The following is a 288,358-nucleotide window of genomic DNA, read 5'->3' as shown; positions in this document are numbered from 1 at the left end:
TTCCAAAAAGAGGGAACGATATTGCAGGTAAAAGGGTCAGGAGTGAGGGTGACTTCTGACTTCTCCCCACAACTCTGGAAGCTGGAAAACAATGGAGCAAGGTCTTCAAAATCCCTAGGAACAATATCTCCAACCTAGAAATGTCTGTTATTAAAGGCACCTCCTGTGTCACCTCCACATACCTGGATGTGACACTTCACCTGAACAGTTTGTCTAACACTTCAATATTCCATACTACCATAAGGATTTTTCCAAATGCATGGAACACTTGTTCTAATTTTTATAATTTTTTTCCTAAAACTATGTCACCTTTTTTTCACTTAAATTACCAATAGAATTCAGTATGAAAAAATCAGCTATCACTTATGATAACTAGAAAGTAACTGTGACAGTAAAATAAAAAATGAAGCCAAGTTGACATCAAGTTCTTGTTGGCTCCTGTTGGCTTCCAAAATCTCAGAGCCCAGAGCCCACTTTCTCTGTATAATAAAGGAAAATGAACATGATTTAAAAAGGTGTTAAAGACCAACACTGCCTGATATGCTTTTTGATGTGATCAAGAAGATTGAAGAAATTTGAAAGGACTAATTGTGTGACTCAACGTTATGTAATGTCTCCTCGGCGCACCACCTCCACCTCCACGCCCCCACCATTCCACCAGCTCTTAGTCTTGGCAGCACTGTACTGAAAGGACACACTGAGGCCATGTCCCACATGCTGGCAAGTCTTAGGAATGACGAGGTGGCCCATGTCTATGTATAGAAAAGCACTGGAGCCCATAGACCTCACCCGACTCAACAAGTAACATCAGAGAGGACACTAAACCCTGCATTGGTTTATAAAACCCCTCTCTCTGCTTTTCAAAGCCCTTGAACTTCCCTGCAGAAGGGCAGGTTTCTTCTTGTGGATCAAACCCAGGGCTTGCTTCATCCAAGCCTCCACCTGCATCTCTGAGTTTCTTCAAGTCATCTCAGTAGGACACCTCAGAGAGTGAGGCCCTCTCCAGGCAGGGTTGGGAAACAGGTAATGGCAGCTTCGTGACACTTCTCTAGGCTTCTAGAAACATTTGTGGTTTTCCTTTGTTTTAACACAGCCACTGGAGCTGGTATCCAGACTAAAGTCTTGCAGGTCCCCGGCTGAGATGCACAATTTCATAACTGTTAACTTTGTGCTCAGCATACTCTCTGGACAGGCTAAGCCAAGTCTTGACAGAGTCCAAGACTATGTCACCTGTCCTCTGTACCCTCCATGACCCATTCAAGCCATAAGATCAGTGTGAGCAAGGTCTGGTGGCCAGGAGACCAAAGAGAGAAGCTAAGAGAGAGGGTTAGGTTAAGTCAACGAGGCACCAATCACGCCTGGCCTGGCCGACAATGAACAGCTGGTGCTTATAAACTGAAACCCCAAAGGAGGGTCACCCCTCGAGCCCTCCATAACCTGGTTTTTTCTATAAATGTTGGAGAACTATGAACCTTGTCCTTGGACAATCTCTCTCATCTGTTCTATTTACTCACTCTCCTTTGCCACCTCATTGAGTATGTTGATGGCTCCCAAACTTCCATCTCCACCCCCAAACTTCCCACTCAAAATCCAGACTTTGATACGCACCTGCATACTCAATCCCAACAGCTGGAGTTCTAACCGGCACCGCAAACTTGACATGCCCCAAACTGAACTCCTGATCATGCCCCATAAATCTTTCTCCTTCAGTCTTCCCATCTCGATAAATGCTCATTCCTTAGTTCCATTTGCTCAGACCAAAAGCCTCACAGTCATCACTGAGAGTTTTTTTGTTGTTGTTTTTGTTTTCACTTCACCCTCATCTGGTTCTGCAAATCCTATCAGTTTTACCTCCAAAACATATCCAGAGTCTGATCATTGGCAATATCTGGCTAAACCCAAAAGTGTCATGGTGAGAGGTGACAGTTAGCAAAACACAGACAGCTTTTGGGAGCTAGTGAGGCCTGTTGTTCGACAGTCCTCTGTGTGTGGATCAATAGTGAGAATGATTCATGGCTGGGAGCAGGAAGCAACCCAAAGCATCCAATGAGTCTCTTCTCTGATGTCTCTTAAAGCTTAGCTGGGAACTAAGGTTCAATGGGGCTGACATACTTCAGCAGCTTTCCAGCACACATGATCTTCCTAACCCAGGGAGGGAGCCACTGATGGTTTCACTGTGCAAATGAGAAAATCGAGGCTCAGAGAACTGGCAAGTGGTGAGACCCGGATCAACCTGAGTCTATTTCCTAAGCACAGACGTGAACTTCCCACTATAAAAATAAGCTTTATGGGGAGAGAAGACCCCCTTTAGCTTTAGGAGAAACTCTCTTCTCAGGGAAGTCAAATGTTTCAAAGTAGATGTGTCCATAATGTGATCCACATACCAAAACAACTCTCCTACCTGGAGAAGAGGAGTGAATGGTGTAGAGCACCACACTTGGAGTAGAATGGCCAGGTGGGGTGTGCACAGGTTGTTCTCTCACCCTGTGGTGTCAGCAAAACCCCTTCCCACTCTCCAAAGACGCTCCTAATGTCTTCCCTGCACCTCAGGGGTGCTCTTTAGAATGTGTGAGATTTTGATGACTGAAAGTCTCTACAAAATTTTCATGTTAGACTGACCCTGTGTCCAACAGGGATTGAGGCATCTGGTGCCTCACAGCTGTAGCTGCTGGCCAAACACAAATCAGCTTCAGGAATGGAGGAACATGAGCTGAGATCTAAAGCAATCGCCAAGGCTGGACCTTCCCTCCTACGTGGATATGCCTGCTACGCCTCTGCCATCCATCCATGAGTCACATTTGCTTCTCTGTTAATGCTATCAACAAAGACTCCATCTGTGAAATGGGGATAGCATACGAATCCCCAGATGGAAGAAGCCTCCAGCAGCCATGTGGCTTGTCCCCTGCTCCAGGCCTGCCACCACCGCTCTCCATAAGTGCTCCATAAGATCTTCTTGAAAGTGGTTTCTCCATTCTTCCATAAGTGCTTTCAGGAATCTAATCATCACACCAAGAAACTCTTCCTTCCTTACATCTGATTTCAATTCCTCCAGGGAAATTCCAGCTCATTTTGTTCTGCAAGAAGATCTTTTCACGGAAGGATTTAAAAAAATTCAAAGCACACTACAAAATTGAGAAAGGAAAGAGTCACTCATAATCCCATTAGCCAACCTTAATTTGCATTTCCCCACTTTCCCTTTCAAATTTTAACCATGTGTATCCATATTTACAATAGTTATAATCCTAACAGAGGCACCATTTAGTGGTATCCCTTCTCATTTTCACACACAAGTTCATTTTCATTGCCACCTTTCAGGCTAATCCTCATTAACACACTCTCTTTCCTGGGCAGATTATTCCTGGAGTCCTCGCCTTGCTTCAGAGGAGAAACCATGAGTACTGGTGTTTAGGGTTGCGGGTGATGGTTGAGTTCATGGGTCAACTAGACTGGATCTTGCAGTGCCTAAATTAGACATTGTTTCTGAGCATGTTTATGAGCTTAAATCCATGGACTAAATAAGGCAGATAGATCTCCCCAAGGTGCGTGGGCCTCATTCCGCCCATTCCGTGAATAAAACACGGCAAAGGAAGGAGGAATTCACCACCACCGCCTCCTCACCCGCTGACTCACGGCTTGAGCTGGGACTTCTCGTCCTCTTCATAATAAATCAATCTCTCTCTCTCTCTCTCTCTCTCTCTCTCTCTCTCTCTCTCTCTCTGTGTGTGTGTGTGTGCGTGTGTGTGTTGTGTCTGTGTACATGCAAAGACACTTGAATGGATGGATAGATACACACATCATACTGATGCTTTATCTCTGGAGAATGCTGAGTAATACAGAGAGTTGCCTAAATTGTTTTGGGGGCATTTGAAGGTTGATTTTTTCCCTATTTCAAACCAGGTGAAACCACTAACCCTTCACTTGGGCACACACAAGAGAGAAGGGCCCAAGTGACTAGAGGGTCCTTATATCCATGCTTGAATTAAACAAAGGGCAAAGGGAGGAGCATGTGTGCCTATCCACCAAGATGAGGAATACACTCAGCCAGCTCCCCGGGTCTTGAGCCCAACAACACTTAGGTATAAGGTGGATGCTTGCGACGATGACGTTTTCCTTACCCTTGGGCCTTGTGTTACTGGACAAGGCCCATTTTCCCCAATGCCAATCATTAAAGTGATTAGTTTTGCAATAAAGAAAGAATTTATTCACCAGACAGCCAAACATGAGGAGATGGGAGCTCCAAGTCTCAAATTTGCCTCCTCAAGAATAGAGTTTAGGGAGTACTTATGGGACAAAGCAGCAGGGTGGTCTGGGGCATAGGAAAAGGTGATTGGAGGCAGGAGAAGGTGGAGTCACCAATGGTCTGAACATGTGTCATCAAGCTTCCACGATTCTGCACATAAAGAGTGTTCAGAAAATGGCAGCATTAAGTGATCTGAGGGTGGGAGTTTGGGGCCCTCTGGTGACAAAGGGTCATCTATTGGACATTTGTGCATACCCAAGTGAAGAGCCAGTGGTTTCAGCAGGTTTGAGATAGACAATTTCCGAATGACTGAAAAACGACTCAGGGCACTGTTAGCACCGTGACCATGTGTCAGAGGTGTCATCTATAGCAAAGCTCGTGGAAATGCTTGGCTTAGTGGGTGACTCCAGGATTGGTGATAAAAGCAAGTAACTAAAAGCAAAGTGAAGCTAAAGCTTTATTCAGGCTTTCCCTCAACTTCTCTTGGTCCCTGCCTCTTGCCTCCTTTTCAACCTAGATGTGGACCCCAAATTCACCTGCTTAGTTTCCTGTACGCCCTGGTTATGAAACTTAATGCTTATTCGTGTTGTTCTGGAACTGCAGGGCTACGCATGACCCCAGACTTCCTGCCCATTCTTCACCAAACGTTCATGTCAGCACCTGCACACCAAGCTCTATGTTGACATTACAGGTCTGCTAAGCTCCCAGACTACTGATGTTCAGCTTCACTGAGACCCAAGTCCCGCTGACACTGCTGTCCCCCTTAGGAGACAGAATATGTTCACAACACACTTTCTACTTGAAGTTTTAACAACAGTCAACTTCAAGCACACAGCCCACAGTCCACAGCTGGGAGATGAGTTTGTTCTCAGTAGAACTTACTTGCTGCTGCAGAGTTAGTTGAACCTGTGACCTTCCACTATGCTTTCAATTATGGCTAAATAAGAATGAAATATGAGTCCCACTCTGAATCTATCCTGGGAACTAAAGAATTTTTTTATGAAGCCAAGAAAATGAGAGGACTAGTTCCTGGAAATACCAACAAGCAATGAGTTTACAACTGTAGAAAAGAGATGCCAGCCCCAAATCAAAAGTTGATTTAAGTTAATGAGCCCAAAACTACATGGAACATAATGTCAAGCGCCCTCCCACTCCCAGAGTTTCTTATATCTGGCACATGGGAAAAGACTCTCTCTACTTGCAACAATTCTTATTGGCAATCGGATTTCCGAGTGTCATTGTTTGCCCTTCTACAAACATAAAGGATGATGACTTTCTGGCAGAAGGCCCAGGGAGAGTTGTCAGACGTCCTGATAAATGGGAATCATCCCTGTTCTCAGTGTTTGAACGTCTCAATGCCAACCTTCTACAATTTTCTGATGACCATACTGACTTTCCTCCCAACAGCCAGGCATAGAGCCAAGATAATAAAGGAGCATCTCCGTCCCTTGCTGTATAGGTTCTGCTGCTCTCAGAAGAACATACAAGGAGGCTGTTGACAATGGTGTGTGGGAGCCAGTTCAGTCCAGCTTGCAAGAGCTGCCTTTAAATTTTTGGAATTTTGAGAGCTGATTGACATCACCTCGAGAGCTTGACATGAGCCATGTTGGGATTATTTACACCACAGAGATTGGCAGAATCTACAAATCAGCATTAGCTGTTAAACACTTACCAGTCTAGCACTGTTGGTTACTAAATCCCTGGGATGTTATAGACACTCAGAGAGGGTCAAATCTTGAGCCAATTCATTTTTAATCCCCCGCCCCAGAAAATAATAGGAAAGACAGAAACAGAAACAGCAAAGTCCTAACATGTTCGGATTAGAAGGGATGCTCAGGGTCACCTACAAGTGAAATACTGTGTCCAAGAGAGGTTACAAGAATGTCACACTGCCAGGTATTGACAAAGAGGAAGAGGTCCAGGTCTTGTCTCCTGGCCACCAGTCTGCCACAAACAGATGACAAAAAAAAAAAAAAAAAAAAAAAACAGGCGGAGTAACTGCTTTCACTCCATTGTTCCCATCTTAAAAGCAAAACGTTTTGTTCACCATGGCTTTCCTCAACCTGAGAAGCAAGTGCCCAATTGTCTTATGAAAGAGTCACTTCCTGTTTCCCTCAAGATTTATGAAAGAGTCACTTCCTGTTTCCCTCAAGATTTCCAGGGAGCCAGTCTGGTGTGGTGGTACACACCTGTCATCCCATCAACTTGGGAGGCTGAGGCAAATTCAGAGCCAGCCTCAGAAACTTAGTGAGGCCCTAAGCAACTTTGCAAGACCCTGCCCCAAAATAAAACAAAATGGGCTGCGGGTGTGACCCAGTGTTTAAGCACCCTTGGGTTCAATCCCTGTTGCTAAAGAAAAAAGTTTTCCAGGGAACTTGTTCTGAGCAGGAAGTCCACCCACACACAAAGTGGAGTGTGTGCCTCCAGGTGACAGGCCGGTGTAGGTTTCTGGAGTCTCAAAGGGTTAATAGCAAAGAGCACAGAAATTCCTGCAGGTGCTGAGGAGATAAGGTCTCTGCCACTCTTCTGCTATCAGATGACCCATGCAGCTGGCCTGGGCTCTCACCTGGATCACCCATAGCTGAGGGACACTCTTCAACCAGAGACTGGAAAGCACATCAGAGTTCCTGCACCTGAGATCCCTACACTCCAGCACCCCTGAAGGCTCTCAGGAGCTGGGTAGAGAAGGGACTGCTAGCCTTGTTTTGTAGTCTGTGGTAGACAAGGTATAGCAGCTTGTCCACCTTTATGAAAAAGATAAGGCAAAACTGAGAACTTGGGGGCTTACAGATTTATTTATGTGGAAAAATAATTGAGAGCCTCTCAAAGAGTATCAGAGAAGTGCTAATGAGCTAATTAGCACCAGTGCATTGTATGCTAATAGTTCACATGTGAACAGAGTACCTGCCTTTGGTACTTAGAAGTTTGTTCTTAACACTTAATTAAAGAATATTAACTTTCAAAGGGAAAAAAAGTTAGGTGTTAGATTATACAGTTGACTCTACGAAAAATTACAGAGTTCTTCAAGAAAAGTACATTTGAGTTAATCCAGTCTGAAATCTCTGAGGTTCTTAGTTCCAGTATTTGAAGTAAATGTAACAACTGATCCTATATTACTCTAAGCAAGTACCCAAAGCCAAGCAGTGGCAGACACTTGTGATGTGCCCAGATTTAATTCACTTCCGTGGAGTTGATTTTGTGACTTGGATTTATTTTGGCAAAAAGGAAAGCATCATTGAGCTTTAAGGAACATAGATTGGTTTTCTGGTTCTATTCAATTCAGCACTCAATGTATGCTTACTGTATGCAGCCAGTGTTTATTTTAAGGTCCACAGGAGTCAGTTGGGGCTTTTGATGCTAAGATGTAGATTCTGGGCCACTGATCTGGTGCAGGGCCTGAGATTCTGCATTTCCAACAGGCTCCCAGGTGAGGCTATGCAGCTGGTGTAGGGACTGAACTTTAGGCATCGAGGTGCTAAGAGATGGAAATGAAACAATGAACAGGACAAAGTCTTCACATCTTTAAAGTCTGCAGACTCATATACGGGCAATTTCAGAATAATGGTATCTATGACAGAGGTACCAAATGCACAGGATGCTGGGGCGCAAGAAAGGAGATTGCTAACAGCTGGGGAAAGGATGCCAAGGAAATCTTCTGGAGAGAGAAGGAGACTTTTCAGGAAGGTCTTTCCTCTGTGGCTCCAAAGTTCAGAATCTTTTTGTTAAGCAGGAAGGAACCACTGAGGGTTGTTATTGAACCCTGGAAGCAAAATGACTTGAGCTGGTTCAGAAAATCACTCCATAACCACTGATGGGGTTGGGGGGACATCCTGGATTCTTTCCTTTGCAGGATCTATTGATTCTGTACCCAGGTTATATTCCAGTCCTATCCACTTCTTTCTAATTCTCCTGCCACTCGCTTATGTCCAGCTGCCATCATTTATAATTTGGACCTAATGCAAAATCACCTCCAGACTCATTCTCCAACTTCTCATCTTGCCCCTGTGTGGATATTTCCATGCAGCAGCTGGAGTCATCTGTTTTGAAGGTACATCAGATCATGCCACTCTCCTGATGAGCCCTCCAATGGCTCCGCATGACACTCGAGTTCTAATTCATTCCATGGCCTGCAGAGCCCCACGTGATCCCACTTCATCACAGACTACTCTTCCCTTCACCTGAAATCCTCCAGCCACACCAGCCTGTCACCTCTTCTTCCAACACACTGAATGTGACCTGCGTCAGAGCTATGTGCTGTTCTCCCTGCCCACGTGCCCTTCCCTCAGACCTCCAGAGCCTGGCTCTTTTTTTCTTATCACTCAGGTCTCTGCCCAGATGTTGCCTGCTCAGACAGCCCTACTCTGAATTTCCAAATTTAATTCCTCCTTCAGTCACCTTCTAGCCCACTAGCTTGTCTTTAGAGCACTCATTGGTATCTTGTTCAATGTACTGTTTAGTCACTGACACGGTACACGCACACCCCACAGAAATACACGTTCACACGTTACCGTGGATATGCCCAGTGACAGCAGATACTGCATCTCTTGTGAACCACTAGATCCCTAGCCCCTAGAACAGTACCTGTGACAGATGCTCCATAAATATTTGTTGAATAAATGGGATCGTTGGAGGTAAGATGGGTGCCAAGGAGATTGGTCTATTAGAAAGCTTGTGCAGTCATCAAAGCAAGAAGAGAGGAAGCCTAAATTAGGGTGCTGGTAACAGAAATGGTGAGATGATTGGTTGAGAAATACTTAGGAAGTAGAATCAAAGTGGTTGGTGATTGAAGAGAGATGGTGTATGTGGATGGAAGAAGAAATAAAAATGACTCAAAGACTTCTATCTTCTACATCATTGGATGGTGATGACACTGAGATGGGGAATCCTGAGTGGAAGATGATAAATTCCGTTATGGACGTGATAAATTTGAGGTTCCTCTGGAACATCCAGATGAAGGATGAATATACGAATCTGGAGTTTGGGGGAAAAATACAAATTGGGAAGATACAAATTGGGAAGCTATCAGCACCCAGGTAGGAGTTCGATTGTTGAGAGAGAATATATTTAGGAAGAAGAAAAATATGCAACAGACAAAATTTTGAGGTATGGCTACAATAAGATGATGGGCAAGGAAAGCAGAGCCCACAAAAGAATAGTCAACAAGAAACGAGGAAAGCCAGGACATGTTTCTACGTGGCAGGGAAGCCAAAGGAACCTAAGAGTTGCAAGGAAGCAGGAGTGATTAATGGTGTTCAATTTAGCAGAGAGGTCAAGGGAGATAATGAATGGAACGTGCCCCTGGATTTGGCAATTAGGTGCTCTTGGGCTCCGTACATTCAGTAGAACTGTGTAGGTGGAAGTCAAATTGCAGCATAATGAAGATTGAATCAGAGGTGAGGAGATGATTAAAAAATAATTCTTTCAAGAAGTTTGAATGAGACGGCAAGGAGAAAGATCATCAGCTGAAGAGGTCACTGGAACATTTTGTTTGAGCATGTCTTTAATGATGGAAGAGACTTAAACATGATAGGTTTGTGAGCTAAGGATAAAAAGCTAGTAAAGACAGGAAGGTTAAATATAGGAGAGGATAGAAAAGTGATGGAGCTAAAGTCAAGGGAGATGGGAGGCCAGGGATCGAGGATGGGCCTAGGACACAGGCGGGGGCTCAGCCTTCAGCAGTGAGAGCATGCTATATTCGGAGTAAAAGGTGGAGTGAGACAGGTAAATGAGATAGGTTAAATATAATGATTTTTAAGTTCATCAGTAAAACGAGCAGTAACTAAGCAGTTTAGAGTTTTTAATGTAAGAAGCAACATGTTTTTTTTTTTTTAAATGGGAGCCAAGAAGTCACACCCTGGAAGCCTATTCATAATGTGCGAGTAGACTGGGATCAGAGAGACCATGGGAGGCTGCTCCAGACTGGAATGCACAGCAGTGAATAAGAACCAAGTCTCTTAATGCTGTGTGGGAAGCAAATCGCAGCACTGCATCGGCCCCTGCGGGACATATGTCCTGACACATCATGAAGACCTGAAACACACTCAAGGCCTTTATGTCCTGCCCTATCATCCCTCTTCCCTTACCTATCTAAATGTCTTGTGGAAGTGATGTGTGTGGAAACGAGTCAACACATCAGAACCAAGACTACTACCCTCAAAAGACCGGCTTGCAAGGTTGGCATCTGGGAACTCAGTGCCCCAACAGTTCCCTAAGCAGCACTGTTGGTTCACAGTGCCTGGGCTTTTTGTGCAAACATTGTGGTTTACGCCAAGCACATGCTTCCTTCTGGTGGCCTGGAATTTTGTCATGAACCACTTAATGGATATCTATTTGACCGGCACCCGACAAACTTCTTGGCCATAGAGTCTTTGACGGGATTCCCTGAACAGAAACACCATAAACCTTTGCTACATTTTTATTGATGGAAGAAGAGGGAGCTGTGAGCTCCCTCTTAGTTGTCCTGCATGTGGATAACTCCAGATCCGCCTGCCTTTTTCCCTTTACGACTGGCTATACACATCACATTACTGCAACTAATCTTGGCCATGAGTCCAATTACATGCTATGTCCCATCAGTGCTTTTGGCACAGCTTTGAACATGGAAGAACCCCAACACATGGTCTGCACATGTTTGTGAGCTAAGGATAAGGGAACCCCAACACATGGTCTGCACATGCCTCCCATTTTTCTGTCCCCTCCCATTTACACTGCCACCAAATGCAATCCAGCTCCCATTCATACCACTCCACTGAAGTGGTGCTTACCAGGGACATCTTTGCCAAACAACATCACATGAATTCTAAGAGTCAAATGTCACAGCCATATCATATATATTGGAATGCCTTTCCAACTGTCTGGCTAATGTGCTTTCATGGGTAATTCAAAATATGTCTGCCAAGGTCTCAATGTCCCCTCCCAAACTCATTATTTTCCAAATGCATATGTTGATGGTATTCGGAAGTGGAGCTTTGGGTGAAGGGGCTGCCATGCTCTTGGATTTCCCACCCTTCAGAACCATGTGCTAACCAAATCTTTATCATTCATAAATTACTTGGTTTTAGGTATTTTGTTATAGCAACAGAAAATGGACTAAGATGTGTCTCAAGAAGTTTCTTCAGGAAACCCAATGTCCTTAATTAAATATCAGGCCCATTAGCTGATTGCCTTCAGTGAATGCTGAAATGAATCCATGAACAGGAGTCAGCAAGCTAAGGGCAAATTCAGCTCAATGCCTATTCATGTAAATAAATTTTTTTTGGAACACAATCATGCCCATTTATTTACATAATGTCTGTCTGCCATCATTTGAATATGGCCTGAGTTTGTTCTGTATTAGAAGTTTGGTCTCCATGTGCTGATGTAAAAGTTGACAGAACCTTTAAGAGGTCAACCCACAGGAACGTCCTTCGGACACCGGGCCCTACCCTCGGAAGGGGTTAACATAGCTCTCATGAGACCCTTGATTAGTTCTCAAGAGAGTGACTTGTTAGTGTCTGCTCCCTGAATCACTCTCTGGCTCCCGTCTAGTGATGTGATCTCTTTCCCCCTCATGGGAGAAGAAGGAGAAGGAAATCGTGTGCTCTCACTATGGTGCCAGCAGCCATTCAATCCTCACCAGAGACCAAATCAATAGGGTTTCCCAGTCTTTGACTTTCAGCTTTCAAAATTATGAGCTACAGCCTCCATTTTTTATAAAGTTGCCTTCCTCAAGCATTTCATTGTAATAACAAAAAACAAATTGCTACAGTGTTCATGGTTACTTTGTCTCTACAATAGTAGGATTGAGTGGTTTAAAAAAAGAAGAGAGCCAATGGCTCAGGGAGCCCAAAATATTTACTAACTGGCCCTTTACAGAAAATGCTGGCTTACCTTGCCTTGGTGGATAAGGTTTCACAGAACAGGACAGAATAAAGGAGGATGGAAGTTAAGAAACAAACTCTTCCCATTTTGCATGTTTGCTTCAGGCTTTATGACATGTTGCCCATAAAACTACATGGTATTTTTTTTCTTTTTTATGGTATTTATTTTTTGAGCTGTGAGTCAAAAGTGCATATCAAGTACTACTTTCTCCCATCTCTTGCTAATTTATAGACAATTCAATTCTTAAAGCTCTATTATAACTTAAAACTTATTTGGGTACGGTTGAGTAGACTCGAAAGAGATCTAAACACCCTTGAAAACCTTCTATAAATCTTTCAGGTTGGTTTCCTTTGAAAGAGACAGACTGTATGGGGTCAACAGTAAAATTAACTTGATCCTCCAAAAATTTAAATGTATTCCATCACCTAAACAGCAAATCCAGGTTTGGCAAAATGCCTCCTTATTTTGCTGGGAATTCAGTCCACAGAGATAAAATCAAAATTATTTATAACCCATAAGGATTCAAGAGCCTGCAGAGAGTTACCACCACAGTAAATAAATTATATGTCCATTTCCCAGAGTTGGGTTGTTATGTGAACATAAGAAATAAATCCTTGTTCCATGGAAGTTACTTCTTTCCTCTCATTTGGATAATACCCACCCTGTGGAAGGCTCAACCTTGAACTTGCCTGGGGAATATGATACAAGTCTTGAGAAGAACCCCCCCCCCCACACACACACACACACATAATCACCCTTGACCATAGGCTGATCTGAATTTCACTCCTAGACAATGTTGACGATTTGGGCTGGAAAACCCAGAAAAGACAATGGGTCAGGTCACTTGTCTGGACTGGAATTCCCTTGAGAATTCCCTCGGACATCTCACTGTATTGGGTAATTCTTATTTTTTTTTTTTTTTTTTTTTTTTTTTTTTTTTAGAGAGAGTGAGAGAGGAGAGAGAGGAGAGAGAGAGAGAGAGAGAGAGAGAGAGAGAGAGAGAGAGAGAGAGAATTTTTAATATTTATTTTTTAGTTCTCGGCCGACACAACATCTTTGTTTGTATGTGGTGCTGAGGATCGAACCCGGGCCGCACGCATGCCAGGCGAGCGCGCTACCACTTGAGCCACATCCCCAGCCCTAATTCTTATTCTTCATACTGGGAAAGAAAGCCTCCCTGTACTTCTCACCATTGGTCCCAGTTCCACCTCCGGGTGCCATGATGTCACACAGGTCTTCGTCAACTCTCTGGGCCTCCCTGTATCTTCAATTCCCTCTTCACTGATCCCAATGCATTCCATCATGTCTAGGTGCCTCATAAAACAAGGAGTCCAGACCCATAGGTAAAAATTCCAGGGGAAGTCTGATCCCCATGAATTTGAATTGGGATTTCCACCTCCTTTAGGCTTGATATTGTGTTCATACTCCTGAGGCCCTGAATCACACTGTTCTTATGGCAGTCGCAGTATTTCACTAATTCTTTTTAGCTTACACATCCCAATTAAGTGTATTGTTATTTAAGAAGGAATTCTTTTAAAATGCAAATGTTTCTGGAAAGGCTCACATATAACACCAGAGAGACAAAACTTTATTGTGAATTGGTTTCTCCAGTCTGATTCCTTGGAGTGAGACAATTGGGCACCAAAATGATACTGAACTTGAAGAAAGAAGAAGTACAATGAGAAGTCAGGTCCACGGGGCTCCACATGGTGCTGCCTGAAGGGGAGGGGAGGAAGGACACAAAGAGAGGAGGTGGGGTGGTGCTAAGGTCAGAGTTCAAATTTTCTGCAGTTTTTCAAGAATTTAGAATTGCCTGAACCAGCACAGCTGCTCTTTTCTCTTTTCCTTCCAGTGAAGACCAGAGACCAGCCATCAGTCAGCCCTCTCAGGTGGACTGTTCCCAATTTCAAGTTCTATGACCTCTTCTGTCAGGTTCTAGCCCATACCATTTTCCCTGTAAGCCTTCTTTTAAAATGATCTTTATTTTTCCTCTAATCAATGTCGTCATAAACAGCTGTGTGACTTGAGCCAAGAAATTAATCATGGCAGGGGTGAAAGTGGGTTCACAAGCCAGACAAACCACCTGAATAACAGGTGTTGCACTGTAGATCCACAACAGTATGACTCTAGAAAGGCATCAGCAAAACTGATTTCATGTGACTTACACCGGAGCCTCAGAAGATGGGGTGCAATGAGGGAAGGTGATTTTGCTAAAGTCTGGTCCACTGAACAATCAGAGGAGAGAGAGAAAAATAATACAGTTGAGTACCCTAATCTAAATGAAATGTTTGTGATCAGAAGAGTTTCATGTCTCAGAGTTTTCCAGGTTTGGAAATATTTGCATAGACTTCACCTGGTTGAGCATCCCTACTAATCTGAAAATCCATAATCCATAATGCTCTGAAGTAGAAACATTCTGAATGCTAAAATGATATTCAAAAAGTAAAGATTTTGGAGCTTAAAATTTCAGATTTTGAGATTAAGCATGCTCAATTGGTTCATTCTGAGCTCTCCAGGAGCAGGCTGCATGCTTTCCTTATGTTTAACACTCACATTAGCCTTGCAGAATATGTGCTGTAAATTCACAGAGGGTAAGTTCACAGACCTTGCCCAAGATCATACAGTTAACAGAAGAATAGGATGTGACAAATCCAAAACCCATCCGTGTGTGCCTACTACACAACCCCCAAAAGCCAGAAGAATTGCATCTGCAGGTATTTATTCCATTTGATTCTTGATTTGTCAGTCCTCAATATCACATGCTGAAAAACATGGACACAACCATATAACACTGTAGCAGTGAGAAATAAATAATCAGGTGAATGTTAGGAAAAGTTTCCTCTTCTGCTTTCAGTTTATGAGACAGAATCACATACAGCTACAGAACCTGCAATTAACAGTGTGCATCCCCAAGCTAAGGAGTCACCATTGGAGAGCAGCAGGGGGTGCCAATAGTTACACACCACGTTCAGGAGCCTCTTTATTCTATGGGCACAATCAGTCCATTATCTAACGCTCAAAAGCATAGACATGAAGTATACACATGCACACACACACACACAACTACACACAAACAAATACATCACTGTGGCCTCATTTCCCAGTGTACACCTCATTTAAGCACACTGAGAAGTTACTTTGCCATGTATGCTTGGGAAGTGAAGCTGGAGATGCTGGTAATGTGAGTAGAGAAACACAAAGAGCTACAGAGCTCTCTATTTGGAGAGATGCAGGGATGCGTCCACTGGGAAGCGTTTCCATCCCCCATGAAAACAAGGCTGACAGCCTCTCCTCAGGGCACCTGGAAAACACTGGTTCATGGTGAAGCCTCTGACTAATCAGCAACCATGAGATAGAACCTGTTAATTCCAAACACTCATACCCACAAGAACCAAAAAAAAAAAAAAAGAAAAAGAAAGAAAAGAATTTTAGTAAGGACCTTGACACCTCATAATTTCTAAGACAAAATTATGATTCTTTTTGTACTGAAAATTACTAATGCTCACATTTTGATATTCTACCTAACTCACCCAACAATACATAAAATACACAAAAAGGGAAAAACTAAAATTCACAGTTGGACTCAAAAGAAAAGCTGTCACGGAGCAAAATGATCAAGGCTGATCCTGCAGGAGCAGCAAGTGGCTCAGTCACTCTAAAGGTAACTAAGGAAGTTCAGGCTGTCATAACAAATACCACAAAGTGAGTAGGTTAAACAACGGACGTTTGTGTTCTCACATTTGTGGAAGCTGGAAATTCCAGCTGAAGGTCCAACAGGATTGTGTCTCAGGAGGGCTCATTTCCTGGCTTCGAGACAGCTGCCTTCCTCCTAGGTCACCACATGGCCTTTCCTCTGCAGTCATACCAGGATGTAAACAAAGAGCCCAAATGTGGTCCCCTAGGGCCTCCTCCAATCCCACCAACTTCCTTAGAGGCCCCATCTCTTAACAGAGCCACACTGGGCATCAACATATGAATTTTGGGCAGACACAGCATTTAGTCTATAACAGAAGGAAATGACCTCAAATTCACTGTTAGAACCAGGTGGGAGGAGGGGGCTTGGATATGGGGAAGATGAGTATCTCCAATCTTACAAAAAGAGGCGGCACAAAGCTATGGACCTGCTGTGTGAGCCTTGTAATCAGAAGTTCATTCACCTTTCTGTATCATCTCCAATATTTCCATGGAGCAGGAACTCTAGAATACTAGACTCAATTCTTCCTATACACCTCGGAGATCAGAATCAGGCATCAGCAAAAATCACAAAACTCTAGTTATAAATTAGAAAAAGAACAAGACAACCTCTTTTAAAATTAGAAGTAAACAAATGTAAGAACAGAAAATATTTAAATAGGAAACAGACAATAGAAAAGACAAACAATCCAAGAACCATTGTGGCTCAGTAGAAGAGCAACATGTGAGGCACTGGGTTTGATCCTCAGCACCACATAAAAATAAATAAAGAAAATAAAAATATATATTTAAAAAAGTGATTAAGAGGGGCTAGGTTTGTGGCTCAGCGGTAGAGCACTCGCCTAGCACGTTCGAGGCCCTGAGATCGATCCTCAGCACCACACAAAAATAAATAAGTAAAATAAAGGTATTGTGTCCAACTACAACTGAAAAATAAATATTTTTTAAAAAGTGATTAAGAGCCAGAAGTAGTGCATGTCTGTAATCTCAGCAGCTTGGGTGGCTAAGGCAAGAAGATTTCAAGTTCAAAACCAGCCTCAGAAACTTTGCGAGGCCTTAAGCAACTTAGTGAGACGCTGTCTCTAAATACAAAAAAGCTGGGGATGTGGCTCAGTGGTTAAGCACCCCTGGGTTCAATCCCTAGTACCCAAAAAAAATTATAAAGAAAAAAATAAAAATGACACAAATAACAATATTAGGAGAAAGAAGACACATCAATAAGGCTGCAAGGGTTTTTTAAAGTCTTAAGAAGATACTGTGGATATGTTTGACATAAATATCTTTCAAAGTTAGCATAAGATGGGTAATTTTTTAAACAAAAGAATGACAAAACTGACTCATGAGTAGAAAGAAAGCCTGACAAAGGCAGTAATTATTAAATAAATTGAATTCATAATTGTAAGACTACCCATATTCCTCAACTTAGAAAAAGAAAAGGAAAAAGAGGGCACCAGACCCGTGTGATTTTATAGGTAAGTTTGCCCACCTTGAAGAAACAAATAATGTCAATATTCTAAAACGATATCAGGGGGCTGGGTTGTGGCTCAGTGGTAGAGCACTTGCCTAGCATATGTGAGGCACTGAGTTTAATCCTCAGCACTGCATAAAAATAAACACATAAAATAAAGGTTAATTCTTTAAAAATAAAAAAAACTATATCAGAGAACAGAAAAAGAAAAAAATGTATATCTCTATTATTTTGGTCCAGAATCTTTTTATAAATTAGAATTAAATACAATTCTTAGTTATGAGCAGCTCATAAAACTCTTGAGTAAAACACAAGGAAAATGAATTCAACAAAAAGATCTTCATTGAATTTGATTTAACAGTTTGTCCTAATAATGCAAGAATAGTTTAATATCAGAAAGCAAGTTAATATAATAAAATGTGCTTAACCCTGGAAGGTAAAAAAAAATGATCAGAAAGCATATCACTTAATACTCATTCATGAAAAAATAAAGCCCTTCACTAATTAGTAATGGAAGAAATTATCCTTAATCTAATATCAAATACATAGCAAAAGTGTAATAATCCTCCAGGGCTCCTGCAACAAATTACCATGAATGACAGAAAGTCATTCTCAGTCATTCTCATATTTCTGAACTAAGGTGCTAGCAGGATCAGCTTGCTCTGAAGGCTCAAAAAGAATCTTTTCTTGCTTCTTCCAAGCAATTCTTGGCATTCCTTGGTTTGTAGGTTCATCAATTCAACCTCTGCTGGCATAGGCACATGGCATACTCCCCATCTGTGTGTGTGTGGATGTGGGTGTGTGGGGGCACACACACACACACACACACACACACACAAATTTCCCTCTTTTAAGGACAACAGTCATTGGATTAGGATTGGCTCTAATATAATCTGGTCTTAATGTGATTACATCTGCAAAGACCTTAATTCCATATAAGGTCAGGTCACAGGTACTAGGAGTTAGGATTTCCACATATCTTTTGGGGAGACACATGAAACCCATAAACATAGCAAGCATACTTATTGGTTAAATGTAAACCTTCCCTTTAAAGTCAGGAATAGCACAAAAATCCCATTAATATTTCTGTTGTTCAATGTCTGTAGGTTCCAGCTAATATAATAAGACATCCTTAAAAGGCATTCCTTAGAGAAACTAGAGGAAGAATAAGAGCTGCCCAAGTGCCGTAGTCTGGCTGGGCACAAAATCACGAGCCACTCACAGCCTTGTAGATTCAAACAGCAACTCTTTATTCTCGAACTGTCACCGGCACTCTACACACACGTTCTGGGGAAATCCACACTCTCCACCAGGCTCTGAATCCCAAATACTCTCTGAATCCCGCGAGAACTAAACGGGAACTCAAGGGCCTGAGGCAGCAGGATATGCCCTATTCCCAGCAGGGTCCACCTTAAACCTGGGACCGCCCTAAACCCAAGGAGCGCCCTAAATCCTGATCCGCCCTAAGCCTTGAGCAAGGTCACCTTTCATGCAATGTCACTGCAAATGACCTGGGTCATGCCATGCGTCATTCCTACTTGGCAATGGCTCTCAGCACCCAAGAAGAGAAGCTAACCTTGTTTGCAGAAGTTAAGATTATCCAAACAGAAAATAAAAGAGTCTATGTGTATTTTATGCTACATAATAAGAATTAAACAAGAAGTTGGTTAAAAATCAACATAAAAAATCAATAGCCTTGGCCAATAGATACACAAATAATGAACAGAAAAATACTCAGAAAAGAAGGATCCCATACAAAATACCATGAAAATGATTATATTCTTGTAAGGGTTAGCAAAGGCCTCTAACAATACATGTATAAACAAACTAGAAGGAAAATAATGGAGCATTGTTAGCCAAAACAGCATTTTTAATTAATAGAGGGATAAATATTTATTGATGAGAAGACTTGCTTTAAGATGGTAATTCTACCCAATACAATTCAATCAAAAATCACAGTAGACTTTTCCACAGAGTTTGACAAGTTGATCTAAAATTCATAGGAAAATTCAAAGGTCCAGGATAGTTAACATTACTTGAAGAAAATACTTGGAAAGATTTGTTACAGACATCAAATGTAACAAATTAAGAGCAATTAAACAATATGATATTAGCACAGAGAAAACTAGATTGACAGAATAAAATGGATCAAGTGCAGTAACAGATTTTGATAAATGATATGCATGATTTTACCAATCAATAGAGACATGATCACCTAAACAATAGAAGTTAGAACAATTAGTTGTCCAAATGTTACATTATACCATTCCCAAAAATCAATTTCAGATGCATTGAAGACCTACATGTTAAACAAAGTTTTAAAATTTTCAGAGTAAAAGATAACGTAGCTTTAGGACTTAGTAGTAAATAAGACACTAAAGAAAATGTTAATATATTTACCTTAAAATAAGAAAAAAATCAACTAATGACAAAATACAATGATAGATAAACTGTGCACTGAAAGAAGATACAATACAAATAAAATAAGTGCTTGGTATACAGAATATACAAAGATTTACTGAATATCAATAAGTAATTAGGATCCATTTTTGTAATGCAGTAAATTAAGCAGCAGAATAGAGCCCCATCTATCAACATGAATAAATCTCAAAAATATAATTTTGGATAAAAAATAGCAAAGTCATATGATATAGCATATAACTTTAAAATAAGCAAAATAACTATGATTTATGGATAAACATCTATAATTATCATATAGAATCATGAATTAAAATTATTTTTTTATTGATTATTTAAAACATTACATAGCTCATGATATATCATCTTTCAGACATTTGACTCAAATTGGGTTTTGAACTCCCATTTTCACCCCAAATACAGATTGCAGAATCACATCTGTTACATATTCACATTTTTACATAATGCCATATTAGTGACTGTTGTATTCTGCTACCTTTCCTATCCCCTACTATCCCCCCTCCACTCCCCTCCCCTCCCATCTTCCCTCTCTACCTCCTCTGCTGTTCTTCAATTCTCTCCCTTTTTTTCCCTCCCCCTTGCCCCTCATAACCTCTTATAATTTTATGTATCATTGAAGGTCTCCTACCATTTCCATATGCTTTCCCTTCTCTCTCCGTTTCTCTCCCCCCATTCGTCTTTGTTTACTGTAGTCTTTTCCTCATGCTCTTCCTTCCTGTTCTGTTCTTAGTTGCTCTCTTTATATCAAAGCAGACATTTGGAATTTGTTTTTTAGGGCTTGGCTAGCTTCGCTTAGCATAATCTGCTCTAATGCCATCCATTTCCCTGCAAATTCTATGATTTTGTCATTTCTTAGTGCTGCATAATACTCCATTGTGTATAGATACCACATTTTTTTTATCCATTCATCTATTGAGGGGCATCTAGGTTGGTTCCACAGTCTAGCTATTGTGAATTGTGCCGCTATAATCATTGATGCAGCCGTATCCCTATAGTGCGCTCTTTTAAGGTCCTCAGGGAATAGTCCGAGAAGGGCGATAGCTGGGTCAAATGGTGGATCCATTCCCAGCTTTCCCAGGAATCTCCATACTGCTTTCCAAATTGGCCTCACCATTTTGCAGCCCCACCAGCAGTGTACAAGTGTACCCTTTTCCCCACATCCCTGCCAACACTTATTGTTGTTTGACTTCATAATGGCTGCCAATCTTACTGGAGTGAGATGGTATCTTAGGGTGGTTTTGATTTGCATTTCTCTGATTGCTAGAGATGGTGAGCATTTTTTCATGTACTTGTTGATTGATTGTATGTCCTCCTCTGAGAAGTGTCTGTTCAGGTCCTTGGCCCATTTGTTGATTGGGTTATTTGTTATCTTATTGTTTAATTTTTTGAGTTCTTTGTACATTCTGGAAATTAGGGCTATATCTGAGGTGTGGGGGGTAAAAATTTGTTCCCAGGATGTAGGCTCTCTATTTACCTCTTTTATTGATTCTCTTGCTGAGAAAAAACTTTTTAGTTTAAGTAAGTCCCATTTGTTTATTCTTGTTATTAACTCTTGGGCTATGGGTGTCCTATTAAGGAATTTGGAGCCCGACCCCACAATATGTAGATCGTAGCCAACTTTTTCTTCTACCAGACGCAGTGTCTCTGATTTGATATCTAGCTCCCTGATCCATTTTGAGTTAATTTTTGTGGATGGCGAGAGAAAGGGATTCAATTTCATTTTGTTGCATATGGATTTCCAATTTTCCCAGCACCATTTGTTGAAGATGCTATCCTTCCTCCATTGCATGCTTTTAGCCCCTTTATCAAATATAAGATAGTTGTAACTTTGTGGATTAGTCTCTGTGTCCTCTATTCTGTACCATTGGTCCACCTGCCTGTTTTGGTACCAGTACCATGCTGTTTTTGTTACTATTGCTTTGTAGTACAGTTTGACCTCTGGTATTGCTATATCTCCAGATTCACACTTCCTGCTTAGAATTGCTTTTGCTATTCTGGGTCTTTTGTTTTTCCATATGAATTTCATGATTGCTTTGTCTATTTCTACAAGAAATGCCGTTGGGATTTTGATTGGCATCGCATTAAACCTGTAGAGAACTTTGGGTAATATCGCCATTTTGATGATGTTAGTTCTGCCTATCCATGAACAGGGTACATTTTTCCATCTTCTGAGATCTTCTTCTCTCTCTCTCTTTAGGGTTCTGTAGTTTTCATTGTATAAATCTTTCACCTCTTTTGTTAGGTTGATTCCCAAGTATTTTATTTTCTTTGAGGATATTGTGAATGGAGTGGTTTTCCTTATTTCCATTTCAGAGGTTTTGTTGCTGATATACAGGAATGCCTTTGATTTATGCGTGTTGATTTTATAACCTGCCACTTTGCTGAATTCATTTATTAACTCTAGCAGCTTCTTTGTAGACCCTTTTGGGTCTGTTAAGTATATTATCATGTCATCCGCAAATAGCAATAATTTAATTTCTTCTTTTCCTATTTTTATGCCTTTAATTTCTTTTGTCTGTCTAATTGCTCTGGCTAGTACTTTGAGAACTAAATTGAATAGAAGTGGTGATAGAGGGCATCCCTGTCTTGTTCCAGATTTTAGAGGGAATGCCTTCAGTTTTTCTCCATTTAGGATGATGCTAGCCTGAGGTTTAGCATATATAGCTTTTACAATGTTGAGGTAAGTTCCTGTTATCCCTAGTTTTTCTCGTGTTTTGAACATAAAGGGATGCTGTACTTTGTCAAATGCTTTTTCTGCATCCATCGAGATGATCATATGGTTCATGTCTTTAAGTCTATTGATGTGGTGAATAGCATTTATTGATTTCCATATATTGAACCAGCCTTGCATCCCAGGAATGAATCCTACTTGATCATGGTGCACAAGTTTTCTGATATGTTTTTGTATTCGATTCACCAGAATTTTATTGAGAATTTTTGCATCCAAGTTCATTAGAGATATTGGTCTGTAGTTTTCTTTCTTTGAAGTATCTTTGTCTAGTTTTGGGATCAAAGTGATGTTGGCCTCATAGAGTGAATTTGGAAGAGCTCCTTCTTTTTCTATTTCTTGAAATAGCTTGAAAAGTATTGGTATTAATTCTTCTTTGAAGGTTTTGTAGAACTCCGCTGTATACCCATCCGGTCCAGGGCTTTTCTTGGTTGGTAGTCTTTTGATGGCTTCTTCTATTTCTTCCTTTGTTATTGGTCTGTTTAAATTGTGTGTGTCTTCCTGTCTCAATCTGGGCAAATCATATGCCTTAAGAAATTTATCGATATCTTCACTATCTTCTATTTTATTGGAAAATAGGGTTTCAAAATACTTTCTAATTATCTTCTGTATTTCTGTAGTGTCTGTTGTGATATTGCCTTTTTCATCCCGTTTGTAATTTGAGTTCTCTCTCTTCTTCTTTTCATTAGCTAGGCTAAGGGCTTGTCTATCTTATTTATTTTTTCAAAGAACCAACTTTTAGTTTTATCAATTTTTTCAATGGTTTCTTTTGTTTCAATTTCGTTGATTTCTGCTCTGATTTTAATTATTTCTTGTCTTCTACTACATTTGCTGTTGTTTTGCTCTTCCTTTTCTAGGTTTTTGAGGTGTTGTGTGAGTTCATTTATTTGTTGGTTTTTTTCTTTTTTTGAGGTAAGAACTCCAAGAAATGAATTTCCCTCTTAAAACTGCTTTCATTGTGTCCCATAGATTCCGGTATGTTGTGTCTGTATTATCATTTGACTCTAAGAATTTTTTCATCTCCTCCTTTATGTCTTCTATAACCCATTGATCATTCAATAACATATTGTTCATTTTCCATGTGATGTAGGATTTTTCCTTCCTTCTTTTATCATTGATTTCCAATTTCATTCCATTATGATCAGATATGGTGCATGGTATTATCTCCACGCCTTTATATTTACTAAGAGTTGCCTTATGGCATAATATATGGTCTATCTATCTTTGAGTAGGATCCATGTGCTGCTGAGAAGAACGTGTATCCACTTGATGATGGTTGATATATTCTATATATGTCGGTTAAGTCTAGGTTATTGATTGTGCTGTTGAGTTCTATAGTTTCTTTATTCAGTTTTGTCTAGAGGATCTGTCTAATGGTGAGAGCGGTGTGTTGAAGTCACCCATAATTATTGTGTTGTGGTCTATTTGACTCTTGAACTTGAGGAGAGTTTGTTTTATGAACGTTGCAGCTCCATTGTTTGGTGCATACAAATTGAAGATTGTTATGTCTTGTTGGTGGATGGTTCCTTTTAACAGTATATAGTGTCCTTCTTTATCCTTCTTGATTAACTTAGGTTTGAAGTTGATTTTATTCGATATGAGTATGGCCACTCCTGCTTGCTTCCGAGGGCCATGTGAGTGGTATGATTTTTCCTAACCTTTTAGCTTCAGCCTGTGTATGTCTTTTCCTATCATATGAGTCTCCTGAAGGCAGCATATTGTTGGATTTGGGTTTTTTTTGATCCAGGTTACTAGCCTATGTCTCTTGATTGGTGAGTTTAGGCCATTAACATTTAAGGTTACATTTGAAATATGATTTGTACTTCCAGTCATGCTTCTTTATTTATTTATTTTAGTTTGGCTAGTTTTACTTTTTGGTTATTTTCCTCTCCCTTTACTGAGATACCTCCTGCTGTTAGTTTTGGGCACTATTTTTCAATCCCTCTTCTTGTAGTGTTTTGCTCAAAATGCTTTGCAGAGCTGGTTTTCTTGCTGTGAATTCTTTTAGCTTTTGTTTATCGTGAAAGATTTTAATTTCATTGTCAAATTTGAAGCTCAATTTTGCTGGATACAGTATTCTTGGTTGGAATCCATTATTTTTCAGCATTTGAAATACATTGTTCCAGGATCTTCTCGCTTTCAAAGTCTGTAATGAGAAATCGGTCGTTAACCTAATTGGTTTACCCCTGAATGTAATCTGCCTCTTTTCTCTTGTAGCTTTTAATATTCTCTCCTTGTTCTGTACATTGGCTATCTTCATAATTATATGTCTTGGAGTTGGTCTATTATGGTTTTGAATGTTTGGGGTCCTGTAGGCTTCCAGGATTTGGCAATCCATTCCATCTTTCATCTCTGGGAAGTTTTCTAGAATTATTTCATTTAATATGCTGTCCATTCCTTTGGTTTGAATCTCTGTGCCTTCTTCTATCCCTATGACTCTCAAATTTGGTTTTTTTATGACATCCCATATCTCTTGAATAGATTGCTCGTGGGATTTAAGCATCTTTTCTGTGTTGACTATATTCTTTTCAAGTTGATAAACCTTGTCTTCATTATCTGATGTTCTGACTTCTACTTGATCAAGTCTATTTGTAATATTCTCGTTTGAGTTTTTAATTTGGTTTATAGTTTCCTGCATTTCTTGGATTACTGTTTGATTTTTTTTAAGATCTCTATCTCCTGGTAGAGCTCGTTCTTTGCCATTTGAATTTGTTTGTTTAATTCATTTTCAAAATATACTTTTATTTCTTGGACTTGCTGTCTCATGTCTTCTCTAATATTCCTTTCCATTCGAGTTAGGTATGCCTTGAGTTCATTCCCTATCCCTGCTTCTGATGTTTCTATGTCCTTCTGTAGAATTGAGTTGTCTTGCATTGTTTGTAATCCTTTTTTCCCTTGTTTTCTCATGTTGTCCACGTTACTTTCCAGCTCTATTTGATTGTCGTGTTTCTGCTCTCTTCTATAGATTTGTTTTGTTTCTGTATTACTCTGATGTCTCTCCTTTGTGTCGTTAAACTATGCCTGCTAACGTGGATTCCGCTGGGAAGGAATTCCGACGTCCAAGCTCCAGTGACGACACTACTCTGCTATGACGGGCCCCAGTCTCCTTGCCGGGGTGTCCTAATGGGGGGGTGTGACTGGACTGTCTCTGTTTGGTTTCAGCTCCCGGTCACAGCAGGCGGGCGGTCTCTAGCCGCCCAGTATCACAGGCCGGGGGCAGGTGATCAGTCGCCAGCGGGCGGGCGTTCTCCTACCGCCCAGTTATGCGGGCAGTGGGTGAACTGTCACCGGCGGGCCTGCAGTTTCCAGCCGCCCAGTCACGAGGGCCTTGCCTCTAGTCCCCTGGTTTCTCCTGCTAGTCTTGGTTTCTCCTGCTAGACCAGATTTCCCCTGAGTGATGGTTCTCAGCAGTTCAAAATGTACTCTGGGCCTGCCGTTTATTGGGTGTGGAGGGTGGCTATTGGGAACCCCGGCACTCTATTGTTTTGTTTCCCTTGTGGGGGATAGAACTGTACCACTTCCTTCCCCGTCTGAAATCCCGTACTCAGCCCGGGGGTCAGTGCGGGCTTGGCTGGCGGGATTCCACCGTGTTGCAGCCACTTATCTCCCTGCTTGCTAGCTAATCCCTTCTCTGCAGCACCACGCCTTCTGTAGCCGCGGGGCAGGCCGCTCGAATCAGACAGCCTGGATCTCCGGGGTCACACAGTTGGCTTTTGGGATCCCAAGCACTCTATGGTTTTGATTTTTTCTGCCCCTCCCCCAGCGCTGGCTAGACAGGTTTTGTTTTGGCTGCTGATGAGAGGGGGGGTTGAAGGTCAGGTGCCTCTAGTTTTCCCTTAGTCTTTATGCAGGCTCACTCTGATACTCCCTCCCCCGGAAAACCTAGGAGAGATTTTATGCGAAATCCCCCGATGTATGGGGGCTGAGCTGAGTGACACACACCTGTTTTGTTGTTGTAATCTGTCGGAGAGTGGCGGTGGATACTTCAGCTCTCCAAGATGGTGGCCGCTGATTGTCTTAGTGGAGTGTCCCTTGTGGGGGATGGGACTGTACCGCTTCCTTCCCTGTCTGAAATCCCGAACTCAGCCCAGGGGTCAGTGCGGGCTTGGCTGGCGGGATTCCACCGTGTCGCAGCCACTTATCTCCCTGCTTGCTAGTTAATCCCTTCTCTACGGCGCCACGCCTTCTGTAGCCGCGGGGCAGGCCACACGAATCAGACAGCCTGGATCTCCGGGGTCACACAGTTGGCTTTTTCATGAATTAAAATTATAAACACCACACTGAAGCTTAGCAATCACCTCTAATGGGTGGGAGGGGCTGGGAACCGTTATCTACAATGACAGATTCTGATATATCCACTATTTTTTCTTTAACACATTCTATCTATCTAAAATTATGTGTACATATATATTATATTTATAAATATCAAATCATATAGATAATGGATTTGGAGTGTATTTGGCCTTCTTTTTAGCTGAATGTCCTTGAAATCTCTTTAGGAGTATATCATTCACAAAGTAGAATATATATTGCCATTTTTGTGTGTTATCAGATTGGCAATAAATTGGAAAATTTGTAATATCTATGTTGGGTGCTCATATTCTATTGTTGGTAGTAAAAACTGGTGCAAATTTTCTTAAAAGAAATCATTTATATTCATGAAATTTTAAATTTCAAAAACCCTTTAATAATTTTATCTCTAGAAATCCGTCTTAAGTACCAATACAAAGAAATGCACACATAGCAATGTTTGCTATGGGATGTCTATAAAAGACCAAAAAGGAACTTTTAATTACTAAACAGTGGTTCCAGAATTGAGAGTCAAAAGCTGTTTCCTTCCAGTTATATGAATATGATACACCCACAAGGTGGCATACTACACACCCACTACACATGCACCCATGGACACCGGAAAATGTTCATCATAACATATCATTAGTTGGGAAAAGTTTATGAAGCAGTAAATGTAACCTTGTGTTCACTAAGTTTCTTCAGGTTGTAAGCAGAAACTGATTCTGATTGGCATAAGCAGAAAGATAGAAGAAAGAGGCAAGGGAGATCTCGAAAGACACTGTATCATTTCATGGAACTGAAGAAACAATAAAACTAAGAATGAAAAAGAAAAGAGAACTTCAGGAATCTGAGCTGAAAACAATTTCCAATTTGGGGGTCAGGGGTATAGTCTAGATTTATCTAGACTGGGTCAGATTTCTACACCACAACCCAGTAGCTTTAGCTCATCAAATACATAAAGGAGGAGGAGAGAGAGTGATGACCAATTGTCAGCAGGCTCAGGCACTGTACTAAGCAAATGCTTTCATCAAATCCTTTGACTTGTCTGTGTTCCCACTGGTGCCCAGTGTTTTCAAAATTCTCCTACCCTTTCTGCCTAGAAGAGTGCATGGCACATAATGGGAATCCCATATGGGAAGACCCTACTCTGATTACCGGGATGTTCCAAAGTTATACCCAGGAAGTATGACCCCATTTTTGAAATACGGTGGGTTTAAGTGTGGATATAGCACACGGGGATGGAGTAGTGAATGAGGATCACTTTCTTTTTATGGTTTTTCTGGTTGCTTCCCCCCACCCCCATCGCAATGGACATACATTATTTTCATTCTTTTTTCAAAGCAATTTTCTTTTTGGGGAAAAAAAAACCTGTCACTTTAGAATTTGCTAAAGTATTTTATGAGGCCTTGGATGAAACTGACAGAGGATACAAAGCTTTCATCTAATCCTCTTAAGAAAGGGAGGCCAGCCCACCGCTCCTCCTAGATGTCTTCCGCTTTCCCTTCCCTGTCACTCACCCAAATTTGTTCCCAAAGAAAAGGTGATTATCCTTCAGGGTATACCATAAAAATAAGGACAACAAACTCAAAGCCTCCCCAAAGACAGAACCTTTTCAGCTGTCAACTCCGAGATTATCATCTGGTGATTTAATGCTTTGCACAATTAAGGACATTTGAATCTTTCTCTGCTCAACTGATTCATAGAGGACAGATTTTGTTGCTGTTTCCCTCTCCCTCCCCATTCCCGCTGCTTCTCCCTTACCCCCCCCCCTTTCTTTATAGGCATAGATGATTACAGGCGAAAGAAATGCAGATCTTTTAAAATCACTATGGTACCTCCCTCCCTTTCCCTCTGCCTTCTACAAGAATATTCTTCCCACAAACATTAAAATCTCCATGAGACCGAACCACTGAGGCTCTGCCATCAGAATGCCCTGAGTTTGGATCTTGGCTTCGCTTCTACTACCTGCGAGAGTAACTGAGGCAGAAGGGTATGAAAGCTTTTATCTCACACACAAAAATTGTAATTAATATGTCTATTTTGCCTTTAAACTATTAATAAATAAAGAGAATTCACTCCCCTTTGTATCCCCAAGGCTAGCACAGAGCCTGGTGATGGTGATTATGAGGAAGAGGAAGAGAGAGAGTGATGACCAATTGTCAGCAGCTAAGCAAATACTTTCATCAAATCCTTTGACTTGTCTATGTCCCCAATGGTGCCCAGTGTTTTCAAAACCCTCCCACCCTTTCTGCCTAGAAGAGTGCCTGGCACATAATGGGAATCCCATAATTATTTGTAGAGTGAATGTCTACAACCAACCAGCTGTACATCCTTATGTTTCACCAACATCTCCTCTCAGGCCAAAGCGCTCTTGCCAACAGAAACAAAGGCAGGGAGAAGTCAAACATCAACAGTGAGCCACTAAAGAAACAGCCTTAAAGCTCTTCAGTCGCTCCCCCCATTCAGCTCAATGGTACAATGTCACTCTGTGTTCCATATTTAGTCCCTACTCGGTTTCCAACCAAATGAGAAGAAAATAGAAAGTCTGTGGGCGTAAGAGGAACAGTAACCAGAAAGATCCAATGAACTAAGGCGAGCTACGCAACCAGTCTATTCACCACCATGGAGCACAGTCTTGCCAAGGATGAGACACCATTACAGCTTGCATCTGGAATGTCCCCAAAGGCTCATGCCTTCAAAGGCTAGGTTTCCAATGCAGCAGTGTTCAGAGTTGGGGCCTTGGGAGGTGACTGAGTCATTGGGGCTCTGGCCTCATGATTGCATTAGTCCACTATGGATTCAGAGCTTCGTGGACAGTGGGTGGTAGTGGAAACTTGAGGAGGCAGGGCCTAGAGGGAAGAAGTAGGTCACCAGGGGCATGCCCTTGAAGGGTATATTTTGTGCTTGGTCCCCTCTTTCTGCTTCCCGGCTACCAGGAGACAAGCAGCCTTGCTCCACCTCTGCTCTCCACCATGATGTTCTACCTCATCTCAGGCCCAAAGTGATGGGGTCAAACAACCATGGACGGAGACCTCTGAAACCATGAACCAAAATAAAACTCCCCTCCTTTAAGTTGATTCACCTCAGATATTTTGTCACAGTGATAGAAAGCTCCCTAACACCGACACCTTTCAAATGGAGATGGAAACTTACAATCTGGGGATCTCATGTGTGATCTCAAAAGCCAGTGAAGGGAAGAACTCCCAAGAGTCAGCAGTGAGCACCTGTTCAGAGCCTCCCAGATGTGTGAGTCCTCAAAGGCACCTTTGTCACACAGAGGGTGTTAGTAGCCACCATGGGCATCAGTGACACCTCTACTTGTCTCTCAGGAACAACGAATAGAAAGGAACAGCTTGGCGTCCCCAGTGAGGCAATTCTGTCATTCCAGAATGTGCGCAGACTGCTCAAGGTTGTTTTATTTCAGAACCACTTTTCCTTTTACTGATGATGAAAACAAAACAAAAATAAAGATCAGAGAAAGTGATCAAAATCTTGCTGGTTTGCTTTACAGAAAAGAAACAAAATCAAGGGAGCTGCGTAGAATTAAATGCTGCTAATGAAATTTAGGATCAAGAGTAACAGCAGACGCAAGTCCTGCATCCCATTCATCAGGACAGTGTCTCTTTATCAAGAGCAGATCCCAACCCTGGCACTTCCTTCCCAGGTCTGTGCCAGTGTCACCTGGACTCCCAACTCAAAGCATCATCTTCTAAAATAAGGATTGTTTTAGCCACAAAAGACAGCTTTTTCACCACTGTGACCAGAAGACCTGACAAGAACAATTTTGGAAGAGGAGTACTCTGATGCTCATGGTTCCCTTCCATAGCACTAGGCCTGAGGTGAGGCAGAACATCATGGCGGAAGAGTGGGGTGGAAGAAAGCAGCGCAGAACGAGGTAATCAGGAAACAGAGAGAGCTCTGAACACCAGGGACAAAATACATGCTCCAAAGGCATGCCCTCTGTGACCTACCTCCTGCAGTCATACCCTACCTGCCTACAGTCACCACCCAGTTAATCAATTCAAGTGAATTAGTGCCCTGATTAAGTCAAGGCTCACATAACCCAATAATTTCATCTCTAAACTTTCTTATATTGCCTTACACATGAGCTTTGGGGGAACAGCTCATATCTAAACCATAACAAGAATAAAATGCAATAAAATGCTTAATCAAAGATGGCCCAAGGGGTCCCTGGTGGTTCTGAAAAGGAGTTCCACAGCTCTATTCTGCAGCATGGTGGAATAAACCACAGGGCACCAAGAATTGTGTGCAGGGGCTGGAACTTACCTTAGACACAAAATTTAAGGAGACTCCAAAATACTCGGCTATCAAGATAAATTCATTAATATCTGATGCAATATTCTTAAAAATCAAAATGAATTACAAAAAAAGAAAAAGTCCATGAGGAGGGGTCAGAAATGTAGCCCAGTGGTAGAGTGCTCATCAGATCCCCAGAACTACAAAAATAAATGAATAGATAAAATAAATCCAGGGAAGCAAAACACCAACATTTTAAATTAAGACAGGATCAACAGCATTGATTTTCCTTTCACCTCAGGTGCCAATAAAGCTCAATACACTGCTGTCACTGATCCTGTCTTCCTCTAAAACTCAGGTATTCTGTTCACCATAAATTATTTGTGCATTTCAGTTTTGTTACTCTTGCCTTAAAATACAATTTATCTTGGTTTCTGAGATTTGGGGTACCCCATAAAGTTTGGGGCCCAAGGCTCTCCTCCGTCCTCTTCACCAGTCCTCCTCTCCATGGTCCCTCCTCTCTCAGTGGCTTTTCCTTTGACACCCCTAACTTATTTACTTTCTCCCTAGACTCGTCTGTCCTTCTTTGAGTCTGTGCCGAGAGAAGGCACCAGAAGCTGGCCTCTCCGGATGGTCCAAGCCACGCTTCCATTTGCAATCCTTCCTGGGCTCATTGCTTACGATTTTGGGTGTAATTTTATCTGCCAATTACCTGTTGCCCTAATACCATCTTCATCTGGACCCCTCACTGTACTTATAGCAGGAGGACCCGAGCACACCTATGCCAATGGTATTCTTCCTTTTCTGGAGGAATCAACTCCTAGCTGTAATCTCATCAGGCTGGAATAACTTGACACCTCCATTGTCTGAAACAGAGGCCATTTGTCTTCCAAACCTCAGGGTTGGGGTTGTCACAGACTCCATCCTCTGGTCTCCTCTTAAAGGACTGTGACCACCTGTAACTGAGACAGACACCCACTCGATAAACAGCAGGGAAGGAGGGAAACCCAGAGGTCGGAGTGGGTGAGCTCCACAGGCCAGGCACTCTGAGCTGACCAAATCTCTCTTCCACCTGCAGGAGCCCCTGGAGGCAGGACAGAACTCTGGACAAGAGGCTGATGAACACTGAAAACTCCTGTGCCTCCTGTACAACTGTCAAGCAGAACATTGGCTCTTGAGTGACAGTCCCTGGGATTGTCATGGGAAGCCTCAGAACACTGTGGTACACTACAGGGAGCATCAAGTGATGTGTATGGAAACCTGGGGCCAAATACAACCCTGTCCCTTAGCAGCTATGTGACCTCAGCCTTTTAGGTGGCTTAATCCCATGGTTAATAACTATTCTATTTCAGAGGGCAGCTAAGACAAAATGAGTTATCATTGTGGAAATGTTTGAAAACTCGACAGCACCAAATGTATACATAAAATTTTTATACTTATCTAATCAAAAGTGATTAATAGACATTTTTCAATATGAAATACTAAGGCAAGAGATCTGCCTTCTAAATATTCAAGGCAGTAGAGGCCACAGTCTTGAGAGGACTCATGCTGTGACAGCAGACAGGGGTACAAGGGCTCAGCTCCTTGTTGCTTACACACTTGTGTTTGGTAGGGCCACATTCCTACTCCAGCCTGAGTAGGCAGAGATCTGAGCAAAGTGGCACATGAAGCGTTAAGATCCAGACACCACAGAGGAGCCCTGGGGTGCGGTCTTCAGGGTAGCCAAGAAGGCAAGAAACAGGATCAGCGTGGAACCAACATCACTCCAGATTCCATCCCTGAAGAAAGAAGGGGTCTAAGCATACTCTGCATAGAGAACAGGAGGTACAGTGAGGAGTAGTTCAGTGAGGAATGTATGACCAGAAAGTCCCCATGGCAGGGAAGGGTGACACCGAGGAGCATACAAACCTGCAGAGCACATGGCCAAGTAGCATGGATACTTGGATTTTCTTTTGGGGCTTCCCAGCCATTAAATTCCATTCCTATATTTGTAGCACACCCCCTGTGCATCTAAGTAGAAAGTCGAGGCTTCCTCCTAATAGAGGAAGAATACTTGGGGGTGGGGAGCCAAATACTCACTCCCCCAGCCTCCCACACAGCTAGACTCAGGCAAGGAGCAGAGACCCATGTGTCCTGGGCTCTGAATCAGACCTTAGGACACACACAAAGAAGCAGCCTCTGGTAGCATGACAGCAGCCTTGAATTTCAGGGGCAGGGATGTCCAGTGCCCTGGGCTGGCAGCAGAAGTGGTACCAACAAAGGTGCCCAGTGTCCAGGGACAGAAAAAGCAGTTGCTGTGGCCTCACCAGGCTGTTCTTGGTATGTTTTTTGGGTTGGGGTCCAGTTGATGTTTGGTCTCCTATTCAAGCCTAATTTCTAAACTTGACCTTATGGCCTTCTGTTATGGGCTGAATATGTGTATACCCCCAAAATATGTGTATACCCCCCAAAATCCACATGTTGATGCCTAATCCCCAATGTGATGGAATTTGAAGGTAGGGCCTCTGGGAGCAAATTTGGTTTAGGGTAGGAGGATATGAAGGAGTCCTAAAGGCTGACTGTGGTTTGTCCTTTCCATTATAAGGTATTAAGAGAGTAAAAACTTAACCCAACTATTGTGCTTAGAGACAAGACCTTTGGGAAGTAATTATGATCAGAGAATGTTCTAGTTAGGTTTTTCATCACTGTAGCCAAACTAGCCAACAAGAATAACTTAGAGGAGGAAAAGTTTGTTTGGGTTTGTGGTTTTAGAGGTCTCTGGAACGAGATTTTTAGCTTCTACTGCTTTAGTGCAGCAGCATAGCCCAGTCACCTGTCAGTGGTTCATTTCCAGGTTCTTGTCTCATGAATTTGAAGAATGAAATTCAGACAAGGAAGAGTGAGCATAAAAGAGTAAGGTTTATTCAAGTGAGAAGAAAAAAGCCAGAACTCCCACAGGGTGAAAGGGGACCTCCTAGGGGTTGCCACTTAAGTGTCCTAGTCTAGGGATTTATATAGCTACTAGGTAGGGGCATTGATCAATATCTATGCTAGTCAGGTCTTAGAAGAATACCAAGGCTATTGGTCAAAATTTATGTTAAACAGGTATTGGGAAATTATCAAGGCTATTGGTCTGGCTCACGACCTTCTAATTGACTGTGTCCTTGTAGCTCTTGAAATTGAACTTTCCTGTTGTAACCTCTGTTTAGGTCTGCCCCCAGTTCCATTTTCCCACTCAGAGACAAATTATTTCCAAGGAGTGAGCTTTATATTTGAAAAGAGCCTTATTGGGGCCCATTACCCTGACTGCCTGACCATCCTATTCTATCTTATTCACCAGTCCATAGATGGCCAACTCCATTTGCCAACTCCATTGCCCTGGGCCTGAGGTGAGGCCAGAAGGAGAAAGCTGCTCAGCTCATGGCGGGATCAGAAAGCAGAGTTGGGGGGAAGGACCACGGGGAAGATTCACCTTCCAGAGCACAACTCCAGTGACCCACTTCCTCCAGCCATGCCCCGCCTTCCTATAGTTACCACCCAGTCAGTCCATTCAGACTAGGATGGGCTGATTAGATCACAACTCACATCACTGAATCATTTCATCTCTGAATATTCCTGCATTAACAGGGGCTTTGGAGGGATATCTCATATCCAAACCATAACAGAGAAGGTCATCATGGTGGAACCCCCATTATTGAATCCTGGGGGCTTTTGTGAGAAGAGGAAAAGAGGTTGAAACATATTTGCCTACACTTTCTCTCACCAAGTGATGCCCTGAACTGCCTTGGGACTCTGCCAGCAAGAGGTCCTCATCAGATGCAGCCCCTAAATCTTGGATTAAAACTACCAAATAATCCTTCTTTCTTTAAAATCTACCCAGTCTGCAGTAATATATTATTAGCAATAGAAAGCATTAAGCAGACTAAGATACAGGGTGGGACCTACACGTTGAAAATAGCACTTTACAGAAAGAAGAAAATCAAGATTCATTCTCTCTCTCTCTCCCTCCCCTCCTGCCCCACAACATGCACACTGCAAGACCATGTGAGTACACAGTGAGAAGGCAGCTGCCTCCAAGACAAGAAACCCCTCATCAGAAATCAGATCAAGAAATAAGTGTCTGTTATTTAAACACATAGTTTATGATGTTTTATTAAGGCAGTCCAAACTGACAAAGACAACTTCCTGGGGTTTCCTTGCCCTATTTAATCTCCATCGAATAAATCTCCTTACTCAATCTTCTCACTCTTTCCATAAGCAGAGGTTAGATCTGTGGTTTACCTTGAAGAAGTTTGCATGATATATCAAGTCAAAGAAGTACCCCATACCCACACCCCTGACCCCTGACCCATGGCTCTGGGACAGACCTAGGCCTTGGTTCTCAGCACAGCTCCTTGGCTGAGGTATGGAACTGAAACACAGATGCAAGGAACGTGCCCAACTGCTCCAGTCACATGGTCAAGATGGAAATCTCCCTACAGTAGGTATTTGTTTCACATCCGAAGTTTAAAGAAATTAAGTGTTTTTGGATTTGTGTCTTGATAGCCTTGATCTCAGGAAAATGATTCTCTTGCATGGTGAATTTGGCCATGAACTGAATAATTTTTAAAACTTAAAATGTGTTTCTGGCACATGCTAACTTGAGGTAAACCAATGAGGACCTGCCTTGCTAATTCAGAAGTGTCACAATTTTGAATTAAGCAAATACAGAAAACTTCTGGCCATGGAACAGAAAGAAGGTTCAACACAAAGTGTCTGACCACAAGCCAGCCAGCTCCTCAGTGTTCAGCCTACTCCCTGTCCTAGTACTGGGTGACACACTGTGGTTCAGGTGAGCACTACTCTCCATCCTCAGCTTAGAAAGGAGGCAGGTGGCATCTATACCACCTCAACCCCAACACACAGTGTAGACTGATGGAACAGCAGGATTTTTTATGAGATAACATTCAAAATCAATTAACAGTCCCAGAAGTCTGAACCTGGAGACAATAGTGTGTCAGTAAATACTCAACAATCAGCTATCAAAGGAAAAAAAAATGCATGTACAATTGAGCTTCCCCAACCTGAAAGCCAAAATCCAAAATGTCCCAGAACCTAAAATTTTGTGAGCACTATCAGGATGCCGCAAGTGGAACTTGTGCCACAAGTGGTACTTCTTTGACTTGGTATATCTTATGTGATGGGCCACAGTCAAAAGGCACTAAAAATATTGAACACAATTATCTTCAGCCTGTGTGCATAAAGTGAATATGAAGCATAAATGAATTTTATGCTCACACTTGAGTTCCATTCCCCAAGATATTTCATCACATATATGCATGTATTCCAAAATCTAAAGAATCTAAAATCTGAAACACTTCTGCTCCCAAGCATTTCAAAAAGGGATGCTCAAGCTGGGTATGCATATGTGAGGATGTTTTAAATTTACCAACATAAAGATATGTGACACAATTTGCAGATAATAAACTACTCAGTGGTCCTTCGTGAAGATCCATACTGTTCACTGATTCTCTCAGGGAGGCTTTTGTTGATTTTTGTTAAACAACGGTTGCAATTTAATGATGATTTGACAAAGTTGTATCTCAATCTCTTTTCCCAGTATATTTATTGTCACTACCTATGAGATCTACTTATAAACTCACTCTTATTAGGCGACGTTGGTTGGACTGATTCCTCTGTCTGCTGAGTGGACACAACAGACTTCTAAGTTTAAACTGCCCTATACATTAGTCCCTTCATTTTCTTAAGCCTAGACAATCAGCAAAATGATGAATCAAGTACTTCTTTGTAGTATTTGCCAACTCTGTGGTGTAAATGCTCTTACCATGGCCAAGTTCAAGCTAAACACAAGAGATTACCAACCACAGAGTTGAGAAAGATGTGCAGGAGAACATCATCACATCCTATTTTCACAAAACTGACGTTAAAAAGCTTCAAAATTGTACGTAAAATAAACTAGCAAAGTAATGAGGCAGATATGTTTTGAGTATTCATTATCTTTACTTTTAGTAAATATATTTAATTGTAAATTTATATATATATTTTTAATGGCTGCATTTACCAACCAGCTCACAAAATTCCTAAAAGCTTAACAACGCTCACATGTTGGCGTGAGTTGACCTCAGCACACCAGTAGCAGGAGGAGACCTGGAGAGTCACATACATCTACTTCTCCACGTATACAAAACATCTGGAGGTGGGAGGTAGGAGGGTGAACACGTGGTTCAGGCAATCAATCCAACTGCTCCACTGAGATGTCCCCAGCATTCACAAGTAGCTGCAGGTCTGACAGTGAAGTCTGAGCTCTGTTGTGGTCCCGGTGTGACGCTCTCCAACTCCTCCCTGTCTTTATGGATTTGACCTATTTTCAGACCAAAAGAATGCTGATTGATTCTCCAGTTGCCAACTTTGGCCTCGGGTTGCAGGGACCTCACTCCATCCCCACAGTCAGACACATCCCTGGCTGTGACAGCATTTCCCAGAACTCTGCAGGTCTGGAAAGAATGACACAGCTGGGGATCATTTAGAAGACAATTAAGGCTAATGAGCTGACTCAGCAAAAGCAGCAGCAAAGGCAGGAAATGGCTCTGGCTGGAGGATAGCTTTCCCGCGGTAGCTGGTAGAGACCCGTTGGAAAGTAAAATGGGAGATCCAATTTAGTAGCAAAAATTAGGATTTGCTTAACCAGGCCTTGATCTTGGCTGAATTACAGGGTGTGTGTCCAGTGAGGCTGTGGGAACCATGAATGTCTGTGGATAGCAATTTGACATGACATCTCGAAGATTTAAATGCACATTGTCTGTGACCGGACCCTCAAGGATATTCCCTGCAGCATTGTTTGTATGAGTGACCCTGAATTAGAAGCAAACTCAAAGTCTATTAATAGGTGGCTTGCTAAACTTTTAAATAACAATACTATAAATACCGACAATAAAACCACTAAAGAGAATGTGGCAGCTCTTTGTACTGCTGTTGAACAATCCCAAAGGTACACTATTATGTGAAAAAAGCAAGGCAAAGAACACTGTGTTGTAGGCTCCCATCTGTGTACTTTAAATCATATATTTTGTAGTTAAATGTGCATGAAATGTCTTTGGAAGGAGACACCAAGAAACTGGTTAGAGTTTGCCTCTAAAGAAGAGAACTGACAGAGGACAAGAGTGGAGAAGGACTCACTTATCAGTCTGTCTCTTCAAAACTTCTTTAGTTGGGGGTCAGGCACAGCCTGGTGGTTCAGGCCTGTAATCCCAGCGGCTCAGGAGGCTGAGGCAGGAGCATGGCAAGCTCAAAGCCAACCTCAACAATTTACTAAGCCCCTAAGCAACATAGTAAGATCCTGTCTCAAAATTTAAAAAAAATAAACAAATATAAAGGGCTAGGAGTGTGGCTCAGTGGTAAAGTGCCCTTGGATGGTTCAATCACTGGTACCAAAGGGGGGAAAAAACTGCTTAATTTTGAATATGTTATCGCCTTTTATTAATAAAATTAAAAAGTGTGTGTACTTTTAAAAAAGACAATAGTTGATATACTTCTAAGGTTACTATCCAAAGGGTTGAGCTTTCTCTAGTTTTTCTATAATCAGATTTTAAATAAGCTCCCCTACTCCAGTTTGCCTGGAACTGATTGATATTAGCACTGAAACTTCAGTGTCCTGGGAAGCCCTCTAGTCTTGGCAAACTGGGATGGCTGGTGAACATTAAATAATGACTCTGCTTTAAAGGAAATAAGAAAATAATTTATTCTAAACCAAATATGAGTGACCACGGCCCCAGAACACAGATTTAAGTTACCCTGAATGAGTGCGGAAGAGGTTATGTGAACTTTTATAGACCCAGAAAAAGGAAAGTCATAAATCAACGTATTTACCAATGACGTTGGTGGCAGCAATCAGGCAGGTGGGGAATGTGGGGGAAATCTCCTCTGCACGTTGCAGATGTTATCTTCTAGCATTCTTAGCTTTAGGGTTGGTGGAGGCTAGAAATCTGCTCAGCTTTGTAATGCATTCTGAGAAGTGTGTTACAAGGACGTTAGGTCGGATACAAAAGTTAAGGTACTTGGCTATTAAAGGACCTAAAATAGCCCAAGATAATTTTCTTCTTTGCTACAACATTCCATCTCTCCACTATCACAATGTTCTGGTCAGCCAAGGTCAAGTCTGCAGGGTCTTTAATACATAAGTGGTTTCTTCAGAGAACTTGGGTTCACAGCATCATCACATAGCCAGGTATGAAGTAATAAGAAACACATATTGGTCTCTGCCCCCAGTTTCTAACACAGACCTCCTAAAACTCTTGGAATTTCCTGAGTGACAGTGTCATCAGATGAGTTTCTAGAGAGGGGGTCCTCAACTCAGGACAAGGGGAATCCTTGGCATATGTAATGGAAAACAATTTCAACCATGCCAGTCAGAGACACAGACAGGCTTTTGTTGTTGTTTTGTTTTGTTTTGTTTTGTTTAGAAAAGCAGAGGCACATTCAAGGGAGAATCACAGATCAAGAGAGAGAGAGAGATCTTTTGGAGTAAAGCAAAGAGCGCACCTTCAAGGGAGAATTCCGTGTTAACCTGTGTATAAGACAGTGCCTAGGGGCTGGGCTAGAGGCGAAGTCAGGACGGAGTTCTGTGATTTTGCACCAGCTTATAGCACTTGTGCATTGTCTCTGCGTCGTGTTGCATTTTGCAGGCAAAATCCAATGATGAGTAGGCATCATCCAATCCAAGGCCTGGGCTGGGTTGCCCATGAGTTGCTCATTTTGCATTTCAAAGGTTCGTGTGCACTTCTGTTTGGAGACTCATTCTTTTTCTCTTTTTCTGTATCCCCAAATTCCTATCTCAACAGGAGCATCTTTTGTTCTAATGAGAAGGCTCCTGGTGAGTCTTAGATGGTCAGTGCTCACAAGGAAGACCAAGTCATGATTAGAAGCTTAGAACTTTCAACCTGATCCCTTATTCTGCACAGAGGGGAGAAGGGCTGAAAATGGTCCTAATAGTTGGCTTAGTCAGCTTTCTGTTACTGTTACAAAGTTTCTGAGAGAATCAATTTAAAAGGATTTCAGAAGTTTCAGTTCAGGGTCACTTAGCCCTGTTCCTTTGGGCCTGTGGTGGCACAGTACATTGTGGCGACTGCACATGGTAGAGGAAGACTTGTATGCCTAATGGCACCAGGAAGCAAAAAGAGGAAGGAGCCAGGGTCTCAATATCACCTTCAAGGGCCTGTCCCCAGTGACCTAACTTCTTCCCACTGGGCCCAACTCTGAAAGGTTCTGTGACCTCTGGGTAGCTGTATGGGCAGCCACTAAGCCCTTAGCTTGTGGGCCTTTGGGGGACATCTAAGCCCCGAACCACAGCAATAATCAGTCATGCCCAGGTGATGAAGCCTTCATAAAAATCCCTGAATGACCCAAGCATGGTGGCACGTGCCTGTAATCCTAGCAACTTGGGAAGCTGAGGCAGGGGATCACAAGTTCTAGTCCAACCTCACAGCAAGACCATGTCTCAAAACTTAAAAAGAAAAAAAAAATGTTAAGGGCTGGGGTTGAACCTAACTGGTAGAGTACCCCTTGGATAAATCCCCAGTACCACAAAAAAAAATCAAAATTAAAAATCCCTGAAAAATTAGGTTCTGAGATTTTGCAGGTTGTTAAGCTCCTAACTCAGGACCTTTCCAGACTTGACCCTATGCATCTCTTTATCTGGATGTTACCTGAATTCAGTATTGCCATGAGTGTTTCTTCCTTATTTTGCTGCAAACATGTACATGTACACATGCAGCTATGTATTTTTTTCTTCCCTCTCTTAGTCCCTTATCATGTAACATAAGATAGATTAACTTTATATCATGGTATTTACATATTGGTAATTTTATATCATAGTATTTAAGTTCCAAGGCATCAAAGAAAAACACCTCTCAAGGACTTTACCTCCTCTTCTGGGGAAGGGGTTAGTACACAGGAGAGTTCTATCATGGTAAGTGAAATGGTGACCTTGATACTGTATTTGGGGATTAAGTATGGTTTAAGGAGCTGTGTATGGATGCCAAGTTCACAAAGGATGGCTGTGAGGGGTCATTTCGTATACCAACGTGGGTGGGCCAGGAGGTGCCCAGATGAAAACACTGTTCCTGGGTGTGTCTATATGGTGCTTCTGGAGGAGATTATCATTTGAACATGTGGACTGAATAAAGCAGAGGGCTCTCCCCAGGATGAGTAGGCATCATCCAATCCACCAGGACTGAACAGAATATAAGGTAGAAGAAGGAGTTTGCCGCTGTTCCTTCTTTCTGCCTGCCTGAGCTGGGACACGCAGCTTCTCCTGCCCTTGGACTGCAGTTTACACCATCAGCTCTCCTGGTTTTCAGGCCTTCCAACTTGGACTTAATTCTACCACTGGTTCTCCTGGGCCTCCAGCTTACGAACAGCAGATATGAGACTTTGGGGCCTCCATATTCAAACAAGCCAATTATTCATAATAAATTCTCTCTGTATATTTTCTTTTCTTTTGGTTCTGTTTCTCGGAAGAACCCCAATACAGTTGGTACACTGTTTTCTTCCCCCAAGCCCATGTGGTGCCCTCAGGTGAGCTCACCATGGTCTTCCCCCGATGGGCTCCTTCTCCTGGTCTTCCACTATGGATTCCCACTAGCTAAACTCACTCAGAAGTCAAAGGGTAGAGAGCTCTTAGCTGTCATCCAAACAGGTCAGAAAGAAAAACTACAGTGGTGGGAGGAGGGTGGCAATGGAAGATGTCCTGAGGTCTCCCAATCTAAAGAATTCTCTGAGGACTTGGGATCAATATCAGTGAGCAGTGACTGAGACCCAGGTTCTAGTCCAACTCTTCTACAATGTGTTTCTTCAGTCTACCCTTTCACTTCTCTGGGCCTCAGTCTTCTCATTTGTAAATGAAGGGGGTGTCCTGGATTATCCATCACTGTCTTTGGGAAATTTCTACCCAAGATGCTACCTGTTCTATTTCAGGGTCCATTTGAAGTTTTTTCTTAAACCAGCATTTCTCAACATAGGGAATCAATTCTCCATGTTAATGAGGTTCTGATTCAGGACACCTAGGGCAGGAATTCTTAAACCAGACTTTGAAGCCCCTGTCTTAAAGGACAAAGCTGCATCATAGTATAAGAATCTTCAAGTTCATTTTCTCTTTAATGAAAACAAGCTGTTATTCTGTAATGGTTCTTTTTAAAACAACAATAAGAGTTTTGAGGCACCCAATTCATTTAATGCCTTGCAGCATGGAACTACTTGCTAAGTAGTAAAATTGCATTTCAAAACATGATCAAACATCAACCTAATCAGCCAGGTGTTAGGCTCTCAATCATAAGCCTCAAAACACATAATCAAGTATCAGTAAGCAGGTGTTTTAAGTGAATATTGAGATAAACAGATGCCTTTGTGGTTATTTAGGAGGTTTTGCAACATTAAAATGGAGTACCTCACTCAAGCAAGCCGACTTCAGAAGCTCCTCTGCTGAATAAAGCCAAGCAATAATTAGCCCAGGAGATTTTAACTGGATTACAGTTTAAAGCCTTTGGTCCTAGGAAATAGTGTTTCATTTCCTTTGCTCCCGCCATCTTTAAGGTCTTTGAAAAAAAAGAAAAAAATCACTGGAACACATTTCACTCTTTCAGACTGAGGACTTTGATTCCATTAGAGAAAATATCCACAGTGCCAGACGCCCATCCCACCTGTCTCTCCAATGTGACAAAATACGACCTGGAAATTCTGAAGAAAAATTAAAGTTCCACTCTAGAAGTTACTTTGTGTTTTACCACACTTCATAATGGCTTCTCAGCAGCCCCATAACTAGTCCCATTAAAATCACTGAAAGATGGGGCAGGGGGAACAATTAAGGCAACTATTCTCAATAGAAAGGGCTCTTTTTAAGAGCCAATGTTACTTAGGTTTATTAGAGTTTACCCTTGTGATTTATTTTAGCAAATGCTGAGAAAGCATCCCTGCTTCACATCACAGTTAATTAATTCCTACTAATTCCCCTTGATTGTGATGAGCAGGTTAGCTCTGAGAGGATTTCTTACACTGCACTTTCTGTTTCTCTGCCCCTTCCCTTGGCTTTGTATTACCACCGCCATAGTAGTTTCAGTTCTTATAATTTTATCTCCCACAGTTAAAGGAGCTATTATAGCATTTAGTCACACATGATACCGACCAAACAGAATCTCAATGCCTTTGCCATCCTGTAGATTCAGAGTTATGGTGGTGATATCAAAAAGTTTCAATCCTGGCTATCAGTGCACTCCTCTGAAACAAAATCAAGAAACTCTAACCAGGCCTGGACAAATCAGGAGTTCTGAGGCTATGGGTTCTACGGCTGAATAAGCCTAAATGAATTCATCTTTCCCTCCCACCAATCCCTGAAACCTGTTGGCAATTGCAGAACCACATTAGAAACTTCTCTTTTATATCATCTTCCTCTTGTCACTCATGGGATTCAGCTGGGAGCTAGTTAGTGTGTAATTGGGGCTTTTGTGTTTCAGGGCCTGTAGTTTGAGTCTACTTTCAAAGAAAAAAGTTTCCTCTCTAAACCAGCAAGACTAGCCACTTGGGGGCTATTCTGACAAGGAAGAAGAGCATCATGGCAGAAGGGCCCAGCAGAGGAAGGTCATTCACCTTACGGCAGCCAGATGAAGATACACGCAGAGAATACACACATATAAACATCTGAGCTACTTCAGGTTTGTCAATGTTTCTGTCAGCATCCTCACTGCTGTGACCAAAGACCTGGCAAGAACAATTTTAGAGGAGGGAAAATTTATTTGGGGGGGTGCATATTTTTGGAAGTCTCAGTCCATAGATGGCAAGCTCCATTCATCAGGGCTCAAAGTGAGGCGGAACATCATGGCGGAAGAGTGTAGTAGAGGAAGGTGGCTCAGGCCATGCAATCAGGAAGGAGAGAGAGAGAGAGAGACTCCACTTGCCAATACAAAGTATAAACCCCAAAACTACACCCCCAGGGACCCACCTCCTCCAGCCACACTGTACCCACCTTCAGTAAGTCAGGGGGTTGGTTCATTGATTGGGTTAAGGCTCTCATAAACCAATCATTTCTCCTCTAAAGTTGGCATCGATTGTCTCACACATGAGCTTCTGGGGGATTCCTCACATACAAACTATAACATCATTATTAGAAAAACAGAAATTTGAATGAATCTGAATTCATACTGTTAGAAGAAAAATCGAGAACAGTTAAACTTATCAAAGTTTACTTGAGGGGGAAAAAAAAAGAATTCTAGATCAGGGCAGTATTCCAGACCAAAGATGGTTCAGAACTCCAGTCCACCACAGGTGTAGGTTATATTTATAGCTGAAGAAAAGGAGTGACATACAGATAGAATCTGATGGGCATCAATTGGCATTTACCTCACATGGTCATATTTTTGACAATTTTCAGCCTCTGATTGGCTGGAAGTTCAACTGCTCCAATTAGTTGAGACTCAGTTGCTTGGTTACAGGAGTATACTCGGGTTAAAATTTGTTTACCCATCAAGCTAGGTTACAATTCACAGTGTGTGGAGGCTACATTAGACCCAACTTTATCACTCAAGAATAGACTGTTTTAGGCCACACTTAACTTCCATTTTACAATATGTAAACATATACACCATTTAGAATACATGCATACAAAAAGTCTATATATGAAAATATCTGTACATATTTTACAAGTGTTTAGTAAGTTTAAATAGATGTCTCACTTTTTCAAAAAAGCAGGATTATAAGGAGATGCAAATTATTTGTTTATATAGATAAATTCCTTATCCGATACTACTTTTTACCATTTTTAAAAAATTTTGCCTAGTGAGCTATAGAATAGTCCACAGTTGCTTCCTTTCTCAGTTTGCTGATTTTTAAGTATTTTTAAATTTTTTACGTTGTTGATAGATCTTTATTTATTTATATGCTGTGCCAACATAAAACCCAGTGCCTCACATATGCCAGGAAGTGTGCTACCTCTGAGCCCCAGCCCCAGCCCCTGATTTTTAAGTATTTTTTAGTGTTTAATCAATACATAGTAGTTGTGCCTGTCTAGGGGTTATAGTGTGACATTTCAATACTTGGATGCAATGTGTAATGATCAGATCAGGGTATCTGAACATCTATTAACTCAGACATTTTTCATTTCTTTGTGCTGGGAATGTTCAACATCCTCTCTACTAGCTATCTGGAAACATTCCATTTATTGTTGTCAACCATCATTATCCCCCTGTGCTGTAAACGTTAGAAGTTATTCCTCCTCTCCAACGGCACCCCTGTTCTCATTAAGCATCCTCTCTCCATCCTTCCCTCCCCCAGCTATTTTGGTTTATCTTGCATATCTTACATAAATCAAGACTGTTTTGTGTCTTCTGCTGCTTCTGTGTTATCCAAAGATTTATAAAAGTGTTGGCTTCTACTAAAGAAGTGGCTCTGTGACACACGTATTTGTGCATCGGGAAATGGTGGGAGCTGAGGAAATGTTATTTACTTAACATTGTCAAATACTAAGATATTTCATTTTCCTTCTAATTGCATATATTGTGATGACAAGACATGAAGAGTCAGGGATGGGAGTGTAGCTCAGTGGTAGAGCACTTGCCTAGCACATGCAAGGTCCTAGGTTTGAGGACCAGGAATGAAAAAAACCTAAAGATATGAAGAGACAATGAGAGAAATTCTAAACCGATGATTTTGACATAGGAAATATATTTCATTCATAATTTTGTTAATTCCACCTTTTCCAAATGCCAATATGTAATTTATTTTACCATATATATTTATAAATATGAGACTATGTCAAAAAATAGTCAATAAATAAAGGTGAAAAAATACCAACTAAAAATCCCCATTATCCTACCCACTGGAGCTGATAACATTGAAGAATTTTGTGTAAGCTTTGGGAACTTTTTCTAAACTCTTATAACCGTATGCTAACATACTATTTTATTTATTTTATTTTTTAAAAATAAGATCATGGGGCTGGGGATGTGGCTCAAGCGGTAGCGCGCTCGCCTGGCATGCGTGCGGCCTGGGTTCGATCCTCAGCACCACATACCAACAAAGATGTTGTGTCCGCCGAGAACTAAAAAATAAATATTAAAAATTCTCTCTCTCTCTCTCTCTCTCTCTCTCTCTCTCTCTCTCTCTCTCTCTCTCTCTCCTCTCTCACTCTCTCTTTAAAAAAAAAAAATAAGATCATATTATATGGACCATTCTGCAACATAGTCATATTGTTTTGTTACTTGTTATGGCCCTCAGTTCATTTAAGCATCTTAAGTGAAATGTTTTAATATGTTGAGTTTCATCTGCTTATTCCTTTTTTTTTTTAAGAGAGAGTGAGAGAGAGAGAGAGAATTTTTAATATTTATTTTTTAGTTCTCGGCGGACACACCATCTTTGTTTGTATGTGGTGCTGAGGATCGAACCCGGGCCGCACGCATGCCAGGCGAGCGCGCTACCGCTTGAGCCACATCCCCAGCCCTCATTTAAGCATCTTATGGAGAAACATTTGAGTTATTTTCAAGTTTCTATTGTTACTAACAACAGTTGCTTTGCACATTTTGTACCTGATCTTTGAACAGTTGCCTCATTATTTATGTAGATAAAATAGTTAACAGTAGTCTTCCTTGATCAAGGAAAAGCATGTTTAAATTTTGATGGTTTCAAATGATACTCCAAGAAGATTGTGCCCGTTTACCCTCCCCCACCCTCTCCAGCAATGGACGTCACTGATCTTTCATGTTTTGTTTTGTTTGCTGAAGATCAAACCCAGAGTCTTACTGGTGCTGGGAACTGAGTTACACCACCAGTCCTTTATATTTTAATCTCTGCCACTCTGATAACTCAAAAAAATGGACTCATCTCAATGAGCATTTCTTTATAATCAAGAAGACAGAACTTCCCGTCTGCTGACTGTCCATTTTAACTTCTAGCACACACTTATTCCTGTCTCATTCATTTTTCTGGGGGACTGATTGTGTCATCTACCAATTTATAAACTTTCTTTAGACAGAAGCAATATTAATTTTGTGATCAAGATGAACTTTTCCCAGCTTTGTTCTTTTTTATTTATTTTTATTTTATTTTACCTACAAGAGGCTTAGCTTTTCAATTAGTCAAGTATATCCATCTTTTTTCCTCATGATTTCTGCTTTTCAGATGATGCTATACAAGACTCTCACCACCCTATGATTATAAAAAGAGTCATCCATATTTTCTTCTAGCACTTCTATAATTTCACTTCTATACTTGTTACTTCATGGGGTATATATTTTGGCAAAAAAAAAAAGTGAAATAAAAATCCACTAGAATCATACTCTACATACTATTTCACAATCATTTTTTCATGTAACACATTGTGACCATATTTCCATGTTAACAGATATTTTTCTATAATATTACTTTGTACTGGATCCATAATTTATTTAATAATCCCCTATTATCGGATAATTGGATTGTTTGCAACTATTTCAAACAGCACTGTGGTAAACATAACAGCAGCTGAACTCTCATCTATTACTTTAGCAATTCAAACGCTTGATCTTCTTCAAAACCCAGACCTTGATCAATCTTCTCATCACAGTGAACCATCCCTCATCCTCTTGCTCAAACCAAATCTAAGATATAGTCTTTGATTTCTCTACTTATTGCAGTCTTACATCCATTCTCCTGCTGTCCCACACCAAGGCACTGCCTTTCTGGCCGGGACAACTGCAGTAGCCTCCCTGTTCCTACTCCAGCCCACTAATCCAGTCTCCAGACAGCACAGAGCACCACTGTAGGATGGAGATCAGATCAACTCCCTTCCCTGCTTAGAACTGGCAAGTGGCTTCCACTGCACTCAGGAAGTAAAGCACAAGAGCCCTCATCAAGTCCTCCAAGGCCTGGGCACCTAGCCCCTGCCAACCTCTCCGACTCCTGTTCACCATTCATTCCCTCTCACACCAGTTGCCAGCCTATGACCTCCTTTCTGTTCCTTAAATGGACCTCTGCCCAACAGGCGCTAGTAGCACCTCCCCTATGTGACAACCAAAAATGTCTTAAGACATGGCCAAATGTCCCCTGCGGGGCAAGATCACCCCAGACTGAGAATGTTGAGGCCTTGGCACAAGATCTGCCCTGTACTGGAATGTTCTACCTGCTGAGTTTTTACACAAATGTTCTCTTCTTATATTCAAGACTCAGATCAAATATCCCCCCACCCCACCCCCACCAAGACCTTTCCTGTCCGTCCAAACTAAATAAGCTCCACGCCCATCACCAGTGACCCTCTGTCACATCACTCTGCTCTGTTTTCCCAACTGCTCTTGTCCCTGTTTGGAGTAACCTTGTCCAGTTATTGGTTTACTTGCTGTTTATCCCCCTTCCTAGCATGTCAGCTTCTGGCCAAAAGCAGCACCTGGCATGAATAAACAGATGTTTAGGAAATATTTGTTGGCTGAAGAAAATGCATTTGCAAAAATGGAGACCAAAGATCTCTTTGTTGTTGAATCTAATGGATATATAAAAGTTCCTTTGTCAAACCTCTCCAACATTTGGCATCCTTTCTGTGCAGTGCTGGGGGTGAATGCTAGGCAAGGGCTTTGCCACGGAGCTACATCCCTAGCCCAGCCTGCTCTTTCTCTGAGTCATCACTTGCCTTGCTTCTGTGAGCCTGGATTATCCTGGCTGACCCCCACACCTTAGGCCCTCCTTTCCAGCTCCTCTCCAGAGCTCTGCTTCCTTGGCCTGTCCCCAGTGCACTGCCCTTCAGGAAGTCCCATCCTAGTCCCTCTTCTAACCCCTCATCATCCAGCATGGTGACTTTGGCAACGCTTCTTCATCTACCATCTATTTTCTCGTGACTCCCAAATCTGTATCTTTACTCAGATGCTAGTGGCCCCTGGGTTGTCCATGGGCTCCTCCAGTTCAACATCTCCAGTCCAAACTCATCACTTCTACCAACCGGGAGCCACATCCTCAGCAACCTCTCTGTGAATAGCTAATCTTATGTGCCAACTTGACTGTGGCACATTTGTCCAGTACTTTGTTTTTCAAAGGGTCATCCTTATACCATCAGCATCAGTACCTCCTGGAAGTTGCTGGAAATCAAGAGCCTCGGGCTCCTGCCAAGCCCTGTTGACATGGGTGCATGTCAGCATTTGAGAAACACTAGGGAGATCCAGAAGACTAAGTCACTGACTGTGAAGCTTGGCTGTCTGTTGAATCTGCAGGAGCTTAAAAACACACTGATGTATGGATACGAGGGTGGAGATGCTGATGTCCCTATGCCTTTGGGATTTTCAAAAGCTCCCGGCAATGTCTGTGAACCCCTGCACTGAGTGGTATGGGGTGGCAGTGTTCCTGCAGAATCAGGGAGGAGAGCATGGCAGTCAAGGAGCTCTGCATGAGGCAGACATGAGCATGTATGGTCATGAGACAGCGGGAAGACCTCTCTGAAGGAGACCAGAGGCCTGGAAAGGTCAGATTATGATCATGGGCTTCAAGATTTAATGTAGTAAGAATCAGGATACTGGAAGAGATAGCCGTGCTTATTCAGATGAAGGTTTGCTGGAGAGGATGGAGCATAGGGGGCTAGATTCAGGGAAGCCAGTCATTCTCAGGAGTCCAGGGAATGGCAGAGGGGCTTAGAGAAGCATGATTTCTACACAGAAAGAAGTGAGTCGTGACAGATGTGTCGTGTTAGTGTGCTAGGGCTGCTGTAACCAAGTCCCACAGACTGTGTAACTAAGCAAAGGAGATGTGTCATCCCACAGCTCTGGGAGCTAGAAGTCCAAGACCAAGGTGCAGTTAATTGGTGGGGTTGGTTCCTTCAGAGAGCTGTAGAGAGGATCTGCACTGTGGCTTGGTTTTAATGACTGCTGGCAGCTTTGGGGTTCCTCTGGCTAATAGAAGCATCACCCTGTCTCTGCCTACCTCCTCACATTGTGTCCTTCCTGTGTGACTGTGTCCAAGAAAGCCACCCTAAAGACCTCTTCTTAACTTGATTACTTCTGTAAAGATCCTAATTCCCCACAATGGCACATCTGAGGAATTGGATTTGAAGACTCAACATGGGAATTGAGGGAAGGAAGCAAATTCAATCCATAACACACACCTAAGGAGAAATCCTATGAAAGATCCAGTCTTCTCCTTCACACCAGAGATAACCAAAGTGGGCTGCATGGGGCCCACTCATGTCCTCTGAGGTTGATGATGGTCTTACCACACTGAAGACCGGAGCAATAAATGTGAACCGGAAGGGTTTTTCCATGACCGGGAAAACCAGCAAAAGAACTGTTTATAAATTCAATTTTTACTCCATCACAGCAATAGCAGATGGTTTAAACATGTCAGTTGGGATTTATTTTGAGGTTTCAGAGGTTCTTCACACTCTCTGTCAGAGAATAATGGCTGTTCTCTGACCCAGAAGGGCGGGCAGTCTGGCTTGCCTTGGCTAAGTGCGCTGGGTGCAGTAAGAGGACAGCCCGTTACTTGTGGGGAGGTGCCTATGAGCCATTCAAAAGGGAGAATGGAGTCTTTCTTGGAGACTATTGATTTTGTCCCAGAAAATCACCATTTTTTTATTATTTATTTTACTTTTTACTTAGGAATTGTTTGAAGAGAGAACAAGGCTGTGGCTAACAGAGACCTGGCTTTTAATGTGAGAGAAGTTTGGTCTTTTTTATATAAGAATCCTGAGAGTCAAATACCCTCTAATTAGACTTGCTGTAGGAACTGCATTAGGGGGTTAGTCAAAAGAGAAAGTTTAACCAAAAAAAGTTTAAATTAGAAAAAACTGGTGGTGGTTTGTTTAAGTCTTTGTTTTTGATGTACAGCTGGGGTCCAGATGAACTGCTCTGAAACGGAGCCTCTTAAAGCCAGGCCTGATTTCAAATTAAGATTGGAGTAAGGGGCTGAGAATGTTCCCCTCCTCCAGGATCAGAAAAAAGCTTTCTTTCTGTAACATGTTTGAGTCTTCTTGCTTTTCCTGTGTGTTCTTTCAGGAGCTTGGAAAGTGCTCCCCCAGAAAGCTGTTCCATTAAGTCTCTACTATCTTCCATCCAAGGATCCCCTCTGTCCTGACGAATTCTGGCTCCCCAGCACCCCCATCATTTCTTCCCACTGGCACCCCCTCTAGGGTTTGGACTTGGTTTCAGCCAGTCCAAGAGCCAAGCACTGGACAAGGTGGAACAGAGTCAGAGCCTCAGAGTGTCAGTGTTGCTATCCCTGACACTCTGAGCCACAGTGAAGCCTGGCTATCCCCAGGCCCCTCTGGGTCACGACCTGTCAACCCCTGCCAGGTTTCCCCATTATGCCCTGAAGGAATGAAGCTACTGGGCCCCCAGTCAGGAGCTGGGGTCTTGCTATTTAATTGAGCGAATCATCTAGGCCCCCAAATCATGCCCATCCTCCACACAGGCCCTGTAGATGGCCGTCCCTGCAGCACCACACCTGAGCACTCGATGGCTCAGAGGTTCTCAATACAGTGTGCACAGCAACGCCAGGGAGCTCGTCAGAAATGAGGAGTCCTGTCTCTACCACCGCAGGTTCCAACTCAAGTGCCTGCCCCACGCACTCATCCCTATTACTGGGTGATCCTAATGAAAGAGTTCTGGGAACCCATCTTCTATAATGCTGCACGGTGAACAAAGCCCTGAGGCCAAGTCCCATACAGCCCTGCTGCCTTTCCCTGCTCCTCCCACTGACCTCACCTCTTCGTATCCCTGCTTTGCAGCCACATCCAAAAAGCCGTGGCACCATTGATAGCCTTTTCACATTCATCGTATTGCATTTAAAGCATCTGTTAGTTGCAGGCTGTATGTTCTCTCTCAAACTAACCACTGTAAATTACACCATGATTTCCGGTCCTAAAGTACATATAGGCTCCTGCATATATCTGGCAGTTGTTTAATTTTGCATCTGAGGGAACATCATAGAGCTTTTAAAAAGAGATGCTCCCAAGTGCTACAATGAGGACATTAAAATACTGTATGATCTCACTTATATGCAGAACCTTTTAAAAAAAATTGAAACAGAATAGAACAGTGGTTACCAGGGGAAGGGAGGAGGAGGAAGTGGGGAGATATAGGTCAAAAAGTGTTAAATTGCATTCATTCTACAAAAGAATAAGTCTAGAAATATCATGTATGGTAAGAGGACTACAATAAATAGTTACTATGTAGTTAGTAATATTGTATAGCTAAAAGTAGTTAAGAGCATAGATATTAGGTACTCTTACTACTCATATGCAAAAAGGTACCTATGGAAGGTGGTGGATTTGTTCAACGGTAATAATCATTTCACTGTTATATTTCATTGGTTGAGTCTCTGTAACCTGAGCCTCCATCAATGGCAGATGAAAATACTGGGGAAAAAATTCCAGAAAGTTCCCAAAAGAATTTCCCACACAAGCCCTATACTGACTCCACAAACCAAATGAGGGGTGGACGTAGCCTGCTGTAGCCCCCTTGTGCTTCACAGACCCCAGGCCTTGCTGCCTTGCTCGTTGTTTGAACGTTGCCTGGTCTCTTGTTCGTGTTCTGGGCAGTGTGGCCCATACTGGCTGTATCTGTCCTGAACATGGGCAATTTACTTCTTGTTATTATTTCTTAAACAATACAGTACAGCAACTATCTGTATACCATGTATATTGTATTAGGTATTATACCAAGCGATCTAGAGATGACTTTAAGTACACAGGAGGATTGCGTAGGTTTGCAAATTATACATCATTTTATATAAGGGACTTGAGCTTCCGTGGATTTTGGTATCCTCAGGGGTCCCGGAAACAACCTCTGCAGATATCGAGAGACAGCTGGACACGTATAATCAAAACATCATGTTGTAACCTTAAGTATATACAATAAAAAATGAATTAAACAAATTCTCTATCTGGCAGTGAGAAGAGGCTAATTTAAGGGGAATGCATTATTAAAGAGAACTATGTGTTGATACTTTGAGCCTGATGAATACTTAATGAACTATGGTCACAAAGAAATAAAATGGACAAACGGTTTAACCTAAAAAGGTAAAAGAAAATAAAATAATAAAAATCATTCCGTTTGTTCCATTTGGTCTATCTTCATTCTTTTCATGTTGTGAGGGAGGAAAAAAAAAAAAAAGTTCGGGCGGAAACTTCCACTCCTGGCTTTATATGGAAAGCTGCCTGCAGGACCGGAACCCCATCTTGTGGGCAGACAGCTATTTGCACTTCACAACCTCCACACACTGTACCCGCCTGACAGCCAGCACTGGACTGTCCAATTCCCTTTCCTCCTCTCTGGGATTGGGGTCCAGGCTGTTCCTTAGGCTGGCCTCTCCCTGTCCTCGTCCCCCATTGTGCTCCTTTCTGGCTTCACAAGACGTAACACTGGGGCCTTATTAGCATAGAGAACGACAGCAAGAAATACAGTCTGTGGGAAAAGCCTTCCGCTTTCTCCTTTCTCTGCAATTATCACTCAACTGCTTCAGTAAACAACAAAATTGTTCCCCACACACATCATTACCGTTTGCAGGATTAAAATAGTCTCGAGGTCGGGAAGGCAAACACAGGTTGGTTTGAGCTTTTGAGATGAATTGCTCGCCCTGGCTACGCTGGGAGAAATTGAGGATAAAGAGCCAGGCAGATGTCAAGCCAGCATCTCCCCACCCAGATGGAAAGATTGTGGAGAGAGACAAAATGAGGGAAGGACAGTGCTCAGTGAGGCCTCAGTCTGGGTGGGGCAGGCTGTGCAGCTGGGCTGACAACTGAAGGTCTCCACCAACCTGACAACATCTTCTTGGGCCTCCGCCATTGTGGTGCATTCTCCTCAGGCATGGGGCTCCTGGATTCTGCCCCAATCCAGGTCAAGTCCCAAGCAGGTCATCCTGTCTGAACAGCTTCATGTTCATCTCTTCAGATTATGGTCTTGACTTTGGTCACCTACTCTCGCTAAGTGGGTATGAGGTGTTAGCATAACCAGGGCAGAAGAGGAACATTCAGAACAATCCAAAGTCCCAGAGCTTAAGAACTCTTTTAAACCACAGGTCCCCCTTGCCTGACTCCAGGGACCCATGAACAGTCTATTCTTTGCCCTGAGGTGGTCACACCATGGAAGCCCTCAGTCAGGGGACATTGCTTTCTGGCCTCGTCAGCTGATGTTTTCTGATAACAGGCAGCCTTTCCAGATGAAAAGACATTTTCCATGATCTTCAAATGTGTCCTAAAAGAGGTCATGAGCTTTACTCATGAACAAATAGATTTGATTGACCAGACATTTCCTAACACCAACTTTACAGGGCCGACAAACTCAAATGACCCCAGGGGCCAAGAAGGTAGCACATATGTGAATTGAGACCTAGCTAGATACACACACCAGACTTTAAATTCAAGTTCAAGTTCAAAAACTATGCTGGCCAAACTACAGCTTAAAACTGCATTCAACTTCCTGGCATCCGGTTTGCATTTTCTAGACCAAAAAAGGACCAGTAAAAGTGACAGAAGGGAAGACAAGGGTGAAGGGTTTTGTTCTCCTACTCTGGGGAGCACACACTTTCTCTACTATGAAGGGCCATCACACACACACACACAAAAATGATCTCCATCAAAGGGACACGTTTTCAGAATGTTTCTCCAGGAATCAGGATAGACTCTACAAGCCAGACCCCTCTGTCTTCAAATCCCCTGAAAGACCAGGAAACCCTTGTTAAATGTCTGGCCAACACTGGGAATGGATCTGCGGCCACAGACCAGAGGGTTTTCTTGTATTGAAACTAATTAGCATGGTCCAATTTAAAAACCCATGAGCTTGGTGTTATTAGCATAAGGTTGAAACAGCAAGGACCAGCCCAGTCCTTGGGTATTTTGACCTGATGCCCAGAGAAGATGGGAAATAGAAATACACAGTGATGGTATCCCAACTAGTCTCCTGTATCTGTGCCACACAAAAGAAGGCAGCCCATCACCTCAAACCACCATCACTGTTCCTCTCTAAGATGTGGGGCACAGCATGGGCAGATGATGAACTAGGGGTCAACCATGTCAAACTAGATTGGAAATAGCCAGAGCTCTAAGCAATGATGATTTCTGCAGCTGCTCCCAGCAAAGATGCTGCTGGTCTGTAGAGATTGGCTTCCTGGGGCAGTGGGAGGGCAAAGTGGGAGAAGGGGCTCCAGTGATCTGGGGTTGAAGGCCAAGGAAGGAAGGGAAGGAACTGTCAGTCTTCAGGGACTTGTATCACATATGCGTTCCCTATGGCCTGGTCCAGTAAAGATCAATACGAAGGATGGTTTTGAGAATTTAGAAGCCTAATTAAACAATGGATTATATTTAATTGGTTTAATAACATTTTCTTCCCCTAATATGATGCCAATCGAAGGTAAACTGTTCAGTTTCTTTCCTTATAATTTCCCAAAGTAGAAAAACTCCAAGGACATGGGAAGAGGAAGGAGGATCACTCCCTTGTGTGTGTTTTGAAGTTTGGTTTGCAAACTTGTTAGTAAATGGTGGGAAATTAAAAGCAACAATGAAGGAAGGAAAAGGGAGAGGAAGCCAGGTGGTAAAGAACTGCTGCTGTGAGCCCCTGAGTCTCCCATACCTCCACCCCAGCCACCCGCTCCTGCCAACCCGGAGGGCACCATGGGAAACCACCCTGGCACGTGCCATCACACCAGCCCACCAGACCCCCCACCATCCCACCATGGCTCCTGTTCCCTTCCCCACCCCTCAAGGTTCCCCTGACCACCACAGGCCCAGACCCTGCAGACACTCAGTGGCCACCAGATCCCCAAGGTGGTGGCTTCCTGGCTCCGAGCCTGCACTTCCCTCAAGAGTACCCTTGCACGGCCACCCATGGGAGCTACACCTTAAGTCTATAGAATACTATTTTCAGGGAAAGGGTAAAAACAGAGATGGGTTGGCCTAAAGACTTGATCATGGAAAGATAAGGCCATGTTTCATTAGTATATATTGAGATTATTTGGGGAAAGGTAAGAATCAATACAAAACTGATATGATTAGAAAGGCATCAGATAAATAACAACTTGATCAGATCAAGGGGGAGCCTGGTAAGACAGAGTTTGGACAATATGAGCTCCTCTCTCCTGGCAGACCCACCCAGCAAACCCTGAGGCAGCTGCCCAGTATTTTCCTAGCTTGAAAACAGAAAAGATGGATCATTTCATTTCATTTCATTCAGCACCCCAGAGAACTCTCTGGTGACATGGTTTATATGAAACTCACTAATCAAACGCCTCAGGGTAAGTCAGCCTTCCCCCCTTTACTGACCCAGTTCTGTCATCTCCAAGAGAAAGAAGCATTCCTGACCCAAGACTTAGCCAACTTAAAATCAGTGATCAATGGTCACTCTTGGTGGTTGAGGATGGCACGTATTTTTTGGCAGTATAGAGCAACAAGAAATAGGTTCCAAAGGATAAAAGGTCACTCTCCTATACCCTAGGACTGATTCCAGAAGGACTGATCAAGTAGAGAGGTGAAGTTTCCCGAGAGAGAGAATGACTCCCACACCTCTAAGGCTGGACTCAAGGTATAAACAGAGATAAAGCAAGAGCATGCCATCAGAAATGGAGGTGGCAGTCCCCATCCAAGATGTGTTCAGAGTGATGTTCTGGCCCATGTCAGCTTCATGAGCTTGTGGGCCATGCGTCCCTTTACTGGACCATGACTCACCAACTTAAGGCCCTTCAGCCATCTAACTAGCGCTCTTTGTTCTGATTCGAAGCTCACCAAGCAATCTACTGCTGAGGACGGGCTTGACGATGGTTCTACAGAGAGAGACGGGTGTGAGCCACTGCAACAGATTTTATCTGCAGTTGTGTTTTCAAAATAAATCAAGAAGCTGCCTTCTGATTTGATCCACAGGCCTGTACCTTTGGTGAGGGAAAAGCTTTCTCCTGCACTGGATCTGCTTTCATGGCAATGGCTGAAGAAGACTTTGACCCCATAAGGCTAGGGGCAGCCCCTAAACCCAGAGGAGGTCACCAATACCAGGGTCACTAGAGTCAGGCAGCTTCCCTGAACTCACCTCACTCTAGACCTTCCATTCACATCTGTAACTGCTACCTGAGTTGTATTGCCAGGATGCCTGTGTGGTGGGCTACTCTGAGCCTTGCATCCCAGAACCAAGGACACCTGCCTGTGGAAGGTTCTCCCTCTCCGACCTGATCTCTGGGGCTTAAACCCACAACATAGGTTTCCGTACACCCAGCTCTGGTCATCCACATGGGAAAACTCTTATGGAAACATTCCCAACTCCTGAACCCCTTGTATGGGTTGGGGTCTCCAGAGAGACTGTGATGGCATCCCAAGTTAAAAGAGGCACCTCAGCCTCTTTTTCTCTCCTACTGGGTTCCTACAGGCTGACCTTGATAGCAAGCCCTGCAGAGATGCCAACAGTCTGCCCTCCATTCTTGTCAATATCCCCAAGGCCTAAGAGAGTGCTTGATAACACCCAGCAGAGGCTGTTCTGGAGGGAATGAGAGACTAAATGCAGTGTTTCTCTACCTTGCCTCTGTCCCCACATCATTCACAAGCACAGCATGTCTCTATGGGTAACATCGCTCATTGCACAAAATGATTCTCAGTAGTTTGGGAGGGTAAGAGGGGATCAGTTGTCTGTCAAAAATCTCTGAGTCGGGCTGGGGATGTGGCTCAAGCGGTAGCGCGCTCGCCTGGCATGCGTGCGGCCCGGGTTCGATCCTCAGCACCACATACCAACAAAGATGTTGTATCCACCGAGAACTAAAAAATAAATATTAAAAATTCTCTCTCTCTCTCTCTCTCTCCTCTCTCACTCTCTCTTTAAAAAAAAAAAAAATCTCTGAGTCCTTAGATTAAATCATGTCCCTGGATGTACATACATCCCAGGAGATTCTAAAATGTCCATGCTGACCCTTTAGAAAGTAAATAACTTAACAGCATTTGCTGACCATGGAGGCATCTGGCCAATCTTGGACAAAGCTCAGCAGAGCCCAGAGGATGGCTGGGGAAGGAACAGGCAGATATCCAAGCCTGCAGGGTCTGTTGCTCCTAGACATCCACCCACACAAAGGGAACCTCATTGCTAGCACCGGGGTTTGCCATGTTCTGCATGGAAAATGGTTAAGGTAATTGTTTTCAGAATCTCCCACTTAAAGGTTCAATGCAAAAAGAGAAGCTGGGGAGCACAGGAGCTCACAGTGCACCATGACTTCAGACTAAGTCTTGGGTGGGGTCTTTGTAGCCCTTGGGGCTGCTCAGGATCCAGTTAATATGCAAAAAGCTACCACTGTCATGTCCTGTTCAGAGATGACGATAGGAAGACCCTGTTCTCCAGGCACATCAACGCCACCTGATGCACCACCAACAAAAGCCAACTGGTTGTAAATCACCAGAACCCCATGAATCACAGAGTGCTTGCCACAGGCCAGGCCCAGGACTGAACATCCAAAGGCCTCTCTCTTCCAAATAAAGACTCTCATTATGCCTTTTCTTAATAAATGAGATTCAGAAGGGTTGAGTTTGTGCCCTCAACAAAGAGCTTCACCCTTCTGTCCAGCAGGGTCAATTTATGAAACTAGGGCTTTGAAATGTTAGTTGCTACGGAAGAGTTTCCCCCCAAGTATGGAAATAAAACCACACACTCTCTCCTATGTATCCCTCACTTCCTCCAACTATTAAACACTTGCCAAGAGCCTTCCTGTGCTTGGCACTGACCTTCATTAGCATCTCCCCAGGTACTGATGTTCAGTGTTTGCCATCAGAGTAGTGGTGGTCAGAGGGCTCAGTGCTGCTGGACGCCCAGATCATGGTCTGGTCTTTGAAGATAGCAGTGACTGTTTGCTTGCCAGCTCCCCTGCTAGGACACATAAGAGGCAGGGATCCCTAGGACACTTGCCTCAAGGACAACAGAAAGCCCCTCCAAAGTAAAACTAAAAAGAGGTCTGTCTTCAAAGATATGTGCCCCACCTTTGTTTTTTAGTAGAAAGAAAGACAATTGCCTTGCTAAATACTGAGAAGACTAAACTCTAAGACATCAGAAGGAGATTATCTGCTCACTTGGCAGCCTGGTCCGTAAGGAGGCCTGGTGAAGTGGGTTAGGGGATCCCGAAGGAGTCCATATGACCCCCCCCTCCAAATTCTGGCCCTTTGCAAATATTGAGCAGGGCCTCCTTCTTGAGCAGAAGTCTGCAGAGTCAGACCCCACACCAGCCCTGCTGAATCTAAAGGCCTTGATGAACATCGGTGGCTCTGATGCCACTCTGTTAAGAACTGCTGTCCTGGGAAGAGGAGCTCCTGGGTGTCTGTACTGGCTTGTTGAATGGCTGGGTGCAACACAGGTGCAAAATCATGCCCACAAGCCAGGGAGAGCCCGAGCCACGGATGCAGACCATGACTGAGGCTGCACGCTGAATTCCTCCTTCCAAAGTCACCTCAGAGGGCAGCATGTCGTTTCCTCAGTCACAGATGCACCACACGTGTTGAGACTCACTTGTCCAGTCAGACGCTGCCTCTCACTCCCCTGCCAGGCAATTGGGCCATGGGGCGACTCCAGAGGATCAGGAACAATCGCAGGACAAAATTAAGACAATCTTCACAAAGTGCTTTAAACCATGTCTGGCTCTTTCAGGTTTCAACCGACTTCTGTTCCTTCCAGTTTCTTCCCAACACAATTCTTGTGATACATATAGGAATTGCAGACCCTCTGTAAGTACCTGATCCATCCTTGAGAGGCACACAATCTCCTCCTGTGAAAGAAGGTCCCAAATCATCACTTTGTCTAATCATCCATCCCCATGCCTGGCTCAGAAACCACATCAGTGCCTCGTTATGGAAATGTACCGTTTGACCCTGTTTCAGCACAAAGACAAAGCCACACTGTAAAAGCACCTATTTGGTGGATCATTTGTCAGCACAGACATCAATATCCCCTGGATACCCTGCCACACAGCAGGACACAGTCACTCTCCACCAGTGATTTACCTATTTTCTCTTTAAAAGGGATAGGGAGAACTTTGTGGCTTACGGGCTCCAGATTTAAATATATGCCTTTGATATTTGACTCTAAGATTGGCCTTCATGGACCACCACCCTCAGACTGCACGGGAACACATTTCTTGACACTCCTTAAGTACAAGAGGGCATAGACCTGCCAGCGACCAAGCTCTATTTGTGGCTGGGATTCCAGGGGGTCAGTGAGATGGGTTCTGTTTCTTGTGAGCTCTCTGTCCAGCGGAGGAAGGTTTAATTGGCAAGAGAACCAGGAGGAGGGGTGCAGATGTAACCTCTGCCACCTGCCCTTCCTCTGGGAAGTGGGGGCTGCTCGTTCTCCTCTGCAAGGAAGGCACACGGACAGGCTGCTCATTTGCCTAACTTGGAGTCCTCTGAATTCTCCTGGTGCCAGTCAGTCAGCCACTCGCCCCCCTTCTGAGGGGCTGCTGCAAGGGCTGGAAGCAAATTATCTTTAATGAGCCTGGAAGGATCCCGTCTGGGACCAAGCTGCTCCCTGCCACGTAGAGCTCCCTTTCTTCTCTGTCCCCAGAAGCATCTCCTTTCGTGCCTCATTTGAAAGGCCTAAAAGGCAAGCGAGCTTCCAGACTTCTTCCTCCTCACACTCTAAGCTCATTAATGGAGACGGAGAGGGACAGGGAAAATAAAACTGTAAATGCAAAACATATTTTCAAAAAAATATTTGAAAAGGTTTCCTTTTTGTCTTCTGTTTTCATATTCACTCACAGTTGGGCAGGAACATTGAGCAATGGCCTCTGTTTGAAAAGAACATTGTGCTGTCCTCTGTATGAAAAGACAATAGAATCCTGTTGGAAAGACCATTTATTTATTCAACAAATATTTATAAAACACATTCCTTAAGCCAGGCATTCTGCTAGACCCCAGAGTTACAATGTGTCTCCGTTTTCTGTTATTATGACAAAATACCTGAGCCTGGATAATTTATAAAGAAGGAAAATTTATTTCTTACCCTTGTGGGGGCTAGGAAGTCTATAGTGAAAGAGCTGTATCTGGTGGACCCTCTGCAAATAACAAAACCCAAGGATGCTTAAGTACCTTATAAAAAGTAGGATAGTATTTGCATATAGCTTGCACAGTTTAAATCTTCTCCAGATTACTTGTAATAACTAATACAATGTAAATGCTATGCAGATTGCTGTAATATAGCATTGTGGAGGGAATAATAAAAAGAAAAAAGCTTTGTAAAGAAGATGCATGTTCTAGGGCTGGGACCGTGGCTCAGTGGTCGTGCACTTGCCTGACATGTGTGAGGCACTGGGTTCGATTCTCAGCACCCCATATAAATACATAAATAAATAAAGGTCTATCAATAACTTAAAAAAATATTTTAAAAAAAGAAGAAGATGCATGTTCTTTGCCAAATATTTGTTATTGGTTGAATCCAAGGAGACCCAATTGTTTATATGGAATAAAAATGCACGCCACACTTAGCACCGCCAAAAAAATAAATAAATAAAATGCATGCTACATGCTGGGGAGAAAGAAGTGCAATAACTGAGTGGAGAGGGGGAGATAGCGCAGGTGAGGCCCTGCCAAGGAAACAACACCTAAAGCAAGACCTGAAGTATAAAACAGGCCAACCACACAAACAGTCAGGAGGAAAGGTAACCCTGGCCAAGGGAACGAAGTGCCAGAAGACCAGATATGGCAAGTGCTGAAAGGATCTAAGGAATACAAAGGAGCCAGAGTGACACCGGTGAGAAGGGGAGGAGCGGGGGACAAAGATGAAGCTGGAAGGCGGGGCAGGAGCCTGATCAGGCAGGGCCTCGCTGCCATCCTGCTAGGTGTGGACTTATCCCAACAGCAGTGGAAGGCCTCTGAGAGGTCTTAAGAAGGTACACACAAATGGTACAATTTAATCTGAGAAATTACTTAGGCCACTGTGCATGGAGAAGAAACCGGAAGGAAAAAAGAGGAAGCAGGTGACAAGAAAGGAGGCTCTGCAGGAGTCCAGGATGGGGGGTGCTGCTGGACTCAGAGCAGCAGCAGAGAGAGGAAGGAGCAAACGTAGGTGAGGCATCTGGGTGACGTGCAAGAGCATGGGGTGGAGATAATGCAGGATTTCTTATCGGAACAATTAGGTGAGTGATGGTTCCAGTAGAGATGGGGCTGAGCCCTCTGGTGACAAAGGCCACACCTGTTGGGAACAGAGGCAGGAGTGAGAAACACAGAGGGCTGCCCTGAGCCTGCCAGTGTGGAGTGCGTCAGGGCGCTAATGCCCCACACAGCGCTCCAAGGGTTCCTTCCTCTGTGGTGGATGTTGGGCAGAACTCACCAGGGAACCTGCTGCAACCCAGGGCTCCTGGTTTCATAAGCTCCATAGAAATAAAACTTACTTTCTCTTTCAACCTTTGGAGTTAAATATGACCAGGAATATCTCAAAGAACACAGTCCAATGAGATTTCCCACTTTTCCCACAGATGTAGGTGCCTTCTTGCCTGTGATGCCCAAGGATTGGTCTCTACACAGAGCTGGTTTTTAACTAAGGAACTGAGCAGATTTGGAGACTTTGAGACCCATAAATTTCAGAGGCACCCACATCTGCTGTCCCTGGTCCCACTCTCTGAGCTAACCCTCACCCCCCTCCCTGAGTTCTACAAGAACTTAACTTGGACATAATCTTGAATATCTTAGTGCCTAACAAGAAATTCAGAGCAAATTTCATGAGGTATAAGTAATAACTCCAAGAGTCCAACCAAGCCTCAACGTTCTTCCCTAGCAGGTATCATTTTTCACCTGTTTATTGAACTTGTCTACATGCTATCTCTTCCACTTGATGCTTCAAAGGCAGGATCTTCAGCCTGGTTCTTGGACAGAGGGGCTTAATAGACAGTTCACATGATGACAATGATGTCACCAATCCCCAAAGCCATTGGCCAGTGGGACCTACCCTAGAAGTGTGTTTTAATGGACAAAAAGTAGGTTCCCCATGCCAAAAAAGCATTTCCTTTTTATAACTACCTAACAAATGTACCAGACATAAAATCCTTAAGCCAAAGAGAGACAGGAGGGCACAGCAGAGCACAGTGTTGCACTGAGCAGGTTCAAGTCCCAGCACCATCCCTCACTAGCTTTGTGAACTTGGGCAAGTTACTTGAGCTCTTTGGACCTAATTTCCTCACCTCTAAAATGGAGATAGTGAGCCTGCCCACACTCTCCACTCCCACTTCCTTCCCCAACCCTGAGGCTGTGTTTCTTTCTCTCTCCTCCCCACACATTCTATTGCTGGCTGGTTGAATTGGCCAATTTTCAGTGTCCATTACCTACACTGTGCATTGCCCAATGTAAACTGGGTGTGTCTATGACGGTGTTTCCAGGTAAGATCAGTATTTGAATCTGTAGACTTGGTACTAGATCACCTTCCCTAAGGTAGGAGGACATCATCCAATCTATCAAGAAGCTAACAAAAAACCATAAGGTGGGGACCAGGCATGGTGGCACAGCTACTCAGAAGTCTGAGGTGGAGGATCACATGAATCTGTGAGTTCAAGACCAGCCCCTGCAACTTAGTGAGATCCCCCCACCCCGCAATCTCAAAAAGAAAACAAAAAAGATGAAGAAAGGAGGAATTTGTCCCCTTTGCTTTCTGCCTGCCTCCTTGAGCTGGGACATTGGCCTTCTCCATTAAGCTCCTCAGAGCTCCTCTTCCCATATCTACAACCTGGTCCTGTTTCTCTGGAGGACCTTGTCTAACACACTGGTCCCCATACAGACTCCATTTCAATGACAAAAAGCTATTAAGGGTACAAAACCAGCAAAAGGATTCAGATCAGGACATGGTGTTTTGTGCCCTTGGTCAATTTCAATGGTAACAGTTTCTCTGGGTCTTGTTTTAACTAGAACAGGAGCACTGCAGGTCGGAGGGGGAAGCCCTTCCAGGGTGGGATGCTCTGTCCTCCAGTGTCCTCAGAGAGCCCTTAGAACCCTGGTGTGAGATCACTTAGCCGTCATTTCCAGTGGCAAAGGTGGTGCTAATTATACAAGTCCAACAGCCTTTCCTGTGAATTCCCTCACCTTGGGGAAAAGCAGAAGCCAGAGGTGAAAAGAAATACAGCCCAAAGCACAGGGGCCTGCGAAACCCAACGGAACAGGTGGGTGGTTCTGTGGGAAGACTCCCCACTCTGCTCCATCCCAGAGATGATATCATCTTATAGCGCACTGAGTGCCTCTCTCATGAGACCAGATGCTGTGACCCGTCCAGGAGCCTGAGGTGCTCAGCCTCTCTGCCAGGAGCTTGCTGCTTGAGTTCTGGCTGTCACACCATCTCTCTGGAATTCAATATCTTCATCTGTAAACAGACGGGTTCAGATCAGGAAAGGTTCCTTCCAACTCAATGCATTTCTGAGCCTGGCATGCTGTCCCTTCTCCAATCTTCAACATGATTGACCCAGGAAAGCCTGAGGAAAATCAGTGAACTTTACATCTAAACTCACATTCACTATGGAGTGCTTAACTTTTTTTCCAATATAGGCTTTGTAATCATCATTAATATGATGAAACATAACAGCACAGAGTGTCTGATAGTCTCATCCCCAAATAGATGGAAGGCTCCTCAAAGAAATAGGACTGTCATAACTCTTTCATATCCTCATAGCAACTCCCAGAGTGAAGGGTTGGGATTCCCTTCCCAGAATCTCAAGGAGTAGAAACCTGGATTTTTCAAAGCTCTCCCATGATTCTAATGAGAAACCAGCTCTAGAAACCACTAGTTGAGCAATGCATGCAGTAGGTACTCCATTTGTGGAGTGCACATTGACAAGTAGACACTTGGTAGATCCCTCCAAAACAATGATACAAAAGACATGAAAAATGGAAACTCTGTGTGTGAGAAGTAAGAAACTATGCAACTGTCCGGCCTATGGGAGCAGATCCTCACCTGTCTGCCTTCCTGTGTTCTTTGCTATCACGTCAGTTTTTCTGGAATGTTTGAGCTTGCCCTGGAGGATAACAATTATTATTTATAGGGTGACATGCACACTAAATTAAGAAGACAATAGCACCAAATCCCTCCATCAGCTTTTAGGTGCAGAGAAGGAGTTCATCTATTAAGTGTGCTAAATCAGCCCAAGGATAGGAAGTTTGCCGCAATCTGTGTCCTTGGTCAGTCAAATCTTTTTGTCGTTTATGTTCCTTAATTCTAGAACACAGTGAGGCAACTGGGGAGTGGGAGGCAGAGGGGGAAGAAGAGGAAAGAATATAGAGAATTCTTTTGTATCTTTTTCTGATCTTGGGCTTTTCCTGAGCTCACACTAGGGGAGGGAATCATTCTGGCACTTTGCCCTTGGCCTGCTAATACTGATAATAGTTCCCTTGATCTGGACGAGGCTCGCAGCTCATAATACAGGCAAGAGATATGATATCGCAGCCACCAGCCACTTTAGCTCTTTTCTCTCTCTATGTCAGGCATGTGATTGCCGTACAAAGAAAAGGGAAAGGCAGCCACCAGCTGCAGAGGCCGGAAGGAGGCTGGGAGGAGAGGGGATGTCTTTGTCGTGATAAAGACATTTTACACCAGGAGAGTGAGATATGACCATGACCATCAGAGCAGCTCGCCTCTGCATGGCCCGAACCTGCAACAGATCAGGAGCTGTTGGGGCTACAGGGAGGCTGGTGGCCACAGTTCAATTCCCAGGCCTGTCTGCATGGCCCCAGGCCCTGAAAACATCTTTTAGTGATTTCTAAAGCTGGCTGCTCATTAGAATCATGGGGGAGCTTTGAAAAATCCATCTCCCTTCACCAAGGGAAGGGAGAAATGCTGAACCTAGGGGGCAGGGGAAGGACTGACGGCATTGATCACCTTCTTAGAGTCAGTAGTTTTCCAGTGTTCACATGCATCGAGATCATGGTAAAAATCCAGATTTCAGGGTCTCAGCCACAGAGGGTCTTGTCCTAACACCAGGTCTTGACCCAAAGCCCTGAAGGTCTGGGGGGTTAGAGAAAAGCTGGACTTTCTCTTCTGTTCCATTAACGCATCATTAGAAAACAGCACAAAGTCCGCTGCATGGTCCCCTCGCAGGCTTGTTGGTTACATCCATGGCTTGCTTGGCTGTACTAATGACCACAACGGTTAGTGGATCTCCAGCAGGTCAACGAGCCCTAGAAACCTAGGCTGGCTGTAGGAAGCGAACGCACACAGGAGCTATGTTCTTGTTCTGAAATGGCTGGCAGGCCTGGGCCAGGCAATGGAGAAATTCGGCCCTGGGTGTGTATCAGGAAGGCTGCCGACACTTGAGAACTCACTGAAAATGTGACCAGGATTAGATTTCCCCCTTTGAGCCTGTGCGATCAGATTTCCAGATGCAGGGGAGGACATGTGGGGACAAGGCTTCAAATGGCCTACCCTGTCATCGGTAGTGTTCTACTTTGAACCATCACACTCCCCTGAAAAGAAAGAGTGTTTGTCTCTGTGTGTGTCCACACTGTGTGTGCGATGCGGGCTCAGGTACGTGCACCCAAGGCGTGTACCAGGCTATGCAGGAACAGTGGCTCTCAGTGGCTGCACATGCATAGGACCCTTCAGGGTTGTTTACTGCAGTCTTCCTTTTGTTGAAGATAAGGTCCCTGTGCTTTGTAAGTGTTGACTGAGTGCCTTCTCTGTGTTACACACCAGGGGAGACACAAGGTCCTTATACTATCAGAACTTGCAGACTCCAAGAGAATTTTGCAGAGGGGGCTGCCTCTCACTCTCTTTCTGATCCATTCCCAATCCATTCCCAATCCATCTCACCCCATTCTCATGGAGCTCAGACTACTCCCCTTCCACCAGTGTTTGCTGGTACCCTATTATATCTCAGGTGTAAGGCCAAGTATTGCAGTATACCAAAGATGTATAGTGAACAGTCAGGGAGCACAGAACCAATAGAAGAAGATTATGAGATACATTTCTGATGCTGATAATGTGTATGTAACCCAAGGATCTTCCCAACCATGCATTTTCTCAAATTAGGATAACAAATAGTCCCTCCAAAGGAAATAAATTTCAGAAAACTTCCAGTGTGTCTTACAATTTTTTATCATGCTACTTAAATAGGTATGAGCATAAAGCTTGGTATAATGTTTTAAACTTACAAATAAAGACCAAAGCAAAATTGTAAGGGCTTTATTAAAAAAAAATTCAGGAAAAAAAGTCATATTCAAGCTAACAATACCAATTTAATGATAATGTTTTGCTAAAACCAAATTAGTGGTGTTGAGTTTAATAACAGAAAGAGCCTCAGGTCTGATTCTTTCTTTAATCAGCTTTGTGGTTTGGCTTTTCTAAAACTAATGCAGGGAGGGCCTATTTCCCTAAGAGTGCTATTCAAAATGACATGAATGGTTTCAGGCTTTGTCTGATAGTTCAGCATATTCAGACCTTATATTTAACCAAAACTCACCAACATGCAATTCTCAAAAGCCTACTTCAGTGCATCTTCTGATAACACTGTAAAGCTAATTCAGTTGAAGATAAGATTAACATTGTGACACTCTTGAGTCTGTTTCAAACTTAATCTTGTTATTGCCTGTATTACAAGAAGAAAATTTCCAAAAAAAAAAAAGAAGAAAATTTCCATATTGTAAATTTCCTCCTATACTTATTTTTAATGAACTTCAAGTTATAAGATAACAGTTGAGCACACAGAAGATCTGCTTATATGTGAAACTGTGGTGGCACAGGTTCTTTGGTGGTCAGCAGGCCCGTACCATTTTAAGCCACACATGGACAAAGTTCTCCCACCCTATCTCATTATTTCTAGCTAAAAAGCTTTATTCATAACAGCCACTGTGATTTCACTGGGCTTTCACTTGATGAAATGGGGTTGGGTACAGAAGTGTAAATGTAAGCACGAAAATATTATGACAAGGTTTAAAGAACGACCATTCAAAAGATCTTAGGTTAACATTTTTAGATTCTCATGAAGTAAAATCATAAAGTTTAAAAAAATTGCAAAAACATGCTAGGCCACTGAGATAGATAGGCTTGTAACCCTCCATTTGGCCCTTCCATCTCCCCTGTTCCTCCACGCCAGGCCATCCAGGGGTACACTCACAAGAATTAGATCAAATAAAAGAACAAACTCCATGTCAGAGGGAAAGGGATAAAACTGAGTACTAAATAAATAAGACTCTCCCAGACTTCAAAGGAAGAGCATCTGAAACATGAACACCTCCACACAAGTGGCCGTGACCTGGACTTCCCATATCTCTCCTCTTACTATCTCCTTCATCAAACCTCCCAACCCGTAATCTCACCTTCTGGGAAAACCAAAGCCCTGTACACTGAAAGTGACCTCATGCCCATCATCTCCCTTCTCCCCAGTGGTTATTTCCCAGCTCCAGATCTCTTACAATGGCAGAGGGTCCTGAATATCTCTTAGGTAATCACCAATGGCCACTGTCTTGGTTTGAAAGTGTTTGTCACCTCTGAAATTCCTGTTGACTCTGTATAATATTCAACCCAATGATATTAAGATGTACAGCCTCTAGGAAGTGAATAGACAGGGAGAATTCTGCCTTCATAAATGGATTCGTGCCCTGAAAAAGGATCACAGGGAACAAGTTAATCCCTTCCACCCTTCCATCATGTGAGGACACAATGTTCAGCACCCCCAGGGGATGCAGCAACAAGACAGGCACCATCTTGGAAGCAGAGACCAGGCCCTCACCAGACAACAAAACTTGGAAGCACCTTGACCTTGACCTTCCCAGCCTCTAGAACTCTGAGAAACAAATTTCTGTTCTTTGTAAATTATCAATCTGTGGTGTTTTGTTTTAGCAGCACGAACCAACTAAGATAGCCTTTAACATACCACAGAGAAATCCAGTGAGAATAGCTTTGAAATTCCTGCTTCCCAGTTGGTCTAGGATTTCTTAGATCAGATTGCCTCTGTGATGGTTATTCCTTACCTGTTGGATCTGTTGGCACAGGACCATTCACACACATGCAGGCACACATGCACATTGACACACATTAATTCTCAAGAACAATAGCTGCTCCCCATAAGAAACTATTTCCTAACTTTCATAATTTCCAAGGTGCCAGCTGTAATCCATAATGTTAGGAAATCATATTATACAGAATGGTGTTTATTTCTTTTTCTAATTCCCCTTTGGGTTTACAGACCAAGCAAAAGGCCCAAGTTCCTTAATAATAGCTTCCCTAGGTACATGAGCAGCTTTGAAATGACCATTCTATTTAGAGTTTTCTAAATTCCCCACCCATGACTTTTACCAGTGGAGACTGATCCTTGAGGAATAAGGAGTCTGTGAGACTCACTCCAAGTGACAACTACTGTGGGTTCTAAACCAGGCAAATGTCAGCATATTGTAGAACTACCAAGGAGGCTTCACAGACAAGGTGAGGGCTTAGTCAAAGCTTGAAAGCTGATTAGGCTGTGCACAGTCATGCAGATGATGTGGGCTGGGGCAGGTAGGAAGAGACACAATGGTCTGCATAAGATGGAGCCAAAGTGTGAGGACCCTGAACCTGGAGCTCAGAGTGGGAGATGGACTCTATGACTGATGGGATCCATTAGAGGGCCACTAAAATATCAGACTGAGTTTAGACTTAGCCCAAAAGGCCATTTACAGCCACTGTGCATTCTTGAGCAGAGAAAGTTTGGGGATGAATTGGTACTTGGGGTAGAAGAATCTGGCCATAGTGGGCAAGATCCATTGGGCTGGAAATGAATTAAGAAGTTTTTGTTTGTTTGTTTTTGGTTCTGAGGATTGAACTCAGGGGCACTTTACCTCTGAGCCACATCTCCAGCCCCCTTTTTTTTTTTTTGTATTTTAGTTAGAGACAGGGTCTCACTGAGTTGCTTAGGGACTCACCAAGTTGCTGAGGCTGACTTTGAACTCATGATCCTCCTGCCTCTGCCTTCCAAGCTGCTGGGATTACAGGTGTGCACCACCATGCCCAGCTAGGAGTTCAGTAAGTTCAATCTTATTGCAGTAATGCAGGGCACAAAGCCCTGACTGTTAGACTTTAGCTCCTTACGGACAGGTGTTGTGTCACAGGTGATAAACCCAAAGTCTACAAGTGTGCCTCGAGAAGAGGGGGAGCCTGCCTTCCCAGAAAATTTCCACCCAGTCCCAAAAGACTTGAATATCTTTCTCCTTTAACAACAGCCTGTGCCTTCTCCTCATTCTTTTACCCTGTAACTGTAACCCACTGACCTCCAGTGCAAGGAGAAGCTGATCTGTGAGCCTTTCCTCCTGCTTCTCCTACTCTTGACCAAGAATAAACTTTCCTTCGCTGCTTCGTCAGTGCTCATTGGTTCCCCGTTTCCAATGAGGTAGAAGAGTGGTAACAGTAGCGGGGTTATTTCACAAAACCCCCAAGAGCCCACTTCCCCAGGACAGTGCCTATGGAAAGGGGTGTCGAGGCTGAGCTGTGAAGCTTAGGAGGGGCTCCTTGTTTCTTAGTGAGGCAGAAGAACAACAGAGGCCACTTGATTTGGAGCATCAGGGATGAAACGAGAAATGCCCAGGAGCTGGGGCAATTGGCATGTGAAGATGACAATGGCCTCCAGGGAGACCTGACTGAGGGGGCAGCAGCAACAGAAATCTCCGCGAATTGTACTGGAGGCCACGGCTGGAGGAACCACGAGCCACACCAGCAGGGGAAGGGGCCTGCAGGAGAGCTGGTCCAGCCTGGGTCAGAGGGGACAGCTGCTTCTGTGGCCAAAATGGGCCAAAGGAAAAGGCTCATCTGTGGGCTGGGGCATTCCAGCACGCTGTATTGCCAAAGAGAACAAGAATTCCAAGGCCTGCACATTAGCCAGGGTCCCAAAATGACAGAGAGACCTTAAGTGGATTGGTCCGTGTCTAAATCTGTCCCAAGTTGTAAGAACGGTAAGAGCTCACATCTGAAACTTACTTCATCCAAGCGCCATTTGTTCCCTATAATCCCCAGAATTTGCAGTAGATTTATCTGTGGATGTGAGTGGGTGGTATGTGGAATGACCAAGAGGGACAAGGGGAAGGGGGGTGGAGTACGAGTTAGGGTCTAAGAGGGATGTTGGATGCCCTCTGTCCTCCATTTGGAGACTGAGGAGCTCTTTGACCACTTGTTGGCACTGGGGGATCAATTCTAATTTCCTCTCCTTCTACACAGGAGGCTCACCAGCAACAGGGCTTGCAGAGGAACTTGTTTTTTTTCCAACTTCCCTTCCCCTCCCCAGAAGTGGAAATAATTGATGCTGACACAGATGATCACAGAGACATATTTATAAGGCAACAGGCCAGTAATTTTGACCTTCAGATTGCTTAGCTCAAACCAATTGCACTAATGCAATGGATTACAGCTTGTAAACAGGAGTCGAACCCTCTGGCTGCTGGTTCAGCTGATAGCATTATTTCCAACTGTCCTCTTCTCCTAAGAAGACAGCGCCACCTTGTGTACAAACAGCAAAGTTCGGAATAGGCCAACCCATTTTTTCCTTCTAGTTTAGATTCCTATAGTTTGGCCTGGGTCTTCTTATTTAATTTTTCAGAGTATTCTGAGATATTGCATTACAAGAAACATAATATGTCCTCAAGCAGGTTAAGATGTTTCCAAGTGCAGAACATTATTCTAAAGATGTATCTGGCCCCCAGAGGATGCCCTTCGGCGTGGTTCTTGAATACCTATTACCTTTCTTCCTCTAATTTGGGTTTAATAGAAGTGAAATCTGTCTGCCTGAAATCCTTGTGTAAAGCACATCTACAAAATAAAAGCCTTCTAAAGCTTTTCCATCCAAGTCTGAAATAGGCTGTTGAGTTTTTCTCCATAATGTATGGGCCAGCTATAAGATTGCTCCTGATATCTACCACTTGCTGACTTCCCTGATGCAAATACTCTCACCATGGCTGATTTCAAGGACCATTATGACATTGCTGCTGCCGAGCTCAGAAGAGATCCACCATCTGCTCTCAGCAGCAGCAGGTGCAAGCTGGCTCCAAGACACCACCGGAGACCCACACAGTGCTCATCCTACAGTGTCTCCCAGTCTTGCTCAGAGATAAGTCAGAAGGGGAGGAAGGACTGATGGAACCAACCATTGCAAGAACCCAGTGATCTACAAAAGTATCAAACAATGCCAGGAAGAGGAAGCAAAAAAATAACATTTATCTCTGCACCCTTTTACAAAGACACCCAATTCCAGCCTTAGATGCCCGTTATCAGAAAAGCTGGTTTTCAGGACAGTGGAAACACATGGAAAGTGCAGAACACAGACTGGGCTCCTTATGTCTTTGTGGTTCTTGTTAAAATTCACCAGCCCTCTGTGGCCCAATAGGCCACATACCTTGATAAATCCATGATTTCCTCCAGTGAGGCTCCAAGAAGAAAAACTGCATCTTCTTTAACCTCCAGCTGATACTCCCTCAGCACTTACTGCAAAGCTCTGAGTATTTTCCCTTGAAAAGGACCCAAAATGAGACAGGCACACATTCTTTCAACCAGGACAGCCCTCCTGGGGACATGGCATTTATTGAGCACTAAGAACATGGTAGGAAATTAACACAGGTCTCATTTCATCCTTGAAGTGACTGTGTAAAGGAGGTGCTATCATTGTCCTTTTCAATGAGGAAATTGGGGTTCTGAGCTGGTAAGGTAGTTGTCAGGGGCCATTAGGTAGGGTGATAACCAACTGAGGTAATTACAAGTGGGACCTTTTGGGCTCAAAGCAAGTCACTTCTTTCCACACTGCCCTTGGCCGAGAAGAGGCAGAAGTCAGAGGAGTCACTTCCATCACCCTGTGAACTCCACTTACACGTCATATTTCTGAGTGAGCAGGACCTCTGGATTTATGCAGCGTGGGCCTGTGCACCCTTACAGGCTCGTGGGTGTATTTCTGTCCTCTCTTCTCTGTTACCTGTACCTCAGGGCCATTTGCTCTTCTGTGCCCTAACCAAAGCAAAAACAAAACACTCTCTTCCACTTGAATAAAAGACAAAGATTCTTCTCCGAGGAGGCCTAGGGCAGGGGAAGAAAAGTTGGTGACCACTAAAAACAGGAAATGTAGGATGGTCTGGACTCCAGAAGGATGAGGAGCATTCTAAGTTGAAGAGACCCTCCTGCCAGAGAAGTCCAGTGATGAAGGATGCCCTCCAAGTAGAAGCCCCTGCCAGCTTCTCCCATGGATGAAGTCCTAGACGTGTCCCCAGACAAGTCCTTGGATCCACAGGTCAGTCCCTGACCGAGGGGAAACTGAGCAGAAAACTGTAGAGGCATTTTTCTGTGAGTAGGGGCGGCAGAAAACCCTCCCTGTAAACCACCTCACAGTATCGGCAGACCCCAGCCTCCGAGTAGGCTCCCTGCAGTCGGCAGTACCAGCTGGACTGTGGGTAGAATGCATCATCAGAAATAGCCACCGCCAAAACTTGTCTTCAAAAGGAAACTCCCTGTTTGGAAGGGTCACTTGGTGAGCACCATGATGAGATGGACAGTGTTAAGGAACAGGATGTGGAGCACCAGGGACCCTGTGCACAGGGAAGCTGCATGGAGGGAGGGAAAGAGGAGGCCTCCAAAGAAACACTGGAGGCAGGAGGAGGAAGCCCACTGTGTGGAGGGGTGGACGGTCCCTCTCTGCAGGCACCCACTCTAAGAAGCACATGCGACCCTTGGAGTGATGGGCACAAAGGGGACTTTCAGGCAACTGAAGAAGCAGCTGTGGTCACATCCAGGCAGCTCCAAGCACAAACGGGGACCTGGGGCTGCAGTGACCCTGTCTACACCCACCGCCAAAGGTGAAGAAACTGCAGATGAAGACAAGTTTAGCTGCTGAGTGTGACCTTGGGAAGCTCCTGCTGATGCCTGGCTTGAATGAGACAACATTAATGCCAGAAGAGGAGGGTTCAGAAGAAACTTCATAGAGCCAGTCACATTGACAGCATTGACATATAGCCAGGAAGGCGGGATTGTGCATGCTTAGAACCAACCCCACCCTCTTTGCACCATCTAGACACATTACCACTGCTGGTGGCAGATGGCAGAGAAGGGCACTTCCCCCCGACTTTCTTCAATGAGGGGAACAGTTCAGGGAGAAAATATAAAGTGGAGGAAAAAAGGGGGGGTTTTCCTGTCCTAGGGGAGGAAAGAGACTGGCTGGGTACGTAGAGTCAAATAACTTAGACATATGACAGATAATTGCTTGCAGATAATTGGAAAATCCCTGATTGAAAATCTGAAGGCTCTGGGACCCAGGATTTACTCTTATGCTATTAGAATAATTTGATGGTTTGGGTAATTTCTGAATGTAAGTACTTTAAGACACTTTTCTGCCTAAGGCTAACAAATAATTGTGGTATAACTAAGCACTGGATGCATTAGCCCAGAAATGCAACTCCAAACAGTTGCCTGACTGCAAGAGCAGCTCATGGTTGGCACACACTGGATGTTTGTGGAGGAAGGGAGTCCCCAACAGCTGCGACAGACAGCTATCATGAACTTGGAACTGTGAGAGAAAAGTAAAGGGTTTGGAAGACAGGGGGCACTGTCCCATAGGAGACTGCAGAGGGAGCTGGCCCACAGAGCTCCAGCCAACTGAAACTGGAACAGAGGCTGGGCTCCAAGTTACTCCCAGCCTGCACAAGGGCTTCTCTAGTTTGCTTGTTTGCTTTCCTTTGATTTCTGCTGTTCAAAGGCAATAGGGTGTGTTGATGTTTGGAGTGAAGAATGTGCTTTCTGAGTGAGTTGTTCCTCTAACAGTAGAACAGAGAGGGAAAGAACAGGTGAAGGAAGCAAAAGTCCCAGAAAACCTCTACAGAAAGAAACCATGTGAGCTTCTCATATAAGGTCACATGAATACGGGTGTGCCCTACTGTTGGGCTAGGTCCTCCATCTTACCTTCCAGACTGTGGACAACACAAATACCAGTGGTATAAAAAATGAATGGTACCCAGGGAAAAGGGGAGGGAGCTGGGAGAACTAACTGGAAGAGAACTGAGAGAAAAGAACTGACTGGACACCTTATTTCCTTTAATCCTCACACCCACCCAAAGGATAGTAGTGTAAAAGCAAAAACAAAACAAAAACGGGCCCAAAGAGAAAAGCCACACAGCTGGGGGAAGCCGAGTCCTTTCCCTTACGACTGCCCCAAAGGTGATGAAGACCGAAAACTACAGAACAGGATTTCCTCGTGAGTCCAAAAGTGCTTACTCCTGGAAGTAATCAGCTTCTTAGAAGTGTCATTTTTTTTAAGAGTAGATCCATATGGATGAAATATTTTTAGCTCGCCTTCTTATTACAGTCTATTAGTTTCTTTCCAATAGAGTAATGGACAAGGTGAATAATGGGATTTACATCTTAAGAAGTTTAAATTTCCACATCTAAGTAGCTGTGGTATGTTGGGATAAAGGAGTTGTTTTGCCGCCCTGCAAGTTAACACACGCCCCTGGGCAGAGAGGTGAGCCGGAAAGGTGGGTATTAGACTCTTCCTCCTGCCGCTTTCACATTGTTTGACGTGAATCCATCTTTAATCGGAGTCTGTGTTGATATGAGGAATGCTGTATCTGTCTACACCATCCCAAATAGCTTGTAGGCTAGTCAGCCGTTCCACTCTTCTCTCCACAAATGCCAATTTTTCCTCTATTTACTGAGTTTTTCATTCTTCATCCAAACGCTTGGGTGTCTGTGTATGTCATGCACACAGATGCTGAAGTTCTCTCAAAGCCAAATATTTGGATTGTGAAACATTGAGAATATCCACATAATTGATTTTTCCTTCAGATATTTGGCATTGTGTCGGTCACACTCTCCTCTATTTAATTAAGTTTTAATAATCAAGTCTAAGAATGGATAGGGCTGGCTAGCGGTAGAAAAGAATGGTGCTACATCTAAATAGTGCCCACTTCTTAAGCAGGTGAACATTTTCAATGGGCTGAAGTTCTTCTTGGTCTGAGGTTCCTCATAAGTAGGCTGAGCCACACGGTCAGGATGAGGTCTCAGCTTCCAGGCTGAGCTGAACTCAAATAATACCAGATACCACTGAGAACAGGAAAACCAAAGGGCAGAGTTTTTCAGACCAGGCTAGAGAAGCCAATTCTACTGTCAGAAACAAAAGCAAAGGGACAAGGAATTGAGTAAAAATCATTCAAGATCAAAGGAATGAGGAAAGAGGTCGCAGATCATGTCTGTGAATGGACTACAGATGAGCCTTGATTTGATCAAGCTCAGCTTCCTGCTGGCCTGAGGTTCAGCTTTGGAGAGGACCATTTTGCAAGGCATGGATCTTCTGGATCTGTACAGGGCTTGTTTGGTCACAGCACTACAGCCAGCAAGACCACTTGAGGCCAGTTTCACCTAACAGACAAATTATTTTCTTTGGTGTCATGCAGGCCAATGCACCAGGCCCCTGCCCTAGTAGATGAAGAGTGTATGAAAAAACAAATTGATGCCCAGAACCAAACCTCCATGAAGTTGCAGCTTTTGGAGGAGGTAAGGAAGGAAATTTAGTCTTGTCTAGGAATAGCAGAGTTAATAGTTGAAATCATGGACCTCAGATTCAGACCAGGATTCAGATCCCAGCTCTGCAATTTAATTGATGTTTGGATTCAGGAAACTAACCTCTCTGAATCCTCAGCCACTACATTAGTATAACAAGCATAAGAATGGCACCTACTTCAGGGGGATGTCACTGTGCTTTAAAGACACAGTAACACCTCCTGTTTAGTCCTTGCACAGTGTTGTGCTCTTACATGTACTATCCCATGCTTTGCAAATGGTAAAAACTCAATGACAGGTATGATACCCATCTACATTCCAAAACATTCATAAAGGAAATGTACTAGTGCCAAGTTCAAACCAAGCAATACAAAAATATCATTCTTAAACTCAAGTCTACTCATGAATATTAAAACATTTATACAAAGGTCACATTTAAGGAATAGTGGTGTATGCTACAGGGGATGTAGAGATAAACTAGAGATGGTCTCTGTCCTTGAGGAATTTCTAGTCTAGGAAGGAAGACAAGATAAACTTAGAAACAGCTGGGAACTATCGTATGCAAGAGTGTATCAGCGCTGAAACTGAGATGCCAAGAGTACATTAGGAGCAAGAGGGGGAGGAAGTCCTTGCATCTGAATGAGAGAACAGAGCGTCATGGAGGAGGAAGGGGAGGAGGGGAGAGTGTGAAGGACATAGATGTTGGCTGCCTTCCTTCTTGTTCACTTCCTAACTGAATACCCACTTCCCAGCCTCCCTTGCAAAGGGGTGTGACCTTGTGCTATAACATAGTCCACGACACCAAAAAGGAAGAGTATCGGAGCCTCTGAAGATGGCTTATTGTTTGACAAAAGGGAAATTCATCAGTGGTGATACCCTTGCCCTTCCTCCTACCTTGAACATGACACTTTGGAACCATATTGCCATGAGTCAGAGAAGAAGGATCAACAGGGCTTGCCCAGGAATTGGCCCAACCACTCAAGGCCCCCATGAAACTGAAAGGACTTAGCTCAGCCAACTTTGAGGGAAATTACACAGATGTTGGGTCACTGAAAATTTGTTGCTATTAAGTTTCTAAATATATACTAAGCCCTCAGTATCACCAGGTTCTAAATCTATGGATTCAACCTATCATGGATCAAAAATATTTGGGAAGAGCTGGGAGCACAAGTCTGTAATCCCAGTGGCTTGAGAGGCTGAGGCAGGAGGACTGCAAGTTCAAAGCCAATCTCAGTTACTTAGCAAGACCTGTCTCAAAACCAAAAGGGCTGGGGATGTGGCTCAGTGCTTAAACGCCCCTGGGTTCAATTCCCGGTACCAAAAATAAGAAGAAAGAAAAGAAAGAGGGCTGGGGATGTGGCTCAAGCGGTAGCGCGCTCGCCTGGCATGCGTGCGGCCCGGGTTCGATCCTCAGCACCACATACAAAGATGTTGTGTCCGCCGAAAACTAAAAAATAAATATTAAAAAAAAAAGAAAAGAAAGAAATAAAATTGCATCTCTACTGAATATAGACAGACATTTTATTCCCTAAACAGTACAATATAATAACTGCTAGATAGCCTACATTGCATTAGGTGTTATGAGTAATACAGAGATGTTTTAAAGTATGCAGGAGGATGTCCATAGGTTATGTGCAAATACTACACCATGTTATAAAAGGGCCTTGAGCCTCTTCAGATCTGGTGTCTGCAGGGGGCCTGGAACCAGTTCCCCTCAGATAATGAAGGTGACTGTGTATGTCCTTCTCTAAGGACCTCCTCCTAGCCGCCTCTTGGTTTTAAATCAGTTCACTGGTTCACTCATTGCCAGCTTACAGACAAAACTCAATGTCAGAGAGAGCAGAAGAGCCTGCTGTTCTCATAAATATTCTTTGCTGGATGTAGAAGGTGAAAGGTAGAGCAGAGAGCCAGCAATCAGGGAATCGTGGGAGTGGATGACATCTGTGCTTCTGGTCAATGCTGTTGAAGAAAGATGGTTTTCTATTTCCCCACCCTGCCACACTAATAAATAACCACAGCAAATCATTCAGTATGACAACCTATATAAATATGCACTGTCAACCCTAAGGGTGTCCATTCCAAGGAAGAAGGTTCTGTCCCTACAGGGAACATCTGAGGCAAGGGTGGTGACTGGGAGGAGGTCAATGACTGCTTTCTCCCTGACTGTCATCCAGACCAGAAGGATACAGCCCCAGCCACAGCCACAAGGCTGTGATCTCCAGGACATCATGAGCTGTGGTGTGATACTCTGCTCCACCTTCCAGAGAACAAAGCACAAGGCCCCTCCTGTTTCTCTGGCCATGCTGCAGGAAAGTGCTCCAGCTTTCTGAGGTCAGTGGCCAGCAGGGCTTGCACAAGCTACCCCTCAGGGCAGGACTGGTTGGAACTTGCCATGGCAACAGGGATTCTGCTCCATGGTGCCACCCTCTCTTGCCTGCCAGCAGCTGGCTGGCCCTAGAACTCTTGCGCCCAAAGAAGAGAAATGCACAGATTTGTGCAGACCCCATGCATTCTGATGCTACCTACACAGACTTTGCCCCACCCACAGACACTCATACTATCACCTGGAGTCCACTCTGCCTGCTCAGCCTGCCACCTTCTAGACTGGCAAAAATGGTGCACACGTGAGTATTTCACAAACACTTACTAGTATCTACTGTGTCACCAGCACTTCTTGGCACAGAGAGAGATCAATATTAAACAGAAGGCCTGTCTTCTACCCCTAAAGACTTCATTTGTCCACGCATTCATTCATTACATTTTCAAGCCACTTAATACGCACCAGGCACTGATGCTAGGCAGCCTGAAGTCAACAGGGGAAGAAAAAGGGCTCCCCCCAGAACAGCTAGAGAATAACCCCAGACAGACACAGCACGTTGGCAAATCATGACCACTGCTGGTACCTGATGCAAGTCTAGCCACTGAGCCTACTGTTTTACATGTGTTTGGGCACATTAGAGCCAAAGAAAGCCCAAGTTACCATGCAGACCAGTGTGTCCCTACCAGCTGACGGACTGCATCACAATCTCCTGGAGAGCTTCCTGAAAATACAGGTTCCTGGGTCCTGGGCCCTGAGATTCCAATTCAGTAGTCTGGATTGAGATTCAAGAATCTGCATTTCTGAAACTCCCTGGGAGTTGCCGATGTACAACCAGGTCTAGATCTCTCCAGTCCAACTTCTAAATTGAGAGACAAGGAAACTGCAGTCCAGGGAAGTAACAGTGATTTGCCAAAGGTCCTTCGGCTCCCTAATGACTGCATTGGAACCTGCCTAAATCAGTGGTTTCTGGCTGGACATCTGAATCACCCCCTGGGACCCCTCCCAGGCCTACTCAATCAGGACTTCTAGGGGAAGAGGCCTGACCAACTAGGATTTGTAAATATTCCAGGAGCTCTTAAAATTCTGACATGAGGCCAGAACTGCAGATTTCTGACTAAGTCTTCTGGTTCTTTTCATTCTCACATGCTGGACACCACATTTGGCTAGGAATCAGGGATCGTGCGTCCACTGCTTAAGACGGCTGCTACCAGTAGAGTTTCCAGCCAACTCTGGCGGTTTAGTATCTGTGCTTCTTTGCCCCTTGAGAAACTGAGATTTTGAAAACTTAGACCTCACCACTGCATATTTCAGGGTCTAGCATGTTGCCTCTGTTTCCCAACACAATTGAGAACACAGCATGTGGAAAGATAAACACTGGAAAGGGGCCGGAAGAGACCATTACATTGCAAAAAAAAGTCACATTTCTCACGTTTCTCTAAGTCCCCAGCTGCCCAAGTTAGTGCAAAGACAAGACCCACTTCCAGAACTTCCTTCCAAAACAACACTCCCAAACCTCCCAGAGTTCCTTATGCAGACCTGAAGGGAGTCCTACCTACCCACTGGGCAGCCAGGTACACAAGCTATCCTGCTTAAAAGCAGATCAAATTCCAAAGGGCCAAACGTCTAAAGCTAACCAGCTCCCTGGGAAGGATCTAATGTCATCAAGGATTGTGATTCAACTGTGTGAAGCCTTAAGAAAACTTGGGGATGATATGTGTTCTGTGAGACTGTCTTCTTGAGACAAAGCCATTGTCACCCCCATCCTGAAGAAAAGCAGAGCTTTTAACAGAGCTGTGATCTCCCTTTCAAATTAACTCTTTGATGCTGACAGATTTTAACAGGCCTTGAAGCTGTGAGCCACGTATGGCTTGTGACCATTCTGCAGCAGCAGGTTACCACATGTAGGCTTAAAGGTCCTGAGCAACTCCTTGCTATCATCTGACCCAACATTAAGCCAAAACTCTTGACAATAAGCTTCTTCCTGTAAATTGAGTTGGCTTCAACCACCACTTTTCCTCATCTTCTCATGGCTTGACAGGCATCTCCTATGTCACTTGACCTGCTTTTTGTCCTTCTAATCATACTGCCTACATAATTCACTACATATCTGGAAACACACAGTGGACTGAGAGACTGCATGGCTGCTGTGAACGGACTTGCATGGTGTCCACCAACACCACCTTCTGAATGTACAGTGTTGGTGCGCTTTGGCTCTGAAGCTGGGCTTGGCAGTGGGAAGCTTGCAGGTGGAGAAGCCTCTGTGCACTGTTCTGTCTTCCCCTGTTCTCCAGGGTTGATGGCTCTGCTCCTTAATGATGTGACCTTGAATACCAGAACAGATCCCTTTACCCTGGGAGTCACCAGGGCAGAGTAGTGGGTACTGCATCCTGTAGAAATACGGAGCCCGGAGTACAGTGTAGCTGTGGGCCCTGCAAGCGCTCCTGTCCTCCAGCACTGTTCCCAGCCATGGCACAAACCTTGAAGGCAGGTTGGGAACTTCCTTGAGCTCCAAATGTCAAGGTCTTCGTACCACTTGTTCCTAGCATACTGATGGGAAGACAGCTCTCACACAGAGCCATTTATTTCCCCAAAGGCACACCCACAACTCCAAGATCATTGGATCAAGCGTGGTTGCTGATTCAGCCAAATCCTGTGGCCTCTCTGAGCCCTGTGAAGAGCTTTCCTCCGAGCCTTCTGTTACTCTTTCCTGCCATCTGGCCTCTTTTGAGCATACCATATAGATGGTAACAACAGTGGATTTTATAGAGAAGATTTTAGGGTCTCAGTCCAGTCCCCTGGGGATGCCCTGTGCTTCTTATACAAATGTGCCCAAACTCATCATTACCATGAACTTGCTTGGCACGTATACCACTAAAAAGCCATTCTGTGAACTTTCCTAGAACAAGACAAGGGAACAAAGAGATATGAAAATTGGAAGGGAAGAAGCAGAACATACTATTTACAGGTTCTGTGATGATATGCCAGAAAACAGACAGAAAAATTACCTCAACAGTAAGAACACTGAGTAAGGTAGCAGGCAACAGCACTAATGAGCAAACAGTAACTGTTTGGAAGAGGTAACAAAGGAAAAATCCATTTGTCATAGAAACCAGAGATAAAAATGGTAAATTTTAAAAGCTCAAAGCCTATAGGAAGAAAATTTGAAAACAGCTCTGAAGGAAACAAAAGAGGAATGGGATATGTCAACACTCTTTAAATGAATTCATATATTTAATATTGTATCCATATAAATACAAAGAAATCTTTTTTTTTCCTTCAGCTAGACAAGATGATTCCAAAGACCTCCAAGAAACATGAAGTAGAAAAATTCTGAGAAGCAAGAGTAGTATTAACATATTGGCATATGTGGTATATACAAAATTAATGTATGTTGATATGTGGTATTGACATATATTAATAAGCCTCCAAATTTTAAATTGCATTGGACTAGTACAGAAATAATCAGGCTAATGTCACAAAATAAAAAGTCTAGTACTATTCTAAATACATAAAGGAATTTGCTGTATGATGGAATTTGGGGACTTAGTGGGGAAAACATGGACTTTTCAATAACTGATGTTATTTCAATTGAGGAGGCATCACAAAAACTTGTGTAAGTCATACCTTATGCCATATGCCAGGATAACTTTCAAATGAAACAAAAATTTAAAAATAAAGACAAAAAACTATCATAAAACATATGAGAATCCTTTTATAAGCTCAGAGTGGGTAAGACTCTTTTTAAAATGATTCAAAGTCCAGATGTCATGAAAGAAAAAACTGAAGAGTTTTACTCCATAAATACTAAAACCCCTGCATGGATAAAAACAAACAAGTGAAATACCGTAAGCAAAGAGAAATGAAAAATAGAAAAATATTTGCAATTCACATCCCTTAAATACAAAAATCTGTTACAAATTGACAAGAAATAGATTGATAGTCCAAATAAAAATAAGCCTACTAAAAGGAAATACCACTGCTCTATCTCTCTCATAAAATAAAAGATACAAATTAAAACTGATCGGATACCATTTTCCCACGTCCCATTTTGGCAAGAATCCAAGAATTTAATAATTTGGAAGCCTGTAGAGGAAACAGGTCCTCTCACTTGTGGCTGGTGGGAGTGTAAATTGATGCAATCTGTCTGGAGCAATTTGGCAATATCTAGCAAGTTATAAAGGCATATTGCCTTTGGTTCAACAATTCCACTTCCAGGAATTTATCCTACAAGGGCAAAATGGCCTGTGTACAAAGTTATTTACTGGAGTGTTGAATACAATAGCAAAAGACTGGAACCAGCTTGGGAGTATAATCAATAAGACCATTTAAATAAATTACAGAAAGTACACAATGAGTAAATGCAAAGACAGAAGGTAGAGTAGGGACGGTGAGAGACCCCCAAGGAGAAGCAAGTAGAGGTTGCAATAGTGAGCTATGGTGCATTCCTGCGTAAGGATGTGACCAGAGCAGTGCTTTGATAAAGTCAGTTTGAACAAAGACACATAAGTGGTTAGAGCAGGACCTCATGCAAGGCTGCCAGACCTGGGCAGGGGTCTCCAGGAAGAACTGTCAGAATAGTGGGAGTTGAAATAGAATTAAAGAAAAAAAAGAATTAATTTTTTTTTCATTTCTAAGGCAGAAAAAGATTACTCTTGAGGACAGGTTGGCTCTAAGGTGTGAAGTGTTGGGAAGAACTTTCATAGAAGACTCCAAGGTTCTCATAACCTTGCCAGAAGGTCTGGGCATTCCCCTGGGAAGAATCAGGTAATTGGGAAAGGGATCTGGGATTCAAGATGGAAAGATGATTAACAAGATTAATTAATAACATTAATGAGATTGTGGGGAGAAGTACTCTGCGGCAATGGCAGAATCTCCCCTACTAAACTCCCTCATGTGGTTTTTTTCATATGTAGAAAAGAACCTAAAGTCACTGTCTTTATGGTCCGCCATGCTGGACTACCCCACAGTGTGTGTTTTTCATATTTTAACCCAATGACTTTTATGTGTGTGATTTTGAAGTTCATTGACTACAAACTCAGAAAAGGTTAAAAGATTTACTTTTAGCTTCATGCTCACTCGTTTTGAACTCGTTAGAGCCGTTCAGCCTCATTAGCTTCCCTGATTTACAATCTTGGAGGAGTCCTCTCTGGAAGCCCCTGCTCTCCACACTGCGGATAGACCCACTTTATGCTTTCCCGTCATTCTGTGTGCATTCATTTGTACATCTCCCTTCACGCCACTGGCATTCGGTTGAATTCAGTTTTGAATCAGGTGTTCAAATATTGTAGAAATCACATCTGAGTGAACGTTTGATTGAAATCCAGTGTTTTCACATTGCTTGACTTGGAAGGAAAAGGCAGCTCAGCCTAGAAATGTTCTCCCAGAGATACTCCCTGTCTCAAACCAAGTCAACATGGAGAGGGAGTTCCCTGGAAAGCTGGGGTGCAGGAGTGGTGGGGGGAATGGTGGACGCTATTTTGAGGCTGTGATGTGGTCTCCTGACGGCCTTTGGCATCAGTGGGTGAAGGAGGGCCGGCCCCCCGGACTGAGTCTCCCAGCCCACATTCCAGGAGCTGCTGCTGATGAATGGTTCTTTTCTGCAAAGAAAAAGGTGCTACCCATGTGAATGGTGGGTCTGTCTCGGCTGGCTGGAAAAGGTCTTGGCGTGTTTCTAACAAACTCCTGGCTCAGGGACTTATGAGCTTCATTGGCAGGCTGCCTCATCCTCCTCCATCCCTCACTTGCCTCCTTGCCTGTCCTCTTTGCCTTCCCTTGTCACCTTCCTTCCTACCCTCCAGCATCCCGCTGGAACCACTACCTTGGAAAGGAAGGAAGGGGCAGATGCATGAGCTCCATGAGGCTCCCCTTAACGCTCCGCAGGAGCAGCTGCAGCCCACAGGACCCAAGATCCCTGCCCAGACATGACACTGCTAGAAACTGGCTTCTTCAGTGGGTACGGAGCAGGAGGGGCCAGATTCACTGACATCTACTCCAGCTGTACCCAAATGTTCCCTGCTACACCTCAGACTGTGTCCTAGTATTTGTAATAAAAAAATGGTATCATGTCAGCATGATGTAGGTGTAAAACCCAAAAACCCTCAAGCTAGGGGGATCCATTTGAACAAGTCAAGTCAAGTCACCAAATTTGAGGTCTACAGGTCTATATGTTTCCCTGCTTAAAATATGCTCAATCTCAGAGCCCAGCATGGACTGAGAATGAAGACAGAGATTATTAACTGGATCTATCTGGTCAGATGGGAAACTTCATACAACCAGGCTGTGGGGTTATTTTTTTCTAACTACCCTGATATAGCAAGGAATAAGGGGAGGCCTGAGGATGTCTGACGTCCTCACTCAGGAACCTTTCTTCCCTCAAAGAAGCAGGTGATGGTTCTCTTGCCCAAATCGGTAGGCAAGTAACTTCGCCTATAGAATTTATCCATAACCTGGCTTGCCTCAAAAACTGTCTCAGCATTTATATGTATCTCTGAATGAAACCTTATTTGGTTCCGCATGTTTGCAAACATCACGGAGTATATGATGGTTTGAGAATTGCTTGTTTTACTCAACATTGTTTTTGAGATTGGTTTTTTCCAGGTATAAGCCTCATTTACTTCTCACTGCTCACAGCACAGTTCTGTGTCATTTTCTCTTCTATGGATATTTGTGGTGTCTCCAGTTTTCTCATCATTAACAGCAATTCTACTGTGAAAATCCTCTGCTCATTTGGGAATGTTTCTCTGGGGTGCAAGAGTGGAATTTCTGGGCCATGTGGTGTTTTGCAACTTTAGCTTTTCTAATAGTGCCAATTTTTTTCCCAAAGTAATGGTGCTAATTTACACTCCCACTACTAGTGTTTTGCTCCACGTCCTTGGTATTGTCTGAATTATTAATTTTTGCCAGTTTAATGGTTTAAAATAGTATCTCCTCCTTATTTTAATTCACATTCCCTGATCAATAATGAAGTTGAGCACTTTTCCCTATGTTCTTATCCATTTTCATTTCCTCTTCTGCAATGTGTCTGTTCTCATCTGTCTTCTCTATTTGTATACTATGCACTTTATCTTTCTCTTAGTGATTTTTAGAAGTTATTTATATATCTGGTTAATAAATTTTTTTGTTTGTTTATATGGGTTACAGATATCTTCCCCGGGTTTGGAGCACTTAGTTTCACTCTTTTTAAAGGGGTATGGTAGTTCTGTATTAAGGTAGCAGAATTTATTAGTCTTTTCCTTAGTGACTTGCACTTTGGGGACATGTTTAAGAAATCCTTCCTTACCCCGAGGTCATAAAGATGTTTTATGTATTTTTTCCAAAAGGCTTAAGTTCGTGCCTTTCATCTGTCAGTCCTTAATCAGTCTAGAATTGATTTTCGTACACCATGTGACACAGGACTCCAATTTCATTTGTTTTCCATTATGAGTGATTATTAAATAGTCTGCCACTTCCCCGTTTTTTCTATTGCGCCAATTTTTTTTTCTTTTCAAGTTTCCCAATGTGCTTAGATCCGTGTCTGGGATCTCTGTTGTCTTCCAGTGGTCTTTTTGCCATTTTTGCATGAATACTCCACTGTCTCAATTACTGTTGCTTTAGAATGAGGCTTAATGGATAGTTGGGGAGATCATTCCACTGTCCTTTTTCCTTCTACACTGTGTTGGCTATTCTTGGACTTTTGCCTTTCCAAATAAATATTAGAATCAGCTTGCCAGCTTCCATGAAAAACCATGTTGGTATTTTTATTGGGAATGCTTTAAATATAGAGCTCAAATTTGGAAAAATGTACATCACTTCCAAGACTATAGAATTCTCCACGTTTTTCTTTAGGGCCTTTCAATATAAGTGGGCAACTTTATCTATATAGATTTTACCTATTTGTTATTAGATTTATATAAGTGTTTTAAATTTATAAATTTCCTTCCAAATACCACGTGAGCTGCAACTTGTACATTTAGATATGTAGTACTGTCATCATTTTGCAAATAAACACATTTTATTTTTCATGGAACAATATATGGTCTATGATCTACTGTAAAGTGAACCACCAACTAGGTCAAGAAACAGAATAATGTCTGTACCCCAGAAAACCCGAGTGTCCCTTCCCAGTCACCACATATTCTCACTCAAAATAGTCAGCCTTTCATGTTTGTTTGTTTGTTTCTTTGTTCGTAAGTTTCAACTTCAAAGCGTTTAGCCCTAAACACAATAGCTTTGCATTTTTGGTTGGCTTTTTGTTTATTTCTATAAATAGGTTCATAAAGAACACATTCCTTTGGTCCTCATTGTTGTCATTCAATATTATGCTTGTGAATTAGAGAAATGCAAATTAAAACTACACCGAGATTTCACCTCGCTCCAGTCAGAATGGCAATTATCAAGAATACAAGCAACAACAAATGTTGGCGAGGATGTAGGGAAAAGGATACGCTCATACATTGCTGGTGGGACTGCAAATTGGTGCAACCATTAAGGAAAGCAGTATGGAGATTCCTCAGAAAACTTGGAATGGAACCACCATTTGATCCAGTTATCCCACCCCTCGGTGTATACCCAAAGGACTTAAAATCAGCAAACTACAGTGATGCGGCAACATCAAGAAGGAATTAGTAAACTAGAAATAAAATTGGAGAAAATACTCTGAATACAGCCCTGGAGGTAGGTTGTAAGGAGATGATGATTAAACTTTAAGTTAAATAACATGAAAGATTGAATACAAAGATTTAACGTACAATTATTTGAAATTGGAAATAAGATCATAGAAATAATGGGAACAAGTAATATCTGAGCAGATACTAATTTGACTTTTTCCCAGAATTAATGAAAACACAAATTCTCAAAATAAAGAAGCCCCATGAATTCCAAGCAGTGTAATAAGAATTAATCTACATTAAGACTATTAAAAGTACCAGAATACCAAAGAGAAAGAGATCTTAAAAGTAATCAGAGAGAGCCAGGTGTGGTGGTCCACGCCTGTAATCCCATTTACTTGAAAGGCTGACACAGGAGGATCACAAGTTCAAAGCCAGTCTCAGAAACTTAGTGAGGCTCTAAGGAACTTAGTGAGACCCAGTCTCAAAATAAAATATAAAAAGGCCTGGGGTATGGCTCAGTGGTAAAGTGCCCCAGGGGGTTCCATCCCTGATACCAAAAAGAAAAAAGTAACCATAGAGAAAAGAGAAATTGACTTCTCAAATGCAATAAATGAAGTCAAAATACAGTTGATATTAATATTTTATATAGATAGACAGATATAGATTGTAGTTGTAGGTGGACAGAATGCCTTTGATTGTTATTTTTATGTGGTACTAAAGATGGAACCCAGTGCCTCACCTAGTTCTCAGTGGTAGAGTATTAAGCTTCAGCCCCAGCCCCTAGAACAATATTCTTTTTTTTTTAATATTCCTTTAGTTGTAGATGGATACTATAACTTTATGTATTTATTTATATGCGGTGCTGAGGATGGAACCCAGCGCCTCACGCCTGCCAGGCAAGTGCTCTGCCACTGAGCCCCAGCCCCACCCAGCACATTGAACCATATTCTTAAAGGCCTAAGAGGGAGTCAACTTGGAGCATCAATCTAGTATATTCTTTCAGGAACAAAGATGACGTAAATATATTTCAGACCAACAAAAACAGAAATTTGACTAAGAGCAGGCCTTCACTAAAGCAGAAGTAAAGCCATCCCCCCCTCAAAAAAAAAAAAACAGGAAATTAACAGGAAAGAAAATGAAAATAAAGAAGGTAACTTTGAGGTGTCACCTCAATCTTTCGCTCGTTTTGAGAACAAACAAAATACAATTTGGTCAACTCACTCATGATGTGGTAGGAGCCCTCTTCAAACAAAGACAAGACAGAGGGCGCAGCGCTGCTGGCACGTGCATGGCGCTCGCAGGTCAGTGGCCCGGCCAGTATCTGTGCACGCATGTGCAACTCCGCCAGACAAACGTGGTGCCTTCAGAAACCAAGTACACATTTCCCAGACCTAAGAAAGGCGACGTGGCACACTCATTGTGCATGCACCACTCCTCTAACACTCAGGACGCATGCACAACCCTGAGGAAGCCACACACACACACACACACACAGTGAGCTTGCACAGCTCTGTCATGACTTCCTTATGGTATTATAGCATAGAATACCCACGCAAAAATGTATTTTTCCATATAGGGGAGACTAAAGGGCTAATATGTATGGGGGAGTCGGCTAGCAGGGGCTATATAAGGAGAAGTCCTGCTGCCTTGGGGCCTGGCCATTGGATGATAATCTGCCAAGTCTGGGCTGGCACAAAATAAACACTGCTTCCTGTTGAATCCCCCAATGCCCTGTCCCTTTGCACAGATCCTGCAAGAATGAGGCTCTCAGAAGCATAGTGGGACTGGTTCAAAGGAGAAGTATAGGCCGAGAGGTTGTATAGTCATTAAAGAAAGAAAATGTTGAAATGAGATTGCTAGGTTAATGTACTCTTGGGAAACAAAGCCATAGCCTTTGGTGATCTTTCCCACAGAGAAATCATTTGCATCTCTACTGTAAAACTCTGCAAGTTAACATCAAACTTCAGTCTGGATCTTTAATCAGTAGAAAGCAAGTCGCTAGAGGTACATCTCCCTTAACAAAGAACCCGTAACGGTAAAACAATGCTTCACCAAGAGATTGAAAGGACATGGAAGCCTCCTTTCGCCTTATTTCCAAATTTGGGATAGTTTTTCTTAACAGAATAAATCTCTGTCTACTGAAATAAACCATTGACAGCAATGACCCTATCCTTGACCGCAGCCTAGGTCACAACTGCCCAGTCCTTGACTGCTCAGCCTCCCCATCAGCTGTTGAGTCTGGGGATATCCTCAGGGCTTCCCCCTTGAACGAGGGAGCAGAGTTTGCCATTTTGTGGCAGCCATGTTTGTTCATGCTCACACCAAATAAGTAAAAGCTGGTCTACAGAGAAAAAGGAGCATTCAGCAAGCACAATGAAAGAAGCCAAGGATCATAGTGTCTCTCCAGGTGAGGCAGAGAGTGGGAGAGAAAGAAGTGAAGTGAAATAACCAAGTAGATTCTCAATGGTTTTCCACTGCTTCCTGATCCGGGTCTTTGCAGAGCCCAGGTTGTGTAGTTCTTGGCCTTGGGTTTGCGAGATACTCCAGTGGTTTTCCAGTAAATTCCCCTTTGTGCTTAAAGAGAGTTAAGTGAGGGGTGGGGGGTGGTAGCCAATGGTTTGAAAGCCCAGATAATCAAGACAGAACAATGGGACCCTATCCAATCAACACAGCTCCGCAGCTCCTGGTGTAAGACCCCTTTGAAGTGTCAGAAAACATCAGAATGTACGAGTTTCCTATTAACCCAGGGTAAGGCTACTCTGCTAAGCAGGAAAGTGCCCGACATTAGACAGTGCAGACTTGCCATGAGACAGAAACGTCATTGGGCTAAGCTCATGCACTCGGTTACAATAGATGTGCAGATCCAGGAGCAAGTCCTCCTCTCTCCTTTTCCCTGCTTCTTATTCTTCATCCGGATGGGCTGACATCCAACAGCCTGCCGTCAGTCACCTGTACTGGAATAAAGCAAGACACAAGAAATTCCGCCACAGTTCTTTAGTACAATTATGAAATTGATTTACATACCCACATCTCAAGTGGGTATTTTCACTTTTATACTGATTTTTTTTTTAATGATCAAGCTTCCAAGCCAATATTAAATACTAGAAATCTCTACAAAACCCCAAGGAAAGGGGAAAGAGACCAGGAAGGAAGAGCAGTTCTGAAAAAATAAGGAGGCATCTGGCTAGGGGTGGACCCCTTGTCAGAGATCCAAAGTGGGGCTGAGAGGACATAAATTGGAACTGGAAAATCTATGACAAATCAGGAAAAGCCAGATATTACCCATCACTCACCCTGTCTCACTCCTTTCTTAAATTATCCTGGTGACTGTGATAGCAAATAAGAAATTGGAAAGGGACTTTTCTGAAAAAGCTTTCAGAATATGTGAAATAACAAAAGGTCTAGTTTTCCATCTCAGCTGTTTTGTGCAATCACATCAAATAGAAGCTCAGCAGGCCTGAGGGCCACTGCTGCTTCTAATTAAGGCCCCAAGGTAAGGCCACCCATCAGGGGGCTTCAGACCAGCAAAACACAAATTCCACCTCTGTCTCTAGCAGCAGAAGGCTGATTTGGGGCTCAGTATGCCATGTTTGTTCTCAGCTTGCATTAAAGGGGCAGGCTGCACCTGCCTCCCAACATCCTACAAACCAGTTTATCCCGATACTGATTCTCTTGTTCAAACAACCCAAAGCGTGGGGAACAGATGTTAAATACAGGAGGAATGAGGAGCAAGTCATTCTCTGACCTGTACCCATTCTTCTGCATGTGTGCATGCGGACAAGGGGTGATGTACATAAAAACAGTTATTATTTCTTTCCTTTTCAAAAGTGACGCCCATTCATCACGCAGGTGTCAACTCTGACATTCTGAATGCTGGTGGAGGGCCTTATTTCTGCCACATATCTCAAGGAGAATGATTCTCAAGCCTCTGAGATCATTAGGGGCACCTGGAGGGCTTCTTAAGCTGCAGATTACTAGTCTTAGCCCCAGAGTTTAGATTCTGTAGGGTTGGAGTGGAGTCTAAGAATTAGCATATCTGACAACCTACCAGGTAATGCTGACTCTGTGGTTATGGGGACCATGGTTGAAGAATCACAGTTCTAAGATAATACAGAAATAGAAAAAAAGGCAAAGAAACATGAGCGAGGGCTTGAACCCAGCCTTGTTGATGTTTTCTGAGGCCCTGCTGGTAGACACGGGAGAGACAGCTGTGTTTGGATGGGAGAAGGTATGTGAAAGGGTGAATGCATAGCAGGTGGAGTTTTTAAAATGATTACCAACTCCAAACAGTGTCTGCAGAGTAGGATTCACTTTTGCTGCCTAATAAGGTGTGAGCCTCCAGCACCTCTACTCCATCCCCAAACCTCTTGCAAGGCCCTTGTTCTCTGGGCTTCCCTAGCTCAGAATGGCCTGACACCCATGCTCCCCGCTGCCCCATGTCTCCCCTTGTGGAAAGACTCAGCTTGGTTCCTAGTAAAGGGCCAAGAGTCAGCACATTCTGGGTTTTGTTGTCTTAGGGCCGGAGCTACAGGGTGCCGTCTGCCTCCAACCCTGTTCCCAGGCAAGCATCCCTCAAGCCCAGTTAATCCTGCCAGAGATGGGCCATTTTGTTAATGATGGCAGATGGGAGGATCTGCTCTGGAGGTCTTAGAAGGGGTCTGTCAATCAAAGGGAAGAGAAGCACCACGTTGCCATGTGGTTTGTCCTTCCTCCCTGACCCCTCCTCTCCATCTGATTCTCTGTGAGGTAGTAACAAGCTGTGCCAACTCACCTAGTGTGAGCCATGGTAAGGAATAGCTACATAATTTTCGGGATCCAATGCAAAATGAAGTGCAGGGCCCCTAGTTCCAAAAGTATTCACAGTTTCAGGATGGCAACAGTGGACCCTTAAATGGAGCACTTTTCTGGGAATGGAGGTCCCAGAGTCATGGGATCATCTGTAGGAGCCTTCAGGTTTGGCTGGGAAACTCTGAACTCTTCCTAAGCCAGGCAGCTGCCCCCACTGGAATGGAAGAGACCTCTCCCTTGTAGGCCCTCTAGAAGGAATGGAAAAAGTGAAGTCAAACAAACAGAAAACACAGTCCTGGCCTCCGAGAACTGTGGGGAAGCAGACAGATACTGAAAAGCAGATTCTTGCAAACTTCTCACGGCTGAGAAGACATATCTGGACGTCTAACTCTGCATACAAGCACTTTTCCAGCGAGGTTACCCAGAAAAGGGTGGGGAATGGAGAGCTGAAGTAAGGAAGATCAAGTACCTTCTGTGAAATAGCACATTTTGTGGTCACCTGCTAGAAGCCTCTGACTCATTTTTCCCCCAGTGCTGGGGATGGAACCCAGGGCCTCACGCAGGCTGGGCAAGCACTCTACCACTAAGCTACATTCCCAGCCCCTTTATTCAGAATTCTCATGGGCAAACCAAGGAACTGAACTACCCGGCCTCTAGGTCTCTCCCAGCTCTGTGAACATGCGCCTGGCCTTCTTCCCATTAAAGCTCTTGGTGCCTATTATACAACAAACCAACTAAACCTTGGCTTAAGATGACCATCACTTTTATTACACCTCACAGGTTCATGTGTGAGGAATTCAGACAGGACTCAGCTGTTCGATTTTTCTGCTCCACGTGGTATGAACAGGCTTTGTTCCTATGTCTTGCACCATGATGAGGATGGCTAGGGGCTAAGTTCTACTAGGACCCTCTTCTGTCGGCCTCCAGATAGCCTTTTAGACCTAGGGACTTGAGGGAGTGAACTCACATGGAAGCTCAGGGGTCTCCAGGAACTCAGCAAAGAGTTGCAAACCCAGCCATGGAACTCCCACAACATCACTTCCTCTGCATTCTATTTGCCAAGGGAAAAGCCAGCCCAGCTTCAAATAGAGAAAAACCATCTCCACCTCCCAATGGGAGAAGTAGAAAATAATTTGTAGACATTACTGACTCATCATGAATTAGTTCATTCAAAGAAAAACCAGTCTAAATAGTATATCCATAACTAAAGCACAAGTCTTGACTTGTCATTATAATATTAGAGAATAAAGGTACAATTTATATTTCAAAGCAAAATGAAATATTTAAGATATTTAAGCCTTATATTTATACTGATTCTTCAACATGTTTTCCCTTTGCTTTGACCTATTATTTACTCAATTGTATGGAATCAGAATCTATTGCAAGTTGTTTTTTTTTTTTTTTTTTAATTCAAGAACTTAGATCCATGACAAGTCCCTATTTATCCTTAGGATTCAAAGCCCAGAATTGTTTGCTATCCCAGGGTGTAATAATAATAATAATAATAATAATAGTAATAATAATAGAGCATCCTGTGACAGTCCCTGCAGCTGGCATTGAGAAGCTCCCATGCCTAGGGCCAACTTGTCTGGGCCACTTTCACCTCTTCCCTCCCCTGTCACCCTAGTTCCACCATTTTCCACGGCACACCTCAACCCCATTCTTCCCTACATGAGGCTCTCTTTCTCTGCCTGTTTCTAACTTGAGCTGGGCCATGCTCCTCACTCCACAATTTCAAAGGATACCACAGTTTTCCTTGTTCAGATTCTGAAATGGCCACCAGCTACTAACCCCTCTCCTGAAGCCATTTGTGTTCCTGTTCCTGACGCTTTCCCTAATGATTCAATCCTAGGTGCCATCACACCCTCATCTTCCACAGACCCTATAGTGGCCCATCAGACCCTGTACCTTGGCAGTTTTAGCATCCTTTGTTGCCATGGTAACCATCTCAAAGTTTCCCCTTCATGTACAGAATGCCTAATCCAATAGTCTCTAGCAAACCAGAGATCACATTTTTCAACTCTTCTTCCCCATTAAGCCTTTTCCAATTAACCTCACCCCTGGGTGTCCTGTTCTTACTTTTAATTTCAACACTTCTGCCTGTGCTTCATGCCATCTCTCTCCCTGGGTGCACATTAGGACTGCTTCTAACTTGCTACACATATGTGTCCCCTATTCATGAAAATGCAAACCCTTAGACAATAGAGACCATGGTTTATGTATGTTGGGTTTTTTTCTACCAGTGTAGATTACAGAACTGGGCTTATGATATATGCTGTGAAGATGGTCACCTAAATTAGATGTCTAAAAAATGCACATAAATTATGCCAGGCACTAGACTAGGCACTTTATGTTAACTCATTTCCTTCTCGCCCTGTACCACTTATGATTATCTCCTCTAAGTTCCAATTTTAACAAAATTCCTCCAAAGGGAAAGAATTTGGATACTGCACATAATTCATTATAATGGGATTTGGCATCTTGTACAAGCACAGCTGAGAATGCCAAATAAAGTCATAAACATCATCAGGTAGGGTCAGTGGTGACCGTTTCCTGGAAGGTGAACTTGACTTCACATAGTTCAGACTCCAGACAAAGAATGGAAGAGACAAGCCTTAGCAGGGAACCATCCACTTCTGCAGGAGGGACAAGAAGCAAGTTCCCTGCTCTGGAGGAGAGGAAACCTGTAGGAGTTGTGAGGAATGAGGTGGAAGAAGTGATGGGTGAATCCAAAATCCCACACCCTCAAAAACGTCAGACTTTAATTGTTTTATATATTTTATAAAAGTTAGAACCAAGAACAAGCCACAGAAATTCATTCTTGGCTCCTGCCAGACAATCAAGCCCCAAACCACGATCTTAAAATCTGTTTGCTATTGAGCAGACGATTTGAAGACCAGAGGCACTGACACGTCTGGGGGGCTCCCTGGCTCAGGAGCCAAGCTGGAGGGTTAGGAACATTTGCCAGCACCCTGCTCTGGTACACTCTGTCCCTGCCTAAGTCTACCGCCATAATTAGCTTTGCTCATTAGTTTCAAGTAAATAATCTCCTTGTCACAGCTGGGATCCTTTATCAGAACAGTGGACTTTAGAGTTCGCAGAAGAAAAATGATTTTTCTTCCCCCCAGAATTCCCTGGAACACTCAGTCATGACCCAGAGATCTGAATGAGGCAAGGAAACTTCCAAAGACATTGAAAAGTCCCAAGGAACAGCTCTGCCTCCAAGGTGAAGGAGTTGGGAAGTTAAAAACAAATGAACAAAAACAACAGCAAGAAATCCTTCGGAACGGATGGGATTTTTTCAGCTCAGTTTAATGGTTCAGGCCATCAGAATGCATGAAGAATTTGTTAAGTGCAGACACGGAAGTCATCCCTGCCCTTGAGGAGCTGCTAGTCCAGGGCGAGACTGAGCAGTGAGCTGGTAATAAGTGTCACATTCATCCACCTACAACGCTCAGAGGGAGGAACCTTACCTCTGCCTGGGCCTCCACGGAAGACTTCCTGGACTGGGCATTGAGAGAGACGAAGAGCCGCAACTGTGGGAGGGCCTCTGCAAGAAGGCTGGCCTCTGCAAGAAGGGAGGCATGGGGTGGATTCTGAGGCCACTAAATCAACTGGCAAAATACATTCCCTCCCCATTTGTCCCTTGGTCTCACATCATTATTCCCATTTCAAAGGAAGAGAAAGTGAGAAGGCTTCGAACTCTAGCCTGGGATGGCCTCTGGGTTGGCACTAACAACAGTGCTGGGGACCCCTGCCAGCTTCAGTGAGTGTCCTGTGATGACAGGGCATCCTGTCCCAGGCCCCATATGTTTCCCATCCCTATTTGCTCCCTAAGAACCGCCAGGGGCATCCTTAGCACCCTCAGTCATTGCCAAAGAAGGTGCCCAGACTGCTGATAGCTTCCAAGCCTGCCTGGGCCACAGCTCAACCCTAAATGCCACTCCCCACTCAGCGTGGCAGAGCCTAGCTGTAGAGTTAAACCCAGGACCACCCAACAGAAGAAAGGCAAAAGGTTATGCTGTCTGAGAAATTACAAGATGGGAAGAAAGTCAAGTCAAGAAGAAATAATTGCATGATGGTTAAGAACATGAGCTTTGGAATCAAACAGTTCTGAAGGTAGGTTGTACCCTGCTGCTTCCTAACAGCATGAGAAGACCTTCCTGAACCTCAGTTTCCTCGTCTTTAAAATGGGTGTAATTATAGTTTTCTCCCCAGTGGGGCATTATAAGAGTTAAATGCAATACTATGTGCAAACACTTCATGCCCACGATAATAGTTATTCAGTAAATGAAAGCCATCATTGTGTGTCCTTTTGCATACCTATATGAATGTATAGGGTACCCAGATTTACCAAGGGTATATCTAAGTCATCTGGATAACTGTCTCTATTCGACCATTTTGGAAACAGCTAATGATTTTTTATATTAGTAAGGTTTTTTTTTTAAATCAGAAAATAAAAAGGAACTCCAAGTAACAAAGAAAAATTTCTGGGGTAGATCAGAACTAGAGGCAAACAGCAGCTCTCACATCCTTCTAGGAAGAAGGAGCTTGTATAATAGGACTTGGTGTTATTGGTCCCCAGCCCATGCTATGGACACAGTTAGAGATTGTGTGATGTCCGAGATGGGTAATTCTTTTGAACAGTCCAGCTGGACCACAGACTTCCCAGTCCTGGCATGAGTTGGACTAGAGATGAGAAGGCCTTCTCCACTGATTCACATGGACCAATTCACATCAGTTGTGGCTTTGACTAGCAACTCCACATTTAAGGCTCTGCTTTAGAAACCACTATCCTAGCCAAGGACAAGAGAGGCAGAGTCCCCCATGGGTTGCCCTTTGATTATGAAATTGACACTCTCCATCCGTAGTTGTGATCACAATCAGCAAAGTAGACTTGTTTGCAACCTACAAGGTGCATTCTGAGAAATCCCCTCCCAACAAGAGGGGCAGCTTAGGTTTTCATCCCTGTTTTACAACAGAGGACATAATCGTGCTTGTTCCACACCATCCAACTGGACAAGGGAAGAAACTAGGGCTGGGTCTCCTGACTCCAAAGTTCTCATTGTCATTAAATCCGGCTCTTTGGTCACATGGAGGAAAAAGCTGAATTCTTTTGCCCTTTGAAACCTGGAGGACATATTTCTAGGACAGACTGCTGGAGTTGGAGTACAGGTTGTAGCCCCTGAACCCCTACACCTATTATTGCCAGGATCTATCATCCATCCAGGAAGAGAATTCTGCAGCTAGTTTTGTCACATTCCAAATTCTGCTGTTATCTGAATTAGAAACATTCCGTCAGCTGGCCAAGACTGAGCCGAGGGAAAGCTCTGGAACTTACAGGATTTCTGGGAGGAGGGAGACAGCACTATGGGTTCATTCTCAATGGAAAATTGCGTGGACTGCTCCCAGACCATTTTATGTCTGGGCTTCAGGTCCTCTCTCTAGGTGACCCACCTCTCTGTACCTATAATAAGTATACATGTCCTAGATTCCAATAATCTCCAGACCCTGCTCTCAGCCAAAAATTGGGTGAGAATCACCCTAAAGAGCAATCTCATTTTAAAGAGTTGCTAACTTATTATGTTAATATGTAACATATTACATAATATTCTCAGGATTGTTTGCCATTTCTTTAAGGAGAAAGTTGTTAACTTTCATGGCAAAATCTTGGGCATTATGACAAGTGACTGGGGACGTACTTTGCTGCAAGAGGTCCTATCACCACACAGGGGAGTCCGTGGTGGTAAATTTCCCTTCTCCTCTGTCCCATATGGTCAGGCCGAGGTCACTCATTTTCCTCTGAAATCAAAATCTCCTCCTCCAGCTGCTGGAAAGAGAGAACAAAGCTGCCAACTGATTATTATTCAAGAACAAAGCAGACCATTTATTTTAGCAGGTTCAGAGCCATTATCTCCCCAGGACACACGCTACAGTATGTGCTGGCTTTATCAACCCCAATTTCCTTCTGTCCTCAATCCTTAAAGAGTGTGTTGTTCCTTTCTCTCTGGAGCAAAACAAAAGAGGACTGGAGTGAGGAATGTGTTGCAGTAATGATGAAGGCTTCTCTTTCCTTCCTTTGCTGCCCGGACTTCTCAAAGGCATCAGGATTTCTTGTTTCTTGCAGAAACCCCAGGTGGAAGTGGGAAGATTTAGATAACCATCTTCCATTTGGACAGGGCCAGGACCCACGCCCACAAGTTCACTGCCATTGAGCTTGTAGGCTTCTTTCCTGCTAAGGATCTCAAGGAGGAACTGACAGATATACACAAGACACCTGTTAAATTTGAATTTTAGATGAACACTGGATGAGTTTTTTAGTACATCTTAAATAACGCATGGGATTTGCTTAGATACTAAAAAAAAAAAAAAATTGTTCATTGTTCATCTGAAATTTAAATTTAACCAGCTGTCCTATATTTTTATGGGCTGAATCTGACAAGCCTAGCACACTGTCCCCGACTCCTGCCATCTCCATCCCTGCTGGCCACCACAGAGTCCGTACTGTTCACCTGAAGCACAGCATAATTCCACTGTTGAGGATAAGGATTTGGGGGGCACAACCAGAAACACACAAGGATGGTGTGGATCTAAGTTCAGCATTGATCAGTGTCAGAGATAAACCTCATTCAGAGTCACCTTTGTCTGGCTGCTTCAGATCTACTGGTTTAAGGTCACACTGAACACCTGAAAAACCAATATCTGTGTTCCATGCTCTCAGAGTAAACAGAAAACTATTTTCCCATAGAAGATGAAGGGGTGCCTCCCCCTCGCATCTAGGGAAGTTTGTTGAAAACGTCAATCTCTCTGGGCCTCATCTGAAAACAGTGATGTCCAGACTGGTCCTAAAGCCTCTTCTCTAACCTTGTGCCCAGACTGTCCCAAGAGACTCCCTAGCGCCTCCTCCTGGTGGTGTTGCCTGCTCAGCCCTAGGACACCCAGAGGACACGCTCCTGCCCAGCTCCTCTCACTGGGGTCACCGTAACAAATTACTTCCCAGCAATTCCCGAAATGCCCGGCACATCTCGGGCCTCTAACCTCACCCTCCCATCCAGAGCACCTCACTGAGTAGACCCCCCCAAGCCCATGGCTTTCCCACTTACCCTGGTTCATCTGCAGCTTCCCCAAGAATAGCCAGTCAGCAGTAAGCAAGAGTCCTTACCCCTGATAAGTAGTCACTTTGCCAAATTTAGGCTGAAAAAGCAATCATCTCAATTCTGACCATAATACAAAGTCTTCATGCAAGAGTCCTTGATGTGCTTTGGCAGTTTAGTAAAATTCATTTTTTTTAAAAGTAGCATTAACCCAATACCACCCAGGGTTCATTCTTCTAATATAATCATTCTTCCCTCTCACTGCAAGTCTTTATTTCCTTCTTGAACTTATTGCTGTTTTAAATATGTTCTCTTTCACCCTTTATGTTCAATTTGTCCCTTTGAACTAATTGACCAGTAAAGGCCATGAAAAGTCAGTCTATCTTTTTATCTTTTAATTAATTCCCCTGTAAGAGCTAGAAATAGCTTGTATTTTTTCTCTCTCACATGTTTATTCTTCCCAAGGTATATCCACTCTCTGAAAATTCACAGGGACTTATATTTTGTAATCTAACTCAGAAGGTCCTCTGAAAGCATCCAGCACTTTTTTTTAAATTATTATTTACTGAAAGTGGACTCTACTCTCAAACATTTAATCATTTAGAAAACAGAAACAGAATTGTCTAGTCATTTCCCCAAGTCAACACTGGTTTAAAAAAAAAATCTGGGATTAAGAAAACCAATACCATCAGATTTTGTGGTAGAGATGTTTCCTTTTCTATTTTGCTTGTGACTTTTTCCAATGCCAAAATTTCATAACTCGGTGACAAATATTCTCCCATGACTCTCGTGGCTGCTAATGGCTGCATTTGAGAACTATTTCTTCTAACTGTGAGAATCTCAAGGTTTAACATCCCAGAATGCTGGCTCTATTGGCAGAGAGAAAAAAGGTCTTCCATGTACTATCTATTTCTATTGTTTCATAAGAATGAAAAGAAGACACGTAATTAAGCCTGCAGCGTGAAGAAAGACATGCCTTCCGTTGGGCTGTGATAGTGGATGACAAGGTGGATGAATGGGAGCCCGAACAGTCCTTGGGCAGAAGGTCAGGCAAGTCATTCTCCTTGATCTCCTGCCAGGCTATCCCAGGCTGATGTTTGGTATAACACAGATAACCAGCAGAGGAAACTTTATCTTCCAGAGTCACCCGATTAATTTTTTCATTCATTCATTCAAAACCATTCAGTGGATCTCTCACGGGCCAGGTAACAATAGGTCAATAAGATCCTTTCTGTCCCCTCAAAGAATTAGATTGATCTGCAAATAATAAGTGCATTGCAAGGTGTCATGATGTGTGGGACTAAAGAACTGGCTTCCTATCATTGCGGGTCTCATCCAGGCTCATTTTGTCCCTCAGGGAACATTTGTAAATGTCTGGTGACATTTTTGGTTGTCACAACTTGGGTGGGGGCTGTTACTAGCATCTGGTGGGTAGAGGCCAGGGATGCTGGTAAACATCCTCTGTTTCACAGGACAGCCCCCTATAACAGGGAATTATCCAGCCCCCAGAGTTAGCATTGCCAAGGTCGAGAAACCTGGGTCTCATGGACACACTGTGACGTGGTCAGTTCTTTCTAGTTGGCTCAGGACTTTGGACCACTCAGTCCCTCTGTCATTGGTTTGTGTCCCTATGCTAGTTACTTCCACAAAATAGAGCTGGAACCTCTGATCTCTAAATCCCCTCTGGCCTGACAATCTATGGTTTTATTGGGCCAGTGTTTGTGCTTCCACTGAACTCTGCCCCCGACAGAGTGTAGTGGCCAAAAACTGTTTACCCTGCCTCAGGTCCAGGAGATAAACAAATGACCTCTGTTGATGTGGCATGTAAATCAGGGAGGACAAGTGTAACCTCTGCCAGAGGACCCTGAGTTACTCTTCTATCTTCAGAACCTAAGTTTTCCCATCAGCAAACAAGACCATTTAACGGGTCTGCCTCCTGGGGTCAGGAGGAAAGTTTTGAGTACATGAAGCAAGATGGAAAATTACCTGGATGCAGCTCCTATGGCTCAGGCCAACCACAGATACCATGTCCCCGCCTTTAGGAGACCTGTGGGAATGGTGGGTAGGAGGGACCCTGCTCAGGACCAGCCCTGTGGTGCAGGGCATGGCTGGGCCAGGGAGGGATAGTACCTCTTCCTGTGTCCTTGGCAGCATCTCAAGGTGGACCTTTGTCCTCCGTCCACCTGAGGAGTTAGACTTGGCCTCTTGGCCACACACATTAGGGGGATTCACTCTCGCTCCCTCTCTCTCCTGTGGCTCTAAACTCATTCACCAAACAGAAAGTGCCTGACGGCTCCTGCAGGCTGGGAGCCCAGGGCCGTGGTGGAGCCCAGGGAAGCTGGGCCCAGGGAAGGAGAAGCTCCTGCCTGGCCTGAGCTCAGGGCCTCCTCATGCTCAGGCGGAGCAAGCTGTCACCAGACAGACAGAGAAGGAGCCAGGGTGGGGCTGGCTTTGGCAGCAACCCTGACTTTAGTGTCTCTGGACTCACTGTCCCAGCAGAACAGCAGCCGGGTCTGCCACTGGAGCACCTTTGTGTCCTTTCTGCCCAGTGCCATCTGAGGTTGCAGAGGCTGCAAGCGACGAACAAGTAAACCCTCTTTTTCCCTTCCTAATAGAGGAAAAACGAAAATCCAGACGCGTGAAGGAGCACACCCAAGTTACTTAACCCATTTTGTCCCAGGGTCCCAGATGTGGAACACCTGTGAAAACCTAAATATAGTAAATGATAGAGTATATAATTATGTAAATTATATTATATAATTTAGCACATTATAAATTATATTAATGTAACCATTATATTAATTATATAGTTAACATGATCATATCCTAATGTAGAATTATATAACAAGTTTAATGTTAATTAATATAATAATATGTATAAGCTCTGGATTACGATTTCCAACCCATTTTAACATACCTGTGTCAATTTTGGTAAAATATTCACAGAAGTGAAAACTTGAGACTTAACGGGTTAAACTACTGGACAAGCGGGGGGGGGACTGCTACCAATGCCACTTCCTGTCAACTTTGCTGCACTGAACTTATCAACAATAAATGTTCCCAAGTCAGTTAGCCACATGTTTCCCATCCATTTTTTTGGGATTTTGTGTTCTGTTTGTTTGGGAAGAGGGTTGGTATCATTTATAATCAGTAAAATGTGCAAATCTTAAGCAGACAGCTCAATGATACTTCTATGTGTGTACACCCATGCAGCATTGCATCCTGATCAAGATGTAAAGCCTTGTACCATTCTAGAGCATTCCCTCCAACCTGCTTCAGTCAACAGCCAACCTGTCTTCAAGAAATACCTGTTCTTTCTTGGTCTGCTATAGGTTCATTTTGCCTATACTCTAACTTCACATACTAACCTCATACTCCAACCTCATACTCTTTTGTTCATTTTCAGGTATTCTGGGTTCATACCTGTGCAGCAATGTGCTCTTTTATTGCAGAATAGTATTCTATTGCATGAACATAGCATATTTTATTTACTATCCTCTATTGATGGATATTTGGGGTGATTTCAGGTTTGGGGTTATTATGTGTATTTATTCTAAAGACATTAATTGGGCAGGGATGACTTTTGTTATTGTTAATTTGTCGCAAAGCATGTGCCTGTTTTAATTCCCCACTAAAGAAATAAATGAAGGTCATCCTCCAAAGGTCTCAGAAAATGAGATAGAAAGCCCTGGGGGGAGGCTTCAGCCTCGAGGTCCTGCAACTCAATCTCCTCTGCCTGAGAGTGGCTGCTCCTCACCTCCCGGGCACAGTATGGCAGGGGTTTTTTCTGAACTGCACTACAAAGAATGGCCGCCTCAACACAGAGAAAGAACCCTCATCAACAGAGCCTAGAGCTTTCATTCACGCACAAGAAACACTCCCAGTTCCCCACCATTTGATGTCTTCTCCTAACAACGGATACTTTCCCATTCTACCCACCAGAAGGAGCTTCCCCTAGTCCCTCTGCTGTGGTTTAAACAGATCTTTCAATGAAACTCTAGCTGAGGTTGGTCTCCAAACCCCAGTGTTGAGAGGTGCTGGAAGCTTCAACAGGTATAGGTCATCAAAAGGGATTAATGCCTTTCTCCTGGGAGTGGTGCTCCATCTTGTCAGACTGAATGGTTGACCATGAGAGTGGACTGTTATAAAGTAAGCTTGGCACCTCTTCTAGCTCTTCCCCTCGCCTCCCCTCCCTCCTCCTCTCCTCTCCTTCTTTCCATGTCTTTCCTTATGCTTCCACTTTCCACCATAAGGACCTCACCAAAAGCCAAGCAGATGCCAGCACCATGCTTTTGGATTTTCAGAACTATGAGCCAAAATAAACCTCTTTTCTTTATAAATTTCCCAGTCTCTGGTACTCTGTTATAGTGGAAGAAAATGGGCTAGGATACTTTCTGGCCTTCATGGAAAACAATAGTTGTTTCTCCTTGAAATATGTGGGAAAGAACAGGCCCACCGTGGAACTATCACCCAGGCCTCCCTCCAAAGCAGTTTTATCAAGAGGTTTTCAGGTCCTTCAGTGGATTTCTACCACACACTCTTACTCTGATCTGTATTTTGTCTAATTCTAACTATAAAGAGTCCACACTGTACCTGGCTGTGTTAGTCAGGTTTACATCATTGTGACCAAATAATACCTGACAAGAACAACTTAGAGGAGGAAGAGTTTATTTTGGCTCACACTTTCAGAGGTTCCATCCATGCTCAGCTGACTCCATCACTCTGGGCCCAATGTGAGGCAGAGCGTCATGGCTGAAGGGCACCATGGGTGAAAGCTGCTCACCTTATGATGACCAGGAAGCAGGGGGCTGGGGGTAGAAGGGGCTATAGGGGAAATGGACCCTTCCAGGACACACCCCCAGTGACCTACTGCCTGCAGTCACACCCCATCCGCCTCGAGTTACCACCCATTCAAACTAGGATGGACTGGTCAGGTTGCAGCTCTCATGACCTAATCACTCGACCTCTGAATATTCCTGCATCAACACAGGAATTTTGGGGGACACCTCATATTCAAACCATAACACTGGGAGTCTAAGTGCTGGATGCAACCTCACCCCATCACAAAAGCAAGCATCTATTTAACCAGAGGAAGAGTCTTTATTACTCTACCTGGGCGTGCAAAGAAGAAAGGGAGCAATCATTTGAATGATACATGCATTCACTAGACAAAAAAAAAAAAACACTTTGCTTTAAGATTTGTCCCATAAATACTCATTGAGCCATAAGGACGAAAGTCCCAAAGGCCAGAATCAATACAATTGTGGTTCATGACATTCGGCACAGACACCAACCAAATACCTACTGAGGTCGTCCCTCCTCACACCTCAGGCTTCAACCAAAATACCACGGCAGGGCCATGGGGCACACCAAGGCCACCCACCCCTCCTGGTTTGCCCTTGATCTCTTCTCTTTCATGCCCCTCCTGACCTCTCCCTTTTCCTAGTGGGTCTGGATTGTCTACTGATCTCTGCTCTTTATGGGCTCACAAAACAGGGAAGAGGACAACCAGACGTGGATGTTGCTACTAAAGAGCCTCTGCCCAAGCTGTTCAGATCCCTGTGTCCCCATTTAGACACTCTGGGCCCCTGAAGCCCAGCCCGGCCCTCACATGTCCCCTGGAAGACCTTCCTGCACCGCAGCCAGCTCAATGCTCCACTGTTTCCCCAGCTCCTTCTAATCAAGGTCCACACCTCCCGTGTCTCACCCACTTGCTGTAGCAAGGTGTGGAGGGAAACTGTTCTCTGGGGTCCTAACGAGCAGGGGGGGGTCCCTGACTCAGGGCTCTCTGGGCCTCACAACAGGCAGGGCTGATGCCTACCGGATGCTGGACTCGGGTTCTTTCCCAGGCTGGCCTCACCCTTCTCTCAAAGTGACAACACTGCATAATCAGCTCCTGAGCCCTTGTCCCACCTCAGCAGGCCCCATCTCTATCAGGGCTCTGAAGACGCCATCCAAAACCCAGGGTATTTTTCTAACCTCTCCCTGCTCTCCACCCACCTCTTCTTCTTTCAAGAACAAATTCTTCCTCAGCATTACTAAATTCAGAGAAAGAAAAAGAAAAACAATATTTTCCCTTCCATTTTGATTGAGGATGACAATAAACTAGTTATCATTTATTCACCCCCAAGTCAGATTCAGTAATGAACTAGTCCTGGACTGGATTTGAATTTTAAGGACAAAACTAAAAGAGCTCCTGAGGTATTTTTTGAAAATTCACCAGAAGTGGCCAGGAGGTGAATTAGCTAAGCTGTGGTTGTTGGCATTGTGTCGCAGAGCCAGGAAATTCTCTGCATAACTAGTCTGTTGTCCAAGCCTGCTGGGATCCCAGACTCCAGCTCCTCCCTGATGATTTCTCCTGGGTCCCCAGTCCTACCACCCACTGGCTCTAACCACCAAGGCCGCCCAGCTTACTGTACGTTACAGCAAATGTTCTCATCCATTCCTCAAATCCCTTCTAGGCTCAAGATCAGGGGAGAAGAGTGAATTTAACTTGCAGAGACTTTAATCACTTCCTCCATAAAGGATCTTCTTCTTCTATGGAATCAAGCCAAAGAGCAGCCAAGATATCAACACCAGGGAACTTTCCATTCTGGAAAATTCCCTCTGGAATCACCCCTCTCTTCCATCTCTCTCATCCCTAATTCCAATGCACATATACACACAATGTATTAGGGTAGGTTAGCAGCTGTAACAAGCACCCCCAACATCTCAGTGAATCAATGCTATGAAGATTTACTTGTCTCTCACATTTAATGTGACTATTTTTTTAAATTATATTTCTTCCCTTCTAGGTCATAATTCTTTGGGGAACTGGGACTTCACATTTTTGTAGAACTGTGATATCCATCTTTAGAATTTGTAGTGTAAATAGCATACCCTCAAGCAGGTCCCAGAGTGCAATTTGACCCCCCAGAAGTTGGCAGGAGCTAGAAATCCAGTCTATACTTTCCAAGGTCCTTTGCCTTAATGTATTCAAGGATAACTGAGTTGTTACTATTACGTAGTAAGGATGGGAGAAGAAAACACAGAGCCAGTGAGAATCAAGGAGTCTAATCTTCTTTAATTTGGCCTGGGTTATACCAGCTGCAGGCTGGTAGCTAGAGAAGAGTTCTGTGTCCCTGGGATAGGCAAAGTTCTCCCTGGAGGCCCCAGCAGTGACCCTGCTGGCTATGCCTAGTCAAGAAAACTGTGCCAAAGATCTGAGTCCCTTGCCTCAAGGACCCCTTCAGCTACTTCTCAGGAGCCCTGGACCAGATGGGCTTCAGCAAGTACCTCAGAGACCCCAAACCATAATTCCTTTATCTCCTTCCTCAGTCGGGTGGATACATCAAATGTCTCTATCTATCCGTCCATCCATCTATCCCTCTCAAACTTCCTAGTTTGAGGATCCAACTACCTACCTCTACAAAGGGACATGGAGTTGGTCCAATGCCCCTGCCCAAGAGATCTCCCCAGTTCTGACCCCCAGGAGGAGGGTGTGAAATCATGTGGTAGATTGTATTAATGTTTATCAGCTTTTCCACGCTATGGGAGGATTATACATCCCTGGCCTGCTGAACTCAAGTATTGCCCTGTGACCTGTCTTAGCTCTTTAAACATGGAGCATGTCACTTTAGAGCAGAAATTTCAAGAGCCAGCATGGTTGCAGGACTCTTTTCCCCCTCTTCCAAGATGACCAAGCAGTATTTCATATAAAAGGTGCTCCATTCTCCCAGGGCAACAGAGAGGAAAAGCCATGGCAAACTCATGATGAATGAGAAATCGACTTTTACTTATTGTTGTTGATGTATGCCCTTGAAATTTTGGGGTTGTTAATGCGGCACAACTTGATAGATCCTGACTAACAAAGAGGAAAACCAGCCCTTTGTTCTCAGGGGACCCTGACACTCCTTGTGTGAAATAGACCAGGATTTTTCATACCCAGAGAGTCTTGTGTAAGAAATCCTTTCACATCTTTTCTCCAGGTCTCCTACCCTTGGTAAACGAGTGTGTCTCAACATCTGCCCTTTTAACTCAGTCTCTACAAAAATTGATTGACAGTTCTTGTTGCTAAAGATGAAAACAATAGTAATCTCTCAGAGGACCCTGCCACCACTTACCTACCTTTGCCCCACAGCAATCTGTGCCTGGTGGACACAGGATGATATTTTCTGTCTAAAGAGAACAGAGATAATTCTAAAGGAAGGTTTAGCATCATTAGTAAAATCAGAAAGCCTAAGGGGTGAATGAAACCATCGATAATTCGTTTCTATCCATGCTATGTCCCTGTTTTAATAAACGTCTCATTAAAAACAAGAGGAGGGGCTGGGGTTGTGGCTCAGTGGTAGAGCGCTTGCCTGGCATGTGTGAGGCGCTGGGTTCGATCCTTAGCACCACATAAAAATAAATAAATAAATAAATAAATAAATAAATAAAGATATTGTGTCCAACTACAACTAAAAGATAAATATTTAAATTTAAAAAAAAGAAAAAAAAACTAGAAGCTAACGGTATAACTGGTTATTACAATGATCTCTTGCTGGATAAGTCAAACAAAAATGCATTTCCCCCTCTTTGGCCTCCCTAAACAAGGCACCTGTACTTGGAAGGACATTTCACAGTCACTGGTCTGCACAAAGCCAAGCCGCTTTGTGATTACATTCCAGATGCTTCAGTGACATATAGCCAGCTCCAAGGGCTCCACCAATGCAGTCAGACTGTGACAACATTTCCACCAGAGGAAAGCTCTGGACTTCTCTGTTCAGCTGGCCTATCCCTGGGTGGACCTAAGCCTTACTGCCCTCAATTCCGGCTCTGGATGGCAGAGCTGGCAGCAACAGCCGGGGGTTCAGGCCTCACGTAGACTCAGGAGCTGAATTGCCCCAAATTTCTTCCACCTGGCAGGGAACCCTGTGTGCGCACAGACCCCAACGCAGCAGGAGGATGTTCTGACCTGGACGGCACTAGTGTGCACGTACTACCCAGTCATTTATGTTGGCAACCCTCGAGGGCCAGATGACTTTTACGCTTGGGAGGCTGGCACTTCATAATTACAGCTGTGTTTGTGTTGTCATACCAAATCGCCTCACTTCCAGCCTTAAAATAGATTCCAGCCTAAAGGTGCTGGCTGTGCAGACAAAGAAGGAGCCATCTGAAGACTCGGAACCCGGGTTCTGAGCCAGAGGCAAGGACTTGAAGCTGGACGCACAAGTCCCAAGTGTTCAAAACCTGTGACTCCTCTCCTCTCTCCTCCCAACAGAAATAGAAATGCCATAAACATGTCTGTTTCCAAACTGGAACAGGGTTAACGAGGAGTTCTGTCTGCGTTGCTCTCCCATTCATGCCTTCATTCATTCACTATTTTTCCTACTTCTGCGTGGGATCTGCTCTCCTTGCCCTTCAGATCACTCTCCCCCTAGGCCACTCTGTGCCTGGAGGTGGACTTCCATGGACCCCTCTACCAAGCAAGCTCTTTGCCTTCTGGCAACAAAATGGGCCAGGCTGCTGGGAGGCAGGAAACAGAAATCAGGAAGTGAGAAAGAAGAAAGTCCCAGGGTTTATTCCTCTGCTCCCCTGCTGCTAGACTGGGCAGAAGTGGGGCGCTCCTAGTAGGTGGCCCCTCTGTTACAATTTGCTGTACATAGGCTCACCTACCCCCCCACCCCCTCGCTCCTCAGGGCTAAGTGCAGTGTATTAGTTTCCCAGAGCTGCTATGACAAAATGCTACAACCTGAATGACTGAGAACAATGGGAAAGTATGGGCTCACAGTTCTGGAAGCTAGACAACCAAAATCAAGGTGTCAGCCGGGCCATGCTCCCTCTGAAACTTGTAGGTCAGAATCCTTCCTTGCCTCTTCAAACTTCTGGTGATGGCCAGCAGTCCCTGGCATTCCTTAACTCCTAGATGCATCGCCCCAATCCCAGCCTCCACGGTCACGTGACTGTCCTCTTCCTGTATGTCTCGGTGTCTCCTATTCCCTTCTTATAAGGACACCAGTCTTGTTGGATTAGGGCCCACCCTAAAGAGCTCATCTGAACTTGATTACATCCACAAAGACCCTGTTTCCAAATGAGGTCACATGTTCAGATACTGAGGGTCAGGACTTCAGTGTGCTTTGGGGGTCACTGGAAACTGCAATCCAATATAATGCTATCCGCCCCTCCTGTGACCAGTCCCTACACTGGTTCCCTAATCCTTTCACTCCTCTATAAATTGTCCCTACATGGCACTCATTGATTCCTTCCCAGAAGGTCGTCTCTTTCCTACAAGGACTTTGAAGCCCGACAGCCTGACTAGCTCACTGCAGAACGCTGCCAAGCGCCAGAAGGTGCTGGGACACAATAGTGAGTGACAAGGGACACACTCTCCACTGTCTTCATGGTGCTTGATGGCTAGAGCCAAAATATCACAAAGTAAAAGTGCAACTGGGATAAAATCTACAAAGGCGAACTCCACAGGGCCATGAACAGGTGTCAGTGTGGAAACCACCCTCATCAGGGAGGCTAGGAGGAGCTTCCCTGGGAGACGGGAGCCTGAGCCAAAGTGGGAAGGGTGAGGGCGTCCACCAGGCCGAGGGGGGTGTTAAGGCTCCCTCTTGATTAAGAGCCAAGGGTTGTGTTGCCGTGTTCATATTCCTCATTCGTATTCCAATCCACGGGTAGCTCTTCTCTTCAAAAGGATTGACGCTCTTTCCCACCCTCACAACTACAGAACACAGCAGAGACCCCAACACAGACGGGATCAGTGGAGGTGGACAGAAGCCATTTCCCAGGTTAGGAGGAACAGCAGCAGGTCAGAGGATGGACTCTAGGGAAACCAAGTCCCAGCAATGCCCGCGCCCCTGGGCCTGGACATTGCAACACAGAAATCCTCCTCCTCCGCTCAGTCTCTGTTGGAGACCCCAAAACTTCCCGTCTGCCCCTCCCACATTCATCTCCTGCTCCAGGTCACCTCTGTGTTTCTAGCTCTACCTCCTCCATCTTTCTCAAACCACACCCTTCTCTTCTTACCACCGGCTCCTGCCCTGGCTCGGGTCCCTCTCATCTTTCCCTGGAACTCTGATTCCTCTCGACTGGTCTCAGCCCTGTCAAATCCACCCTCAGCAGCACGACCAACCACAGAGATGACCACCTTGCCACCCACCGCCCTTGGGGAACACACCAGGGCTCCCTTTTATCAGTAGGGTACAGCCCACAGTTGGTACACGGGCTCTGACCAGCCACTGCCTTCCCACCACCGACACACCTTTGGCTGCTCTTGGGCTGACATTTCATCTTCCAACAAGGCCGAGCCACTTATAGCTTCTCAGTTGATCAAGTGGTTTCTCCCTCTGTGATATATATCAAGTGAGCCACTTCCTTCCTCACAATCCAGGTCAATTCAACTCACTTCCAAAAGCTTAGTTCAGACATCAACTCCTCCAAGAGCCTCCCCTGGGGTCTCTCCCCTTCACATTTTCTACCAGGGAATTCCCCCATCATCACGTGTTCTAAATATCCACGGAGGCACTGATTGCCCTCTTTAGTTACAATCAATGTTGTCAAAATAGCCATACAACCAAAAATGCTCTACAGATTCAATTCAATTCCCATCAAAATTCCAATGACTTTCTTCATAAAAATAGAAAAGGCTGTCATGAAATTCATCTGGGAAAGGAAGAGGCCCAGAATAGCTAAAGCAATCCTTAGTGAGAAAAGTGAAGCAGGAGGCATCACAAAACCAGACCTTAGACTGTAGTACAGAGCTACAGTAACAAAAACAGAATGGTATTGGCACCAACATAGGCAAGAAAACCAATGGAACAGAAGAGAAGGCACAGAGATAAACCCACATAAATACAGTGACCTCACACTAGAAAAAGGTGCCAAAAATACTAACTGGAATGAAGAGAGCCTCTTCAACAAATGGGGCTAGAAAAACTGGAAATCCATTCGTAATAGAAAGAAAGTTAACCTCAACTCTTAAGTGAATCAAAGTCCTACACATTAGATCAGAAACTCTGCGTCCACTAGAGGAAAAGGTAGGCCCAAGGCTTCAACTTATGGGCACAGGAAGTGACTTCCTGGCAGGACTCCTAAAGCATAAGAAACAAAATCAAATGGGATGGCATCAAACTGAAAAGCTTCTTCCCAGCAAAAGAAACAATCAAGAGCACGAAGAGAGAACCTACAGAATGGGAGAAAATCTTGGCCACCTGCGTCTCAGATAGATGTTCATTTCCAGTATATGCACAGAATGAGGATTCTCGACAGCAGAGACTGTCTTATTTGGCATGTGACTGACACAGAGGAGAGGTTTAAAAACTAGATGAACAAATGAGCAAATGACAAAAAAAGGGGGGTGCTGATTGTGCCACTTCTGTGCTGGGCCTGCCGAGTGGACAGGATCTCCCCCATACCTACCGCCATCAGATGGGACCCGCTACTGCTCTGTGCTCAGGGGGTAGATGCTCTTTACTGGTCTTTCCTTTTTTGCTTCAGCCCCGGGTAGTCAGTACGTGACTTACCCTCTGGGGGCTGTGGGAACCCGGTTATTTATCCTTTCCAATCTTCAAGTTCCCATGTGCCAAATGATCTCCCCTTCGGATGGTACTGAACAGAACTGCTGTGGAACTGGAGGAGGTAAAGCCAGGTGTGTGGTCAGGACTGTGCAACTGGTTGATGTAACTGAACTGGGAAATGGATAAAGAAATGCAGGCAGGCGCAGAGGCTGTCAGAGGGAAAAGCGCCTTACGTAGGACACCCCGACGTATTCTCTCCCTAATCCACAGCTCTGGTCTCTGGAGAAACTAGAGACATGCGTCTCCTGTGCTGGGTTGGAGTGGGAAAGAAGCCTGGTTTATCATCACGTGAAATGAAATGAGTTACAAGCTCATTCCTCCCCTCCCAAATCCAAAAGCTAATCCCCAGTTTGGTAATCAGTAGGTGACGGTTTGAGGATCTGAGGCTGCCGATGACCAAGTCCAGGACTGGAGGCCAGGAGTGTGCTTTCTGCTCAGCCCCATGCTGGGTCCTCTGGGCCTCGCTTGCAGATTGACAGAGTACAGAGAGAAAACACTGCACCTGCAGCGGGAAGTAGCAGAGCCAGCAGAACCAACCCCCAAGAAGGAATGGTGAGCTGGAACTAGCTCATCCTGGCTTCCCAGGAGCAGACTGTTGGTATCTCAGAAATTTTATCAACATGTTAAACTGTCAGTCACTTGAAATTGGCATGGTGAGAGCATTTTCTCTGGCAAAGTTGGCATGCACCGCAAATCAGGGCTTCTCCCTACCCCTCCAGAATCTGTTCACCTTCACTGAGAGGATCCCAAAATGTAAGCCTTTGAGGCAGGCTAAGGGAGTGGTTTTGCATGCAGTCTGTGGAATCACATAGAGCCAGGCTGAAATCCCAGCTCCACTAGCTAGCTGTGTGATCTTGGGCAGATTATTTAACCCCTCTGAGCCTGTTTCCTCATTGTATAATGGCACCAATGCATTGACTGTATGTGTATGTGCCAGGTATTGTCCCCAGCATTTATACATATTAACTCATTAATTCCTCACAACAACCTTGAAGAAGGAACTATTATTATTCCCAAGCTATAAAAGAGGAAAAGCAAGGCAAAGAGAGATTAGGAACTCTTCCAAGATCCCACAGCTTGTAAAAGGCGGAGCCGACAGAGGATACAAAGACAGGCAGCTGGCGCAGACTCTGCCCTCTTCTGATGCTGTCCAATGTGGTCCCAAGTCTGGCTACTTGTGGCTGTGGAGGACTTGAAATGTGGCTGGTTGGAACTGAGATGCACTATAAGCATGAAAACTTTGTGCAGAAGAGGAATTCGAGACACCTTACACGTAGAAATTATATAACCTAGAGCCAGGTGCGGTGGTGCACACCTGTAATCCCAGCACTCAGGAGGCTGAGGCAGGAGGATCGCTGGTTCAAACCCAACCTCAGCAAAATCGAGGCCCTAAGCAACTCAGTGAGACCCCGTCTCTCAATAAAATACAAAATAGGGATGGGGATGGGGCTCACTGGCTGAGTGTCCCTGAGTTCAATCCCCAGTACCCCCCCAAAAAAATTATATAATTTAGGATTTTTGAGTTAAATAAAAAGTATTATTACAGTTCATTGCACCTGATTCTTCTTACTTTTTTTTTTGTTTGTTTGTTTGTTTTTGAGGGAAGAAGTATCAAAGATTCAACCCTGGGGTGCTTAATCCCTGAGCCACATCTCCAGCTCTTTATTTCTATTTTGAGACAGGGTCTCGCTAAGTTGCTAAGGGCCTCCAACTTGTGATCCTCCTGCCTCAGCCTGCTGAAATGACAGAGGTGTACCACCCCGCCCAGCTTCTTCTTACTTTTAAAACATAGCTACTGGAAAATTTTAAATCACACTTGGGACTTGCATTCTAAGTCTTCGGGTAAGTGCTTTTGTACCCTGACCTCACAGTTGGTTGTAGGCATTAAACCAGTGACTGCAAGGTGAGACCCTTGTCAGTGAGATCAGCGGTTTTCAAATGTCAGAGCAAGAGCTGGGATTGCAGAAGAGGAGACCTCAAGGTGTTCTCTCAGGTGGCCCCTTCCCCCTGATCACCATCTCCATGGATTTGGAACTCACCAGGGTGGGGATCTTTGGATGCTCTTGAGCTCTAGCATTCCCCCTCTGTGATTTCAGAAGTGAGGAAGACTAAATGTCCATAGCAGTGCTCTTTAAATGATCCTGGGAAAATACTGCCATTTTGCTTGGAGACTCCCAAGGGGCTGGTCACAGATCTGAGCAAAGTACAGAAAGGGAGGTTTGCGTGAGGTTTGTCTCCCACAGGCCCGTGAGTTGGAAGCTTGGTCCCTGGTGTGGTGGTGTTAAGAGGTGATGGGATCTTTCAGAGCTGGGTCTTCCTGCAAGATAATTGGGGGGGGGGGGGGTGAGTAACTGCCCTCAGAAGGGATTAATGCAGTTCTCATGGGAGCAAGTTGATATTTTTAAACAGTGAGTCTGACCACCCTCTCCAAGCTTTCTAGGCTTCCTGTCTCAGCTCTGATCCCTTTCACATGCATTCCTACTATTGTGATGCCAATTGACATGAGGTCCTCACCAGAGCGGAGAAGCTGGCACCACAACCTTGGACCTCCAGAACCATGAGCTAAATAAACCTCTTTTATTTACAAAGTATCCAGCCTCTGGTACTTTGTTATAACAACAGAAAAGAGCCTAATACAAACATCATGACCTGTGTGGGAGGGTCCACTCTGGGCTTCTGGATTTTGAAGTACACAGGATCACACATGTAGCACTTTTGTATGTCACCTCTCCACTTCTGCTCCCTCACAATCTGCCAACTCCTCACCCACTCAGAACCTGGGAAGGCCCTAGGCCCCCAGGTCCGGGGATGACAGATGGTGACATCGGACCAGGTACTACAATGATTTTGCTGTCCTGAAGGCAATTCCGGGCTCCACCAGGCCCAGTGTCTGCCAGGCAGCCGCCCAACTCTTCCTCCAGCCCGCGCCCCTGGCTCTGATGTAGTATGTGTGGACGGACAGGGAGGGCAGCCAAGTCTTCGCCGGGCTCTCTAACAAGTTCCGCGGGTCTGTTTGTTAAAGAAAAATTCCAGTGGGCGCATCCAACACATGGAACTCAAGTACAGAAATCATATTTATCCACCCCACTGCCAAGGAGATCACATGCCCCGTGAGTCACTCCAGATGTGCTCAAAAACAGAGACTCTGTGTGGAAGCCCAGTCCCCAATCCCAGGGAGAGTTGGATTAAGAGAGGTGCCGACTCCGTCCCACCCAGGAGGCAGTGGCTGGCCTCCACCCTGCGGAGGCGCGCAGAGGGCATTTCTTCCCTCCTGGAAAGGGAAGGGAGGTAAGAATTCTCCCTACGTCTCCCTGGGAGGAACTCCAGGTCCACCTGTAGCCACTGGGATCCCACCTGGGCTGAGGGTCCATTCTTCACCTTTTGAGAGGAAAAGATGGATTGGAAGACGTTGGTGCTCCTGCTGCTCTATTCCCACGCTCAGGCTACGGTGTCCCACAGGTGGAGCAGGGGTGAGTTGCTTTTGATTCATTGGTTGGTTGGACGCTCATTCTTCTTTCTTAAAAATGATTAGGGGCTGGGGCTGGGGCTCAGGGGTAGAGCGCTCGCCTCGCAGGTGTGAGGCCCTGGGTTCGATCCTCAGCACCACAGACAAATAAAGATATTGTGTCCACCTACAACTAAAAAATAAATATTTCTTTAAAAAGGCAGTGAGCGGAGGGAGAGGAATTAGAAGCCCCTGCCCTCTTTTTGCCTCCTCTCTGCCAGTGCACTTTGATGGGGCCCCCGTGTCAGGACATGATGGGAAATGACACCGGGAATCATGGGAGCTGCTGATTTGGGAACTTGGTCAAGGTAGAGAACGTAGAGGGCATCCCTCTGTGGGGCCAAGAGACAGCTGGGCTCTGCATCCTAGCGTGCAACAGACTCCCTCTATTTCCCACTCAGCTGTGCGGCTGTGGCAGAGCCTCTGGAGAGCAGGTAGCAAGGTCTTCTGCCTACATAATGGAGTCACGGGCGCTGGGGTGCAGGAGGCCTGCTCCCTGGGTGGCCTGGACAGGGGACTCTCAGCCTGGGTGGCCAGGAGGGAGGTCTCCATGCTGCCCCCGACCAGAAGTGGATGCATCTTTGCGGCCGGGTCAAGCTGGCCAGTGGCAGTGAGGAAAGACCCCCTTGGGCACCCAGAGCACTGAGCCACTCCCACTGGAGTGGCAGGGCCACCAGGGAAAGGAGAGACCCCTGCAAAGGCTTTTGTCTCGTGGCTGAATTCCTCTCCCTCAGGATGTCACTCCCCAGAGCTGGGATGGCCTCTCGTCTCTGTGTCCTGGGACTGGCTCCGGCTCACAGTGCTGATGTACTCAGGGGTCACCAGTCAGGCGAGGAGGGACCGAGAGTGCCACCCACCCTGCGCCAATAGAACTGAAATCTTTCCACTGCCTGAAGTCAACTGAGTTCATGTTCCCAGAAAGAACTGGAAGAAGAACGGGGTGTCCTGAGGTCAGATGGTACCGGCTTCTAGAGACCCCAGTCGGAGGAAGGCTGGGGTGGTGACCTGGGATGCAGAACTGCTTCCCAAGGACAGGACCAGGGAAGGAAGGAGGGTGGGGATAGCATCCTGGAGGGGAAGGAAGACTGTGAAACGGAGGGGTGGGGGCAGCAGAGCCAGGCCCTTAACGCTGGATTTTATTTCTTCCTGTGGAAGCCTGACACTGGGAACCTCCCAGTCCTCTGAGCCGAACAAACCACTGCTGCCCAGGGCAAAGAACACCCATTTCCCTCTCTTTTCCCTGACAGCCTCTTTCATGCGCATGCCACACATGTACACATGCAGACACACCCCTCCCTTCTCAAGGTATGCACAGACTTCAGGCAGCAATGGAAGCAGAGAGCAGAGACTTCCAGAGCTTGGGTTCTGCCACCTACCCCGGGTCACACTGGGGGAACAGCTTCATTTACCTATTAAAAGGGATCATAATATCTCCTCTTCCTAAAGCCTAGCCCGTTAGAAAGTCAAAGAAGCCAGGCACAGTGAGTGGTACACGCCTGTAATCCCAGGGACCCAGGAGGTTGAGGCAAGAGGATGGAAAATTCAAGGCCAGCCTGGGCAACCTAGTGAGGCTCTGAGTAACTTAGGGAGATCCTATCTTGAAATTAAAAAAAAAAAAAAAAAGAGTGAGTTGTGGGGGAGGAGCTGAGGGGCAAAGTGCCTGTATGTATGGGTGGTGGTTTCAATCCCCAGCACTGCAAAAAAAGAAAAAGAAGAAAGAAAGAACAACAAAAAAGTATAATGAGATGATTTTACCTGTAATACAGCTTATAAACCCTCTAGCTACTTTAGGAGCTACCCTGTAAGGATAATTAATTGATTATTAATTGGCTGTGTGGTTGCTGGCAAGCCTCTTAACCTCTCTGAGTTGTAGTCACTAATAAATAACAAACTCACAATAACAAAACTTACCCTCATGGGGATTGGTTATGACCCTCATGAGGGTCATATTCAGAAATATAAATTAAAATGCTTTGTAAACAATGAAGCACTATATAAATGCTAGTCACTACCTAAAATTAAAAAAAAAAAACTGATATTTTTTCGTTAACGTTGAAGGCTCTCAACAGAGTCTGATAACACCCTGGAAGCAACTGCTCTGGCCCAGGTCCCCCTCACCAGGGCAGATCCATCCCCACCAGGGCCACAGTCTATATAAACACAGGAGGCAACAAAACTCTCAGGGAGGCTGTTGTGAGGCAGCAGGCGAGAGGGCTGGAGCCGGGGCTCCACTCTGGGTTCAGAGCCAGTGAGCTCTCACCCCACTCACCCCACCCCAAGTCTCACCCCAAGTCTTCCACGTGGCTGATTTTTTTTAAATGTTTAATATTTTTTCTGATTATACAAGGAATACACAATGCTTGTCAACTTTTTAAGATGAATGAGGGTCACACCCAAGTAGATGACAATTTTTCCAAATGCATGTTCCCTTCATCTTCACCCTTATCCCCCCGCCCCCGTCTCTAGCCCTGGCTCAGATGAATTCCCCTTGGAAAGAGTGCGAGGGCACCCTCTGCCTAGAAGGCCCCCCCTTCCATCTCCCAGTCCCCCACCCTCCCACCCCGTGGCCCTGCTCTCCACGTGGAAATGGAGAAATACACCCAAAGGGAGCCCGTGCTGGCCCACACCCTTCCCACCACGAGCCCAGCCTCTCCCTAAGAAGCGCTCTCTAGGATTCCACCTGGAAGGTGTTTCCACGCCAGGGTCCAGGATTGCCCACTCCAGTCCTCCAGCTTAAGACCAGGTAACTCACCTGTGGTCAGCACGACCAATCCAGGGTCACCAGACACACACAGCCCCTGTCCTAGCATACCTCAGGTCCTGCCAGAGCAGCACTGAGGGGGCGGACCCACCACGATTTTTTAAAAAATGGAAAATATGTATCTATTAATTGATAGGAACGCCCATACTGTTCTGTTTAAGAAGCAGTTTAGCCAGGCGCGGTGGTGCACACCTGGAATCGCAGGGGGTCGGGAGGCTGAGGCAGGAGGATGGTGAGGTCAAAGCCAGCCTCAGCAAAGGTGAGGCACTAAGCAACTCAGTGAGACCCTCTCAATAAAATACAAATCAGGGCTGGGGATGTGGCTCAGTGGTCAAGTGCCCCTGAATTCAATCCTTGGGTACTAGGAAAAAAAAATAGCAGTTTAGTTGGGGAAGGCTGGGACACTGCTTATTTGGTGGAATCTGTTGGCTCCTTTTCAGATGTGCACTTAGAGTTGTATGGGTTCAGGTCATGAAGGCTCTGGCTGGGGGCGGGGCCTGAGGTCGGGGCTCCGTGAGTGTTGGTGATAGACTGGCTGCACCTGCCCCTGGGTGTGCCACGCAAAGCCACCTCAGTATCTCCAGGAGGTAGGTGCAAGTGTGACCATTTATAGGTGACAAAACCAAGGGAGAGGCAAGAAGGGAGGTGCTCAGGTCACCCTGCTGCAAGGGGAGGGAGGGATCTGACCTGCGTCTCTCTGGCAAGGTCTCCCTGTCCTGGCTCGCCCCCTCTCCATCATCTCTTCACCGCCCCTGAGGGGTGGAGTGTCCCAGCCAAGGTGGCTACTCTCCGAAGCCCACTGAGGACCCCAGCACACGAGGAGAGACCCCACTACCTCTGAGCAGCACTGTGTTTCCAAAGGGCTGGCCCAGAGCCACAAAGTGAATGACATCAGTAGAATCTGGCAAAAGATCTTTCACAACGAGAGCTTTTCCTTTCCACACCCTTAGAGTCGCTTTGACTGATTCATTAAAACCACAGTGGGATTTTGGCTTGGTGTGGTCTGGAGTCTGGATCCTGTCCGGCAAGCTCTCTGGTGTCAGTGCACAGTTACGTGAAACAGGGGCGTCCCTGACATCTTCTACCGTAGTGACCATACTGCAGGGCTGGGAGCAGGGAGAAGGAGATGTTTTGAGTGTGAAAGGTCGAAGAGAAGGTCAGACTGCAAAGCCAGGCAGGCTGCTCTACTTCAGGGGCGTGTGGCTGCCTGTCCAGGTGAGGAAGTCTGCAGGGATACGGCCTGAGGAGAGAGCAACCACTGAGATAAAGTAAAAGTAGCTCCTTCCAGGCCAGAAGGAGGGCTCCTCTAGATAAAGTCAGAATGTGGGGGAGACAGAAGTCGACATGTACTTTCTGGTCATTAGCCAGGTCCTGGAACTGCAGATAGACTCAAGAAGCACCCCGTTAGAAAGAGGAAGGTTTTGCAAAGCACTCTGATTGGAAAGAGGCAAGTTGCGAGGCAGGGGTAGCAATGTGTTGCTATGTGGTTGTTTATTCATTCATCAAGGGTACCGAGCACTGTGCTAGGCACTGGGAATACAGCAGTGAATGGAACCAACAAAATCCTATACCCTCATGTAGCCCTTGATCCAGGGAGGGGACACAGAAAATGAACACGTAAGTAACATCTATGATATGTTGGGTGGGAACAAGGTAGGGACCAAGGTTGGAGCAAATGGAGGGTATGGTAGTCACAAAGGGCCTCACTGACAGAGCAAAAGACCCGAGAGGGCAGGGAGGGAGTCCTGCAGTCCAGGGAAGAATAATCCAGAAAGAAGGAACATAAATGCAAAGGCCCTGTGGCAGAAGTTTGCCTGGTGTGCTCAAAAACACACAGGAACAAAGGGGTTGTGAGGAGGCATGTGGCAGAGTGGTGTGAGCCAGGGGAGCAAGGAGTCCTGTCAGGCAGCTCCTGCTGGCCTTTGAAGGTCTTTGGGTCTGAGAGACATGGGTTCTGGGCGGAGGAGCCACATCGTCAGACCTGCGTTTCTGCGGACTCACTTGGGCTGCTGCGTTAAGAGTAGAACCAAGGCAGGGTCACTGCCGTTAAGGGGAGATGCTCATGGCCAGGACCAGGTGGCTGCAGAGGAGGTGGCAAGAAGTCGTCACATTCCCGATAATTTCTGAAGATACAGCCAACAAGATTTGCTGACTGGCTGGATGCAGGATGTCAAAGAAAGTCCAAGATGAAGGTTGAATGACAGAGAGAGGTGGGGGAAGGCTGGCGATGGGGCAGATGTGTGTGGGTGTTGGGGGTGATGGGAAGGAGAAGCAGCTACTGCACATCCAAACAGGAGATTCCAGTAGGAAATAGAGGAGTCTGGCCTGGAAACCAGGACAGCTGGAAGGTAGCACAGAAGTGAGTGTGGCTTGAAGAGGAAGGGAGCCCAGAGCACGAGGGAATGAGCAGATTGGGGAGAAGAGGGCGGCCAGCGAGCAGGGATTTTTTTAATTATGATGGAAGACATAGCAACGTGTTTCATGCTATTGTGAAAGATCCAGTAAAGAAGAGAAAATCCATGATGTAGGAAAGAAAAGGCTGCTGTGCCGGAGGGACGGACTCCTGGAGACTTCCTGCACACAAGGAAATTTGGGCTGTAGATGGGAGCGTGAGAGGAGAGCAGAAGAGAGATTGGTGTATGAACAGAGGGCAGGCAACCGGCTTCAGGAGGGAATGATGGAACAGTCACTGGAGAAAGGCAAGATGACAGGAATCGAAATGTGATGGCACTTTCAGGCCCGTGTGGGATGAGGGACGGTGAGTTTAAGGCGATCGTGTTTTTCTCCAGCCTCACGCAGGTGCGCAGATGCAGGTGTGGAGCAGGTAGGGTTGGGTTGTGCAAAGGAACGAGTGATTGCACAAGTGTCAAGTGATTGCAAAGGAACGAGAAGGGAACAAAGGAGCGAGCCCAGGGGCCATGCTGATTTAGCCCGGCATATGACTTTTTAATGTACATGCCTTAAAGAACGTGTTTTATACCAAACGCATTCATTCATTCGTCCATTTACTCCTTCACGATTAACTACCTGATCCTCCCTGAGGTCATTCAGAACTGAAGAATGTCCGGTGTTTGGACAGATGCATCCACAAAAAGAGGGCATTGTCCACCGTATCAGTGAGACTGGGTTTCAGAGTCCGGAAGATCTTGATCTTTAGCCTTATCTCAAACAAATTGGGTGGCCCAGGACAATTTCCTTAACCACCCAGTTCCTTCATCTAGAAAATGGGAAGTTAATGCTTACCTTTCAAGTCGTACCTGGAAAGCACAGAGCTCACGGCGGGGCACACAGTGGTTGCCCCCGAACTGTTATTATTTCTGAGCCTCACATTTCAACAGCTCTAGAATGAGGCCCAACAGTGTCCTGCAACAGGGGACATGGGTGGGACCTGCCATAACACATGAATCATGACTCTCCAGATCAGGTTCCTGGTCCACATGGCAGGACCTTTGGTGAGTGAATCACTTGTTCCCTGCGGGTTGGTCCGATATATCACAGCTGCTGGTTGTCCCCGGGAACTGGGGAGGAGAGGAGGAGCTCTCAGCTCCCTGCCCCAGGGGTAGCCTGTGCAGCAGACTTTCACGCAAGGAGACCAGTGAGGCCCAGGTGTGCCCAGAACAGGCACTGAGCAGTCCGCATAGGCACGTTCACATCCAAAGAAATACCTAGAGAACGGGCTGGGTGTGGGGGTTGAGTAAAGAAGAGAGAAAATGAATGGTCCCAGTTTTACACCCAGCAAAAGGTACCCAAAGCCAATGATTGACAAGTCTCTTGTCTGAGGCTCTGTGGTCCCCACTCTGCTCCCCGCTTCTCTCCCTTCTCTCTCAGGGAAGGTGCCATCGCTAATGGCCGCCCAGTGAAGAGCACTCAGGGCTGCCTGCTTGCTGAGACTGCACTATTACACCAAGCAATTCAACCTAATGGCTCGCAGGGAGCAGGGAGCTGAACTTACGGTGACCTCCATAAGTTTGGGGGATGGGACAGAAGGGAAAAAAAATCAGCACAACCTGAATACTCCCCAAGGCTGTTGTTTTATTTTGTTTAATACCTAGTTTATTTTTTTAACCATTCCAAAATATATATTGGGCCTGCACTCTGAGCCCTGCAATTATGCAGGTTTCAAGGTCATGCGGAGAAAACATAAAACACATTCCCTCCCTCCAGGACCTGGCAGTGCTGATGACACTTCCCAGGGGTTATCCAGCAGGATGGGAAGTGTGCAGAATAGATGATACCAGCAGCCTCAGGAGACAGAGAAGGAAACCAGTGTGTGGCTAGAGTTCGAGAGAGAGGCTTCCAGGGGAAGTGGGGTCCTTCTTCTAATGATGTAGAAGCAGATCTAGCCTCAAGATTTGCAAGTATGTACACGTGTGTGGAGCTGGCCTGCCCCTATTTTGACCATTGGCACTTCTGTCAGGATCCAGCCTTTATCATTATGGACAAGAACGTCTAGGAATAGTGTACATCTAACTTGTACCTCTATGTTTTGACATGGCCTGGAGAGAGCTATTTCTCGCCCACCACCTCCAGCATTATCAGCCCAGGAGAATATATCCTCTCCAGGTCTCAACTGGAGAGTCAGACTCTGGCCACTGCTCAGCCTCATAGCCCTCCAGCAGCCAAAGACGACTCTGTTCAAAGAACACAGTCAAGGCAATTACAGAAATATGGGGGTCTGTACTTCCAGGGGATGGGACAGATGCAGGAAGAGGGAAGGGAGAAAGGGACCCAGTTTAAAGATTCCAGTGCTCCCCACATCTACTTCCTCCAGCAGTCCTGGTTCCCCCAGGCGAGAGGACTGAGGCTGATTCCAACAATTTCCCCCAAACGGTTATTGTGAGGTATAAGAACAAGGGCTGTCGGAAATGACCTAGTATCCATTATTAAGCTCGGTTTTGAATCAGGAAGTATTTTTCTCCTCAATCCTGAAAACCAGGGATCCACCTGCGGTGAGCACGTGAAAAGAGCTGTTCACAGGGAAACAAGAAAGCCCAGGTCTAAGATGGCAATAACGTCCCCAGAGGTGACCACAGAGAGCCTCTCATCTGGAGCAGAGAGAGCTCCATGTCCGTGACATTCCCTCCCTGCCCCTTCTTTTGCTGGGGGATGAATTTTTTTTTTAAAGGAAAAAGTACTTTTGCCAGGTGCGGTGGCGCACGCCTATAATCCCAGTGGCTTGGGAGGCTGAGGCAAGGATCAGGAGTTCAAAGCCAGCCTCAGCAAAAGCAAGGCACTAAGCAACTCAGTGAGACCCTGTCTCTAAATAAAATACAAAATAGGGCTGGGGTTGTGGGTTCAATCCCCAGTACCCACCCCCACCCATCACAAAAAAAAAGAAAGAAAGAAAAGAAAAAGAAAAGTACCTTTAATTTTGCAATAAGAAAGAAATTCTAGGAAGAGAATTAAAGACATGAAATTGCTCTGGAATCCTATCCTGAAGAAGGGGTTCACTTGATCCAGGACCCGGTATCCTGGTATCATATTCTATCAAGAGAAATCAGAGGCAAAGCTTCGCTCACGTTGCCCTCCACTCATTACTTCAGGCTCTGATAGGGACACGCAGACATGAAGCCATCTATCCCAGCCCTTGGGAAACTTGTAGTATCCATCATAAGTGAGTGACTGAGAAGACAATATTTCAGCAATTCTGCATCCTATGTACTTCTTTTGAGAAGCAGGGGATTCCTAAGTGAGTTTTTCAGGTAATTCTCTGTCAGCTGAAAATGTTTCCATTTCTATCACCTCTGATGGGAATCTTTCTAAACTGCTTCACACAATTTGACCTCTTCTCCGTGGCTCAAGGGCACCATTATCAACTAGCAGGTCTGTTATGGCTGGTTACGCAAAGTAAGTTTGCCCAACTCCAGGAGGTGCTGCTCATGTTGTAATCTGGTTTTTACAGTTCTTTCTCCAGTTTTCTGGTAGATTATAATCAAGTGCCTTGAAGAAGCTGCACCTTTTCCTATCTGTTGGCAGCGTGTTTACCACTGTGACAGGTGCAAAGAGGGGCTGAGCAGAGGCAGGGGCTGTTTGCTCCTAGTCTGATGTGACCCTGGAAAACAGCTGCCTGTGATGATCTTCCTGCATTCTGTAACAGCCTTCTCTTTCTCTTGTCCTCAGCCAGTTCCCAGTTCTCCCTATCCTTTGTTCCTCTAAGCGCTACACTTCTAAATCAATCACCGGAGAACAAGGTGAAGTCACAGACTCCATGCTAAATGCATTGCTAAATCTCATGGCTCTTAGGGGAAACCCCTGAGCAGACCACAAAATCTCCTAGAGTCAGGTACTGGGGTCTTGTGGCAGCTCTCTTCCTTTGTTACTTGGGTTCAAATTTTTGGCAGCTGTTTTGTAGATGGCTAGGGTAAGCAGAAGTCTGATTCTCTGATTGACAGCATGGTGAAAAAGTATAATCCAGTACTCCATAGTGATTAAAAAAAAGTGCTCAGTTGTGTGTTTATTAGAAAACGATATTTGGGGAACTCACTTGCTGAACTTAAGGGGTTTTGTTTGCTGGCTCCCATCTGTTTTGATTTATTTTTGCTTTGTTTTAATATAAGGTCTCTAGCACAAACGTACCCCTAGGCGTATATATTTTTCAACACTTTCTTGGATGGTTCTGATGAGCACCCAGGTTTGAAGATGCTGGCCTGACGTGCTTTCTGAGACACACCAGGGGAGTCCATCACCTCTCCCCAGGCTAGGTCAAGATGCACAGGCTACCTTCATGGTTAAGTGGAGGGTGGTGGTCTGTGTGCACAGCAACCCACAAGCTTACTCTCGTTTCTTTTAGCAAAGTTCTTCCCTGCTGCTCATCGGCCAAAGAAGTCGTCATCTATGCCGTTGAACCCAGTCCTGCAGACCTCCCTAGAGGAAGTGGAGCTGCTTTACCAGGTAGGGAGAGGAAAAGGGGTCAACCCAAGCTCTTTCCACAGCTGCCTCCCAAGTGACTGTGTGTGATAGTGACAAGAGCTGTGTCCTCAACCATGCCTGGCTTCATGCCTTTCCACAATCCATGTATCTCACCAGTTCCTGCTGGCTGAACTTGAGATCAGCCTTTCTTTATCTTTTTTTTTTTTTTTTTTTTTGGAAAAGAAGAGATGACCCGTCTGAGTCCCTGAACGGGAGTGGCCTGAGCTGCGGTAGGGAATGGAGGTCATAGAATCCTGCCCATCCCCAAGGAAGGAATTGCTCACACCTCCTCTCCTTCCCCATGAGCCTGAACAGGGAATGACAGAATTAGCAGTTCAGCCCAGGCAAACTCGAGATTAGATTTGTCCCACAGGTGCCACTGCCCACACTCAGGCACCAGAGTGTGGCCGATTCCGAGCAAAGGTTTGGAGGCTGACTCGTCCATAATGTCTAGGCAAGGCCACGCTGGGATCTGGGTGCAGTCCCTAAGGCCGTAGACCCTGTCTGCTGGAACAGCATTGCTGTCTGGCTGCCCTGCTAGTCCACGGAGGTTTCCAGAAGCCTGAAAGGGTCTCTTCTTCTGCCACTCACACCTGCCCCACTGAGATCCTACTCCTCCAAACTACAGAGCAGATTTCCTGAGGGCTGTTTGTTCAGGTCAGTGGTACAATCCCAGGTTTGATTTCTGAGCTTTAATTCTTCAGCAGTGTGACCTTGCATAAGCCACTGGTTCTCTCTAGGCCTAAATCTCCTCAATTGTTATATGAAAAAGTTCAATTATGGCCCCCCAAATTCCCCTCCAGCTTTTATATCCTGTGACTGTGTATCAAAACAGTCTGGTTAGGAAAGAGACTGCCTGCAGCAGCCACACAACACAATTGAGCCAGGGAGATTTCAAACCCTGTCTTGGGGAACAGTCTGGCAAGACTTGAACTTGGGAGTCACAGAACAGAGCCAAGCTTTGGAACGATAACAGACGGTGTTGTGGAGACGGAAACAGAGCAGACTGGAGATGTGGAGTCATCTATCCAGGTATTTATCAGGTTCTTCCTGTGTGCCTGGTGCTGGGCAGGGACGAGGATGGCAGACCCAGACCCTATTCTTACAAGCTGATAAGAGTCCAAGACAAACCTCTGTATCCCACTGAATTCCCAGCACAGTTTTCTGCATCCTTTAAATCTCAAGTTCTGCTTAAAAATTATCCAAAATAATTTATGCTTTAGAAAATTCTTTGTGGGTGAGAGGGAAGAAGGGACTGATCTGGGACACTAGAAACAATAATTGGTCACTTAAATAGTGGCCATGGACCAGGCACTGTCATACTTGTCCATATTTGTCTTATGTACCCCTCATGATATCCTGATATCCCAGTATCCCTCCTTTTGAGGAGAAGGAAAGTAAGGCCCAGAGAAGTGAAGCAATTTGTCCAAGGTCACGTAGCAAGCTTAAAGATCAGAAGTGAAGCCCAGGTCTCTTGGATCCAAAGCTCTTTCCACAGCTGCCTCCCTAAGTGACCATGTGTGATAGTGACAATTGCCGTGTCCTCAACCATGCCTGGCTTCATGTCTTTCCACGTTCCCTATCTCACCAGTTCCTGCTGGCCGAACTTGAGATCAGCCCTGACCTGGACATCTCCATCAAGGACGAGGAGCTGGCCTCCTGGAGGAAAGCCTTGAACTTCCACACCATCTGCAATGATGTGATCCCCAAACGCATCCCAGACATCCGCCGGCTGAGTGCCAGCCTGTCCAGCTACCCTGGCATCCTCAAAAAAGAAGACTTTGAAAGGACACTGCTGACCCTCGCCTACACAGCCTACCGCACGGCCCTGTCCCAAGGGTATCAGAAAGACATCTGGGCCCAGTCCCTCCTTAGCCTCTTCCAGGCCCTGAGGCATGACTTGATGCGATCCTCAGGCTCTGGAGTGTCTCCCTGAGAGGCTGGCCCACATCAGGGCCTTGAAACAGGGACCAGCACACACAGTAATCCAGAAAGTTCACTCTCTACTCCAACATGTACCATCAACAGAGAGTGGCAGAGATAGAATAAGAGTAACTCCATGCTCTTCTGCTCTTGGTGCTTCCTGACACACACCCCTGATTGGTGTCATAATGTGACCTGGGCAGAAAGAAAGGACTAAAGGGGTATTCAAGATACCTCCAGATGCAGGATGGTTTGCCGGGTGATGCACAGAAGTCCAAGATGTGCTTTGACCAGAGAAGTTGCCACACACACACACACACACACACACACACACACACCCTTGAGTGAGGATAGAGTAGATATCATAGTTTTAGGCATGGCTTGAAGACGGGAAACAGATTCCTTTGGTGCTAAGGGACCAGGGTGCTAGAGGAAGGGGTTTGGGGAAAGGGACCTGTTTCCTAAGGTTCTACAGTAAATGTCAAAGAGGTAGATCCATACCCTAATAAACATGTGGTCAGTCCAGGATGTACTGGACTCTTCCAAAAGCCATCAAGAAGAATCAGCTAGAGAATCAGTCATTGTAAGACCTCTATGTGTCTTGACTCACCTTTGCTGAAGGTCAGTCTACTACAGAGGAGACACAGGAAGGGGGCTCTGAGAAATGGGGCCATTCCATTCATATCCTGTCTTTTGAACAAAGAGACTAAGCTAATGCAAAGAGGTCCTCCGAATGTCAGAGATGGCACCAACACCCAGGCCTATCTGGAATTGCTAAGCCTCATCAAATAATTAAGTGCTGCAAATAAAAGTGATTTTCAGTTGGCAGAATTTTACCGGTTCAAATGCCAAAATTTTCATTTTAAAAATATTGACTTGGTATCTATTTGAACCCTATGTATATGGTTTAAGCTTCTATTTGGTATCTTAAGATAATCATTTGGAACATTCTAAGGAAGGAGGCGGATAAGATAATCTCTAGGTTTCCTTCTATCTATTAAATTTCTACGATCACTTGCAACCGTGAAATGCTACAGGGAAGGGGTCTGGATCTGAGAGGTCTGCTGGGCTGTTAAGACCACCCTTGCAAGACCTGGGCTTTGCCCACTGTGTCCAGTTCCTAGGTTTTCGCTGCCCATCAGGCTGTTGGAGCCCACCTTCACAGTTTGTTCTTCTTTAGCTTCCATTGCCTGCAAACCGAGGTAGCTCGGCTTCTGAACTCTGTTAATGAGAGTTAACAGATGAAGGCCTCTGCTATAGGAAGGAACCCGTGTTCTGATACAGATTCCTCACCAGCACAGAGATCTTTCCAGCTTCTCCTCCTAGGTTTACTGCTAGGTTCCGGAGGCTAACACTGTAAGAACTCTGATCTCTGGATGAGTTGAATTCACTGGGCTAAACTTGATTCTTTAAAGAGTATTTAATAATCACCATTTGATGATCATGAGGTCCAGGCTTCCTCAAAATCTTTGAACAAAAGAGCTGCCTGTCAGCACTAACTGCATGGTCTGTGGAGAAATATCGAGATGCCAGAGAAGGCATTTATTGTCCGAGAAAAATACAGCTTTGCATCCTGATACTCTCAGGCTCAGAAGTTTAATAATTCTTAGCCTCTCTGTCTTTCTCACTCCCTGATTATACCACTCTTCCTTTCCTCAAAGGCAGATTCTGATGTGTGCTTTTTTTTTTTTGCTCAATATTTCTCTAACATTACATGTTCTCTTTGATGCAGTTGCTCTGCTTCTCTCTCTCTTTCTCTCTCTCTCTCTCTCTCTCTCTCTCTCTCTCTCTCTCTCTCTCCTTCTATCTCTATCTCTCTTTCTTTTCCATTCTTTCCATTTTAGTTTTTGCCTCTGTTCCTCTATATTTTGGCCCAATTCTGATTTTTTTTTTTTTTTTTTGCCTGTACTGGGGGTTGAACCTCAACCCTCACACATGCAAGGCAGTTGAATGAGCTACAGAGCCAGCCCTTTTTAATTTTTATTTTGAAATAGAGTCTCTCTAAATTTCCCAGGCTAGCCCCAAAACTAGCCTCCTGCCTCAACTTCCCAAGTTGCTGGGATTATAGGTGTGAGCCACCATGCCCAGCTCTGAATATTTTTCTTTCTGTTTTTTATACATCTCCAGATCCCTTCTAGTTGGCTTCTGCTCCATCTCTCTTTATCTGCCTTCCCATATTATCACACTCAGTGTCATTCAGTTTCCTTTGAACAGAGCAAAGGTCAATGTACAAACAGGGTTAGGATTGCCCAGGGATGGACCTCAAGCCTACCTTCACTCCCTGTACCTTCCTGGATGTGGGGTGGGAAGGAGACTGGCCCTTATTCTCAGTGCCTGGATACTGTGCAAGATGGTCAGTCTTGTATCCCACTCGGAGAGTCCACTCCCATCAGAATGGGTCTAAGAACTTTCTTGTACTCAGAATCACCAGGTGGAAAGACCTATCTGTATAGTTCCTGCCTACCATGTTAAACAAAGTGGCTGCTCCCAGGAGTAAGAGATCTGTAAATAGGAGGACCCTTCCCCACTGGGAGCAATGACAGCTCATTCACTCAGCAACAAAGAATCAAAAGACACTTTATATTCATAAATTATGACAATCAATGACTAAAAAAACAGGGGGAAAGGGACAGGACATTTTTAAGAACAAATGAAGACTTCATTTTCAACAACTAGATTCTTAAACACTATTTTAATCTAAGATAAATTCTTACCCACAAAATGTCTTCAAACAATGGCTTCACTGACATACAAAATCATATATGCTCACCATCTCCACCCAAAAAACCCTATATCTTGCCCAGGGAACAACAGAGAAATAAGGTGAAAACAGACTCTCCCATTTGACCTCATGAGCATAGCACTCTAAACAATCACAATCACAGTTGGGCTGCATTTTGTCACATTTACTCACAGAATAATTTGGGGGTGGATGTTTGCAGTGGAAATTTGCCTGTGGCTTATGGGGCATTTCTGCCATTTCTATACTGCTGGTAAGTTTTAGTGTCTAAAAACTCCAGAAGCTTCCTGTACGGATGGCATCCTGGTGGCTCTCTCTGGTCATTCAAGAGACAATGACAAACATCAACATGCTGAATCTTTCATTGCTCTGTCATCTAACCTTGAATCTTATGATAAAATAAGTTACATAAAAGGTACGTCAAAAGGCATTTGTGTAGGTAAACTAGTCTAAAAAATCGTAATCTTAACTGTGTTTAAGCCTCCGGTACACTAGTGTTACATCTATACACATTGTTTGGCGGAGCTTCTTTTTTTGTTGTTGTTGTTGTTGTTATTATTATTGTTACTTTGTTTTTGTGGTGCTAGAAATCAACCCCAGGGTCTCCTGCATGCTACACAAATGTTCTACCACTCAGCTATATCCACAGTTCTGCATATTGTGCAACAGACCTCTAGAACCATCATTTTACTTTCTTTTTTTTAAGAGTCTGGCTACTTTTGATACCTCATTCAAGTGGAATCTATCTTATATGTCTTGAGCATTGGATTCTGGAAAGAGTTTTCTTTGTCTAGAAAATGGATAGAGTCCTGAAGGAGAACTACTGGTCTTACTGTGTTACTCGCCTTACCTAATTTTATTTAACAATATTCATCTGTGGTATAATAAAAATGCCACAGTCAAGTTACTAAACTCTCTGGAGTCTTGGTTATCTTGGATTAACTCACTAAAAGAATTTGAAGTGGTTCCTAGGTTCAGTAGTGGATACGACTTCAACAGCTGTTTACTATCCTCTGGTCTCTCTAATATTTGCAACCAAAACACCACACATATGGTCTTGTTCATTCTGAGTTTCAAAATCATTACAAAAATGAGGCCAGAATCTCATAAATACAAGAGCCAGGTTTTAATATATGAGTAAAGAGATGAGTCACCCTAGCCTGTCCTACAATGGCAAGATAACCTCAAAGATCGGAGCTATCCACAGGTGCACCTGCCTTAGAAGTCAAGAAGGACTGGATTCTTGGAGTCATTATACCTTTAGCCTGGGGATCATTTCCAACTGGTATAGCTGCAAACCTGAGAAGGTGCCATTTCTCAGATACTGTGTCTTGGAAAAAACATGAGTTTCATAAGCCCAGGCTCTGCTCAGCATCTCCCAGATCAGGGTAATATTGCCAAAGACCACCACTTAGAGAAGGTTGGGGGTTTTCTCTTTTGCTTGCTTGCTTTATTTCTCCCCAACCTCTTTCCTTTCCTTCCTTCCAAATCCACACATCCTCTCTGAGAAATGAGGCTACTGCTTCTCCCGATGTGTGAGCAGGAAAAATTCCAGTCTAACTGCCACTGGTCCCTGAAGTTGTCAAGTTCTCTGCCTTCCCACCTCTCCCTGGTATAGCAGCCAAAAGGGGCCTCCTGCTTTCTTTTTGGTACAAAACCTCAGAAAGGAGCATTTGGGCACCTACTCCAGCCAGAGACCACCAACATCAGGCTCAAAGGGACTCTGAAATAACACAGGCGTCTGGACTTCTCCAGAGAGGCAGCTTCCCTCCTGCTTCTCCCAGATGCTCAGCAGCCTCTCTTCCAGGGCCTTTTCTGGGGGCTCAGACCCTTGTATAGCCCCAGGTGCTGAAGAATTGACTGTGGCCAGCAGGGATGTCTGAAAGGCTTACTATCCTCCACTCTGAGACAAATTCCTTGCCACCCTGTCCTCTTCCTGAGGACCAGGTCAGCAAGTGGCCCTCCCAGGGAAAGCTCTGTGTCCCATGCCCAGAAACATCAAAGCAGAGCTTGGGGAAGTGGAATTATGTTTACCATGATGGTCACCACTCGGGCCCCTAGGATGTTTGAGAAACAGAAAAATAAGCGTTGCCTGCTGCCTAGGTTCCGCAGACTCAGCAGGCCCCTACTGTGACCAATCAAAAACTGCCTTTGGAAGAGATACTGACACATTCTTTTCAACCTGCTGATTGGCTTTGAAGAATGGGCGGAGCTACTACTCCAGCCTGGCTTTCCATTGGTGGATGAAAGTTCAAGGTGGGCCTCCAGAGGGTTTTTGTCCTGTGACAAAAAGGAATGTCTTGGGGATTTTCTTCCCCCCTGCTTTGGAGGCCCAGGCTCAGGGCCAATTATAAGTAGGAAACCAATTTGAAGGAAAGAAGTTGGAAACGAGTTAGGGTGCCAGGTCCTGGGAGAGAGCAGCAGCCCCATCTGAGGCCTGCAGAGGCCTCTGACAGACTCAGGTGCTTGTTTTAAAGGGAAAGGGCTTCCAGAATTTACCAACAGCGAGCCAGCTAGGAGGTGAGAGAGGTACTCCCCAAATAGGCCATCAGAGGGAGGGGAAATGACAGAGAGCACAGTATGCTCTTAGCATTTTTATTTTTTAAAGATTTTAAATGATTCTTCAAAGCCAAACAGCAGCAAAGTGTGGGTTTAAGAGGGCTTTTCCCGATGGCTAGAATGAGGTTGCTCTCTTGCTAACCACGCGGAGAGGGAACCCACTATGCCCCCGTTTATCATCCTTTCCCAGTTCCTTCTCGCTGGTCATAAGACCACGCTCATCAATCCCACCTAAGGCCAAGGCCAGGAGCCCAGCCCTCGGTGGGAACGGGGGTAGAACAGCCCTCCTCTTCTGCCCCCAAGACCAGAGAGGACTCTTGGGAGCCAAGAAAGGTTTAAGAAGTCTTCCTGGACAGATGCCGTGCGTAGTGAGGACCAAAGGCGCTCCGGGCAGAGCAGGTCCAGGGGCGCGGAGAAGAGATAGGGCCACCATGGGCCTTCTTCAGGGCCTTCTTGGAGCAAGGAACCTGCTGTTGGTCGTCTGCGTTCCGCTGCTGCTGCTGCCTCTGCCCATCCTCCACCCCAGCAGCGTAAGTATCCACCTGTGCCTCTCCAGGGCCTGGAGTCAGTGGGAGGGCAGAGAAGGGAGATGGGGAGGCAGTGGCGTGCTTATGTAGTACCCACAAGTGGGTTATTGTGGGACTGAAGGAATGCACATGATTTTCTAGAGGAGACCAAAATGACTTCTTTCTAAAAACTGTCATATTCACTCCTCCATCTCAGTGCCAGACCCCCAACCCTCTGATATTCAGCTCAGTGGGGACAGAGTGAGGGATGAGGCTGAAATGACTAATGTGTGTTGCACAAAGCTGAGGACCAGGCGATGGATCCATAAGAAGGACACACTGGTGAGCAGTTACTCATCAGGAGTCAACCTGTGACCATCTTTATGTGAGAGCAACTAGAGACACAGGAAGACCACCTGTCATGACCCAGAGAAGGATGGGGAAGGAGGGCATGGTGGAGCCTGTGTCGGGTCTGTGGTCAGATCACAGGGGGCTCTGATTATCAGAATTTGAAAATCTTGGGAACTTTCGAGAAGAAAGTTTAAGTTAGAAACAGAGCTTGATGTGTTGCCCTGGTCGGTGCATATGATCCTTTTGTTATTTTTAGCCTCTGTGTTTCTCTCTCTGTGCTCTTGAAAGACAGACATAAAATGATATGAGCCCCCAAACCCTAGACTGTGACTTAATTTTTAACCAGCATTGTTTAGCAGCATCAGCTCTGCATTTGGCTGCCTTTTGGCCTCTTGCTTTCTGCCTTTCCTTCTTCCCCTCTGTTCTATCTGTGGCTTTATCCCTACCTCCAGCTGTCACCTGCCTTGAGATTTCAGGAAGAATAAGCTAAGTCAGGCTGGTTCTGATCATTGGGGGTGGGGTGTCTCCCTCTGCACTCCTTAAGTAACTTGGTAACCAAGATTAAGTTAAAAAGTTAAATAGAGGGGATTAGGATGGTTCTTAAAAACAAGCTGGCTTATGTCTTTAGTAAAATAAATACCCCAGCATGCCAGGCAGACGCCGAGTAACACTGGACTGGGATTAGCAGCCGGTTATTACTGCTGACATTTTTCCTGGACTACTTTGTCCAAATGGGCCTGATTTTTTTTTTCTTTTCTTTTCATGGTATTTTTTATTCAATGTCAAGTTGATTTCAGGGAATGCTAACAAGAGACACATTACCCTCTTCTCCCTAGTGCTTATTAGGGAGGCCTGCTTTTCTTTAAATCAACCCTACCTTTGGGGACCTTAACCAATGCCCACAGGAGTGACAAATTAGGGCCCAGCACTGACTATGTCTTGTACCCATCCTTCAGCTGTTGCATCAGACTTTTAGATTCTGATATTTCATGCTAAAAACTCCTGGATGAATTTGCTTGCACTGGGCTGCCATTAAGAGAAGTGGCTGGGACCTGGGCAGGAGCACCGGGCCTATAGTTTTGATGGTTCTTCAAAGTGACAAGCCACCATTACACATTAGGAGGAATCAAAATGACTTTCCCCTTTTTCTTGCCCATCTCTCTAACACAGGAGTCCAGACTGTTTATCATATTACAGAAGAAGAGGGCAATGCTGGGGTTATAGCTCAATGGTGGAATACTTCCCCAGCATGCATAAGACCCAGGGTTCAATCCCCAATATCAGAAAAAAAAAGAGAGGAGGAAACGAGAGGGGGCATCTATCAGTCATTTTTCCATGTCCCCAGTAGGGTAAAACTTGCACCCCAACTTCCCAAGCTAAATTTTACAAAGGGCCCATTGGTCATTTAAGACAGCAAATGAACAGATTTCAAGCCTTGTCCTCGAGTGGGATGCCATAGGGGTGGAAAAGGGGCAGATCTGAGGCTAAGTTAGTAAGTAGCAAGTTAGGGAACATTCTACATGGAGAAATGTCAATTTTGAACTCTTTTTTTTTTTTTTTTAAAAAAGGAGCAAAATAGAATTGACAACACTGTTTCTTAAAGACATTCCCTGAAAACCCACCAACTTCCATATTCCTTCCAGCCGCTGGCACTGAAATGGGCCTGAGGGTCCAGAGTGTTCTCCCTAGCAAGATAAAAGAGACTTGTCAGCTAATAGAGCAGTCCAGTCCAGCCAATATTAATTGAGCCATCTGCGAGACATGGGCCAGGTGCAGGGACATCAGACTTCTAGAATGGAACTTTGCAGAGTATCTTGGGCTGTGTGAATCCAGGCTTACCAAGGGCCTTTTGAGAAGACTGACAGGGGTAAAAAGGACATGGATGTAGATGCTGTGGGTGACCTAAGTGAGCAATATCTGAAAAGAACCTCTAAAGGTATTTTTTATCTGTTCTTCTGATCTAAGGAAAATCCAGATAAAAATGTTCTTAATCCTGATGGGTGAAGGTGGCTTCCTCTGGCTCCAAATCCTAATGATATTTGCAATACTATGTTTCAGACCCATCAAACTTTCAGATTCTGATATCTTATCCTTAAAACTCCTGGCTGAATTTGCTTAGACTGGGCTGGCATCAGGATCACAAATTCAAAGCCAACCTCAGCAACTTAGTGGGGATCTAAGCAACTCAGCAAGACCCTGTCTCTAGATAAAATGTAAAAAATAGGACTGGGGATGTGGTTGAGTGCTGTTGGGTTTAATCCCTGGTACCAAAAAATAAAGAGAGAGAGAGAGAGAGAGAGAGAGAGAGAGAGAGAGAGAAGCTGGAGAGTCTATCTCAGCTTGCCCAAATCCTCTAATTCAAATCAAAAGGCACATAGTTGAGAAAGTCTTCCTCTCCGCCCTTCTACTGTTGCTGCTCCTCTTCCTCTTCTTCTTTCTCTCTCCCTCTGTCTCTCTCTCTCTCTCTCTCTTTGTCTTCCTCTCTCTCTCTTTCACCTCTCTCCCTTTACTTAGGGCCTATAAGGATAAGGATCAAGACTTCCCAGTAAAGGACAGACATTCTGCTCCTCTATCTTCACCTGGAATTAAGACCTGTCACTTTGTCTCTTTTCCAGACAAGAGATGAGAATAAGCAGGATTGAGCTCCTTTAGGTAGTTTTAGGTCTACAGGAAAGAGGATATTTCTCTAATTTGCATTCTTTACCAAATGGAGCCATTTCTCCCCCACAATGGATTCTGTTGTCTTATCAGCACTTCCAAAATTTTTATCTTCTCTCTGATCTTTTGGCCCCAAAGGAAATCTCAGTAGGAGCTCCAGTCAACAATCCCTGGGCCCAGTTCCCATCTCCCAAGCCAACCCCAGAATCCATGACTCCCAGCCAAACCACTTAATCCCTCCCCCCACTCCTCACTGATTACAGAGAATTTTTGTAACTTTCGTGCAAAAGCTTGAAGAGCTTGTTCTCAACTCAAGGGCTCTAAAATAGAGCAAGATTTGTCAGGTTCCTGAAACAGCAGCCAGACCCAGGGCAGGTCAGACTTGATTCCTGATGGATTAGGACAGTGTGAAAATTGAGAAATGCACTACCAACTTGGATTTTCTCTACAACGGCCTGCAGCCTGGTGATGTTATCATTACCAAGATCTTGGGCAATGACCTCCCACAAGAGTAAGCCATAGCCTTCCTCCACACACTCATCAGTGCCTCTGGGACAGTCAGCATTACTAGAGGCCAAGGTTAAGGAGGAGTGGGATTTGATACTTATTTACCCTGTGCACCCTGTGGTGGCACAGTGAGTGAGATGGAGGAAAGGCTGATAAATGTCCCCACCTCCCCTTCCAGCTAGATGGCCCCTCTGTGGGAGGTGGGGTCATTCTGAAAGCAATGAGCACCATCTTTGGTCGTCACACTAGGAATATGCTACTGGGGGGTACTGGGTAGAAACCAGAGATGCTGTTCAACATCTTATGTTGCACAGGACACAAAGAATATCCAGTCCCAAAGGTCGTTACAGCCAATGTTGAGAAAGGTTGAGTTAGGAGTTCTCCATTCTCCCTGGTCCAAAATGAGAATCTGTTCTCCATTCTCCCTGGCCCACCCTGCCCTCCCTGACTGCAACCTTCAGCTCCTTAGCAACTCTTCAAAGAGCCCCTGAGGGAGGAGTTCACCCGCTCCATACTAGTACACCACCAGAGAACCTGAGATCAAACAGGGAAAATAGCCAACCAGCTCTTGCCTAACAATTTATTGGATTAAAATTTGCCTCTGAGATGGGTGTGGTGGTGCCTGCTTGTGGTCCCCACTACTCAGAAGCTGAGGTGAAAGGATGTCTTGAGGACAGGAGCTTGAGATCAGCCGGGGCAGCATACCAAGACCTATCCATTAAAAGGAAAAAAAAAAAAAAAGTTTACTACTGAATTGACTTGTTTTGGCAAATAGACCGAAGTAGGGGAATTTAAGTTTATTTATTCATTTTTAAAGCCATGAAGCTTTTTAGTAATTTTTTTTAAAATTTTACATGTTATGCCAACATATAAATCAAATAAAAGCAGGGCCACTGTGGTTGGGTGAGGCTGGAGAAGGGGTCTGGATTCAAGTCCTTGCTGGTCCCCTGGGATGTTTCTGAGACACACTCAGGTTTCCAGGGCTACACGAGCACAGTACAGAAGCCAGCTCTTGGGTGACTTCTAAATCTCACCTCTTCCTGGTCTGCTTTTCTTCAGTCAGACACAGTCTGAGTGCCCCCACCCCGATCCCCAATCTCTTCCACCTGTGAACTCAGGATGCTGACCTCGGAACTCACATGGGAACATATATGGACCCCATCTTCAACTCCCCCAACAAGCTCCAGTATCTGACTAATTGACCCCAGGAGGTTAGGTCCCAGCCCAAGTAAAGTCATCAAACTCTACCTTGACACTTGGGTCTGGATGTCCACCCTAATATCAACCCCTGCCCTCTGCGGCTTCATGAACCAGAAGAGCTGGGTGAGATCTCGACAGTCCTGTGGCTGTTGTGCTTATCACATCTGAGGCATGGGTCCCCCCAAGAAGCAGCCTTTACTTCACCCATAAAGAATGGGTCTCATCACAAATCTACCACACCCACTGCTAAGTCCACCTCTGCATCTCCCAGAGCTGAATCCTCGTGCCCACGGGGGAGTCCAGGTGCCTACTACCTTAGCCCTGGTCTCATTCAGATGCTTGATGGCAGTGACTGTCCCTGTGACTAACCACCTCTTCTTCCCCTTCCAGGAGGCTGCGTGTGCTTATGTTTTGATCGTGACCGCTGTGTACTGGGTGTCCGAGGCAGTGCCTCTTGGAGCTGCAGCCCTAGTGCCTGCCTTCCTCTACCCATTCTTTGGAGTTCTCCGATCCAGCGAGGTTAGACCACTTGTGATCCAGCCCTCGGCTTGGGTCCTACCGGGCTGGTGTGGGAGGGATCCAGGGAAAATGAGATTAATAGAGCACTTGAGAAGGGGCTTTCTCACCCCCTGGGACCACCCTGAACACTGCCTTTGCACCTGCAATTCCAGACCCGGAATTCCCCACCTTCCAGCCCATCCTTGTCTTTCAAACTGGCTCAAAACGTGCCTCTTTCAGGAAGTATACCTTGATTAGACACATCCAGTTGCATCTTCAATTTGAAACCTCCTAGGAACTATATGATGGAGACCTGTGAATCATCTGTGGCTCATCTTTTCCAGCCTCTTGCTGTCCATTTTTAGTAGCCGCACACAAAGCAGGAATCAGCCCCTCCCCCACCTGTTGTATAGTTCATTCAGAAAGCTGAGCCCATAGAAAGTAGGTGTTTGATCAGTGTTTGTTGACAGAGAGGCTTACCATGATTCCCTGGGTCCCAACTATGCTCTTATCTACCCCACCCCCAAAAAGAAAAAAAAAATTCTGTTCCTTCTTCCCCAACTCCAGATTACCATGTGGATTTTCTTTACCCACTCTCTGCCTAGAGTCTGCCCCTCTGTTCACTTCCTGTGGCATTCTCAAAAGTTCAAGCAGAAGTGATCAACATTAAGCTCAGGTTGTAGCCAAATGTCAGGGCAAATGTTTATACCTAGCACAAACAAGGAAGAAGGGAACCAGCCAGAAGAGGAGCAAAACAGATGCTGGCCCTCAGTCATAAACATCTGGTTCCACTTGGGCTGTCTCATTAGGGCCCCTGGTCTCGTCTTAGCGTTCCTGATGAAGAGGTGGGAATGAGGCCAGTCAGAAGCAGAGAAGGGAGAGGAGAGGGAGCGAAGGTTGGAATTGCTAAGAGAATTCTAGAAGTGCTGCATTCATTATGGCCCTCCCAGGGCCTCTACGAGGTAGATGTAATATTTCCAATCTACATGTGAGGGAAGAGGTTCAGGGAGCTGAGAAACTTACCTCAAATCACAAAGTAGGAAGTAGCAGAATTGGATTCAAACCTACACCTATTAGATTCCAGAGTTCACTGTATCGTAAGAAAGACATTCCATAAAGCACTGTGGGACTCCGTGGTGTTATCAGTCCATGGAATCACTACCTAGAACCGTGGGCCTCTCAGTCTCTGTGGTTTGAGGGAGGATGTCTGAACCCTGGCTAACAGAACTTTCTCAAAAGTCCCAAAGGTAGAATTAGGGGAGTGCAAATGAACGCTTTGCATTTCTACTAGGTGAACTCAAGTGACCAGTTTCTGTTTGCTTTGACCTTGGGTTTCTTTTTTTCCTTTTTGGTTTTTGGTGGCATTGAATAAACAGAGCATCAGGCTCTCTAAAAAGAATAGGATCCCCGAACTCTCAGCAGTTCCTTTGTCTCTGGAGTGTACAACCTAACATCCTGGGGACCCATCTAAAGCTAGTCCGTGACCACCATCACCAGTGACTCCAATTTTTTTTTCTTATCTAGAATAAAGAATAGGGAAGATGGGTTTTTGTGCATGCCTAAAGGAAAAATTGACCTTAACCATGACTTTTCTTAAGAGAAGTGTACAAACTTGTGCTGCAGGTTTCCCTTTAAACGGAAACCAAAACCTCAGTGGGGTAAGGGGAGAAAGAAGAGGGTAGAGGGCTAAAAATGAAGTTTAGAAAGAGCGGAATCCCAAGTAACATTCTAATGGAATGACTGTTCATTAAGAGAATTAATCTTTGTCTTTCTCTTCAGGCAGCCTCAAAGCCAAGGGTTGGCCTTGGCCTTAAAGTAGATGATGTCTTTGTTTCTCTAAGGGCTGCCCACAGTAGGAATCCCCTCCAGCAGCCCCGTCAGCCTACAGCAACGTGATGTTGCTGGGCAACAGCTATCCAAGGGTCACCCCTCTACAAAGTCAGAGGGCCAAAGGACAGAGTCCTGGGGGCAGCAGTTGGCAGGGTTAACAGGACTCTGCAGAGAAAAGAAAGAGCGTCTTGAGGGATTAGGTGTTGCTATGCTGAGTGCTGGAGGAGTGAGAGGGCCTGTTTCATCATTTGAGATTTAAAAAATCCTAATCCATCTATTTGATATGAATGGCTTTGGCTAGCAATGATATTCAGCAGTTGGGCTACAGGGAGCAGCTTAGTCCAAATATAGTCTGTTTAACTGACCTTCTTAGCTCAAATTAATGGGGAATGCCAGGAAGTTAGAGTATTGCATGGGCCAGTTAACTGCAGACAGAAAATACCTGCTCTGCCACCAAGGCTCCTGGGGAAACGCTGTGAGTCCCCTCATCATCTGTGTGTCACTCCCTGAGTCCAGCTCATGCTTGACCACCCCCTGCCATGACTTGGGCCATGTATCCACTTTGGCAAGTTTTCTCCAGTTCCTTCAGTTTTAAAAATCCTACTCAGTTACTCTCTTCGGTAAAGACTTTCCAAAGACCTCAGTATCAATCTCTTCCTTTTGAGCCTTTTGATGTTTTTAACTTTTAGATGGTCCATATCAGACACTCAGACATAAACTTTTGATAGACATGGGCTCTCTCCACCAAGATTCACCACCTCCCACACACCCCCAGGATTTATAATGTCTGACAGCCCGTCCACAGCCCAGGGCCAACCCGCATGGCCCTGCGCTCAGGTTCTTGAGCACAGCATTTGTTGATTGTGTGTAACTAGTGTCATCTCTACATGAATCCATGGGAACAGGATCAGTATGGCTCTGGGACTGTGGCTTTTGTCCCTCGTGTTATTCACTCAACATTCTGAAAAGTGTTTCCTGAGTTCTGTATCTGCCATGTGTGAAGTGGGATGGGATGGTACCCAAGAATGACAAAAAAGAAGAAAAACATAATTTCTGCACTTTCCAAGCTCATTTCTGGCCCTTCTGATGTTCCCACCCTCTGAAGCTAGACATGGGCTATAGGGTTCTTCAGAGAGACAGAACCAACAGGGAAGTAGGATAAATACAGATGTAGATAGTGCTAGAGATTGATCCATCAGGAGGAATTGGCTTGCTCAGTTGTGGAGGCTGAGAGATCCATGACCAGCCACCTGCAAGCTGGACACCCAGGGGAACCCATGGTATCAGTGTGGGACTGAAGGCCTGAGACCCTGGGGAGCTGATGGCGTAAATCCCAGCCCAAGAGCAGATGAGACGAGATGTCCCAGCTCAAGCAGTGAAGCTGGGAAAAGGGGACAAATCCTCCTCCCCCACCTCAGTGGACTGGATGATGCCGTCCACATTGAGGACAGACATTTCAGTCTCACCCAGAAGCACCCCTACAGTTACACCCAGAAACCACCTTTCACGTGGGCACCCCCTAGCCCATCCAAGTTGGCACGTAACTTTAACCATCACCAGTTCATAAAATTGTTACCTTTTATGGTATTAGCTTGTCAGCCAGCAGGAATTAAGAGTCATTTGCAAAGCTTAAAGTGCCTTCTTTCAATAGAAGGTGCTGGGAGGAGATTTGAAATGAAGAAAATAAAAAGGCTCCTGACTTTCAGAAGTTTCTATTCGAGTAGAGAAAAAAGCATCGAAAACGTGGGAAATGCAGAAGGCTCTGCAGTAGTTAAACGCTCAAGTGCCCATACTTTGAATTGGCCACTTCTTGAGTGAAATCTTTATAAAGGGTTTTATAATTTCTTTTAAAAGGAAGTAGTTAAATATAAATTACCTTTTTCCTTGGAGCCTTGAAGATTTCTTGGAGGGGGTGGCCACAGATCCTCACTCAAAGGAGGCAGTGTGGGCTAGAAGGTAGCAGAGCTGAGGAGCCTGAGTGCTGAACAGCTGACCTAGAGAATCTTGAGTGACATGTTGGCATCCGCTGCAGAGAGAGCTCAGAGGAAATTTGACTTGGCACATTAGAGGATTGACAGGTGGCTAAGCAGGATGGGGGTGGCTGAGGTATGGTGACAGAGTCGACGTTGCCTGGATGATACAATGGGCTGAAACTGACAAAATGAAGTTTAATAAGGATACGTGTTAGCAGCCGATGTGAAAAGGTCCTTGGCTTTTAGCTGAGTACAGGTTTACTCTGAGTCATCTATCAGTACGATGTCACTGCCAAAACTTTGAGCAGTTACCATATGCCAGCCCCTATGGGTTGTCATTTACATGCACAATATCATTTAATCTTCTATGAAGGAGTTATTATTTTTATCTTTATTTTACGGAGGAGGAGACTGAAGTTCAGAGAGGTCAAGTATCTTACCGAGGCTACACAGCTACTAAATTCAAGATTGTTTGACTCCCAAACTTGCAATCTTAACCCCTGGGCAATAAATACCCAAATCTCCTGTTGAATTAACAAATGATGTGACCAGATCATCAAATTCTGGACAAAGAGCTCATCTAGAGGTGGTTGGCCAGGAGGTAAAAAAAAAATCTGGAATCTGAGTCCCTGAGGAATGAAGAGAAGATTTAGGGGGACATGATTTGTGGCTTCTATGGCTCATCCCTGGGCTCAAAGTCAAAGTGCCTCATACAGACTGCTCTCCATTCTGGATAAGGGAAAACTCTGGAATGGGTTAATTACCGTGTTCCATCTCATGTTCCTGACCCTGGAAGTTGGAGCCAAATGACCACACCAGGCACACTGCAGACAGACTTTGAGCCCTGGCAGATAGGTTGAACTCTGTGTCTCTTTGACTTTAGAATTCTGTGATCTTTTTGTGGGCATCTGGCACTACTTCCCTCTGCTGCTACACAGAGCTTGGTCCTGGATTTTAGGTTTGTTTGTTTGGTTTTTTGTTTGACTCCTTTGTGACTCTCATTATTATCGTTATATCTGCCTCAAAAGTCCTTTAAATGTGTTGCTCCCAATGTTGAAAACCTGGGCACAACACCCATGTCCATATAGTTAGCTAATATTTACAATCTATAGGAGAAGAGTGCATAGGTGGGCACCCTAGGGCTCGGGTGGGGGTAGGGGCCAGAAGTAGGCAGGGGCTCAGGACCGCCGTCCAGGAAATCAGGGTCGGAAACTCCTTGTGCTGTCTCTCTCTAGCCCCTTCTCAACACTCTCTCCCTCTCTCTCTCTCTCTCTCTCACTCTCGGTCCACCAGCCACATCAGTGGCCCTGCACTGCAAGCCTCTGGGTTAGCTTCTAATTCCTGCCAGGAAAAGAGAGGAACAGAGGCAGCTCCCACTGGAATAGCAAACCATCTCTGCAGCAAGTGACATTTGAGTCTGATGTCATGAATCTGTGTCCCTGTTGGCCCCTGATCTTCCTGACCCACTAGCTGCCCACCCATTGCCTAGTCTGTGGTTTTCTCTATTTGTTTAAACTTGGAGGCTTTTCCTACTCCACTCTTGACCCTGCCTTTCTGGCCTCTGCTCCCCATGAAGGCTAATCCTCCTCTTGCATGCAGGCCCTTTGGATATGTAGGCTATGCATGAGGCCGACACCTGCCTGAGCCCAGCCTGCCCATCATCCTCTGCCATCTGCACACAGCCCTGGGCTGAGCTGCATGCCTGGGGCCTTAAGTAGGAACCTACCATCCTTGGCACCTTTGAGACCAAGTCCATGCTTCCATGGGAGAAACAACTTCCTCAGACTAGACCGGACCTTCACCCCTGGGCTCAGAGCCCAGCTCCTGCCTCAGCCTCCCCACATCTGGGCACATCTGGGCAGTTCACACAGTCCCAAAGCAGAAACTGGGGCAGAGTAGCAAGTGTGAACCAGTGTCTCCAGCCATGCTGGGGCTAAGTGGCTTCAGAATCAGATGGGCACCCATCTGGATCTCTCTGCTTTCGATTCTTGAAAGCAGGGTTTGCGAAGAATGTTTGTTGCAAAGCAACACCTTTTCTTTAAACCAAATCTTAGGAAACTCAATATATAAAACAGATGGAATAAAAATTTTACTCAATTTGGGAATGGGGGCCTAGAGAGCCAGCTACTTGGACCTTTCCCTCTTACTCTTTCTTCTCCACAGCAGCCCCTGAAGTTTCCTGAGGCAGTGGGTGTGGCTTGAAAACCTCCTTCTTGGCAATGCAAGAGAGGGGATGGAAAGGGTGTCTCAGCCCAGGCTGGCACTTCCCCAGCAGAAGTGGCCTGCCTGCCTGTCCCCAGGGAAAGGCAGAGAGACAGAGAAGGCTGGCTTCGGGGCATTGCTTGGGCACTAACTGGAGTGCAGCAATAGGGGCCCCTGGCCTCAACAGGGCTAAGAGGGAGCTGGCCCAGGCTTTCATTATTGCTGCTCACTCCTGAGATCTAGAGGGTTCCATCACACAATTGTTCAGATGAACCAAAACTATGTGTGTTGCCTCACCACGAGGCTCCTGAGGGCTAGACACTCACCTTTTGAAGAAGGTGCCCACAATTCACTGGATTTCTTTTCTTTTCTGTTTTTATTTTGTTTTTGTTCTAACCAGAGATTGAACCCAGAGGTGCTTAATCACTGAGCCACATCCCCAGCCCTTTTGTTTTTTTATTTTTATTTTGGGTCTCACTAAGTTGCTTAGGGACTCACTGAGTTGATGAGGCTGGCCTTGAACTTGCCCAGCCTCTCAAGCCACTGTGTGTGGGCAATTCACTGCATTTCTGAGGCAACCCACCCAGTGCCACCAAACACCCGTGTCAGGAGAGTGGATACAGTCACATACACAACCTGCTGCTCTCTGGCTCCGGGTAGGGGGAGGGATTCCCACCTCCACCGTGAGTAAGTATGGTGGAAATGCAGGAAGGGTCAGGATCCAAGTTCGCAGCAAGATAGAACTGAGTTCAAATCTAGCATTGTCCCCCACCAGTCTTGAGCAAGTTCTGCAGCTCGACTGACTGCTGTTCACTCATCTGAAAAACGAGAGTAATAGAAATTCCTACCCTCTGGGGATTTATGGCAATTTCAGACTATTATGAGTACGAAAGTGCCAACTGGGAAGAACTGGTCTGTCTCTGTCACACCTCTGTGGGACAGTCCCAAGAAGGATGATCAGACAATCAGTGAACAAGACAGTGAGCTGAGGTAAACATCCAGATTTCCATTATCAAACTTTTAGGAATAGAACCACAAATTCCTGTTTTATTTTCATTTTGGGGGATATCAGGGATTGAACCCAGAGGTGCTGAACCAGTGAGCCACATCCCCAGTCCTTTTTATTTTTTCTTTTGAAACAGGGTCTACTGAGTTGCTTAGGGCCTCACTAAGTTGTGGAGACTGACTTTGAACTGGTGATCCTCCTGCCTCAGCCTCCTAAACTACTGGGATTACAGGCATCTGCCACTATGCCCAACCTGCCTCCCATTTCCAAAACTCTTTTGAAAGATAAAAAACATAATATCTGTAGTCCCCCCTTTTCCATGGGGAGGGATGTTTCAGGATGGAGACTTGAAACCACTGGTAGTACAGAACCCTATATATATAGTTTCTTCTTATGTGCTCTGCAGTATCTTCACATCCACATTTTATGTCATGATGCCTCCTTCACATCTCTACTCTGTGCTTTGGAGCCATTATGAAGTAAAATAAGGGTTATATGAACCCAAGCACTATGATACCATGACAGTGAATCTGATAACTGTGATGACTACTAAATGATAATGGGAGGGTAGTGTATATACAGTGGATATGCTGGGTGAGGGGATGATTCATCTATGTCCCCAGCAGATTGAGATTTCATTGCGCTACGGAGAATAACGTTCAATTTAAAACTTGTGAATTATTTGTTTCTGGAATTTTTCATTTAATATTTTCTGTCCAGAATTGGCCTTGGGTAACTACAACCACAGAAAACAAAACTGTAGATGAAAGGAGATTTCTGTATCTAGAGAGAAATAAAGAATACTGTGCCCAAAGTAGTTCATCACTAACTGATGTCATTTGCAGTTCCTTAACACGGGACCAGATAGTTAGCAGACCACGTTTGGCAGCTTTCTGTCCTTTCTTACCTGTGATTATAGGCTGAGTCAGAAAGTTCTTTCAAAGCTGTCACTCTTTGCTTAAGAAAATTTGGAGAAATCTTTGTCTCTTAGGTCTGCTGTTCCCTCTGACATCATGTCCTTCTCGTTCCCTTCCTTTGCTCACGCGCTGGAGCTGATTCCTAACCCCACCCTCAGCCTCCAGCTTTGATCTCTTTTTACTCCCTTAATGGTAACATTTATCAAGCACTTCAGATGCACCAAGCACTGTTCTAAGAACCCGCGGGCACTTTCTTACTTAAGGCCCACATCATGACAGATCCAGTGAACTGTGTAGCATTGCCATTGGCACTTACAAGGTTGCAATGACAGGGTCCAGAGGTTCATTAGCTTGTCCAGTGGCCCACAACTCACCGGTGGGTCGCCATCCTCCTGCCCCAGGGCTGGAGCTCCTCATTGCTGTACTCTGCACACCTTTCCAAGGTGGCCTCCGTGAACCCATCTTTTATAAAACACAGCCCAGCTACACCTGTGCTCTCCAAGTTCAATGACGTGGCACATTGAGAAAACCACAGAGAAGAAAGGTGGAAAAAGCAACCAAGGTGCAAACCCTAATGTCACGAAACCCTGCACTTGACTCCCGGGAGGAGCACCCCTTTAGAACCCAACTTCTCTTCACAAACAACTCAAGCATCCTCTGTTATCTGGCTTCTGAGTCACAGAACATCAATCATAGGATATTACAAGTGGGGAAAGGGCTGCTAATCGCAAGGATCCTGGCAACAGCTGTAGCAGCCTAAGTAGAGGACCCAGAAAAGCAAACAATACACATGTGGGGCTTGGCACAGCAGCAGCCTGGACGGGTAGCTCGGCGAAAGCACAGCAGAGTGGAGTTGCTGGCTGAGGGTGCCATCTCAGAGGGCTGGCAAGAGGCTGGAGAATGCCCGGGCTCTGTTAATAAAGGCAGGAAGGAGGCAGAACATTTCAGAAAATGATAAAGATAATCCTCAGCAATCCTGGGACTCTGGTGTTCCCCAGGGGTTCTAAATAAGCAAGGTTTTATTGTGAGAGAAAAATCAATGGGCTAGAAAACTAACAAACAACACCACTGAGCGGGATTTTAATTTATAAAAGTGAAAAGGCAGCCCTGTGGCTTTGCTCTGAGCCCACTGTGTGCTAATGGCCTCAGACCAAATCAGCCTTTGTGTGAAGCATTTAATAACAGGAAGAGTCTCTAGAAATCCTGGCTGTCTACATGGCAGGCCATGTTAGCTGGGTCTCTTAATGTTTGTGACAACCTTACAAAGTAGGGCCTCCCATAACCTTTTTCTTTTTTAATAAGAAAATTGAAGCCCAGAGAGGTTGAATAACATGCCTAGGCTTACACAGCCAAGACTCGGCTGGCTCTGCAGTCCTTGCTTTTCCCACTGGACTATGCTAACTTTATAATCACAAACTGCAGCCTGAGTGCCAGGCTGCATCTCCCAAGCACATGGTAACACCAGAGAGCAAGAAGGGCATATGAGTAGACTCTCACCCACCAAACGCCCAAAGAGAAAACAGCACAGAGCCAATATCTCATTGAAATTGGGCCTTATTTAGCCCAGCCCTGGGCATTTAGGGCCAGCCTCAGGACAGCAATTACGGAAGATAAGAAATAGGTGTCAATGCAGTCTGTTGACCAAGGAAATTCTGGTCCCAACCAGTTTCCAGATTGTCTAGGTGGCTTTGGATTCAGACAGACCTGGATTGATATCCTACTTCCACCCCTGCACTGTGACCTTGGAAATGTTCCTTCACCTCTCTGAGCTTCCTTATCTGTAAGTCAGACACCAGCCTCAAAGGGCTGTGGTAGATCTCAAAGGAGAAAGTGAATGCAAACTGCAGGGTGCCTGGCACCCAGATCTCCACCTGTCGGTGCCTTCCTTTCCCTTTGAGCAGAATCCACAGGAAATAGCCACACCTGCTGTTAGGTACTGAGCCTCCTAAAAGGCCATCACAGATAAACTGGTGTCCTGGAATGAATGATATGTGCCAAGGAGGGAGGAAACTAAATTTTGTCATCAGTCCCCTAAGAAAGTAATTCTGGTCTCATTGACTTCAATAGCTTCACAGCAGACACACATCACGATGGAGGAGCCATCTCCAAGAACTACATTGTCTGGCTCCTGCTGTGGGTTCCCTCCTCTGCAGACAGACAGTAAAGCCCTCTTGGCGCAGAGATGCCTCCTGCAAGCCTGAGAGGGAAACCTGGCAAGGAGAGGGTCCTGGGCTCCCAGCCACCACGGCGGCATCCCAGCAGCTCCCACGTCCAGCTAGGGGGCAGCATCTCCCTCATGACTCTGCCCCTCGCCCAGAGCCCTGGACCCGAGTCACAGGGCGACCCTCTGCCCTTGGGGAGCCTCAGCGACCATAGTCAGCTGAGGAATAAGCCTGGAGACAAGATCTAGGTTAGCCAGATGCAGAGAACTCCTCTCCCAGGACATGGTCGCAAAGAGGACAGATGTTCCCATTGCACAGATCTCATCAACCAAACGCAATGAAATTTCCATGGGGCAAAAGAGAGAGGGAGAAATGGAGCAGCCTGACTTTATTATGGCTTTGATGTTATCAAAGTGTTACGTGCACGAAGCCTAAAAACTGAATAATAAAGTCTCTGCCCTTCCCCCTCTTGATCCCCCTTCAAGCCCCACTCTGCCCTCAGACTAAGGATCTTTCAACTTTGTTACCTGCTTCTCTGTCATTAAGCTCCATATTCCTATATGATATTGTTGCACTAGTTCTTGAATCGTCGTTTATAGACATTTTCAGTTGACTTCCTGTGAGGACAGATGACGATTTGGTTCTTTTACATCCTCTGCTGCCTCTCCTCCACCCCCCAATATAGTTATATCAGTTTTTGTAAATTCAATCATTAAAATGTAATACTGGTATGATTATGCAAATATTGGTCACATATTTTACTATGTTTAGTTTCCTTCTTTTGTTCCATTTTTATCTTTCCTGCAATTAATTTTTTGTTTTCTCCCTTTAAGAGGAATTTTAAATTAGAAGTTTAATTTTTCTATATATTTTTCTTTCAATGTCTGTCATGTTTCTTCCAGCTAGGAGCAATTCTCGCGTACGTGAAATATTTACTGAGTATCTACTTTGGGATATAAAGTGTTAAGAGATAAAGAAAAGGCCCCACAGTGGTTGCTCAAGCCTGTAATCCCAGTGGCTCCAGAGGCTGAGGCAGGAGGATCATGAGTACAAAGCCAGCCTCAGCAAAGGGTCTCAGCAACTCAGAGAGACCCTGTCTCTAAATAAAATACAAAATAGGGCTGGGATGTGGCCCAGTGCCCCTGGATTTAATCTCCAGTACCAGAGAGAGAGAGAGAGAGAGAGAGAGAGAGAGAGAGAGAGAGAGAGAGAGAAAGGGATAAAGAAAGGTCCTTAGGCATTAGCAGTGCAAAACTGAGTTGAAAAGTAAGAAATTTTTTTAAAAAAAGTGACCAAACAACAGAACAAGTACAAAACAACAATTCAAATGTTGCCCCAAGTGCCCCATGGAGTGTGGAACTAAGTGTCCATAGGGAGCTGTTAGATTTGCCTCTCCCTCCCCAAGGTGCCCTTTCCTAGGTGCATAAGGCAAGCTTAGTTCCATCTCTCAGGTCTCAGCAAAACACTGGACAGAGAGTGTCCTTGTGCTCCCTTTTAGAAGCAAGATTCTGGCAACTACATATAATCCAGTGTTTCTTTTCTTCCCTTTTTATCATCTATAATTTTCTTCCTTATTTGGCAATGCTTTCTCTTATTCATTAAAATGTATATACAAAAAATTAAGGCAAATTATAAAAACACCTTCAATAACTCCTAGTGGGCATGGTGGTGCATGCCTCTAATCCCAACAACTTGGGAGGCTGAGGCAGGAGAATCACAAGTTCTAAGCCTGCCTTGGCAACTCAGCAAGACCCTGTCTCAAAATAAGAAATAAAAAGGGCTGGAGGGGTTGGGGTTGTGGCTCAGTAGTAGAGCGCTTGCCTTGCATGTGTGAGGCACTGGGTTCAATTCTCAGCACCACATACAAATAAATAAATAAAATTTAAAAGTTCATCAAAACTAGTAAAAATATATATAAAAAAGAGGGTGCTGGAGATGTAGCTCAGTGGTCAAGTACTTGCCCAGCATGCCCAAAGCCCTGAGGACAATCCCCAGTACTGAAGGGCAGGCGGGAGTCTATCCAGGAGAAACGATCACGTTTACAGAAGGATATTTTATGCAGAAGATCGTTCTTTTTTAAAAATATTTTGAATTCTAATTAGTTATACATGACAGTAGAGTGCACTATGGCACATCATACATAAATGGAGTATAATTTCTCATTCTTGTGGTTGTACATGATGTAAAATCCCACTGATTGTGTAGTCATATTTGTACATAGGGTAATAATGTCAGAAGATCATTCTTTGCTTCATTGTAGCACAAATGAAGAGAAATCTAAATAGTCAACAAAAGGAGAATGACCAAATAAATTCCGTGGTAAATTATGTTGCCATTAAAACGAACTTTCCCAATAAATTTAAATATTATAAGAAAATGATCAGGAAAAAATAAAGATCGGGGTATAATATTAAATGGGAAAAAAGGCAATGTGTATACCTCTCATAATGTGAGAATCCATTTATGCATCTACATAGCCATAGGGAAAAAAATTGAGGGGAAAATACTAAGTTATTAACAAAAGTAGAATAATTTTTCTATATTTTGAGGTTTTCCATACTGAGCATGTATTCTTTTTCCTATAAATAAGAAAATAATTTTCTGAATATTTTTAAAAACATTAAACATGAGATTTGGATATAAACCTAAGTTTATTTTAATAATTTTAAAGAGTGATATAAAATTATACATGTGTTTATTCTTTAAAATCATATTCACATCAAATTTAAATACAAATATTATGTTTTAAAAAGTTGGAAAGCTGGGTGTGGTGGCACATGCCTGTAATCCCAGCAGCTCAGGAGAATGAGGCAGTAAGCCTCAGCAAAGTGAGGCGCTAAGCAACTCAGTGAGACCCTGTCTCTAAATAATTCAAAATAGGGCTGGGGATGTGGCTCTGTGGCCAAGTGCCCGTGAGGTCAATATCTACCCATGGGTTTATCGGATGGGTTAAATGAAATCATCTTTGTAAAGTGCTCACACAGAGCCCGCCTGGTAGGCGCTGGGCAGATACTGTTCTAAAGTAATCAGCTATCTCAGCTGGTGGTGTAACTCAGTGGTAGAGCACTTGCCCAACTTGCACAAGGCCCTGGGTTCAACCCCCAGCACCACAAGAAAAGCTTTTTGATGACGCTCCCCTCCCTGCTGGCTCTTTGCCAGCCTCTGCCTATGAAGGACTTGGGGCACTACCCGTTCTCCCCGCTGGCCAGGCCTTGGGTCTGGGAGAGTAGCTGACCTGCCTGGGTCTCCCCACAGGTGGCAGCCGAGTATTTCAAGAACACCACTCTGCTGCTGGTGGGTGTCATCTGCGTGGCGGCCGCCGTGGAGAAGTGGAACCTGCACAAGAGAATCGCCCTGCGCATGGTCTTGATGGCCGGAGCCAAGCCGGGCATGTGAGTCGCACTCGGGACAGCCAGTACATCCAGCCTGTCAGGTCACAGTGGGACATTCGCGGTAGCTTGTTGTTCTATTCATGGGGATAGGGTAATACTAGAGTTGTGGGGCTCCCATCCTCTACCAATGAGAGTTCCTGTGGCCGTGGAATATAGATTTGAATCAGTGACTCTGGTGTCACCGTCAGCAGAACCCAGAGAACTTACCTGGTAACCTAGACTGCAAAGGCAGCGGGTTAAAACATACAAGGGGCTCATTAGGTAACACAGGGGCCAACCTTTCTCGCGTCTGTCAGGGAGCAGGCTGGAGGAGGAAGTGGGCGTCCTCTCTGTCATTTAAGGAACTGTGGATGTTTTCTCCCATCCGCCCACCAGTTTTTGTTATGGCTTCAGAGCAGACGCGTTAGACCTGTTGCATTGACGAAGCTCTCAGCTGCTTCCTCTTTCCACTGTGTCAAGAGGGCCACGTGGGAGAGTCTGGCCCCTGGGGGCATGCATGGGAATGTCGTGGTTGATGTTTTGGGGAAGCCTCCCTCCTGCTGCCCTGGGCACCTTCCTGTGTCAGCCCTTCTTGCTTCTTCTGGTTTACAACTATTACACGTCATGGAAGGTGTACTGACTCTTGGGAGTGGGCATAGAAATAGATCATTTATAGTATTACTTTTCAAAATCAGTCCCTTAGTCACATAGGCTTTGCCTACGCATGTGCTCCTGTCTCCTAGATCATCAACTGGGGCTGCTAACTGCCCCTCCCCAGCTATCTTGTCCCTACATTCCATCTCCTAGGCCCATGGCACTGTTCTCCCACATCATGGTGGGACTCTGTGGCTTTGGGAAACCTCTGTGTACCGTCTTCAAGAATTTTTGTCCACTTGTGTTTCCTCTCTTCCCTCATACCACATCACCTAGCACATTCCCACCCTGCTCAGTCTCCACCCAGTTGCCAAGGCATGTGCAGGCCAGAAAAACTCACGTTGCTGTCAGCCTAAACAGAGCACCCCCAGGACAGGCCCCTGCTTCGTCACAATCACATGACAAGTGTACTGTCCCGAAATTGTGTGAAATCGATGGTTCCACCTAAAATCGCAAACACAGGTGATATTGGGGGTGGCTTATCTTATGGAAACATGTCTATGCAGGCACATTGCACAGTGTTTCAAAGTCAAAGAGAAAGCATTTGAAGGTTATCTTCGTTAGTGTTTTCCTCCCAGTGTTGACTGTTTTAGATACCAGATGAAAGAGTTCACACAGTGGTATGGAACACTGCTGTGACTTTGGGGCCACACTTTTAGCATGTTGACAGTGGGATGTGTAGTGGGCAGACTGTGAGCCCCTAACATTAGTCTCTATTTAGTAACAACTATGGTGACTTGGCTGCAAAGTAGGAAATACAATGGTACTCAGAATTGTTGGCTACAAGGGCAGAAGATTTCCCTTGCCAGGTACACATTTGTAATCCCAGCAACTCAGGAGGCTGAGGAGGAGAATTCTAAATTCAAGGGCAACCTTGGCAAGTTATTGAGACCCTGTATATATAAAGAGCTGGGGGTGCAGCTCAATGGTAAAGCACCCCTGGGCTCAATCCCCAGCACCACCAGAAACAGAACAGGAATTCCCTTATACACAGGAAACACACTGCTAAGCTCCACATAATATCCACACGGAGAGAAGAGCAAACAGTAGGTCCACACCCTGTGACCTTCTACCAGAGCTATTCTTTGCTTAAGTAAGGGCTTTTTCCTGGCTAAGGTCACTAGCCCATGAAGTGTGATTCATTCATGTGACAAATAATGAAATTAAGGCTCATTCAGTGCCAAGCACTAGGAGTACAAAGCTGAATGGCCCGGTGGGTAAAAGCCGGCTACAGATTCTAAACCAACCAGGTAGGGAGGAGGCCCAGGAGGGTTCTGCGGGATCTGCCGTTGGCCCAGGAGATGGGCACTCTGCTAACGCCCTGCCGGCCACCCTGCCTTCCAGGCTGCTGCTCTGCTTCATGTGCTGCACCACGCTGCTGTCCATGTGGCTCTCCAACACCTCCACCACGGCCATGGTGATGCCCATCGTGGAGGCCGTGCTGCAGGAGCTGGTCAGTGCCGAGGAGGAGCAGCTCGTGGCGGGCAACTCCAGCGCCGAAGAGGCCGAGCCCATCAGTACAGTTTGCTGGAGTTCATCTCCTCTCTGCTCCCCCAACCTCCCCCCTGGCGCCCTGCCGGTCTTCTCTCATGATATTGCCCAGCTTGGTGCCTGTCCCCATAACCCGCTCATTCCCACTTTCCCTCTCTTCCACGCCAGCTCTTATAACCTGGAGCTTCCCTGATCCCCACCCCCAGCTCTTCCTTCCTCCTTCACTTATGGGCATCCCCCTCTGCTCTTTCCCCCAAGACGCTCAGGAGTTACTACAAAGCCGAGGGCCTTGTCTCTGTCTATGAGCTCCACTGTGTCAGAGCAGAGAGGGGGGATCGTCACCCAGAACACCCCCTGCCCAGCCCGATCCCTGGCTGCTCCACCCAGGTGTCAGCTCAGCACCACATCTCATTTCTCACATTTCTTTGCCACTGTAGGTCTCGATGTAAACAACCAACCATCTCTGGAACTCATCTTTGTCAATGAAGAGTGAGTATGACTGTCCTCTCCCCAGACACAGCCTTGCGTTTCCCACTGGAGAGGTCAGGAAAGGTGCGACTATAAATAGCTCTTTTAGATGTCTGGGCCAAGTTCACCATCTTCTCTCCATCCCTCAGAGTCCCTCGCCAAGATCTTTAGGGCAATTCCCTTAACCCCAGAATACTGCAGTGATGGAGAAGAAATAGAAAGACCAGTACTGAATCTGAGTGGATATAGGAACTGTCAATCCAGCTACCAGGAACAATTTCATCTAAATTGATGTCCTCTTAGAAGAATATTTTTTAACGGAAAAACATACAATAGATGTTGCTAGAGGTTCTTGGAGAATCACTGAATATTTTATAAATATTAGATATAGTCTTACTAGATTTGGTCTTAGATATGGCAGAGAAAAAATTAGGTGACAGGGGATTAGGAGCCAGTTGGTGACACAGCCCTGTAATGGTAGAAAAGGAAATGTGGGAAAGAAAAAACTAGCCAAACATTTATGGGAAATAGATCCATTAACAACTTATTTCTTTTGGAAATGCTGTATGAAAATGTCATCTTTAAGGTATTCTGTGACAAATATTACACATTTAAAATCTGGATTTGTAAGAGAGCTGGGCTTTGTAATTTGCTCTTTTTTTAAGGCTTTTTTTTTTTTTTGAGAGAGAGAGAGAGAGAGAGAGAGAGAGAGAGAGAGAGAGAGAGAGAATATTTAATATTTATTTATTTATTTTTAGTTCTCGGCGGACACAACATCTTTGTTGGTATGTGGTGCTGAGGATCGAGCCCGGGCCGCACACATGCCAGGCGAGCGTGCTACCGCTGAGCCACATCCCCAGCCCTGTAATTTGCTCTTTTCATAAAAAAATCAAAATCTCACATTGTGTGAAATTAGCATAATGGGATAGATGACAGAGGATACCATCAGAAAATGGTTTCGTTTTTCTCTTCCACTGCCTCAATCATAGCCCATTGGCTTTCCCTCCCCCACCATGTCCCTCTTCTGGCTTTTAGATACAGTGATCTCATTTTCAGATGCTCAGCAGTCTAGTCAGATTCTTATCAAAACTGCAGTCTCTGGTCCACAGCTCCCCCCAACCCCTGTGTCCAGGCCCAGCCTGCAGAAGAGCTGAAAGCCAGTTGGGGAGGGAGTTGATCTTCTCCTCCCCACTCCTCCCCTGCTCCCTGTCACTCTCCTGCTTCTGACTTCTCCTGGGCTGGGGCAGAGGCTGAAGGGTACAGGCACAAAGGGTCTGGGCTGGAGCCAGGGCAGCCTGGGGTTGAGGCCCTCTCTGAGATTCACACCTTCCTCTTTCACTGTGGGGCTCCCACCTTCAGGAGGTCATCCCCTTGAGCCTGGACTGCTGCTGGATGACCACTGCTCCCCTCCTTGGTTCACTCACTCCCCCACAGCCCCTTGGTTCTTGGGCTGCCTCTGCCTTTTCCAGCGGGCACCTGCCCAGCTTCCTTCCATATGTCCCTGCTCCCAAAGGATTCAGCAGCAGGCTACCCTGTAGAACTGAGAGCTCAGACTGCTCTAGTGAAGGTGGGTCTTTTCTCCTCAGTCTGGCCTCTCTGCCCTTTTGCACCGACTTGTTTGCTTTTTCCATGTACAGTTGTGTCCCCAAATTCCAAAGTGAAAGCTCAATTTGACCTCTCCTAGCATGCTCTGTGCTGTGGATGCTAAGGCTGTTGGGCAGTCTTCTTGCATGGCAGCGCCTCTCCTGTAGTCTAAAGAAGTCCTTGCCTGCCCTCATCAGCCAGTTTAGGGAGAAGGGAGGGAAACACAATGGCACGTTTTCCAAAGAAGGCATCATTCCAAACCTCCGTCACCTCCTCTCCTTCCCTTTGAGAGCCTGAGATGGGTGGTGGCGCAGGACATCATGTCCTGCATGTGTGTGCCCAGTGTTCTCATCTGGCTTCACAGTGGGTGAGCTGGTGGCACCCGCTGTCCTCACAAACTGAGAGAGTCAGTCATTCTGATGGTTCTCATCTTCCTCTGTGTTCCAGCAAAGGCTGGCCGATCCGCAGTTCCCATGGGGGACTCAGTATGTGCAGTGTGATCAGAAATCTTCCCCCATCTTCTCATTCTCACTTGCTTTTCCCTGGATACAGCCAGGCCCTCCCAGCTCCTGTTGCCTCAGATAAACACACCACAAGTCTCTCCTTTTAAATAGTGGCCTTTCCCAAGTCAGCCAGTAAGGACATGGTCAGGGCGCAGGCTCCCTGTGAGACAGGGAGAGACTTCTGTCTTAAGAGGAGAGAAAAATTAGGTGACAGGGGATTAGGAGCTGTCTTTACACCACTCACATCCCAGTGCTAAGTAGTGATGCAAATGCAGGTAGTGACACCTGTGCCAAGGATCTGTTGTGAGGACTAACAGTGTCACAAGGAATAATGTCTACAGTGAAGTGCTTCGCACCTGACAAGCACTGCATGTTCATAACTTTACTAGTGTTAGTGTTACCCCAAAGAAAGCACACTGCCTCTGCCCTCGGAGAGAAGCAGGCTCTGGCTGCATGAATCTTACAGCACCCCTGCAGCATCTCAGAAGGCAAGGACGATTCAGCTAGAAAACTGGAGTCCACAGTCAAGTCCCTCACATCAAACCCTGACATGGGGAAGAGAACTCCTGTATAATATGGCCCACTATGGTTTCCGTTTGCTTCTTTCTAGTACGTCAGCTGCAGACTTCACTTCTCTGATGCAAAACAAGGTATGGCCTTGTGTTTTTTCTGTGCTTTGAGATTACTTGAAGGTCCCTCAAGGTAACTTAGGCATCAAGAACCTGTCAACTTATCCTGTATCCCAGCAGCCTCCAGGGACATAAGGGCAAAAAGGTTGTCACACAGGTTAGATATAAGAGCCAGTCAAGCTTGTGGCAAAGTCCTGGATAGTCCAAGCCCCAGCCTTGAGTACTGGGTTTAGCCACATAAAATACAGTTTAACCATTTAAAAAATTATTTCTAGTTTGGACACAATACCTTTTTTTTTAATGTGGTGCTGAGAATTGAACCTAGTGCCTCATAAGTGCTAGACAGCACGCTACCACTGAGCCACAACCTAGCCCTAGTTTAAAATTTTCATGGAAACCCATGAAAACCATCCAGATTTCAAGAGCCAATAATTCAACCTTATGATTTTTCTGAGGGGCTTCCATTCATAACATCCTATTACATAAAGGGGTACATTTATAGAGGAGAGCAATGCTTACTTGTACACTGCTTCTCAAACTCAGCCCCCACCCCCAAAAGCCAGTTTTATGGATGTTCATGAGGAGCACAAATGGCTGATAAAACTGTGGACTTCTTGTGGTGGGATTTAATTTTTTTCTTTCTGTTAAAAAATTCTAAAAATATAAATAAATAAATAAAAATTAAAAACAAAATTATGCAAGTATGAAGATATATATATATAAATTCTAAGAAGTTCTTCATTAGCTAATGAAGTCCCAGGAAGTCAGGCTCTCCTGAAGGACACAGCCATGTCTGCCAGGTTGTGAAAGCCTCTTCACATGGGGTGCCTGATGCTGGCGGGATGGGAAGCTGTGAAGATGGCTGGAGATGGGCCTGGTGAGGTGCACGTCCTCCCTGACATCTGGTCTCCAATTCCCATGGTGCTGGGGTATGGGGGGACCCTGGGATGGCTAGGAATACTTCTTCAGGCATTTGCCTCACCACGTCCTCTTCCTAATAGTGTGATGGTTTTTGTCCCAACAGAACCTGAATGGTGTGCCCACGATCACCAACCCCCTCAGAACAGCAAACCAACGCCAAGACAAGAAGCAGCCATCCCAGGTAACAGAATCCCACCTTCTATTTCCTACCCACAATGCCTGGAGCTCCCCAAAGGCACTTGTCCTGGGACTGTGAAGGCTTCAGGCTCATGAGCTGTCACCAATGTCTGGCCTTTGTGCACCATGACAGTGAAGGTCCACATGGCTCCATCAAGGCCTCCCACTACCTGGGCCCAGGCTTCCCAACTGCAAATGCTGATGGTTGGTCAAGACCAAAGGTGCTCAAACTATGCCTCAAAGGTGCTTCAGGGACACTGCAAATACTTTGTTTTAGTATCCTGAGATACTAAAGCAACTGCTTTTCTGCACAAGTAAGGGCTTTCCTGGTTCTATACCACAAATGAATTGTAGAAACCAAATGAATGTAAAAACTAGTAAAAAATGGCTACCTTGATTTCAAATTTTTGTGTTCATCAAAACAGTCTTGATTAGTTAACATCCATCATCATCATAAATAACTGCCACCATTTATGATGTACTGATTATGTACCAAGCATTTTCTCCCCAGTCTTGGCTCAGTGAAGGAGTGATTTTGAACTCCATGTTTTTGCAAATGAGACAGAATGATGAAATCATAACCCAAGGCCTGAGAGCTTGAGAGAGCAGCATCTTGATTCAAATCCAGGTGTCCCTGACTATTACCAAATCAATCTATGCCAATGAAATGCTACTTTTATGTTTGATAAATTGGGTTTATGTGTAATATATCATCATGCAAACTCCCTGAACTGGAGAATCTAAGCGGGCCTTCCAGCTCTGATAACCAGTGAGTCTTTCAGAGGTTTGGAAGGGCCCAGCCTCCCTGTGGCTCTCCTTGGAGGAGGGGGCAATGGTTAAGGGCCATGAGAAACATGGCAAGGCAGCCTCTTCCCCACTGGTTTTCTTTTTTTTTTTTTTAATTTTTTTTTTTTAATTTTTTTTTTTTAATATTTATTTTTCAGTTCTCGGCAGACACAACATCTTTGTTTGTATGTGGTGCTGAGGATCAAACCCGGACCGCACGCATGCCAGGCGAGCGCGCTACCGCTTGAGCCACATCCCCAGCCCCAATTTTTTTTTTTTAGTTGTAGATGAACACAGTATCTTTGTTTTATTTATTTATTTTTTGTATGTGGTGCCAAGGATCGAACCCAGTGCCTCATGCACATGAGGCAAGTGCTCAACCACTGAGCCACATCCCCGGCCCCCCCACTGGTTTTCTTATAACCTGACCTGCTGACATCTTCACCAGACTTCTCCGAGTCTCATGAAGAATCAGGGAGGGTGACCAAGTGTTGAGCAGGGAGGAGACTCTTCCTTCTTTAGTGCACTTGAAACCAGAGATCACCTGTGTGACCTGAAAAAGCCCCTATCTGGCCCAAGCAGAGTCTGAGAGGACCATGGCAAGGATGAGGCTTATAGGCAATGTGGGGAGGAGAAGGTAGAGAGGAAAGAGTGAGGCAGACAGGGAGGAGTCCCACACTTCAACCCTCGTCCCACGGAAGCTAGGTTTTCATCAGGACTATCACTCTACTCCACACAGAATAACCATCTTCTGTTGGTTCTAACACAATGTGGAGAGCAACTAGCTTTACTGGAGTTCAAGCGAACAAAAACAAAACCACAAGCATGCTCTCAATATTCATAACATTAATAAACACAAAATCATAATAGCTTACCGATCATTAAATATCAGGAAGTGATCTAAGTGACCACTATAAACCTGGTCACCTCACTCCCTGGTTAACTTTCCTTGGATATATATATCCAAAGTGATATATATATAGATATAGATATAGATATATATAGATAGATAGATATACATATATATACACACACACACACATATATATATGTATATATATTCATATATACACATACACACTTATATATATATATTTCATTTAGTTCATTTACTCCTCACAACAATGTGGCAGAGAAAATATGATTTTTCCCATTGTACCGAAGAAGAAACTGCAGCCCAGAGGCATGTCCAGGCTGGCAAATGATAGAAACTAGGATTCATTTTCTGATTCCAAAGCTCAAAACCTTTCTGCTATACCAGGTGCCTCCTGCCTGTCAGGCTTTGTGTGCTAGACAGGCCAAGCTGGTGCAGATACTCACTGATTTTCCTTTGGTAGGAAAAGCCACTTGGCCTTACCCCCAGCCCCAGGAATCAGAAGTTGAACAGAAAGTATAGGTCCCAGCATGACCAAATGATCTGCAAGTGCCTCTCTCTGAGCATTTCCTACGCTGCTACCATTGGCGGCCTGACCACCATCATTGGCACCTCCACCAGCCTCATATTCCTGGAACACTTCAACAAGTAAGTCATTCACTCAGTCAACCAATACTTACTAACCACCCTCTGGGTGTCAGGAACCGGACCAGGTGCTGGCAGAAGTCAAGAGGGAAAGAGACCGTCAAGTTGCTGCAGTTGAGTATGACCAGGGAAGCCGGAATTCTGCTAGGAGAGCTCACGAGCTCTGCAAGGAGGAAGTGCCTCCCCACAGAGGTGACAACAAATGGCCACCTGAAGGCTGAGCCATAGCACACCAGATGAAGGGCGATTTCCCACAAAGAACACAGCATGGAAGAGGCTCCGAGGCAGGAGAGAAGAGCACATAAAAACCAAAGGCCGAATGTTTTCTCTAATATGTGGATATTATTCACAATAAGGCAGGGGGCACTAGAGAAGACAGCGTTACCTTAGATTAGGTAGAGGGAAGTGAAGGGAGGGGAGGGGAGTGGATGTGGGGATAGGAAAGACAGCAGAACAAAACAGGCATTATTACTGTCTGTATATACGTGACTACATGACCAATATGATTCTACATGTACAATAAGAAAAATGAGAAATTATGTATAATATATCAAAGTGCATAAATCAATTCTACTGTCATGTATAACTAATTAAAACAAATAAAAAATTAAAATGGTAAAAAAAAAAAGTAAATGACGGAGCAAAGGAGACCAGGCAGGAAGATGGGCAGAGACAAAGGGCTAAGAAGGAGCGTGGACATCAGCAGGAAGGGTGTGAGAACCCTTTAAGGAGAGCTAAGCAGGGAGAGAGGTGACCAGGTTGATAGTTTTGAGAACTCATGCTGTGTGACAAATGGAGAACAGATTGGAAAGGAGAAAGCAGGATAGTTTAGGACACTGCTGCCATTGTCCAAGAGATAGCTTTGGTAGCCTTGGATAACACTGGCAGCAGGTAGAAGAAAGTCAGATCTTAGAGATACAAAGAGATAACTGGACGGGTGTTGGTAGCATCAGGAGGAGCCTGGGAGGGAGGGCCACACCTGACTCTCAGCCCTCTGGTTTCAGCAACGGGGGGACTGGAGAGAAAAGATGAGAATGGGGAAGGTGGCAGAGGCTGAGGTGTGATGTTGGGGGCATGACTCTGAATCTCAAGAGAATTTTCTGGCTGAATAGATTTGGAGTTCATGGCCTGCAGGCTGGCACCATGCATGAGCAGCCTATTTGGTGACCCAAGCCACTGTGCTCCGAGTGACCTTATGCTTGGTTTAATGCTGGCTGTCCCTCTAGAAACTCTTGATACTCTTTAAGCAAGAGGCCCACCTTTTCATCTGCCCCTGGTGATGGAAACCATAGGACTTACACTGTGATAGGGAGAGCAGGGGACAGGAGAGGGGAAATCCAGGAAGAGCTGTGTCATTCTACCCAGGAGGAAAGTGTTTCAAGGGGTGGCTACAATATTTCCTGTTAATGAAGGATGACACAAAATAGGGGTAAAAATGCAGCCCTTGTGTTTGGGGACATGGTGGCTACCAGTAGCCCACGTGAGAGAGGTTTGGTCGAGTGGTGGGAAAAGAGGCCAGATCTTGGTGCCTTGAGGAGTAAGAAGGAAGCGAGGGAATGGAGAGCTGGCTGAGGGAAGGAGGGGTGTGGGGTGATGGCAGAGAGGGAAGGAGAGAGGAGGAGAGGTCTGAAGATGGAAGACACTGGACTCTGGTCAGGACGATCCAGATGAGAGGGAAATGGAGTGTGGGGGAGAAGGGTCAAGGACAGTGATGCCACCAGGGATGGGATCCAGAGCTGAGCGCAGCTGATCGTGGACCACAGGAGGAGCCCGACTTTCCTTCTGGCAGGAAGGAGAAGGAAGGAAAGAAGGGAGAGGATGGAGAGGAAGGGAGAAGGAGGGAGGGACCAAGGATGGAAGGAGGGAGGAAAGACAAATTAAAATGAAGACCTGACCCTGCAGGAACCAAGCCCAGTTCTTCCAGGCTGTTTTTCTTGGCATGTGAGCAGATCACCCACCTTTTATTTTGCTGATGGATGTATGTGCTTAGAGGTTCCAAGTCCTGGTTCTTTGATGGGCACCATCCATACCTGGAACCCTTATGAGGTCCCAGAGCCCACAGTGATCTAGAATTGGCTGCAGTGTATCACCCCACTGCTCCCCCGTCAACACTCAAGTGGCTTTATGACAAAGTGCACCACCTTTCCTCTCCATTCTGTGGTCTTGAAAACCAGAGGAGTTCAACTTCTCAAAACCTTTATGTAAATTAAGGGCAAACAGGTCCTGAGTAATTCTGAGTGTACTCAGGAGAAGATATGTACTTCAGTGGTATTGATTTTAGTTTCTTAAATGTGTGTGTGTGTGTGTGTGTGTGTGTGTGTGTGTGTATTTATTTATTTATTTATTTATTTATTTTAGGCTTACTTCTTCTTGTCTTTCTTGTACAGTTGCAACAAATAAATTAATGACTTGTAGGTAGAGTTATCATATTGTAATCATTAACTCTCCTCTTACCTGGGGGTGTGTGTTCTTAGGGAGTATTTAGCTGTCAACCCCCAATATCATTTGGAAACCCTTGCTCTTCTAATTGTTGACATGGTCTTTACCCTCCAGCCAGTACCCAGCCGCAGAGGTGGTCAACTTTGGCACCTGGTTCCTCTTCAGCTTCCCCATATCCCTTATCATGCTGGTGGTCAGCTGGTTCTGGATGCATTGGCTGTTCCTGGGCTGCAAGTGAGTCTCAAGGCCCTGCCAGCAAAGCACTGCTGGAAGGCTCTGCTCAAAGCAGGGAGTAACCAACAGGATGCCCGAGGAGAAGGCAGTGGACCACATTGGGAGCCAGATCTTGTCTCCTCTAGAAGCTCTAGACTTCTATGTCTCTCTGTTCTAAAGTAAAATGTCCTTAATTTCAACTAATTATTAAAAGTATGAATTGGAGAGTGTTTAATGTAGTTTCATTGCTCTCAAAGAATATAGATTTATTCCAAGTACTCTTTAGAAATATGATTCCAGGACTGGGGCTGTGGCTCAGCAGTAGAGCACTCGTGTAGCACGTGCGAGGCCCTGGGTTCGATCCTCAGCACCACATAAAAATAAATAAAAATAAAGGTATTGTGTCCAACTACAATAAAAATTAAATATTAAAAAAAAGAAATATGACTCCAAGTAGAAGTTTCTTTTGGTTTGATTTTATAGGCGGGAGTCATATGGAACATGCACAGATCCTTCAAAAACAAGTTAAGTCTCTTACAGTATTATTTCTAATATTAATCTGCTTAGTAATCCTTTTCTTCATAATTATCTTTTCCAAGTTTGATGAGTTTCAAACACATAAAGGGAAGATACATATGATGTTTTGCTAAGAGTCCACGAAGCCTAACACTCCGCTGGTCAAGGGATATTCTCAGAGCTGACTTCTCTTTTTACTCAGAGACTGTCATCAAACCACTGATGGCTGTATACTTCTGTAACTCCAATAGTATCATATAAAATTCACATCCATTTTTCCCCCAGACAAGCCTTGTCTCTAGATAAATAAATGCACACATACACACACACACACACACCTGTGCATGTGAAACAATGGAAACACATATGCATGCAGACATACATACCACATCACACTGATTCTTTTCCTTATGTATGAGTATGTAGAAACAACCACATGTAAATGCTCCTACGCAGATGCATAAGACACACCAGAGCTGTGCCCAGATGGACATACCCAAGAGGCTGGGGGAGGCTGGTGCAAGGCTGGGGAACCAGGCAGACAGAAGCTGTATGAACAGCAGGACAGTGCACGTGAGCGAGGAGAAAGGCATCCCAGCAAACTGGTGGTTTGGTATCTGTTTGATATCTGATTTCCTCTGGGTCTCAGAAGTATGTTTTCTCTTTTGCTCATTTTCCCCTCTCAGCTTTAAAGAGACCTGTTCTCTGAGCAAGAAGAAGAAGACCAAAAGGGAAGAGTTGTCAGAGAAGAGAATCCAAGAGGAATATGAAAAGCTGGGAAACATCAGGTAAAACCTCAGCCACTGCCCTTGTTTCCTTGTCCAGGACAGAAACACAGTGAGTAAAGTGAAGCACAAAACAGCCTTGTTCCTGACAGCCCCTGACACTGGGCGAGTTTCCCACATCTATGAATCCAGGCATTGAAATGCTACTTAATGCCCAGGCCAAGCTTGCCCAGACTGCAGTGCCACCCTTCCCTTTAGCTGTATTTGGAGTCCAAGGTATAGCTGTGGTGTGGGGGTGGAGTGTCGCAGGGCAGTCTTGGAACATGCCAAATCTCCTCCCAAACCAGGACTCCTCACACTGCTCAAGTGGGCCACCGCAGTGAGCCAGCGACCACTCACTCCTAGGGAACTGGGAGACTTGGGGCCTCTTAGAGAATAAGGCAGCATTAAAGACAGAAGTTTCAAGAAATCACTAACCAATGCTCAGCCACTTCTATCAGCAATTCCACAGTGACCCAGCATTCTAACTAATGCTATTTCTCCTCTTATAGCTATTGGCATGTACAACTTTGGGGAAAATAATTCAGGGAGAACTATTTTTAAAGCTTTAAGTTATAAAAGGAATACATGTTTACCGTAGAACATTTATAAAACACAGGAAGTATAGACAACTGTTAATATTTCTTTCCAGGGGCTTGGGCTGTGGTTCAGTGGTAGCGCACTTGCCTGTTATGCGTGAGGCACTGGGTTCAATTCTCAGCACCATGTATAAATAAATAAAAAAATAAAGATCTATCAACAACTAAAAAAAATTTTTTTTAAATTTCTTTCCATACTTTTTTTGTGCAACAGTACATGTATTTTTGGTAAAATTCATATTGAACATACCTGCATATCTTGCCTTTTCTCACTTATCATTGTACTATGACTATGTCCCCACGTCATGAATTCTGTTGTGGAAACATGACGATTAGCGGATGCATCTCATTTTAACAAACAGTTGTACCAAAATGTGTTCAGTGTCACAGGAGATCATTGGATAAACAAAATGCTTGTTTCTCTTTTTTAATAGGTAATATTTCAGTGAGCATTTCTTGTTACTGTCTGAGATGAAGGGAAGGACCAAACTTAAGGCTCCTGATGTCTATACTTTGAGGTCAAATGACCTCAAAAATGTTGTACCCATTTCTACTCCTGCTAGCACAGTGTCTAATGCCCATTTCAATACCCTCTCCTTGTAGGGTATAGGTAAAATTATTTTCATAAATGGGTAGTGCTGAAGTCTCTCCCTTCCCACCTAAATTTCTCCAGGACACGTGGTGAACTTCCTGTTTATTTTTTGGCATTGCTTGATTGGTCTTCTTCCTGCTTCACTGCCAGCCATTCTAGAAGCAAGCAGTGACTATGTTTTATGCCTTGAGAATGGCAACTCTGAATACAGGAGTTTCCAAAAGCAAAACAACAACAACTAAACCAAACTCCCCAGTTCCTGGAGTGGCTTATTTTGTTTGATTTTATAGCTACCCTGAAATGGTGACTGGATTTTTCTTCATCCTGATGACCGTACTGTGGTTTACCCGGGAGCCTGGTTTTGTCCCTGGCTGGGACTCCTTCTTTGAAAAGTAAGTAGTGATGTTTCTTCCTGAAGAACCAACCCATCACCCAATTTCCTCTGGCAGTGACCACTGGGGTCCATCACAGCTCTTAGGGGCAGACATGAGATATGAGACCAGAGAGCTTTTCATTCCCTGAGAAATCTGCTCCCTCTAGGGAAGCAGCAGTGTGGAGTCAGGAAGAAAACAGTATTTTGAATCCCAGTCTGGGCTTGGGATGCAGCCACTACTCATCAGCTGTATGACCTTCATCTTCTCACATGGGCTCTCTGGCCTTCAGCTGTCACACAAGGTGTTAGACACTGTCTAAAAAGTGCCAACTGTAAAGAGACTGAGCTACAGAGAGGCTGAAGCCTGTGGGAGGGAGGAGAGGTTCACACAGGATCCCATGCCAGGACCTCTGCAGGCCAAGACTAGACACAGGCCACAAGGTCTCCAAGTACCAACTTCTCATTTGAGGAGGGACACAGGTAGACCATGGTGGAGCTGTGGCCCCACAGGAAAGAAGACTCAGCCTTTTCTGTTCTTCCTTATCCAACGGCTCCTGATCACTTCTAGGACTCACCCCAACTAAGGGCCCATGAGTTTACACTAACACATCTCGCCCAGCCAGGCATGGCCTCCAGACAGTAACCATGAACTATGAATCCACTGTGGGACAGCTTGCCAGCAACTGGCAAGAAGTCAGGTTGCTGTCATCTCTAGACTAAATCCTAAAGAGAGGCACTGTGTTCAGACAGACTTTCTTATTCATAATACTTCTGAGGATTCCCAACCCCTCCTCCAGCCATGCTTGTGTCTTTGCTAGGAAAGGCTACCGCACTGATGCAACAGTCTCTGTCTTCCTTGGCTTCCTCCTCTTCCTCATTCCAGCAAAGAAGCCCTGCTTTGGGAAAAACAATGATGGTAAGAGAATGTTCAGGGGGAGAAGCTGGGGATGGCTTTAGTCACCAGAACACCCAAGTAAGAATGATTCAAAGGAGGCTTACCAAGGCCCTTCAGACTCCCCACAAAGCGGTACAGCCATTTCCCAAATCCTCCAATTCACCCATGAGATCCCTAAATCTTCATAAATCATGTCCATAAATCTCCATAAATCACGTCCATCTCTCCCTACCTTTGATCTAGGTACAAGCCGGGAGTCCTCCCTGCAGTCTGAGCCCATCATCACATGGAAGGACTTCCAGAAAACCATGCCCTGGGAGATTGTCATCCTGGTAGGAGGAGGCTATGCCCTGGCTTCCGGCAGCAAGGTAAGTCCTCAATTCTGCTCTTCAGGGTCAAGTATGAGTCCAGAAGCTTTATCTAGAGAATCATTATAACCCTGGGAAGAGGCTTAAAGAAGCTGAGGGAGAGGATGGTGGGTATCAGTCACTGGCATGGACAGCAACAGAGCAGGATAGATGTCCTGTCCATCCTTGACCTTCTCAGTGCTTCGGGGAACACAGTTACAGATCAGCTGTGATTCAGGTCATGGCACACCAGTATTGCCACCTCTTCTGCAGGTCCCACATTGCCACAAGCAAAACGTTTGTTGGATTTTGTAGCCATTCCCTGGGCTCTGACAGTGATATAGGAGATGAGTCTATAAGGGCTGAGAAAAGCCCAAGTGATACAGTGGATTGTCCCTGTGGGTCAATAGCATAGACTGAACGTTTCAGAGAAGCTTTGCTGAAGCTGATGTAAAGTTTTCTTGGTTTCCCAGTTGGGAGCGTCTGGAATAAGACCCTTCTAATGGAGGTGGTGGGAAAGAGCTGAAGTGCTTTCTCTGAAATACAAAACGGTCCTAAGAATGAGTTGGGTTAGCTATGGAAATCAGTGTGGAGGCTCCTCAAAAGACTAGACATGGAACCAACATATGACCCATACTCCACTCCTCAGTATTTATCCTAATGAATGAAAGTCAACTCATACAGTAATACGTGTTTATAGCAGCACAATTCACAATAGCCACACTATGGAACCAGCCTAGGTGTCCATCAGCAGATGAATGGATAAAGAAAATGTGGCACGTATACACAACAGAGTTTTATTCAGACGTAGAGAAAAATGAAATTATGTCACTTATAGGAAAATAGAACCAGAGACCATCATGTTAAGTGAAATAAGTCAAACTCAGAAGGTTAAGGGTCATATGTTTTCTCTCATATGCAAAAACTAGAGAAGAAAAATAAAAAGGTAAGGGGTGGGGGGGTCTCATGAAAATCAAAGGAAGATCAATAGAGGAAAGGGACCAATGGATGAGAGGTGGAGAGAGTGAGGGGAAATGCTGGGGAGTAATACTGGCCAAATTATATTGTTATATTGTTTGCAGGTATAAATATATAACAACGTATCACACCATTATGTACAACTGTAATGCAACAATAAAAAAATGTAGGAGCCGGACATACCTGTAATCCCAGCAGCTTGGGAGGCTATGGCAGGAGGATCAAGAGATCAAAGCCAGCCTCAGCAACTCAGCAAGGCCCTAAGCAACTCAGCAAGACCCTGTCTCTAAATAAAATATATTTTTTAAAAGGGCTGAGGATGTGGCTGAGTGGCTGAACACCCCTGAGTTCAATTCCCAGTGCCAAAAACAAAACAAAGCAGTGTAAAAAAAAAAAGAAAAAAGAATAAATTGGGTTAAGGTTCAGACTGTTTCTCTCTCTCCCTTGCCCATATGAATGAGCCCATTCTAAACATGTTTCACTTGCACTTGTGCATACTGATTATCAGTGACTGCCAGGGCACAGAATCCTACACTGGGAAGGATCCTCAGAGGACACTGAGCCCCATCTCCTATGCAAGGTGACAGTCCTTTCCAGGATGCCAGGGCCTGGACACCCTTAATGACAGGGCACTCCCTATGTGAAGAACAGTTATTTAAATCCCACTTTGTTCTTTACTCTCCATGTATCATCACTGTTGGTGTTGGCTCTGTTCTCTGGAACCCTATCCTAGGTAATAATTAGTAAAATGATAGTTTTTAAATCTGTTTTTCCTACTAGAACTCCCTCACTCTTTTAGCCATTCTCAGAAAAGACTGCCATCCTGATCTCTCACCTCAGGACTCACTGTGGTTTACCTACCCTGGCCTTATTCAGACATGGCCCCGGGGTGGTCAGTCTACTACAAAATGGACTATTATATTACCAAACCCATCTCCCACCTCTGATGTAAGCACCAGCCTACAATTTTATAGAAGCTTTTACAGGGCTTCCTGGGCTCTCAAGTCAATGTTTATATTGAAATAGCCATCAACTACAACCCTTCATCCTTCCCATTGGTAGCTACTATTAAACTTGAATTCCTTCAACCCATCCTGCATATGTGCTGTCAACATTTCTAATTCCAAGTATGAGATATTATATTTATCTTTATTGAATTTCAGTTGTTAATTTTGGCCAGTCTAGCCTAGCAAGACCTTTCTTTTTAAATCAAAATTGTATATGTATTTCAGATAGTATAGGTGATGTTTCTGTAAAACCTATTTGGATAGGTTTGATTCTGCCAATTTTTAAACTTTAGTAATTCAGGTACAATCTATGTGACTCCTACTGAGTTTGAAATAATTTCAGAGTTGACACTAGTGAGGAAAATTCAATGTGAAATGTTCTCATACCCAGGGGCTTAAAAAATTAAGACTTCCTTCATTTTGTTTTGTCTAACTTTGCAGACTAATTTATCAACTTCTTTCAAATTATAGCATGAAAGAGTTCTGCTGGAAAAATAATTGCCATTAAATTATGTCACTTTACTTATGAGTACTATTTGGATGATTTGGTAAATAAAACTCCATTTTTTTTTTCACAAAATGTACTATTTCCACTCAACTAACTGCTCTTCCTCCCCTGCCTTTGTCCAATGAGTGAGGTTTAATGTTGTGAGAGGGAATAATTAGAGTTCCTGCAGCTCCAAGTGCTGTACCAACCATTGATTGATGCAGTCTTCCCATATTCAGTTTGTAACTCAGTCAGTTGGAAGAAAAAGGAAGAAAAGTTTCCAAGGTGAGATGGCTACAACAGAGAGAATTCTGGAGATCTTTCATCACAGTTGTCTGTGAGTTTGCAGGAAGCTGGTAAGGAGCATAGAGATCAGATGAGCTTTTGATGAATTTGGGAAAGAGGAGAAAATGTGGCTTGCTGACAGCATAGTGAAGGCATAGTAACATTTGAGTAGCAGGACTTTAGCTTGAGGAATCATAAAAACAACTCGCCTTGCTTTCTGCCCCTACTCTCCATTTCCCTCCTGCCTTGGGAGTCTGGGGTTCCACAGCAAGAGCCTGAGCATCTCAATCACAGAAGGGAGAGGAAGAGGGAGCAGAAGAGAAATGAATACATATGGCAACCTGGGGACTTTTAGTTCAAAAGCTCAATGGTGGCTTTCATTTTTTAGAAGAGGAGACATACCATTGGCAGATGAATATCTTCTAATCCAATGAATCATTCAAAGTGGGAATATTCATTTATTTGAGTGGATATGTACAAATATTGCTAATGGGAAAGGTTCAGAGTGAGCAATATGCCTTCATATCTGTGGTATGCACAAAATACCGACAAGAGAGTACTTGTCAACCATCATGGGAACTGAACCCAACAGTTGGGGCTTAATGACTATGCTATAGGCCAGGGAGGAGGCTCCTTCCCCATTAAATAGACTTTTTCTCTCACATTTTTTTTATTGGTGCATTATAGCTGTAGTGATGGGATTTCTTGTTACACATCTGTACTTGCACACAAGAGAACAATATAATTTGGCCAATATCAACCCCAGCAATTCCTGCCTCCCACCCCTTGGTCCCTTTCCTCTACTGATCTCCCTTTGGTTTTCATGAGATAACCCCCTACATTTTTCTTTTTTTCTCTCTAGTTTCCATAAGAGAAAATATATGACCCTTAATCTTCTGAGTTTGACTTATTTTACTTAACAAGATGGTTTCTGGCTCCATCTATTTTTCCTTCAAGTGACATAATTTCATTCTCTTCAGGGCCTCAGCAACTTAAAGATTTGGAATGTAGCTCAGTGGTAAAGTACACATGGGTTCAATCCCCAGTACCAAAGGCATAAGAAAGGATTGCCTCTGGACTCTGTATAAAGGGCATCACTGAGGTGTGAAGGTGCCAGAGGCTGGAGATAGGATGAGACTGATGTTGAGGGGCTGGCTAAAGATGAGGGGTAAAGATCTCCAACCCCTGCTGAGAAAAAGTCCCAGGAAGGATCACAGCATGAGATGTGGCTGTGCACACCACATGACAGCTGACTGATCAGGACATTGAGACTGAATGCTGTACAATCATAAATTTCTGAGCTATAGAAATGCTCTAAACATAAAATCAGGACTGCATCTGTCTCCAGTCAGATTAAAAATAGAATTGGATGAATGCTGGTGGTTCCTTCCAGCCAGCTCTCCTGACCCTCTGAAGTCTAAGAACCCCTTTGGAATGTGCTTTTCCTCCTTCCTTTTTACTCTAACACCTTTTCCTACAGAGCTCTGGTCTTTCCACGTGGATTGGGCACCAGATGTTATCCTTGAGCAGCCTGCCGCCATGGGCTGTCACCCTGCTGGCATGTATCCTGGTGTCCATTGTCACAGAGTTTGTGAGCAACCCAGCCACCATCACCATCTTCCTGCCCATCCTGTGTAGCCTGGTAAGTAGAGCAGGGCTCCCAGGTGTCTAAACAGTTGTCATTGTCCTGCAATGGCAAGCCAGGCTCCAGGAAACAGCTTCTGTGGCTGTACCTTCTTCTCTGGTCACTGCCCACAACAGCTTTCACTGATTGGTATTCAAACCAAAATTTGAAAAAAAGTTTTCAAATAGCAATTAATAAATAAAAAGATACACTAATAAATCATAGTAAGAGCTGTGGAAATCCTTTTTCAAAAGATTAACTTAGGGGCAGCCCAAAAGGAAAACAAGAGGATGGACAAAATAGCCAGGTGTGGTGGTGCACACCTGTCATCTCAGCTCTTGGGAGCTGAGGCAGGAGGATTGCAAGTTTAGCAAAACTCTGTCTCAAAGTAAAATATAAAGGGCTGGGCACATAGCTCAGTGGAAGAAATCTTGCCTAGCATGCACAAAGCTCTGGGTTTTACCCAGACTGCCAAAAAAAAAAAAAAAAAAAAAAAAGAAAAAGAAAAGAATAGACAAAACAATCTTAAAACCCTAGAATTCAATTTCCCCACAATCCTCATCAACCTTTCCCTGCTAAGATAAAAACCTAGCAGTAGGGCCAAAGAGGTAACCACAGAAAATGGAGTCAAAGCACACACAGCTGCAAAAACCAAGCCCACAGCTCTCAGGATCATTACTACCTCTGCCCAACTCCTCCAGAAGGTACTGAGAATTGGGAGCAAGGTCCTTTATTCCATGACCTCAGACCATTGGTTATGAATGGAACAGGGATAGAGGGCAACCGCCAGGTAATGAACTTGACCCAATGCAGCATATGTCCACACTGGGAGATGAAATCTTGGAAATGGAAGCCTTTTCCCCATCTTAGCAAAATAGCCTCTTCCTGCTCTTCTAACCCCAAACTCCCCTCTACCCATTGGTCAACTCTCTCTGACCATTGGTCAGATGTCTCTAACTTCTTCTATCACCTTGAGTGTGTGAGCTTGGGAGGGCACTCATTTAAAACTTGACAACAGTGACAGCAATACTATGGGTTTGAATCCCAAATAAAACAATTATCCTCCCCAGAAAAAAAGCCCTCAGTTCTGTACCCCCAAGGGTGAGGGATACTTGTTTTAATCAAAACAGCTTATTAATGAGATTTTTTGTTTGTTTGTTTGAAGAAAGGATTTTTCAACTAAATAATAAGGCTTAAGAACCACTTCCTTAAAAAAGCATAAATTAAAAAAATAAAATACTCATTCTAGAAAGTTCCTCAAAGCTTTAGCAATTTGGATTGCCAAGGGCAGCGCATGCCCTGCAGGGGAGGGAACCAACTAGCCCTGTCCAGTGAAGGCTAGACTGCACTGTGCCATCATTTAAAGCAAATTCATGCACAGGAAATGCATGCCTAATGTCCAAGTTAACATTTTTATGAATTCTCTCTTCTCCTAGTCTGAAACGCTGCACATTAACCCACTCTACACCCTGATCCCAGTCACCATGTGCATCTCCTTTGCAGTGATGCTGCCTGTGGGCAATCCTCCCAATGCCATCGTCTTCAGCTATGGGCACTGCCAGATCAAAGACATGGTGAGTTGCAGGTGCCTGCTTCCGCCAAGTTCAGCCACCATGAGGGTGGGCAAGACTGGCTGCAGGCCTTCTCCCAAGGTTTCTTTTTTTGTAGCAGTATCTATCACCTGTTAACATCCTATCCTTTGTGGTAGAAAGAATGATACCCGTAAAAAGGTTCTTGGATGGTACATAAGCTCTAAGAATAGCAATAATGTGCTCTCCCCGGTTCTGGAGAAAAGTGGGCAGATGGATAGAAAAAGCTGGTGCAGGCACTATGTGTGGCCCAGTTCCAGAAGCCATGAGCTTACACAAATCTCTGCCTCCATTTCTCCATTCTTCTTTCTCCATTTCATTGGACTATTGGGGACATTCATTCAAAAAGCCACTGGTTTGGGGTAGAGCGCTTCTTTTGCATGCACAAGGTTCTGGGTTAAATCTCCAGCACCACACACACACACAAAAAAAAAAAAAAAAGAAAGAAAGAAAGAAAGAAAAAGAAAGAAAGAAAAAAAGAAAAGAAGGAAAAAGGCACTGGTTTATTCACAGAAAATAGAGTATAAGAAATATAAATCTAGGGTGAACGTGTTTTGTAAGAGCAGGATCCTTCTGCTTGACTCTTTCCCCAGTAAGAAAACACTAAAGCAACAATGAAAAAAAAAAAAGGCATCACTTTTTATTTCTAATTGTCAGTTGGGCTGAAAAAAATAACTTTGAGGAGCCATTTTGCCACTGACTCAACCACTCCTCAACCAATACTCACTGCTGTTAATATCCAGCTGATGGGGGTTGGGGAAAGGATAAACAAACTGATAGAAATGACTGAGGCCTCACCATCAGATACAGAGAGAGGCCAGACACCCTGAGGTGAAAAAGAAATTTTTCACTGTTGAAACTTGTTCTCAGCAGACCTGTAAAATATCAAATGAAGAGAAAGAAGAGTTTCAGGTTGGAAGCAGATTCAAGTTGCTTATCTATATCATCTGTGCTATTTCAGGGACAGGAAGTCACCGCAGTCCCTCATTCCTGCTCCCCAGTCTTCTCACATACCTCTGCCAGCTCTTCTGCCTCTGCTTCCTCTGCTGTGTGCCCCCACCGCTCACCTCTAGCCATTTACACTGGAATCCAGTGATCAGAGACAGTCCTTGTCAAAGGCATTGAATGACAAGAAGCAGGCCAGTCCTGGGTTCTAGTACCATGCGGGGTTAATTCCAGGCTTTAATTTCTTCATCTGCTAACTAAGGAGGTTCCAACTAGATTCTCCCTGTGGTCCCTTTCAGCTCTAAAGGACCTTAATTTAGCTCCTTAGAACATGTTGAGAAGCACAGGCTGTTCTCCATGCCAAAACACCCAGGGAGCCAGCCTGATTGAGGGGTCCATGGCTCTAGCCAGAGGGCAGGACAGAGGTCATGTCTGCTTATTTGTTTGGTATAATTTCCTAGAATCTGTTTTTTCCCTTTAATTTCCCCAACTTGCTGGCAGCTAGGGAACCTGTTTCAGCTACAAGCTGTGTGCCTGGCTACTCCCTGGAAGGATGCCAGCTGTCCTCACGGTACACATTTTTCCAGCTGGCCCTGGCTTAGCCGCCCATCATCCCTCACATCACCCTTCAGCTCGTCAGTGTCAATGACAGTTCAGAAATGAAACAGGTCGGACTCAGTAAGGTAAAATTCCCAAGGGAAGAAGCAAAGGCCCTGATGCTGTTAGTAAAGGGCTGAGCAGAGGCAGCAGACTTGCTGCCCCAGGTGACCCAAGACACTTTACTTCCCTAAGTTGTTCCCTGGAGGGAAAAAGGTAATAGTGGCAAAGCCTTCATATAATATAACCCCTGCAAGTTCCTTGTGTGTATGAGCACATAAAGCTCTGAGAAGTTCCTGCTTTAAAGAGCTGTTTAATTTTTTTAACACATTTCACTGCAAAAATAACTCTCAACATCCTAAATAACTAACAGACTTCCTGGGATTCCACTTCCTAGAGGGAAGACTACAGGCAAGAAGTGGAGATGATTCTAATTGTCCTCACCCAGCCCTAATCCCTCCTATTTTTCTGGTCCTTCCACGGTCCTGTGCCACCCCATAATGCAACACTTGAGCATCCTAAGCAGTCAGTGAACAATCAGGGCCACCTGGGTGGAGCAAGGCTTAGCTGGGAGCCCAGGAAGCGCTCACTTAGGGATCTGTGCTGGCTTGTGTCCTGCAGGTGAAAGCTGGCCTGGGAGTCAATGTCATTGGCCTGGTGATAGTGATGGTGGCCATCAACACCTGGGGCGTTAGCCTCTTCCACCTGGACACTTTTCCAGCCTGGGCGAAGGTCAATAACATCACCAATCAGGCCTAACACAAGTGGACAACCTGGCTCAGTTGAAGGAGTTGCGCTGAGCACAATCTGAACCACAGGCAAAGAAAATTACTAGGAGCATGCCCCAGAAACACACTGAAGGCAGCGGTGCCAGAAGATCCTGCGATCTAAACCTTGAAGTGCAGGGACCCTGCAATCACCACAGGCATGGGCTGGGCGGTTGATGTCTTCTTCCCTGGCTGCCTACCTGCCTTAGCATCACAGCTCAAGAAACCAAAAACTGATCTTTCTTCCTTGGGTCCAGTCTTTCCAATCTACTCTTCCTAAGACGGGAAAAAAAGCCTGTCTTAATTGCCCCTGAAGGGCGAAGCCTCTCAAACTGACTGGCCTCACTAGGTTTTGTTATTTGTAGTGCCTCCTTAGGAGTTGAAGGAGATATGCACGTCGTTCTACCTATGCAGATGGTGAAAAGAGCGACTCTATTTTGGGGGAACCTTACCCAGAACTTGAGCCATCTCAAGTTTTCTATCCTAAGTTCTCTTCACAAAAAAAAGCCTCTTTTATTACTATCTTGATTCAGTTTTAAAAAATGGCTTTCATCTTTCCAATGGCTCCCCTTTGACACCAAATTCTGTAAAGAAATAGTGTTCCTCTTTAGAAGAAAAGCTGGTATTATTCACTTTATCAAAGGAAAAGGAAGTAGAAAAAAGACACATTGAATTGGCTTCTTTCTCCACTCACTAACTGGAAATACCATTGCCTTGGCTACAGGTGGGGAGGGAGGGAAAACATTCATACCTGTCTTGTTAGGGAGACCAAAACTATAATTAAGACCACATCACTTTTATTGGTATCATGCTGGCTTGCTTCTGGATTTAATGAATAGTTCATTCCTGAGAAAACAAAGTATGTAAGTACAACCCAAAGGTCCAACATGCCAATCACTTCTTTCCTGTTGGTAAGCCCCCTGAGGGGAAGGAGATACCTGCATCTCTTGAATTCCCCTGGCAACTTCTATGATGTAATAAGCTGTACCTGCTCAATAAATGCTCCCAATAAGAATCACTCTGCAAGGCAAGGCATTATTCCTCCTGTAGATCAAGCAATTTTTTTCATGAGATGTCCTTGTTGCATGGCTGGATATAGCTCTCTATCCCTCCAAGTTTGTTGTCATTAAGTATTTCCAATTTCAACAATCAGTTGCTTACTTAATACATCTTAAGGAAAAAAATAGTCCCCCATAGTTTTGCACTGTAGTAACTAATTTTAAGATACTGTCAATATCATGTGCAGTTTTCCCACAATAATTTATCTATAAAATCACTCCTTTAGTTTATCAAGTGTCTGAGTTATAAAGTTGTTTTGTTTTTGTTTTGGGTTTTTTTTTTTTTTGTGTGTGTGTGTGTGTGTGTGTGTGTGTGCCAGTTAACACACTCCAACCACAGAGGGGCTAGAACAAATCTCCTGTGGATTCAAAATGTGATTGGCCATGTCTAACTGGGAATGTTACTGCTTTTGTCCTGCTTATTAGCTTAGTGGCTATCTGGCCAATTTTAAAAGTAAAGATCTCAGGGATCAAATGAAATGCCCATTGTTAGGTATGCTACAACTGGTTTGATCAAGTCAGCATCCCTCCAATCAATCTGCTTCAAAGGTCAGGGTGTTGTTACTATTGTCAAGGCAGCCAAATCATCATATTTCTCAACCCTACACAGACCCTACGCCAAGTCAGAAAACAAGACAAAGGCACAGAAAATCAGTAAGATTCCAGGAGTGTAAGTATAAAGAGAGAATAAGTTGACTCAGAACTAAGTATAAAGAGAATAAGATGACTTAGAACTTAAGTGGATTACTGGCCACTGTTCAGCACTGTTCAGCTACTTGGGACCCTGAGTCACTGCTAAAGGGGAAGCAGCGCCAATTTCCCACTGCAGCTGTAGCCAATGCTCCATTAGCAGGTGTATTCATCCCGCTGGTTTAGAAAGCTCATTTGTTTCAATCTGTTCTACTGGCTGCTCTTAAGAACAGTACCATTTTTTCCTAAATCCAGATTCAAGTAAAATGAGATTGCCCATTCCAGTGACAGGAAATGGAAGATATAATTGATAACGCCTAGGAGTTATTAATTATTAAGGTGCAGTGATTCATGACTGTAATCCCAGTGACTCAGAAGGCTAAGGCAGAAGGACTGAGTTCAAAGTCAGCCTCAGCAACTTACTGAGACCCTAAGCAACTTATAGAGACCCTGTCTCTAAATAAATTTTAAGGGCTGGGAATATGGCTCAGTGGTTAAGCACCCCTGGGTTCAATCTCCAGTGCCAAAACAAAAACAGAAACAAAAAAACTCCTTGTCCTCCCATTGTTGGATAACTTCTAGCCCTTCTCAGTAGTCTTGTCTCTTCATATTATTTGATTTTTATCTTTTAATGTACATGGATGAAAAAACTTTAGATGATCATCTTATACCAGGTAATTTTCCTGATGATGAAACTGAGAGCGAGAGCCACTTAGTTGCATCTTACTCTCAAGTCAATTACATATTAAATTTGCTCAGTCAAGGTTGCCTTTGAAATTCCTTTAAGTCACCAAAGTACATGGTATACAGTCTTACACTGGCATTTACATGTCACAAAGACTCATATTCCACCATGTTTCAATTTTTAAAAATTGCTATTTTTCCCTTCAATGTCAGACTAGATCCCTATTTCTTTAGCTGAACATCAAATGAAGTATAGCTGCCCTCTGTATCCACAGGTTTTGCCTTAGTAGCTTCAATCATACTGGACTGAAAATATTTTTTAAAAATTGCATCAGTACTGAGTATATAGACTTTGTTCCCTGTCATTATTTACATAGCATTTACATTGTATTGTTATAAGTAATCCCAAGTACACAGGAGGATGTTATGGGTTATATGAGGATATTATACCATTGCATATAAGGAACTTGAGCATCTGCAGATTTTGGTGTCCATGGCAGTGAGGAGCGGGGCTAGAACAAATCCCCTGTGTATACCAAATGGATATAGCTGGCCATTTGCATGTGGGGACTACATTGTTTGAAAAAATATTTCTATGAACATCCCACCATATTGCCAAGATGCTTAAACCATTAGAAGACAAAGGGAACTGAGACCCTGAGTACACTGGTAGCTTACCCTGGGGCTGCCCTCACTGAAGGAATGCTGAACACATCTCAACTGTTTACATGGCACCTTTCTTTTGTCCCAGTTCTGAACAACTGTACATGTATGACAGTGTGACTCCACTTTCACACAGTCCTATCACTGAGGCAGTGATTCTAGCAGGCCCAGGACCCAAGTTTTGCAACACTCCACCCTGGGTGGGCACTTTCCACAAAATCTCCCTTTTCTCAGTTCTTTTTTCTTATCCAGTGCCTTGTAGAACAAGCCACCCACCCATTAGGACTTTAGTACCTAACTGAATGTTGCAACCAAATTTAGGAAAAGTATAAGCCGAACATTTAAAATCTTAAGTGTCACATACTCCCTATAGGCAAGCCTCAAAATATTTTCCTTTCACTGCCCTGTTTCTTTCCATAAGGCAAGGCCCTAAAGTGGAGAAAAAGAATCCATTCATCTGCATAAGGAATGGCAATGCTACGTGCAAAACCCAGACTGGACGTTTCAGAAGTCTCATTTGCTCCAGTATAGTATACAGTGTTCCTTCAGGAGGAATAGCTCAGAAAAAGCACTTAAATATGGGAGACCTCAGCAGAAAAACAAACACCATTACAGTATCTAGGGCGTGAACTGCTCACTGGAAATGAAAACATTACACATATACATATGAACTAATATGTACAGACAACTAGGAAAGCCACACAGCTTCTCTGTAGTTATACAGATGAAAACTGAATTAGAAAAATAAAATTGCTTCTTTAACTGAGCAGATAACTGCTTAATTCTGTAAAATACCAAATTAAAAAAGTCTACAGATGTCAAGTAGTAAGTTCAACTCATAGAATTCTGCCCTTTTTTGACAATTTTAAATGATTAATTTGGTTTTATTTTGCTGCCTTCGATTATGTTTTGTTTGGGAGGGTTACATTCTAAATCTTTCAAGTTTAATGTACTTATTAAGTTTCCAATATCAATCCTGAAGTTTTCTATTTCATAATGGTGGACCTTCATTCTTCAAGGCTGTAGTTAATTCTGATTATTCAAGATCAAATTGTGAGTGAGGCAGTATGATTAAGGTGGATACTGTGAACTTTCATCAATATCTAACACCACAGAATAACACCACATTCTGCATGTTCATGCACTGGTTCCAAAAGTGATTGCAGAAATACAAAAATATCCTGACCAAAAGCAACATATTTGGACTAATATCTACTATTTATTGGACAATTTGCAAAGCACACCATATACATTATTTATTTCTCATGAAAATCCTATGAGGTAGGTATTACATCCAAATCTTACAGATTAATGCAGAGTTTCAGAAAGAATAAGCCATTTGCCCACTTCGCACTACAAGGGAGAAGCCAAACCATAATTTGATCCTAATCTGTCTCACTGGAGGATGATCTTTACAGGGATAAAATTTATCATCATGTATGTTTTCAAAGAAAATCAGAATCACTTTATTTGGAATCACATATAGGGTTGGTGTCATCACTAAAAAAAGTTGTCTCTAAGTAATCCTTCCAGTTTTTTGATTCTGCTAAAATGCCTTCAGAAAGGCATTACTGACAAAGCTACCCAACAAGCCCTCTGAAACAAAAAATGAAATGGGTATTTACCTCTATAAGTGCAAATATAGTTTTAGGACTTATATCTTACAGCTATACCCTGCAGAGGTATACATAATAACATTAGGTTTTATGTTATCATTGTAATAGAAAAGAATAAACAATCTTTAGTAACAGATTAATTATGGTTCATCCATTCAATAGAATTGTATACAGTCAAAAAAGAAGTAAGGCTTCTTGTTCCTTACATGCTGATACAGAATGAGCTCCATTAAGAAAAACAATTATGTATAGTTTGTTACCATTTGCATATAGACATGTTTAGGAAAAGACTCTTCCTCAAAAGTAAACTGGGAATGTGTAACAGTGACTGCCCAAGGAAGAAGAGCTAAAAATGAAGAGGATAGGGATGAGACAGGTCCTGTGTTTACATGAAATCACTTCTGTATCTTCATCCATTGGAAAAGTTACCTACTAAAATATTATTAATTAAAAAAATTCAAATTATTTATGGGGCACCTATAATCCCAGCTACTTGAGAAGTTGAGGCAGGAGGATCACAAATTCAAGGCCAGCCTGGGCAAATTAGCAAGACCCTGTCTCAAAATAAAAGCTGGACATGGTGATGCATATCTGTATTCCTAATGATTTGGAAGGTTGAAAAGGAGGGTCTTAAGTTAAAGGTCGGCCTCAGCTATTTAGCAAAATCTGTCTTAAATTAAAAGGGCTGGGATATAGCTCAGTGGAAAGTGCTTCTGGATTCAATCTTCAGTATCACAAAAAAAAAAAAAAAAAAAGAAAAGAATAAAAAAGGGCTGGAGATATACTGGTAATGTGTTGGCCCTGCATGTGTGAAGTCCTGTGTTTGATCTCTAGTACTAGAAAAAAAATAAAATAAATTAAAAAAAAAAAAAAAAAAAAAGACTGGCCAGGCATATTGATATACCTGTTCTCCCAGCATTCAGGAGGCTGAGATGGGGAGATTGCTTGAGCCCTAGAGTTCAAGACTAGCCTAGGCAACAAGACTTCAATTACAAAAAAAAAAATTATATGTGGAACTACATTTTTCTTAGGAGAAGCACTATGAAGTTATAATGTAAATATATCTTTTAATGTAAAAAGTCTTAGCATTTCCTTTATCAACAATTTCACACTTACCCATGATAAAATGTCAAATGTACCTGTAATCCCAAGAATGATTCTTTTGAGAAAAAAGAATCAGATCAAATACATTATTAAGGAAAAACATGCAGGCTAAATAGACTGTGAATGCCATTAGAACAAAAACCATTGCTTTTCATATTTTTTAATTCCCCAGTTACTGATAAGATTCTTAGAATAGAGTGTCTCAGTTCATAAATAGCAAATTGATTTATTAGTTGAATTATCAACTATGGAGCTGCCTGACAACAGTAAAAATAAATGGATAATTCAACAGAAACTGGATTCTAGATATTATTAATTTTAATTACTTTGAAACAACAAAATTTAATAACAAATGTTTAACAAGCACCCATTATAACTGCAAAACTATGAAATTAGCATTATTTGTATCTGATCAGCTATACAAAAAACTCACTAATTTTTCTTTCGACAAAAGGTAGTAGAAATCCCAAACAACAGGGGAGAAGCGACTTTGCTAAACTAGCACCATAATTCCAGTCAGCTGGAAGGAAGGGTGGGGGAAGAGGCAAGGCTGTTGGACACATAAAGGGTAGTTCTTAACTTATGGCCCCACTTTTGCTCTGAGGCAATACTGGATCTATCAAAGAAGAAAATTGCTGTGGCTGGAGATGAAAACAAAAGCTTTGGGATCAGATGGTACAGGAGGCCCCTCAGGGGCAGCAGAATCAGAGTATCCAGAACGTAGGGCTGGAGTGGGCATCAGGAACTAGGGGGTTTCTTCTTGGCTTCCAAATCCTTTTTAATCTCTTCAAGTTTTTTAGCCAAGTTTGGTATCTTTAAAAAGAAAAATGGTTATTGTAAGGATTATTGTATCTACCTAATCAATATTCTTTTACTTCTCTTTCTCCAAAGATGGTTTTACAAGTTTTCATTTTCCTATGAAGGAGATCTGCTCAACAGCAGTATTTCTTAGCCTCATAACTACATACAAAAAATAGCAGAGGTTGTAAGTTAATGTTCTCTCTCTGAAAGCCAGACCCTGATTCTCCTTTTTAACACACACACTTAGTCCCCTCAATCTGATGCCAAGTAAAAGTTGTATATGTAAATAATAAATGTGATAGAAATCAGAAAAGCCCCTGTCTAGAAAGCCAGATGACACAAATGAAGGTTGACAAAGGGAAAAACTTTACTACAAAACAAATCAAAAGTTAATATCTTTCTTTCGCTTGTCTTTTTAAAATGCCTCTGGCTTTCAACTTACCCATCTATAAAGCAAGGCTAATATGACTTCCCACTTCACCAAACTCTGTCCTTAAACATGTTACACTGCCCTGTTCCATCTCCAAAATTTTCAGTCATCTCTATTACTGGGTTAGGACTGAAAAGATTATCCAATCAATCTTTAAATTCTCACCTATCACATGATTTTCCATAGAACAAATTAATAATACCTGGGCTAGGGAGCACTACTTAGGATCATCCCGAGACCACCTAAACTGATGGGATTTTGCCCTCTTGTGGTATAGTGGAGGACAGATGTTTCTGTAAATTGTTTTTTTTAAACAATAGAAAAGCTTTCTATAAAATTCAGGACTTTCTCCTCAGACTTAAGATTTCATTTACCCAAAAGTGCACACTTTACCTCAACAAAGAAAAGACACTATGAAACATGAAGACAGCCACTTACGTCATAGTTCTGAGCCAGATACATTCCAACCACGTTGCCAAAAGTAAATCCAAGCTGAAAAAACAGAACAGGAAGAGTTACACTGCATACCTAATCCTGTGCCAACTGAGACCAAACCACAATACACAGACAAGATCCTCCTCAGGAGCTCAGGACAGGTAAAGAAGCTTGATGTCTAGCTTAGGATTGTTTAGCATGAGATGCACATTTTTCTTCTATAAAATAAACACAGATGTAACTTCCCTCAAAATGTTAAAGAGCATATGAAAGAAAGAATGGTAGCAATAAATAAATCTACTCTAAATTCTCTTTGTCCCCTCACAAATCCCATAAATACCAGAATATAAACTCTAGAAGCCCAAGCAGATTTTGTTGTTGAATGCTGCAATTTTTCAGTTGTGGATACTGCTATTCCTCTCTACATCAAATAAAAATTACTCAGTTGAATCACAGGATCTTAGAGAATGAAGGGACTCTCACATTTCAATCTCTTCATATTTCAAAAGAGGAAGTTAAGGTCCAGAGAGTAAAGTAACTTATCCAGGGTCATTCATAAGGAGCACAGGACATTAGCACTCAAAACTACATAAGTAGGCTGAGGATGTGGCTCAAGAGGTAACGTGCTCGCCTGGCATGCGCGGGGCGCTGGGTTCGATCCTCAGCACCTCATAAAAATAAAATAAAGGGCTGGGGATGTGGCTCAAGCGGTAGCGCGCTCGCCTGGCATGCGTGCCGCCCGGGTTCGATCCTCAGCACCACATACCAACAAAGATGTTGTGTCCGCCGAGAACTAAAAAATAAATATTAAAAAAAAAATTCTCTCTCTCTCTCTCACTCTCTCTTTAAAAAAAAAATTAAAAAAATAAAATAAAATAAAGATGTTGTGTCCACCAAAAACCAAAAAATAAATATTAAAAAAATTCTCTCTCTCTCTCGGGCTGGGGATGTGGCTCAAGCGGTAGCATGCTCGCCTGGCATGTGCTGGGTGCTGGGTTCGATCCTCAACACCACATAAAAATAAAGATATTGTGTCCACCTAAAACTAACTAAATAAATATTTTTTTAAAAAATTCTCTCTCTCTCAAAAAAAAAAAAATACATAAGCACTCAAAAGGTACAATATGTAATGACTAGGAAACTTTGACACACCACTAAGCTTATCAGCACTCTGCCATGGTGAAGACTGATGGGCAGAACACTTAGGCTAAGTGGGCAACAGGGGTCCAACTCAGTGCCGAGAAAAACAGTCACAATTTTTGGAGAACTATAAACGTTTATCCCCTTGGGTAACTATCTTCCTTAACAAAAGCTGTTTCATGAAAATCTAGAGTATTCCCTATATGCCAAAAGGGTCAAAGTTCATTAACTTCAAAAAAGTTTTTTTGTGGTGTTGGGGAATGAATCCAGGGCCTTGTGCATGCAAGGATAGCACTCTATCAACTGAGCCCCTTAGCTTCAAATTTTAATAATTGTTTTTTTTCTCCTAGTAATTAAGAACCTCCATCTAAAGCTTAATTTCTAATTTCATAAATTCAAACTGGCATCCATTTTTTCATCATTTTGTTTAATCAATGTTGCTTTTGTCCAATCACATAGAGAGGATAAAACAGAAAACCGAAGTGTGGCACTTAATGTATTATCAGTCATATGTGGTATGGTCTAACCTTATCTTCAAACTGGAAGTGCATACAGAGTAACAGAATACACCTGGGTCTTTACTATGCATAAGCATTCCCTGAGAGATGAGATCACAGAAAGAAGTGAAATGCTTCCTTTCCAAGCTCTTCACAATTAGAAAAGTATACTTGGAATCAGTGAAGCTCCACAAGCCACCAATCACAATTCTAAAACTTAAAATCCTATCTAAACTAATTTTCATTACATCTTATTTGGCAGCAAAATCACATCTGACTTAAACAGATATATGACTATTTATAGTCTTTATCACATTTTAGTGTGAATAATTTTTTTGCTATAGAAATAGAAATCTTTATAAGATCCGCCCTTAACCCCACTGAAAAATGTTTAACAGCAAAATTTTTTAGTGAATTTGCTTACAAACTGCTATCCCAGACCCTTCTAAGTTGTTGAAGTATCAAGTTACATGTAGCTTATTATTCTTCTATAATCAAAAAGTAACCTAATTTCCCAAATATATCTGGCCCCCCAAATTTTAAGAGATTACAGATTCCTATATACTAAAATTAATTTCATAGTCAACCCTGCAAAAGGTTTACTTTGTCTCTAAGAAAATTTATATGATACACAGGAAGAAATACTACATAATGGCAGTTATATAACAATAGTAGGCAGCACCCAGCACAGGATCTTGAATGGTACAGATGTTCCAACAACTAGAACAAGGTCTGCATTAAGAGGGAAAATGAATGATATAGTTAAGAAACCACCTGAAAGGAAAGTATGTATTATAAGTTGTGTCTTTAATAAGGCTCTAAATATGCTGAGGAAGTGTTAAAATTTAAATTGGCCAAAGAACTGGCAGGGGAACTGACAGTGGAGAAGCAAGACACAAGATGGGAATAAGGATATGACTAGAATAAAAGAAAAAGGCCTAGCTGGGTGCAGTGGCGCACGCCTGTGATCCCAGCGCCTGAGGAGGCTGAGGCAAGAGGATCAGGTTCAAAGCCAGCCTCAGCAACAGCAAGGCAGTAAGCAACTCAGTGAGACCCTGTCTCTAAATAAAATACAAAATAGGGCTGGGGATGTGGCCAGTGGTTTAGTGCCCTTGAATTCAATCCCTGGCACCCCCTGCTCCCCGAAAAAGAAAAAGGCCTGATTAGAAAAGAGTAATTGAGTAAGGAATGGAGAACAATATGCATGTAGAGCTCAGCAGGGCTAGTTGACAGACCTTAAAAAACAAGCAAAGGAGTTTCATTCCCATAATATGGTAGCCAGTGACTATCCTCCACCAGCAGAAATGGGATGAAAACCCAGCTTTGGAAGAATTCACCTCAAAAAAGCTAAGTACAGATTAATGTGGTAACATGAGAAAACAAGCAAACATGAATGAAGAATCCAGAAACAAACATTTATATTCATGGTCAAGTAATTTGCAACAGGGTATTAAGGCAATCAATGAGGAAATAATAGTCTTTTCAAGAAATGGTGCAACAGAATAAAAGTGGATCCCTATTTCACATCATACATAAAAATTAACTCAAAGACCTAATAATATAAGAGCTAAAACTATAAAATGGGAAAAAAAAATGAAGTAAACTTTCACGATTTGGGGCTAGGCAATGGTTTTCTTAGTTATGATACCAAAAGTATAGAATGACAAAAGAAAAAATAGACACATTAGGCTTCATCAAAATTAAAAATATTTATGTTTCAAAGATTATCATTAAAAAAGAAAAAAGACAGGCTGGGGTATAGTTCAATGGTAAAGGGCTTGCCCAGCATGCTTAAGGTCCTGGGTTTGATCCCCAGCATTGCAAAATACATAAACAAATAATAAAATAGATAAATGATTGGCTTTGAACATCAGAAAGAAAGGAAGGAAGGAGAGAGAAAACCCACAGAAAAAGATAAAATATTTGCAAATCATATATCTGGGATACTTGTATTAAGACAGCAGAATAAAATAGATATTATTATTGCTGTATATATATACGTGACTGCATGACCAATGTGATTCGGCAACCTGTACAGTCAGAAAAATGAGAAATTATACCCCATCTGATATGTCAAGATCATTGTACTGTCATATGTAACGAATTAAAACAAATGAAAAATAAATAAATAAATTTTTAAAAAAGGATAAAGAACTCTTACAATCAAATGGTAAAAATGACAAATAACTCAATTTAAAAATAGGCAATAGTTTTGAAAGGACTTCTCCAAAGAAAATACAAAAGGACAATAAGCACATAAAAGGATGCTCAACATCAATTACCACTGAGGGAATGCAAATCAAAACTATTGTGAGACACCAAGTCACATTCACTAGAATGGCTGTAGTCAAAAAAAAAAAAAAAAAAAAAAAAGAACAAATGTTGCTGAGAATGTGGAGAAATTGGAACTTTTAAAAAGTGCTGTTGGGGGCTGGGGATGTAGCTCAAGCGGTGGCGCGCTCGCCTGGCATGCGTGTGGCCCAGGTTGGATCCTCAGCACCACATACAAAGATGTGTCCACCGAAAACTAAAAAAAATAAACAAATATTTAAAATAAAAAAAAATTTTAAAAAAAAAGTGCTGTTGGGGATGTAAAACGATACAGTGACACTGGAAACAGGCTAACAGTTCCTCAAAAAGCTCAGCAGACAGTTAACATATATACCACAATTCCATTTAAGAGCATATATCTTGGGGCTGGGGATGTGGCTCAAGCGGTAGCCGCTCGCCTGGCATGGGTGTGGCCCGAGTTCGATCCTCAGCACCACATACCAACAAAGATGTTGTGTCCGCCGAGAACTAAAAAATAAATATTAAAAAAATTCTCTCTCTCTCTCTCTCTCTCTCCTCTCTCACTCTCTCTTTAAAAAAAAAAAAAGAGCATATATCTTGAGGTTAGGGCTGTGGCTCAGTGGTGGAGTACCTCACACTGGGTTCAATTTTCAGCACCATATAAGAATAAATAAATAAAATAAAGATGGTGTGTTCATCTACAACTAAAATAAATAAATAAATAAGAGTGTATACCCAATCTTAAGTGAAACATACACACACACAAAAACTTGTGTATTCCTAGCAAGATTAATAGCCAAAAGGTAGAAAAAACTTAAAATGTACACAAACAAGTGAAGTGACTAAAAAAATGTGGTATATCCATAGGATGTAATATTATTTAGCCATGAAAAGGAATGGAGCACTGATTCATGCCATGATATAGATGAATCATGAAAACACTGTGAAAGGCAATCAAAAAAAAAAAAAAAAAAACCCCACATATTGTATGATTCCATTTAAAGGACATACCCAGAATAGACAATTTCACAGAGACAGAAAATAAATTGGTGTTTGCCCAGGGTTGGGGGGAGAGGGAAATGAGAAATGAATATTAGTATGTACGGGGTTTCTTTCTGAGGTTATGAGACATTAGGTATAAAATGAGATAGTGTTGATGTGTGTAGTCTGTGAACATATTAAAAAACACTGAATTTGCCAGGCATGGAGACAGTGGCACGCTCCTGTAATCCCAAGTGACTGGGGAGGCTAAAGCGGGAGGAACCCAAGTTTCTAGGCCAGCCTTAGCAACTTAGGGAGACTCTGTCTCAAAAAAACAGAATGGGGATTGGAGAATGTGGCTCAGTAGTAAAGCTCCCTGGATTCAATCCCAATACAAAAATAAGCAAACAAACAAAACACTATGCATCTTAAATGGATGAATTGGATCTCAAAGCTGAAAAAGTTATTAAAATTTGGTAAAATAACGTCAGTCACTGGGATGAACCTAAAGAAATCAAAGACAATTTTGAGGCTTCCAGAATGGACAAATGTTTAAAAAGAATGGAAATGTCAGAAATGAAAAAGGGAGATAAACTGAATGAAAAAGTCAGGTAATTGGCTCCGTATGAACACTCCATGAAAAATGTTTCCAGCCATTTGTTGTTGTTGTTGTTTGGACATACAGGAGCAGATCAGTCACAATACTTGACCTATTAACGTAAAAAAAGCACAAACTCTTAAAAGAACAAAGCCAAATCCAAAGTAAACTGACTCTTACTCAATTCCTTCCCCAATCAAAAAGTTGTTAGCAAATAAAGCTACAATATGTTTTTGGAGTAGGCTCCTGGCAATAACTTACAGTGGTTGACAATAGCCCAAAGTATCTGACAAGTCTGAACTATGACTCATCAATTACATTTTCAAAAGTGACACACCATTTAAGAAATCTAAAAATAATCTCATTTTACTTAGCAAATATAGCTACAACTAGCATTCAAAAGGGTACCTAAAAATGATTCATGGCCCAAGGTAAGAAAGTCTACACTAAGAAGAAAAACAAAACAAAATTAAACATTACTAATAAAGTTGGTAATTTTATTTCTCAATTTCAGACTCAGCTAGAGAAGCAGTCAAAAGACTTCTACATTCTATGGAGGCACAAAAACAAGTCACCATATTTTTGTGCCTTAGTTTTTAAACCTGATGTGGAGAACATTTTCAAATGAGTTTAACAATACTTCAAGTAATAATAAAACTCATTCTGTACATTAAAATGAAAATCTAAGGACATAATCTATATCCCTTCGATTATTGCCACAGAGAAGCACATTTTTAAGAGTAAGCTACATTTTATATTCAATAATTTTGCTTAGAGAATAAAAAAAAAAAGAATAAGGGGATAAAAACTGTTAAATCTTTAATTGCACCAGTAAATTAAATAGAGACATTCATGAAAAACCAGTTAACACTCTGGAAAAAGGTGTACCATGTAGAACTGGTTTGACTGTTCTCAAAGAAGCTGAGGCAAATATTCAATTGTATTATGACTGAGAGTAGTAATGAGGCAAAGGACAAAGACCTACAATTAAATACAGCTGTCCCAATCCACAGGGGTCTGGTTCCTGGACCCCCTCAACTACCAAATATGCAAATGCTCAAGACCCTCTATAAAATGGTATGGTAACCTATACACATTCTCCTGTATACTTTAAATCATCTCCAGATTACTTAGAAGTCCTAACACAATATAAAAGGCTATATTTTTAGATAGTCATTTTGCTGTTATTATTTAGGAATAATGTTAAGGAAAAAATTTACATGTTCAATAAAAATGCAATTTTTTTTTCAAATATTTCTGATCCACAGTTGAATCTGCAGAAGCAGCCAACTAATCTGGAGAGCCAATTTTAAACAAAATCAATCACGAAGTATTGACCAAGTGCCTTGTACATACCCTTCCTAGGGCCTTTAGTAGCTGAGATTAACCGTCAGCATATTAGCTAAAATGTAGAGCCTAAAATAACCCTTCCAATTCAAAATATAATAAATTCTATATCAGCTAGCTAGTCTCTGAGAGTGGAATGAAAACTACCCACTCTGCAAAAGTAGTAGGCGGAACAGAGAGAACTTTTCCTAAATAAGCAAACGAGACTAAATGGCTCAAAAAAAATTTTTTTTATTGACAGCTTATTACATGCAAGGTAACATTCTAATTCTTTTTTTTTTCATGAGTTAACTCACATCTTTAATTACACCAGTAAATTAAATAGAGACATTCATGAAAAACCAGTATCACTCTGGAAAAGGGTGTAACAGGTAGAACTGATATAACCTTACAAAGCAGATATTAGCATTGTCCAGTTTCATGTTGGGAACACTGAGGCAGAGAGCAATTAAAGAACTTGCCCAAGATTATATAGCAGGAAAGTAATATGAAGCATGAAGAAGCCAGGTGCCATGGTACATACCTGGAATTCCAGCTGCTAGGGAGGCCAAGGCAGGAGGATCACAAGTTCAAAACTAGTCTCAGCAACTCAGTGAGTCCCTAAGCAACTTAGTGAAACACTGTCTCAAAATTAAAAATAAAAAGAACTGGGGATGTGGCTCAGTGTCTAAGTGCCCCTGGGTTCAATACCCAGTACCAAACAACACCACCACCCCCAAGAATGAAGAAAAGAAATAAATCAAAGACTATGTCAACATTTCAAATATGGGAGACATTTGAGAGCAGGAGAATAGAAAAAGAAATTAGGTGGGATAGGAATTGGAAGGAAGAGATAATGGGTCTGGACATGTGGAGTCTGAGATAGAGGCAGAAGTGAAAAGGTCAGCTGATTTGGTGGAGTCTAAGAGGCAGACATGAGAAGGTCAGCTGATTTGATATCAGGGAACTGGATGGACTCAAGGTAGTTTTGGAAGCTGCCTGCAAACAGGTGAGATGTGATGGCAAGAAAAGGAACCCATTCCCTATAAGTGAGTCTGTAGAGGATAGAGGAGGGTCAAGGACTAAGCCTTGAACAACACATAGTAACCAAGAGCAGGGAAAAGCAGCCAGTAAAAACAGGAGAAATAAGAGCAGTTTCCCAAACTGGTGCAAGCAGATATGATACCTCAGCCCTGGGAAGAGCCAGCGCCCAGAGATGGTCACCTTCACTCTGTGGGTTTTTCCATGAAAAAAATAATTTCTGCATGTTGTAACATGAAAGAATATTGGAAAGTACCAAGATACGGGATCCAAAAGCCAACGAAGATCAAAGATGAGGTGATCTGAGTTGAAATGCTGCTGCCCCAAAGCAGAAAAACAAATGACAACAGTAACAGTACCACAGTGGCATGCACAGAGCCACAGCAGTGACACCAATTAGGCTTTCCCTTAGAACAGCTTCCTTAAAATAATTTAGCTAAACTAGGAACAACTTGTAGAAATAGGGATTACGGACAAATACTTTAAGGAGAAAGGAATATATAAGCAACACAAGTGCACTGGAACTTCACTAAGTATTTACTATATTAACTTATTTTTAATCCTCATAACAAAACTATGATGAGGAAACAGAAGCACAGAAAATTTAAATAACCCACCCAAACTCCCACAGCTTGAGAATGATAAGAGGCAGAATTTAAACCCAAGCAGTCTGATTCTGGAGTCCAACCTCTTAAACACTAGGACATGACAGCCATGTTTTACAGTTGAAATGACTGAAAACAAAGAGAAAGACTTGCCCAAGTTAACAAAGTTAGTAAATCATGTAAAAGAGGAGGACTCAGTGTGAAAAGCAATGCTATCCACTGTTTTCAACAAAAGCAACAGGTAGGAGAGAGGCCAGGAGGCAACAGAGTCTAGTTACTTAAGAGCTAGGAATTCAATCAATGGCTTCAGCATCTCTCCTTCAATGCTGAGAATTTTGAATTCTCAAATCAGAATCCATGTTTATACACAGCAGAAATAAACTCAATTCTGCTGCAAAAGCACTTAAAAAGTTAATTGTAACTGGCCAATGACCTCTCAGTTTATCAATGAGCAACTGATGTAGTGGGACAATCAATTATGTCATCATAGACTGATACTACTGATACTACTTTTAACTAAGTGCTTCCTACAAGCAGCTGCTAATTACTCCTAACTCCTAAGCTAACACTTAAGACACTATAGAAACTCCCATAGGCAAAGGAGCAGCCCCGTTTAGCAGTTTAGATCTAGGATTCTCTCTTGGTTAACTGGACTTAATAACCAATCGTTATCTTTCCAAAGTACATTTGAGAAATCAACTCATTCCCAGAGCAGCAGGGTTTCCACTGATCATCTAAAAGATACAGAATATCTGCCTCATTAGAAGTAGAGGTTGAGTTGGGCATAATGGCAACCACACCTGTAATTCCAGCTACACGGGATGCTGAAGCAGAGAGATGGCAAATTCCAGCTCAGCTAGGCGACTTAGCAAGACCTTGTCTTAAAAAAAAAAAAAAAAAAAAGGGCTGGGGATGTAGCTCAGTAGTAGGTCACCCTTGAGTTTAATCACCAGTACCAAAATTATTATATTAATGATGATAAAATAAGAGTGAGGACTGGGGATATAGCTCAGTTGGTAGAGGGCTTGCCTCGCATGCACAAGGCCCTTGGTTCAATCCCCAGCACTACATAACAAGAACAACAACAACAATAATAAAATAAAAGGTTGAAAGCATCAAGTTTGGACGCACAACAGTTTGGTCAAAAACTTTCACTTGGAACTTTGGCAAGTCCTCCTGGAACCGACCTTCACCGGCCTTTGCCAGAAAATGCATTTTTAACTCAAATAGCAGCCATGAGAAATAATCTGCTTACTCATGGTTATACTCATACCCCCACCGCGCCTAAAATAAAAATGGATTCTGAGAAAAATTACTTGTACAACAGTGTCTGACTCACTTCTCAAAGTCAGAAACTTATAAAAAGGTCGGGTGAGGCTGCCGAAGGCTCTCACTGACCTCGTGAGGTGGCGGCCAACCATCAGGCTCTAAGTCAGGATGGGGCCTGGGCCTTTGTCGGGGGACAGGACCACATAAGTGGGGACGACTACAAAAAGTCACTAAGGACGTCTAATGACAAAGCTTGCAAGGGAGGATTACACAATGAGCGCCCTGAACTCCCCTCAAGTTTTAAGACCTGGGATGCCTGCAGATGAACGCTGGCAAAGGATCTGGGGAGAGGCAGGAAAAAAAACCCACAGGCCTCCCCGAGAGGCGACCACAGGCACGGGGCTGCGGGGACGGTCCCGCGCCCAAAGCCCAAGGGCCACCGCTGGCACGGCCGGATCCCGAGGAGACCCTGAGCTGCGGGCTCCTCGGCAGCTCCACTCACCAGGAACTGGAGCATGCTGTCGGCCGAGAACACAAGGAGGGACAGAAGGGCGGCTACAGCTCCACGGGCCGGTCCGAGCCTGCCTGCCCGGGCGCGAAGGCGGAACCGACCGTCTGCTTCCGGGCCACGCCACGCCCCCGGAAGCGTCTCGAGGCGCCCCCTAGCGGAGCATCCCAGGCTCGCCGCCAGAACAGGACCACTTTGAACTTCCGCTTCTGTAAACTTGCCCAGATGCCCAGCTATCTGTGTTCATCCAAGCACACCAAAGATTCTGATCACAGCCAGGTTTAGGGCACCGTGGCTCACAAGACGGGATGAAGAAGCGCGTCCCATCCCTGGATGCGCAGCTCAATGGCCTGGGAGCCCTTCCCAACATTTACCCAAACCCCACGTGGATTCTGAGATACTAGGGAGGAATTTTCAAAAGCTCTACTAGTGCAACCTACCTGAGTACTCCTGATCGAGGTTAGGTGCTTAAGTAGTTAAGATGGAGACATATGGGTGCTAGCACAGCAATGAATCCAAGCCCTGATTTCTTTGCAATATCTGGCAGCCAAGGGCAACTAACACTTCTAAAGTTCAGTTTCCGCCTGTATAAATGCAATTCACATCAGCTACCTGGTAGAACTAAGATCAAGAAAGGGGATCAATATAGACAAAAATACCCCTTAAAACACACACACACACACACACACACACACACACACACAGTGAACCCACCCTTCTCTGTCTGCTCTCAGTACTCCAAATCAACCTAATCTACTATATTAAGTAGAACTGATTATAAATAATAAAAACCTCAAAGTCATATAAGCTTGAACAAAACAGGAATGCATTATACAGATCTGATGGACAACAATGCAGTATTAGGAATTTAAATATTTTCTCTACATTTCTGTTTTTCTCCATACATGTGACTCATTGCTTCTTTCTGACAAATTAACAGAAGAAAAATCTTTATGATCTCAGATTGGAGGAAAAAATAATTTAAAATGAAAACAGTAATGTACACTATAAAATCAGTCAATAGACTGAAAGCAAATATCTGCAAAGAAAACTGAAAAAATTAAAGCCATTCTCGATGTATAATCACTCCCTTCACAGAAAATGGGGTGGGGGAAGCATATTAGGGAAAAAATGGCGAATAATACACAAATATGCAAATCAATTGAGATACTTAACTGTTTTACACTGATCAGATTCCTTAAAATTAAATGTACAACTGGAAGTATTATCCATGGTGTAGTCACACAGATAGGGGTACAATGAGGCAACCACCAAGAAAAAAAATTATGTCTGATGAAAGGAAAGCTCTTAACCTTTAATGCAGGATTTTCACTTCTAATTATATACTCTGTATAAGCCTTCTTTTTAAAAAATATATATTTTTTAGTTATAAGTGGACACAGTATCTTCCTATCCCTATATAAGCCTTCTTAAGAGTCTGCCTCATCCAGAGAGACACATATGATGATAGTCATTGTAGTTTGCAAAATTTTAGAAACCTAAATGTCTGCAAATCCACTGTTAGTATAAGGCATAAAGTAGTGTACTTGTACAATAGGATACTGTAACTATTCAATAATCATAATAAACAAACATGAGAAATTATCAAAAACAATGTTGAATGAAAAAAATTGCAAATTACTCCACATGGTATTGACACACATAAAAACATTACCAACTTGCAAAACAATACTATTTAATGCCTATGAATATACCCATATGGAGTGGAAGTATAAAACATATGGGTAGGATTAACGATGAGTTTTTTTTTTTTTTTGAGAGAGAGAGAGAGAGAAAGAGAGATAATTCTTTAATATTTATTCTTTAGTTTTTCGGTGGACACAACATCGTTATTTGTATGTGGTGTTGAGGATCAAACCCAGCGCTGCGTGCATGCCAAGTGAGCGCACTACCACTTGAGCCACATCCCCAGCCCCAACAATGAGTTCTTGAGAGGGAAGTAGGACAGTGGGATCAGGGATTTCACAGGGGCTTCAATGATATCTACCATATTTCTTTTCACAAAAAACAAAGACCTGAGGAAAAAAATGAGTAATAAATTGGGTGTATGACATAAGCCTAAGTATCTTGATGCTTATTATATTGATTATATTATTTATATGATTGAACCTAATTTTTAAATAAAATACTCGAATTAAAACAATTATTAAGTTTTCAAAGTTATCACCCACAGATTACTTATTACAATGGGAAAGAAATAACCTGTATAATGGGGATGTGTGTTAAACACCATCTTGACCAAGAGATCAGACTTAATATCATGAGTCTGTTATGAATCTCTTGATATCCTTTTTTTTTTTTTTTTTTTTTTTTTTTGCTAAGGCTGGCTTTGAACTCACGATCTTCCTGCCTCAGCCTCCTGAGCCACTGGGATTACAGGCATGCACAGGGCTCTGATATGATGTATTTAAGGCACAGTTATAAGATCACCTATACAGTTGGATTCTTACTGAAAATGTTTAACCTGAATCTAATCAAAAGAAGGGTGGAAGTGTGGAAGCTTTTTCAAAATTGCTGAAGTACTTTACCACCTTCCCCACCAAAAGGGTAAGGAACTGTTTAAGAATAAAATGACTGATTACAATGTATAATTCTTGATCAGATCCTAGGTCCAATAAAAGTTCTAAAATACATTTTTTGATCAATTGAGAAAATTTTGATATGGACAGACTATTAGAAAATATTTTTTATCAAATGTCTTAAATGTGATAATTGTAGTTCAGAAGAAAATATTGTTCTTGTTAAAATATTTAGGGATAGTGTCATGATTACAAGTTAAGGAAAAAAATTAGATACATATGTATTAACACAAACACACATAAACATATGCAAATTATTGACAGTTTGAATCTAGGTAAAAAGTATTTGGTTTTATTTTAGTTTTCTTCCAACTATTCTAATTCAAAAAATTTTTAAGAGTTGGGAAAACAATAGACAAATATTTGGAACAGGCTAGAATGTGTATAGTTCAAAAAGACATGTTAATTTGCATGTCATCCATTTGTCAAAACTATAGTGATAACGACTAGGAAGAGAGTACACCTATTTTCCAACACCAACAAACTGATGAACTCAGTAAAAATGAATTAAAATCGTACATCAATTTAGTATTTTTGAGGATTAGATGAACCTTTGCTTGAAATGCTAACTTAAAAAAAAAAAAAAAGTATCTAACCCTGGTTTCCTCCCCTTTGCTTGGCTGAACGGCCAGGCTGTACCCAACACCATTTGCCCTAGGTAACAAAGCCCAACCAGGTTGCTGCTTGTCAGAAAAAAAGCATTTCTGTTCAGCACCACAATAAAGCTGCAGTCCTTCCTCCAACTCCCTCACACTTCTCCACTGCCCCAACTTCTGATCTACAATCAGCTACACTTTTGGAAGAAATAAGAAAACAAGATAATGGTGTTTAGTAAACCCACAATTTCAATTCCAAATTTAGCAAATATCTCCTATGGAAGGGTTCACAGGTTTATAAAGTGCTTAGTTTCCATGCACAGTTTTGCTGGTCATTCAGGATATGAGCCTGTGTTCCAGATAAAAGATTATTACTATATGCAGGCTGGGGTGTAGCTTAGTGGCAGAACATTTGCCTAGCTTGTGTGAGGCCCTAAGTTCACCCCAGTCCAAAAAAAAAAAAAAAAAAAAAGTATGTGTGTTTTTATATGAGCAGTGGAGCAACAGACATGAGGACAGTATTTTGGATCCACTCATTTCATTCATTTACCTCCCACTAAGGTTTCTATTAACTATTGTCCAGCTAAAGACTATTGTTTATAACTAGTGGGCAATAAATCAACTTCAGAATATAACAATAATCAAGCCTTTAAAAAATACTTAAAAGTCATGGAAATCTTATTAGATGTAAAAAAGAAAACACCACAACACCATAGAAGTAAGTATTAATTTTCTGTTTCTACATGAATCAAGATTTTCTTCCTCTCTTAGTAGTCTCTCCTATATATTAGGTTAAAATAATTGCTGGTTGGAAAGGAAAAAATGTTCCCTCAGATGACACAGTCACTTGAATATAACTGGGAAATAGTGGTGATTATATAATTTTTTTAAATCCTGGAGATACCCATTATATTAATGAGAAATATTGAAATACGATTAATTTGAGAAATATCACAATTATTTGTAAGGAACAAATGAAAAAATTAACATACTGTCATTTTATTTTATTTTATTGGTTGTTCACAACATTACAAAGCTCTTGACATATCATATTTCATACATTAGAATCAAGTGGGTTATGAACTCCCATTTTTACCCCAAATACAGATTGCAGAATCACATCGGTTACACATCACATTTTTACATACTGCCATATTAGTGACTGTTGTATTCTGCTACCTTTCCTATCCTCTACTATCCCCCTCACCTCCCCTCCCATCTTCTCTCTCTACCCCATCTACTGTAATTCATTTCCCTCCGTGTTTATTATCCCATTCCCCTCACAACCTCTTATATGTAATTTTGTATAACAATTTCCATGCAATTTCCCTTTTTTTCTCCCTTTCCCTCCCACCTCATGTCTCTGTTTAATGTTAATCTTTTCTTCCTGCTCTTCCTCCCTGTTCTGTTCTTAGTTGCTCTCATTATATCAAAAAAGACATTTGGTATTTGTTTTTTAGGGATTGGCTAGCTTCACTAAGCATAATCTGCTCTAGTGCCATCCATTTCCCTGCAAATTCCATGATTTTGTCATTTTTTAGTGCTGTGTAATACTCCATGGTGTATAAATGCCACATTTTTTTTTACCCATTCATCTATTGAAGGGCATCTGGGTTGATTCCACAGTCTAGCAATTGTGAATTGTGCTGCTATGAACATCGATGTGGCAGTATCCCTGTAGTGTGCTCTTTTAAGGTCTTCAGGAAATAGTCCGAGAAGGGCAATAGCTGGGTCAAATGGTGGTTCCATTCCCAGCTTTCCCAGGAATCTCCATACTGCTTTCCAAATTGGCCACACCCGTTTGCAGTCCCGCCAGCAGTGTACAAGAGTACCCTTTTCCCCACATCCTCGCCAGCACTCATTGTTGTTTGACTTCATCATGGCTGCCAATCTTACTGGGGTGAGGTGGTATCTTAGGGTGGTTTTGATTTGCATTTCTCTGACTGCTAGCGATGGTGAGCATTTTTTCATGTACTTGTTGATTGATTGTATGTCCTCCTCTGTGAAGTGTTTGTTCATGTCCTTGGCCCATTTGTTGATTGGGTTATTTGTTTTCTTATTGTCTAATTTTTTGAGTTCTTTGTATACTCTGGATATTAGGGCTCTATCTGAAGTGTGAGGAGTAAAAATTTGTTCCCAGGATGTAGGCTCCCTATTTACCTCTCTTATTGTTTCTCTTGCTGAGAAAAAACTTTTCAGTTTAAGAAAGTCCCATTTGTTGATTCTTGTTATTAACTCTTGTGCTATGGGTGTCCTATTAAGGAATTTTGAGCCCGACCCCACAATATGTAGATCGGAGCCAACTTTTTCTTCTATCACACGGAGAGTCTCTGATTTGATATCTAGCTCCTTGATCCACTTTGAGTTGACTTTTGTGCATGGCGAGAGGAGGGGATTCAGTTTCATTTTGTTGCATATGGATTTCCAGTTTTCCCAGCACCATTTGTTGAAGATGCTATCCTTTCTCCATTGCATGTTTTTAGCTCCTTTATCAAATGTAAGATAGTTGTAGCTTTGTGGATTAGTCTCTGTGTCCTCTATTCTGTACCATTGGTCCACCCGCCTGTTCTGGTACCAGTACCATGCTGTTTTTATTACTATTGCTCTGTAATATAGTTTGAAATCTGGTATCGCTATACCACCTGATTCACACTTCCTGCTTAGAATTGTTTTTGCTATTCTGGGTCTTTTATTTTTCCATATGAATTTCACGATTGCTTTATCTATTTCTACAAGAAATGCCATTGGGATTTTGATTGGCATTGCATTAAACCTATAGAGAACTTTTGGTAATATCGCCATTTTGATGATGTTAGTTCTGCCTATCCGTGAACAAGGTATATTTTTCCATCTTCTAAGATCCTCTTCTATTTCTCTCTTTAGGGTTCTGTAGTTTTCATTGTATAGGTCTTTCACCTCTTTTGTTAGGTTGATTCCCAAGTATTTTATGTTTTTTGAGGATATTGTGAATGGAGTGTTTTTCCTCATTTCCGTTTCAGAAGTTTTGTCGCTGATATACAGAAATGCCTTTGATTTATGTGTGTTGATTTTATATCCTGCCACTTTGCTGAATTCATTTATTAGCTCTAGTAGTTTTTTTGTAGACCCTTTTGGGTCTTCTAGGTATAGAATCATGTCATCCGCAAATAGTGATAATTTAAGTTCTTCTTTTCCTATTTTTATGCCTTTAATTTCTTTCGTCTAATTGCTCTGACCAGTGTTTCGAGAACTATATTGAATAGAAGTGGTGATAGGGGGCATCCCTGTCTTGTTCCAGATTTTAGAGGGAATGCCTTCAATTTTTCTCCATTCAGAATGATGCTAGCCTGAGGCTTAGCATAGATAGCTTTTACAATGTCGAGGTAAGTTCCTGTTATCCCTAGTTTTTCTAATGTTTTGAACATAAAGGGATGCTGTACTTTGTCAAATGCTTTTTCTGCGTCTATCAAGATGATCATATGGTTCTTTAAGTCTATTGATGTGGTGAATAACATTTATTGATTTCCGTATATTGAACCATCCTTGCATCCCAGGGATGAATCCTACTTGATCATGGTGCACAATTTTTTTGATGTGCCTTTGTATCCGATTCGCCAGAATTTTATTGAGGATTTTTGCATCTAGGTTCATCAGAGATATTGGTCTGTAGTTTTCTTTCTTTGAGGTGTCTTTGTCTGGTTTCGGAATGAGGGTGATGTTGGCCTCATAGAATGAATTTGGTAGAGCTCCCTCTTTTTCTATTTCCTGAAATAACTTGAAAAGTATTGGTATTAATTCTTCTTTAAAGGTTTTGTAAAACTCCGCTGTGTACCCATCTGGTCCTGGGCTTTTCTTGGTTGGTAGTCTTTTGATTGCTTCTTCTATTTCATCCATTGATATTGGTCTGTTTAAATTGTGTGTATCCTCCTGACTCAGTCTGGGCAAATCATATGACCTAAGAAATTTATCAATGTCTTCACTATCTTCTATTCTATTGGAATATAGGTTTTCAAAGTAATTTCTAATTGTCTTCTGTATTTCTGTAGCATCTGTTGTGATATTGCCTTTTTCATCTCGTATGTTAGTAATTTGAGTTCTCTCTCTTCTTCTCTTCGTTAGCATGGCTAAAATAATTACTGGTTGGAAAGGAAAAAATGTTCCCTCAGATGACACAGTCACTTGAATATAACTGGGAAATAGTGGTGATTATATAATTTTTTTAAATCCTGGAGATACCCATTATATTAATGAGAAATATTGAAATATGATTAATTTGAGAAATATCACAATTATTTGTAAGGAACAAATGCAAATTAACATACTGTCATTTTATATGCTGAAAAGGAAAAAAGGGCAAAACCTAATTTTAGGAGATGACTTTTTGAGCATTTCTATAATACGCTTTCAGGTATTGCAGACTATTCAATAACAAAGGATGACAAGAGCTCATTATCCACCTGACCCCATGGAGTAACCATGAATATCATAAAATTTTATAATGTAAGTACAATGAGCAAAAAAAGTTAGGGTTTCCAGACTATGCCTTTATTTTAATGTTCAGAATGTCTTTAGGGGCAAACTACTAATGTGGAGATTTGTTAGATTTTCAGTAATGTTGATCATGTCCTAGATAAAACCTCAAAAGAGTGACCATACATTTGTTTTGTTTTTTTAAAAAAGATTTATTTATTTTTTTTACAAGAGAGGATGAAATGAGGCAAAGAGTTTACAGAAAAAAATGTCCATATATAAAGAAAGAAATAGCAAAATATTTTTTGGTCATAATTTAGAAACAAACTATAAAAAGAAGACAGTGTTTCCCAATTTATCTCTTCCACTGAAGAGCAAAAGAACAGGCTCAGTTCCTTGATATCCTCAGTAGGCCACGGATACGTCTGACAAGAGCCTGTATGAAACTATAACGAGATCGAACTTTTGAATATAATCCTTCAATGTCCAGGAGTTTCTTTTGTAGTGATTCTCCGAAAGCGTTGATGGCATCAGCCTGAAGCTAGAGGTAATACAGATAACACTGTATTATTAAAATTGTTGTCTCAAATATTTCTTTCATTCTATGTCTTTAAATTTAAAATATTTCCATTTTGCAATGTAGTCTTACCAGGGTAAAATATGCTTGGATTTTTGTAATGTGGTACCAAATTAAATAGACATTCACAGTTTCTACCTTGGAATTTCTTGGTATGAGCCTAGTGATTTTTTTGCCTTACCTTTCTTGTATAAATGTGTAAATTTTAAGATGTTTAAATAATAACAACCATTCATGCTGATGTACTGACATACACACAAAAACAACTGCAAAAGAGCCATACAAGAAATAACTATAGTTAAAAGTGGTTTCTTCTGGGGAAAGAAAGAAAAAATGCAGGTGGGAAAGAAGGTTTTATTTTCTACTTTATTTTGTAATTTTTAAAAATCCATTCGCATGTTTTTGTTTTTAAAAAGTATCAATGGGGTATAGTTAGACCTAGTATATACTTTAGAATTCATATTTATTTAGAATATATATGTAATCTTTCTGATGTTATACTAAAACACTAAAATTAAGAACAAAGTTTTATATAAATCTATCTGCCTTCACTTTTGCATTAAAATGACAGCACCCAGTGAGACTATCCTATACTTCTTCCCTTAGTTTTGTAACAGATGACTCTAAATGGAACCATACCAGTCAGCAATTCAACATGTTTTTATTAATAAATATCTTCTGAGGCTGGGGATTCAGCTCAGTTGGTAGAGTGAGTGCTTGCCTTGCATGCACAAGGCCTTGGGTTCAATCCCCAGCACCAAAATAAATAGATAAATACATAAACAAGCAAACATCTTCTGGAGGATCTATTCTTTGCCTAATTCTGCACATGTCCTCACTTGGTACTAACTTCTCTACACAAGCCTGGCCAAAAAAACAAGCTTCTTTCATTTAGGAATGAATGCAGTCAGGCCTAGGATGAGAGTATGCTACCCAGGACATCTCTGCAGGCTGCTAAAACTGAACCTCTCTTTGCTGATAAGGCTCAACCTTTCAGCTTTAAGAAAGGCAGCAACAAGGAGGAATGAGAAGAGTAGAGGCTTATCAAATCATGGCCAAGGGCATTCAGATGCCCACTGGAAGATCTAATTGCAACACTTTGTCCCTAATATCACTTCCTGATTTAATATGAGGTTTTCATTTCAATTGTTTTTCATTTTTTCCAATACTATTGATCAAGAGATTACTAAGAGCATAATGCTACCTGTTATTGATAGACTACTATAGTAGAATTTTTAATGGTTATTATCCATCTCGCCATTATTTTCTAAAAAATTAAGTGCTGAGAGAGACTGTGTCTAAAAATTCTACAAAGCTAATCAAAAGACAGGATTTCCACACTGCTATGGTCCCCCAAAGGTCCATGTGTTAAAGGCTTGGTCCCCACAGTAATGGGAGGTGATAGAATCTTTAGGGGGTGGGGCCTAGTGAGAGGTTCTCGGGTCACCAGAGGGCACGCTTGAAGAGTGACTATGGCCTTTCACTTTCTCTCTGACCATGAGATAAACACCTTGCTCTACCTGCCACTCAGTATGCACACTGTAGACCCAAAGCACTGGATTTGCCCAGTTTTGGGCTGGAGCCTCCAAAACTGTGAGCCACAATAAATCCTCTTCCTTTACAAGATATCTCAATTACTTACAGCTAACACACAGTCACAATGTCTACTGATTACTCAGCAGTTAACATATTCCCGGTACCCCACTGGGAACTTCACATACACAAAACCTCATTTAATTCTGACAAGACCTTCCGAGGTTGAATTATCATTCCCAGTGCTTAGATAAAGAAGGAGAGGCTAGGAAGTGAGGTTGCTGCAAGCCACACAGGTATTTATGAGCCAAGCCAGAATTCAAATCAGGTCTGTAATATGCAACCCTGAAAATGATAATCTTTATTGACTTACCGGGCTTTCCCTTTTCCTTTAATAAAGAGGAAAAAAAAAAAAAATAAGCAGATAGACCTTACCTGGTCTATATCATGTTGGTTTACTACAGTCAATCCACTTTTAAAATCCAGATTGGTTTCTGAGGAGAAGGAATCTAGAGATAAAAGACATAGTCAAGATATCTTCGTAAGTACAGATCTACTAGTGATCTACATGCTAAAAGTGAACAATGCAGGTCAAGAATGAAACTCTTGCAGCTATGGAAGCTATTTCACTGACCCAAGCCAGGGTTCTCAAGATTTTCTTGTTACTTCCCACCTGAGAGTCACTCATAGTGGCTCCCTCTAGCAATCAATAAGAATTTCAGCCTAGTAGATGACCCATTTCTGTTCTTCTGGAAAACTATCTGTGATCAAAGGACTCTAGAGCTGAGTCAGCCCTTAACATCAAGAAACTAAAGAACAATTGACAAGAAGACCCTAAAATATTGTTATGCTCATCGTAATTTCCCATGGACAGAAAGTAATATACAAAAAATAGCTACATCTATGACTAAGTAGATCTCAATTACCCACTTCACTCTTAGACACCTGGAACATAGCAACGAATTTCACTTTATGTATAATTTACCAATAAATATAAATAAATAAACAAAAATAGTTGGCAAGGGGTTGATTTGAATCCAGGAGTCTGACACCAGACTAATATAATGAGGCTTTGTTTAAAAAAAAAAAAAGTCACTAGTTACAAGGCACTAATGTGCATAATTTTCAAAATAAAGTTTACCTTGTAGTCTTCTGTTTTTAAATAAGGTTCTGGAGGCAAATAAGGAATCTTGAGAATCCGTGGGTGTGCAATGTAACAAATAGTACTCCAGATGGCGCCAAAGAATAAATAAGCAGGTCTCTATGATAACTGAGCTCAGATTAAAGGACAATAATCTCATTATACTATTTTACTAGCCAGTTTCGGAGGAGGGGTAAAGGAGAGACTGTATTCACATAATGATGCATCTATAACCTCAGTCTAGCAGACAGGTAAGGTTCCAGTGAGGTAAGAGAAAGCACCATGGGGTGCTGAAAGGAAGAAGGAGGTGGCAGGGTGCTGTATTCCCTGTCTTAAGTCCTTACCTCCTTCCCAGAGAGAAAGTCTACATATATTACTAGCTACCCTAAAAGAAAAAAAATTTACAATCTGGAAATATATTGGGCATTTACTGGAAGAAAATTAACAATAATTCTGTCCCCTTCCACCAGGTTTTTGTGGCCAAATAATGTGAGAATAAGTACACAGTTCCTCCATTTAAAGGTCACCACTCAAGTCGATGACTTCATAAAGGATACAAGAACAAAGGGAAAGCAGCTTAGCTCGATTGTTGATCAACTTCACCAAACGCCTTCTCGCTAGAACATATTTCTGGGCAGTGGAGATTTTATCAACACCAGCAGGCATCACAGACTGGCACAACTAAGAAAAAGAAATAAATGTAGCATAAAAGTGACATAAATTGTAACAAATTTAACAAAAATCTACTATAAGAAGGTCACTGTGATAAGTGCTAGGAAAAACACTCAGATTTAAAAATCCTTGCAGACAAAAAGTTCATTATCTACAAATAAGAGCCAAAGAAGCAGTCAGATTCATAAATGAATGTTCACCTGCTGCCCTTTGAGAAAATCTGACCTAGAAACAGACTTTCCAACCTACTAAAGGGCCCAACAACCCTGAATTTCCTGTCAAATTGAAACAAAACAAAAGTTCTTCAAGCAGTAGGTGAAACAATGCCAGGGAGAATTTAACATCTGTCAGGTATCTTCTGAAGAAAAATAAATATACTCTTCTAGGGCACAGTAAACATATGATCATTAACTAAAATCTCCCTGAGCACCTCGATTTGGCATACACATTAGCACAGTTCAATTTAATATTCTGACATTGGGTTTGACAGAAGGTGTACTGAAGAGGGGCTGGTGGAATGCACATGCCACTATATCCCTGGATACATCCCGCATCTGCACAATCAAGCAAACACAGATCAAACTCATTTAAAAACAATAAACAAACTACATCTATTCTAAGCATATAGATTTTTTCCTTGTTACTATTCCCTAAACAATACAGTATAACAATAATTTATATGGCATTTATATTGTATTAGGCATTCAGTAACCAAAGAAGACTTAAAGCCTATAGGAGGGTGAGCATTAAGTTATATACAGGGGCTGGGGATATAGCTCAGCTGGTAGAGTGCTTGCCTTGTATGTACAAGGCCCTGGGTTCAATTCCCAGCACCATTAAAAAAACAAAGTTATATACAGATAGATGCTATGCTGTTTTACATAAGGGACTTGAGCTCCTAGGAGTATGGCATCTGCAGGGGGTCCTGGAATTCATAGCCCAAGGGACAACTCTTTTAGCATTGCCAACAAACTACACAACAGAGAGGAAGGACTATCAGATATAAATTACACAGTTTCAGGAATAGCCTAAAGCTAGTAAGTCTGCCTCACCCATTGTCTTTGGGCAAGTTATCCTAGTCTTCTGTGCCTGAGTTTCCTCACAAATGGTAGTAGTACCAAGACCTGCTCTATGTATTCATCTAGAACATGTAGCTCACAACTGACTCAATAAATGTTCCCTGTGATTATCAGAAGAGTGGCAAAAGGGAGTAGGCTTTGACAAATCACACGAATGACATAGAATTTTGTCACTGAAGTCTGGTGTAAACCAGGACTGGCAAAATAGCTCAATATCCAGGCTGCCAAGATACTTCAGCAGGACCTAAGAATTGGTCAAGAGGTGTCCTAGAGCTCGGCTGTGCCGAATAGAAAATAAAGCAAACTAATAAGGGTGCAAACCCAGTAACGTGGTATCTTCAGGTACAGAAAGGAAAAGAGAATGATTCTGGGTCACTGAGAAAGCGGTGAAGTCTGATGTGCTATCCCATTTGTTTGAAAAATTCACTAACAGGATACTGAGGATGCTGAAAACAGAGACATTTACCGAAGTTTTGTGATAGTCAAGCCAAAGTGACTCCATTTTATTTAGTAACTCCATTTTGTAAAACAACCATGCCAAGTAGAAGGGTCATGACCAGGGCAAGATGTTCTTTTCCTTTTGCTATAGAAACCTTTAAGAACATGGGACTTCCTAATGGGGCATTGTTTCTGTAACTAGGGTAACAGGGCTCTGTTTCTGTAACTGGGGTGGCTGGGCTAATTGTAATTGGCTAAGCATCCCGCTGCCTGACTGCACTCTCCTGCTTCTGTAACCTGACTTGCTTGCATTGGCGGGACCCCCAAACATCCCTTTTGCGGTTTTCAGGCTTAAAAGGAGTGCCCTGGCAATTTGTTCAGGGCTGATCAGGGGAACAACTTTATGTTATGGTCAGTCACCACCAGTATGCTTCAATAAAGGCTTGATTCGATTATACATGAGTGGTCTGGAAGTCAATTTATGAAACCCCGGGACGCTGCTTTAACTACAACAGTTTTACTGCCAAAATATCTGTAACATAAACACCAGTGTCTGCATAGATTTTAGAGTAGAAATTACCCAAAACTCATTAATTAAAGGCCAGCTTTCTATTTTCTTCAACAGAAGCTACTTGACTAGTGGGTTTTTGTTGTTGTTGTTTTTAGTTGTAGATGAACACAATTTATTTATTTGTTTGTTTATACCAGGGATTGAGCCACATCCTCAACCTTATTTTGTATTCTATTTAGAGACAAGATCTCATTGAGTTGCTTAGCGCCTTGCCGCTGCAGAGGCTGGCTCTGAACTTGGGATCTTCCTGTCTCAGCCTCCCGAGTTGCTGGGATTACAGGCGTACAGCACCCAGTGCCTCACCCAGTGCTTCACGTGTGCTAGGCAAACACTCTACCACTGAGCTACAACCCCAGCACTTACTTGACTGTTTTTCAGTCAAGAATGTCCATGCTATGAGCCTGGTGCAAAGGTGAGACTCTCCTTCTGGTCACACAAAAGAATCAGGCAATTCCTTCAGTCTAGCTGCATGTATCATCCTCACTCCCAAGTCTGGGATGAGTACTCTAGCCCTGATTAGTGAAAGCAAGTTTCTCAAGTTCCCATCTCAAGATTCATACCTCTTTTATCTCATCTGGAGGAAGCTGCTCTACATTCTGTAGCTTGTTGACACTACGTCGGTGACTGTCGTAGTAGCTGAAGAAATCACTGGCGCTCTGTTTCAGCAGGTAGACAATAATGCCCAAACCGGGTAAGCGCCAATATGGAACCACTGGAGCTTGGGTATCTAGTAGATGACATAAAACTATGTTTCACTTACAAACACTTTGCAAGAATTTTTTTTTTTTTTGTACCAAGACTAGAACTAAGGGTCACTTAACCGCCGAGTCACATCCCCAGCTCTTTTTTGTATTTTAGAGACAGGGTCACACTAAGTTGCTTAGAGCCTCACTAAATTGAGGCTGGCTTTGAACCCATGATCTTCCTGCCTCAGCCTCCCGAGCTACTGGGATTACAGGTGTACGCCACTGTGCCCAGCCTATTTTGTATGAATTTCAAATGACCCACATAAAATAATGGATATTCCAGAATTTAAGGACATGTAAGCTACCACTAAAAGTAACCTATGACTACATTTAAACACCAGCTGTCACTGGTGTTGTTCAAAAAACAAGTGGTTAGGAGTGATTATAATCAGGTACAGATGTAAGACTGGAGACCTTGAGAGACAGAGAGAAAGAAATGTGGGTGGTGGACATCAGCAGAGTTTTTCCTTTATTGGATGAAGACCACTTTGTAAACTTTATGAAAGATACGTATTCTACCTTTACCCCTCAAACCTGCAATGCAGACACACAAATTTGGTAGTGCTTAGCCCTAGGTGAGTAATCTCTGCCTCACCAATTAGCTATAGGGTTCATTTATAGACTACATCTTTCTGGTTATTGAATTGAATCCTCAGTCATTCTTTTCAAGATACCAGAAGAACACTAACTGAAATACTGCAAAAATATAAATGGGTTTAAATGTTAAAAAGTGTTTCACTACATTTTTTGTGTGTGTGTGTGTATCTGGTGCTGGGGATTGAACCCAGGGCCTTGTGCATTCGAGGGAAGCATTCTACCAACTGAGCTATATCCCCAGTCCTATAACTTTATTTGGGTAGCAAAACCAGGTTTTTTGTTTTGTTTTGTTTCATACTGGGGATTGAACCCAAGGGCACTTCACCAATGAAATACATCCCTGACCCTTTTAATTTTTTAACTTGGGACAGGGTCTTGACAAGTTGCTAAGGGTCTTACTAAGTTGCTGAGACTTGCCTCAAACTCTTGCTTCAGCCTCCCTAGTCTCTGGAATTACAGGAATATGCCATCATGCCCAGCTAAATAAGATAATCTGCCTTTTACCTGACTACCTTTCAACAAAGGTGCAAAGCAACAGTGGGACACCATAAAGTTATTTGCAGAAGAACTAGGGAGCAATAATGATACCATCCTTAGAGCAATTTCTTCTAATAACTGGGGGATGTCTTGGAAATACCTTGGTCATTTCAAGCTTGATTTGGAGATAATAGTTGTTTAGTGGCCCAAACTGCCAAGATGCCAAAAGGGGGATTGTATTTGCTTCTTTCACTACCAACTCCCTTAATTTTGCTCTCAAGTCAGATTTCACAGATATCATGTGAGGGGGATATATTATCAACAGATGCTAAAACCAATCAGAATTTCCTAGATAGATTTTCTTTTCTAGTCTTCAGTGAAGATGTTTTAGTCTTCAAAAAATGTCATTATTGAGAGCCTTCTCCTGGTGAAATTGAGTAGCCTAGTACCCAAATGACAAAGATATCCTCAAAGAATTAGCATATGGTCTAATGCTCAGTGGACTCTAAAACATTTCAGAAGTTCTCACTATACTGACTTGCTCAAGTCTAGAAAATACTAGAGCATTCAAAGGCTAGCAAACATCAGATGAGGATGATTTGTGAGAAACTGAAGTACAGAAACAGATTCCATAGGGGCCTAGGGCTATGTGATCTAAGAAGTAAAAGTCCTGCAGGAAAGGGTCTCTGGATCACAAATAATAAGTAATATACTACATGATAACCCCAACAATAATAATAATAAGAGCAAACAATAGGTACTACTAGGACCAAGTACTACTACAATGGAAAATAATACTACTTTCCATATATTAACACATTTAATTCTTGTAATCAATTGGTTGGAGGAGAGTTTGTTATTTCCATTTCACAGATAAAAACCTGAGGCACAAAGAAGGTACCTAAATTCTCTGAAGTCACACCAATTGTTACTAGTAGAACTGGGATTCAAATCTAGGCAGTTTGTCATCAACTTGTGTTCTTGACTACTACTTTGAATTGTCTGTTTTCAAACCTATTAAATATCTACAAGCTCTCATGCCTAAAATTGGCAGAGGAAAATGAGGCTGTTAACCCTAAAAAAGTCTAAGGAAAAATGTTGACCAGTTTATAAAGCTTCATAAAGTTCATTTTTTAAGTATTAGATATAAATGTCATGGCATGCAAGACTGCCTTGGAAGGAAAAAGCAACTAAATAAAATTTTAAAAATTATAAGTGATGTATTATTAGCATATAATAAATGACAAAATAACAGTTTTTTTTAAAGAGAGAGTGAGAGAGGAGAGAGAGAGAGAGAGAGAGAGAGAGAGAGAGAGAGAGAGAGAGAGAGAGAATTTTTTTTTTTTTTTAAAGAGAGAGTGAGAGAGGAGAGAGTTAGGAGAGAGAGAGAGAGAGAATTTTTAATATTTATTTTTTAGTTCTCGGCGGACACAACATCTTTGTTGGTATGTGGTGCTGAGGATCGAACCCGGGCCGCACTCATGCCAGGCGAGCGCGCTACCGCTTGAGCCACATCCCCAGCCCCCAAAATTACAGTTTTGTTTGAATATCTGGTGAGGGGAACAAAAGCATTGCCTTTTTGACAGAGCAGTCTCCATCAAGCTACAGACCTAAAAGATTAACAAACAGACTGATGTTCATTTGCCAATTGCTAGAAAGGGAATACAGATCAGCCTAAAAGTTCCTGCTGGGAACCCTTCCCCTGAATGGAAAGGGAACTCTGGGCAAGATTTCCAGTCATCCCAGGCCTTCTAAAGTAAAGGTAACCCCTCATTTCACATTGGAGCCACCTGAATGGGAAAGGTAACTTAACCCTTATGCTGAGGATGTAGGGTTGGAATCCTCTCAAGATGGTCCCTTTTTATTCTAGAGTAATCCCCTGACAATCAACTTTTTAAGTGGGGGGAAACTGAACCATATAGAATTAATTTACTTAACCAAGTCAAGGAGTATTTTATACTTCTAGTTTAAATGACTTTTATCCTATAAACTATAAATCTCTATAGCCACTTTCCAAATGTCTTTAAGAAATATTCTCATCTATGAAAGATTACTTCAAGCAAATTCATTGAATAAAAGGTATCTTTTATGAAGATTTCTGCTGGGCTGGGGATGTGACATGGTGGTAGTGTGCTGGCCTAGCATGCATAAGTCCCTTAGTTTAATCCTCAACAACAAACACACACCTCAAAAGTAAAAAAAAAAAAAAAAAAAAAAAAAAAAAAAAAGTAAAACTTCTGCTTTCAAGAATGAAAAATAGATCATACCAAACAAATTTCTGCTTTCTCTGTGACTCACCAACAGAAAACCAAAAGCCCTAGACATAATACAAACAAAAGCAGACAGACACTGTGGAAAAAATGCAGATATACTATCAGAAAACAGAATAGTAGGTGTCTGGGCCAGGGGTTAAAATAAACGATTAAATGTAAAGGAACAAGAAGAACCTTAAAGAGGAAAAAATGTATATGTTTTGATTGTGATAATAAAAAATGCTTATTTTATTACTAAAATTATTCAAACTGTATATCTAAAATGATTGAATTTTTTGTATGTAAATAATACCTCAATTTTCAAAAGAATATAATCCTATTAGCTAGGACACTTTTATAGTAGAGTTGGAATTCTTAGCATAATTATATCTAATAAGGTAATATGCTATTAAAATAACATTCTCAAAAATCACACCCACAGACTTTCTGAAATCACCACCAGTCTATTCCATTACAACTACTGAATGCTAATGGGCTTTGTCTTTTTAGTGCCCACAGGATAACAGCTTTAAAAATTTATAATCCTGCCCCATATTCTGTATCTTCCCTACTGACTCATCAGAAGATAAGTCAGCCTACTTGGTATCTAAATTTACTTTGCCTTGTTATATAAATTTGTAACTACAATACAAAACTCAATTTAGACACTGAATTCAGCTTAATCAGACTTAACTTACAAAATTGCCTGTTGTATTTCATTTTCTTTACCCAGCTAGCTTACTCTCCAAATCTAGATTTTTTTCTTTGGGATTTCAAGTACTATTTAAAACTACACTCCCCCACATGGCTCTTTTAGAGTTAGCCTCAGAAAATCATATGAATTTTTCCGTTCTCTTGAATTCTCCAGGTTTATATGTGGGTCTGACAATAGTACCTCCCACACCTTCTTTAAAGAGTTATTTTTAAATTTTCCCATTAATGACTCATATAAAGAAAAAAATTGTATCTCATTAAACCAGAATGAAGATCTACATCACGATAATGGCACCTTCATCCCTCAGACACATGAAAAAACTGGTCTCACCTTGCCGTGGTCCATCTCTATTAATGGTTTCTGAAAGACTAGGGGTGAAGAGACACACAGCATGCTGAAAGGTAGGGGAGCTCTGTAGCATGAGTGACTGGCAATACTCCATTACGTTGGCACAAATCTACAATGGAAGAACAGCAGTAAGAAAAAAATATCTGCCCCCTAAATAGTCTAATACCATAGAAATCTAGATTTAAAGAAGACCCAGGTTGTAAATCAACTTCTAAAATTATACACCTGTTATTTTCAACAGAGTTTTCCCAAAACACAAAAATCTTGTGGCATATTCCCAACAATTCTCACCCCCTCCTACCTGTTGCATGGCAAGTTCAATCTCATCTTTCTTGCTCACTTTATCTCCCTCTACATTATCATCTTGAAATTTAAACTGTCGCAGTCTGTCAGAGCCACCAAAGCGACTTAACAGTCCTAAGCACTGACGCTAAGAAAGAAAAAGATATTGTTCAAAATTAGTAAACTCTTTTTCTTCTTGAGATATGAAAAAAAAATTAATGGGAAGTGGAACTGCTCTTAAAAACGTCTGTTATCTTACTTCCAAATGAGCCAACTAAAGGTAGCACCATTAAAAATCACCTTTCAGTCAATTCATTAAAAGAATAGCAATTTTTTTTAGCAATTAATCCTCAATATAATTTAAATGCTTCCCAAAGAATTTTATATGCCATGTTCAAAATAGCATTTAATAATTCTTTGGGAAATTGTGGTTAATTGACACAGAAGTTGAAAGGAAAATGAGAGAGCACCTAGAATTTGTTTCATGACAAACCACAACAATTTTGTCTACAAGGTTCAAATTTAAAGGCCATTACTCCTTTGGCTGCTTTTAGAGATTTCTTTGGGGGCGGGGATGGGGACACACAGATAGTCTTGACATATAACATGCATATGCTGCCATCTTGAAATGTTGGTACTTTTCACCTGAGGGTACAATTGTTCCTAGGGTTCTCAGAGGGAAAGGATCACTTTTCAAAACTGGCAGCACATCCAGTGATTAGCAGATGGGTTTGGATTCAGAACATGGATTCCAGCAGCAGCCATAATGTTTTGCATGTGACCTAGGACAAGTTACTTATTTCCTCAAGCCCCTATGTTCACATTTCTTAGATTGTTGTTAGGATTATATGAGACATTGTATTATATTTAAAGTGTTTAGCACAATGTTCTGCACTTAATCAGTATATAGTGAAAGCATTTATTTTAAAACTTGGTAACACTATATATCTTTCTATATATAAACAAATATTCAGATATACATATCATAACATACAACGTTTTGTTATGTAAACTGATGTTTAAATAAGTTTGAATAAGGCAAAACTTTTTAATCAAATTATGAAATAAACTTCTTTTGCCAAAATAGTCAGAAGTATTTTTTAAACTTACAAATATGCCTTACATATATAAAATAGATATGCTTAAACATTTCCAAAGGTCACCTTACAAAAGATCCATCAAAAAGATTTTTTTTTTCCTCCTTACTGGTAAAAAAAAGTGAGAAGACTAAAAAAAAACACAGGGCACCTGGGTTTCACTGATGAGAGTATTACCTTTCTGGGCAGCTGTTTCCTAACATGCTGTCAAAAATACTATAGACATATCCTTGGACCCAGTTACACCATGTCATTTAATCCAGAATTTTAAAATGTACATAAAAATGCTGATATTTTTGTTGTACTAGGAATCAAACATAGGTCAGGCAATCTCTCTACCACTGACCTACATATGTAGCCCTAACATTTTTCTTTTAAAACTGAAAAAACAATTTATGAAAAGAGGACAGGTAGGGCTGGGGATGTGGCTCAAGCGGTAGCGCGCTCGCCTGGCATGCGTGCGGCCCGGGTTCGATCCTCAGAACCACATACCAACAAAGATGTTGTGTCCGCCGAGAACTAAAAAATAAATATTAAAAATTCTCTCTCTCTCTCTCCTCTCTCACTCTCTCTTTAAAAAAAAAAGATAAAAAAAAGAAAAGAGGACAGGTTAAGAAAATTACTATACGAAAATAATGGAATATAAATTCTAGTATATGAATGCTGTAGCAAATAAAAAGGAAAGGTGTTTAGATCAAAGCAGGTTAGGAGGCTCCCAGAAACTATGATAAAATACCTGATTGACAGTATGGTGGTTCCTCAAAAGAGCAGGCACAGAACCACCATTTGACCTAGTTACACCACTCCTCTATATTTATTTATTCTAATGAATTAAAGTCAACATACTATAGTGACATATGTATACCATGTTTACAGCAGCATAATTCACAATAGTCACACTGTAGAAACAGACTAGGTGTCCATTAGTAGATGAAAGGATAAAGAAAATGTGGTATTTATACACAATAGAATGTTCTTCAGCCATAAAGATAAATAAAATTATGTCACTTGCAGGAAATGGATGGAACTAGAGTCCATTATGTTAAGTGAAATTAGCCAAACTCAGAAGGTCAAGGATTGTATATTTTCTTTCACACAGAAGCTAAAGAGGAATAACAAAAGAAAGGTTTGGGGGCTGGGAGCAGAGATCTTATGAAAATCAAAGGGAGATTGCTAAAGGAAAGGAACCAGTGGAGAGGGAGAAGTGAAGTGCTGGGGAGTGATATTGGCCAAATTATGTTGTTATATTGTGTGCATGTACAAATATGTAACAACAAATCCCATTTTTATGTACAATTTTAATGTACCAATAAAAAAATATGGAAAGAGAAAAAAATTAAAAATAAAATTATATATATTAATTAAAGCCTAATTGATAAAACTATCCAGTATGTTTGGATATATTCAAAGGAGCTGCATGCAGTTGCACACGCCTGTAACTCCAGCGGCTCAGGATGCTGAGGCAGGAGGATTGCATTTTCAAAGCCAGCATCAGCAGCAAGTCCCTAAGCAACACATCGAGACCCCCGTCTCTAAATAAAATATAAAAAAAGGCTGGGGATGTGACTCAGTGGATAAGCACTGCTGGGTTCAATTCCACATACCCCCAAAAAGAAAGAGCGATTACAAACCTGGAGGAGAGTGTAAGAAACATTAGTAATAAGTATATAAAAAACCAAACAAATTTTTAAAAAGCTGCAGCAATTACCAACTCTAGAGAAAACAAAACATTGCATAGAAAAGTAGCAGTAACGTCCATAGCTTAATAATAAATGTCATTTACATGGTCATAATAATGTAACATTAAATATTAATATAACCAAAATTATGATGTGATTATAGTGACTTTTGGTGTGGTGCGATGAGAAATATGCAAATTGTATGGTGGAACAAAAGAACTAACAAGATCTAAATTCTCATCTTCTTTAATGGAAAGCCAAAGCTGATTTCCAAAATGGGAAATCAGGTAGCAGCAATATAAACATGTTATTCAGAGATAATAAAGAATCAATTAAAACAGATGAAAGGAGTTGCCCAATCTAGGCAGCAATGATTCTTCATTGCTGAAGATTCTTCATGGGCCAGACAACTTTTATGTTTTATAACACATTTTAAACTGCTATTTAGAAATAGAATCAGTTACCTGGAATCTTCCAATATGTCCCTGTAGCTCCATTAGAGATCCTTCATTTACATCAACGTCAAGTTCACTTAATATACCTACAAAATTTGGAATACTTTTAAATACAGTTCTATACTAAAATAAAAACTAAAAAATAGTAAAAGAGGTTCTGAGATTTACATTGTTTTGCGTATGATCAGATTTTTGCCATGAAAGTTTTGAGAAATATGATTCTACAAAGACTAAGTGAGTTTTATATATTAATAACACTGCAGCAGCACATCTGCATTTATATACAATCTAAAATTTAGATTAGTGATTTCAAAAAAAGACACTAAAAAATTTCAAGAAAAATGTTTTATTTATAACCATAAAAGTTAAAATTACTTCCTAAACTCAACATTGTTAACTACTTTTTATTTTATTTTTTGTAGTTGTAAATGGACAGAATGCCTTTATTTTATTTGTTTAATTTTATGTGGTGCTGAGGATCGAACCCAGTACCTCATGCAAGCTAGTCAAGTGCTCTTCCACTGAGCTACAGCCCCAGCCCATTAACTACTTTTTAATTAAAGACTTTAGACATAGAAAGAAGTTTCACTAAAAAAGGAAAGGGGCCAACTTATACTATAAATACTGAGTGATGGTGGTGGCTGACAGAAAAAGAAACAAATTTCTGGTGGACTGAGCAGTATTAAACTCATATTCATGATTCTTATCTATCCCTCAGAAGTAACATAGAGGAAAGACGATAAACCAACAAATGCTCTCGGAGACCTCGCAATTTACAGACAAGCATATTGAGAGTAATTAATTAAGTCTTAGAGAACTCAAAGGAAAAAAATCACTAGGAGAACCACTTCATGGCACTACTGGGACCTCTGTAGAGGCAATAAAGGCAGGCCTGGCTCAGTCTCATTATAGACCGCTGGACTGAGTTGGAAACTTAGACATACCACAGGTTGGGTAGAGAGGACCCTGAGATCTCTTCAGGAAGGGGACAGGCTCTAAGTACCTCAACAGGCATGCTCACAGCTCTTCCCAAATCTCAACTTCTCCCTACCCAGACTGTTTAGCTACTCAGGCATCTTCAGAGAAGAAAAGACCTCGGGGATGGTGGGTGAAATCTGATTATCTAAGACTTCTCCAGAGCAACAAAAAAATGGAGATAGCTTATAGTTAAGCACACAGAAACAGAAGCCACACTGTCTAGGAAACTACACTACCAGTGCTATCTATATGACTTAGGACAAGTTAACCTTTCTGTGCCTGTAAAATGTGGATAACAGTTTTACTACACAAGACTGTTGTGTCCTCAAACCAATTAAGTGATTTTAACATTGTCTGGCATATAAATGCTTAATAAATATTCAAGTGTTATCACTGATACTACATGTTCTGAAGGAAAAAAGACAATCATAGTTGGTCAAGCTGCCATTCCAAAACAAAGACAGCCTTTAAACATTCTTAACAATTAGCAATTTGGAGAATGTTATTTTTTTTCCTGGAGGGAAGGGATCTATAATAAAAATCAAAAATATCAAGACACAACCCCCCAAAAAGAAAAGGGATGGAGAAGAAGAAATGGTGTTTTGCAGTGAATCCATGTAAATATATAAAGAAAAATAAACAACTAAAGGTACTATGATTTAAAGTCTGACTGTAAATGTTATAAAACCTGACAAAGTAAAGATAACATGCAAACATAAATTGAAGGTAGAAGAGGAAGTGTTAAAGAACACATCACTTCATCTTTCACATCTGAGAGTTAACTGATTCTAAAATTTACATGTAAGTAAAGAATTATATTGGAGGAAAAAGTGACAAAAAATTTTAATTATTTTCCATAATTTCTCATAACCATACTGACCTTTTAAGAGCTTATATCTCTATACTACTGTAGTGAAGAAACTTTTTTTTTAGAATTTAGCAATCCCTTTTATTTCTTTTCATTGAGTTTTTTTAAATCTGTCAAATTTGTATAAAATTAAATGTCTTCTAAAACAGCATGTGAAAAGGTAATCACCTTTGCATGTGTCCATTTCTCTCTCTCTCCCTCTTTCTCTCAGTTATTATACACAGTACAATGTTTGAACCTATTCATCAAATGTTAACATCTGGCAATTTATAGGTAATGAGATTTTTTTGTTTTTTGGGTCAGGTTTGTGTGTGTGTGTGTGTGTGTAAATACACCAGGGATTGAACTCAGGGGCACTCAACAACTGAACCACATCCCCAGTCTTATTTTGTATTTTATTTAGAGACACTATCTCAATGAGTTGCTTAGCACTTCACTAAGTTGCTAAGACTGGCTTTAAACTCTTGATCCTTTTGCCTCAGCCTCCTGAGCTGCTGGGAATACAGGCACGTGCCATCACACCCATCTAAATAATGAGATTTTAAATGTTATTAATTATCTCCTTGAACTTTTAAATTTTTTTAATAATGAGTGTATATCATTTCTATAACATATTACTTAAAAAGGCATGTTAGTGGTACCAATTTCAAATAAATCATACACCGCTGCCAGATAACAAAAAACTGATTTCATTAAGCATATATCAATCTGTAAAGAAAAATTAAAAGTCCACTCAATACAATTAACTCACCAGGCAGTGCTGCTTTACTTATAATTCCTGTCAGCAGAGCCAATTCCTGCAAAGAGCCAGCACTAACATCCTGACAGCGGAGGATTGCTTGTATGGTATCTGAATGCGAAATGAGAAACTGCAACACCTGAGCCATGGAATAGGCAACACGGAGAAACAGGAAGAAGAGTAAGAAGTATGTTATAAATGTGTAATTCATCTTTTTAATAATGTTGAAGCAAGTAATTCAATGTAATGAGGAAGAATAAGAGAAGCAATTGTTTTCTGCACTTACATGTATTTTATATCTTCAAGAAGCAAACATTTAACTAAATTCAAGTTTACATTTAATCTTCAAGAAGCAAACATTTAACTAAATTCAAGCAATCATTTAACTAAAACTAAGTTAAAGGTAAGAACTATTTCCAAGTCTGTAAATTAACATTAGAAGCTACTTCAGAAGACTAGAGTATAACCTGGTACTAATATGTGAGAACTATTAATTGGCCCTTATTTATTTGTTTAAATGGAATTAGAATAAGAATTTTAAATTAATGAGTATAATATGGTTACTGAATTTGAGAAGTTGCAATATGAAAAGTCTGACTACCATGACATGGGAACAATCAAGTAAAGCTTTCTGATGTAGAATAAAGGAGATAAAAACTCTGCCTTTCCACCTTGACCTTTTATTTTATTTTAATCTGCCATCATGGAAGATTCTCTCAGCACTTTCATATGATTATCTCAACTAGATTATAAATGCCTTGAAGGCAGAGACTAAGCCAAAACATGCTAAATACCTCAATCACTCTGGAACTGTGCCAGCTTTTAATTTTAATACAGATCCTTAGTGTTGCCCACCACTGAATGTGAATCAGTAATCTGTACTTGCTGAAGAAGCTCTAGTGATTCTACTTCACTCAATACAAGACTGGTATTAGGGAACCAACGTCTTACGTCTATGTCCCACTGCTACTATAAAATCTTAAATTTCCATAAAGACAACAAGAAAAGAACTAACTCAATGGCCATGTGTAGAAAGGGCAGTAGGATGTCACCTAGACTACTACAGTGTAAAATAGGGTTATCATTTTAGAAATAGCAGCATCTATCCTGGTGAGACAAGCCTGAGCCTAATGGCAAGAAAGCAGATAAAATTACCAGAATTCAAAGCACTTCAGAAGAGTTCCTAAAAGTATCAAATATACTAAAGCAATATAACAGAAGACTACAGAATCATGATAGGCCTAATTAAACAGTGAGAATTAATTTATGTATTATTAATTTAAAGAAACAGAAATAAATGTTTGAATGAAAATAAAACTAATTTATGGTGTTAAAGACAATTAAAAAAAAAATTCTAGTTGTAGATGGACACAATACCTTTGTTTTATTTATTCATATGTGGTGCTAAGGATTGAACCCAGGGCCTCACACATGCTAGGCAAGTGTTCCACCACTGAGCCACAACCCCAGCCCTAAAGAAAATTGATTTATTTAAATTATTTCATTCTGTAAACATTGCATATAAATATGGTGCTATTTTTAATATATTTTCTGTGCATATTCTTCTCTTAAATATCTAGTTAAATTACACCTTAAAAACCAGCTTATTCCTATCATAGTAACTATTTTTTTTTTTTTTTTTTGCTATGAGGATTGAACTCAGGGGCACTTGACCACTGAGCCACATCCCCAGACCAATTCTGCATTTTATTAAGAGTTGCTAAATGCCTCACTTTTGCTGAGGCTGACTTTGAACTCGTGATCCTCCTGCCTCAGTCTCCCCAGCTGCTAGGATTACAGGCATGCACCACCATGACCAGCATAGTAACTATTTTTTAGAGGAACAAATTCTGACCTTTTACTTTCCATTGCACTAGTCTATTAATTTGCTTGATATTTCATTCAAACAAGAATATAAAACAAACCAATGTAATTCAGGGAAAAGTATAAGGGAGCCTGTTTTCTGTAGGTAGCTGTGCCACAAATAGGACTGAGGTCAACCCACCTGGCTTCCTATGCAATGTTTCTGCATTTGTAAAAGGAGGATTTTGTACTAGATAATCTCTAAGCATGAATTCATCTTACCTGCCCTGCTGCCTGCAAGTGCTGGGCCATACTGGACGTGAGGATGACCTGGCACAGCTGGAGAGCTGGAAGGAGAATCTGCCGGTAGCGATCCACTGGCGTGGGGATGAACATTGGAGGGTCTCTCATGCCAAACATGCTTGATTCATTTCAACCAAAATGAAAAGGAGAGGGTAATATTCCAAGAATTAACATCAGATCTTAACAATTCCTTACTATTTACATGGCCAGTTGACTTAAGATGTGAAGCTACTAGTAAATACTCTATATCCCATATACATATAAGTGAAACAAATAGGTGTTTTTACCTAAACTTACAGCTTACTAAAAATGGAGTTAGTTGAAATTTGAAAAATCTTACTAAGAAAAATTTGTAAAATTTGGAAATGTAATGCTCCAAACATCTCCTAATGTTCCCCTGGGCCACAGAGACTCTAAGAAATAGATAAAAACAAAGGTTATTGATCATGCAGTAAGAGGTATCACTCAGAGGTACAGCATTTGCCTAATACAGGTGAGGCCCTAGGTTCAATTCCCAGCACTGCAAAAAAATAAAAACAAAGCGCAAAAATAAGAAACCAAAAAGTTATTTCCCTCTCTTATATTTGAGCCAAAAACAAATCTACATTGTTCATTACATAATATAAAACAAGATTAAAATAAGTTAAAATGAGGTTTTAAAAAAATCACTTAATCTTTAAAATTAGGCCTCAGAATACTGTGATAATAAATTTTCTTTTATTATAAATGTTTAAATTTTCAGACAAATGATAATGGTTGCCTATTGAAAGGGAATTGAAGCAGGACGTGGAAATAAAAGTTAATAAATAAGAGACTTTGCAAAGATAAGTGATAATGACAGGACATGAATTGCATCCCCCCCTTTAGGTAATGTGAAAATAATAATTCTCACATTTAAAAGTTTAGAAAGTAATAACAAAATAATTTTTTTTTCCTGTAGGTAATATAGTAATGCAGGTGAGCCATAATTAGCCTTTACTAGGAGCCTAATCAACTTAGTTGTGGACACTTACCCCTGTGGGTCCATTTCTGGGCGCATGTCATAGACTTGACATTGTGCTAGTCTCACAATCACTCCAGATCTTAGAAGCTCTAAAGCACCCTGCTGTATCTTAGCCACTCTTGTGAGAAATGCCTACAAAGTTGCGGAAGGAAAATTACCACTGTTGAAATCATGTCCAAGGACCTTATATAAAAATGAGACACTCCTGACACATTTCTCATCTTTAGTCACCACTGAAGACAAGACGTTCTGAGCAGTTGCAAGGGTATATAATAACCTCCTTTCTCATAGGTTTTTTGGGGACTCAATGGTACAACATATCTAAGGGGCTTGCATATGGTACTTTGAATGATTTAAATATTCAATTACACTGTAGTTTCTGTCATCATCATGTAGTCTTATGGAGGGTAGGGAAGTTTGTTTTACCAATACTAAGTTGTTTCTAATACTTAATATCATGCACCTGGGTATAGTAGGTATTTAATAAACACCTGTTGAATAAATGAAGGAGAAAAGAATTAATGAAGAATCTAAGACATTACTGCTTCTAAAACAGATTTCAGAACTAGAAAATGATGAAGTATATACTGAATCAGTACAACGGAATTTCCAAAAGTCAACTAATACAGTTTTAACTTTGTTGCTTTCTCCTCAAGGAATACCTGGTGTCATTTGACCAACACTGGCAAGCTGAATAAGTTAGCAGCAGTCCATTTTTCAACTAACCCTCTCAGGATCAATTCATCCTGTCTTCTGCATATTCAGAAGATGATTATTAGCACACATACCCCATTTAAAACTCCTTAAAAATGATTACAGCTTATATGATAGAAACATTATAAATGTATGCCACATTAATTTTCCTTCATACATCTACAGCCCAGAGTAAATGAACTGCTGACCTAAAAGTAAATATGAATGAAACCTTACCATTTTAGATTCATAAGTATAAAGGGCCTTTAAAAGAGGAGGCTGTGGAGTGAGTAAGCTCTGCAAAGTACGGTCATCTTCTACCAAGCTATCCACAAGGACCTTCAAATAGCCACTGTTAGAAAGATACAAAAGCCACTGCTGCTGCTTATCCACAGAAACAATCCGATCAAGGAGAGCCAGGGCCAGCATCTAAAGGAAGAATGAAACAAAGTCCAAACATGCTGATGGCTACCAAAATCAATAAGAATAATTGCCTTTTTTGAAAATAGTTACAAACTTTTCTCATAAGAAGGTTACTTGCAATAAAATTTCCTTATATTGTTTTCTTGAGAAGTTGAAACTATATGTATACAGAATCTCAATTTATTAATAAAAGACAAACTTTCAGGATGAAAGTTAAATTTCTGAACAAAATCTAACACATTAACATAATGGCATAAATATATTTTAGCTGCCCTTCAATAGATGAATGGATAAAGAAACTGTTGGTATATATACACGATGGAATATTACTCAGCATTAAAAGAGAACAAAATTATGGCATTTGCAGGTAAATAGATGGAGAATATCATGCTAAGTGAAATAAGCCAATCTCAAAAAACCAGGGGCCGAATGTTCTCTAATAAGTGGATGCTAATAATCCATATGGCGGGGGTAGGTGCATGGGATAAGTGGAGGAACTTTGGGTGGGGCAAAGGGGGACGGAGGAGGCAAAGGGGTAGGAAAGATGGTGGAATGAGATAGACATCATTACCCTAGGTACATATATGACTACACTAATTGTGTGACTCTACTTCATACACAACCAGAGAAGTAAAAAATTTTGTTCCATTTGTGCACAATGAATCAAAGAATTTTCTATTATCATGTGTAACTGATTAGAACTAATAAATAAATAAATGATATATATATTTTAGCTGAACCTAGACATTTGCTTGTTAAAGTAGTTTTTTAAATATCTTTTAAAAATAATTCTAAAATTGTATGTATTATAGAAAACCTAGAAAAATACATAAAAAGTATACAATCTGATAAATATTAAGTTTTAAAACTTGACTCAGTTTACACATTCAGAAAGTCAAAAATACTTATTCAGTAACAATATTAACAGTTAATTTACCCTTCCAATCTCATGACCATCACAAGCATCTCGACAGACCACTTCCATAAGGGCAGCGCCATAACTCTCAATGATGGCTATGTTTTCTCGTTGTAATTTGCTAAATACATCTTCAGGAGCTGTCAGCCTTTCCCACATAGTTTTCTTTGCTAAAGAGTTAAAACAGAAAAAAACACTCAGTTTAGTAACTAAGTAATTATAACTCATATACAACAAAAAAAATCTTTCCATTACTACATGTACACAAAGGACCACTGACCACCAATTAGTCCAGCCAGGTGAACCTCACAAACACCATGCACATATCATGCTTGTGTACTAAAATAACAATGTATCACAAAAATAATAAACCATACTTAAATCAAAATAAATATTGAGACTCCAAGAGAATCAATATCCTCTGTTTATCCTGTTAACCAATCTCCTGTTATCTTTTATTGAGATTTTTGAGAAATTTGGCTAGAAAGGAACAGGTATAATGTAGACAAAAATCTTCCTCCAAAATTATAGGGTTTTTTGTTTGTTTGTTTGTTTTTAGACAGGTTCTCATTGTGTTGCCCAAGCTGACCTTGAACACAATGGGTGGCTTAGATGATCCTTTCACTTTAGTCTCCCCAAGTAGCTGAGACCAAAGGCATGTGCCCCCATGTCCAACACATTCTTATTCTTTATTATTTTTAGTTGAAGTACTTAGTAAAAACAAAAAGTACTTCCATTATAAGGGTGATTTAAATATTCAATGGTAATTAATAGTATGATCATACATTTCATATAAGATTCATGCAAACCTTAGAAAACATTTGTAAATACACCAAATAAAACAATATCCTACATATGAAATTAACCTTGTGATTTTTCTTCAACAACTACATAGCAGCAGTTTTTAAACTGGCATCTTGATAACTTCCTTTAACAAGCCATTTTTAAAGCATCAACTAAATATATACTGTGCAAAGGGAAGGGAGACACTGTACAACTCTGTGGATGACATATTTTGCTCAACAGAACTCGAGGTAAGTGAGAAGAGTTACAGACGTAAATAAAGCTTACACTTTATTTGAGGGTATTTTTTTCCCTTACAGTATTCATGCACTAATCTTCATAATTCTTATGAACTGAATAGGTATCCTTGATTTTAGTCTTTAATGATTATGTTAAGATTCATTAATTATATGTGTGCTTAGCCAAAAGATGGAGAAGTGATTTTCTTTTTTAAAGTAATCATCTCTAAAAACAGAATAAGACTAGGAATTGATCTAATTCTACCTGCTTCTAAAGTATCTGGTTCATCTGGTCTCTGGGCAATTTGTAAGTAATAAAGCAGAGAGCCATATAGGTGAGTCCTCACTCGTTGAAATCCACCACCTGGGAAGATCAAATAGATGTAGGCATTTGAAAACCATTTTTTCAATTAAAGTTAAAACAAATTAAAAGTTGTAATTTATAGAAAATTTAGATTAAAAAAACCTGTCTTCAAAATGAAGTCTAACAGTTTCTTCAATATGATGTGAAGTGAAGAATCTCCAATAGAAGCAAAACCCACCAATGGGTTCTCTGCTGGAGGAGGTGAGAAGAAAGAACTATCAAGCATTAACGGATAATGGGCCTCTCTGGGTCCTGAAACCAATGGCTGCTTCTGTTCTGTGCGGACCGACTGGCTTAGGTGAGCAGTCAGGGTGAACACAGCACCAGCGACAACTGGCATTAATTCCTGTGCAGCTTCGTCATCCAGTATCTTAAAGTACAAAGGCAAAACAGAGTGAGGATCCTGCTTTCAGCTACCATTGACAAGTTTGTATATATTTAACTTTTCAACTACTAAAACAATATAAAAATGGAATATAAGTAACATTCAAAGGGAAAAAAGCTAATATATAGGGAGAAATTTAAATATGATGCAGAGAAACAGGCACTCTTAACTAGAAGGGATTCCTATCAAAATTCCATTCCATAAGGATGTTTAATTTATTTGTTGTTGAAATTCACAGAAATGGTCTCACCACTAGGGTCTCATTCAGTAGGTGTGGAGAGTGATCTATCTATGTATATTTTTACAAAGCTCGCTAGACAATTCTGATATACCTATAGTAGCTGGGAGCCCCTACTTAACAGAATTAATCCCTTTCTTAAGCAAAGCCTTGAGACCGGTATCATACAACTCTATTTTACTTTCAATCTAAAATGGAAAATAAGGATGACAAACTATATTGTTTAAATGGCATATATTTGTTCAACCTTATGAACTATTTTAGGAAGCATGTCACCTTATCATGTACATCTTGTAAAATATCACGAATAATCAGTTGTCGATCCTCTGCCTGAATGAGGTCCTGGGGACAAGCTGTCAGTATAATTTCTACCAGCTGCCTCCATGACTCCAACACATGCCGTTTTGCATGAAGACACTGCAGTAATTTGTTTCTTCCTACCACATACTGAAGAATAGTGCTGATTTCCTAAAGCCACAGAAATTGAAATGCTAGGTTAATACACAAAGGCAAATAATGTCTGTTATTAATAGGTTCCTGTCAATTATTCAGAAAACATTTATTCGAAAACCCACAATGCATACCAGGCAGCAGATATCTTTTCATGTTATTTTTGTGGCCAACGCTATGAAAATTAACATATAAAGTTCTTTGTGAGACAGAGGGATACAGGGGGAAGAGGGTGAGAGAGAGAAAGATGCAGGGACAGAGGTGGTATAGATGGAAATAAACTTTGTAACCCCATCTTTCTCCTTGCAATAGTCTTTTTATATTTAGTTTAGAGCCCTAGAATTGCTTACACACCAAGTTCAAATGCATGTTTTCCTAACACGTCTTTATTTCTGACTTTCTACTTGGCCTAGCCAGATGTGTTTCTATGTATAAGATTCTTCCCATCTGACCTCTTACCCATAACTTCCCTCACTTGTAATGAAAAAATGACTCTCCTCTCTCACTAATAGTCTAAATCCCTAACTTGCATATCAGAAAATTTATGTGATGTACCAGACATTAAGCTTCAGTTCAGTTTATAAAAATTAAAAAATCAAGAGTGAAAGACTCAGGCTGGGGTTGTGGCTCAGTGGCAGAGCACATGCCTAGCATGTGTGAGGCACTGGGTTCAAATCTCAGTATCACATATAAATAAATGAATAAAATAATGTCCATCCACAACTTAAAAAAATTTTCTTTAAAAAGTGAAAGACTCCATGAAGGTTTAATTTTTAATGAGTTTTGTTTTGTTTTGTGATACTGGGATTATACCAGTGTCTTACCATGTGCTATGCAAGCAATCTACTTCTGAACTACATCCCGAGTCCTTTTTTACTTTATTTCGAGACAGGATCTCCCTAATTGCTGAAAGTGGTCTTGAACTTCAATTATGCTGCCTTAACCTCCTGAGTAGCTGCAATTACAAGATGTAATCCACTGCACCCATCAAATAATTAAGTAGTTTACTAATTGATAAACTATAAGTCAATTTACAGTCTTGTCTTGTAACAAGTAACTTAGGTCATTTAAATAATTAAAAAAATAAAACTAACCTACTCAATAGAACTTACCTCCATTAGTAGTGGTCTCTGTCCTATGGCTGCCATACCCTGAAGAGCATTTACTTCAGCTACCAGAACCCTATGAAGAAGCTATAGAATTAGGGAAAAAAAGAACAACAGACGATTTCAGATACTGGTAGAAATAATAACCCCTAGTAATTACTATAAACTGGCTTAAAGGGAGTTTCAGATATCTCTACTCATAAACTAACAATGGCACTGTTCAATTTCCACACAAAAATACTAAGAATCTCTCACATTCCAGAAAATAGTACCAAAGAGCCTCTGTGGCAGTCAATAAAAGTGCCCTGGTTATCTTCTTCTTTCTGTGAGGACATTACCATTTGCCTGATAGAACATTAAGTAGTTAAAAACTCTCCATAGTACTACTTCAGTGAAATAATTATGATAAGGAAGGAGATGGGGAACCTTTTAAACAATTAGTGTGGTCTATTAAGTTTTATTTCCTGGCTGTTTGATTAAAAAAACAATGAAACAAATAAACACACACACACACACACACACACACACACACACACACAGACCAATAAGCTAGAAACCAAAATCTCTTTTGGGGGAGGGGTTGGATTAAGTTTTACTTTTTCTTATGGATCAATGACTGAACCATTTGTACTCAGGATACTTAAAGCAATCCTCACCTTGACATTGCAGACTGTCTGTCCCCGTAAATTTTTATGTTCACAGTTAGCAATAACTTGTTCAATCTGGGCCCGATCAAAAAAATCCAACTGCAAAGGCTCAGGAATCTCCTGACTGAAGTCAATCGAGTCAAGAATACTTAGAATTTTTCGACGTACTAAAAATAAAAAGCAGTAAATCAATTGTACTTGGGGCATCTGAAGAGACAAACAAACCCTCATACTCAGCTCACTCCAAGATTACTCTGTTCAGAAAGGGCAATAGTCTAGAAACTGAAGACTGTTGAAATCTAAATCTGATTTTATTTCTGTTATATCCACTTACAAAAATAATTTCCTTCTTATCCTATAACCCTAGCTATTAAAAACATTTATAAATGACAAATATTGCTTTACATAGTTTTTCTATACTAGTTCAGAATTTGCAGGCACAATAATCTCCATGAGTTTTAAGCAACTGGCTATGTCTACAAAATAAATGTATTATAAAATTAAAGGTTTACCTTTTGTAGTAGTGTCAAAGTGAAGGAACCCAGAAACAGACCTATTTTCATCTTCTGTTCCTCCTTCACCATCTGTTGGAGTATCAATAATAATTGATTGAAAAATAAAGAACAAACTCTTAAAACTACATTTCTTTGAATATGACAAAACATTGTGCATTTTATTTTTAGGTCACTATGTCTAGGTCAAAAAGCCCTTTGCTAATGAAATTCAAATGCCAACACTGATGAAGACTCACCAACATTCATCTAATTCTTTCCATCCCTATACTATCATCCACAATTTTAAAGAGGATAATCACAATTTCAAAACTGGTAAGATCCAATTATGATAAAGAAATGATTCAAAACCTTATCTCTAATTCACATGTGTAAGACATACTGAAATAACTTTGGTCAGCTGGATAGTGATGCACACCTGTAATCCCAGTGACTCATTTAGCTGAGAGAGGAAGACCATGAGTTCAAAGCCAGCCTCAGTGAAAGGGAGGCGCTAAGCAACTCAGTGAGACCCTGTCTCTAAAGAAAATACAAAATAGGGCTGGGGATGTCTCTCAGTGATTAAGGGCCCCGGAGTTCAATCCCCAGTACCAGGGGGAAAAAAAAAAAAGCAAAATAGCTTAGGTCACCCTGGCTCAGTATGAGAAACTCAACAAAACACTTTGTATATAACTGTATTGTGGATGTTTAAAACAAAAATAAAATGACAACCATGGGGTGATCTTAAATTTTACGTTTTCCTTTCTTCCTTCCCCCCCCCCCCCCCTGGTACTGGGGCACTTGACAACTGAGCCACATCCCCAGCCTTGTTTTGTATTTTATTTAGAAACAGGGTCTCACTGAGTTGTTTAATGCCTTGCCGTTGCGAGGCGGGTTTTGAAATAACGATTCTCCTGTCTCAGTCTCCCCAGCCCCTGGGATTACAGCCTGTGCCACCACACCCAGCTTAATGTTATGTTTTGTTTGGTAGTTTGGTACCAGAATTGAATCCAGAGGTGCTTAACTACTGAGCCATATTTCCACCAGCCCTTTTTATTTTTTATTTTGAGACAAGATCTTGCTAAATGGCTTAAGGCCTCACTAAGTTGCCTGGGTTAGCTTTGAACTCACAATCTTCTTGCCTCAGCTTCCTGAGAAGCTGGATCATAGGCATGTGCCACTGCACTGGCTAAATTTTGTGTTTTAAGGAAAAATATTCTTATAGTGGAAAGAACTGTTTTGGTTGACAATCACATACTTAGCATAAAATCCAGATTTGCACTTGGATTGACAAAGACCAGTTATGAGTACAATAAAACAAGTGTCAAAATTCACCTGAGTATGGTTTCACTGGCATGTCATCTAGTAAGAGGTGTAGGAGCCTCTGGGTATGAGATCGCTGGCGATTCAGAGAAGTAACTCTTAGTTCTATTGAAGCCGTCTTCATAAGCCATGACATTTGGTTCAACATAGAGATTTCATATTCTGAAATTTAAACATATAAATTTAATTTCTCAGAGTAATAACACAGGATCAGAACAGACCTAAATATCCATAACTCATCAGATATTTTCCCATGTAAAGAAGCCAATTTATGAAACTTGGCAACATCATATTACTCTGTAAAATTCTAAAAGAAAAAGAGATACAAAGGGAGAAAAAGTAACACAGTATATATCTATAAAAGATGAGCTAAAACAAATGAAGAATAAGAGAATCAAGTTTTCATTACCAGGATAATTTCATAAGGCTCTTCTAAGTCTGCAATTATGTGATATTAATACATAATATTTTATTTTGAAGAGTATTTTCAAATATATATCTCATAAAAACTATCATAAAATTCACATATTTAAAGTTAAACCCATACTGCATCAATTTTATGATTTTTTAAATATAATTAAGAACATTTGATTTAACATATAACTAGGGGTAGGAATTACATATATGAGGAGTTTTGAATTCAGTATTATTTTTATATGCTTGCCTTTGAAGTCCTAAATGATAATAGTGCAAACATAAAACTCACCAAATATCAATATTTATAGACTGATGCAAAGCTGATCAATTTTTTTAAAAAACCCATACCATAATGAGTAAATATTAACTATTCTTTTTGATTAGCTAGGCATATAAAGAGTTTTACTGGATGCAGTGGCACATACCTATAATCCCAGCAATTCTGGAGATTAAGTCAGGAGGACTACAAGTTCAAGGCTAGTCTTGGCTGGCTATCTTATATATCTTATGTTATGTTATCTTTATATCTATCTATCTGGTACCAGTGATCTATCTATCCATCCATCTATCTGGTACCAGGATTGAAGCCAATAGTGCTTAATCACTGAGCCCACCCCCCCAGCCCTTTTTAATTTTTTATTTGGAGACCATCTTACTAAGTTGATTAGGGCCTCTCTAAGTTGCTAAGACTGGCCTCAAACTTGTAATACTCTTGCCTCAGCTGGGATTATAATTATGCATCTAGCTAGCTTTGGTAATTTATTGAGACCCTGCCTCAAAATAAAATACAAATGCTAGAGATGTAGCTCAGTGGTACAGTGCCCTGGGTTCAATTCCCAACAATGGAGGGAAGAGAGGACAGGGTTTCTAAAAGCTTTTTATATAAACAAAATCTCAGGACTAAAAAATAAGAAACTTATTTTGAAAATGAAGTGCAAAAAGGTTTTGCCATTAAATAATTCCCAAAGGTGTCACTCTTAAAAGTAAGTTAAGGGCTGGGGTTGTGGCTCAGTAGTACAGTGCTCGCCTAGCATGTGGGAGGCACTGGGTTAGATCCTCAGCACCACATAAAAAATGAAATACAGATACTGTGTCCACCTATAACTAAAAAATAAATATTAAAAAAAAAGTAAATTACAAGCTTCCAGTTACTAATAATAGAAATTTATTGGTATAATTTGTGAGCCTCAATTTCCTAAAATAAAAAGATAATATAAAGTAATTTTTTAAAAAACATAATAAGCCATATGGTCTGGATATAAACTGAATTCAGAAAATTGTTAAATATTAATCAAGAAAAAAGTAGAATTCTAATGATACTTGGTCTGTGATAATTATTATCCATCTTATGTTTTTCACTAGAAACAGTTTTCAAATTTTTATTTTAAGACATAAATCTGACTACACACCAAAAAAGTAAACCAAGAGTTGTATAATCACTTTCAGTCAAAAAAATGTAAATTTCCTCCATCAGTTTTTTAATCTAAAATTTTCTTATCCCTTTCAACACAATCTTTAAATTTTGTTAGTAAAAGAATCAAATTCTGGGGGCTGAGGTTGTAACTCAGCAGATTGCTCACCTAGCACATGAGAGGCACTGGGTTGATCCTCAGACCCACATAAAAATAAATAAATAAACAAACAAATAAACAAATAACAAATAAAGTGAAGATATTAAAAAAAGAAGAAGAATCAAATCCTGTCCATAGTAAGATATGTTTAAATAATCTTATGATAGAAGTTAAAATGTCAGGCTTCTCAATCACAAATTACAAAAGCAATCCACAATAACACAAATGCAAAGTAACAAAATCAAAACAGAATTCCATAAAAATTATAACTGCTCCCCTCAAATACTGTATAAATCAAATCACTCATCATGAGCTTATAAATTTGTTAAAAAAGATTTAACATCCCTAATCCAAAAATCCCAAATTCAAAATGCTCTAAAATTCAAAATATTTGAGTGCCAAGCAATAGAATACTCTACATCCGACCACATGTGATGGGCTGCAGTCAAAATATACGTATACTAAAATGATTGTGTAAAATTACCTTCAGATTATGTGTATAAGATGTACATAAACACAATTAAATTTACACTTAAGAAAGTTGGGTCCCATTTCCAAGAGATCTCATATGCATATGCAAATATTACAAATCAAAAAATATTCAAAATCTCAAACACTTCTGGTACCAAGCATTTCAGATAAGTGATACGCAACCTATAATAGCAAAAGAAAATAATAGCCTACCTTTGTTAGAGAAAGGGAGATGTTGCAGCTGAGAAAATAAGAAATCCTGGCTGGTTCTCAAATATCTCATAGTAGGACCAGATGTATCAGAGCAAGCACATAACTGGTATATCACCTAATGAAATAAAAGAAAATCCTTAAATCAGTCTTTTTTGTGTGTTATCTGGAAGACATTTGTTTTAAGATAACAAAATATTAACTTAGAGCTACTACGTGAAAAATTAAGTGCTGACATATAACTAATTTAAAAAGCATTTAAAAATATTTGTCAATACATGTGCATATAGTTTGGTTTTAGTATTTTAACTATTATAGTAGCAAGTTACTTAGCATTAACTTCTCAGAACCACACTTCACTTCAACCTCAGGAAGATAAAACACTAAAACTGAACAAATTACAAAAATTATAAAGATATGCAAACTCAGCTATATAAATTCTAAACATAAATTTAAGTGAAAACAACAGATTTCGGGGAAAAGTTTTTTTATACTGAATGTAAAAAAAGATGATTAGAGCTAATACATAAGAGCTCCATCATGTATGAGAATATCACAAAGATCTAATAAACAAAAATGGCAAAAACACTGTATATGAGGAAAAATAAATCAAAATTTTAAAAACATATCATCTTTTTTAAAAAATATTTCTTTTTCTTTTTTTTTTTAAAGAGAGAGGGAGAGAGAGAGAGAGAGAGAGAGAGAGAGAGAGAGAGAGAGAGAGAGAGAATTTTTAATATTTATTTTTTTAGTTATTGGCGGACACAACATCTTTGTTGGTATGTGGTGCTGAGGATTGAACCCGGGCCACACGCATGCCAGGCGAGCGCGCTACCGCTTGAGCCACATCCCCAGCCCCAAAATATATCATCTTTTCTTCAGCAATAAACAATAATTAACCTAGGCATGATGGCATGTGTCTATAGTCCCAGGTAGCTGGGGAGCTAGGTAGGAAGATCACTTGGGTCCTACAGTTTTTGGCCAGCCTAGGCAACATAGCAAGGTTCCATCTCTTAAAAATATAAATGAATGAATAAATAAATAAATAGGGCAATAATAATCCAAGTGCCATGTTATAGCTCATAAATCAACAAAAATTCTTATTGTAAAATGCAAATTGTGGTATTTGGCGAACTAGCAGTGGAAAATTTCATTCATTTGTGATTCATTTTACAAACATTTATTAAATGTTTTCCACTAACAGACTCTTTATTGTCATCTATTATCAGTGCCATTAATACAAGTTAAAATCTAAAGTCGTAAAACTATGCCTTCTGACCCTACATAATTGATACTCAATTATTTATAGATTCTTATTTGCTTTAATGCTTACATGCTAAAATTTATTTGTAACCTCCAAATCAATACTCAAAGTACTTGAGGCAGAGTACTGAAAAATTTCAACCAGCTTATACTCAAGCAAAGCAATACTCTCTTTGCCTTCCTATTCTAATTCTATATTGCAAACAAGTCTTTTTTGTGGTCTACTTAGTACCACCTTTTTCTCATTTTTGTGCTTTTTGCTGTTTAAAACAGTCCAAACACAGTTTTGAAATGCTGTGTTCCTAAGCCCAAAAAGGCTAAGGTGAAACACGTGTGTAAAGATAAACGTCACACAGGCATTTTTGGAGGAAAACTATAAGACAAACTTGATATAAACAAGAGTTCCAGTGCTATTTGCCCAGAGTTCAACGTTAAGGAATAAACAATATATACTACATAAGGTGTTTTTTTAAACAGAAATATATGTGAAAACAAGATTATGGACTCATTAGTTGAGGAGAATACTAGGATCCACAGTTTGTAGGAATCTAGTCCTCTATTTTTCCTAGGAGCTCAGGATTTATCCCTTCAGTGTTCACAATGACTCCTTAACATATAACTACTAAGAATAATGAGAACTAACTGCAAATCCATGTCTGGAAATATATTCTTTTGGCAGCATGGTGGTGGGGATAATATATTCTTAAGTAAAATATAAAACAACCCAAAGTAACTGAAGAAGTTCACCAGACCAAAGTTAAAATTGGGAAAACAACCTAAATGTAATTTACACTACAGCAAGTATAATATAGAAAGTATACATAGAGAGAGGGTGTAAAAGGACACATGTGTACTGAATACAACTAAATAAACACTAAGTATACTCAAGGAAAAGACCAAAAGGAAAGGCCAGGTATAAAGCAAACAGTTCTGCTATAGTTGTATGCTTGTTTTTTGAGATTGTTTTGATATTCTATAAATAAAGCCTTAAACTAATACTTAACTTCTCAAAACAAAATTAAGTAAAATACAGTAAGACACTCTAGAATGTGAGAGAAGTATAATTTGGCAGAAAAACCTGGTGTCTAACATGGTACAATCAGGAGCTAGAGTAAGGCATGTGCTCTCCAGTCTCTCAGACCTTTCTCCCCCTCCATGCCCCTTTCCTGACTTAAACCTGGCTTCATTCACTTTCTAACAATTGCTTCTACCTATATATCAAGTTCTACAATACTGCACTAATGTTTGCTCCGACATTAAGGAAGAATTAAATTTGATTCACAGAAACACCTAGCTGCAGTATAGTGCAGTGAAAGGATGTTTGGACAGTCTGAAAACAGAAGTAAACAGTGAAAAATTACAAACAGAAACACAGAAAAACAAAAAATGCCAATGAGAGGTTAAGGATGCATTTCTTATAAAAATGTGAATCACCGTACCCATTGAGTCACATAAAGTCTAGTTCTTAAAATACTTATTAAAAGTAGAAAAAGACAAAAGTTCTCATAATTTTAACTTCACGTTACTCTGACTTTCTACCATCTTACATAGCTGTAGGACTTCATGACATGGCTCTTAAAAGGTATTTCCATGCTGGGGTTGTGGCTCAGTGGCAGAGCACTCACCTCGCATGTGGGAAGCACTGGGTTTGATCCTCAGCACCACATAAAAATAAATTAATTAAAGGTATCATGTCTATCTACAATTAAAAAAAAAAAAAAAAAAACGGCATTTCCACTTGTAGTCTCAATTTAGTCTCACAACAGCCCTTTCAACAAATTGAAAAACTCAAGATCTGTAGAAGTTGCATGACACGCCCAAGGTGACTTAAGTTTGTTCCCAAGCAGAGACAGAAACCACAGGTCTTACCCAAATCCACTGCTCTGATCACCAAAAAGAGCTACTTTGTATATGACACTATTTAAGTTTCTACACTACCTGGTCAAAAAATCAAAAACAAACAAACAAAAAAACAGCTAATTTCCCTCATTTTCAAGTGATTAGGAACTTCAGATTTATAAGACTTGGGAGTCTGTAATTTACGGATTTTATCCAAAAATGAAAGTCTGGTCAAACAACTAAATGAGCTCATTTTAATTCAGTCTCACTGTTATACTGTCCTACGCTCAGGTATCTAAACAAATTTCTTCTACTCAGTCTTCAGAATACCTGATAACACAGCTCAGCCAGTTGAGGAGATTCTCGAACTGCCACTGGACCTGTTCTCCCATCTGTTCCTTTTTCCAGGATGTTTAGGATGGCATGCAGGCACGTCCGAGGGCAACCTAACACTCCTACATGAAACCAAAAGAACATTCAACTTTTCTTGTAGAATTTCTGCATTAGAAATCTCTTAGCCTGTCTTTGTAACAAATTCTGTAAACATGCAAATAAATGCACTGCTATAAAACTCTTCCAAATCTGATACACAAAATTAATAACTAAGACCAATTCTCTAAACCTCCATTTACCTACTTCCTCTAAGTCCTAAAGATTGACCCATCATATTATCTTTCACTTATCTGTTTTTTTCAATGAATTACCATATGAGCACAAATTCAGTAAGAAACCACTCAGATACACAAATATAGCAACAAACAAATGCCCATATGTCTTATGGTTATACCTGGATCCTGTAAGTTTGTGGTACTGACAGGTTTCTTCAATTCAAAGCCCAACAAGTAGAGAGCAAGACTGGGTGGATTGCGTTCCAGAGAGGTGATGAGAAGATTCAAGATGTGGATTCTTGTTTCATGATGGATTACAGCTAATTTCTTTTCCATTTCTGATCCTTAATGTGGAAATCACAACATATTATGAAACAATACCAGGTTAACAAAAATCAAAAATAAAATTACAATATGAGCCAGGCATGGTAGTGGAACATGCCTGTAATTCTAGCAACTCAGGAGGCTAAGGTAGTTCAACTTCATCCCAAGTTGAAGGCTAGCCTGGGCAATTTAAGAGACCCTGTCTCAAAATTTAAAAAAATATAAAGAACTGGGTATGTTGCTTAGTAGTAGAGGTTATGACAAAAGTTTCCCTAATCTCCATGTTCATTTTAGATTACCAGATTAGCCATTATAAAGGTCTGATTTATTTAAGAAAGAATCCTAAAGCATGGTGGTGCATGCCTATAATCCCAATAATTTAGGAGGCTGAGGCAGGAGGATTGTTGAGTCTAAAACCAGCCTCAGCAACTTAGTTAAGCCCTAAGCAACCCAGCAAGATCCTGTCTCAAAATAAAACATAAAAAAAGCCTTATACACTTATTCTAGCAAATCCTCAATTTGTCTTATATCACCACTAGACAGTTAAAGAGTTCCAGATTTTATTCTTTATGTTAAGCATACATATAAAGTAAAAAATAGCCGGCCATAGTGACACACACCTGTAATCCCAGTGGTTTGGAAAGCTGAGGCAGGAGGATACCAAGTTCAAAGCTAACCTCAGCAATTTCACAAGGCCCTAATCAACTTAGCAAGACCCTGGCTGTATATATATATATATTTTATATTTTTATAAAATATAAAAAGGGCTGGGGATGTGGCTCAGTGATTAAGTGCCTTTGGGTTCAATCCCTCATACCAAAATAATAATAATAATAATAATAAAAAGCAAAATAAAAAATAAGGATGTTAGATAATCTGAGGCATACCCTCTTCTAGACGTACAAATTCTTCTGTATCTTCACTATCCAAACACTCCACAAATCCAGCCATCAGTTTCTGGCTTACACTCTAAGGTCATATAAACAAACAAACAGAAAAAAAAGGATAAATTAATAAAATGTTTCTAAATATTAGAGAAACTATGATAAATATGGTTTAACTATAAACATCTGTCTGGAAAAAATAGGCAAATCTACTCCAAGTAAAGTTTGTAGGTTTTAGATTTTGGTTATATTTAGAAAACTCAATTCCTTAAATTTTTTTTAAGTTAGCATTCTTTGGAAATAAACTAGTAAAGATTTTAAGAAGTTATTGACTCTAAAACTTTTGCTTGCCTAATTTTCCTTCCAAAAAATCAAATTATTACCTTAAAAATAACTTTATATTGTTGTTTCATGATGTCTTCATTGTATTTTCAGTGTTCTGAGATCTTAACCAAAATATAAAATTAAGATTCTCATCTTCTTTCTAGAAACGCATCACCTAACTTATATGTCCTGACTGATTTCTCCTTTAGAAATCTAGCAGGATGTTAAGATGGATTCAATAATTTAAACTGAGTGTCAGCAAGCCAAAAATCCCCTGATTATCCCATAATTCCACAAATCCACAGATTAGACATATATGCATATAAATAGTGCTGCTCAACCTGGGTAGTACCACCAATCCACAGGACACTGTGGATGTGGAGCCATTTTAAGTTACTCCTGACATGTAGTGGCAGGGGAACCAGTGATGTTAAAGGTCTAGCAGAGTGTCAATTAAAGATCTGTCCCACCCAAAGCGAAAATGCTAGAAGAACTCCTGTTTTAAAACACTGTGAAGAAGGACAAAATCCTTTAGCTAAAGGAGTGATTTCTGAAGTAGAGATACAATAAGATAAATGTCTAAAAAGGAAATTAAAGGAGTCCCTAATAGGAGTCTATTCAGTGTATAGAAACACAACTATTATGAATTGAATAAAAACACTCTACAGTGTAACATCACATGAAGTGACACAGATGGGTTCACCAGACAACCACAGATGTGGACAGCTTATAATAGTTAAACACATTCAGAAATATAGAGGCTCACTTAGAATAGAAGCAACTAATAGGATGAGACTAAAAACAAACAGAAGTTGTGTCCACAAATTCCATCATTTTACATGTGCTTAGAGTAGAGCCATTTTGAAAAAATATTTTTTAGTTGCCAATGGACCTTTATTTTATTTATTTATATGCAGTGCTGAGAACCGAACCCAGTGCCTCACACATGCTAGGCAAGCACTGTACTACTAAGCCACAACCTCAGACCCAGAGTACAGCCATTTTGTAAACTACAGGGCCACATCCTATGTATAGTGTATGTAGTATACCTGTGACAAGTACAACCAAGTACTTATTCTTGGAGAATTTTTCCACAAACAAGAATATGGTTTCTCCATACATACTGTGATTTCTGTCAGAATGCACCAAAAACAACATCAGTTACCTGGTCATGTGTGAAATCTCCAACCAATTTTATTTGAATATTGGAGTTGCAAGAGATACAGCAGAGGATCTTGGCACTTTCAAAAGCCAGTTCTGGATTAGTATTACCATGATACAGGTATCTTTAAAACAATAAAACGTTGGATTAACAATGTGATCAAACTTGGTTTCCCATCATTTCACTAAACAAAGTTTAGAACCAGGGATTCCCCAACCCATAGAGCACTTTGGGGTAAATCAGAAAAAGATATCCCCTTCTAGTTAGGAACAGCCTGTCTTAGGTTAAATTGTGTCCTTCCAAAATTGCTATGTTTAGACCTAGTAGGATATTAGCATACGTAGCAAATCAAGTAAAGATGAAGTCACTGAAGAAGGCCTTAAAGACTGGTGATCTAATAGAAATTGGGGATTTGGACACTCAGATCACCATGTGAAACTCAAGTGAGAGATCGTGGTAATGCTTCTGTAAGCCATAGAACACAAAACCATCAGAAAGCTATGATACATGTATGGAGAAAGATGTTTACTTCCTATCCAGCCCTATTCTACAACACCCAGTTACCAGGCAGAAAGCAAATAATAATGTGTATTTCAACCTCAAATATTTTTAGGATACAGAATTAGGGAGGAATTTTGAGATTCAGTTACTAAAATCAAAAGGGCTAGAAAAAGCAAGATTAAAAGGCCAATAATAAGGGATGCATTAAAGATCCAACAAGATTTAGAAATCAAAGTTAAATGCTCATCTGATTCATATCATCATTTCTCTACCTATGAATGTAACTTACCTTGCAATATTTACTACATTATCTGCCTTTTTAGTTCTGGGATTAATTCCCTGCAATAGCTGTTCTAAAGGAGAGACTATGAGAGCCAGCTGACTCTCTCTTAGAAGATCCATGAAGAGATTTTCCTTTTGCAGAGTAAGGTTGAGAAGTGCAAGGCAATGCTGCACTGCTTTCTCCAGGTGTTTCTTCCCTGAAACCCAAAAATGAAAGTTAAAGCCAGGTGCAGTGGTGCACACCTGTTATCCCAGTGGCTCAGGAGGTCAAGGCAGGAGGATCACAAGTTCAAAGCCAGCCTCAGCAACTTACCAAGTTACCAGCCTCAGCAATTTACCAGCATCCCAAGCTTAATTTAAGTTTAAAATTTTACCAAGGCCCTAAGCAACTTAGCAAGACCCTGTCTAGAAAAAAAAGGGGGGGGGGAGTGGGTGGGTGGGTGGTGGTGGTGGTATACAGGTAATATAGCTCAGTGGTAAAATATGCTATGTTCAATCCCAGGACTGGGGAGAAAATACTGTCATTTACAGAAGAATAAACTGTTTTTAAAACGTAACGACTTTCAGGTACATACCAGGAAAAGGGGCATAGGTATCAAGCTGTTTAACTCCTTCTTCCAGTAAACTAAGAGCAAGCTCCAACATTGGTGACTCATTCAAAAGATGATACATTAGACTAAAGCCAGGTGGTTTATAGGCTATAATTTCTTCTCCTAGATAGAACACAATAGTTGCAATGATGATGAATTAGTATTTTTGTCACATCCTGGTTTTCTATGAAATCATGAGATGTATAAATTCAATGGGATTTACACAAATGAAGGTAATTTCAATTTAGAGACAGTGACATAAGCTATATAAAGTAGTAACAGTACTATAGACTATAACAGTACAGAGGAGTAATTCCCAAAAGGGAATTCCCATTTCATATAACAACTAGTCACCCATTAGGTTAAATCATTAAAGAATCCATAATGTAGTGCCCTTTATCTTCCATTCAAATTTTACTTTATTTTCTCTTGAACAAAATAACTGAGATGATTAAAATAATGAAACAAAACACTACTTTAGCTTATAAATATAAATTTGAATTTACAGCTATTTATAACTTATAAATTTTATGAGTTATAAATAGCTTTATAAATAGTTGACACCTTGTTTGAAAAGTGACAAATTACCTTGTAACTCCACAAACTGGTCCACAAAATCTTCAAGCTGAGGCTCATAATCTCTGAGCAGTTTATAAAATACCTCTAAGACAACCTCAGCAACTTCCCACTACAGAAAGAAACAAATATTTTAATAACAGTAAAATAGACCAAGGTAGTAGCCTTGACAGGCTTTGTATTCCTATCATTTTTCTCTGAAAAATGAGTAAAGTCCCCTATTATTATTTCCTGCCTCAGCATCCCAAGCTTAAAAGTTTTAAAAGTTCTATACAAATAAGGGGAAAATATTTACATCAAAGGATGAATGTATACAGCAATATACATGGTAAAATTAAAACTTTAATACTTTAAAAATCTATGGCACAGAATTGGCATAAGATTGGTACTGTAGACAGGATGGTTGTTGAAATTATTTTCTTAAAATAATTCTTTCTTATATACTTAATTTTATCAAGGCTGAATTTTGGAATGGGACTACAGGATGACCAATTTTTATTACTTTAAAATTATTTACTTTTTTGTATTTTCCAAAATTTTCAAGAAAATTTATTCAAGTAGAAAGATATATCAACACATGATGAATTTTCGAATTAATACCTATAAACATTGCCTCTAACACACTATATTTATTATTTATCTCAATGCAAACCACTGTTTCTGTGAGAAGCTGTTGTCCTAAAAATAGAGTTCCATAAGTCAGGCTCAAGAAGACTTTTAAGTAAAATAAATTCTAAGAATTGAGGGAAATATTTTCAGGTAAATATGTGGGGGTAGAACAGAAACCAATGACAAAAAACATTTGAGAAGTAGCTACATATGGATGAAAAAGAATAACATCTGGAAAGAACGTGGCTGACTAGAGCTCTAAACACTTAAGTCATTGACCTTTTTAAGAAAAGGCAGATAAGATATTTAAAACAAGTCCAAAAAAGTGTCAGAACATTTTTTTGAAGATACTGCAATGATCAGCACCCATTAATCACCTAAAATGACTTTATTAATGAGGCATGGCTGCTGTTAATGTTTTCATCAGATCAGAAAATTTATGTAAATAAGATAGCTTACATAAAATGTATTCCCTTTCAAATGTGTATTTTTATTATAAGAAAAACAAAAATTATAAAGCAACTGACAAAAAATAAAATTCAGTTATTTGTGATTATTATTAGAAATAAGCTTTTTCGACTGATAGGGCAATGAATAAGCAAACTATGCTACATACAAATAACGAATGTTATACAATAACTAAAAAGACTACTTTCAAAGAATCATTAATGATACGAAAAATATTCATGAAGCTAAGTGGCAAAAAAGGAACATAAAGCAGTCTATTAGCTCAAATGTTATTTAAGTATATATGAATAAAAAAAAGATTAATAATAATCCTCCTTTTGGCAATAGGGTTATGAGTAATAACATTTCTACTTAAATTTTCCAAATTGCCCCAAATTAGCAGGAACTAAACTATTTTTATAATCATTTTGGAACCCCATCAGGTTCCAAAACAACAAACTATAAAAATAAAGCAGATATGTTCCTACAAGATACAGCCAAGGGTATTCTATAAACTAATAAATAGTATTATAGACTAACGTTAATTACATCAGAACCTGAAATGGTCTCTTACATAGCTTAGTGGTTATGAGCTTGGATCTGGAATTAGAGTCCTAGGTTCAAATCCTGGTCCTGGACCTTAAGCAAGTTCCTTAACCTTGCTAAGCCTCTATCTGTAAAATGGGAATATTAATAGTACCTGCCTCAAGATAATACTGGAATTACATAAAATGATATATAAGCTCAGTGGTATCTTACAAGCAGAGTCAATGTGTGCATAATGTCAGTGCTCCCTCAGCCTTCAACCATGGCAGCCACACCTAATGGTTCATAATACTCCTTTTCCCACTATGCCAACACTCCGCAACCCACAAACACTAACAGATAAAATGTGAGCAAGTTTAAACTTCCTTTAATCCCTGAACTAACTCATCCCAATAAGGGAAGTGTGTTTTCAAAAAAGGTATAACATTTGTGGTTCAATTTTAGTAAAAATATGCTCAATTAAGGATCTAAATATCTACATGACTATAAACTCATATAATTTACTGATTCCTAAATGTCAGTGCTTTGATGTTAATGCCCAAACTTATTTCTAATGCACAAAAATTAATCCAAAGACATTTGAGAATTAAGACTAAATTTTACTAACTTTCAGAGGCTAGAATGAATTTACAGCCTCTTTCACCTTGGATAAAAGAAAATGCAACAATAAATGTATAAGGAGAAATAAGTTTTTCTCTGAACATAACCTTTTCAGCTGCTCTTCGGTAAGCTCTTGTGCGGAATCGGAGAAACACAGAATCTCTAAGAAATTGCAAATAAGGGTCAAAGCCAGGGGGCCGAAGACCAGCGCCCAAATTAGAAGGAAATGAGCTCTCCACCAAGGTACTAATAAGCTGGCAAAAGGCCCGAGTCAATGGGTATTCTTCACATCGGGATTCTATTTCATTGAGCTCAACCTTTAAAGAAAAAATAAAGAAAATCTGACAATACAGAACTAACAGCTGTGTAGTGCAGACCATTTTACAGAAATTAATTAATAGTACTATATCACAACAAAAGATAAGTAACAGAAATTACTAATTTTTCACTGAGAGGAAAAATAAAAGTATTATATCAATATAGATGGGTCAACTGAAAGAATTTCAAATTCCCACAATGTTCCAACCTTGAATTAAAAATAGAAATCTTAAATGTTTCTTTAAAAAAAGGAAGAGGGAAAATAGAAACTAAAAGAATTAATTATCACTTCAGGTTAACTCAAGTAACCTAATTAAACTGAGTTCCAATCAAAACTTTTCAGTTTGGATAGCTGCCATGTAACATTCTTTTCCAACATTGAAACATTGAATATTTTGGTTCCTTTCACTTAGTGTTTCATCTCTATTCCAACACTGATCAGAAAACCCTTCAAATGCAAAAACATTAGAATTAAAAACTATAGAAACTTAAATGTTAAGAATAATTTTTGCATTTTTTAAAAAATCATTACAAGTATAAATGAATATAGCATTTAACTAAAAGGAAAACTTTACCTCAATACCAATAGCTTGCCTCTGGCTTGGAACCCTGACGGTCTGCAGTATCTTAAAATAAGAAGTAGATGTTAGGAATGCTCCTCATTCATCAATTCACAATACTTTACTCTCCAGCAATGTAATATCTCATACCTCACCCACCACACCCACACATCTCACACTGTCCATCAGAAATAACAAGGGAGGAGTCCCTCCTGGACTTTCGTTAGCAATTCTGGGAGATTTAGATACAACTTTCAATTTTATGGTGTATAAAAAACTGGTAATTTCTAAGATCAAATAAGAGCTCTGATCAGCAAATTTCCTCTAAGATATTCTGGAAATGAATCTTAAAAAAGTTATTTACAAGAAGAAATCTCACCAGCGTGTAGGACACTGTTCTCTGTCCAAAACCAGCCCTACTTAAACCAAGAAGTTAGCTTACTGAAAATGGATTTCTTAAAGAGATTCTTAGTTACGATGTTGTTCTGATCTTGTTATGGGTCTAAGTATTCTACCATATAGTAAAATTATATTTGTCTATAATTTATATATAACACATGTATAGTAAAACTGTATTTATTCATAATACTTTACTCTCCTGCAAGTCAAGAGTGTACTATCAAGTAAAATACTTTAAAATTTAAAAAAAAAATGTGTTGCTCTAAGGATAGAAATGTCATTGTGTAACTAAGGAGAACAAATTAAAAAAATGAAAAAAAAAAAAAGAATGTCAAAATCCAATTGCATTGCATTTCAGATGTACAGAAGTAAACAGCATGTAGGAATCTGATAAGTACTGGTATACTCATGAATCAAAAAGGGAAGTGTTGCAGGGTGCAGCGGCTGTACCTATAATCCCAGCAATCAGGAGACTGAGGCAGGAGGATCACAGTTCAAAGCCAACCTCAGCAACTTAGAGAGGCCCTAAGCAACTTAGTGAGATCCTGTCTCAAAATAAAAATAAATAAGGCTGGGGATGCAATTCAGTGGTCAAGCATGCCTAGTACAAAAAAAGAACCTGAAGTGTCAATAGTAAGCCAAAAGTGGCCCAGCCTCTCAACACATAGTCCCACTAATTATTGTTTTCCTTTTTTTATAAAGTACAATTCACATCTTTAGGAAGCATATGTTAGAATTACTCTAGAATACTACTTTAAAATGGATGCTTCTGTAAATAATGAGTTATAATGACAGGCTCGTTTATGTTGTATTGCTCCTAAGACAAAACACATATTCCATCTAACAATTTTCTTAGGGATATTTCTATAAGGCATATCCTAATTTTTCTTTTCTACATTATCACATAGAGAATATATTTGATAGAAAAATTCCAATGGAGCTTACATTTAGAGAAACAAAAGACTCCAAATATTATATAACCCATATATTTCCCCTCCCATGTCAGCATAAGTACATTTCCTTAGTGTGCAAAAATAAAAAAATTTCTGCTATATGCCCATTTTAGCACAAAAACTATGTTCCTGGCAATAAGCCTTCGTGACCACCAGTAAGAAGTTCTCTGGTTACTGTTAAAATTTCTGTACAAAAATAGCAAACTTGTGCTGCCCTTTAATAGGAAAACAACCTCCACAGATATTTCACTCTTCTGATATAGGGAAAGATGGATATAGGAAAGAAAAACAGACATTTCCCATTTTAATGTGTTTATATGACTTATGAAGGCTTACAAAAGCTTATCTAGAAGACAGAGAAATTCCATCCACCTATCTTTACAGACATTGAAAAACAAGATCTTCAAAAATGTATTTGAAAAACCAGTCTCTAGTAACCTAATAAACTTACCAATTAATCCAAGAGAAAAACCCAGGCCTATTAGTTTCTGATGCTGTACGTGGCCCCCAAACCATAACTTTCTCATTGAAAAGTCCAAGACATACCGTAAGTTAACATGTTGCTCTTGCTTCTACAGTTTTTTTGAGCTCACTTTCCAAATAATACAAATAAGGGAGTTCATAACACTACCTGAGTGTATTCCAATGACTGCCAGAGGGAAGCAGCAATTTCAGGAGACTTTCCAAAAGCTGCGAGAGTATTCAGTAGTTCAGCTTTGAGAACAGGGGGAATACTACACTGTAGGAGCCCAAGAATCACCACAACAGGGGTCCACTGAGGATGTTCACACAGAGCCAAACGAGCATTTTCACTCTGAGAAATGAACACACACAAAAAAAGACGTCTCAATTTTACTTTAGACACTCTGTTGCCCATGCTGATCTCTAATTCCTAAACTCAAGTGATTCACCTGCCTCAGCTTCCCCACTAGGCTGGAATTTACAGAGGTACATCCCCAAGTTCAGCTTTCCATTTTTAAAAGCTAAGAAAGGAAAATAACCAGCAATCACTTAACTGCTAGCATTTATACAGAGCCCTGACAGATTTAATACATACTAAACAAAGATAAGCCTAACATGTATGCTTGAAGTCTACCAGTGGATCAAATCAAATTGATAGTATGGTCAATGTAAAGAACAGAGAAGAAGCAGCCTATGAAGAACTACTTTTGATGATCCAAGTATGGAAAATAATACTACAGAGATAAATGGTCTGCTAGGGTCTTATAAATATTATCTCAGCATTTTAAATCCTCTCTGGAAAAACATATTATAGTGTAATATCATGCATGAATGAATAAATACTTGTCTTTTTCAGAGGAAAAAATAGACATATATAGTATCAAGTTATCTCTTCATTTTCAATAATATAAATTACTAACTTGACGTTTTGACATTTAATAATATTAATCATGATTAGAAAAACCAAAAAGCTAGAAGATACTATTCCTTTCCTCCAGAGAAAACATCAGCCTGAGCACTTAACTTTGTTCTAGAAGTTGGAAAATAATATTATGAAGATAAGTCTGATTGTAGCTAGTAAAATGCTTTGTTATGGGGATAAAAAATAATAATTCCGTAAATCGCCTTTCTTTTTAATTAAAGTTATTCTCTATGTATGCACACACATTATCACTACATTTGTGCTAGAAAACCTTCTAGAAGGATACATACCTAAAACTCATTCTTACATGCCACTCTGGTTCAGGATATTATTTTCATACCAAGATTATTCCAATGAACAAGGTTACCACAATTTATACCCTCTACCAGGACAAGAAAAGAAAAAGCTTAAAGGCAGAATGCTATATTGTGCTAAATTTATCACTCACATGGGTAAGAATTAAGAGAAAACGTTTGACCCCTTAAAATATTACTGTTCTAGAATATAAGTAAACTTATGCTGTAGATTGGTTACCTACCCAAGTAATAATGGTAGATGTGAGCTGCAAAAAAGCAATCAACCCATCTTGCTCCTTCTGGGTGATGCCACGTGAAGGAAGGTGACGGTACTGGACACTATCTGCACTTGGAAGATCCTTTCGGAGATGTTCATGGTAAAGCATTAAGGAGTGAAAGAAATGCTCCCAGGAAACAGGACTACCACCTGCTCCCTGAATATTTTCAACTGTAAAGAAAGGTGGTACAGAATATTTTTTCAAAAACCTCTATTCATTTGCTTAGAAATGGAAACAAAATTAATTTAAAACAATAAACTTTGTCTTTGTCATAACACAAAGGCAATCCTGTTCCAGGTAAGTAGTATGTTGAAAAAGGGTTAACACACCTCTAAAACTAGAATTTTGAATTAATTTTTCCTAAGGGCTAAGAATGGGATGATATCCATGTAAATATTAATTATTTTGCATATCAGTTACCTGCTTAATACCCACAAGAGTTCTGTGCTGTCATATAGCTATTCAGGGCTGCTTTCCCCCACAAAATAACCCACAAATATTAAGCTTGACTTCCCAAAGAAAGGTGATTACATTCAAGATTTGTAAATTATGCTATTTTGTATATTTTGCCCCTAGTGTACAATAGTAGGGGCAAGAGTATAGGATATAGAACAAGGAGGCCCTGACAAAGTAGATCTGACAGGCAGATAGTTCTAATCATGGCTCCCCAATGACCTGTCACCTTGGGTAAATTATTTTACATCTCTAAACCTCAGCTTCTTCACATTTAAAAATGAAAATAATATCTACCTGACAAACCAGATGTCTACTCTCTTTTCCAGTGTTTTTGATTTAACCAGACCTAGTCTAAAAATGAAGTGAGAAAACTGGGAGAGGGTCAAGAGAAAACTTTAGAAAAACAAGTATTTTTGAAAATAAAAAAAGAAAATAGATGTGGAAAGGGAATGTATTTTTCTTTGTATACCAGTTATGTTCTTGAAATATTATACTTATTCTGATTTGTTAACCTGAACTGTACCTATAAATGAGAATGACAAAATTCCCAAATCTGTGAGACCATAATCAGTGTGTCACCAGCATGCTTCTTGTCCTCTGTTGTCATAAGGATAACTTATATCTTTGGAGAAACCCAGCAAAAATAACCAACCTTCTTTACTAAGCAGTGGGATACCAAACTCAAGAGTGTAACAACAAACTAAACAACATCCAATTTCCTTACCATGACTACTACCATTGACTTTGAGCAGGCTAAAACAGTAGTGTGCACACTGAGGGCCATTGGCCAATCCCTGGAGCATTTTCAAATAGGGAATATAAATAGTTGGAGGCAAAAGGTCACCCATTTGCCTAACAAACTTTGACAAGACAACCTGAAACAGAGAAAAGAAAATAGCTAAAGTAAAGCATATATTAACTATAATGCAACATGGACTAGCTAATAAAGACTACATAAACTAAAACCAGTTTTCTGATTTTACCCTTGCAAAAGACAAAATTGGTATTCTATTTATGAAAATAGTTTTTTAAGCTCGTCATCAGCAATTAAATGCAATTACAGAATATTTTTGTGAAAATAAAGTGCATTTCCCCTCCCAAACATCTCAATGTTACAACATAAGACTAGACATATTTTTTTCTTTTTTTGCAGAACTGAATATTGAACTCCCAGAAGTTTGGGAGGGTGAGGCAGGAGAATTGCAAGTTCAAAGCCAGCCTCAGCAACTTAGCCAGACCCTGTCTCTTAAAATATACATATTAAAATGGATTGGGGATGTGACTCAGTGGTTAAGCACCCCTAGGTTCAACTCACAGTACCAAAAAAAAAAGAAAAAAAAAATCTTGAATATTGAGCCCAAGGACAATCAACTACCAAGCTGTATTCCCAGACCTTTTTTTTTTTTTTTTTGGTAGTTGTAGATGGACAGAATGCCTTTATTTTATTTGTTAATTTTATGTGATGCTGAGGATTGAACCCAGTGCATCAGCAATACTAGGCAAGCGCTTTGCACTGGGCTACAACCCCAGCCCATCCCAGACCTTTTTTTAAAAAATTATTTTTTATTTTGAGAAAGGGTCATACTAAGTTTCCTAGGCTGGAGTCAAATTTACTATCATCCTGGTTCAGCTTATGTAGTTGCTATGATTGTAGGCGTGTTTCACAAAAACTGCGTGACTATACACCTTTTTAAAAAAAAATTTTTTTTAGTTGTTGATAGACCTTTATTTATTTATACATAGTGCTGAGAATTGAACCCAGTGCCTTACACATGCCAGACCAGTGCGCTACCGCCCGCGGAGCCCCAGCCCCAGCCCCTAAACACCATTTTTAAAAATATGTAAAACACCTGAAGAAATTTACTAATCCAAAATTAACCAGCAAATTCAAAGGTATACTTAGAACTCAAAGTTCCTAAATGCCAACTGCATTAGTATGAAAACCAAGCAATCAGTAATTATTTTGACAGTAACCTAAACATACAACTGTTGTGTTCCCACCAAAACCATGCTCCTATACTCCTGCTGTATTAAGCTTTTTTATTAGTTTTCCCTTTCTACTTGCTTATATTTAAAACCTATGACTAAAAATATTAATTCAGACTCATTAGTTGGAACTACACTGAAAATGTATAAATATCTGAGAAATTATATTAAATGCGTTAGGTATAACAAGGTTTTATAATGACATAGGAAAATATCCTTATTTTTAAGACAGATCCTACTCATTATTAAGGAGTGAAATGTGATATAGACTATAATTTCCTTTAAAAAATCCCAGCAAAATAAGTGTTAGAAATAATGGGAGTAGATGAAGCAAACATGGCAAAATGTTAACATAAAATGTGAAATTAAGATGTTAAGTATTCATTATAATTATCTTCCAAATGTTTGAAATTTTTAACTGAAAAAAAATTTTAATCTTTAAAAAGTTTTAATACATCCTTCTCTGAAACGTTTTTCAAATGGGGAAAAACTGAAACAACACAAGAAATACAATAAAATAAAAGGAAGCATCTGATCCCAGACTGCAGAGAAAAATAAAAAAATATACAGCATAAAAGCTTCTACTCCAAAAATCCCCAAAAGACAAATCCTGACATGGCAATCCATTTTATTTACTTCTGTACTTCACACTTTAGACAATATAGGATGGAAAAGGAACTCTTGTCTATGTTACCAATAGTTATCATAGGCATGTTGTCATCAATTAAAACTTCTAAGGGCTGGGGTTGTGAGGCACTGGGTTTGATTCTCAGCACATCATATAAAATAAATAAAATAAAGGTCCAACAACAACTAAATTAAAATAATTTTTAAAAAATTCTAAGCCTTGCTCCTTAATATTTGTACCTCTCCTACTCCTAAAACTTGATTAAAATCATGTATATTGATTACTGTTGCACCTTTGGAGGAGAGACTAAAATACTAATAAAACTAATGATGAGACTTGCCTTTTTAGCCTCTAAGCATTTAACACACAACCTGTAAAATGATTAGAACTTGAATTTAATGGTTTTAAACTTCCCTAAATAAAGGAAAAGTATAAATTTCTAAAAATTAACACTAGAGGTCTTTTGTACTAAATAGCAACATCAAGAGTAACATCTTTCATATTTTCAAAACTCCCAATTACCACACCAGAGTATAAAAGTAGAAAGCCTAAAGACTCACCTGGCGTTGAGGGGGTCGCTGATGAGCCACCCCCAGATAAGAGCCCATGATGGTGGGAGTCTGCAGAGGCTCTGAGGGACACCAATATTCTAGGGCAAGCTCCAAATGAAAAAGATTTTTTTTATATAGTTCACCAATCTGCAATGAATAAGCAAAGACTGTGGGAAATGCTTATAATAAAAAAATGCTTTAAATAAGAATATACAATAGTATTGATTTCACTTGTGGATTTAAAGTACGATAGCTGAAATTTTCTAAAGTAAGGAAAAACATAAGGAAGGGACAAAGAGATGACAAAGTACTCAATATAATTAGTGGCTTACCAGGAGCATTAAGTGTTCTAGATCTCTTCTGAGAGAAATGGGTGGTTCATTACCCATCTGCATACTCATGTGAATTATTCGAGCATCTTCATCTGCCCGGTTCCTCAGCTGTTTCACCTATTAAATTTATTAGATTAATATGAACTTCTTATTTATGGAATAATAATACTGAAATCAGGATATTAGACAATTATCTTAAAGTGATTATATACCAGAAAAACTTTAAAAAGTATCTATTCTACTTCAGTGACATGAAGAAGTGTGCAAGGAAATTTATTACAACATTACTACCTGTAATTTCTAATATTTTAATACTTCAAAGAATTTTAGACTGCTTAGAAGTTGAGTTTAACCCAGTGTTTTCCCAATGGGGCCACTACTGACATTTCAGGTAGGATACTTCTTCACTGGGATGGATTATCCAGAACATTCAAGACACTTAGCATCCCTGAAACTAAATACTAACTACCAATAACAACACTACAGTAATTATAACAAGCAAATGTAGTCCTGCTCATTTCCCAACATGCTGTAAAGATTATTGTAGCCCTGCTTTTGTTTACATTTGTGTAAACTAAATACCCACCGAAGTAACAAATTACTTCTTAACAACAACAAAAACAAAACAGCTTGATGAATGCACAATTATATGTACCTGGAGATTCCAATAGTCTTTTTTCAATGTTCAATAGAACAAGTACAGAGAAAATCAGTAAGGATCTGAAAGACTTGAATGACAGTAACAAGCAACTTAACCTAATTGATGTTTGTGGAACATTCCACAGAACAGTAGAACTTATATTCCTTTCAGGTGTACACAGAGCATATATCAAGATAGGCCATATTTTGAGCCATAAAACAAATGTCAACATAATTGAAAGATAACAATGTTCTCCTACCAAAACATAACTAAATTAAAAACTAGCAACAGAAAAATAACTGGGAAGTCCTCCAAACATGTGGAAAATTAGACAACATACTTCTATATAAATACTCGGGATATTTTAGAAAATATATTGAAACTGAAACAAACAAACAAACAAATGCAACCTGTTAAAATTTGTGTGGCACAGCTAAAGCAATTACTAGAGACAAATTTCTAGTACTAAAAAAAAGTTTATATTGGGGGAAAATGTTTCAAATCAATAATCTAAGCTTCTACCTTAAGAAACTAAAAAGAAAAGGGCAAATTAAACCCAAAGCAAAGGGCTGGGGATGTGGCTCAAGCGGTAGCGCGCTCGCCTGGCATGCGTGCGGCCCGGGTTTGATCCTCAGCACCACATACAAACAAAGATGTTGTGTCCGCCGAAATCTAAAGAATAAATACTAAAAAAATTCAAAAAAAATAAAATAAAATAAAATAAACCCAAAGCAAAAGCAAAAAAAAAAAAAAAAAAAAAAAGGAGCTGAAATAAGACAACAAATTAGGCCAAAAGCTAATTCATTAGAAAGACCAGTAAGATTATAAACCTCTACCGGGTTAATTAAGAATGGGAGAAGGCACAAATTACCAATATCAGGAATTAAAGGAAATATCACTACAGATCCTATAGAAACAAAAAATACAATATGTACTGTTAGGAATAACTTTATGCTAATCAACTTGGGAATTTGAATGAAATAGACAAATTAAAAAAATTTTTTTTTAGTTGTAGCTGGACACAATATCTTTATTTTATTTATTTTTATGTGGTGCAGAGGCTCAAACCAGAGCCTCACACATGCTAGGGGAACGTAGCTCTACCACTGAGCCTCAGCCCCAGCCCTGAAACAGACAAATTTACTGACAGCTACAAACTGCCAAAGCTCCCTCACAAAAAAAAAAAAAAACAAAAATACATAATCTAAGCAATTCTATAGATATTAAAGAAATTCCAGTATCCCAACATTATGTAAATTCAGTGTTTACCTTATTACACACCACTTATGATTCTTCTATCAAAATTCTTCTCAACCTTCATCTTTTCATAATCAGACTCATTTGGGTTACTAATTAGGAGATAATTTTAAACCTTAACCCTTCTAAGGATTCCACAAATATAAATGAAAGGATTGACAGGTTACCATTAAAAGGACTTGATGCTACCTATCAAGTCCTTTGATGTTACTGTCGTTTAGATTATCTGTTAGGTATACTCTATTCTATTCCTTACCATTGTAATTTACTATCTGCACCTCTTATTGTTACAATTTATATTTTTTTTTTTTGGTATCTATCTTATCTCATGAATTAGACTATAAATTCTTTGTTGACAGGGAATAAGTTTCCTACTTTTTTTTTTTTTCCTTAGTGCTGGGGATTGAACCCAGGGTCTTCTTCATGTGTTATACCACTTAGCATACCCCCAGCTTTATGTGTCTTCCTCACTATACCTAAGCATGGTACCTGCATCACAGGAGAAACAGTGAACACTGGATTCATTAAGTAATGAATAAACACTTCACTCCTTGACTGTTTGTGCCACATTTTTTTTTTTAATGGACACAATACCTTTATGTTATTTTATTTATTTTTTTATGTGGTGCTAAGGATTGAACCCAATGCCTCACATGTGCATGCTAGGCAAGGGCTCTACCACTGATCCACAACTCCAGTCCCTGTTTTTGTCATTCTTGGTAATTTTTCCATTTGCTTTATGTTTTCTAAAAGGTATGGTATTAGAAATCCAATATGTATTTTAAGTGTAGAATCTCTGGGGTGCTTTTTTTTAAACATACAAAGGGACAGTTTTAAAATATACATATATTTACTTTCTGCCACCATTTTGATGACTTCTTAAGCACAAAATGGCAAACAGAAAATAAGGAACTGTCAGAAATGGCTCCAACAACTCTTTTTTTGGATCAAGGTTACAGTTCAAACCATCTATTCAAAAGCTGACACTGTATTAAAGCTTCTTAAATCCATTACTTTACTTGTTTACATCCTGAGGCCCATTTATACATGATCAAGAGTCTAAACAAGGGCTGGGGATGTGGCTCAAGCGGTAGCGTGCTCGCCTGGCACGCGTGCGGCCCGGGTTCGATCCTCAGCACCACATACAAAGATGTTGTGTCTGCCAAAAACTACAAAAAAATAAATATTGAAAAATTCTCTCTCTCTCTCTCTCTCTCTCTCTCAAAAAAAAAAAAAAAGAGTCTAAACAATTATCTATAAGATTACTTACTGTGCCTCTTCCAAATCATAAAAATAAAGTTGTCTACTTTCTCCTTATAAACCATTTTCAATGTCAACTATCCCTTCTTAATGGTTTATTTTTGACTAATGGTGACTCTCTTATTTCATTTTCATGAGTCACAACTATAGTTACAACACACCATGTTCAAATTTTAGTCTATACGAGCACTAGACAAGGTGGCACACTCCCATAATCCCAGCAACTCAGGAGGCTGACAAAGACTGCAAGTTTGAGGCTAGCCTGGTCAACTTAGTGAGACCCTGTCTCAAAACAAAAGAAAGTGCTGGGGATATTGCTGCGTGCTTTAGAGAGCAGCCCTGAGATCAACCTCCAGAAATGCCAAAAAAAAAAATATTTTCTTAATCTATCTTAAAAGAGATTTTAGTTTCCAAAAAAAAAAAAAAAAAAAAAAAACAAGCTAATCAATCAGTACAAAGTTATTTTACAAAATTCATTCACTACATTTTACTCATTTTATATTGCTATTCTTACCTTCATTGGCATGAGTGCAAGGAAATCTGTAATGAGATTATGGGTTCTACGAATATAAAATTCTTCCTGATAGAAGTTTTCTGACGCTACTACAGACTCAGTGAGGAAAAGGAAAACATTGTCAGCAACTGCGAGCTCTGCCATTGCTTCATCTGCTTCTGTGAATTCAGCCAGAGCTAGAAACAGAAACAAAAACATTGGGAAAAAGTCATTAACTCAAGATATAATACCTCATAATGGTCTGCTGATGGTTCAAATTTCAGATACCTTCCTTCTATCATGTGCTATACTTACTAAAATGAGATTATGTATAACTGTAACTAACTCATAAACTCCAAAGAATTACTGAAAAAGTATACTATAAAAATACATACTCTTCATAATAATAAAAAAAGTGATGAAAATTAATTTAGACATGTAATATAACACTGACACAGTCAGAGAGCTATTATCCAAACAGTAAAATATTAAAAATGATGCTAAGGCTTTAATAACAATGAAATCGTGCTGGTCATTTGGAAAAAATTATCAAGCCAATGAGTAAAGATCAAAACCTGAAAAACTAAATCTTTACAATAAACTGGCCTACTTACAACATTTTTAACATTTGGAAAATTTAAGTTACTACAAACAGACAAACATAATGAACTTCAACATGACCATCATTTCATTTCAATATTATCAATTTACTTCAGCTATATATCCTCTCTTCAACAATATCACATTGAAGAAAATTTCAGAAAAACATCTCAATATTTTAACATTTCAACATTTAAATATTTCTTTATACAACTCAATAAGACACTGAAAAAATCCAGGTGAGGTGATGTATGCCTATGTCTGTAAGGCCTGTAAAGGCTGCAATTGCAATTACGTAGGAGGCTGAGGCAGGAGGATCACAAGTTTGTGGCCAGTCTCAGCAATTTATTAAGAACCTCGGCAATTTTAGCTCAGTGGTAAAGCACTCCTGGGTTCAATTCCCAATATAGAGAAAGAAAAAAAAAAAAAAACCCAAACAAAATGAACAGTACACACACACACACACACACACACACACACACATACATACACAAAACCATTATCACATCTTCAAAAATAATTTCTCTGTCAAATATGCAGTGATTAAATTTATAATTATATTATCAATGCGATGTAAGATTTTACTTTGCTTCTTTTGTATGGTCTGTTTGTTTTAAATAAGGATTCAAATAAAGTCCACATATTGCAGTTAACGTATACATTTCTAGGCTTCCATACATCTTTTTTTTTTTCTTTGTGGCACTGGGGATAGAATCCAGAGTCTTATGCATGGAAGGCAAGCACTTTACCAGCTGAGCTATATCCTCAGCCCCATGTATCGTTTTTATTTTTTCTTTGTCTTTTATCCCATAGTTTCTACAATGGTTAGGGACTGCATCCCAGTGGTATAGGTTATTTTCCTTCTTCTAAATATACTAAAAGTTGGTAGTTCTACCTAAAGACGCTTGATATGGATTCAAATTTTTGTTAAAAGTATGTCATAGGTAGTACTGCACTTTTCTAACAAGATACACTATTGCTTGTAACTGCTTCTAAATTTTAAATATAAAATTGTTAGGTAACTTTGTGGCAATCTGGCACTGGAAAAGAACTGCTATGTAACTTATTCTGCTTGGCTGTCACAGACACCAAATACATAGTCTGTTATAGAAAGTACACTTTCATTGCCTTGAAAAAAAGTCAGGAATATATAGAAGCCAGGATAGTCTCCATCAGAATAGATGGCTTTCTGTTTTGATATATGCTTTATTTTATATTTTGAAATAAAATCTGCATTCTACCCATAGCATTAAACTCAATGAGAGGGCTGGGGATGTGGCTCAAGCGGTAGCGCGCTTGCCTGGCGTGCGTGCGGCCCGGGTTCGATCCTCAGCGCCACATACCAACAAAGATGTTGTGTCCGCCAAGAACTAAAAAAATAAATAAATAAATATTAAAAATTCTCTCTCTCTCTCTCTCTCTCTCTCTCTCTCCTCTCTCACTCTCTCTTAAAAAAAAAAAAAACTCAATGAGAACAAAATACTCTCTTAATTTCTTATTATGATTGATACTGACACTTAAGTTACTAATGTTAGCTAAGTATTATTAACATCATTTATAGTTTACAATTTCTTGAGGCTGAAGCTCTGTAGCAGAGTATGTGCTTAGGAGTTTAATTTCAATACCCCACCCCCACATCAATCTAATAGCCCTAATTACTAAAATTTATTAAAAAAAAAAACAACAAAAAACAAAAAACGAGAATATTAAACCAAAAAGATTAAGTAGCCAAAGATCTGGGACTTAAAACTATAAATCATAACATATTCTTATATACTATTCTCTAGCAAACTATAAAATAGGATAGCATATTCTACAGTGCCCCTTAAGATGTGGTATGGGAAATTATAGTATAAGACTTTGATTAATGATCACAGCCACTTGAAGTTTAAAAGCTAATTTTATGTCAGAAAAGTAATGAAATAAAGACATATAAATGAAAAGAGTATGTGTAGTTGTAAAATAAGAGTTTGTACATGAATGCTAAAGTCTAAAGGCTACCTACCTAAAGTCTAAAGGATACCTTATTATTATTATTTTTGGTACTAGGGATTAAACCCAAGGGCTATTAACCAATGAGCCACATCCCCAGCCCTTTAAAAAATTTTTGTTTTGAGAAAGGGTCTCATTAAGTTACAAAGATCTTCCCTGAGTTGCTGAGGTTGGCCTTTAACTTGTGATTCTCCTGCCTCAGCTTCCTGAGTCACTGGGACTAGAGGCACGTGCCACCATGCCTGGCTAATAATTTTTTTATAAAGTGACCAAAGATAAACTACTTATGTTCATATTTATTTATGTCAAAAGATAGTACTTCTCCCAAAATGTCATTAACTGATACACTGTCTCTCATTATAAAATTACCTACAATTTACCTGTCACATCAGGTAGCTGGGATATTCCCCTCAATGCCAGTGCCCAAGCAAGTCTAACAGTGGCTTGCAGCCCAGGTAATTTCCAAGGCTGTGAATCCTGAAGACGAGAGTGAATTGTTGCAATGTACTGTCTTTCTGTCAACAGTGGAAGCTGATGAATCACATCTGAAAACATAAAAATAGATGACTTTACCAAAAAGTACATAAATGAATTTTCACTTTTGACACAAAGATATAATGTCTGGAACTCAGAACATCTGAGCATATTCAAAAAAGAATTATGGCTAGTTAATATTAATGTCTGACATACCATACATACTACTGTTAAGTACTTACACATAAAAAATGAAAGAAGAAAACAGATAACCAATTCTAAATTCTAATATCACTACTTTCAATAATTTTTATAATATAAAATTTTTAAAAAGTTAGAGCCACTCATTTTTTCTACATATAAATTATAAAATGTAAATAAATGCTAATCCTCAAAATCAAAAAGGTTTATGCAGCTGGGCCCAGTGGCACATGCCTCTAATCCCAGCAGACTGGGAGGCTGAGGCAGAAAGATCAGTTAAAACCAGCTTTAGCAACTTAGACCCTAGGCAACTTAGTGGAATCTTGTCTCAAAATAAAAAATTTAAGAAAAGACTGGGGATGTGGCTAAATGGTTAGATGCTCCTGGGTTCATTCTCTGGTACAAAAAAAAAAAAAAAAAAAAAAAAAAAAACAAATGTCTACAAAAATTTTTATCTCACAAAAAAACCAAACAGCAAAGATGAAATACTACTGACATTATAGTCAACAAACTGTTTTCCTGAAAGGTTTGAAAATGTGAATAAGTAGTAAAGAAGCAATCAAACCAACTCATGAGCATGTATTAATACACATGCTTCCTTCAACATGTCCACTCTAAATATGGTAAGAAACCAATCCTGTAGGAATAACTAATGGAGCTGCATTTTTTGTTGCTGTGATACTGACCCTAACTTTTCTCATGTGTCAACCATGCACTCTGCCACTCAATGTGAGTCTTAAATATGATCTTACATCTAAACATTCAAATAAGGCTGAACTGCACACACAGAAACAATAGGCAATTGTGTATTTTGGTAGCTAAAATATTACCTTTCTTGAATATTTTCTCCACAATTTTAAACCTCATTTTTAAAAACAAACGTACTAAAACATATAAAATTCAATACCATCTCGTTCTTCTGTGCTTTGTTCTATAAAACTGATATCAAAACAATATAGAAGTGCCATTAGAAGAGCCAAATTCACTGCATCCAGTGAGCCATTAGCCTCAACTGTCACTCGTTCTAAATGTCCAATAAGGAGGAGAGTGTCATCTTTGCTTAATGGTGACTGGCATGCCCAGGCAAAAAGACTTTCTGCCAGAGACTGCCTGCACTCCTTGATAAGATCAGAAACCTAGAAATAAAAACATATGATTATCAATATAAATAAATTACAGGAACCCTGATCATATTACAAAATGATCATATTACAAAATTTTGTCAAAGATAACAAAATAAAACTATCTGAATCCAAATGATCCTAAAGTCTTATTTCTAGAATATGAATAAATCCTATTATTTATTCCTTAAACTTAAATTCCTTAAAAATATGAGGTAACCAGTTCCTTGAAGAGCTCATTTCAGAACAAATACTAGAATGGTACATGCACAACTAGTTGAAACCAATGCTAATGAATAGAGCTGACTACATATTTTGAAATGCATTATTAATTTTCTTTTGCCTTATGTCAAAAGTATTATAATTGTCATGATTCCTCTGTTTCAGATTTGATACAAACAACCCACAAATTCATCTCATCTTGCCTCTTTGCGATGTTTTTCACTGCCCAAACCTCTCTCTCGTTGTAGTTTCTCAAATTCATTATTCACATCAATCTGTGACACCAGAGTGAGGACTTTATAAGTCAATCCTTGTTCCATCAGCTCATCTGTAAAACGTGTTGTCATGGAAACCAGTTCTGGACTGTAATGAAAAGAAATAAACCTATATTGAACAATTATGCTTATACTTCCTCATAATAAATGATACAGCAAAAGCTCTTTTGATAACATATTACTGAAAACAACCAGGATGAATTAATTATAACCTACCTTTTTACTTTTGGGTACCAGGGATTGAACGCAGGGATGCTTAACCACTGAGCCACATCCCTAGCCATTTTTATATTTCATTTTGAGATAATCTCATTAAGTTGCTTAGGGCCTCGTTAAATTGCTGAGGCTGGCTTTGAACTTGTGATCCTCCTGCCTCAGCCTCCTGAGCCACTGGTATTATAGGCAGGTGCCACAGCGCCCAGATAATTACTTTTATTTGTAAGCCAAATAAAGCAAGTTTAAACTGCTTGTTTTATTTGGTTTACAAAATAACTATGTTACTAAGCTTAGCTTATACTACATATTTTACTGAAACTGTAAAAACTAATGGAAATTTCTGTTACTTTTAAAATTATAATTCTTCAGGTAATCTCAAATTAACCTCTGAAATCCCAAAAAGCAAACAGACCTGAGTTCTAGAGTCCAAGTCTTTCCACGTCTGGACTGTATCAAGGCTTTCAGAGAATTTGCAATGCACCGTTTTCCATCCCAGTATAAAAGAACAGCTACTAATCCTCTAGTGAGTCCAGGAAAATGTGGCTGTTGGTGCTCTCCTAAAAAAGAAAATTCAACAATAATTTAGTAAATACAACAAGTTCACTCTGCCTTTAAAATATATATATATTTTAGGTGTAGACAGACACAACACAATGCCTTTATTTTTATGTGCTCTACCGCTGAGCCACAATCCCAGCCCCTCACTCTGCCTTTTAGCCTATTCTCCCCTTTGAAAGAATTCCACAGTCTTTCAGTTCATCTCCTACCTTTCTTCTCTACCCCAATCACTCCTCTTCTGCACTCACTTCAGTTCCCTAAATTCATCCCCTCCTCCAGGTGATGTCTTCTGCTTGACGCCCTCTGCTTTCCTGAGTGTCCCTCATTCCACATTTTTGCAACACCTGGACTTGTTTGCATATAAACTTGAATTCATGCACTGAATTGTTTCAAAATGGTTTCCACATATTTCTCCATGACTAGACTATATGCTCCTTTATACTAGTTGAAGTTTTATTTATCTTCATATTGCTAGAATCTTATCACAGGGCCTGACACAGGGTAAATATAAAATAAATATTCCTTAAATGAAAGTTCTGAGTTACACTCAAACCTAAAGCATGTCCAGTTAACATCCTTCCCACAGAAGGAAAAACTACCTGCCTCATTCTCAATATCATACTTCTTTCAATGAAGTTTAGAACAAATAGAATTTTGGTAGGCACATGATACTTTTTTGGCGGGGCAGGGTACCAGGATTGAACTCGGGGGGGGGGGGGTGGGGGGGGGACACAACCACTGAGCCACATCCCCATCCCTATTTTGTAAGTTGCTTAGTGCCTTGCCATTGCTGAAGCTGGCTTTGAACTTGTGATCCCCCTGCCTCAGCCTCCAGAGCCTCTGAGATTACAGGCGTATTCCACCATGCCCAGCAGCACAAGATACTTTTAGACATTAAACACTGGTTCAAAATGTGTGTATTTTCTTCACATTTCCTCTGTCATAATTAAAATAACCTGCTCATTTTATAAAAATTCCAATCTCAGTTATTCTGGATCATATATATTTCAACTACCCATTGCAATCAGATAAGATCCAAGTAACTCCCATAGCCTACAAAACCTAACACAGTCTGATTCTTGCTGTATCCTCATCCTCTAAAACTCTCTTGCCCATTCATGAAACTCCAGCCCAGTGGTATTTTTACCTTTAACCAGGCCTTTTCTTCACACCTCAAACACCTACTGCTTAGTCTGCCTGGAACAGCCTTCCCCAATAGGTTGGGGCTGCCACCTTCTCATCACTGGGTCGCAGGCCAAATATCAACTAAGAAGCTGTGATTAAGTATGCGATACAGAATTACCCTAACCTGTCCCTTCTATGTCCCACTAACTTATTTTATTCCAAATATTATTATAGAAATTATCTTATTTTTGACCTAGTCATTCATTTTCTAAATCACCTCATCCAAAAACCTGTAAAAAAAGAAGTAACCTGGGCTGGGGTTGTGGCTCAAGCGGTAGCGCACTCGCCTGGCATGTGTGCGGCCCGGGTTCGATCCTCAGCACCACATACCAACAAAGATGCTGTATCCGCTGAGAACTAAAAAATAAATATTAAAAATTCTCTCTCTCTCTCTTTCTCTCTCTCTCCCCCCCCCCTTTAAAAAAAAAAAAAGAAGAAGTAACCTTACCTTTATGGCAATAAATGCTTTGTGCTATGAAACTCTGAAGATGAAATTTCTTCTTCTTTCTTTTCCCCCTTGTATTGGAAATTGAACCCAGAGGCAAATTACCACTGAGCTATATCCCCAACCCTTTTTATTTCGTATTTTGAGACAAGAGGTTGCTAAGTTGCTGAGGATTTCACTAAATTGTTGAGACTGGCTACAAACTTGCAACCCTCCAGCCTCATCCTCCCAAATTGCTGGGATTATAGGTGTGTGCCATCACACCCAGAACAACCTATTATTGTTTGCTAGTAAGTTACCATGTAAAAGCCTACCGTAATGCAGTGTAATTAATTATCTTAACAATTTAACAACTCTGATCACTAAATTGAAGTCTTCCCTTTAATCAAAGGTAAACAAAAAGAAATATTTGAATATGGTTTTGTCAAGTAAATCACATCCTTGGAAATTATTTTAGAATCCAAACACTGAAATACTTTAATTTTGAGTGCCCCATTTAATAGTTCTATACTGCTTTATCAATGTATCAGTTAAATGTCAACCTACCAGCAAGGAGAAGCTCAACAGCTGCCAATTCCCCAATATCAAAAAGGTTGCTGAGAATAAATGCTTCTTTAATGAGCTGTTCAGGAAGAAGCCGGGTTCCCTGTTGACCCTGGATGGCGACTCCCTCTGTACTGGCTTTCTGAACCTTCTCATGCTGTTGAACATTTTTTGGCTAGAATGATAAAATTGTAATCAAGTAATGAAAATAGTAAATGGAGAGAAGGGCCTACAGCATTACCTATAGAAGTATATTCATGATAATGCAGACTGTAAAAAGATAAACCCCAGATAAAACAAGATTAACCAAGATAGTCTGGAATTAGATCTTTATGAAGTAACATTTTGCAATACTTCAACTTTTTAATTCTAATACTACCTTCTCAATAAACTAAACTCTGAACTATAAAATTTAGACAAAACACACAAACAGCATTCTATTTTTCAAGTTTCTAAAGAACTTTTCCAAATATACACCTAATTAATAAAAACATAAGGTTTTTAAATGGGAAATAATAAATGGACATATGAATTATTAAACTACTAGCAGAGTTTATTAATATAAGATACAGTTTTATTTCCAAAAAGATTCTTTGATTTGTATTCTTTGATTTTTAACAAATGCCACAGGCAGCACTTGCCTATAAGCCCAGTAACTCAGTAGACTGATAAAGGAGGATCACAAGTTTGAGGCCAGCCTCAGCAACTTTGTAAGACCCTGTCTCAAAATGAAGTTTTTTAAAAAGGGGGTGATAGTAGGGATGTAAATCTGTGGTAAAGTGCTCCTGGGTTCAATCCCCAGCACCTCCAAAAAAAAAAAAAAAAAATTTTTAACAAAGGACATACATCACAGAATTACCTCATAAACCATAAAATTTTAGATCTTAGAAAAGGCTACATAAGGAATGATAGTAGAATGAATCAGACATTATTACCCTATGTGCATAAATGATTACATGACCTTTGTAACTCTGCATCATATATAACCAGAAGAATGAGAAGTTGTACTCCTTTTATATATGATGTGTCAAGATGCATTCTACTATCATATATAACTAATTAGAACAAACAAAACAAATTTTAAATGAAGGGGAAAAAAAAGACTACATAAATCATTTCACCCAGCTCTGCTCTTACAGACAAGAAAACTGACACCCAGATAATCCAGGTAATTTGTCTATGGTCATACAACTCTATAGTGATGGACCCAAGTCTGGAACTCAGCTCAACTGGCTCCCAGGCTCCAGGATAGGGCTTTTTCTATGGAAGGATGGATGGAAGGAAAGAAGGATGGATGGAAGGGAGGGAGGGAAGGAAGGGAGGGAGGGAGGGAGGGAGGGAGGAAAGAGAGAGGAAGAAAAAGAGTTTTCAAATTTGAATCCCCTCCATCAAAATATTCTATTCCTAGTTGCAAAGAACTTCAAGATGTAGAGAATAATAATACATTAGAATTAATTAGTTTAGCTAACAAAATTACATAACACTATGAACACTTAAAATGCTAAAGTGTGTCTGGAAATAATCTTACAGCTGAGGTATATTAATAAATATAGGTCTGAAATTCTGAGGCAGCTAGTATTTGTGGAATATAATGAATTTCCTAACTTCAAATATTATTAAGTTTAACTCTTAGCTGGAGATAAACTCATTAGTAACTTCTATAGAGAACAAAAAGAAGACAATAGTTACTCCAAGAAAAACTTGAATCACTGGAACAGTTTAAGTAACATTTTATTTACATGCACTAAGAGCTTACTTGCTCCTTCAATTCTTTAAAGAAAAGAGAAAAAAGAAAATTCAAGAGGAAAATTTCCTACTGGATTTTTGAACAATGAGATGAAGTCAGGTTTGTGTTTCTTCAAAATCATGTCAAGAAGGTGGATAGCTTCCGGCTGTCTTCTCCAAAGAGCATTTCCCACTGTTTGCCAAATGTCTTTGTAAGGACCCCATAGACTAGCAGCTTGAAGAAAAAAAAAAAAAAAAAGGAGAAGAAGAAATAAAACCAGTGTCAAAGAAAAACACATACAATTTGGAAAATAATGTGAGGTTACCATCCAAACAAGTTGGTCACATTCGTGGCTACTCTTTAATATAAGAGGTTACATACAAGCCAAACATTGATATAAAATCAAGTTAGGAGAATTCTTAGGTAAAATATAACCATCATGTTTCCTAACTTAACATAAATTCAAATAAATTCTGAATATAACTGAATCTGAATATAACTTATAAATCTGAATATAACTTAAGGTCTTAAATTAGCTATGTGACCTGGAGTGAAAAAATAAACTCTTTCAGCTTTGATTTCCTTATGTGTAAACCAGAGGTGTCATCTGCTGCAAAGGGTTTTTAATGGTTTTATTTATACACATATATATAGTCATGTTCATATACATATATATGCACCTACACTAGAAGTAGCAAAATACATTTTCCAAACTGTTTTCTTAGTCATATCAATTTTCTTTTTTTTAAAATAGTTTTCTGGTATTTATTTTTATTTGTTTTTATGTGATGCTAAGGATTCTAACCAAGTACTTCACATGTGCTAGGCAAGCATTCTACACTGAACTATACACAGAGCACCCTTTCTTTTTTATTTATTTATTTATTTGTTTGCTTGCTTATTTATTTATTTATTGATTGATTGATTGATTGGTACTGGGGATTGAAACCAGAAGCACTTGCACTGAGCTACATGGTTTTTAAGTTTTTAAATGAGATAAACACAATACAATGCCTGCCATGTCACTGGTACTCAATAAAGTTTAAGTGCCTTTCCTCACCTCCTAATATCCAAAAGAAAAGCAGGAATAGGAAAATAACGCAGATTTTATAAAACAAATAAATAAAAAATTTGTTTAAGAAGCTGAAAAAAATGTACTTTATTTTTTAATTGTGGGTGAGATATGAGCTCTAAAAAAACAGCATCAACCTCTAACACTGCAAAATTAAATAAGTAAACAAACAGTATAGAAACATGAAATACTTAAAAGTCACATAAAAAGGATCACATTTTGACTTATGAAATATAACAAAAATTTCTTTTTGTTTTTGGTGGTAGTACTGAAATTGTACCCAAGGGCACTCTATCAACACCAACTACTGAGCCAATCCCATTCTTTTTATTATTTATTTTTAGACAGGGTCTCAATAAATTGCCAAAGTTGGCCTCAAATTTGCAATCCTCCTGAATTGCTCGGATTACAGTTGTGTACCACCACACCCAGCCAATAATGGGTAATTCTTATTGAATTTTTGCTATGTGCTACTAAGCACAGCCCTAAGCTCTCTACATGTATTTTTATTTTATAGTGCCCTATAAGGTCAACCCATATATTCCTCCATATCACAAATATAGAAACTGAGGCAGAAAAGTCAAAACAATCACTGGATATCACACCAGATAAGCAGGAATTGAACTGGATAGTCTGGCCTCAGAATGTGTACAAACCACCAGGTTACACTGCCTCCACGCAGAATACTTGGAAAGTGAAAAAGTTTCAGAAGACAAATTTAGGTATGTCAGAAATACATAGTAAATAGCATGGCAAGTGAAGAGATTAATATCACATCTAGACAAGCACAGGCAAATTTGTCTAAACTCAGGCAAATTCATTTACCTAAAAATACTTAAGCTTCATCAAGGATCATCAAAGGTTGAATCACATTGAATAAGATAAATAATCCTAAACCGGCTGCAGTGGCACACACCTTTAATCCCAGTAACTTGGGAGACTGAGGCAGGAGGACCACAAATTCAGGGCCAGCCTCAACAATTCAGCAAGGCCCTAAGCAACTTAGTGAGACTCTGTCTCAAAATAAAAAGAGCTGATGATGTAGCTCAGTGCTGAAGCATCAATCCCCAGTATCAAAAAAAAAAAAAAAGTGACTAGAGGAATAGTTCAGTAGTAGAACACAAAGTACTGGCTTCAATCCTAGTACTGGGGGAAAAAAGACCACTAGGCAAACAAAGCATGGCTTACAAGTATTCCAGAAATCTGATAAAGAGCTGACAAAAGTTAATTCTGTACTCTTAAAATATTTAATATATAATAGGACCTTTGCAGAACTAATAAATATCCTTGTATTTTACATGATTGGTATAATAAGCTCAGTGAACTTTAAAGTTCCACTTTCTCCTTTTCTGGGGAAGCAGTCAATAACAGATCAAACACACACACACACACACACACACACACACACACACACCCCACATATCACATGTACTAGCCTATTTAGTCCATCATTAATATCAACACATCACCAAAGGTAACCATGACAAAGATTTATCTTCAGTTTGATCAATTTTAAGAATTTTTTATAGATTACTAATTAAAATTAGCCAAGTGTAGTGGTATCATTTGTAACCCTAGAGACTGAGACAGAGTACTTGGGAAACTTAGTTAGACCCTGTCTCAAATTAAATATAATAATAATAATGAAAACTGGGGCATAGAGCTTATTTAATAGTAGAGCATCCTGTGTTCAATCCCCAGTACAACACAAAATAGAGGAGTTATAAACTTTCCTAAACAACTAAATGTGTAAATTTTTATTTTCCTTGACATTTTGGGATACCTCCAGCAAATTTTATTCACTCATCCATCATCTATGAGGTACTATGATCTTATAGTGTAATGAGGAAACATCAATCATACGATCGTGCATAAATGTAATATCCAATTGTGTTAAGTACTATGAAGGAAGGTACCCAGGACAAGAGGCACATAATAGAGGGATATGAACCAACTACAGAGGTGAGAAGGATTCAGGAAGTGATAATTGGGCTGAATTCTGAAAAATAAAAGTAGAAGTTTTCTGGAGGATAAGAGGTAAAGATATGCATTTCAGGAAGAGATAGCAAGTGAGACCCAAGGCAAGAGGGAACCCTGCCCTGTCAAAGAACTAGAAAAGGCCAAGAGAGCTGGAAACAGACAACAAGGATTTAGCAAGGGAGGCCACTGCCGTGCTATACAGGACTTCCTAGCCCATGCTGAGGATTTTGGTGCTTACTCTAAACAATCAAGCAAGATGAAGATTTAAAATGTCTGTTAGACTGTATGAAATCTAACATATTACCTTTACTGAGAGCAGTTTAGGAGGATGAGAACAGACTAGAACAAATGAAGGAATAGAAGATATGAAAATGGAGTCAGTGAAAACTGACAAATCTTTTCAAAGGTGTGACTGTGAAGAGGAGCAAGAGACAGTAATTAGAGCAAAGCATAACATCAACCTAGAGAAGGGAGTTAGTGGAGAAGAAAGAGCAAGAGGTGAATATACAAGAGAGAAATAACAGGGAGAAGGACATCTGAGTGGGATTCACCTTAGGTAAGCCAGAAGGAAACAGATTCAAAAGGAGGCAGACACATTTAGATTTTTAGGTTTGAAGATGAAAAAGAATTCATACCTGTTGGCTTCTATTTTCTCTAGATAGGGGTTGGAATTTAAAGGTTTGAGGAGTGGCTTTAAAGGGTCTGAAACAGTCACTACTGTACTGACAGGGCTGACCAGAAGAATTGTCAAATGACATTAATAGTGGCTTACATATTAAGCTGCTCAGTGCAGGTGATACAGTTCACAATACTAGTGACTCATACAGCTGAAATTCAAGCATAAGTTTTAGAATTCTCATTCTTTTTTCCCTTCTCCAAATTTTAAGTTGCATGTGTGTGTGTGTGTGTGTGTGTGTGTGTGTGTGTGTAATTAAAAAAGAACCAACATGGAATACCATCTTTTGTTAAGTATATTTACACTGTCTTGCAAAACTGAAATTATACACCCATTAAACAACTCATTCTCTCTTTCCTAGTCCCTGGCAACCACCATTCTATTTTCTGTTCTAAGAGTTTGGTTATTTTAGATAGTTTATATAAGTGAAATTAAACAATATGTCTTTTGTGACCCTCTTATTTCACTGAATGTTCTCAAGATTCATTTTTGTTGTAGCACATAATAGGATTTCTTTCTTTCTTTCTTTCTTTGGAACCAGGGATTGAACTCAGGGGCACTGAACCACTGAGCCACATCCCCAGCCCTATTTTATATTTGATTTAGAGTCAGGTTCTCACTGAATTGCTTAGTGCCTCACTTTTGCTGAGGCTAGCTTTGAACCCTCAATCTTCCTGCCTCAGCCTCCCAGGCTGCTGGGATTACAGGCATGCACCACTGTGCCTGGCCCTAAAATGGTTTTTGTTTTGTTTTGTTTTGTTTTCCATATTCTCTTGGGCCAGGAGTGTAGCTCAATGGCAATGTGCTTGCCTACCATGAATGAGTCCCCGAGTTCTATTTCCAGCACCACAAAAACAAAATAACAATAATAAATTTTTAAAATAAATAAATAAAAGATATTCTCCTGGACTCCATGCCTTTGTTTCCTTTTTGGTTGCAAATTAAACACTCCTGTCACAAAGCTTTATTACACAATGTATACTCTTCGACTTTTGGAAACTACTTTTTGCTTTCCTTCAATGATTTATGTTTGATGATAATATACTAAGCCTGGCTTGGTGGCAAAGGTTTATAATCTCAGTGGTTTGGGAGGCTGAGGCAGGAAGATCCTGAGTTCAAAGGCAACCTCAGCAAGTGAGACAACTAAGCAACTCAGTGAGACCCTGTCTCTAAATACAATACAAAAAAGGACTTGGGACGTGGCTCAGTGGTTGAGTGCCCCTGAGTTCAATCCCCAGTTACCTCCCCCACCAAGGTACATACTAAACAAGTGGACATTTCCACAATTATAACATATTCAACAGCCCCAGAGGAGTTATAACATGGAAGCCTTGCTTTTAAGTGTACATTTAGTGAGAAGACAGCATCTACAATATTAAGTGTGTAAATTCAATGCCAAATTCATAAACATAAAAAGGTTGTCATAAGATCAATTAGGGGGCTGGGGATGTGGCTCAAGCGGTAGCACGCTCGCCTGGCATGCGTGCGGCCCACGTTCCATCCTCCGCACCACATACCAACAAAGATGTTGTGTCCGCGGAGAACTAAAAAAATAAATATTAAAAAAAAAAAAATCAATTAGGTTGTGCTTAGGCCCTAGTATGCACTAGCATAAGCTCAAATGATTGGTTTAGCTGTTTTAACTTTGAGAAGTTAATCAACCACTCAAAGTCTCATTTCTAAATCTATAAAGTGAGGAATTTCATAGAAGCTACTCCAGGGGTCATAAAGAACATTAGATTAGGTAATGCAAATATTACACTCACCCCAGTTCTGGGGCATGTAGGTGCTCAATAAATATAACAACTCATTATTATAAAATAACTTAGGGCATTTCTGAAATGGTTTTATTTACAAAACTCATAGTTAGACAACTTCCCAAAAGTAATGGTCCTGTGAAAGTAGAACTGTACCAAACAGTAACAACAAAAGACTGCAGAAAATACTCCCAGGAAAGAGATGTCTTAGTTCTCTTGAATGACATTCCCTACATGCGATTGCCGCAATGATAATCTCTTAATAGTTAAGAAAGTCTCAATCGAGGCATTAACATTCTGAATGTTTTCTGGACCATTCTGCCCTGCTCAGTTCTTTTGGAATCTTGCCTTGCCTACTACAAGCCTGTACTGCATCTCAGGAATTGTGATTGTCAAAATGCACCCACTTTTCAACAGCCCCCCCCCCCGGAGGGGGGGCGGGTTTCAAAATTACCAAAAGACGACCACCCTAAAACCCCCACAGTTCCTTTACCATCTTCTAGTCTACTTCATCCCCAGGGTCCACTGGTTCAAAGGCACCTGAGTATCTAGGGCTGCACCACGCCCGCTGAGCTGGGAGGAATTTGCCGAGCTCCCGGCACCACCTAAGCGGCAACCTTCTGGGCAGCGGACTTCAGAACCTGGAGTCCCTGCAGCCTGTAAGAGACCCCGACGCCCGCTCCGGGATGAGTTCCCACCTCGGCTCAGGGCTAAAAGTCATCTCGGGTCATCTGGCCTCGCTGCCAGGGACTTGACGCGTATGCTGACGAAATCTGGACGGCAGGTTCTTAATGGAGAGGGGTGAGAGAAATCAGGCTCAGCCCGGGGCTGCGACAGACTGCACAAGTGGTTACTGAGAACCAAGCCTTCCCGACTCCACGCTCAAACCCCAACTTGAGCGCTAGAGCCGCGGCGCCAACGCGCGCCATTCAAACTGGGGAGGGCGGGCCTCGAGGCCCAGAGCCGCGGCAAAGCAGGCACCGCGCACAGCGGGGGCCAGGACTCCGAGGAGCCGCACAGCGCGGGTCGCTCCTGCACAACCGACCATCGCGCTGCCCCACGCTCGCTTTCCTGTTCGGCTGCACTTACCCGAATTTACCGCCAACAGCGTCGCCATCTTGCAGGCGCACTGAGGCGCCCTCCTGCCGCATGGAGGACCCGGGAAAGGGCGAGGCCGCCCGCAGCGACGCCTGAACAGAAAGTGTCCACGCCGCCCCTGCCACACGGCGCGCTCGGCCCACCTGCCCTTTCAAGACACTCCAAAATCGGTTCTGGGTCACAATCATCAGTTTCCACTAGGACCATGCCCATTCAAATAGGGCAAGAGCAACCCGTTCGGAGACGCAAGGTCCTGGACTTGACGTTACCTGTGCAGTGCATCCTGGGACTTGTAGTTTTATTAAGTGGTGCGTGAAGTTGGTTAGGTGGCATGGAAGAAGTAGGTGGAAATAGAAAAAGATACTCTTAAACTAGTTATTACAATGACTCCCACTTAGACGTAAATTCAAATCATTATCTGCATTTCAACTTAAATCTTGCATTGCTGTCTTGGGGAGTGGAAGACTTCAATTGACTGTATTGTGTTGACTAGTTACATATAACAAGTCAAAATTTTTATTAATTGTCAAACGTATACAAAATTTGAACAATTACCCTGCTTCAAAACAGTGACAGGCACCAGGCATGCACCATGCACCAGGTGGTGCACCCCTATAATCACAGGGACACAGGAGACTGAGGCAGGAGGATCTTCTGTTTGAGGCCAGCTTCAGCAACTTAGAGCACCTCATCTCAAAAATAAAAATAAAAAGAGCTGACACGTCTCCACCATGTCAGCTTAGGAACTTACTTCCTTAACAAGACTCCTAAAGTGCAATAAGTAAAAATCAAGAACCAATAAGTGGGATGGAATCAAACTAAAATGCTTCTGCACCATAAAGGAAACAATCAATAACGGGATGAGAGAGCCTACAGCTGTAAATGGGAAAAAACATATTTACCAAACACACCTCAGAGCATTAATCTCTGGGATATATAAAGAACTTAAAAAAACTTAACACTAAAAAAAAAAAACAAATAACCTCATCAATAAATGTGCAAAGGAACTGAACAGACACTTCACAGAAGAAATACAATCAATCAACAAATATATGAAAATATTCAACATCTCTAGCAATTAGAGAAATTCAAATCAAAATTACACTAAGGTTTCATCTCACTCCAGTCAGAATGGCAATCATCAAAAATACAGGCAACAATAAATGCTGGAGGTTGTAGGGGGAAAGGTACACTCATACATTGCTGATAGGACTGTAAATTGGTGCAATCACTATGGAAAGCAGTATGGAGATTCCTCAGAAAACTTGGAATGGAACCACCATTTGATCCAGTCATCCCACTCTTCAGTTTATACCTAAAACATTTAAAATCAGCATACCACATTGACACAGCCACATCAATTATAAATAGCTCAATTAGTAGAAATAGCTCAATTCATAATAGCTAAACTATGGAACCAACCTAGATGCCCTTCAACAAATTAATAGATAAAGAATTGGTATATGTACATGATGGAATATTACTGAGCCATAAAGAAGAATGAAATTATGGCATTTGCCAGTAAATAGATGCAACTGGAGAATATTACACCAAGCAAAATAAGCCAGTCCCAAAGAACCAAAGGCTGAATGTTTTCTCTTATATTCACATGCTAATTCACAATAAGGCAGGGGGAGAAGAGGTAATTTGGACTAGACAGAGGGGAGGAGAGGGGTAAGAATGATAGTAGTAGAATGAATCAGACATTATTATCCTATGTGTATGTGTTACTTGACCTGTGTAACTCTACATCATGTACAACCAGAAGAATGAGAAGTTATACCCCATTTGTGTATGATGTGTCAAAATGCTTCTACTGTCATGTGTTGAGAGCCACAGCCTAAGGGGCCCCAGCAAACTTCCAGCTGCCAGCAAACTTTCAGACTGCCAGCTGACGATTGGCTCACAGCGGCCCCAGCAACATCTAGCTGATTGGCTCCTCTGCGGTGATGCTCATTGGGGGACTTCTTTGGCTCCACCCATACGACCCGGCCAATCGGCCTCAAGAGCAGGAGGATTGTGGGAGGTGGTGAGGCTTGTTTTGTGTGAGAGGCTTGTGGGAAGCCAGTGGTGGCAGTTGGGCTCTGAGGAGCTGTTTTGTTTGGCCTGTGTGGTTCTAAAAATAAAGTTTGTTTCTTTTGACAAGTGGCTCCTGAATTGTGCCCAGCCAGAAGTGCAATGGTATTATATTGGAAGGATCCTGAAGGATGTGAAGGAACTATACAACCATATTTATTGGATCATCTTCCCGTAAATTTATGGGGACGAGATGTCCTAGATCAATTAGGTTTGACATTAACAAATAACATCAATTAAAATGCACCCACTATTATGACTAGACAAGGTTTTAGGAAAGGAAAAAGATTAGAAAAACAAGAACAAGTTATAGCAGCACCAATACAAATAGATCAAGGAACAGACAGACATGGGTTGGATTTTCAGAAAGGGCCACTGAGACAATAAAAATTACTTGGAAATCAGAAAGACCAGTATGGGTTCCTCAGTGGCCCCTGACTAAAGAAAAGATACAAGCAGCCCATGATCTGGTCAAACAACAATTAGCGGAAGGACATATACAACCTTCTGTATCTCCCCATAATACTCCCATTTTTGTCATCAAAAAGAAATCTGGTAAATGGAGATTATTGCAAGATTTAAGAGCCATTAATAATGAGATGGTTATTATGGGACCTGCTCAATCGGGGATTCCTCAATTGTCTGCTTTGCCAAAAACTTGGTATGTTTTAGTTATAGATATTAAAGATTGTTTTTTTTTCAATTCCAATTCATCCCGAGGATAGTCCACATTTTGCATTTACTATCCCTGCACTGAATCATGAAGGTCCTGATCAAAGATATGAATGAAAAGTACTCCCTCAAGGGATGGCTAACAGCCCAACTATGTGTCAAATTTATGTTAACAAAGTAATCCAGCCACTTAGAAATCAAAATCCTGAACTACAAATATTTCACTATATGGATGATGTATTATTAGCACACAAAACTAAAAACACATTGCTAGAATGTTATGCCACACTTACAAACTTATTAAAAAAATATAATCTAGAGATAGCAATAGATAAAGTACAATTAAATTTTCCAATTAATTATTTAGGAGTTCTATTATCCTCAACCATGGTCCGTCCACCAAAAATTCAAATACGAGTAGATCAACTCAAATCACTTAACGACGTTCAAAAGTTATTAGGAGACATAAATTGGATAAGGCCTTATCTAGGTATACCAACAGGAGAGTTGGGACCTTTATTTGATATCCTAAAAGGTCCATCAGATCCAAATTCACCCCGAATGTTAACGCCTGAAGCAAGAAAGGCATTAAAAATCATTGAAACATATATGGAAAATATGCATTTGGATAGAATTGATATAAGTTTGCCTTTATTATTTATTGTACTACCAACAAAAAATATTCATACAGGAGTATTTTGGCAAGAAGGCCCATTATTATGGATACATTTATCTTATTCTCCTAACACTATTCTTACTAGGTATCCTGAGGCTGTAGGACAATTAATACTCAAAGGAATAAAAGCAGCAAAGGGAGTGTTTGGAATTTCTCCCAATAAAATTATTACTCCATATACTATGAATCAATGAGGAATTTTGCAAGGAGACGGCTAGGCGAAATGCAGCAGCTGGTTATCCTCAGAGAAATCTAGATATGTTGTTAGGAAAGGGACCTTATGAGGATCACAGCAACAAATTGCATATGATCCTGGCGTATACGCACAAATTGCTGTAGAGGCGGTTAGGGCATGGAAGACTTTACAAGGACATGGAGGTTTACAAGGTCAATTATCTAAGATAATACAAGGAGCTAATGAATCTTATGCTGAATTTGTAGATAGGCTTATTCAAACAGCTACCAGAGTTTTGGGGAATACATAACAAGCAATGCCATTAATAAAACAACTGGCTTATGACCAAGCGAATCGTTGGTGCAGAGATATCATTTGACCATGGAAACATGAAGATTTAAACACATATATTAAATTATGTAGAGACATTAATGAACAAGAGCAAGTCGTGGCAGCTGCAGTAAAACAGGCTTTAGATGCCAGAGACATTAATGAACAAGGGCAAATTGTGGCAGCTGCAGTAAAACAGGCTTTAGATGCCAGACTGCGGCAGTCATGTATAACTAATTAGAGCAAATTAATAAATATATAATAAAAACAAATAAATAAATAAAAAGGGCTGGGGATATGGATGGCTAGTGGTAGAGTGCCCTGGTTCAATCTCTGGTACAGGGAGGGGGGAAAAAAAAGAGGGACAGTCCCCTCCTCTCCCCACTGCACAATAAAGAAGATTATTCTGAAGTAAATTCCAGGCATAATTTCATAATCACCTCCGCTGTGCGGCCAGCATGCTAGCTTCATACTAGAGGTTCTAAACATAGAAGTTAACTAGTGAGATCAAAATAAAGACACATAGGAGCTGGGGGCCATAGGTCAGTGGTAGAGCACCTGCCTTGCATGTGTGAGGCAGTGGGTTCGATCCTCAGCACCACATAAAAATAAATAAAGATATTGTGTCCAACTACAACTAAAAAAATATTTAAAAACAAATAAATATTAAAAAAATAAAGACACATAAACTCAATTTACCTTTTTCTTGCCCAGCAAAAATATGGCCGTTCCCGGCTCCTGCCTGGAGCCACCTGATGTAGTGGTGAGGTTTACACAAGATACCAGCAGGAGAGAGCAGAAGAGAGGAAGAGCACGCCAGAGAGTAGGCTTTTATTCGGGAACAAGAAATGCAGGGGAAAATTCCATCCAATGAAGGTCGAGGGGGACAGCATTCTAAGATCAGGGTCAATGGTCAGTCACACCCCCACACGGACAGGCTCTCACACCTAAAAAGGGTGGGGATAAGCTCTGACACAGCTAGATGGAGCGCCTCACACCCAGTCAAGGAGGTACCCAATCACGTGTGAGAACGGCTTCCCACAATCACCTAGTGTTTTTCTATCTAAGCCCATCAAAACTTTCTTTTTTTACTTGTTAAATTTTAGTTAGCTAATTTTCAAACTAAAATATATAATCATTACCCCTTACTATCAAAAGCCAGATATTAAAAATTGTGTGTGCATCAGGCTGGGAAGGTAGAGTTGTGCTTAGCATGTTTAATGCCCTGGCTTCAATCCCCAAGACTAACAAAAGAAAAATAGGAAAAGGACTTTACTTACATTTATCTCATTTAATCTCTGCAACAGTTTTACTGGGAAAATAAAATTATAGCTGCTTATGTCAGAGATGGTCTGTGTACCTTACAGTCTCTATCAACTCACTAACATTCCTCTGAGGCTGGAAGTAAATAGGGCTTATGTTCCCATTTCAATGTTAGAAATCAGAAACATATAATTAAGGTAAAATCATAGCGTAGTTATTAATAATATCAGGAATTTTAAAAGAAGAATATTAGGCATAGGGCTGGGACTTGTAGCTTAAAGGTAAAAGCACTTACCTAGCAGGTATGAAACCCTGGGTTGGATCCCCAACATCCCCCTAACCCCTCCAAAAGATTATTAGGCATATTAATTCTTTCAAACAAAAATGTTGAGTGACATATTGTAAATTAGGAGACACAAAAGTCACTGGCGACTTTTTGAAAGTCATTATGATATAGAGACAAATGCCAAACTACAGTGAAAGTGTTTTTAAGGAGTAAAGGGAGAGAAAATGAAAAGGCAAAGTCATTTTTCACAAATTTTAACATGAAAGAATAATACTGACCAGGAATTTGTCAGGAAGTAGTTTTCAATGAAGATTTTCATTCTCAACACAACTATTACAGGTCTCCCCCCCCCGCCCCCCTCCAAACACAATGTTTTAATTTTAAGCCCACAAAATCTGAGCTGACTTTGCTTTCTATGAAGGCTCTCTTGAACTTCCAGCACTCCCTGTCACCATCATCACACTTACAAGCATTCCCTCTGTGTGCTATTAATCCGGCAGTCCTTTGCAACTGGGATATTGTCATTATAACCCCTTCTGAAAATACTCAGTATAGTCACCTGGATCATTAATCAGATTCTACAAGCATTTTTCTGGATTTCTTCGATGTTATTTCCTCCTGTGGATCATGGGGCACCACCACTCTTTGTTGTCTTCCTACCTTTTTAGTTCTTTTTAAACTTCCTTTGTGGCCTTCCTCTTTTCCTCCATGAATGGCAGCTCTTCCCCTGGGGTCATCCCCTAGCCTCTATCCTTTTCATTGTACTACCAGCGCTTGGAAATCTTACTGAGTGAGGGGACAGTTGTTTGCTGATGAATTCCATTTTTAATCTGTAATCTGGTCCTCTCTGCTGAGTTTCAGATTTTTATATCTATCTGTATACTCTTTATTGTCACACAGGCATCTCAAAATCAGTGTATCCAAAACTTATGTCATCATTTTCCTCCTAAAATTCTGACATCTATATCCACCAAGTTGTCAAAGGCAAAAGCCAGGAGTCCCTATATTCTTCCTTCCATTGAAAATCCCTGTTCATCCAACCCCATAAATTTCTGGAACTCTTTTTCTCTTCTCGGCTACCTATGCCATTTTTCTCTGCAGGTCTCATCGCCTAGTACTTGGTATCTTGTAATAATCTTTTCAGTGGTCTCCCTGATTTCTATCTCATTCCCTTCTCATGGGCTCCTGCTATGGTTTTGATATTAGGTATTCCCCGAAAGTTCATGTGTAAAATAATGCAAGAAATTTTAGAGGTGAAAGAATTGGGAAATTAGAGTTTTAACCTAATCAGTGCATTAATCCCCTGATAGGGATTGACTAGGTGGTGACTGTAGACAGGCAGGATGTGGATGGAGGAGGTGGGTCATTGGAGGCATGCCTTTGGGATATTCATTTTGTCCCTGGAGAGTGGAGTTGTCTCTCTCTGCTTCCTGGTGCCACATTCCCAGCTTCTTTCCTCTGCCACACACTTTTGCCATGATGTTCTGCCTCACCTTGGGTCCAGAGCAATGAAGCTGGCTATCTATGGACTAAGATCTCTGAAACCAAGAACCCCCAAACAAATTTTCACTCCTCTAATTGTTCTGGTTAGGTCTTTCATCCCAGCAGTGAGAAAGCTGAATGAAACAACTCCCCAGGTGATTTTCAAATGCACAAAGTAGGTCATATGCTTCTTCTGGTCAAAACTTCTCAATGATCTCCTATGAGCTAAGAGTGTCATTTGAAAATTTCCTAGCAAGGTACCACCAATTGACCAGTTATCCCACTCCTCAGTTTATAACCAAAGGACTTAAAATCAGCATACTACAGAGACACAGCCACATCATGCAGCTCAATTCACAGTTGCTAAACTATGGAATCATCCTAGATACCCTTCAACAGATGAATGAATAAGGAAAATGTGGTATATATACACAATGGAATATTACTCAGCCATAAAGAAGAATGAAATATGGCATTTGCTAGTAAATGAATGGAACTGGACAATATCATGCTATGTAAAATAAGCCAAGCCCAACAAACCAAAGACCACATGTTCTCTCTGATATGCAGATAATGACTCACAATAAGGGGGGTGGTAGGGAACAACTGAAGTACTTTGGGTTAGACAATGGGGGATGAAGGGAAGGGAAGGGGGGGGAATGGGAATAGGAAAGATAGTATAATGCATCAGACATTACTGTCTTATGTGCATATATGATTACATGAGCAATGTAATCCTACATCATGTACAACCAGAAGGATGAGAAGTTATACTCCATGTGTGTATAATATGTCAAAATGCATTCTACTATCATATATAACTAATAAGAACAAATAAAAATATTTTAAAATTTCAAATTCCTCCTACAGAAGAATATTGAAAGGTAATTAGCATTCTGCTTCCACCATTTAGATACCTAGCTTAAGACTCTGATGTTTCAAATTAAACAAAGATAAGGTGTTTTGTTTTGTTTTCGTTTTTGGTACTGGGTTTGAACCCAAGGGACGTTTTTAAATTGCACTTTAAATAAGCACAGAAGTGATAAAGACTATAATTTAAATCCTTATAAAATTAGATAGAAAATTTTAAAGTATTTTTTAGATGTCGACGAACCTTTATTTTATTCATTTATTTATATGTGGTGCTGAAAATCAAACCCAGTGCCTCACACATGCTAGGTAAATGCTCTACCACTGAGCCACAATCACAGCCCCTAGATAGAAAATTGATGTGGCTTCAGGAACTCAGAGTTGATTTTTACTAGGATTTTAATATTTCCATCTCTAGCATGACATAAGCATGACAATTCAAAGCAAGGAAATCACTTAAAATTTTTAATTTATGGAGGAAAAAGGTAATATCTAGCAGCAAAACACTGTTGCTTGGTTTTTTTTAAGATTTTTTTTTAAAGAGGGAGGTGAGAGACAGAGAGAGACAGAGACAGAGAGAATTTTTAATATTTATTTTTTAATTTTTGGCGGACACTGCTTGTTTTTTTTAAATTATTTTTTAGTCATACATGGAAACAATTTATTTATTTATTTATTTATTTATTTATTTATTTATTTATTTATTTATTTAAATATGATGCTGAGGAGTGAACCCAGTGCCTCACATGTGCGAGGCCAGTGCTCTGCCACTGAGCCACCACCCCAGCCCAGCTTGTTTTTTTGTTTTGTTTTTTTTTTTTTGTAGTTGTAGATGGACAGCATGGCTTTAGTTGTTTTTATGTGGCACTGAGTGCCTCACATATGCTAGGCAAGTGCTCTACCACTGAGCTACAATTCCAGTCCCTTCTTCTTGGTTTTTAAAATTAACTCTGCACAGTACCTACTGCAGGTCTAGGTAATCATTTTTTTTTATTGTGGCAAAATACACATTACCTAAAATTAACCATTGTAACTATTTTCTGATCTACAGTTCTGTGATTTAAGAGTAGTCGCATTGTTTGTGTCCACCACCACCATCCATCTATAAAACTTTTTCATCTTCCCCAAATGGAATTCTATACCCTGTTAAGCACTTAACCCATCATTCCCCTTACCTCACCTCTAGGTGAACACTGTTCTCTTTTGTCTCCATGAATTTGACTCTCCAGATACTTAATGTACCTAGTGTAATTGGAACCATACATAATTTGTCCTTTTGCTATTTTTTTCACTTAGCATAATACCTCCAAGGTTCACCCATGGTATAACATGTGTCAGACTTCCTTTTTAAGGTTGAATAATATTCCATAATCTTTTGTATATGTATATACTACATTGTTTATCCATTCACCTGTTGATGAACACTTGGATTGCTTCTACCTTTTGGCTATGGTGCATGATGCTGCTACAAACATGAGTGTACAAATACCTCTTTGTATCCCTACTTTCAAGTCTTCCAGGCGTATATCCAGAAGAGGAACTGCTGGATCATATGGTAATTCTGTGTTTAATTCTTTGAGGGATCATCATACCATCCTCAGTGGTTGTATTACTTTACTTTCCAACCAGCAATGCACATGTGCTCCTTACTTTCACTTTCTAGTGTTTTCTTTTTCTATAATTACCATCCTAATGGGCGAAGTGGTATTTCATTGTGTTTGGTTTGCATTTCCTTAAGGACTAGTGATGTTGAAAATCTTTTCATGTGATTACTGGTCATTTGTACATCTTCTGTGGCAAAATATCTATTTAGTCTTCTGCCCACTTTAAAAAAATATTTTTAGTTGTAGATGAGCACAATACCTTTATTTATTTATTTATTTTTATGTGGTACTGAGGATTGAACCCAGTGTTTCATATATGTGAGGTAAGCGTGCCACTACTGAGCTACAACCCCAGACTTTCTGCCCACTTTTTCATCAGGGTTGTCTTTTATTGTTTAGTTGTAGGAGTTCTTTATATGTTCTGAACATTAAATCCTTCTTGGGTACTCATTTTGTTTTTTAATGCATTATTTTTAAAACTAGGATCATTCTGCAAGTGACCAGAAAAGGTTGTCATTAATAAGTCTTTAAATCATTGGAAAGCTTCCTTATTAATTCATTTTTTTGAATAACTATAATATTAAAATGTAAATCTTGGGGCTGGGGATGTGGCTCAAGCGGTAGAGCACTCGCCTGGCATGTGTGCGGCCCGGGTTCGATCCTCAGCACCACATACCAACAAAGATGTTGTGTCCGCCGAGAACTAGAAAATAAATGTTGGAAAATTCTCTCTCTCTCTCTCTCTCTCTCTCTCTCTCTCTCTCTCCTCTCTCTCTCTCTCTTTAAAAAAAATGTAAATCTCTGCACTTTGAGATAACTTCAGTAATTTTGGGGGTTGAATGTTAGAAAACCTTAGTGATGATGGAATCCTAAAGCTAGAAAGAAAGGTGCTTCTGGAAATTAGTCTATCTCCATCCCTTCAGACAGAAAAAGGCAATAAATATGATAGAAGAGAACATATCTTGTGGGAAGCCATTCTTGCATGTGATTGGGCACCTCCCTGATTGGGTGTGAGGCGTTCTGGCCAAACTGTGTCAGAGCTAATCCCCACCCTCTCCTGGTGCGAGAGCCTGTCCGTGTGGGGGTGTGACTGACCATTGACCTGAGGCCAATCACTGACCCTGACCTTGGAATGCTGCCCCCCTAGACCTTCATTGGATGGAATTTTCCCCTGAATTTCTTGTTCCCCAATCAAAGCCCACTCCCTGGCGTGCGCTCTCTCTCTCTCTCTCTCTCTCTCTCTCTCTCTCTCTCTCTCTTTTCTGCTAGTCTGTGTAAACCTCGATGCTCCATCAGGTGGCTTGAGGCAGGAGCCAGAGGGGAGAGCCCTCTCGGCCCTGGTCATAGAAAAAGGTAATTGAGTCTGTGTGTTTATTTTGATCTCACTAGTTAATTCTATGCTACAAACCTCTTTAATGAAACCAGCGTGCTGGTCGCGCGGTGGAATATCTCCTAATAAATACCATCTCTCTTACAAAGAGGATTACAAATTTAGGAAACATGTAAAAAATAGGTCTGAATCAGCTATTCAGGTATAAATATGAGGTATTAAGCATCTTTTAAATGTAAAAGTCATAGTGTCATAAAAATAAGTATTGTAAAATTATAATGGAGATGTATAAAATACTATATCAAGATGTCCAGAACCAGGCATGGTGGCACTCACCTGTAATCCCAGTTACTCAGGAAGCTGAGGCAGGAGGATTACAAATTCAAGGCCAGCCTAGGCAACTTAGTAAGACCTGTCTACACACACACACACAAAAAAAAAATAGTGGGGAACTAGGGATGTAGCTCAGTGGAATCACTGGAATGTATGCTACATGAAGACAGGGTTATTATTTTATTTACTCATGCCACTCAAGAACCCAGAACAGTATCAAGCACCTTGTGGTAGGGTCAATAAAAATTCATTGAGGTCTCACCAATGGGATGCCCTCTACCTTGTTGTGATGCACCTCTCACTAGATGCCAGTTCCACATTGTTGAACTTCCCAGCCTCCAGAACTGTGAGCTAAATAAACCTATACTCTTCATAAGTGGATTAATAATAATAAATATTTGTTGAATGAATGTTCAGGAGGGGAAAAAAAAGATGTATGGGATAGAGTTAGACTGAGAGAGAAGGAATTGTTAAGAAGACCCCAAGAAAAAAAAAACCCTACAATATTTTTAAGGATGGTTACATACATCCTTACCATACAAAGGCTTACTTTGTGAATGTTAATTTTATATATATATATATATATATATATATATATATATATATATATATTTTTTTTTTTTTTTTTATAGTGCTGGGGATCAAACAAATCCAGGATTCAGGACTTTGTGTATGCTAGGCAAGTATTCTATTATTGTGCTACACTCCCAAGCCCCAAATCAGAAAATATTTTAAACCAGGAAAAGAGAAAAAAAAGAGAAGACCAACTAAAGCAACTGTGAATTATTTTTAAAATAAAATAAAAATAAGCCTGTAGCTTGACTGATCAAAAAAAACATGAGCAAATACAAATACATCACTTCAGTATTTAAAAGATAAGAGAATATTGTGAACAACTTTACATCAACACATGTCAATTGACAACTTAGATGAAATGGTAAATTTTCCTCAAAGACAAAAATCTAGAGAATAGAAAACCCAAACAGCTTTGTATCTGTTGATAAAATTGAATTTGAGGCTTTGGAATATAGCTCAGTGGTAAGAGTGTGTGCTTGGCACACACAAGGCCCTGGGTTCAATTCCAGCACCTTCTCCTCAAATGGGATTTATAATAAAGAACCATTCTACAAAGGAAACTCAAGTCCTCAATGGCCTTCTTTGTGAATGTTAATAAATATTTGAGTAAAAAAATGATACAGATCCTACAAAAATTCTTAGAGAAAATAGAGGGGTAAACATTTCCCAAGTAATCTTAAAAAGACCATTATTCATCTGATAAAGTATTACTACAAAAGATAATCACAAACCAATATTTCTTATGGACATCAATACCAAAATCCCAACTACTAAAAAATCCCCAATCCAGTGATATATAGAGAAGATAATATATCCTGACTAGGTAGATTAAAATTCAATTTTAGCAGTTTCTTTCCATTCAACATTTCTACTTAGGACCAACCAAAAAAGGTTAACAAAAAATGACAAGCATTATAATTATCCAGGAGAGACAACTCATTAATTCAATTTTATAAAGAGAGTATATGGCGAAAGAGAATATTTGCTTATCAAGAGAAATCACTAAGTAAAGTCTTTGGAGAGGATGGTCTCCTAGACCATCCTGGCACATCCTGACAGTCACAAATCTAGCTAATTTGATCTCCTTTTTCTAAGACAGACCTTTCTATTTTGTGTGTATGCTACTGGGGATGGAACCCAGGGACTTGCACATTGTAGCTAAGTGCTTTCATTTTTTCCTAGAATTGATTTATTGAGCAACTCTGTTGATGAGATTAGAAAATACTCCTCTCTGGATTGTACTTGTTCTTCCAAATATCCATAACACATTTTCACTATATCTCCTAGCATTTCTTGTAAATAAATGACCACTTCATCCATCAAACTGGGTGATCACTATTAAAGTTTGTAGTTTATAAAAATCATTATTAGTTTTCCTCTCAAATTATTTGACAAATTGTTTAGTGGCTAACTCTCTCTTGAAAAGACATGAGGGCAGAGACCTCCTTCTTCTCACCTATTTTTCTCAGCAACTAGCCCAGCATATGGTTCAATTAATAGTTGAATAAATGAATACAGTAATCTCAAAGGATAAATTTTTTCCTGACCTCATTCCCCAATTCTAGGACACATTTTTTTCTTGGTACTATTTTTTAGGCACAATTCTCTTTCCTTTTTGCAGGATTTTGAGCTCTTTGAATAAATTATTCCTGTCTAAAAAACATGGAGTGGGAAAAAGTATATGAATCCTTTCCATAATCAGGATTAGCCTAGCATCTGAACATATATGAGAAAGATAGTACTACTTGCCTTTATGGAGGACAACACTTCTACTTAGGACCAACCAAAAAAGGTTAACAAAAAATGACAAGCATTATAATTATCCAAGCTAGAAAATGCCAAATATCCTCACTCCAACTAATATGAATGATTGCCACTTATTCCCCAAGTACAGTAGTCCCCAATTATCCACAATTTCACTTTACATGGCTTTAGTTACTTGAAATCAATATGGTCTGAAAATATCAAATAAAAAATTTCAGAAACAATTTATGTTTTAAATTCTGTGCCATTCTGAGTAGTGTGATAAAAATCACATGCAGTCCTGCTGCATCTGAGTATCATGAATCATACTGTTATTCAGAGTATCCAGGCAGTATATGCTACTCTTTTGTTACTCTTCCATTAGTCACTTAGTAGCTTTGAGATTATAAGATCCATTATCATGGCAAGGCAGTGCTTATGTTTTACTTAATAATGGCCCCGAAGTGCAGGAATCATAATGCTGGTGATTCACATATGCCAAAGAGAAGCTTTAAAGTGCTTTCCTGAACTGAAAAGGTGAAAGTTCTTGACTTAATAAGGAAAGAAAAAAGCCATATTCAGAGGCAGCTAAGTTTTTCAGTGAGATCAAATCCATTGGTGAAATTGTGAGGAACGAAAAATAATTCATGCTAGTTTTGCTCTTACACCTCAAATTGCAAAAGTTATAGCCACAGTGTATATGATAAGTGCTTAGTTAATATGGAAAAGGCATTAAATTTGTGGGTGGAAGACATGAACAGAAAACATGTTCTGATTGTTATAACTGTTCTATTTTATCATTAGTTACTGTTTATCTCTTAATAGCCTAATTTATAAATTAAACCTTACCATAGATATGTATATAAAGGAAAAAGCATAGTTTATATAGGTTTTAGTTTCAAGCATATACTGGGGGTCTTGAAATATATCCCCCATGATAAGGGTGAACTACTATAAAGCTTTAGCCTCTAATCTGCCCACCCTATAGATAAGGCATATTAGAAAACCCCAACCCTAGATCTACCTCCCACTTCTAGAAAGCACCTAATCCAGATTGAACCTCTGCTTCCTTGGACCCTACACAGAATTATTAAACCAAATCCCAAATCTTTTAATTCCTTTCTTATACCTTCTTACTAAGACTTCCTACAGTTCCCCATTGTGTGTATTCTACTTAACAGCAATGAGTAATCAACCAATGTGTTCAATTATAAATGTGTTCCTGGTATACATTCACCAATCACCCTGGGCTTTGTACAGTACCTAGAATGAGGAAGTGCTTAATAAATATCTTGGGTAAATAAATTAGAAATAAAAGGATTAATAGTTAATTTTCATCCTCATGTGCCTAAGTGGTTGAATGCTGACACATCTGGATGAATGACTGACCTTCACAGGAGGTACTATTCTGCTGTATTACTACTTAGCTATCAGTTCTCATTAGCAACCTCCATAAACTTTTTTTTTTTTTAGCACAGTGGAGTGGTTCTGGGATAAAAAACAGGGCCTCACATGCACTAGGCAGCTTTCTACCACTCCAGCTACATCTCAAGCCCCAAATTCTTGGTTCTACCTTCTCTGATCATCTACCTTTTTAGAAGAGTTTTCAGTTCTTTTAAGATCAAACAAATTCTTCCATGATCTTGCATTACTACATTTTGAATTCTCAGCACCTATTAAATAACTCCCTGGGGGTTAGGGTTCTAACTCAGAGGTTCAGCACTTGCCTATCATGTGCAAGGCCTTGCATTTGGCCTCCAGCACTACAAAAATAAGAAAAATGAAAAGAAAGAAAGAGAGAAAGGAAGAAAAATTATTCTTTTGCCAAGCTGAAACTCTCACTGGTAGGTCTGCATAGTGGTGGTCTATCTTTCTCTTTCCTAATAAGAATTCTTTTGGCAATTGGCTCTTGACTTCTTTTCTTACTCCATCTGACTTCTATTTTATTCAATTTTATTATTTTGTGGTTCAAGGGATTAACCCAGGACCTCATGCATGCTAGGTGATCACTCTACAACTGAGCTACATCCCTGGCTCCAATATTTTAAAATGATTTTAATAGTAGCACATGCTCATTATAGGGCACTTAGAAAGCAAAAAATAGGGCAAAGAATAAAAAGCAAAACTAGCCACAATCTAATAGAAAACTTGATTTAACCCGTTGGACACATGGGTATTAGTATAAATTATTAATATTATATATACAGATTGTTTCTGTGTTTCACATGTACACCATGGGCATTATCTTCATCATTAAACATTTTTTTTTTTTGGTACTGGGGATTGAACCCATGGGTACATTACCACTGAGCCACATCCCCATCCTTTTTGTTTTTTATATTGAGACAGAGTCTTTTTTATTTTTTAGGTGGACACAATATCTTTATTTTATTTTTATGTGGTGCTGAGAATCGAACCCAGTGCCTCAAGCATGCTAGGCGAGCGCGCTGCTACTTGAGCTACATCCCCAACCCCAGAGACAGTCTTTCTAAGTTGCTTAGGGCCTCACTAAATTGCTGAGGCTGGCTTTGAACTTGCGATCCTCCTGCCTCAGTCTTCCCAGTTGCTGGGATTACAGGCATGTGCCACTGTGCCTGGCTAAATATTTTTTTTTTAATTTGTCTTTTGGTTATAGATAGACACAATATCTTTATTTTGTTTATTTATTTTTATGTGGTGCTGAGTATGGAACCCAGTGCCTCACATATGCAAGGCAAGCACTCCGCCACTGAGCCACAACCCCAGCCTTTAAATATTCTTTAAATCACCATTTTCAGTCAGTTTCATTCAAAGAACATTTACATGCTGAGAATTCAAAGCCAACATATTATTCTAGCACATGGACAGATACACAGTCCTAAATAAATGTAACTTATCTCTTAATACTGAATGTTTATATTTTTTCTAATTTTTTGTTATCAACAACTTGATAAACATGCTTATGTATAAATCTTTGTCTACATTCTTTAGACGGGTTTCCTAAAAGTAGTATTATTAGTTTAGTATGTGGGAACTTTTTAATACTGTCCATGTATATTACAAAATTGCTTTAAAGACTTTCAATTTAATTTCTGCTAGAGAATATACTGATTCTCTGAACCTTACCAGCATCAAATACTAAAATTTTTATATAGATGTTATTGAAAGTGTTTTTTTTTAAAGTAAAAACAGTATCATTTCAATTTGCATTTTTCATTGCTGGTGAAGTTTTGAACTTACTCAAATACAAACATTCCTCCTACTCTATATTTAAAAACATAAATAAAGCAAAATACATTAAAAGTAATAGGAGGGCTGGGGATGTGGCTCAAGCGGTAGCGTGCTCGCCTGGCATGAGTGGGTCGCTGGGTTCGATCCTCAGCACCACATACAAATAAAATAAAGATGTTGTGTCCACCAAAAACTAAAAAAAAAAAAGTAATAGGATACAATAGTTGTCTAACATAAACTCATTATTATAGGGCCTCCACAAAAATGAACCAAAAATGGGATAAAGTCTAATACCGAGAAATAAAACTTGAAATCAAAATTGTGGACATTCAGTTGCCATATTTATATGCAATGTTGACTTCAGAATTACTGGTAGGAGAAAGAATCATCAGGTCATTATTTCAAGGGATCATGATTTAGGGAAAATATTCTATAAATTTTGCTTATTTCTTATGTGCTACAGAGTTAAGCTGTGACTAAGATTAAAGATAGGAGGGAAGAGAAGAAAACATATTTCAGACAGAAATACACCTCTGCCAAAGGTGCAAAAATACCCAGACATTTCCCTGGTGGTATTGTGCAATTGTTAGTATGTTGCATTTTTCCCATACAAATTGTATGACTCTAACCTGTAGTCAGTGCTGTTTTGCCCCCTCAAAATTCTCTTAACAATGGGTATTAGTATAAATTATTAATATTATACATACAGATTGTTTCTGTGTTTCACATGTACACCATGGGCATTATCTTCATCATTAAACATTTTTTTTTTGGTATCCAGATCTCTATTTTTAACCCCCTTGAGAGTCTCCTTGAGTGAATCACTTGATCAGAGTGTGTGAAAGGTGCTCTGAGCTCTGAATAGCTTCAATTGCATTATAGTTTATTCACATAAAATTTAATCCAACAAGCATTAATTGAGAATCCATCATGAAAAACTGATTTTAAAAAAGAGGTCCGGTACATCAGCACATGGCCACAGTTCGCCAGGATGCACAGGGTAACATGACTGTACATAAAGTGCCCTGGAAAGAAGGGCAGATAAGATATAGGGAAGGAAACTCCTCTTCCCTCTTCATTTGAGTGGGTGGACAGAGGGATTTCTACAGGAAGAAAGGGCAGAGTAGAGCAATAAAATAGGGTGAAAAGGAAGAAAAGAACTTCAGTTTTCCCACACCTACAATACTACCCCTTCTGGCAATTTAAGCCCTAGTTAGACTTTCTAGATTGATCTGGAATTAAGGTAAATGGCCAAAATTTGGGGACAGGTGACTAAGGATTTACTGGGCAATATGAATGGCTCATAGAAATGGTTCATTACATAGAAAATTGAATCAGCTATTACAGGCAAATGCAAGTGGTCAAATTTCTAACTGAATGGAGTTTTACAGGTTAAAAAGTCCTCCTTCCTCCATGTATCATCTAATTTTTCCTCATAACAATTTAGTAAATGAGAAGCTATTATTTTCCCATTTTACAAATGAGAAAAGTGTAGAAAAGTCAAGTGGTATGCCTAAGATTACCCAGAAAGTGGTACAGCTAGACATAAAACTGACTGCAAGTTCAGTATTCTTTCTAGAAGAGTCAAAATACATTATAAAGCATGCTATTCTATGCATGATGCAATAACTCCATCTGCTAGAATTTACTTACACATTTCCAAAGAGGCATTCTTTAAGCCTCTTAAAATATATTAATATATCTATAAATATAGAGACATGCACACACACACATATAAATATATACATATGTCAAAGAGGCATCCCTCATT

At 41.3% G+C, this 288,358-nt stretch overlaps 4 protein-coding genes and 1 long non-coding RNA gene across 10 annotated transcripts; 2 read left to right on the top strand and 3 right to left on the bottom strand.

Annotated features, from left to right (window-relative positions):
- Positions 1-114,954: 114,954 nt before the first annotated feature.
- Positions 114,955-127,597, top strand: FAM180A (family with sequence similarity 180 member A). Its single transcript, XM_081288297.1, has 3 exons — positions 114,955-115,154; positions 124,741-124,841; positions 126,451-127,597. Exons 1-3 carry the CDS (start codon positions 115,079-115,081, stop codon positions 126,793-126,795), a joined length of 522 nt encoding a protein of 173 aa, XP_081144423.1. The 5' UTR covers positions 114,955-115,078; the 3' UTR covers positions 126,796-127,597.
- Positions 127,598-132,497: 4,900 nt separating this feature from the next.
- SLC13A4 (solute carrier family 13 member 4) lies at positions 132,498-176,246 on the top strand. The gene is made up of 16 exons (XM_081287947.1): positions 132,498-132,611; positions 137,694-137,822; positions 151,147-151,283; positions 153,261-153,433; positions 153,845-153,896; positions 156,573-156,612; positions 157,616-157,693; positions 159,813-159,997; positions 162,548-162,667; positions 163,849-163,950; positions 165,408-165,509; positions 166,309-166,406; positions 166,629-166,753; positions 170,970-171,131; positions 172,550-172,687; positions 174,866-176,246. The coding sequence occupies exons 1-16, from the start codon at positions 132,513-132,515 to the stop codon at positions 175,001-175,003; spliced, it is 1,878 nt and encodes a 625-aa protein (XP_081144073.1). The 5' UTR covers positions 132,498-132,512; the 3' UTR covers positions 175,004-176,246.
- Positions 136,680-153,192, bottom strand: LOC308645651. The gene is made up of 3 exons (XR_014021257.1): positions 152,257-153,192; positions 141,508-141,784; positions 136,680-136,814 (listed from the first exon to the last, which is right to left on the bottom strand). It is a non-coding gene; the product is annotated as an uncharacterized lncRNA (long non-coding RNA).
- A 125-nt stretch (positions 176,247-176,371) lies between the features above and the next one.
- On the bottom strand, positions 176,372-193,076 carry STMP1 (short transmembrane mitochondrial protein 1; the record flags this gene model as incomplete). The annotated part of the gene is made up of 4 exons (XM_081283318.1): positions 176,372-181,639; positions 182,496-182,549; positions 192,744-192,986; positions 193,050-193,076. 4 exons carry the CDS (start codon positions 193,074-193,076, stop codon positions 181,565-181,567), a joined length of 399 nt encoding a protein of 132 aa, XP_081139444.1. The 3' UTR covers positions 176,372-181,564.
- A 7,498-nt stretch (positions 193,077-200,574) lies between these two features.
- NUP205 (nucleoporin 205) lies at positions 200,575-270,178 on the bottom strand. 6 transcript variants are annotated; one of them, XM_081285365.1, is made up of 44 exons: positions 269,953-270,177; positions 263,470-263,612; positions 262,790-262,912; positions 261,656-261,827; positions 259,334-259,478; positions 258,634-258,793; positions 257,995-258,223; positions 256,793-256,957; positions 253,842-254,017; positions 250,171-250,287; positions 249,848-249,985; positions 247,398-247,548; positions 246,182-246,387; positions 244,891-245,073; positions 242,923-242,973; positions 242,137-242,346; positions 239,840-239,939; positions 239,237-239,374; positions 238,669-238,858; positions 237,882-238,002; positions 236,396-236,477; positions 235,364-235,528; positions 234,907-235,031; positions 231,478-231,592; positions 228,818-228,967; positions 227,504-227,575; positions 227,001-227,158; positions 226,351-226,431; positions 225,065-225,256; positions 224,268-224,535; positions 224,067-224,165; positions 222,801-222,949; positions 221,678-221,869; positions 220,758-220,879; positions 219,724-219,862; positions 217,651-217,777; positions 215,063-215,139; positions 211,842-211,970; positions 211,523-211,649; positions 206,966-207,132; positions 204,203-204,326; positions 203,646-203,774; positions 202,940-203,013; positions 200,575-200,935 (listed from the first exon to the last, which is right to left on the bottom strand). In XM_081285365.1, exons 1-44 carry the CDS (start codon positions 269,978-269,980, stop codon positions 200,783-200,785), a joined length of 6,162 nt encoding a protein of 2,053 aa, XP_081141491.1. In that variant the 5' UTR covers positions 269,981-270,177; the 3' UTR covers positions 200,575-200,782. The 6 variants fall into 6 exon arrangements, 5 of the variants coding, with proteins under 5 accessions (XP_081141491.1, XP_081141492.1, XP_081141495.1 ...); XM_081285366.1 differs by having other exon boundaries at positions 202,940-202,998; XM_081285367.1 differs by lacking the exon at positions 269,953-270,177 and adding an exon at positions 269,562-269,889 and having other exon boundaries at positions 200,577-200,935.
- Positions 270,179-288,358: the final 18,180 nt, after the last annotated feature.

This window comes from Spermophilus citellus (genome assembly GCF_964194105.1).
Source record: "Spermophilus citellus genome assembly, chromosome: 3".
NCBI lineage: Eukaryota > Metazoa > Chordata > Mammalia > Rodentia > Sciuridae > Spermophilus > Spermophilus citellus.
This window is presented reverse-complemented; position numbering and strand designations above follow the sequence as displayed.

Coding starts and splice junctions, on each gene's coding strand:
- FAM180A (XM_081288297.1), top strand. CDS start 115,079: ATGGATTGGAAGACGTTGGTGCTCCTGCTGCTCTATTCCCACGCTCAG. Junction 115,155..124,740: donor GTCCCACAGGTGGAGCAGGG/GTGAGTTGCTTT, acceptor CGTTTCTTTTAG/CAAAGTTCTTCCCTGCTGCT. Junction 124,842..126,450: donor AAGTGGAGCTGCTTTACCAG/GTAGGGAGAGGA, acceptor CTATCTCACCAG/TTCCTGCTGGCCGAACTTGA.
- NUP205 (XM_081285365.1), bottom strand. CDS start 269,980: ATGGCGACGCTGTTGGCGGTAAATTCGG. Junction 235,032..235,363: donor CACAAACTTACAGGATCCAG/GTATAACCATAA, acceptor GGTTTCATGTAG/GAGTGTTAGGTTGCCCTCGG. Junction 224,166..224,267: donor AGACTTCATTTTGAAGACAG/GTTTTTTTAATC, acceptor TGATCTTCCCAG/GTGGTGGATTTCAACGAGTG.
- SLC13A4 (XM_081287947.1), top strand. CDS start 132,513: ATGGGCCTTCTTCAGGGCCTTCTTGGAGCAAGGAACCTGCTGTTGGTC. Junction 157,694..159,812: donor ACAAGAAGCAGCCATCCCAG/GTAACAGAATCC, acceptor TTCCTTTGGTAG/GAAAAGCCACTTGGCCTTAC. Junction 166,407..166,628: donor CTTTGGGAAAAACAATGATG/GTAAGAGAATGT, acceptor CCTTTGATCTAG/GTACAAGCCGGGAGTCCTCC.